The sequence below is a fragment of the Onychomys torridus genome, chromosome 10 (assembly GCF_903995425.1).
Source record: "Onychomys torridus chromosome 10, mOncTor1.1, whole genome shotgun sequence".
NCBI classification, from domain to species: Eukaryota; Metazoa; Chordata; class Mammalia; order Rodentia; family Cricetidae; genus Onychomys; species Onychomys torridus.
Genome location: NC_050452.1, coordinates 2024 through 290381, shown reverse-complemented (window position 1 = coordinate 290381; position 288358 = coordinate 2024). Strand labels below are relative to the sequence as shown.

The 288358-nt window shown below is 39.0% G+C and overlaps 6 protein-coding genes, 1 long non-coding RNA gene and 1 pseudogene across 9 annotated transcripts in view; 4 read left to right on the top strand and 4 right to left on the bottom strand.

Moving 5' to 3' along the window:
- The window catches only part of Psme4 (proteasome activator subunit 4), a 117220-nt gene extending 61051 nt beyond the window's left edge, over nt 1–56169 (top strand). The window contains exons 20-47 of the mRNA XM_036200711.1: nt 436–531; nt 7281–7336; nt 9114–9170; nt 9365–9420; nt 9509–9607; nt 11534–11596; nt 11724–11819; nt 12813–12944; nt 14601–14810; nt 16540–16676; nt 17719–17772; nt 18179–18308; nt 19792–19873; nt 22208–22361; nt 22857–22926; nt 24218–24343; nt 25063–25215; nt 26615–26719; nt 27201–27292; nt 28495–28626; nt 28985–29193; nt 32570–32655; nt 38494–38622; nt 42403–42558; nt 49169–49331; nt 51929–52062; nt 53407–53544; nt 54687–56169. Coding sequence (XP_036056604.1) covers nt 436–531; nt 7281–7336; nt 9114–9170; nt 9365–9420; nt 9509–9607; nt 11534–11596; nt 11724–11819; nt 12813–12944; nt 14601–14810; nt 16540–16676; nt 17719–17772; nt 18179–18308; nt 19792–19873; nt 22208–22361; nt 22857–22926; nt 24218–24343; nt 25063–25215; nt 26615–26719; nt 27201–27292; nt 28495–28626; nt 28985–29193; nt 32570–32655; nt 38494–38622; nt 42403–42558; nt 49169–49331; nt 51929–52062; nt 53407–53541 — 3112 coding nt within the window. The 3' untranslated portion in view covers nt 53542–53544; nt 54687–56169. The remainder of the gene's footprint in view (nt 1–435; nt 532–7280; nt 7337–9113; nt 9171–9364; nt 9421–9508; nt 9608–11533; nt 11597–11723; nt 11820–12812; nt 12945–14600; nt 14811–16539; nt 16677–17718; nt 17773–18178; nt 18309–19791; nt 19874–22207; nt 22362–22856; nt 22927–24217; nt 24344–25062; nt 25216–26614; nt 26720–27200; nt 27293–28494; nt 28627–28984; nt 29194–32569; nt 32656–38493; nt 38623–42402; nt 42559–49168; nt 49332–51928; nt 52063–53406; nt 53545–54686) is intronic.
- On the bottom strand, nt 45972–59131 carry LOC118592079. Its single transcript, XR_004946045.1, has 4 exons — nt 58892–59131; nt 52258–52332; nt 48335–49467; nt 45972–46789 (listed from the first exon to the last, which is right to left on the bottom strand). It is a non-coding gene; the product is annotated as an uncharacterized LOC118592079 (long non-coding RNA).
- On the top strand, nt 58909–67481 carry Gpr75 (G protein-coupled receptor 75). Of its 2 annotated transcripts, none has more exons than XM_036200712.1 (2): nt 58909–59255; nt 63864–67481. In XM_036200712.1, the coding sequence occupies exon 2, from the start codon at nt 63995–63997 to the stop codon at nt 65600–65602; it is 1608 nt and encodes a 535-aa protein (XP_036056605.1). In that variant the 5' UTR covers nt 58909–59255; nt 63864–63994; the 3' UTR covers nt 65603–67481. The 2 variants fall into 2 exon arrangements, with proteins under 2 accessions (XP_036056605.1, XP_036056606.1); XM_036200713.1 differs by having other exon boundaries at nt 58911–59255; nt 64191–67481.
- A 10003-nt stretch (nt 67482–77484) lies between these two features.
- LOC118592233 (zinc finger protein 431-like) lies at nt 77485–77697 on the bottom strand. Its single transcript, XM_036201039.1, has one exon. The coding sequence runs from the start codon at nt 77695–77697 to the stop codon at nt 77485–77487; it is 213 nt and encodes a 70-aa protein (XP_036056932.1).
- A 45694-nt stretch (nt 77698–123391) lies between these two features.
- Nucleotides 123392–156204, bottom strand: Erlec1 (endoplasmic reticulum lectin 1). Its single transcript, XM_036200160.1, has 14 exons — nt 155875–156204; nt 149295–149399; nt 148003–148083; nt 147395–147472; nt 147211–147274; nt 146563–146597; nt 144705–144928; nt 144483–144612; nt 141950–142111; nt 140433–140492; nt 131981–132105; nt 128186–128263; nt 127918–127993; nt 123392–124298 (listed from the first exon to the last, which is right to left on the bottom strand). Exons 1-14 carry the CDS (start codon nt 156034–156036, stop codon nt 124227–124229), a joined length of 1452 nt encoding a protein of 483 aa, XP_036056053.1. The 5' UTR covers nt 156037–156204; the 3' UTR covers nt 123392–124226.
- A 12-nt stretch (nt 156205–156216) lies between these two features.
- Nucleotides 156217–271306, top strand: Asb3 (ankyrin repeat and SOCS box containing 3). 2 transcript variants are annotated; one of them, XM_036200159.1, is made up of 10 exons: nt 156217–156408; nt 179549–179757; nt 191970–192128; nt 220957–221069; nt 221932–222067; nt 225320–225497; nt 227529–227726; nt 246613–246873; nt 262611–262741; nt 270571–271306. In XM_036200159.1, the coding sequence occupies exons 2-10, from the start codon at nt 179562–179564 to the stop codon at nt 270774–270776; spliced, it is 1578 nt and encodes a 525-aa protein (XP_036056052.1). In that variant the 5' UTR covers nt 156217–156408; nt 179549–179561; the 3' UTR covers nt 270777–271306. The 2 variants fall into 2 exon arrangements, with proteins under 2 accessions (XP_036056052.1, XP_036056051.1); XM_036200158.1 differs by lacking the exon at nt 156217–156408 and adding an exon at nt 175688–175697.
- On the bottom strand, nt 166921–175550 carry Chac2 (ChaC glutathione specific gamma-glutamylcyclotransferase 2). The gene is made up of 3 exons (XM_036200162.1): nt 175244–175550; nt 169769–169804; nt 166921–168284 (listed from the first exon to the last, which is right to left on the bottom strand). The coding sequence occupies exons 1-3, from the start codon at nt 175376–175378 to the stop codon at nt 167919–167921; spliced, it is 537 nt and encodes a 178-aa protein (XP_036056055.1). The 5' UTR covers nt 175379–175550; the 3' UTR covers nt 166921–167918.
- Nucleotides 271307–277411: 6105 nt separating the features above from the next.
- LOC118592231 lies at nt 277412–279963 on the top strand (annotated as a pseudogene).
- The last annotated feature ends 8395 nt before the right edge of the window (nt 279964–288358 follow it).

The following is a 288358-nucleotide window of genomic DNA, read 5'->3' as shown; positions in this document are numbered from 1 at the left end:
TCCTAAATAATAGCAAAAAATGTACTGTGTGTCAAGTGTGCTAAACTCCTTTTTGGAAAGAAACATATAGCTCGATTTTTGTTTTTTCCTTTTTCCTTTTTCTCCAATTTCATGTTTAAAATTTGAAGTAAGGTAGACATTTTTGCCATTGTTTCTTGTTAGTGGTATATATCTTAGTATTTAGTTAATTAAATTAAAATTTGCATCTTAGAGTATAGTTAGTTGTTAATTGTGACTAATTATTTAAAACCTGTTTAAGTGTAAGAAGACCCAATATTAGCAATAAATATGTTTATGTTGAACCACTAAGTGAACTGATATTTGTTGTGTCCATGACCGTCAGATAGTTTTTTTCTTCTCCCTAGATTCTAGAAGTCTTGTTAAAAATGAATTAGGAATTTTCTAAAATATGACAATATCTTTTGTGTTGTATAGAGATGATATTCTACAGAGTCTGACTATAGTCCACAACTGCTTGATTGGCTCAGGGAACCTCCTACCTCCATTGAAAGGAGAGCCAGTTACCAACTTGTAAGTGAAAAACAAACCTATCTGTTTTGCTCTTTTGCCATTTGCCATATTTTAAGTTTACCTACTTCATGGGCTACTGCTTTTGCTCTTGATGTTATTTCTGAATTGTTTAATCTTTCATATTTGTAGCTGTTAGGGCAAAAATACCTAAGTTATAATTTCTGTTTGTGAAATTCTTAAAGGCTTATACAGATTTTCATTGGTAGCAAGACATAATATCTTTAGATGTTAATACATTTAAAAACAATAGGTAATAACTTAGGATTAATACTCTTCTTTTTAAAAAAGCAAGCAAACAAACAAAAACAAGCCCTATTTTGCCATCGGTCATCATGAATTTAGGATCCTGTAGATGAGTGTTTTTACTAACAGCTTCTTCAGTGTTCTTCTTTGGTACATCATGTAGAATGATTAACCTTTTACTGGCACTGCCACCTGGGCAACACTAAGTGGGGTACCATGACACCGTGCATGAGCTTGGCATAAGGGTAATCTGGATGTTAGCTCAGTGTTCTGAATCCCCAGCATCTGTCTCACTGCTGAGGAAGCTAATGAAGACCACATAGGAATGAACAGATAGCTTAAAAATGGGAGAAATTATTTGCTGATTTTTTTAAATTAAATCATAAATGGCTTTGAAGTAAGAGTAGTTTAAACAGGACATGGCCATATTTTGTACAGTCATTTGGAGTTAAACTTTCTAAAACTTAATTGCCTATTATTTCACCTTAAAAACATTTCTTATCACTGAACTTTAGAGTGTTAAGTTTAAAAATATTAGTGTTGTGTTAGCTCAGAAAATCTATTTTAAATTTAAGAACTTGTTGAGTCTTTTTTAAAAAATTGGATTTTCACCCATCTATTTTATAGTCAGATACAAGAACAGTTTTACCACTATTCATTTTTGTTAAGAAAGATTGATTTTCAAATATATTTTAAAATAAGAGCCCTTTGAGCCTTTTCTCTTCAGTGATCTTAACCCTGTACCATATTGTAAAAACATTCTTGTATAGCACACATAATGCTATATCATGCTTACCAAATTGGGTGTTAGTAGAGCTCTACAGAAAGTGTTAACAGGGAGACTTGTGACCATTTAATGCAGTAATTTGTCTTAAGAGCTCAAACATGTGTCTTATGATGGTTGGGATGCAGTGGTAAATGGCCAGTTGAGGAGCCTCATGTGGTTTGCCTTGAAGTTCATCTCGGCATGTATCTCTGCCATGTATTCTATCATAACAAATTGAGGCAAGTCTTCATCTATCTTTCTGGGATTTTCTGTTTGTTTGGTTGGTTGGTTTGGTTTTTGTTTAAGATTGAGGTCTCACTCTGTAGCCCTAGCTAAGCCTGAAACTCACACCAATGCTTCTACCTTAAGCTTTCAGAGTATTGGGATTGCAAGTGTGAGCCACCAAGCCTTGCTAAGTTTTCACCTTTAAAGTAGACTTTCATTATGACAAAAGTTGCTTATAACCCAGATTCAGTGGCTCACATGTGTACCCGAAAGGCTGAAGTAGGAGAATTGCAAGTTTGAGGCCAGCCTAGGCTGTATATCAAGATTTTGTTTGAACCTTTCTCCCCTCAAGAAAAATTCCTATACTTGTTTATTAGACTGCCAATTTGATTTTTATATGACGTGCCTTTTACTAATAAAATGAGTACATTAATAAATATCATATAGGGGGTTGGGGATTTAACTCAGTGGTTGAGCGCTCACCTAGCAAGCACAAGGCCCTGGGTTCAGTCCTCAGCTTCCGGAAAATAAACAAACAAACAAATAAATAAATATCATATAATATGATAACAGCACTTTAAGTTCTAATATTGACATTGATTTCTACTTATGGGGTTTCCACCAGGAATATGCTAGACTGAAAAGTTTTATGCTTCAGATTTTTCAGATTTAACCTGGCATGGCAGCTCATGTCTTTAATTGTAGCACTCTAGATGCTGAGGTAGGAGGTTGGAAAATTTGAGGCTGGCCTTAGTGAGACTTTGTCTCAGAAAAAGAAAAATGGGTGGAGGTGGAAGCAGAAACCTTCACTTTTGGAGTAAATATTTAATACAAAATATAATGAAATCATATTAAAACGCATTGAATATAAATGTGTTTTTAGAGTCATTGAACAATTACATTTTAAAACACAGTTCCTGTATCTATGCAGAATAATAACTACATTAGTTAGAGTTGGAAACAAGTGATCATCTCTTTGATTTCAATTGCCTAGCAAAAATTAAATTTATTACTTTATTATTTTATATGTGTGGGCATCAGATCCTCATGGAACTGGAGTTATAGACAGCTTTGAACCATCATGTGTGGGTGTTGGGATTCAAACCCATGTCCTTTGGGAAAGCAGCCAGTGCTCTTATATACCAAGTGGTAATTAAATACACACACACACACACACACACACACACACACTTTCTGTTGGCTTTTAAGTCATTCTTAACAGGATCTTTCCAGTGATAACTTGTATTGTCTGTATCTAAATTGTGAAGAATAACTTTGTGTTTTTATTTCCTGTGTGTACCATTTTCACTTTTATTGCAGAAGGTGGATGAATCTGAAACTAATAAAATAGCCTTTATCATTTCTAAAATGCTTATTTTCTTATAGTAAAATAGTTGTTAAATCTTCCAAATCCAAATTGAGTTGGGAAAAGAAAAGTGGCTACATCCTGTGACACACTGAGTGTGAAGAGTGACCAGAGTGTAATTCTCAGAGATTGTCAGTTTGTACTTAAATTTTTCTTTCATGTCTTGCTTATATAAAATGTTTCATATTCTGTAACACTGGTGTTACACTCGGAGTCAGATTACTTAGTACCAAGTTTGCTTTCTGTATTTGTTGGCAATATGTACTATTTGTCCTTTGGAAAACTGTATTGTAAGACCATAAACTTACTTTACTTCTGTGTAGCTATGTTTCTAATAGAGTTTATGTGATGATCTTAATTATTGGAGAAATGGCTACTAAATGCAAAACTTTTTTTCCCTATGCTATTCAATGAGTGACAGACAAATACAAAAGGCTAAATCCAAAGTATCAAAGTAAATTATGCACCAGTGTGGGTTACTCAATACCTGTAATTACCACAAACCTTCAAGTATCAAAATTTAGATATGATAAAAGGTCCTTGAGAGTAATTAAGGCTAAAAAACCTGTCACTTTAATACAGCTTAAAACAGTTTGAAGTTTTAGCAGTTATGCTCATTGCCATGCATTACTGAATGAATCTTAGAGTAGAATCTCTCCTTGCTTTGTTCCTGGGACTTTAAGAGAGGCACTACTTCTGTTAATGCATATAGCTCTACCTGTATAGTGAAAACTGGATTATGTCTTTCCATTGTTATATAGGAACTTTGGACATCCTGAAATCCTCAGTTTTCTCCTTTTTCAGTCCACTTTCTCTTATGATCTTTTAGGTCTACCCAGCTATTAGAGGATGCAGAAACTAACATCTAAAAAACAGGGTTACTCAAGGTAGAGGAGTCACCACTTTCATCTCAGAATACTTTTTTTACTTCATTCCCCTTTCTCTAATCTATTACATCATAGTCAAATCATTCTTTGAGATCTCAGCTTTTACTAACTGTCCACTCAAAAAAATTCTTACCGTCTAAGCTTGAGACCATTTCATTGATGTGTGAAAGGATGTGTTGTGTATACAATGAGGGGCAGGGCTAGCTAACCTCTCTTGGCACCTCCAGGAAACTACCCAGCACTGCTGGGGAAGCTGCACACAGAACAGGAAACAGTTACTACTCCACGGTGAGTAACCCTGTTTTCTCCTTATTTCACCTTCTGATTGTTTTCATTGATTTTTTTTTTAAAGCTTTGTGTGTCAGACATGAAAATCTATTCTCACAGTTATGTTTAAATCCCCAGTGTGTAAAGTTTCTTTTAACATCCTCTGTTCACATGGTAGCATACAGAAGCATTTCAGTTGTGTTATTTTCAGCTGTTATTGATACAGAGAGCTGGGTTCATAGAAATGGCCAACAGTCTCTTGTGAAACACTTGTACATTAAGCGGGGAAAGCCTGCTAGTGGCTTGATTTCAAATCTTTTTCTTTATTTTATTCAGGGGGTGGGGGTTCTTGGGAAGGCAAGGTATTATTTTACATACACACTAGAAGACTTGTGTATAATATTGTTTGTGCCTATTTCATAACAATTGACCCAGTCTTTGTACATACTTGACTTGTGTTATATATTTTGCTTTTATGTTTTTGTCATTTCTTCCCGTTTCTAGCATCCTCTGTTTTCCACCAGTGATTATTGTTACTGTTCTAGGTCTACCTAGGAAAAGTGCCATCTAGTGGTACAGATAATGTAGTAGTGACCTAGAGTCCAAGATGTTTTGTTATAAATTGGGTGACCTGGTCTAGGAACAGTGGAGCTGATTTTACTTCATTATTATTACATACTTAGAACTGCTTGTAGTGTGTTATGTTGGAAATTTTTTCAGAATTGTGTTTCGTTCTCAAGGCAAATAATATGGAACTTAAATTATAGATTTTGCTGCTATTGCTTTCTATTTATTTGTTTGTTTATGTAACCCAGGCTGGCCTCAAACTTGAGGTGATCCTTCTTCCTCAACTTCCTGAGTATATAGGCATATATTACCACATATGACTATATATACTTGTTAAGATACATTTGCTGAAAATATGTCAAACCAATTAGAGTTTAATTTGTGATAGGTAGAAAGATAAAATTTAAGTTGATTCTTAGATAAGTGAATATAAAAGGGAATTCTGGTTAGCAAAATTTAAGTTTAAATATAATTAAGTACCATGTATCACAATGACACAGAAGTTATATTGTGTTTCAAAAGTAGGACAATTTAAGTTTTAATATTATAAAATCTTATACAAGGTAGATTTTTTTCCCCTATTTAATGTTAGCTAATAGACCACAAAACAATGCAAGGTGCTTTATTTTCATTTAAGTAGAATAAATGATAGAAAAGCAATTCAGAATTGACACATAGATTTAAGAAATTAGCTTCAGGCTTTTCAGATGATATTTGTTTTTAAATGATTGATGTGAGAAGAGCTAGAAATGCATATAATGAAACACTCCAGTAAACGCTTTTGTATGTGCAGTATATGCAATGTATGTGTCTGTGTCAGGGGGTACCTATGTGGAAGCCAGAGGTTGTTATTGGATGTCTTCATTTATTATTCTCCACCCTAGTTTTTGAGACAGGGTTTCTCACTGTTCCTGGGCTTGCTCTTTGTCTAGAATGGCTGGCCAGTGAGCCCCTGAGGTTCTTTCTTATCCTTCTTCTCAGCACTGTGCTGAGAATACTGAGAATACACATTCAGTATTTTATTTGGGTGCTGGTGTCTGGAGACTCATAGCCTGGTCCTTGTGTAGCAAGTACTTTATTGATGGTTCTGTCTCTGCATCCCTTTGGTAGTATTTTTTGATGCAGTAAAAATTATGGCAAATAATTGACTATAGAAATCGTTTTTAATCTTACTAAGGTATTGTGACTGACTGAAGCACTTAGTATTATGTGTAGTAAGTATGAATCCAGTAGAGTTGTATTTCTGCTCTAGACAACTAGTAGATTTGTATCAGCAGTGAAAAGATTTCTGTTCTCATACACCAGCCATGACAAACCCTTCCTTGTGCTCTGCCAAGAAGGTGATGATAGTTCCCTTTCACTTTTTCATTGTTCTTCTCTATTTAATACTGAGTCTAATTTCAGTAGAGACTTGAAGTTTATTGTTAATTGTTAAGGGGTCTTATTCATTACTGACTTTGACTTTTGGATATGTATTTATTTCTGATCATAAAAATTTAACAAAATGCTGAAATTTGTAAGCTTTGCCACGGGTTGAAACTCTTTCTATAGAAAGCTAACTTTTAGAAAATCTCAGAAAAGCAAATTAGCATTTTATGCTATAAAATGTTAATAACTCTTAAAGTACATTAGTGAAAAAGAACCATTCCTTGTTTATATTCTGTAGGTTTGGTCCTGAGATTTGCTGTCCTAGATACTGAATTATGGTGAACAGCATAGCTGAGAAACTGGCACTTCAGTACTCTGAAGTCATTCACTATAATCAGTATTTGTTAAGTCCTATATTATGATGAATTTAGTTGCTTTGTGGGGTACCCTTGGGGATATGTTGATTTGAAAGTGGTGTTTCCTTCCCCATTATACATTTTGCAAGCTTGTTAACTACAGTTTCTGTTTATTATAAAGTAGCCCTGTGTTGGGTTTGTTCACTGTGTGGTTTCTTTGCTTATCTACCTATGTTCCACCTCTTAGATGGTGTCATCTCTTTATTAGAATAGCCATTGAACCAAGTCTTGTATTTTGAAAATTGAGGTACACTTCCATTGACGATACATACATACATACATACATACATACATACATACATACATACATACATGTGTGTATGTGTATATATGTGTGTATATCTATATAAAATTCAGATGTATAAATTGTTATTCTCTTATAAATATTTTCTTGTAAATCTATAGGTAGCACTCAGTCATTTGTTAAATTTAACTAGCTTGGTCTGGTTGTACCGACATATTTTTTTTGGCAGATTTTTGATGTTTTTAAAACAATTTTGCTTTTTTAGTTCAGGCTATCCCGAAGCTCACTATGTAGCCCTAGCCTGGCCTTGAATTCACACTGAACTTCTTGCTTCAGCCTCCAGAGTACTGATATATATTATTATTAGTAGTGAATAAAAGCTCTCTTGTTTTTTAAACAGGGTACCAAGTATGGTGTCTTTAGAGGAAACAAAATTGTATACCGGACTGGAGCATGGTATGTGAATACTAACTGAAGTAAATCTGTAGAAGCTATCTGTTAGACCTCCTTGTAATGATTAGAATGGAGTCATTTTGTACTTACGGTTCTTAGATTCTTTGTGGTATATAAAATGTACCCATTATGCAACAATCATTTTCTTTCTCTCTGAAGAAGCTAGATTTTTTTTTTTTTTTCCTCTGAAACAGGGTCTCATGTAGCCCAGGCTGGCCTCAGACTCATAGAGATCTTCCTGTCTTTGCCTCTGGCTTTAGAAATTATTATATAAAGAATTGCCAGTAAATAACAGAAATTGTCTCAGTAAATTTAATTGCTTTCTCTGTTCAGAGGTAAGCTTTGTTACTATATAACCTTCATTTATCTTTTAATTCTTTATTTTTTTTCTTAAAAGTACGGTTGTTTATTTTATTTACTTTTTGTATGTATGTGTACATCCCATGGTCACAGGACAACTTGCTGGAGTAGAAGAATCTCTTTCCATTGTGTTGATTCTGGGGCTCAAGCTCAGGCTATCAGTCACTCTTACAAAAAGACCTTTATCAGCTAAACCATCTCATCAACCACGTTTTTAGATTTTTTTTTAGGGTGATACATTAATGTGAGTGGGATTATTGTAGCCTTTATATTCTGATGGTCTTTGTAGATTTCCTTCCATTGAGTTTAATTCAATTTAGTTTTTTGATGTGGTGCTGGGGTATCATACCCAGAGACATAAACAGGATAGACAATGATTCTACCACTGAGAGACACCCCAGCCCTTAAATTTTGTATTAGTTGTTTGTGAAACAACTGGGATGTTCCTCGGTGATAGAGCACATACTTACATACATACCTGAGGCTCTGGGTCAATTCCCAGGATTCCCTCCAACTATATCTTATTATACTAATTTAAAATTCAATCTACAACCTTAATAAAAACTCAGTAGATTTTCTTACTGGTGGGTTAATAATAGAATTAGTTCTATACACTAGTTTCTAAGGTATAACTGCTGGATTTGGATCACCCATAACTTTAGAAAATCCCAAGCCTTTGTGGTTTCTAATTAGCTGCTCGGGACTTTGAAATGTTCAGATCAGTGTTTTCTCTCTCTCCCCTCCCCTACTTTGTAAAAGTATGCTTATTTTTTTATTTTATGTGTATGGGTATTTTTTCTGTATGTACATGTATTACATTCCCATGGAGGTTAGAAGAAGGTCCTCTGGAACTGGAGATGAGATGCCATGTGGGTGCTGAGAACTGAACCTACATCCTCTGTAAGAGCAGCAAGTGCTTTTAACCCCTGAGCCATCTCTCCACTACCTTCTTGACAAAAGATTCCATAAATAATCATTTTATTTTCGTTGTTTGAGATCAGTCTCATGTGGCTCCATCTTGCCTTCATCTCCTTTATCTTCTTGCCACTTCTTCCCAAATGCTGGGATTACAGATGTGCATCACCATGCCCAAGATATGCTTGTCTATTTATTCATTTATGGAGTGATTGGAGACAGGGCAGTCTAGCCTTGAACCATCTGCCATCCCCTATCTTAATTCTTTGAAGTGCTAAAGTCACAGGTGTGTGCCCTGATGCCCTAGGTAAGCCCTATACAAATGAAAGTTTTGAATGTTAGTCTGTGTCATGCTCAGCCACTAATTTAACTATGTTAAAGGCAAAGCCATTTGTCCTTTACTTTTTAAGAAGGATCCTTGGATAAGCCATTAAAACCTGAAATAAAATGAGGAACTTCTCATGTCTAAAATGCCTTCTCTTATTTATTTATTTTTTTTAAATAGACCTGTCTCGAGAGAACCACCGAGAAGCAATTGCTAGTGTCATACGGAAACTTCTTAGTAAGTATATATGCCTGTAACTTGCCTGTGTTCCTAAGTTTTAGAATAGCAGCCTTTGGCAGGTGTGCTTTTACTTAACTTTTTTTTAGAAATAGGGAAAATAATCAGCTTTGTTTTTACCCTTTAAGAAGCAAATTGGGATTTGTATAGTAATTTAAGATGTTAGCTTAAACTTTTTTCTTCTCCTATTTTAGACCACATACTTGATAATTCAGAAGATGATACCAAATCATTGTTTCTCATCATAAAGGTAGAAGTTGCTCCACAGCTCCATAATTGTTAATGTGCTTGGGCTTGACTGGTAACTTCTGAATAAATGTTGAAATTCTTTGACACAGATTATTGGAGATCTTCTGCAATTCCAAGGATCTCATAAACATGAATTTGACTCCCGATGGAAAAGCTTTAACTTAGTAAAGAAATCAATGGAAAATCGGGTCAGTATTTTCACCTGAAATTCTGAATCATTGTGTTTGAAAAGATGTATAAGAGTCCCGATTTGCTGGGTGGTGGTGGCAGCGGCAGCGGCAGCGGCGCACGCCTTTAACCCCAGTACTCGGGAGGCAGAAGCAGGCGGATCTCTGTGAGTTCGAGGCCAGCCTGGTCTACAGAGCGAGATCCAGAAAAGGCTCACAATGCTACACAGAGAAACCCTGTCTCAAAAAAAAAAAAAAAAAAAAAAAGAAAGAAAGAAAGAAAAAAATAGAAAAATGTCCTGATTTGAGGATTGTTGTTTATAAAGTAAATTTGCCCTATAAGTAGAAGTAGTAGCTTTAAGAATATTGCATGAAACCTATGTTGTTGTTGCTCTTTTGTTTTTGTTTTGCTACAGGATTCTTACTATGTAATAATAAAATATTTGCCTTTTGTTTGTTTGGTTTTGGTTTTTGGTTTTTGGAGACAGGGTTTCTCTGTATAGTTTTGGTGCCTGTCCTGGATCTCTCTCTGTTGACTAGGCTGGCCTTGAACTCACAGAGATCCACCTGCCACTGCCTCCCGAGTGCTGGGATTAAAGGCATGTGCCACTACCACCCGGCCAAAACATTTGACTTTTAAAGGAAAGAAAAAATATATTGTACAAAGACTAAAAGCATGATACAGATCAAATAGATCCTAAGCAGGGAAATGTATTTACTTGCTAGGAGGGTTGCTTAATTGTAGAGTACTTGTGTACCATATATGAGGCACTAAGTTAAAAGTATTTTTATTTAGTAATAACATCCATTATTCTCCATGATCATCTCTGTATCCATGCAGGGATTTCCTTAGTAGCATTCAGGCTGTCTTACAAAAACTTGAAGAAATGTTTAAAAAAAAAAATGTCCACAGGCATGAATTTCATATAAATCTGAGTGAGGAAAACATTTCTTATATTGATTTCATGATCTAATATTAGAATCATTATAAGCCTCTTCAAGCACATGGAAGGAAAAATACCCCAAGAAGAGTAGAGCTATTCCCAACAGTGTTCCCCGGTAGACTTATGCTGAAGTTGAGTCTAGATGCCTGTATGTTATTTGTATATGTATGTTATTTGCTAGATAGTGGAGATACAAGAGTTTTTGAAAAGGAGATGGGAACTATGGTAGGCTGTAGAAGAGTACTAGAAGGTAAATTAGGTCAGTAGTTTTGTTGTAAGAGAATTCTTTGGTTTTATATTCATCAGTGGATATCCACTGAAAGGAATATGCATTGTATGCCTGAGCATACACCTGGCTGAAAATTAAGATAGATGAATGCTAGGCCACAGTTAGAATGTAGGTCAAAAAGCCTGAATCGGAGCTTTTAAGACAAAAGGTAGACTAGGAGTACTTTATGACTAATGTAATAAAGAATAACCATTTGTCATTTATAACAGTTTTTTAAAAAATGTTATATCTATTTATTTATGTGTGGGGGTGTGCATCTGTGAAAGTGGAATTCAGAGGACAACTTACAAAAGTCAATTCTCTCCTTTGAACATATGGATCCCAGAAGTTGAACCTAGGTTGTCAGACATGGATAGCAGTTGGTTTTTGATCTTCAGCCTTTTTTTTTTTTTTTTTTTTTTTTTTCTGCTCTATATCCATTTTGTTGGTTTAGGGTTTGTTTGGTATGGTTTGGGTTGACTTTTTTTGTTACTGTTGTTATTGGGTTTATTGTTTATTTGGTTGGTTTTGTTTTGAGACATGGTTAATCTGTGTAGCCCTGGGTAGCCTAGAACTCAAAGAGACCTACCTACCTCTGAGATTAAAGGTATATACCACCATTTCTGGCTGTGTGTGTCCTTATTTTGAAGTAAGTTTCCATTAGGGAAGTCAAGAACCCATTGTTGAAGTCACTTAGTGAAAACATTGATTTTTGTTTGCTATGTTGTTTTCCAGCTCCATGGAAAAAAGCAACATATCAGAGCACTACTAATTGACAGAGTGATGCTGCAGCATGAGGCAAGTGTCTCTCCATCATCACCTCTTGATTTGACATGTTAATAAATAATTCCTATGGTGTTTTTCATAATTAAGTGGACTGTCAGTAATCACTTTGAGACTTGACTTATATTAATTCTTTTTAAAGTTGAGAACACTAACTGTTGAGGGTTGTGAGTATAAAAGAATACATCAAGATATGATCAGAGATCTTCTTCGATTATCAACGAGTTCATACAGTCAGGTGAGGCTCTACTATCTCCAATACTTTCATTTTGTTACATACAATCTAAACATCCCTGTTTTACTAATAGAGTTTGAATAGTTCCCTCATGTAGGATTGCACAGTAAGGAAGCAAGAGAACAAGAACTGAAATCTAGTAACCCCTCCATTCCACCCCACCCCAATGCAATGGGAAATGCCTTTCAAATTTCAAATGAATTTAAATTTTGCCTTAATGTACAAAAATATTCATTTGTGGTAATAATTGCTCCCCTCTCCTTCACTTTTCCAAGACAAGGTTACTCTTTAGTCCTGGCTGTTCTGGAACTCACTTTGTAGATTGGGCTTGCCTGGAACTCAGAGATCCACCTGTCCCTGCTGGAATTAAAGGGATGCACTGCCATGTCCAGCTAATTGCTTCTATTTTTAGATCCCTGACCCTTCCTCCAACAGGGTCTTGCTATTAGCAAGACTGGCCTTAAACTTCAGTCCACCTGCTTCCACCTCAAAGGTGCTGGGATTATTGGCATATGCACCATGTCCTGCTTAAATTGTTTCTCTCTGTTGTAAATTTTAGAGATTGTGCTTGTAGGGGTGGCTATATAATTCCTTCTGTGTGTGATGCTTGGGTTTCAGGGAATTATGAGCATGTAACATGTTGACTATCTCTTATAAGTCCTAGCACATAGAACAAAGAAATTAAAAGATTTATGTATACCAGTTCCTTTTAACTTGGTAATTTCCTGTGTATGGACATAGGAAGTCTAATCTTCTCATCAACAATGACTTAGTGTCTGCTGTTTACTTTTAGCAGTGTTATAAACTGTTGCCCAGGGGTGCTATTCAGCCCCTCTCATCAAAAAGAAACACACTGTTAGTATTTTCCTTTTAATAACCATTTGCTTATTTTTTAGAGTATGTGTTCTCTGTTATTTAGGAAACCATCTAAATTACCTTCCTTTGTATTTTACATTTCATTAGACATCTTTTTAAATCTTTGTCAATTTTCCCCAGGTCAGAAACAAGGCTCAGCAAACATTCTTTGCTGCTTTGGGAGCATATAACTTCTGTTGCAGAGATATCATCCCTTTGGTTTTGGAGTTTTTACGGCCTGATAGACAGGATGTCACACAGCAGCAGTTCAAGGTATAGGTTCTGTGTTAATGTCTACAGTAAACACCCATATGTCTGTTACTCAGGTCCCACATTTAATATTTTGTTATATTTGCTTATCACATTTTAAAATGCATGTAAGTTTTAAGATACTTGAACATTTCATCATGATTAGTGTTAGGGAGAAAATACAGGGTGCAGACCCCTGCAAAAAATAACTGAGTAGTATAACCATTGTGAACGGAGGACCCAGGACAGAAAGAAATAAAGGTCATTTTGAGCGACTGATCAGAGCAGAAAAAGAAAGAAGACAAGTTAAGGCATTTCAGAGGTGAAGTCAAGTCTCTGTAAGTAGGTTGTTTGAGAGAGATTAAGGACAGAAAAGAGTTAGGGCTTGATAGCTAAATATGAGGGGACTAAAACATGGGAATTTCCATCACTAAGTTCTGGATTATACATGGAGTTGTAAGGGAGGTGGGAGATCCCTTAAACCCAAGAATTTAAAGCAAGCCTAAGTGACATGGTGAGATCCCATCTCAAAACAAAATGAAAAATTAGAGGCCAAACATCAAAACTTTGACTGCGATACCATGAAAAAAAGAGGAACAATCATGGAAGGCAATAAAGAGACCTTTTGGAAAAAACAATCATCAGTGCCCACTTTCTGAAGAGGATTAAGATGAGACTGAGTATGTTCCTTGAAGTTAATTTGTAAGACACAGTTCAATAGGCTGTAAGCCAGGCTTAGTTACTTACTTTTAAAGTTTTATCAGAACAAGGTATTCTTTTATGTAGTTTGTACATCTTCTTCATATCACAGAGTTAGAGTTAGTGGTTGAGACTGATAACAAGACACCTACTATTTCCTTTTTACTTTCTGGCAGCTGACTTCCTACCCCATTGTTAGATATTTCTTTCTGCCTCATTTGATCATATTGGTCAGTCTTGCTAAGACTGTTTTATATAGGCAACATTAGAGAGGTCAGAGTTGGCAGTGTCTATATAAGAGCATGTATAGGGGACTAGAATATGCAATGGTTAGCAACCAACTTCTGATCCATGTAGATTTAGTATTCTGAAAATAACAACACTTCTTGATAGTAATGAAAATTGTACCTGCTTCAGAATCATCTGATTAGATGTTGTCAGTAAAAACTATGTAGTATAACTAAGTAGCTAGATTTTCTTAAAGATATTTTAAATTTATTGTTTGACAGTTTCACATGTCTATAATGTATCTCATATATCCATCCTCCACTCCCTCCTACCCTCCTGAGTAACCAAACTTTTAGTATTTAGTAATATACTTAGCAACTTGGTATTAGCTGTTACTTGATAAATTATTTCAAACTTTAGACCCTAAAAGTACTTTTTTCTACATTTCAAGGCCATTATCATATCTGAGGAAAATAAGAATAGAATCTGTGTTCTTAAAAAACATTCTTACCTTTTTAAATTGCCTAATAGCCATTCTTTAGCAAACCTTCTATTAAATGACTTAGAAAAAAATATTAGTGGATGCCACTTGGTTAAACCTCAAGTTCAAGTTTTTCAAAACAATACATTAAATACATGAACCTATTTATAAATCAGCTGTAAATATGTAAATAATCAATGTAAAAATTTAAGTATGATGTTGGACTCAACTGTGCCTCTTAATTTTCTGTGTACATTTATTTGTTCTTATAGGGCGCCTTATATTGTCTACTTGGAAATCACAGTGGCGTGTGTCTGGCAAACCTTCATGATTGGGACTGTATTGTGCAGACTTGGCCAGCACTTGTTTCTTCAGGGCTTAGCCAAGCAATGTCATTGGAAAAGCCATCAATAGTGAGACTATTTGATGACCTTGCAGAAAAGATTCATAGGCAATATGAAACAATTGGCTTAGACTTCACAGTAAGCAAACCGTTTATTTGTTCACTCATATTTTAGTGGAAATTCTGGCTTTATTTTCCATGTCTTTCCTTTTTTTTTTTTCTGTAATATTTTGGCTTGTTATAATTTAAGAGGCATTTATTTTCTCATTCCATCTAATGCTTTTTAGTGATCATTACTATAGATAACAGGGTTGGAACACCAAGTTGGAGTGAGTCTGGGAAAGAGTCAGGTCATTTCTACCAAGAAGCTACAATAGTTAACGTTGCTGTATTTACCATTGTTCCAAGTATGCCTCCATTGCGTTTTCCTCTCTCATCTCTCCTCACTCTCCTTTGTCTGTTTTCCTTCTCCTCTGGCTGACCTAGAACTTGCTTTGTAGACCAGTTTCTACAACTCACTCTGCTGAAGCATTTATCTAATTATTCTTTATCAATAAAAACTTGGGAGTCAGATAGCAGGGTATGAACCTGATTGATCAGAGAAGCAGTGGAGAAGTGACCAGTGACCTCTTCTCTTTTTTTCGTTGAACCAAAAAGACTGAAAAGCTTTGTAAACCCCACCCTACTACTTGTGTCTCTCTATTATATCCTCAGTCCTCTAAAACCAGCATGGCTAATTTTGATTAGCTAGTAGATTAGCTAATCTGATTCAAAGTTAACTTTATTGGAAGTCTCAGGAGTGTCAGAGTAAGATCAAAATATCCCTGCTTCTCTGCTTCTTGAGTGCTGGGATTACAGACAATGACCTACCATGCTCAGGCATGCTGGTTGTATTTTAGAAGATTATCTATACTAGCCAAAGTCGTGGAAGATTTGCCACTAGCTAGATTCATAACTTACAGTGCCAAATATTAAAATTCGATTTTTTTTTTTTTTATGAATGAGAAAGAAATTTCACTGGTTCTCAAGTAGAGATAGGACATCATTTAAGTGCTTTTTAAAAAGTCAGTGAGTAACTCTGTAGTCCATGCTAATCTCAAATTTGTAGCAGTCCTCCTGCCTTAGCCTCCCATATGCTGAAATTATATGCATGAGTCACCTTTCTTGACCATCTGAGAAGCTAAAATACATGGATTCTCACTTCCTCAGTGTATCATGATGGACAGAAAGGTGAGGATAGTTGAGTTCCTTCTTTCCTCGGGTTGGTTATGCTTTGCATTCTAATGACCAGGGTTGTAGCTTTGGCTATAAATGCACCCCTTGCTCTTTGAAATTGTCCTTATTAGAATTGGTTCCCCCCCCCCCCAAGCCCACCCCCAGGTATAGTTGGTCTTCTGTAGTCCAGGCTGGCTTTGAATTCTTGATCTTCTTGCCTTCATTTCCTGGGTGCTCTGATTAAAGGCATGCACCACCATACCCAAACAGATTCTTTAAAAATTAATAATCATAGTAACTCAAGATAAAATTCCCAAGCCACTAGTCCAGCAAAGTGGCACAATGGGAAAGGTGCTTGTCACCAAACCTGAGTTGAATCCCTGGACTAAAAGCATGATCATTACATTTATTTTTGTGTAGATGTCTATGAGTGTGTGTTTGCACACACCAATGCACATGAAGAGATCAGAGGGTAAATTATAGGAATCAGTTCTATCCATCAACCCATGTAGATAAGGTCCTAAGATTTGAACTCAATTCATCAATCAGGCTTGGTAGCAAGTCCCCTTTATTCTTTTTAATTAAATAGTCCATGTTATAGTATGCATCATGTCTCTACTTTTTTTAATGTTTTTTTTTTTATTTTTAATAAGATTCCAAAGCCATGTGCTGCAATAGCAGAATTACTTGAACAATCAAAGAATCCTTCTATTAGCCAGCCGCTACTTAGCCCAGAAAAGATTAAAGAAGGACAGAAGCGCCAACAGGAAAAGAATGCCGATGCTCTAAGGTAATTGATGAACTTTCTACTAAGACAGAAAATATTACAGCTAATGCATTTTAACTAGCTCTAAAATATAAGTGCATCTTATCACTATACATTGATTTCTGGGAAAATAGTTGGGAGATGATTGCTGCAAGGGGACCAAATTTTCACTTTTAAGTATAGAGTTGAAAAAAAAAAAAAAAGCATGCTAAAAATAAAAGTTACTGTTATATTTTTTCACTATGAATTGCCTTTAATCGTTTTTAGATACTAATGTATCAGACATAGTATAATTGGTGTACTTTGTCATTAAGTCCTAAATTCAAGTTCAGTACATAACTTTATAACTCATACCAAAATCTCTTTTTGATTAAACTTGAGTATTAGGATATTAGTAAACTTTTTTGATTTGGTGAACCAGAAAAAGTCCTGATTTGGGAAAAAAGAAAAAGTGGTAACACTTCAGTAGTAGCCTTCTTAACTGTTACTGAAATTGCCTTTTTTTTTCCTTCTTAAATCACAATATTGCCCTGTCTTGTCTTAAACTCTTGGGCTTAAGAGCTCTTCCTGCCTCAGTATCCCAAATGTTATGAATATGGTTGCCAACTATAACTCCCAAGCTTGTTTTCAAAAATGTTTTTGTGAATGCTGAACTCTATAGCCTGCTTAGTTGATTGCAGACAGCATACTATACAGACAGAGCACTGCTAACTCTTTGATTGCTCCTTACAGTTTTAATGTTTACTTTGCAACACTCAGAAAAAGTTTTCTGGGCATGCTTGTAATGCTTGAGGCAAGAGGACCAGGAGTTCAAAGCTAACCTGGAGTTTGAGACCTTACCTCAAAAACCTAATATTATTAAGATAAAAGAAACAATTTGGTAGTTCGTTATACCTAGCCCTTCATGTTCTTTTCTTAGTATCTCTTCTCACTTACTTTTAGTCTGGTGAAACGGTGAAGTGTAAGAGGAGGGTGAATTACGCCAGAATTTAAATTTATATTACATTATTTAATGTTTGCCTTAATAGTATAATAAAATCATATATTATCTGAATTTTTTTAAAAGGAACTATGAAAGTTTGGTAAACACTTTACTAGATGGTGTGGAGCAAAGAAATCTGTGAGTATAAAGTTTTTTTCTTAAAAAAAAAAAAATGTTTTGTTTTTCACCATGAAAGCATTTGTCTTAACTGTTCTAGGGATTTTGTGCATGGGAAAAAGAATGGTTGTATTAATGGAATCATTTTTTGTGTTAGAAGACTAAGTGAGGGACATGGAGAGGTTTAGGGTAATGTTAGAGGCAGTGTTCTTCAGTAGGCCTGTTTATATTTTTGAGAAACTTAAAATTACATTTCAAATATAGAGCTGAGTAGAGTTTCACACACCTTGATGCCAGCTTTCAGGAGGCTGAGGCTACAAAGCAAAGAAAATTTTTCAAAATACATTCTTACAGTAAGTAGTTTTTAAGGGTACTATGATTTGTATGTACTCTCTCTCACCATCTACTCCCTTACCTCAACCTACAGGCCTTGGAAATTTGAGCATATAGGCATTGGGCTTTTGTCTCTACTCCTAAGGGATGACAGAGTGTTGCCTCTTCGTGCCATACGATTTTTTGTTGAAAATCTCAACCATGATGCAATTGTTGTTCGAAAGGTATATACTTTATTTTGGTTACTCTGTTGAGTTTGAGAATATTTACCTCATCAGACTCTTTGAATTCTTTATAAACAACACACCCTAATAAATGCCTTAAAATTAATTGATTTGGCATCTCCTTCTGTTTGCTCAGAAGCATTAATTGTTCAACAAATATTTGGAGGCATAATCAAGCATTTTAGATTTTAATGCTGTAGCTATAGCAAAGAATAAGCTTATAAACTAATAGGAAAGATGGCATTTAAAATTTTGAAAATCTATGTTGCAAGGATGGGGGCAAATCTGAGGGTTCAACTTTTTGGTTTTGCTGTGAAAATACTAGAAATGAGCTGTCAGAATGGTCCTGGCCTTGTCTATTACTGGAAGAAAGCCAATAAAAGACAGAGAGGCTAACACAGATAGAATGAGCTGCTTGCTATTCATCTAACAAAGGAAGGACAGCTTCTTCAGCAGAGATTAGCATAAGTCTCAAAGACAGAGATGCTAGTAAATCATTCCTGGTTCAATGTTTATGCTTTTCCCACCAGTGCCAATAGGCGGACAGTATATTTTTTAATTTATTAATTTTTTAATTAAAAACATTTTTTGTTTGTGCGCGCACACACACACACACACACACACACACACACACACACACACACACACCACTATAGCATATGTGAGGGTCAAAGGACAATTCTTGAGAGATGGTTCTCTGTTTCCATTGATGGATTAGAGAAAGAACTCTAACTCAGGTCATTCAGTTTGTGCAGCAAGAATTTGTACTTGCTAAGCCATTCCACAGACCTTAAACTCATTTTTTTTTAATAATATACAAAGCAAGTGATTTTATTATGGCATTTTCATGCATAGTTTTTTGGTTAATTTCCCCAGTAACCTCTGACTTGGTATTCCCCTTTCTACTTTCAAGTCTTCTGTATTCTGTCATCTTCTCCACTTCTTTACAGCCTTTTCCCCTCTTGTGTCCCCTTTCCAGTTTCATGACCTATATATACCCACACTCACTGTCAAATAAATAACTTGTACATAAATTAGAAGCTGGGATCTGTGTGTGAGAGAAAGCATGTAGTGGTTGTTTTTCTAAGTCTGGGATACTTAACTAGTATGATTTCCATATCCATTTGCAAATGATATAGATATAGCACAGTTTCGTTATCTTTCTGTTGATGGACATCGAGGCTGGTTCCATTTCCTTGCTATTACCAGTAGAGCACCATTGAACATAGATGTACAGCTATCTCTGAGGTAGAATGTAGAGTCCTTTGGAAGTCCTAGGAGTGAGGTCAGGTGACAGTTCTATTTTTCAGTCTTTGAGAAACTGCTACACAGATTTCCATAGAGTCTGTATGAGTTTACACTCCTACCAAGAAGGAATAAGGACTGCTTTGGGGAGGAGGTATTTTTGAAAATAGTAGAATCAGTTTCTATTGCAGTACAGCAATTTCAAAATGTTGATGTAGATGTGTTAACCTGTTTATAGATGGCTATCTCAGCTGTTGCTGGTATTCTCAAGCAGCTAAAGAGAACTCACAAAAAGCTGACCATCAACCCTTATGAAATCAGTAAGTAATACCCCAGGTAAATAACAGTGCTTTTCAATAATACTTAGAAAATTTCCTGAAGTACTCAAAAAGCCTAGGAGTGGGAGCACAGGGCTTTAATTCCAGGAGTTTGGAAGTAGAGATAAGAAGATCTGGAATTCAAAAGTCAGCCTGAGTTATATTAAATAATTCATTGACTATTTCTCTATGGGCAGGAAAATTAGAAGCAGGGTCGATTTTCTGCTTTTCTTACTGTGTTCTCAAAAAAAAAAAAAAAATCTTTTCTATTTGTTTTGTTTTCAAGATGGGGTTTCTCTGTGTATCCCTGGCTGTTCTAGAACTCACTCTGTAGACCAGGCTGGCCTCAAACTCAGAGATCACCTGACTCTGCCTCCCTAGTGCTAGAATTAAAGGTATACACCACTACTGTCTAGCTTCTCAACATTTTTCAAAAGAGAACTTTTTCCACTAATAAATGATTGATCTAACATTAAAATATTACATTTAGGTGTCATGTCATTAGTCTCCTTGAATGTAGTATTTTAGTTGTAGATTAGACTGTAGTCCACAAAAAAAAGTCGTTAAGAATTTTTTTTCTTTGGATATGAAGGACATGCATTTGGGTAAGTGATGAATATTTCAGTAAGGTGTGTTGATAAAATTAATGACATGGAATCACTGTTAATTTTTTATTTCTGAGAATTATGTTTTGATATGTAAAGGAACATTCTTAGGAAATACTTCTGTTTCTGTACTGTGGGGGTGCAGAGACATTAAATGAGCAATTTCCCATAAAACTACCCTAGTAAATGTGTTGTAGGGAAAGAGAATATGTTAAAATATATATAGTATAATATATAAAAAATATGACGTCTGTAAGTGAAGAATAATGTAAATTTAAAATTCTTTGAGCTCCCTCTGTAAGCTTAAAATTAATTCAGCTGGCTCAGAGGTTGATAACACTGGTTGCTCTTTCAGAGGTCCTGAGTTCACTTCCCAGCAACTACATGGTGGCTCACAACCATATAGAATGAGATCTGGTGCCTTGTTCTGGCATGCAGGGAGTTAATTCAGGCAGAACACTGTATACAATTATAAATAAATCTTTTAAAAAATAATTCAGAACCAAAATATTTTAACAAATCCTTATAATTTTATTACATCATATTCTTCTAACAGTCATCAATCCTGAATCCATCCCATCTTTTCCTCAATAGTTCAAAGTAAACTCCATGCTCTACTTCATGCCTGTCCCCTCCTCCCTTTTGTCAGTGCTGAGGATTGGGCCCAGGGCCTCATTCATTTCCAGTCAACACTATACTCTAATTCCTATCTGGTCTTTTTGCTTATTTGTATATATGGGTGCATATATACCATGGCATGTGTGTAAAAAAAAAAGAAGACAGCTGTCAGAGTCAGTTTTTTCTCTTCAACGTGTGGGTTAAGGCATTGAACTCGGGCTTGGTGGCAGATACGAGCCATCTACATAGTCCTATTTTTAAGACTATTAATAAATGATTTCTTGTTAAGAGTTACAAGCAAGGCTAGAAAGATGGCTCAGTGTTTAATAACATGTATTGTTTTTGCACAAGAACCAAGTCCTATTACCAGTACCCACACCAGGCTTGACTCTAGCTCCAGGGGCTACTTCTAACCTCATGTATATGCGCGCGCGCGTGTGCACACACACACAAACACACACACACACACACACACACACACACACACACAAATAATAATAAACATAATGTTATTGTTTTTAAAGAGAGTTATAGTCAGGGCATGGTGGTCTATACCTTTCATTCCAATACTTGGGAGGCAGAGGCCGGTAGATATCTAAGTTCTAGGCCAGCAAGGAACTAAAGTGACCCTGCCTCCTTTAAAAAAATAAATAGTAATTTTGTTTATTAAAAGTCTAGAGCCGAGCAGTGGTGGTGCACGCCTTTAATCCCAGCACTCGGGAGGCAGAGCCAGGAGGATCTCTGTGAGTTCCACGCCAGCATGGGCTACAGAGTGAGTTCCAGGAAAGGTGCAAAGCTATACAGAGAAACCCTGTCTCGAAAAACCAAAATATTATTATTATTATTATTATTATTATTATTATTATTATTTTGGGGCTAGAAAGATGGCTCAGAGGTTAAGAGCACTGACTGTTCATCCAGGAGTCCTGAGTTCAATTCCCAGCACCCACATTGGTGGCTCACAACCATCTGTAATGAGATCTGGCACCTTCTTCTGTATATATAATAAATAAATAAATCTTTAAAAAAAAAAAAAGAAAGAAAGAAAGAAAGTCTACAACAGCTACTGAATTAATGCTTTCAAATTGGTTGACTCTGAATGCCTTTTCTTTAGGTGGATGCCCTAAACCCACCAAAATTCTTGCTGGCGATAGACCTGATAATCATTGGTTACATTATGATAGCAAAAATATACCAAGAACAAGAAAGGAATGGGAGTCAAGTTGCTTTGTTGAAAAAACTCACTGGGGATACTACAACTGGCCAAAGTAAGTCACAGTCCACCTCCCACATTATCATTCAATATTTTTTTCTTTTTTAGTGAACATAGTTTTGTTAGATTAGATTTCTAGGTTCAGAGGCATTTAAAGGTCTTTTCCTTCTTTCTTCCTCGCTTTCTTTTGCTCCTGCCAATGTTGTGCTCCGTTTCTTCCCACTTCTACTGTAGTCCTGAGTTTTTACTTAATACCGGGCTGGAAGAATAAAGAGGTTTTTAACAGCTGCTCTAAATGGTGTTCCTACATGTTAATGATAACACACTTGTCTAAACCAGAAGCACTTTGCTTTCATTGTTTGAATCCAATAATTTATGTCACCAGATCATTAGGATTTGTAGTCTTTTAAAGCAGAGACTATTACAGTCTACTCATATCCCTAAACTTCATTCTAATCAGAGTTCAGTAAAAGTGCCTCCTAACATTTTACTCTTGAAGCTGTACCATTTTCTTCTGTTCATGTTCTAAATATAAACTCTTCCTGTGTAGGAATATGGTTGTGTATGCCAGTGTGGAAGAGCAGCCTAAGCTTGGCAGAAGCAGGGAGGATATGACAGAGGTAAGCATTCATTTCATTGTGGTTTTAATTGCATCTTAGCTACTGATTTAGCTCCATCAAGTCTTTTTGTTTTTAGCCCCATTCTTGTATTTCAGTGTACTATATCATAAATACAGGTAAAATGTATGCTATTGTCCCATCACTCAGGTGCTAGTTGACACTGTTATCAACATTTCCAGAGTTGTTTTCAAGTTATTACTATGTTCAGCACTCCATTGGGTACTACTCTGTATAATTTACTGATTGCTTCTTGAGTTAGTTCTGGATGATACAAGGCTCTTGAGCAAAGATAATAACTAATTTAGGTTTCCATTGTGTATAAATCATGACTTCTCAGGAAATAGTTGTTTAGATTTTTTTAAGATTTTTTTTTAATTATGCCTATATGTATATGAATATGTATACCTGCATATAAGTGTACTTGGGTAAGAAGTATTAGATTCTCCTGGAACTGGAATTATAAGTAGTGAGTTGTCTGACATGGATGCTGGGAACAACTCAGGTCTTCAGGAAGAATGGTGCCATTCTTACCACTGAACCATCTCTCCAGGCCAGATATCTAGATTTTAAAGTCAAACATTGTAGTTAAGCTAGGTAGTGGTAGGGGGTGTGTGTGATGTCTACACTCAATGCTGTTGCAGAAGGACTGCTGTGAGTTCAAGGCCAGTCTGGACTGTAGAATAAGACAGCCTATAATTGACTGAACAAAAGGAAAGGAAGAAAAAAAGCCACAAAAAGGAAACAAAATTTCTTTCTTCACTGAACATATCTCATTATTACTTGAAATCTAAGTAGCTTAAAAGCTAAGTTTTCTTCAAGTCGTTTTTTGTTTTTAGATTCTGAACAGCCTTTCTTTAAAGGCTATTATTATACAAAGATGGAAACCATTTGTTGGAATTTGGTTTACAGTTAGAAAGTTTGTATAAATTGCACACAGCTGGCACAGAAGTGTTAGCCCTCATTTCCCAAGTTAAACGAATATTTTTTTTGTTTTAATTCACAATATGAGAAATGACATCCAAACCCAAGGAAGTAAAGAGAAAAAAACTTAATATTCTTCGAGTTGCATTTGAGTTTTGCATTTAGTTGTATTTACTATTTTGGTTTTAGAAAGTACTGTAGTTTCTGTGAATATTAAAAATTATCCAGAACAAAACTATACTTGTGTAGTTAGTAAAGTCTTACAATATTATTTTAGCTTGGTCAGAATTGTGTGCCTTTAAGTAGGTTTTAAGCTCTGAACATTGTTCTTTTTCTTTTTCTTTCTTTTTTTTTTTTTTCAAATTTGTAGGCAGAACAGATTGTGTATGATCGTTTTTCTGACCCCAAGTTTGTCGAGCAGTTAATTACTTTTCTATCTTTAGAAGACAGAAAAGGAAGAGATAAGTTTAGTCCTCGGCGTTTTTGCCTCTTTAAGGTAATTGTCCTTCATGTACTCTTTTCATAAAGCTTAGTGGTTATCAGTTTATAGACTTATAAGTTTCAAATATTTGGTTAAAATTTGAACTTACCTATTATCTTCTTTAGTCTAAAGTGATACTGAAATTAAGTACAAAATTAAATTAATACTTACTGTGGCACCTTTTTTTTTTTTTTTTTTGGTTTTTCGAGACAGGGTTTCTCTGTGTAATTTTGGTGCCTGTCCTGGATCTTGCTCTGTAGACCAGGCTGGCCTCCTGAGTGCTGGATTAAAGGCGTGTGCCACCACTGCCCGGCTACTGTGACTTTTTTTTTTTTTTTAAAGACTTATTTACATATTATGTATACAATGTTCTGCCTGTATGTATATCTGCATGCCAGAAGAAGGCACCAGATCTCATTCTAATGTTTTGAGCCACCATGTGTGTGCTGGGAGTTGAACTCAGGACCTCTGGAAGAACAGCCAGTGCTCTTAACCTCTGAGCCATCTTTCCAGCCACTACTGTGGCCTTTTTTAACGCAAACTTTTAAATTATTGATGGCACTAGAAACAAAAATGTATTTTAATGTAAAGTTGCAATATTCTTATCACTGTAACTAATGTTATTAACGAATTTAAATTCTAATGGGTAGAATAATATAGACAGTAATTCTAAACTTAATTATCAAGATAATAGCCATTTCAATACTGAATTAACTTTGTCTTTGTTTTTATAGGGTATATTTAGAAATTTTGATGATGCCTTTCTGCCTGTTCTAAAGCCCCATTTAGAACATTTGGTTGCAGATTCTCATGAAAGTACCCAGAGATGTGTTGCAGAAATTATAGCTGGTTTAATCAGAGGTTCTAAGCATTGGACATTTGAGAAGGTGATGATATCATCCATCTGTGGAGGGGTTTGTTTCCTTTTGGGATTTGTTGATCCACCACACACTAGAATACCAGGAATGGGGAAGCAGTAGCAGGAGGAGCTAGAGTTCAAGGCCAGCCTGGGCTACATGAGACCCTGTCTGAAGAAAAGGGGGGAAAAAAGTAGCAAACAACATAATAATTTTTTTTAAGATTTATTTATTTATTATGTGTACAGCATGTATGCCTGCAGGCCAGAAGAGGGCACCAGATCTCATTACAGATGGTTGTGAGCCACCATGTGGTTGCTGGGAATTGAACTCAGGACCTCTGGAAGAGCAGTCGGTGCTCTTAACCACTGAGCCAACTCTCCAGCCCCCACAACATCATATTTATGATATTGCTTCCTGAATTATGAAAAGTTCAACTCCATAAAGTGTGCCCAATAAATGGAACCTGGTGATATGTTTTTAGTTGGTAGGGTATTTTGTCATACACAAAGCCCTCTCTGTTAGGTCCTAAGACTTGGTGATATATGGACCTAAACATTGAGGAGGTGGAAAGCAAGAAGATCAAAAATTCAAAGTCATCCTCTGCCTCATCACAAGTTTGAGGATAGCCAGGGATACATGAAACACTGCTAGGATTAAAGGTGTGTACCACCATTCCTAGCTTAAAATAAATGAAATCTTAAGAAGAAACAAAACCCAGAAAACTGGTTTCTTTCAAAAAGGAGATTTAAACATAATACACACATCCTCTCTTAGTGGAACTCCTGTTGAATTTGCTTTTCGAAAATACATTTTTCTTTAAAAACTTTTTGTCTGGTACCTTTTATCTTGAATACTACCTCCCTATTTGTTCTTTTAAAACTGAAGTACATGGCTGTGCATTGTTGTCATTGCATGTGAGATTGTTAGAAAAGGAAGGTGTCAGTTTCTCCTTGAGATTAATCAAAGTCTATCTTTTCAAGATCACAAGTGTGGTTTGTGTGCTCATTGGACTTTTGGAACCACAAACATGTTTAGTCCTTGATTGTCACAATTTGAATTGAAGGTCACACCTAAAGTGTGTCATATTGGAGTACCCATACTTCCTACTCAGGTTTTCTTTTGCCCGGTGTGTTAGCTGAATTATTCAAAAGTTTTTTGTTTGGTTGGCTTTATAAAACTTTACCCTGTACGAGAGATGTTTTTATAAGGAACCATATAAAGTTTCCCCTCTTTTCTGAATGATATTCTGAGAAATAAATTGAACTATACACTATATGTCATATATAACTTATATACTACATATAACATAGTAAGATCTTTTACTTGGGCCGTCTACAAAGTCCTGTCCTGTTTGTGTGTATTTCCTGCAGGAGCTAATTTCATAGTGGTGTATGCTACTAACGTTCCTATGTTTTACTTTGAGAAGGTGGAGAAGCTTTGGGAGCTCCTATGCCCGCTGCTGAAAACAGCACTGTCCAACATGACAGTGGAGACATACAGTGACTGGGGAACCTGCATAGCCACATCATGCGTAAGCACACATTCTGCTTATTTACCTTATGGTGTATTGTACTTTCATATTGTATCAGATCCGTTGTCCCCCTTGGAATCTTGACAGTTCATTCAGGCCTTTTGTTGTTTATAATTGATGGTGCCTTCCCAGCATCCCTTGACTATAACTCTGGTTCTGATGTCTATTTTGTCATAGTAATACATTTTTAAATCTACACATAAAACTATGTTTTGGGAAATGTAGTTTACAAATAGTAAAAGCCATGTAATCATTATATGTGTTGTTAATACCACCTGTGCCTGTTGCTCATGTGCTTCTATTTAAGTTGTCTATTTTGCTAATAATTTCTATTAACAAAAATAATGATAACTAAATTTCTATTTGACTCCCCAGTTTTAGTAGGCTTGTTTCTTGCATACTTACTTGTAATATAATTGAATGTGATTGATTTACAGAGTTAGTTCTTTTGCCTAATTTTTAATTTATATCTTCAACACAGGAAAGCAGAGATCCCCGGAAGCTTCATTGGCTTTTTGAGCTGCTCTTGGAGTCACCATTGAGTGGTGAAGGGGGGTCCTTTGTAGATGCATGGTAAATAAAAAGAAAACCTCTAAGGTTGACATTAAAGATTTTATATTAACTAATGAATAAATGAAGATGAGTTACTAGGCATAGTGGTACACACCTGTAATTCCTGCACTAGCGAGGATATGAAGAGGATCATGAGTTTGTGGCCAGCCTGGGCTATTATACCAAGTTCCAAGCCAACCAGGATTATATAGCATGAGCAAGTCTCAAAACAAAACCAAAGCAAAAGAAAGACAGAAAATGAAATATCCAAGTGCTAAATTAAATGTTGAATTCTTTGGGGCTGCGTTGCTTAGTTATCATTTTGTAAGCAGGTGCCAGGTGCCGCTCAAGTCACTCCTCGTTTTGTGCTGCCACAGTTTCTGAGGGCACACCAACTTCTTTGTCATAGTCTGACTTTTCATTTTCTACAAAGCAGACAGGCTGGAGTGCAGTATAGTGGTTGAGTGCTTGCCTAACATACTCTGTATTGCTAAAGAAACAAGGCAGATATAAAGGACTCCTTACCTGGCAGATGCTTGTGAAGGTGGAGAAAAGCCGGAGCAATTGAAAAATAGTAAAGGAAACCCTCATTAAAATGTTCAGGTGCCTGTGAGATGGCTTACTAATATAGGCCTACAAGCCTGACCATCTGAATTCAATACCTGGGACCCACATGGTGAAAGGAGACAGACATAGCCTGACACACACACATATGAAAGAAGGCATACGATGGGGCTAGTGAGATGGCTGACCTGAGTTTGATTTCTGGAACCATCATAGTTGAAGAAGAAAACAGACTCTTGAAAGTTGTTTTCTGACCTTCACCCTCATGCTGTGGTATACATGTACCCCTAGCCAGGCCACTCCCCCACTTACCCTACCTCTACTACACACTAAATAATGTTTTAAAAAATAAAGGTCAATGGTTATTCTTTTTTCAAACTTGATAATAGTAAATATACCAGTACTAAAAATAGTTTGAAAAAATTTTAATGTAGTAAATATAAAAAGTAGGTTGAACATATTTCTAAAAGAAAAAATATATAGAAAAAGGCAATTCATCAAATGTTACTATTTTGAACTGTGGATAATTTATTTAATGAGAAGAAGCTATTTATGGTGATCTAAGAGAAAGCAGGAAAAGACTGAGATGGAATAAATGCTTTATACTCTTAGCATAGAAAAACAGAGTATAACACAATGTTTCTGTCCTATAATTGTAGCCGACTCTATGTGCTACAAGGTGGTCTTGCCCAGCAAGAATGGAGAGTCCCGGAGCTATTACACAGACTTCTGAAATACTTGGAACCCAAACTCACCCAGGTTTACAAAAATGTCAGAGAAAGAATAGGGAGGTATGTGTGGCTTTTTTCTCTTGCTTTGGAGTAGCTCTTGAGTCTTTGTATTAAATTTTAATATCTAACAATACATACTATTCATATTACCAGTGAGTGTGGTGTTGTCTTCCTCATGTTTTGTTCACTGTTATATTCTGAAAGACAAGACATTGAGTATAAATTAGGAATAACAGTGAGCAGCTGTCATACTACAGGTTTGATCTCAGAATTATATGGCATGTTTTACACTGGGAAAGATCTAAGACCCTCTCTGGTAATTATCTTGTGAAAATTTGCTTTGGTTGAGCTGTAACTTTTAAACCTCAGTGTTAATTCTCATGCCAGACTGCCTACTCTTGTGCATTTTATTTAACAGTGTGCTGACCTACATATTCATGATAGACGTTTCTTTGCCAAATACTGCACCAACAACATCCCCTTGTATCCCCGAATTTACTGCTCGAGTCCTAGAAAAACTGAAACCCCTCACGGATGTGGATGAAGAAATTCAGAACCATGTTATGGAAGAAAATGGTGTTGGTGAAGAAGATGAACGAACTCAGGGCATTAAACTCTTAAAAACCAGTGAGTCTTAAAATTGATAGAAATACACTTGAAAACGCCATTTTAGTTCATTTGAGGTCCCCACACACATACTTTCTTTCTTTTGATAAAAAGTGTAAGTTTTCTGATTTTAACCTTTTTGTTCAGTTTGGTTTGGGTTTTGTCTATTTGTTTGTTTTTTGAGACCTTGTCTCACCCATGTAACCTCAGCTATCCTGGAACTCACTGAGTAGACTAGGCTGGCCTTAAACTCATAGAGATCCACCTGCCTCTGTGTCTGCCTCCCAAATATGCCACCATGCCTGGGTTTTTCTCCATTTTTTTTTTTTAATCATGATATTTTGCTTATTTTGAGTTGTAGTTGTTTATATCTTCTTGCTGTTACTTGCTGGGATTAAAGGCGTGCACCACCACACCAGGCAGTTTTAACCATTTTTGAGTGTACAATTTAAATCTCTAGAATTCTCTTGGCAAGCTAAAAATCTGCATCCATTTCACAGTAACTTCTCCCTCCCATGTTTCTAGCCCCAAATAGCCACCACTTGACTTTCTGTCTCTGAAGTTTGTCTTTATTCTAGGTAGCTAGCTCATATCAGTCAAATTGGTTGTTTTATCTCTGGCATATTTCACTCAGCAAAATATTTTGTGATTATCCCATTGTATTAGTAAGGATTTCTATGGCTGTGAAGAGACACCATGACATTACTCTTTTAAAAGAAAGCAATTGTGGTGGCTTACATATTCAAAGGTTTAGTCCATTATCATCATGGTGGGAATATTGGCGGCAGGCAGGCTGACATGGGGCTTGAGAGGTAGCTACATCTGGAGAGAGTGAGCTGAGCCATTGAGCCTGGCTTGAGCTTCTTGAAACCTCAAAGTCATACCTACTCTAACTAACAAGCTGACATCCATGTTGCACTATAAGCAAGAAAGTTATTTCTACTGCATTTCCTTTATGTATTCATTTGTTGACATTTGAGTTTTATTCAACTTTTGACTGTTATAAAAAATGTTCTTATCATTAATTTTGGTTCTTTTGAGATGGGGGTCTCATTGTATAGCTCTGGCTGACCTGGAACTTAGCTTGTAGACCAGACTAGTTTTACCTGCCTCTGTCTCTGATATGCTGGATTTAAAGGCTTGTTTTACCATACCTGACCTGACCATTGATGTGTTAAGTATCTATTAGGGTTGCTGTTTTCAATTTTTGTGTATACCTGAGTAGGGGTGCTGGATTGTGAGGTGCTGTTTTCTTCAGTGGCCACCTGTTTTACAATTTAGTCATCAAATGTTGTCCCATATCCTTGTCTACTCCATACTTTCTGTTTTCTGAGTGGGTGCCACTTATCCTAATAGGTTTGAAAAGTTGTAAGTTTGATTTGTATTTACCTGGTGAGAAATGATATTTATCATCTTTTTACGTGCTTGTCTATTTGCTTTGGAGAATGCTTTTGATTTGGTTTGGTTTTTGTTTGTTTGTTCGGTTTTTGTTTTGTTTTTTTTGTTGTTGTTGTTGTTTTTTCAGAGCTGAGGACCGAACCCAGGGCCTCTACCACTGAGCTAAATCCCCAACCCCCTCGTTTTGTTTTTAAAGACAGGGTTTTTCTATGTGGTCTTGGATGCCCTGTAACTAAGTGTGTAGACCAGCCTGGCCTCAAACTCTTCTTAGAAATCTTACTGCCTTTGCCTCTCAAAAGTGTCACCATGCCTGATTTTTCTCCATTTTTTTTTTAAAGATTTATTTACTTGTTATGTGTACAGTGTTCTGCCTGCACTCATCCCTTCAGGCCAGAAGAGGGCACCAGATCTCATTAAAGATGGTTGCTGGGAATTTAACTCAGGACCTTAGGAAGAGCAGGCGGTGCTCTTAACCTCTGAGCCATCTCTGCAGCCCATCTTAATTTTTTTTTTTAAATCATGATGTTTTGTTGATTTTTAAGTTGCTCTTGCTTTTATTACTTTATCAGGTAGATGATTTATAAATATTTTCTCCTGTGAATGTATATTCTCTCTTCCTCACTTTCCTTCCCCTTCCCTCTTTCAAATTTTGGTTTTATTGTTGTTTTTTGGTTTTGTATGGATTGATTTTTTTTGATACAGGATCTTACTCTGTGGGGCCTGCTACTGCCACCTCAGTGCTGGATTTAAAGGCATTTGCCATTATTCACTGATGTTTTTGATCTTTTTAAAATTCACTTTGGGTTCATATTTAGGTCCTTAGTACACCTTGAGTTAGTTTCAGTATGTTTTATAAAGTTAGAGTCTAGCTTTATTGCTTAGAATATAGATACCCACTTTTCTCAGCATTGCTTGTTGCATACTGTTTTCTGTTCGATTGCTTTGGTCTTCCTGATCAGTACACATTTTAAGGGTTTACTTCTGCATTTTTGTTATATTCTATTGGTTTGTGTGCCTACCCTTATGTCAGTGCTATACTATTAATTCTGTGTGTTTGTAGTAAGTTTTTAAGATTTATTTATTTATTATGTATACAGAAGAGGGCACCGGATCTCATTACAGATGGTTGTGAGCCACCATGTGGGTTCTGGGAATTGAACTCAGGACCTCTGGAAGAGCAGTCGGTGTTCTTAACCTCTGAGCCATCTCTCCAGCCCCTGTAGTAAGTTTTTAAATTAGCAAGTATGAGTCTTAACGTTTTCAAGATATTTTGGCTACTCAGGTGTCTTAGGATTTCTATTGCTGTGAAGAAACACCATGACCATGGATGGCAGGCAACTCTTATAAAAGAAAACATTTAACTGAAGCTAGCTTGCAGTTTCAGAAATTTAGTCCATTATCATCATGGTGATAAGTATGGCAGCACGCAAGCAGACATGGTGCTGGAGAAGGAGCTGAGAGTTCTATATCTTGATCCACAGGCAACAGAAAGTGAACTGATTTTACACTGAGCATAGCTTGCGCATAGAAGACCTTAAAGCTCACTCCCATGGTGACATGCTTCCTCCCACAGGGCCATACCTGCCTCAACAAAGCCTTGCCTTCTAATAATGCCACTCTCTATGAGCTTATGGGAGCCAGTTACAGTCAAACAACCACATGGGATATTCTTTTTAGTAGTTAAAAAAAATTGTAAGGATTTTAACTATAGCCTACTCTGTCGTTATCTTAACTACCTCAAAATTCTTGGCTAGTCTGAAATATATTAAAAGTACTTGGTAGGCTATTAATAATTTGTAAAAAATTTTTTCTGCCCTTAGTACTCTGTTACTTGATGAACATTACCATAGATGCTGTTAGACTGCTAATGAATCATGTTGATTTGAGATACTGTAGCTACTCTTACATTTAAAAAGCTGTCGGGGTATTAGCATTGCATCATTCTTCAAGGTCCCTAATTTGATAGCTTGGCTGATTCTGTGCATTTGTTTCCAAATAGTATTGAAATGGCTTATGGCAAGTGCAGGAAGATCTTTTTCTACAGCAGTCAAAGAACAACTTCAGCTTCTGCCTTTGTTCTTTAAGGTAAGACTATAAGTTGAAATGAAGAATACCATTTCCTCTGGCCTTCCAAGGAAAGTTATAACCGTCATCCAGTTGGTTAATATGTAGTGGTTGAATTTTGATTGCATCTCTAGATAGCTTTTCACAGGTAATAGTAGTTAACACTGAAAATAAGTGTACATATATATTACAAACATAACATCATATACATGCATTTAATTATTATTCATATATATATACATATATATATACATACATACATATACTATTATCTTAATGATAGATTACTGTGATGAGACACTATGACCATGGCTTTTTTTTTTTTTTTTTTTTTTTTGTGGACCTGAGAATCGAACCCAGGGCTCATTTTATGTGCATTGGTGTTTTGCCTACACATATGTCTGTGTGAGGGTGGGTCCCCTGGTACTAGAGTTACAGACAGTTGTGAGCTGCCATGTGGGTGCTGGGAATTGAACCCTGGTCCTCTGGAAGAGCAGTCAGTCCTCTTAACCGCTGAACCATTTCTCCAGCCCCCACTAAATGGTCTTTTAATAAAATACTTGGAGCCAGATATTGGTGTAAATGCTGAAAGATCAGAGAGACGAAGGAACAAGCCACTACCATGTCTCACCTCACCAACTCCACGAATCCTCTGTTTGAAAGTCTCTGAATTCTCAGCCTGAAAGCCTCTAGCTGAGGGGTTGGGGATTTAGCTCAGTGGTAGAGTGCTTGCCTAGCAAGCACAAGGCAAGCACTCTACCACTGAGCTAAATCCCCAACCCCGACCATGGCAACTCTTATAAAAGAAAAGAAAGCATTTATAACTAGCGCTTTCCAGGGTGGAGATTGGTGGGATTTCATGTCCAGAGATTGGGCTTTTTGCTCTGGAGGATGGAGGCAGGGTCCAGCAATTAGAGTATTCTGTGAGTGGCCAGGTTAGAGGTTCTTGGGAAAGGGGCCTGGCCACTCATGTAGTTCGAGGGGCTTACACTGGTACTGGAGCCCAGACTCTTCCTTTTTAATTTTTAAAAAATGTGTGTGTATATAAGCATCTTGCCCACATATGTAAGTGTCACAGCATGGGTGTGCGGGTTCACAAGGATCCCTGGAAAGAAGACTCAGAGGCACCTTAAGAATGAATTTAGCCTTTCAAGGCTGCAGGGGATCCAGTCTCTAAGGACTGAAACACTTTCCGTTCACCCAGGGCAATTTTATTTTTCTCAATATTTACACTTTAGCCAGTTGATTTCCATATGCTCAAAACAACCTGAAAGGAGCTCCCCAAAATGCAATGCAAAGTGAAAATTCCTTGATTCATCAGGTACCACAGTTTTCTGGGCTTCCTCAACCAAGTTTGCATAGGCCTTTTGTATCCTTGGGAGATTCTGAGACAGGATTCACACAGGATGACAAGAGAAACAAAAGGTATTGGTTAAACAAAAGATGGATTAGGGCTAGGTACTACTCTGTAGAGCCAGGCCAGGTGTAGCCCAGTGGGAGCACAGCCACATATAAGTGCACAACATGCATGTTTAATACCTTCAAAGTTCAGAAGGAGGTGTAAGATCCCCTGGAACTGGAGGTACACAGTTGTGAGCTGCTCTGTGGGTGCTGGGAACACAACCCAGATAATCTAGAAAAGACACCACCACCCACCCACCCCTGTAGCTGTTAGCCACTGAGCCATCCCTCCACCCCAATATTCCATTCAACTATTGCAGCTGGAGTTTTCCTACCTGGCCCACAGTCAGGACAAATCTCTCTCACCCGCCAGGCTCATAGACGCTCAGAACCAACCAAGTAAACACACAGAAACTTACATTGTTTACAAACTGTATGGCCGTGGCAGGCTTCTTGTTATCTACTTTTTCTCTCTTAAATTAACCCATTTCTGTTAATCTATACTTTGCCATGTGACTCGTGGCTTACATCCTTCTTGTCATGGCGGCAGCTGGCGGTGTCTGTCCCCTCAGCCTTCCTATCCCCAGAATTCTCTTCTCTCTTGTCTCTTGGCCACTGGCCAATCAGAATTTTATTTACACAGAGTGATATCCACAGCAAACTATGACTCTTTAATATCAAGCACTAGAAGTCTACTGAGTGGTAAAGCAAAATTAGTAAATTAACTAGATTACCAGAAAATATCTAAGTGGTTTACAGAACAAAGTAAAAACTGAAGAGCTAAGTAGGAGCCATAGCTCCAAGGATCTAGATTACAGAAATTAATAGGATTTTACTCTAGAGCATTGCTCCTTTGGATCCCTTAAATCCACATGCCCAAATCCTGGGTCACATTGAGTAAGCTCTGATCCTTTGCCTCTCTTGGACTAGGATCTGTTGATTGACAGTCCTGCAGAATGCAGAAGCAGATGATGCTTGAAAAAGAAATTTGGTGTTCCTACAGTAGCAGGAAAGGATATTGGCATGAAGGTTTGCATATTTATATGAAAATGTAATGCCCAGATTACATTTTGAAAGTGGGGACCTTCAAAAGACCACCATGGAGACCTAATCCCATATGTAAAAGCAAAGAGCCTTATGTCAAGCTCAGAGCTTGGACTCTGTCCAAGGCAGTGGTGAGAGCAGAGCGCCCTGAGCCTGGGCCAGGTGCGGTTTTTATCATAGCAGAGGTTGAGGTGAGGGGATTTTTAGGGTTCAGGACCCTCATTTGGCTGACATTTGTCTAGGGGTATAGGGGATGTTTGGAATGTCAGCTATTTCCCCTTAGATGCAGGCCCTCCTTGGGTGGGGTCAGCTTATGGCTTTTCCTGGATCCAAGTGTTGCCTGCTAGAAGCTGTTTCTGGCTGGGCCTTTAAACTTATCATGGCAGCTGTGTGGTCAAGCTGTTTTGGGCCACACATACACATTAAACTAACTACCTTTTACATGTTAAGAAAACCTTACATCATCACCTAATTTTTATGAATATTGAGTTTTTATTTTCAAAAACTCTTTAAAGATTCACAGAAAGTTACAAAGTAAATCAACTAAATTCCATGGTGTTTTTCACTCCATTTTTTCTAACACTTAATATATTCCATAACTGTAATATATAATCTCATAATTAGGAAGCTGACATTGGTATACATGCTACATAATTCTGTGTCATTTTACCACCTATAGGTTCATGTCTTACATATTGCAACGAAAACAGAACTATTTAATTACTATGACAGTCCCTTAACCATACTGTTTCATACTCAAAGATTTTTTTTTTCTTTATGTGTGTTTTTTGTCTGCATGTCTGTGTGCATGACTTGTGCCCATAAAGGCCAGAAAAAAGGGGTGGGGGGGGCATTTTCAAATACCTGTTCTATGGGTGCTGAAAACAAAACCTGGGTCCTCTGCAAGAGCAGCAAGTGCTCTTAACCACTGAACCATCTCTTCAGCCCCTCTTTATAAATTTTATCATTGAAAGATTTAAATAGTGAAGCTGGTAAGATCACTCAGTACCTAGCCTAATGACCTGAGTTCAAAACCCAGGACTCAGATAGTGGAAAAAGAGAATCAACTCATGTAAAACTTTGTCCACCGACCTCCACAGCCTGCACACATAATCAACCAATATAATTTTCAAATTTTAAAACAATATTAGCAATTATAAATTTAAATAGAACATATCAGTATAAGTTTTTTCTGTCTTTTTTTCATAGCTTTCTTCACCTAAAAAGCTTAGAAAGAGGACTGGAGAGATGGCTCAGAGGTTAAGAGCACTGGCTGCTCTTCCAGAGGTCCTGAGTTCAATTCCCAGCAACCACGTGGTGGCTCACAACTATCTGTAATGAGATCTGGTGCCCTCTTCTGGCATGTAGGCATAAAAGCAGGCAGAAAACTATACAGAACAAATAAATAAATCTTTAAAAAAAATTTTTTTTTAAATGTAAAAAAAAAAGCTTAGAAAGAAACCCACACAGAGTGTTAACAATATTCTTTATACCTAGACTATGGTTTCTCAGGAAATCTTCCTATGAAAATCAGGGCTTCTTAGAGAAATAAGAAACATCTAAGATAAACTAGCCTAACTTGGTATATCATATCTGAAACCAAGATGCCAATTTGAGTTAAAGAAATGAGTACCATCTTGAAGGATAACACTGTTATGCCCAGATCTCAGGGACACACACACACCCAAAAAAAGACCACCACGGAGACTGAATCCCACATGTAAAAGCAAAGAGCCTTTATTCTCTTCAAGCTCTGAGCTTGGTCTCTCTGACTGTCCAACACAGTGGTGAGAGCAGAGAGCCCTGAGCTCAAGTGGGGTAGAGTTTTTATCATAGCAGAGGTTGGGGTGGGGGAATTGCCAGGGTTCAGGACCCTGATTGGCTGAGAATTGTCTAGGGATAACAATAATAGGTGTGTGCTAGACTCAGGTACATCTGGCTGGCCACCTTATGTAATGGTTGGAATGTTAGGTACTTCTCCATCCCTGGGTGGCATCAGCTCAAGGCTTTTTCTGGATCTGGGTGTTGCCTGCCAGCAAGCCTGTCACAGAAGCTGTGTCTAGTTCCCTAAGTCTGTCATGGCAGCTGTGTGGTCAAGTTGTTTTGGGCCCCCTCCACAATACAAAGCCATCAGATTTGTTGAAGTTAATGGTTTTTTAATGATAAAAGTGCCTTCAAGAAAATAATTGTTCACCATTGCAGTATAGGAAGTAACTCCCTATTCTGAACAAGGGAAAGCTTTTTCCTATATAAAGTATTCTAGGTAGCAGTGAAGAAATTATGAAGGATAATACTCCCACATTGTAAACTTTTTTTTTTTTTTAAGATTTATGTGTGAGTGCTTTATCTGCATGTACACCTTTGTGCCAGAAGAAGGCATCACAACTATAGATGGGTGCTGGGAATCGAACTCAAACCTCTGGAAGAGCAGCCAGTGCTCTTAACCACTGAGCCATCTCTCCAGCCCTTTTTTTTTTTTTATAATTGATTATTGCATAAGGAAAGAATAATATAGTGAAGGAAACACACAACAATTCTTTTGTTGTGCCCAATATCACCTATCAATGAAATGAAACCTGGATCCAATGGCCAGAGTACCCGACATACTGAAACCAAGACACATCATGGATACAATCAGGAGAGACCATGACGGAGGAAATTACTAGACAGAACCTGTTTCTCCCTCCAAATATGAAAAATCTGACAACAAGGAGTTTTCAGAGATTTAGAAACAAAGCTACTAAATGCATCATGTGATTATTAGGATACTGAGTGACTCAGAAAATCTGTTGTAACAGTGTGCCAGTGCTACAGTAGGGGAAGTGAGTGCTGTGGAGTTTTTGTGGTGGTTTTGCTTTCTTTTATTTGAGACAGGGTCTCATCATGTACCCCTGGTTGACCTGGAGCTCACTGTATAGACCAGACTTTCCTCGAACTCACAGAGGTCTACCTACTTTTCCTCCTGAGTTCTAGAGCTTAAAGGAGGCTCAAGTCTAGCTACTCTTGAGTATTTTATATTGTAACTGTAATGATGTTTCAAGTATGGTGATGTCATTCCAGATATTTTTTAAGATAACATAATGGAATATTTAAGGAGCTTGCTTCATAATTTAGTTGATAAAAGGGGACAGCAGGAAGCAAAATGAAACAAGATTGCTGTTGTTTAAGAAGTAAGTGATTGGTATAAAGGTGTTCATTATATTTTCATGTATGTTTACAGTTTCACATAGAAGTTGTTAAAAGTAAAAATGTAATTTTGTTTTAAGTTTTTATTTTGAGACAGAGACTGTAGTCACGATTGGCTTTCAGATTGACTATGTCAGTCTGGCCTCAAACTTGCCATTTTCCTGCCTCGTCCTCCTGGGTGCTGGAGGTGGCCACTCACTGTTCGGTTTGTTTTGGTTTGTTCTCTAGATCGCCCCAGTGGAAAATGACAATAGCTATGATGAACTGAAAAGAGATGCAAAGCTTTGTTTGTCACTAATGTCTCAGGGGTTGCTCTACCCTCATCAAGTGCCTTTGGTACTTCAGGTGCTAAACCAAGTAAGTATATGGCTATAATATTTATATCCTCTGTCTAGCATTGTTTTGCCATCCTGGGCGTTTCACAATGGACTAAAATACACAATACCTGATTTTTGTGGTTGTTTGTATTTTTTTCTTTTGAGATAGAGTCTTATTAGGTAGCCCTAACTGGCCTGGAATTCACCAGGTAGACTAGGATGACCTGTAACTCAAAAACATCCACCTGGCCTCTGACTTTTGTTTCAAGTTTTCTTTTAATATATGTGTTGACCAAAAAACAGGCTCAATTTATATTTGACTCAGCTGCCTACTTCTTTGAATTTGGGCAAGTTCAAGATACAATAAGTATTAAAATGTATTATGAATATGAAGTGTTGATAATGGAAGGGGCTATCATTCTCTTTGGCCATTTTCCTTCCTGGTCTGTGATAGATACAGTGGTTCAGTTACTCTGACTGTATTGCAGTACAGTTACACAGCAGTATTCCAGTTATACACATTACAAAAGTAGGCATATTCTCACAGTTTTCACTGAAAAATATTTTCCAACAATCTAAAACAGTATTTTAGGGGCATGGGATTTAGTAGTTCTTTTTTTTTTTTTTTTTTAATTGTTGAGTAGAATTTGAAAACAATGATGACTGGCCACAGATTCTTATTTCTACTTTGTTTCCAAGTAAGAGACAAGCAATTATATGGTGACTATATAGAAGAATCAATGTAAAACCTACTAGTAATCCCTAATCCTTAAGAAACTAGATAGAAACAAATGGAAAGTATACTTATGGGGGAGATGGGGCACTGAAAATTCCTTCTTTAAAGCAGATCGGTTGAAAGGCCGTAATTGTATCTCAAAAACCAAATTGTCTCAAAAACCAAAAAAAAAAAAAATGTTCTCTTCCCTTTAAAAAAAATAATCTCTTCTACCCTGTGTTAAATGCTAAAGCTAGCTAATATTTTTTTTTGGGCGGGGGGGGGGGGGGGGGAGGGGGGGAGGGTGAGACATGGTTTCTCTGTGTAGCTTTGCACCTTTCCTGGAATTCACTTGGTAGCCCAGGCTGGCCTCGAACTCACATAGATCCACCTGCCTCTGCCTCCCAAGTGCTGGGATTAAAGGTGTGCGCCACCACTGCCCAGCAGTATTTTTAATTTTTTTATTTCTTTTTTGAAATTATAATTACATCATCTTCCTCTTCTCTTTTATCCCAGAAACTCCTCCTTGCTCCCTTTCAAGTTTATGGCTTTTTTTTTTTTTTTTTTTTTTTTTTTTGGTGTGTGTCTGCTGAAATACAAATATGCTCAAGGCTAACTATTTATTATTGCTTTTATTTACTTCATTTTTTTATTCCCTTCCACAAACTCCTCCCATATCCTCCCCACCTAACTTCATGTCCCTTCCTCTTCCCTCCCTCTCAAGCCAAATATCATAACAAACAAAATAATAAGATAAGAAATGTTGGGGCTAGAGAGATGGCTCAGAGATTAAGAGCACTGGCTGTTCTTCCAGAGGTCCTGAGTTCAGTTCCTAGCAACCACATGGTGGCTCACAACCATCTACAATAAGAGATCTGATGCCCTCTTCTGGCCTGCAGGCTGAACACTCACTGTATACATAATAAATAAATAAATCTTTTTTAAAAAGAGAAAAAAAATTATTAAAAAAAGAAAAAGAAATATCGAAACAAAAATGAAACAAAAGCCTACCAAAAAACCATAGTATCTGTTTTGTGTTGGCCAATTTCTTCTGACACTCTATTAGGGAAAACTGATTTTCTTTTCAGCAGGCATCAACTGCAGATAGCTTCTTGGTTAGCAGTGAGACTATGTCTATGCCTCCTTCTCAGTGCTGGGATATTGTCTGTTTTGAACATGTGCAGGTCATATGCATGTTGACACAACAGTTTTTCTGAATTCACGTGTACATCAGTCCTATTGTGTCTGAAAGATGTTCTTTCCTTGGAGTCATCTACCACCTCTGGCTCTTGCAATCTTTCTACCTCCTCTTCTGCATAGACCCCTGAACCTTTGGAGCAGAGGATTGATAACGATATCCTATTTAGGACTGGGTGCTCCAAAATCTCTCACTCTTTGCATATTGTCGGGTTGTGGGTATTGTTAATTACTATCCAGTGCAAGAAGTTTCTCTGAGGGTTTAGCAGTGCACTGATCCTTGGGTATAGCTATATGTCATTAGAAGTCATTTTAATTTCTGTTACTTCAGCAGAGCAATAATAGTGGGTTTTCTCTTGGGGCCTATGCCTATCTAGTCTCAGTTTCTTGAGGTTAGATGCCTAGTAAGGGATTGGGCAGGGGATGGTCCAAGGAAGGGGAAAAAGAACGTAGTGCTATATACAGAAAAAGGGACTAGGAGGATTAAATGAGGAGGAGACTGGGAGGACAAGGTAAAAGAGGGAATATGGGAAGGGACAACTACAGGCCTTTTGAAGAGCCATATGGAAACCTACTGTAGAAGCTTTTTAAAATATCTACACATAGATAAGTAATTTAAATGGTGTCTCTGTATGTTGGAGGAGACAGTCCCCCAACTAGATGTGCAACCAATTAAAACCTCCAGTGCCAAGAATGGAATATAGCTTATGAGTTGTTAGCCAAAGGTGTTTCATAGCCACCTTCCCACAAAACATCACAGGCTATTGCCAAAACTTGGTTCATCTCCACAATTTGGCAGGAAAGCCCTCTTACTGAAGACACCGCTTACTGAGAGAGCTGTTCCTAACTAGAAGCTTCAACCCTGTAGCATGAATCTTAGAAGTTCTTATTAGTAAAAATCAAACCTGAGGCCAGTTATTGGGGTGAATGCTAGAAGACCAGAGAAGCAGAACAAGCCACAGCTACCTCACCTCACCAGTTCCTCAGCTGATTCTGTTTCCTCAGACTGGAAGCCTCTGAGTCCTCACCCAAATGGATCTCAGCTGAACTGTGCTAAGAAGCCTAAAAGCTTAACCAGCCAAATGCTTCTAGTTTCTGGTCCTCACGCCTTATATACCTTTCTGTTTTCTACCATCACTCCCTGGGATTAAAGGCGTGAGTCACCATGCTTGAACAGATGGATTTCTGCCTCTGGAATGCTAGGATTAAAGGCGTGTGCTACTACTGCCCATCCTCTATGTTTAATATTGTGGCTGTTCTATCTCTAACCCCAGATAAGTTTATTAGGGTACACAATATTTCGAGGAACACAATACCACCACACAACCCTCCTGACTAGTGTTCATAATATTGGAAGGTACCCTGCATGCTACCAGAGGAGGAAAGTAATCATCCATATCACCCAACAACAAATGCTGCAGCCTACAATATCAACCTGCCTGCAAGATAAACTGGTGTAATAGTGGCACAAACATTATGAGAGTAACTAACTACTTTTGCTTGGATTTATGTCTTAATCTATGAGATGTAATCCATACCTGACACTAGTAGTTAATACTCTTGTTTGCTTCTCAGGCCTTACCTGCTGCTATTGAAAGAAAAATAGAATAATATGTGGTACTTGGAGGAGTTAATTGTCTTAATTATGAATACTTCTCTCCCAAGAGAGTATTTTGACTTTTTACCAGTATCTTACTTCCCCACCATTGAACAGTCAGACATTTTGAATAACTGCCTTGAGAACTTGACCATACTTGTCACTAGAAGGAAATGGAAGCTGAAGTTAACTGCAACTATACCTGTGAAAGCAGAATCGAATTAAAATTTTGTATTACTTGTATGTAATGATATTGTCATCTTGTTTTCTTATCAGTTATATTATCATATATATTCATTTCTCATTCACAGACAGCAAGAAGCAGTTCTTGGCATGCAAGATATACAGTGCTGACCTACCTCCAGACCATGGTATTTTATAACCTCTTTATTTTCCTGAACAATGAAGATGCAGTTAAAGACATCAGATGGCTGATTATATGCCTTTTGGAGGATGAACAGTTAGAGGTAAAACTTAAATTAGAACAAATGGAAACTCAGTTAGCTTTAAAAATGTATGATTATGAGACTGAGGCTTTAGCATTTTCATAAGTTTAAAGCCAGGCTTGGCCAATGAGTGCAATTCATAAGATGTGTTTTATTTAAACATTATTTAACTTTAGTCTGTGTGAATAGTCATGATTTCCTGTAGTACAAATAAAAACTACTAGATGATTTCTGGATGTATCTTCTTGCAGTTGGTTGACATATCACTTGTTAACCTGCGTTTTCTTGCCTATGAAATGAGGGGTTGTAATTAGTCTTTTCTTTTTCTTTTTTTCCTTTTGCTGAAAATAGATTATTTTTTTTTCATACAATATATCCTGATTATAGTTCCCCTTCCCTCTACTCATTCCAGTTCCTCCCCACCTCCTCTCCGGACCCATTTCCTTTCTATCTCATTAGGAAAGAACAGGCTTCTAAAAGATTTAATGACTAAACATGACAAAATAAAACAGAGTAAGATATAACAAAAAAAAATATCACATCAAGGTTGGACAAGGAAAGGGGCCTCAAGATAAGGTACAAGAATTAGAGACCTACTTATTCACACAATCAAGAGTCCCATTAAAATACTAAGCTAATAGGTATAATAAATACACACAGGACCTGTTGCAGACCTGAATAGGCCCATATTTGCTGCTCTGTGAATTCATAAGAGCCTTGCTTAGTTGATTCAGGGGACCTTTTTCTCCTGAGGTCCTCCATCCCTTCTGACTCTTCACTCTTTCTGCTTCCTTTTCTGTGGAGTTCCCTGAGCTTTGAGTGGAGGGATTTGATGGAGACATCCCATTTAGAGCTGTGTGTTCCAAGGACCTCACTCTCCACTTGTCTTATTGTGGGTCTCTGCATTTGTTCCTGTCTAATGCAGAAGGAAGCTTCTCTGATGATAACTGAATACGACACTGATGTAGATGTAACCGTCTTGTTAAATAAGAAACACAGAGCCAATTGCAGGGTTAAAAGCCAAGAGGTCAGAGCAGTAGCTGAGAGCTGAAAACCTTACCCTTCACTGCGTTCTGTCTTGGGTGCCAGATGTAGCAGGAATCTTAACAGGTCTTATTAATAAGAACAAACCTGAGGCCAGTTATTGGGGTGAATGATGGAAGATCAGAGAGACAGAACAAACCACAGCTACCTCACCTTTCCAGTTCTGCATCTGGTCTTATTTCCTCAGACTGGAAGCTTCTGAGTCCTCATCTACATGAATCTCAGCTGAACTGTGTTGCTCCAAAGCCTGAATGCTTAACCAGCCAAATGCTTCTAGTTTCTGGCCTTAATGCCTTATATACCTTTTTACTTTCTGCCAATATTCCCTGGGATTAAAGACTGGATTTCTGGGATTAAAGGCGTGTGTCACCATGCCTGGCTGTTTCTAATGTGGCCTTGAACTCAGAGATCTAGAGGTATTTCTGTCTCTGAAATGCTAGGATTAAAAAGCATGTGCTACCACTACCTATCTCCATGTTTAATATTGTGGCTGTCCTGTTCTCTGACCCCAGGTAAGTTTATTTCAGGAACACAAAATATTTCGGGGAACACGATACCAACATACACTGATCTATGAGTATAGCAGAATACTGTTAGGAGTCATTTTATTAATGCTTTTTTTATTATTTTTGTTGTTGTTGTTGTTTGTGTTCTGTTTTGTTTTGTTAAGACCAGTAGTGTTTGGTTTTACCATAGGTCTCTGGGCTATCTAGTGTCTGGTTCTTGATCACCCAAGCAGTGTCAAGTATCAGTTCCTTCTTATAGAGTGGGCCTTAAGTCAGATCAGACATTGGTTGGCTAATCCCACAAGTTCTGTTCCACCATTGCCCTAGCATATCTTGCAGGAAAGACAGATTGTCAGTCAAAGACACCAGAACATAGGGCTACAGATGTTTAAGGGACTAGTAGAAATGTACATGAAGGCATATTGAAGAGCACAGAACATACTATGATCTAGTAGACTTAAAATATGACCACTATTGTTATCCCTGCTTGATACAGAGGTCTTAGTCATACTTTGTACAAAAAGATAATATTTTAACTCAGTTAGCCCAATATAAGAAAAAGCATGCTGCAATAAATGTAGAATAAGATATAATTATCAGCCGGGTGGTGGTAGTGCACGTCTTTAATCCCAGCATTTGGGAGGCAGAGGCAGGTGGATCTTTGTGAGTTCGAGGCCAGCCTGGTCTACAGAGTGAGATCCAGGAAAGGCGCAAAGCTACACAGAGAAGCCCTGTCTTGAAAAAAAAAAAAGATATAACTATCATTGACCCTTGGAAAGAAAAATACAAACTTTCATAAAGATATTATTTACACACTTTAAAACTTGTTTGTAGTAGAGAATTTTCTATGTGCATCTATTTCTAAGCATTGGGAAGAGACTGATCTATAGGAAAGTGGGAATGGTGGTTTAATCTATGAGCAATGGGAGAAAATAGAGTCATACTCAAACATTCTTAGAGACAGTTAAGTTTAATTAAGAACAAAACAAAACAGTTCTGTGTATGGGCACGGCATGCCACAATACATATGTGGTAGTCAGAAGACAATGCTCAGAAGTCCGTTCTTTCCTAGATATAGGTTCCAGGATTAAATAAATGCAAGATGTCAGGGTTGGCAGTAAATTCCTTTATCTGCTAAGCCATCTTCTTGGCTCATGACAATATTTATTATTATTATTATTATTATTATTATTATTATTATTATTATTATTATTATAGAGAGAGACAAGGTCTCACTATGTATTCCTGGCTGGCATTGAATTTACAAAGATCTGCCTCCTAAGTGCTGGGATTATAAAGGCATACAACACCATTTTAATGACAAGGCATTGTTACAGATTGGATCTTTAATGTTCCTCTAAAGTCCATGTATTTGAGGCTTATTCTCTAGTGTGGCACTACCAGGAAGTGATACAGCCTAAGTCTTTGATTTCAGAGGGAACAGTGGGGAAAGTCTCTTTCCTAGCTTTTCTACTTTCTGGAGACTAGATGAGTGGTTTTGCTTGCTCCACCACATTTCTACCATGCTGCTTTACCATATACCTACAAGCAACAAGGACTGAAGCCTGTAAGTTAAGGTATATAAACTACAAGTTAATACAGATAAACCCTTTCTTTCTCTGCAGTTCTATGTTCAAGTATTGCTATGGTCAAAGAAAGCTGATTAATACTCTACACTGTTATTTCTGAGATTTCCACTTTTCATTTTTATTCCTTTAGGTTAGTTTCTAAGAAACACAATAATATAAGTATTTTCACTGAATTTGTTATTTTTGTTTTGTTTTGTTTTTGTTTTTTGAGGCAGGGTTTCTCCGTGTAGTTCTTGGAACTCACTCTGTAGACGAGGCTGGCCTCGAACTCAGAGATCTGCCTGCCTCTGCCTCCTGAGTGCTGGGATTAAAGGTGTGTGCCACCACCTGGCTCACTGAATTTGTTATAAACAGTCTGTGAGTACCCTACAGTCTGGATGACATTTGCTTACTGAACCCAGTAAAGCTGCTCAGGCCTCATCACAGGGTTTGGCTGTGCTCGTTGAGGAAATGGATGCTTTTCACTTTGCCTCTATAGTTCTGGTCTGCAAATTTTGTTAATAATGGAAAGAACTATGAAAGTCAAATCTGGATTTGAAGAGTCTTAGTAAACCAGAGCAAGAACTTAGACAAAGTGAAAAATTGAGAAAGCAAGTAATGATCAGAAGTGGTCACCTTCTTTCCTGTGGACCACTACTACTTAAATCTAACTGTTGATGAGACTGGCTGTAAAGAAAAGTTGTTTTTATTTTCAATCTATTATTAATTGAAAAACATCCTCCCAAGAAAATGTATGGTCCTTAGCTTACTGTCACTTAGAATGAGTCTTCTCGGAACATCAAAATTAAAAGTAGTGTTTTCTTAGATCTGTAGTGAAAAGTATCTTTTTATAAATAAAATTCAGGCCCAGTGAGATAATTTAGCAAGTAAAAGGCTCCTATTGCCAAGCCTGATGGTCTGAGTTCCAGGTGTGCATCATGGAGCAAGTAATAATTACAAATAGTAAAAAAAGTAAATTATTCAAGAAAAATACAATGTTGCTCAACCTGCTGGTGAGCTGTTGTACTATCATTGTTCTTCCTGGTTCTTACCAAGGTTGGTCTGTGTAGGGAGGAGGTGCTGACGAGAAAGGAGGGCAGACACAGGTGTGAGATCAGAGGAGGCAGGCAGCACCTGTAGTGAAAATACATTATATCACTGACATAGGTAAGGATAAGGGGTTGAGTAATAACTGTTTTGAAAATTCTGTTTGGGGAACTTTCCATAGAAATTCCTGTTACTTGGGACTTCTAAAAAATGTTTCTTGGGTTGGGGATTTAGCTCAGTGGTAGAGCGCTTGCCTAGCAAGCACAAGGCCCTACATTCGATCCTCAGCTCAAAAAGAAAAAAAAAAAAAATGTTTGTCTAAGCCCCATGTAGTGGTGCATATTTGGAATCCTAGCACTTGGGAAGCTAAGCCAGGAAGAACTAGCCTTTAAGATCTGATTATAAAAAAAAAAATAGAAGGGAAGTGAGCTGACGATGGTAAAGCTCTGTAGAAAGCAGAAGACTATTTGCCTTGCCAGAGACTGGGTTCTATGCCTGGTGTTCTTTGCAGTACTTAGAGCCTTATTTTTTTTCCTAAGTAAGATTTCATAAATAGAACAGTGCAGGATCTGCAGGTCATAGAGGTGATGGATAAGCATATAATCATGTGAACAAGCAGCTTCTCTAGAGTACCATGTAACATTATAGACTTATTTCACATTTGTTACTACTTAATAAAGCATTGTGCTTTCTCTAAACAGAAAATGCCTGTTAATATGACATGGCAAATAAAGCCATCATTGGAATAACAAGATAGAAAATGTTATATATAGCAGTAATAACTAGCTAAATCTTACTTGTGATCGAATTGAAAAACTTTATAATTGAGAGCTGATTTTTTTCTAAAGTTTACAAATTTAAAGAAAAAGATTAGAAGTGTGAAGAGTTAATGTGTTTTTGACTAATAAAATTTTCCTCACATTGTAAAGCTATAACTGGCATGTAAATTCTGAGTAAATCCTGGCCAAAAAAAAAAAAAAAAATTCCTAAATCTAGGTCTTAGTACTGGGAAAGAGTGATCCTGGAAGTATTGGGGTATTTATTAGCAGCTTGGAGGAAAATCAGTTGGAACATTTTGCACTGTAACATACTCCATATAGTAAAGTAGTGTCATCTCACTATTTTAAGTTAAGGAAACTGAAATACGTATTTGGCTGTTTGTAGGAACTTAAAGCAGAGATGACTTCATTTTTATTTATGTATTTATTTTATTTATTTATTTTTGGTTTTTGGGTTTTTTGTTTGTTTGTTTGTTTCTCGAGACAGGGTTTCTCTGTAGCTTTGGAGCCTGCCCTGGACTAGCTCTGTAGACCAGGCTGGCCTCAAACTCACAGAGATCCACCTGCCTCTGCCTCCCGAGTGCTGGGATTACAGGCGTGCGCCGCCGCCGCCACCACCACCACCTGGCCAGAGATGACTTTTTAAGCCTTCAGATGACATCAAAATAGACAATTCTCACTATAAGAATATTAGAAACTTACATTTAATGATCAAGCTTCAGACCAGAGAAAAATATTGTTACATACAATAATCATCAAATTTTTGTAAACTAATTGTAGACATATAAAGACAAAACAAACTACAAATAATGATCATAGAGATTCAAACAATAGACAAGACAGCTTTACTTACTTTTAATATGTCTTCTGTTTATCCACAAAGCAGTGTGTTGCTGCTGGCCAGTGTGACTACTGCCCACATTCCAATTCTGTGTTACAGCATGTCAGCATTACTCTTTGTACAGAGTTGATAGTACAGAGTTCGTAAATTGTTGAGTCCTTCACATTGGGTTATCCTAAATCAGTCAAAATCCATCAAAAGGTAAATGCAGTAACTGTCTAGCTGGATGTGGTAGTGCACACCTGTGATACGCTGATGTTTGAGGAAAGAAGATTGGAAGTTCATGAGCATCAGCCTGGGCAACTTAACAAGATCCTGTCTACCTGAAAACAAAAGGGATTAGGGATGGAACTCACTGATAGAACACTGTTCTAACATAGGTAGGGACCTGGGCAATTGTGTGAGACCTTGTTTCAAAATACAAATTAAAAAGAGGCCTCAGTGATGGAGTACTTGCTTAGCTCTCAAATTCAGTCCCAGTAGCACATATTTATAGAAAACAGGGCAACCAAATGACAGTACAAAGAACCTCTCAAGGAATACAGAGCAAAATGTTGACTTTCTTGTTTATTTTTTGAACATTTATTATTTTATGTGTTAATTTGTGGAGAAATTTTATTTTATGTATAATAGTTATACTTTTGTAACCCTGATACAGCTTTTATCCATTTGAGGCCACAGAAACCTGGGGAATCTGGTAATGGCTGTCATAAAAATGAAAGAAAAAGTAAATTTTACATACAATTCTAAGAAAGTTCTCCACCCAACTTTTCAGTGCCACTCTGTCCTTTATCATCTCAGACTTAGGATCTCAGTTCTAATAGAAATGATTAATTATCTCTCCAGGTTCGAGAAATGGCTGCTACCACCTTAAGTGGTCTGCTACAATGTAACTTCCTTACCATAGACAGTGCCATGCAGATTCATTTTGAGCAACTTTGCAAAACAAAACTACCCAAGAAAAGAAAGCGAGACCCTGGATCCGTGGGAGATACCATTCCTTCTGCAGGTAATATTACAAATCCTTTGGCGAATTAATCAGACTTGCTTTAAACATTTGAAGTACTTGTTTGTGTTCCGGTCTTGGCTAGATGCTGGGAATAATTGTCCCTATTTGTTACAAATTGGCATGAAGAAGACAGGACCTGAAATGAAAAGGCTAAAATGTATATACAAAGGAACTTGTCCACTATTACATACAGCAACTTTTTAAATAAGGCAGTTCTAACCTCCACCTAAAATAAGTGCATAAGGACAGATCTAGAATTGGTTATTTTGGAGGATTTAAGATAGGATTAAGCTATCTTGTGTTCAGAATTTAGGATTTATATGTTAGTGCACTAAAAGAAAAAAAAAAATTGCTGCCATGGTTAGGACTTGAGTTTGGTCTCTGGTGTCCATGATGAAGACTTTCTCCCACAAGTTTCCTGTGACCTCACTTGCATACCATGCCACTCAGGTGTATGCTTGTGCAGATATGTACATGTAAGTGGGAGTACACACACAAAATAAATACCTATTTTAATGAAAAATGGGAATTGGCTAGGAAGATTGCATGGTTAGTAAAATGCTTGCCCTACAAGCCTGGGGGCCCTGAGTTTGATTCCTAGCACCTACATAAAAAGCCAGATGTGCTGTCCCATAACTGCAGCATTGGGCAGCAGAGACAAGCAGATCCGTAGGTCTCAGTAAAAGACCTTGACTCAAAAAACTTTACAGAATTATAGAGATGGGTTGGTGGTTATACATGTTTACTGTTAGAGACCCAAGTTCTGTTTCTAACATCCACATCTAGAGCCTCACACCTGCCTATAACTCCAGCTCCATAGAATTCAATACCCCTTTTTGGCTTCTGTGGGTACTCACATGCATATGCACATACATACATACACACATACACAGAAATCGAAACATTAAAAATACATATATTCGGGTTGGGGATTTAGCTCAGTGGTAGAGCGCTTACTAGGCCCTGGGTTCAGTCCTCAGCTCTGGCAAAAAAACCCATATATTCAACATATATTCAAAAGAAATGGTGAAAGGCTCCTGAGGAATAAGACCTGAGATTGGCTTCTGCTGTCTACATTCATGTGTGCACACGTGTACATAACAGGAATACATGCATACAGAAAAGAAAAGGTTTTAAGGAACCAGAGACACTTTTGCTTTTATCTAGAAAGGGAATGTTGGATAGTCATGTGTGGCTCTATGAAGGAAATCACTTCAAAGAAATGCAGTATTGAATAAATTACTTTTTAGTACTATGTACTGTGAACACAGTAAAACAGCTATGATAGGGTTTGGGGATTTAGTTCAGTGATAGAGTACTCGCCTAGCAGGCACAAGGCCCTGGGTTCGATCCTCAGCTCCACAAAAAAAAAAAAAAAAAAAAAAAAAACACAGTTATGATACCTCTAGGGCCAGTGTATGTGTGATCTATTATGCAAAACGTTAATGCAGTATAGACTGTATTTACTAGTCAGTTGATGAAAGGATGAGAAGGTAATTGAGCATAAATCAAATGCCGTAAAGTCTGACCATCATGTTATGTTTGAAGAAAAATTAATACAGGAAGACATCTGACTTTAAGCCCAAGGAAATAGAAACAATGTAGAAAAATTAGTAAATATTAAATTCATCAAATTTGTGCAAAGTGCCTAGGACATGAAGTTTTATACATTAGAAACATAGTTATGTCATAATTATTGAATACCCAGTATTAAGTATTTATGTATTAAGTATTAATGCTAAGCTCCAATAGAGTATCAACATTCTAATTTTCTTTGAGAATAAAATGTTTAAGTCTTAATTGTACCAAATGGCATTTTTACTACTCTAAAATGTCGTTTTCTTACCTTTCCCTTCTGTTCATAGACACACCTAGAACAGATTTACATAAGAATATGCATTACTGTTTTATTGAGAAACTCTGAGGAGAACTAGAAATGGGACTCCCTATAATAAGTTCTTGGCTATATGCATCATGTCCTGAGTTCAATACCAGATACTACCAAAAAGATGAAAACAGATTTAGGTGTGGCAGTCATAGTGTGGTGGGGAGCTTAGCTCTTGTGAGGCCCCATGTTTGATCAATCCCAGCACCACTGGAAGGGGAGAGGGAAAGCGAGAAAGGAAGCAGGGAATGTGAGTATTTGAAAACACTTGGACTTACACCATTGAGGAAGGAACAGACAGACCCCTAGAGGTAGACATGTGTTGCAGTTCTGCTTGAAGAAGTGCATTTGTCATGCATGGTGGTACATTTTGTGTGGGGACAATCACATAGAGAAATTATTACCTGATCTGGGAGATTGGATCAGAAATTGTACTTAGAATATGAATGAGCTGTTTAAGAAAATTGTTGCTATGTTGGTTTTTAACAATATGACCCATTCCTGGCTGGAAACAATTATACTGTCACTGAGGGACAACTATAGAATGTCTCTAAAATTCTTGCAGGTTCTAGTTCAGCCCAGAAATCATGCTTTTTTTTTGTATGTACTTGTAAATTTATATTTAAATGGGGAAATGTGCACACTGTAAGCACACCTAGTATGAATGACAATTTATTTCAATGTAAAGGATGTATATGTGTTTTCATTACAGAGTTGGTCAGACGTCATGCTGGTGTTCTTGGACTTGGTGCATGTGTTCTTTCTAGCCCTTATGATGTTCCCACCTGGATGCCCCAGCTCCTTATGAATCTCAGTGCACATTTGAATGATCCCCAGCCTATTGAGGTATGTTCTGTATGGTCCAGAGAATGATAGCTATATTTTCAATTTTGTATGAGTAAGTTTAAATACACAGCAAGCCACAATAAAAGAATAAATAGCAAGTAGCAGGCAGATATCAGACACACAGACAGACAGACACAACGAAGTACCATCAAATTTGGAGACAGTATATCTAGCAGAAATCAACTGGTGAAGCACCTTTAAGGCAGCCAGCTGGAGTTCCTAATAAAGAAAGTCTCAGGCAGAGCAGAGTACATCCTCTGGTGAGGCTTCCTAGTAAAAGAACAATAGCAGATAGAGATAACATAGTCAAATCAAATGCTTACAACAGCAGAACATTACTGGGGAAGTTTACAGTTGAGCTGAACTTGCCAATTTTCCCACTGCAAGTGCGTTTACATTATGAGATGAACAGAGGCGGCCTCTGCTGGAAGTAGTTTGCCTTCTGGCTGTCCTTTCCTTCTGCCACAGAGCTAAAGAAGCTAAACCATTCCTAAACAAGGGGCCTTGGAGAACACAACATACACATGCTTGGGGCCAATTCTATTTTCAGATCCAGCTTCTTAGTGAACTCAAACAGCACATAACAATTTACCAAAATAATGTACATCCCAAAGTATAATTCTTACTTGTCAGTTTATTTGTATCACTTGATAAATACTTTCCTGCACACTTTGAACTTACTGCTTTATAAAGCTACTGCCTCAGCTGGGAAGTGGTAGTATGTGCCTTTAATCCAGCACTCAGGAGACAGAAGCAAGTGGATCTCTTGAGTTTGAGGCCAGCCTGGTCTGTAGAGTTCCAGAACAGCCAAGGCTACACAGAGAAACCCTATCTCGAAAAAAAACAAACTACTGTCTCTCTGATAGCTTCATGTTTATTCTGTAATTATTAAAGCCTTGCAGAGACATTTCTCCTTTGTATAACAAAATTAAATTCTGTAGCTTCTATCCTTTCTAGCTACAAAGTTAGGTTTCTTGTCACTGTTATTCTGGCATTTTGTATCTGGGAAGTCTCTCATCTCACTGAGGGCTAATGTTAAACTAAAAATGGTGATTATATTATCTAGTAGTGAGCACTCATGCTCCTAAGCTAAACAGGTCTCCTTTGTAAATACAATATGTATTAAAACTGATCTAGTAATGTAGCAGTACATTCCAGTACTTTGTCCTGAAGTGAAGCTTAGTAATTTTACAGAACATTAGTAGTTTGGAGACAGAAAATTGACTTGGTTTTCTAACATTGTAGCATTTGCGGTGTGTGAGAGTTGAGGTCTAGGTGGATTATAATGTAGCTGAAGATAACCGATATTTAACTCTGGTTAAAATATACATGGGTTGATTCCAGATGACTGTAAAGAAGACTCTGTCCAATTTCCGAAGGACACACCATGACAACTGGCAAGAACACAAGCAGCAGTTCACTGACGATCAGCTCCTTGTCCTCACTGACCTCCTTGTATCACCATGCTATTATGCATAGAGGGTGAGTTATATGTGACATCCTCAGCACTGTCATGGTGACTAAGAAAAGACTGTCTACAAGTTTTTAAACTCTGCTGACATTTTAGATGTAACTGCTTAGGTAAAATAGAGAGAGTTGTTTGTTTTTACTTTTTAAAAAGACAGGGATAACTGTGTAGACCAGGCCAGCTTTGCATCTGGAGTGATTCCCCCACCTTAGCCTCATGAGTACTAGGTTTGCAGCTGTGTGCCCGAACATCTGACTGTTTGTGAGCACGGCTTTTGAGGTGGTGGGTGTATAGTTCAGAGGTGGAGCCCAGATTCAGCAAGATGAGACCCTGGGTTCAATTTCCAGCATTGAGGTAAATAAACATTATGGCCTGTCCTTTATCCTCAGAGAGTTTTGTTGGGTGGGTGGGTGGGTTGGTTTTTTGAGACAGTGCCTCACTGTAACCATGGCTGCCTGGATCTTGCAGCCCTCCTGCTTCTCCAGGTATTTGTCTCTATATTCCACTAATCTCAGAGTTTGAAAGCAGCCCTGGGTTACAAACTGAGATTCTGTCTCAATAGATAAATAAATAGAGCTTTTGCTGTGGGCAGTGGAAATCTCAATAGATAAATAAATAGGGCTTTTGCTGTGGGCAGTCCCATAGAATTTCTCATGGTTTTGTTTCCATTTTTAGGCAGGCAATTTATGTGACTGCTTTGGGACAGTTAGAAAACAAATAAATTACATTAGTAGCCTGGGATAGTCAGGTGAAAGAAAAGAAATTGTAGTGTAAATTGCTTCATGAATGGGATATTTGGGGTTGTGCTGGAAACTCTGTGTTCTACAGTCATGAGAACACTTCATCTGGTTGGGGTTTTTTAGTTTTGGGGGTTTTTTTTGTTTGGTTGGTTTTTGTTTTTGTTTTTGTTTTGTTTTTGTTTTTTTGATAGTCTAAAACTCACTCCGCCTCTCCCCCTTCCAGAGTGCTGGTATTAAAGGCATTCCTCACCAAGCGCAGCTCATCTAAATTCATAAATATTTATTACTCTCTGTAAAAGGGGAGGTGCAGGAAGTCTTTGTATAGTTAAGGGTTGGGAAAATGAAGAAAATACATTTGGTGGGATTTTAGAACTGAGTGTTTTGTTACCTAACAATTTTTTTTTTCCTTAATGCAGATGACTAGTCCTGATTTGGGGCTCAATTCATCAAAAATTCCAGATCCTCAGGTATCATCTGTGGTGACTCTGCAGGTCTCACAACTCAGCCTCTGTTGAGCTCTCATCATTTTAGTGGCTTCTGTGTTTGGCCTCCTTAGTCTCTGTTCATAGGTTCTCAGCTGCCATTTGATTTCCTAACTTGCCCTGAAGTGTTCCCAGAATACTGATCACTTTTTCTTTGAAACATATGACAAAGTTAGAGTCTCAGACTAGAAATAATCCAGTGTGATCATGTCATCATACCAAACAGTCTAGAAACTTGTTATTAAAAAAAACAAAACAAAAAAAAAAAACATTTCCTTGAATGGAGAATACTCATCAGTAATGTGGGTCCTGTCATTTCATTCATCTCAAATTATTTTGAATTCTTCTTCAAAGGCTGTTGGGTTCAGTGGTAGTAGTAGGCCATGGGCCATGAATCTGACGTCTGGACAGCCTTGTGACTGGAGAGCCATGAAGAAAAAAGGATCAAAGGGGGCAAGTCTCAGAATTAACCTATATGACCTGACAGATTGACCACAATGCAGAAGTCATTGTCTGTGTGCCCACAGACTGGAGTTTTTGGTGCTGAATAAGAGCCAATTGCTGAAAAATTGGGGGTTTGGTGAATAAATTTTAGAGTGATTTGTATGTGTATACAATGTGTGATTTTAAAAATAAAAACAACATCAATAAACACCTTGGCTGGTTGCTTTTTGCCCTATAGCCTTCATAAATACTGTTTGGCACCTCACTTGGAAATATGTTGCACCTCATAAAAAGGACAATTGCTGTGTTTATAGAAATTTTCTTTTAATACCTTCCCCCCTTTCTCTTTATCTCTCCCTCTTCCCACTTCCTCTCAGCCTGCCTGCCTGTAGAATCATGAAAATAATAAGACTTGGTATTTGACTTATTTAGTGTGTTACATAGATGTAAAAGATTGTATAAACCATAGAGATAACATTGGCAAGACTTTGTATAGATGCAGCCCTTGTGTGACTGGTTTGTAAAGATTCACACACAACTTTTTACTATAGGACTTTGTACCTACAGAATACCATTTTTTGGAGTGTGTTTTGAAATTATTTTATCTTCTCATGTTACAAAAGCTGAAGTGTGGGACTTTTTAAATTCATTTAATATTAGAATGTACTTTTTTTGTGTGTATATCTAAGTGATAATATGTTTGCCTGTCACAAATTTATAAAGTACAAAGTATCTTCTAGTTGGAATAACTCAAAAGTTGATGAATGGCATCTTGTGACACACCCTTAAAGGAACACTGCAATATATTTTTTAGTATCTACATGCTGACCATCCCAATCTAAGCACTTCAGTGGTCTTGATACAGTATTGAAGTGTCAGCATACACAGGAATAATCCCTGTATAGAGTAGTGCCTAATTGACTATTTCAAGTGTGCAACTAGTTTAAAACCCATTAAAAAGGATTGTTTTTAATGCCTGACTTTTGTCGTCTTTAAGAGAAGACAGTTTTATAGGTAGCAACTTTTTCGGATTATTTGCCTTCATAGGTTTAGATCTTTTGGCCAGAATGAATTACGTAACTGCCCTGTTGAGTTCAGTAGCCATGCTCACTAGGTTTGCTTTAAGTGCTCATTAGCCTCTTGTGACTAGTGATTACCACATTTAATAGTACAGGGGAACTTTTCTGTCATCACAAAAATGATTAATTCTTTGAGTAGTGAAACTGAATTGTTGGGGCCACTTCAGCTTTTTCTTTCCTATTTTATTTGTTTATTTATTATTAGTTTTATTATGGAAAATTGAGAAAGAACTCCCAAGGGAGGAATACTCCAGTTTTTTCTAAGCTACATAAAAACATGGCTCCTAAGTGTGAATTAAAAATAAAGTGCTTGGTAGTCAGCATGTTCTTTAGTTAAAATTTCACTGGATGGGATTTAGACTTCACCAACATCTTTGTAAAGTGCCAGGGTGGCACCTACTAGTAAAACATTCTGGATCCTGAGCCAGAAGACTACAGAGTGAGACTGTTAACATCTCTAAAAAGCTCCTTATTGATTCAGTCTATCAGTGATGAATACCTGATGAAAACCAAGATCTAAATTCTACTCAAACCTAAAAGCAGAGTCCCTTAATCTGAGTACCCAGCATGCTCCCTGGTAACTACAATATAGGGTTTGTTGCTTATTAGCTTGACATTTCCCCCAGATTATACTATGAATCTTGAAATTAAATATTCTGTCATTGCCTGATTAATTTACTACAAGTGGTCCCAAGTTGGAGAGGGAGAAAAAAGAACTGGATGGCTAATACTGTCTGATACAGCTATTAGAATATGTGATACAATACGAAGGGTCGAGATAGAAGATCTAGAACTGTCAACAAGCTAGCACAGCTAGCAGGGAGCAGAGAGGCAACCAGTATTAGAAAACCATTGTTGGTTGGACTGGAAAGAGCAAGGTTTCTATGAGCTTTGATGAAAAAAATGAAAGAAAACTTACGGATTTGTAAGATCTAATCTTTAGTTTCTGAAGAGATCCTTTGAAAAAGAATGACTTTGTAGATCATATTTAGGATTTTTTTTTTTTTTTCACTATCAATGTGACTGAGGAACCAGAGTGTAGTTCAGTAGTCGAGGGCTGGTCTAGCACAGCAGAGTCCCTGAGTCCAACCCCAACACATGACAGGGAGGAGGGGGGGGGGGTTCCTTTTTAGATGTTTGTGATGTTTTGAGTATTGCTCCATTGTTTAATATTAAAGTTAGCTTTCCATTTTCTGTACTTCAGAATACACTGCAGTGCCTATCTTCACACCTCCACACTTTAAAGCTTTTCTTATATTGGAGCATCCAAGGACGAAGATATTTAGGTCAAGAGCTCCTGATTACAGTTTGCCACCATGCCCTGTGAATGTGAACATTTTATTGACCTTAATATGTGCTTCCCCAAATACACATGTTAATGCATGTCAACTGTTTTGGACCTGTTCATGTATTAATACATTATTAGCCCTGATTGTTTGCAGATTTTGCCTTTTGTATTAGTGTACCAGTGTTATCCAGTTTATCATATCAACCTTACAGCTGTATTTTGTGCACATTACTATTTTGTATTTCTGAGTAACCCCACATAGCTCTAGAACCATGTGCCCTTCCTTTCCTAGTGTTTTCAATATGAGGTACCACTAATGGCTGTAGTCCAACATGAACATTTTGTTATCGCTTACGTATAAATAGAAATTATGCAAGCAGTAGTTAATTTATTTGGAGAGACATATAATTTGGGTCAGAATTTTCACTCTCAACTGCTAATTAGTCTTTTTTTCCTCACTTGTTTCTGGGACCCAATGTTACCCTTACTGACAGCACATCTTAGAACAGATATCTTGCCAAGTGTCTGGGGAGTAGAACACAATTTAGATGGAAATTAGTTGCGAATTTTTCTTGGGTATTCTTTCTTTTCTTGTTTTTTCTGTAGACCAAGCTGAGTATTTTTTTTTTTCTAAACAGAATTCTAATATTTCTTTCACAAAGCCCTCCAACATGTTTCTTAGCAAAAAGTACTGGGAAAATTAAATTTCTTTGGAACTTGTTATTAGTTTGTATTTATAAAGAAAAACATAACAGAAATGGAGGGAGGTTCTAGTAGCAACAGCGCCAGGAAATATTCCACCTGCATGGAATAAAGGTTCCGTTTTCTAGTGTCAGCTGAAAGAAGGCACATTTAAATAGCTAGCATTCTCTGTTTCTAAATAGTGGATGAGATTAGAAAAGAGGCCAGTTAACCAGGCTGGAATCCTGAAGGAGTAAACGATACATTTTGCGCCCATAAAAACAAACTTAAGAGTGTTTGTTATTTGATGACTCCGGCTAAAACTAAAGCCAAATTGAGTTTGTTCCTTTAGACGTGTAGATCAGAAGCTACTAGTCTAATGTTTTTGTTGGTGTTTATTAAAATAGGCCTAGCTGGATTACACAATCACTTTTCAAGATTTTCACACTCAACACAATTTAATAGTTCTATTTTCTGTTTTACTTTGCACCCACCCGTACTTACTATATCTAATACATATAAGTGCATTGAAATTGATTTAAATTGTCATAATGACTTGACAGCACTCTCGGCTGCCTTGGGAGGCCTGTGGAGAGAGCCACTCATCACAGACTCCCACTCGCCACCTAAGATAAGGCCTTACCTACCTCAGGGTTGCACTATGCTTGGCGTCCCTTAACTGTCCCCCTTGCTGTGTATCACCGTCAGTCTCAGGCAACCCTGTAGTCCGGGCGCACGCCCACGAGGGTGAGGCTGGCTCTGCGCACTTCACAGTCCTGGCGCCTGGCAGGCGGGGCGGCCAGGGTTGGAGGGAGGGGCCGCGCCCCTGTTCTGTTGATGACTGCGCCTTCCGCCCTTCCGCCCGGGCTCGCCTAGGCTCCCGGGATGCGCGGAGGTGGAGGCGGCGATGGCGGCGATTTCTCTAGCCAGGCAGCATCTAGGCCGCCGGGCGCAGCTGGGGTCACGGCTGCGATGTGGAGGAGGAAGGGCGGCGCTGCGGCCATCCCGCAGGTGAGAGGCTGTGGGCCCAAACCAGAGGGACTCTGAGGCAGGCGGGAGCGGGGATCGAGCTGAGCTTGGCCTGGCAGGATGCGTACCTGTGTTTGTGTGCACCCTACAGGAAGCTCCTAGGCTTTAAATGGATGGACCACAACCCACCATCACAAGCCTGAGTTCAAGCATCACTGGACCGACTTAGGCCCGTCTTTCCTTCAATTCTAGAGAGCCCCCGCCCATTGCCAATCACTGGTGGGGGTAAACCCACTCCCCTGGTGCTTAGTCCGCTGTGATTCACAGCTGCCTCCTCCCTCCACCAGAGACCCGGGTCTTCCCACCCTATCAGCTATTTGTGGCCTCAAGGGGTAGTTCAGGGGTTAGAAAGAATGGGAGGTTTGAAATATCTTACTGACCTTGGGCAAGTTATCTAGCCTCCCCCAGAATCCATTCAAATCAGTGGGAATGGGACAGAACTTTGTTCTGTGTGATGGTTAGGCTCAGAAAATGCCTGCCATGGAAAACGACACTTGTTGGGGGTGGGATAAATAGGAGTAATCGAAGTCATGAGTTAACTTGTAAGGCTTATAAGTGTCCTAACATTTGCTTCAAAAATTAAAGCAGCACAGTATTGGGAACCTATCGCCCTGTTGTTGTTGTCGTCGTTGTTTGTTTTGTTTTGTGTTTGTTTGTTTGTTTGTTTGTTTTTAAGTGGGGGTGTTGATATATAGCCCAGGCTGGCTTCTTGCCTCAGCCTCATGAGTGCTTTGGATTACAGGCTTGTGCCACCACATCCAGCTTTTCACACATCTTGTTTTGTTTTTCAACAGAGTCTCACTGTGTAGCCTTGGCCGGCATGGAGATTGCTAGTCTCGAACTCACAGCCTGCTTCTGCCTCCTGAGCGCTGGAATTAAAGTTTTGTGCCACACCCGCATCTTAGTAAGAGTTGACACTATGTAATATGTTTGAAATTCCTGGTTTTTGATTCTAGTTACCTCAGCATCCCTCATCAACTGTAATCAGATGCACGTGAATTCATTTTGTGAAAAAGTCTCAGTCTCACCATATATATGTAATCCAGACTAGAAATTGTATGATCCTGGCTGGCTTTGAATTCATGATCCCCTTGGCTCAACCAGATGTGTGCCACTACACTCTGCTCATACTGTCTTTAAACTAGTGTTCTGGGCTGGTGAGATGGTTTAGCAATAAAGGCCCTTGCCACCAATCCTGAGGACCCACATGATGGAAGCAGAGACCCAACTTCCACAAATTATCCTCAGAACTCTACATGCATGCCTGTCTTAGTTAGGCTTTCTATTGCTATGATAAAACACCGTAACCAAAGCCACTTGGGGATTAAAAAAAAAAAAAGGTTAATTTCATTTTACAGGTTGTAGTACATCACACAAAGTCAGGGCAGGAATTCAAGATAGGAACTGATGCAGATACCATGGAGGACTGCTGTTTACTGGCTTGCTTTTTTCATGGCTTTCTCAGCCTCTTATGAACCACCCACAGTGAGCCCACGTCATTCATCAATTAAGAATATACACCACAAGCTTGTCCACAGGCCAGTCTGGTGGGTCATTATCTTAGTTCAGGTTCCTTCTTTCAAAATGACCCTAGCTGTGTCAAGCTGACAAGAGCTAAGAAAGCAAAGCGCGCACGCGTGTGCGTGTGCGTGTGCGTGTGCGTGTGCGTGTGCGTGTGCGTGTGCGTGTGCGTGTGTGTGTGTGTGTGATGAAGTTAAAGAATGTGGGCCTTGAGAAACAGTTGCTTAATTCATATGAAACTTCTGCCACTGTTATGCCCAGATCCCAGGGACCTCCAAAAGACCACCATGAAGACCAAATCCCACATGTAAAAGCAAAGAGCATTTATTCTCTTCAAGCTCTGAGCTTGGTCTCTCTGTCTGTCCAATTTTTATCATAGCATAGGTTGGGGGGTGGGGGGATTGCCTGGGTTCAGGACCCTGATTGGCTGACAATTGTCTAGGTATGTGTAAAACAACAACAGGTGTGTACTCGACCCAGGGACATCTGGCCACCTTATCTAATGGTTGGAATGTCTGGGATGTTAGGTACTTCTCCATCCCTGGATGGCATCAGCTTAAGGCTTTTCCTCGATCTGGGTGTTGCCTCCCAGTAAGCCTGTCACAGAAGCTGTGTCTAGGCCCCTAAGCCTGTCATGGCTGCTGTGTGGTCAAGCTGTTTGGGGGCTCCCCATACCACCTTGCTGAGGTATCTCTCTGACTGGGTTTCCTTATCTTCAGAATGGAGATACAGATATTATTTTGGGTCTTTGGGGAAATTCAGTAGTGTGGAGCCCTGAGAACAGTGCTCAGCATATCATAAGTACTGTCAAAATAAATACTGACAATTGTGCTGACAGATTGTATTGCTGTTATTTCCTAACATGAAGTTCTATATATTTTTAATTAATTGTGCAACATTGCTCCCACAAGTAATTCCAAAGTATCTTCCCAATGTCAGGAGTGAATCTAAGACCTCATGCATGTCAGGCAAGTGCATTACTACTAAGCTATAACACCCAGCCTTTTCTTTCTTTCTTTTTTTCTTTTTTTTTTTTTTTTTTTTTTTTTTTTTTTTGGCTATAGGGTCATACAAAGTTGCTTAGGCTGGCTTTGAACTTGCAGCTCTCCTGCCTCAGTCTCCTGAGTAGCTGGAATTACAGCCTTAGTGTCCCCCTCCCCCTCTCCACCTTTCCCTGCTGTTCTTTCTTTCCCTTGATTAATGTTGGTGCCTCATCATTCCACTTCATTACCACCTGCTTTATTTCTCTAAGCACCTTGATCCAGGGTCATCATTCTTATACTTTCCTTGGCCCAAATTCCTGTTACTTTAGTATCTCTACTCTCTCTGCATTCTTATATGGAGTTTTTCTTCTTCCCTTTTCATAAATTAACTCCAAGGAACATTTTTATTTTTAACAAACAGTAAAATGCTGTCTTATACCAAATGTGTTTACAAAAAGACTTCTGTTCTGGGCAGTCCATAGCTGTTGCTTGGAGCGCCAATAATCCCTCATTGACTGGATCCAATCAGCACCCCCTGATCCAACAGCTAAAGGGTTGGTACCTGGAGGCCTTTGGGTTCCAGCTCAAGCTGGTGGTTAAATATTCTGAGCATAGGCTCTGGACCACCCCAGTGCCACTGGTTATTCCTGCAATGTTTGATCAAAGCAAACATTTTCCAGTTGTCAAGAGCAGAGCACTACATGTTATCTGTCTTGCTGGATTCTTGTTTGGGAGAGGATGAACAGCAGGTCACACACATCTTTTGGGTTGGGAACAGTGAAGATTGGTGTGAGTATATATTACATTTCCTTGCATAAGAGAGAAAAATGATTACAGAAAGGAGCAAGAAAGTTATTCTTTTAAGGTACTAGGTGCTTTTAATCATCTATAATCATCTTTATGTATTCAGAAACTAGCACAATACTGGCCCAAAACTAGCACACATGTAGTTAATATAAGTTAAGTTAATGAATGCAGAATGCATACCTCCTATTTGATAAGGATATTCCTGTTGTAATAATAACACTTAGAGTTTATGTAGTGCCTTTAAAACGTTTTACTTCATTTTTAAAGTATGTGTGTGTGTGAGGTGCATGTATGAATGCAAGTGGCCGTGAAGTCCAGGAAAGGGCATCTGATCCTCTAGAGTTGGACTGCCAAGTCTGAATGCTGGGACTGGAACCTGGGTTCCCTGCAAGAGCAGTACATACTTTTAACCACTAAGCCATCTCTCTAGCCCACATAGTGGTATGGTGTGTGTGTGTGTGTGTGTGTGTGTGTGTGTGTGTGTGTGTGTGTATCTGTGTCTCTGTGTGTGTATGTGTGTGTTTGCTGGTAATCAAACACCAAACATCCTATATGCTAGACAGGTGCAGTACCATTGTGCTACATCTTCAGACCCAAAAGGGTTGCTTTGCACCTTGGAAATTGCAAATATAATCTCAAGCACCTTTTGTTGCTTTAACTTTTTTCTTCTTCTCTCAAATTTTTCTTTTTCAAAGGAAGCTTTTTAATTGGCCAAGAACTTAACTCTCAAACTAGGAAAAATAAATAAATCCTGAGAAATAGACATTTCTCCTTAGAGAAAATAATGGGATTTGTCAGTGATTTATGAGCATTTATTGAAGGGCCACATTATGTATAAACAATACCCTCCTGCTTGTATTTCAAGCACCTCCTGTTGCTTGCCTGTCCTTCTGCTGCAGTGGCCTACTCTCTATTTCCCAAGCTGTTCATTCTCCTCCCCGCCCATCATCTTTCACCCAGCTGGCTTCACTTCACCAAAGCTCCCTTTGTCCTTTCTCAGCTCCTTCCTAGGATATAGATTCAGTTCCCTTTGTCCCTGGCTGTAGTCCCTGCAACCACACTGATGTAACTCCTCCCAGGAAGAGATCATGGACTTCTAATGGTTGGGGATGCCTTCTCTGTGTTAGACTTTTCCAAGCAATAGAGATGAGAAATTTGAATGCTTTTGTAAAATGCAATGCAACTACTATGCTCACTAACCCTTTCTGTCTCTGGGTGTACTTTGGTTTTTGTTGTTGTTTTCTTTCTTTCTTTTTTTTTCTTTTCTTTTTTTGTGCAGGCTTATCTTCCTTGGCCCTCTTTTGGCATATATCCCTCGCTCTGTGAGTTGAGGTCCTGACTCTCTTCCTGTTCATTTTTTTTGTTTTGTTGTTTTTTGAGAACACAAGGAAGAGACACCTCTCTCTGAAGATGAATTCAAGTGCTCCCAATGCCACCTTGTTGTACATGCCTCCCTTGCTGGGAGCAAACAGCACTTCTGTCCAGGAAGATCTTCGAGATTTTATCTACACAGCAACCTTGGTGACCTGCACTTTTCTGCTTGCCATCATCTTCTGTCTAGGCTCTTATGGAAACTTTATTGTTTTCTTGTCTTTCTTTGACCCAGCCTTCAGGAAGTTCAGAACCAACTTTGATTTCATGATCCTGAACTTGTCTTTCTGTGACCTCTTCATCTGTGGGATTACAGCCCCCATGTTCACCTTTGTGCTATTCTTCAGCTCAGCCAGGAGCATTCCAGATACTTTCTGCTTCACTTTTCACCTTACCAGTTCAGGCTTCATCATCATGTCCCTCAAGATGGTGGCTGTGATTGCCCTGCACCGGCTTCGAATGGTGCTAGGGAAGCAACCTAATTGCACAGCCTCCTTTTCCTGCATCTTGCTCCTCACCCTGCTTCTCTGGGCCACCAGTTTTACCCTTGCCACCTTGGCTACGCTGAGAACCAGTAAGTCTCACCTGTGTCTCCCCATGTCCAGTCTGATGGCTGGGGAAGGGAAAGCCATTCTCTCTCTCTATGTTGTTGACTTTACCTTCTGTGTTGCTGTGGTGTCTGTCTCTTACATCATGATTGCTCAGACCCTTTGGAAGAATGCTCAAGTCAAAAAGTGCCCCCCTGTGATCACAGTTGATGCTTCTAAACCTCAGCCATTCATGGGGGCCTCTGGGAAGGGAGGTGAAGATCCTATCCAGTGCACTATGCCAGCTTTGTACAGGAACCAGAGTTACAACAAACTGCATCACATTCAGACTCATGGACATGCTAAGAATCCCAACCAGATGCAGATCCCCTCTGCCAATCGACTCCAGCTGATATCGGCCATCAACCTTTCTACTGCCAAGGACTCCAAAGCTGTGGTCACCTGTGTGATCATCGTGTTGTCAGTCCTAGTGTGCTGTCTCCCTCTGGGGATTTCCCTGCTGCGGGCGGTTCTGTCAGACAGTGGGAGCTTCGTCCTTTACCAGTTTGAACTGTTTGGATTTACTCTGATATTTTTCAAGTCAGGGTTAAATCCTTTTATATATTCTCGGAATAGTGCTGGGCTGAGAAGGAAAGTGCTCTGGTGCCTCCAGTACATTGGCCTGGGCTTTCTCTGCTGCAAACAGAAGACTCGACTTCGAGCCATGGGAAAAGGGAACCTTGAAATCAATAGAAACAAATCTTCCCATCATGAGACAAACTCTGCCTACATGCTATCTCCAAAGCCACAGAAGAAATTTGTGGACCAGGCTTGCGGCCCAAGTCACTCAAAGGAAAGTGTGGTAAGTCCCAAAGCATCTGCTGGACACCAGCACTGTGGTCAGAGCAGCTCGACACCCATCAACACTCGGATTGAACCTTACTACAGTATCTATAACAGCAGCCCTTCTCAGGAGGACAGCAGTCTGGGGAAGTTACAGCCAGGAAACTCCTTTGGATTTGCCAGTTCATACATTGCCATGCACTATTACACCACTAACGATCTGATGCAGGAATATGACAGCACATCAGCAAAGCAGATTCCCATCCCCTCTGTTTAAAATCACAAGCCAGAGAATCTGGAGGGAATGGTTTCCCAAAACTGAATAAGCCTTTAAAAGATTTTGAGGTCAGTGGCAAAGCAAAATTTGAAGAGTCCACTGAAGAGTTGATCATTTAGATTTTCCTTTGTCTGAGATATTAGTATCCAGATTTGCCTCATGGTTTCTCGACATTTTAAGATTTTATGTAAAAATGTATTTCAATTTTTACTCTGATGGGTGTCCCTATCTTTTGTACTAAAACTACTAAGAAAATGCCAGGAACAATTCTACCGATGACGACCCTTTGTGTCAGTATTATGGGTCTTTGGATATGTATTGGCCACATTTTTTAAAGGTATTTTAAAAAATGATCTTTCTGAAGTGTTATTTTTATAAAAAGTATAGAATTTGAGACTTTGAAGTACCGAAATAGAAAACAGTATACTTTTTTTGATGGCAAGTTGATTTAAATAAAAAACTTACTGTTAAAGCAGAAAATAGAAATGTGTTACCTGTACCTCTGTCCTTATCAAAAGTTCTCACCCAGTGTGAGGCACTCCCCTTAATAACACAGAGTTGTGATTCTTGTCACTTCTTACTATATACATTGTTGGTTTTTGTCAGTTGGGTAGCTAGTTTTACAAAATGTTTTTGGTAGTTACCAGTTAATTGCTGTTCCAGAAGGACCTTAACCAAGAATCATACATAGTTGAGGACTGCAGTACAGCATGAGGCACTGTTCTCAGAGAACAGACGTGGTGTGTTTCTGCAGTTTGTCTGTGGAAGGCAGTGCACACATCTCTTTTACATTTAACACTAGCTACCCTTATTTAACAAGGCACAGAGATACAGTTGTGGGGATAGATGTAGGTTTTCCTTCTGTATAAGTAGAATTTAGTAGATAGCCACCCAACAGTGTTCACATAGATATTCAGAAATAAACTAATTTAAATATTGCTATGGAAAAATTTCAAGGTGATATATTAATATTTTCAGATGGAGGTTTTTAGGTTTTGGCTCTTTTTTCCCTTATTCTGTTTTTATGGGGCTGGAGATTGAGCCTAGGTCCTTGTGCATGTTAGGCAACCAGTCTATCACTGAACTACATCCCTAGCTCTAAACTAATTGTTTTATATTCTCATTAACCTTAAACTAGAAATGAGCAACAATGTTATTCTTACACCTGAAACTAATTTTACTAGGTACTCTAATTACTAGGAGAACAACTGTGAAATCATATTTTTAATGTAAAAACATTTTGGTTATGCAGTTAGGATTTGAATTCACTAGAATTTTGGAAAACTATTAGACACAAAATAGAGTATCTTCACAAACTATTATATCCAACTATTATTCTCAAAGCTCATAAGTGCAAGGAACAGAAGTCACTCAGCTCAGAGCATCCTCCCCCAGGCTGTCCTCACACTCCAAGCTCACAGGAGATGCTGAGAGATGGCTCATTAGCCAGAACTAGCCAAGCCTCCTACAGCCACTATACTTTCCAGTGCTCACCAGTCAGGTCTGTTTTGGAGAATTAAGTGTGAGGACAGTTTTCAAATTCACCTTCTAGGACTGGTCTGCCTAGTTCCCTCCTCCTCTCCCCACTCCCTTGTGTCTCCCTTTCTTTTTCTTGCTACTAAGTTTTATAGCATATCCACTCTCCCTTATGTTAGTGACTGGATGGATAGTCTTTTGGAAATCACTTTTACCTGTTTCAACTGTATTTGTATCAATTCAACACAATGTGGTTCTCACTAATATTCCTATGAGACAGATTCAGTACAGACCTTTCCTCAACAAACAGTTAAGACATCTAAGACCCTCTCCCAAAATCATCTGGAGAATTCTGGCAAATAACCAATTAGATTTCTTCTTCTTTTCTTTCTTTCTTTCTTTTTTTTTTTTTTTTTTTTTAAGACAGGGTTTCTTTGTGTAGCCCTGATGATCCTGGAACTTGCTCTTTAGACCAGACTGGCCTGAACTCGGAGCTCCTCCTGCCTCTGCCTCCTACGTTAAAGACGTGTGCCACCACCACCCAGCACCAACTAAGCTTTTGTCTTAATTGAAAACTTAATATTTAGTCCAATAAAGCAAGCAAATTTGTATCAATAACAAGATTATTCACACTTTTAAAGGTATATATTTCTGGGGCTTGGGAGATGGCTCAGAGGTTAGGGATCCAAGTTCAGTTCTCAGTACCCACACAGTGGCTCCTAGCCATCTGTAACCCCAGTTCTCTGAGATCCAGTGCCCTCTCCTGACCACCATGGGCACTGGACACATATGATGCACAGATATACATGCAGGCAAAACAATCATACACATAAAATTAAATTAAATCTTTAAAATATTTGAAAAATTACATTCATAAAAATGTATACATCTCTTTTGAGGGAACAGGCATTTAAAATGTGACTTAACAAAAGGTTATAAAAATTACTACTTGTAAATTTTTAAATGTTAGGTTTCCTGTGTGACCTTTTTGTTTGAAATTATTTGACAATCATGGGGCCCATTTTTGAGAAGTAAAAATCATAGAATAAAGAAAACAAAGCATGTACATGGAAAGTATTCAGTTTTCTTATGTTCATCAAGAAATTATTTAATTTGCATGAAATACATAATGGGCTATATTCTTGGCTCCCCTCTTTAAATAGAGAGATGAACCTTGTTTCTTCATAAGCTGCATATGTCTGTCTATACCAGTATAATGATCATATTGTTATAAATAAACATATATAACTTGTCTCCTCATAAGGGCTAAAATATTATAAATCAAAGTAATTGGAATTCAGTTGAATATGATTAATTTGCAGAGTACATTAATTTTTCTCTTGATGCTTACTGTGTGCAAATTATATATCTCTAAAATATTTTATAATCAGTGTTCTGATGTTAACCATTAGGCCAAATTTCTATTTCTGGTGTTTGTCTTAATGAAATTTTAAAATAAGGTTGGAAAATAAAAATACTGCAAATCCTAACTTTGAGTTTTTGTTTGTTTTCTTGTTCCACTTTTTTTTTACAGGATTTTTACTGTATAGGGTAGGCTTAAACTCATTCTGCTCCTGCTTCTCTTATGATTTATTTTGTGGGGAGGGGCACCCCTGAGGGTATCCTGGGCATGCAGGGAAACATACTGGGCAGATGGAGTGGCAGGATGAGCAGATGCATGTCATGCAGGAATGGCGGCAGCAGCCAGTAATTCACAACCCAGATGCTGCATCAACATGGAGAGTTTATTATATAATAGAGAGATGAAGAGAAAAATAGGAGAGAGAGAGAGAGAGAGAGAGAGAGAGAAGGAGAAAGGAGCGTGCACACCTTGTGGGATGAAAAGCAGAAGAGAGAGAGAGAGAGGAAGGGGCAGAGTTTTTCCTTAGAATGAGGCTTTTACATCAGGATGCAGGGCAGCACCAAGGGGTGGGATTTCAAGGGGCAGGTCAGAATATTCCTCTGTTTTGATTATCATGAAAAGAGGTGAGTTATGAGAGTAAGTAGACAGGGTGCTGAATTCTCCAGGATACTTCAAGCTGACAAGGGGCAAAGTGGGGAGGGGGAACCAGGAGTTGCACATGGCTGAAGATCTCAGGAACGTTCCTTGAGGGAGCTGAGGAGGCAGGTTACAGCAGTGGTGTTCTAGGAGCTTGGGGGGGGGGGGGGTATGGCATGCCAAATCAGGAGTATAGAAGCCATGGCATCTGCTGTTTCTCTAGAAGTCAAGTGAGAACAATGAATCTGCAAAATATGCTTGAAAAATAGATGGGGTCAGAAATGGGCTCTGGAGATGGGCTCACTTTTTAATAATAATTGAAACAGAGGAATGTTAATATTCTGACCCGCCCCTTGAACTCCCACCCCTTGGTGCTGCCCTGCACCTGACGTAAAAGCCTCATTCTAAGAGAAACTCCTCCCCTTCCTCTCTCTCTCTTCCCTTTTCCTCCCATGAGGTGTGCACCCTTCGGCCCCTCTCTCCTTCTCTCTCTCTCCCTTTCTTCTTCTCCTCCTCCTCCCCCCCCCTCCTCCTCCCCCTCCTCCTCCTCCTCCTCCTCCTCCTCCTCCTCCTTCTTCTTCTTCTTCTTCATCTTCTCTTTTTCTCTCTGTCTCTGTCTTTCCTATCTCTCTATTATAAACTCTCCATGTGGATGCAGCATCTGGGTTGTGAATTACTGGCTCTTGCCGCCATTCCTGCATGGCATGCATCTGCCCAGCATGTTTTCTTGCATGCATGGGATATACCCTTGTAGGTCCTCCCTTGCATAATAATTCCTAACAGCATCTTCATCACTGAAATTACAGGTGTATGCTAGCACACTCTGCTGAAAATCAAGTTTCAATATGGTGTCCTGTCAAGTCTTTCACTGTGTAGCATAAACTGGCCTCAAACTTATAAATCTTGTCTCAACCTCCTAAGTGCTGTGATTGCAGGTATGCATGTAGTGATTCAAATAAAAATGTCCTCCATCAGGTCATAGGGAGTGGCAGTACTAGGAGGTGTGGCCTTGTTGTAGTGAGTGTAACCTTGTTAGAGGAAGTATGTCACTAGGGTTAGGCTTTGATGTTTCAAGCCAGTTCTAGTCTCTTCCTGCTGCTTGTTGATCTGAATGTAGAACTCTCAGCTATCTCTCCAGCACCATGTCTGTCTATATGCCACTTTGCTTCCCACTCTGATGGCAATAAGTAATAAGCCCCAATTAAATGTTTTCCTTTATAAGAGTTACCATGGGCCGGGCGGTGGTGGCGCACGCCTTTAATCCCAGCACTCGGGAGGCAGAGCCAGGTGATTCTCTGTGAGTTCGAGGCCAGCCTGAGCTACCAAGTGAGTTCCAGGAAAGGCGCAAAGCTACACAGAGAAACCCTGTCTTGGAGAAAAAAAAAAAAAAAAGAGTTACCATGGTTATGGTGTCTCTGCTCTTTCTCTTTCTCTCTCTGTCTCCCTCTCTCTCTCCCCCTTATATATGTGTGTATTGAGCACTGGGTATTTAACCTAGGAACTTGCACATACTAGACAAGTGCTCTACCACTTAGATTCTCTTATACTTCTGTCCAGTCACTTCAAAACCATTAGAGTGTAACAGTGGTCACTTTTGCACAGTGAATTTATTCAGCCTTAGATAAAAATTATCTTTGAGGAATAAAATAATGTGTTTGCCCACAGTTTGGAGCATGTATGGTCATACTAAAAATAATTAACCCTACAATATTATTTCCTAGACTGTTTCTCAGCAGGGTTGGGGATGTTTAAACCTAGTTCTTCATGCATGCTGGACATGCTACCATTGGCCTACACCCCCAGCCCTCTATTATTACATATCATCTCGTGTGTGTGTGTGTGTGTGTGTGTGTGTGTGTGTGTGTGGCACAAAGTATGTGTAGAAGTTGTCTCTCCTCCCACCAATGGATCTCAGGGGTCAAACTCAGGTACTCATAAAACAGTAAGTGACTTTACCCTCTGATTCCAGTCTCTCTTTTCATTTTTTGAGATGGTCTCACTAAGTTTCTCAGGCTGGCCTTGAATTTACCTTATATCTTGGGAATATCTTGAACTGATCTTCCTACGCTGCTCTCCTGATGTACCTATGACATAGACCTTCACTACCAAGCTTAGCTTAACAACCTCTTTAAAATGAGATTAACTTGGAACAAATACAGAGGTTTTTTTTTAGAACTTTTAGTTTATCAATCAAGGTTTTATCTAATGTAAATAGTGAAAGTTTAGTAAGAAAAGACTAGACATCTACAAAGTCATCTATTGTTAGGGCTGTATGACAAGTTACAAGAAAGATTCCACAGCAAGAATTGGTATTAGTTACTTTTCTCTTTATACAGTCCAGGACTCAGCTAATGGAATCATGCTGCCCACATTTAGGGTTGGTCTTCCTACCTCACATTCTCACAAACCTGTCTTTTTGGTGACTTTGATCCCATCAAGTTAACAACCAATATTCAGCTGGGTCACCAAGCTATTACGGCTGTTACCTCCACAACAAGCCCTCTCGACACCTATACAGCAAGTGGTTGTCCACAGAAATACCACCTTCTTGGTTGTCCATATTTGTGGTATTTCTGTGGACAGAGTGGATTAGAAGTCATAGTCCATTCTGAAACTCCTTTCAGTGTACTGTTGGTTTTTTTTAATAACTTACTTAGTTTTATGAGCATTGATTGGTGTTTTGCTTGCATGTCTGTGTGAGGGTGTCAGATCCTCTGGGATTGGATTTATGAACAGTTGTAATCTGCCAGGTGGGTGATGGGAATTAAACCTGGGTCCACTGGAAAAGTAGGCAATGTTCTTGACCACTCAGCCATCTCTCCAGCCCTCAGCATACCTTTTTAGCATTACTCCATTCTCGACCTTCCCCTCTAGTCACGCTTATAAGAAGATGAATTTGTGGTCTGGAGAGATGGTTCAGCCATTAATGGCTCACAACCTAAATGTCAAGAAGATGCAATTTGGATTCTGCTAATGAAATACAGGTCCAGATTTTTCTACAGCAGTATTTTTGTGTCCAGTCACTTGCTGTATAGATTTTAAGAGGGCTTGCTACTTCCAAATAACAGCAACACTAGCACCATCATCCTCCCTCTTAAGATAATACAGCCTCTCACTTAAAGACTTATTTTCTGGGGCTGGGGATATAGCTCAGTGGTATAGCCCTTGATTGTCATGTGCAGGATATTGGACTTGGCACCTACACACATACACACACACACACACACACACACACACACACACACACACTTTCCTAAGGGATGATGCAGAGTCATATAAAGTAGTATTCTCAATGATATTCATTACTCTTCTAATTTAGTTCCTAATTTATATATTTATGGCATAAGAGCTAAGGTATAAATTCACCCCAAGGAATGTATTTTACAAAAGTAGCAAGGAAAATAGAGAGGGCAAACATAGCTTCATAAAGAAGATAAAGAAAAAAGCATGGACCCTTGGCATAGCCATATCTGAATGGAATGGCAGAAGTCATGAAGCCAGGACAGCTGCTTGACAAAGATCCATCAAAGCTGAGCCACATGATGGCTGCCATGCTGCCTTTGTTTTTCATCTCCACCTGTTGCATACTTGGGGCACTTTTAATATTTATACAATTTGGAGATATTGGATTGATGGAAAAATTCTTATGAATCATTCATGCCTTCTCCCAGGAATGCTGCTTCTAAGCTTACTCAGAAAAGTCCTGAACATACTATTCCTCCCGACTTGGAGGGAGATATCCTTTTCTATTTGAAGGTCTTCCTTATATCTTGAAGGCTGTGACACATAAAGAAGCCAGAAGTCTTGGTCTGGAGAGATGGCTCAGAGGTTAAGAGCACTGACTGCTCTTCCAGAGGTCCTGAGTTCAATTTCCAGCACCCACATGATGGCTCACAACCATCTGCAATGAGATCTAGCACCCTCTTCTTAAATAAATCTAAAAAAAAAAAGAAGAAGAAACCAGAGGTCTCTTCATGAAGCTATGAGACATTTTTTCCATTAATGAGGCATTTAATTATTCTGATATTCTCTTCTATTAAGCATTTTAACATTAACATTGTTAAGTTGTGTTGACAAAACAGCACACATTGGGAGTACATCATTTAACTTAGGTCTTATACTCAGTAGGCAGACACATGAGAATCATGAATACAATTGTATCTTTCACTAATTTCTACTATCCAAGCAAGGCTGGATAACAAATAACATTTCGAGGGAATTTGTGAAAAAATATGAAAAATAAAACCAATAATAAAAACCTACCCCCTTTCACAGACACAAAGACTTGAAAATATGATCACATAGTGCCTAATATTTATATAAAAATGTACCACGGTTGGGGATTTAGCTCAGTGGTAGAGCGCTTGCCTAGCAAGCTCAAGGCCCTAGGTTCCATCCTCAGCTTTAAAAAAAAAAAAAGAAAAAAGCTTATTTTGGGCCGGAGAGATGGCTCAGAGGTTAAGAGCACTGACTGCTCTTCCAGAGGTCCTGAGATCAATTCCCAGCAACCACATGGTGGCTCACAACCATCTGTAATGGATCTGGCACCCTCTTCTGTATACATATAAATAAATAAATTTTTTAAAAAGGGGTTGGGGATTTAGCTCAGTGGTAGAGCGCTTGACTGGCAAGCACAAGGCCCTGGGTTCGATCCTCAACTTAAAAAAAGAAAAAGAAAAATGTACCACTTAGTTGATAGCCACCCAATTCTATACATTGCAGCAGAAAAATACCTATCACTAAGTAAAAGCACAATAGATGAACAAAACCCACAGAAGGACTGAAAAAAAAAAAACACAAAATAAACTTCACTAAATGGATTTGCCACACATATAGCACACTTTAATGACTGACTCAAATGTTTCAAAATAGAAACCACAATGCAGTGATCTCTTCCATCAGTCTTGAGTGAATATGGAAAGTAATTTACTTCCTTCTAGGCTATAATGAAAAATAAATGAAACCTGATTTTTTTTTCTTAAATCTGAAGACAACTCTCATGTCTAAAGTCTTTACCAAGTCATTTACATGAATAGGCTTGTCTCTTGTATGAGTTTGTCCCTGTTTCCTGACTTCAAAATGATATAAGTTGGGGCTTATTTTGGGCCGGAGAGATGGCTCAGAGGTTAAGAACACTGGTTGTTCTTCCAGAGGTCGTAAGTTCAATTCCCAGCAACCACATGGTAGCTCACAGCCATCTGTAATGATATCTGGCGCCCTCTTCTGACCCGAAGGTATACATGCAGGCAGAATACTGTATACATAATAAAATAAATCTTAAAAAAAGAAAAAAGAAAGAAAGAAACTCTGTCTCAGAAAACAATGATAGAAATAGGCTTTAAAATATTGATGGCACTAGAGACATGGCTAGGCAGTTTAAAAAATGTTCACATTTTGACAACTTCCTGTATTTCCTGCTGCAAAATCCAAGGACCTAACTTATTAAGAACCAGATTCACAATCACACACCAAAACAAACACACAGTGACATTATATAATTACAATTAAAACAACTCTTTAAACAATTTTTCATGGAAGTTTTTTCTCTTGTAAGCATTAAATTCTGTAACAGGTGTTAAGGCATCTAAAGGCTTACATGGTTTTTCTTAATCATGAATTGGTTCATGAAACAGAAAACTAGCATGTAGGCTTGTGGTCAGAGAAATCAATCCTTCTAAGTTGGTGGTATCATTTGGGAATATTTAGGAAATGATGCCCTGCTGAAGGAAATATGTCATTGGCTCTGAGAATTTACAATCACACACCATTTCCAGTTCCCACTCTCCACTTGATGCTGCAGGTTAAGGGTGTGAATTCTTAGCTTCCTGCTTTAGCTGCCTTGTCCTGCCTCTTTCATTGTGATGCTGTATCAGTCTGGACCCAAGAGCCAAATTAAACTCTTTTTTTGTTTTTGTTTTGTTTTGTTTTGTTTTGTTTTGTTTTGTTTTGTTTTTCAAGACAAGGATTCTCTGTGTAGCTTTGTGCCTTTCCTGGATCTCACTGTATAGACCAGGCTGACCTCAAACTCAGAGATCCACCTGCCTCTGTCTCCTGAGTGCTGGGATTAAAGGCATGCACCACCACCACCACCACCACCACCCAGCCAAATTAAACTCTTTTATAAATTGACCTAGACATTATATCACAACAGAAAAGGAACTAATACAAATACATAAAGTTTTACACCTGAATTAGTTATTTCATGCAATTGAAGAATAGTATAAAATCTAAAAGGATTACGTTATTGTTTAAATTCACAGTGCAATATTACAGCTCTGTAGGGAAATGGCTTAGAAGTCAGGCTATAGCTACAGCTGTAAAGGGAAGGCATCCTGGATATCTGTAGCTGTGAGGAGAAAGGAATCTTGACCATCAGTAAGTAAAGCTGTACTTGAAGCTGTGTTCCAGTGAGGGATGATACCCCACAGGATGTAGCAATCCTTCTTCTCTCTGAGAGAGAGTCGTTGTGGCTGGATTCCTCTTCACTCCCCTAATGAAGTTTCCCAGGAGAAAATGAAGTCCATTGCTTCTCTGCTGCAGTCCACTAGGGAGTTTCTGATCCATTCCAACAAAACAAGGTCTTCACTAAAATTCATACAAGACATTTATTTGGGAGGGAGAAATCCAGGAGAGAGTCTGCCTCTGACAAGATGGAAAAGGGCAGCAGCACACTGAACAGGCATAGGGCTTATATGCTGCTTCTTAGGGGTAGAGTTTTTCTAAGGAGAAGAGTTTCAGGGTGGGCATTGGTCAGATTTCAATCCCTGAGTTTGAACAAGCTCAGAGATCAGCTGGATTTCATGTTCCGGGATTGGTTGGATTTGGGCTTAGTCAGTCAAAGGTAGAGTGTGCTTTGGCTCTGGATTCAGGGACAAAGTGTATTGCTTTCACTGGCCCCTATTAACATTGTGGGTCTTGTTTGAGAGTCAGTGTGTTTCCCTAACTGGTTCTGGATTCAGAGACAAAGTGTGTTCTTTTGACTCTGGTTTCAGGGTCAGGGTGTGTTTTTCTCTCTGATTTCATGGCCAAAGGGTGCATCTTTCACTAGCTGTGTTTTCAGTGTCAGAGTGTTTTTGTTTTTTGGTTTTTTTGTTTTGTTTTTTTTTTTTCTTCGAGACAGGGTTTCTCTGTGTAGGTTTGCACCTTTCCTGGAACTCACTTGGTAGCCCAGGCTGGCCTTGAACTCACAGAGATCCGCCTGGCTTTGCCTCTCAAGTGCTAGGATTAAAGGCGTGTGCCGTGCCGCCACCACCCAGCCAGAATGTGTTTTTGTAGCTGGCACTTTCACTCTATACATAAACCTTCATAAATTAATTTTTTCCATGAGTTTGCTAATGCAAACAATACAAAAACGGACATCATAATGCTTGAACAGTTTGTAGACACTGTCAAATATTTTTCTATAGAATACATACTTTTGTGTCAATATAAGTGTTTAGCAAAAGGTCTTACCAAGTACTTTATAATAAGAAGCCCTCGCCGGGCGGAGGTGGTGCACACCTTTAATCACAGCACTCGGGAGGCAGAGGCAGGTGGATCTCTGTGAGTTCAAGGCCAGCCTGGTCTACAAAGTGAGTTCCAGGAAAAGCGCAAAACTACACAGAGAAACCTTGTCTCGGGAAAAAAAAAAAAAAAAAAAAAAAAGAAGCCCTCTTCTTAGATAGTCAAAGATTATTATAGTATAAAGAGGCTTTAATATATTGATAGCACAAAAAAAGGTTTACCCCTGAATAAAGTGCAAAACTTACCACACTGACAATATTTATAAGGTTTCTCTAACAGTGTGATTTTTTTTTTCTCATGATTTTGAAGATTACATCCATGGAGTTTCTTTCCAGTCTGTGTTCTTTTATGCATTTGAAGATGACTGTGATACACAAAGGGTTTATTACACTAATTACATTCATAGGGTTTCTCTCTAGTATGTATTCTTTTATGCTTTTGCAGGCTACTTTGACATGCAAAGGCTTTACCACATTGATTACATTCATAGGGTTTCTCTCCAGAATATGTTCTTTTATGCCTTTGAAGATGATTGTGTCATGCACAGATTTTACCACAATGATTGCATTCATAGAGTTTCTCTCCAGTACATATTCTTTTATGCACTTGAAGTTTATTGTGACATGCAAAGACTTTACCACAATGATTACATTCATAGGGTTTCTCTCCAGTATGTTTTCTTTTATGTATTTGAAGTGTGTTGTGATGGGCAAAGGCTTTACCACATTGAGTATATAGAGAGTGTTTCTTTCCGGTTTGACTTCTTTCATGCCTGAAATTGAGGCATATGGTTTTGTAAGAATTTAGTAATTATCAATGCAGTTTAAGCTGTACTCATTCAAACTTTTCCTTTTGTTTAAAACTTCCAGGACACATTACAATTTCTTGGCAGGTACATTTTTTATCAGCTTGCATATGAAAACTGCCTTTCATGTCTTTTAGAACTTTGACAATGTTCTTCAATATTATGGTCTTCCCAACTGTATCCTATAGTAGTGAGGTTTCTGTAGGTCTCCAGCACCACATCTTTGTAGATATTTTTCTGGGAAGGATCCAGCAAAGTCCACTCTTCCCAAGTGAAGTTGACATGCACATCATCATAGGTTACTGCATTCATATTGTGGTTTTCCAGCTTGGCCACATTCTCCATTCAACTACCTGAAGCAATACTCTCAGCACAGCAAACAAAACTACTGGTGACAGATTCTCTTCAAAGCCAATCCTCAAGACATTCTTGAAACACCTGTCCCTGAACTTACTCACAAACAAAATAATCAAAACAAAGTAAACTTTAAAAGGTCAACAAGATTTGGTGGGCTAGACGAGTTGGCCCCAGTTCAGATTACAAGCCTCTTTCCACTGTGCACTCAGACAATTAAATGGCATGTAACTCTGCCCTACACAGAGACATACTGATGAGCAAAATATGGAGTGGAAAGATGATAAAAGTATGAGGTGTCAGGACTTCCCTCCCTTATCTCATGCAGAGCCATTATAATGTCATATGACCAAGGAACAACAGAATGCCAGGATTAGACATATAGACCAATTCTGTAAAGATATAAATGTGAACACTTTATTATGCCAAAATTTGAATAATAACTGCAGCAGCTTTAGCCTGAGGATTTTTCCTGGGCACTCTGACCACTAAGAGTTAATAACACACTGCTTGGGACATGGAAAAATGCCTGGGGTAGCTTAAAGATTTTGTTTTGGTTGAATATCCTTGAAGCAACCAAAGCTACTAGCCTGGGAACAGGCTGTCATATGCCTCAGATTCTCAAAAATTGGGTTATGGGGTTAATGAGTAAGAATGGTAACTGTTGGTGGGCGGTGGTGGTGCATGCCTTTAATCCCAGCACTGAGGCCAACCTGGGCTACAGAGTGAGTTCCAGGAAAGGTACAAAGCTACACAGAGAAACCCTGTCCCAAAAAACCAAACAAACAAACAAAAAGAATGGTAACTGTTTATTAATAATGTCAAAACTTGAGGAAAAAATTATTGGAAATGATAACTCTATTCTATCATAGTTTATTGTTGACGACTAAAAGATGAGCAAAGGGCAGGAGATCCCAGCTGGATCAAGAACAGAAAGGGAGAACGAGGAATAACAGACCATAATAAATGAAGACCACACGAGAACAGGAATAGGCAGAGTGCTGGAGAGGTCCCCAAAAGTCCACAATGATATATCCTCTATAGACTGCTGGCAATGGTCGAGAGAAAGCCTGAACTGACCTAGTCTGGTGATCAGATGGCTAAACACCCTAACAGTCGTGCTGGAATAACTGATGGAAGTGGATGCAGAGATCCTCAGCCAGGCCCCAGGTGGAGCTCCAGGTGTCCAACTGTTGAGAAAGAGGAGGGTCTGCAAGAACGTGAATTGATGAATCCAAGATTGGAAAAAGCACAGGGACAAATAGCCAAACGAATGGAAGCACATGAATTATGAACCAAAGGCTGTGGAGCCCTCAGCTGGATCAGGCCCTCTGGATAAGTGAGACAATTGAATAGCTTGATCTGCTTGGGAGGCACCCAGTCTGTGGGACCAGGATCTGTCCTTAGTGCATGAGCTGGCTGTTTGAAACCTTGGGCTTACACAGGGACACTTTGCTCAGTCTGGAAGGAGGTGACAGGACCTGCCTGTACTGAATCCACCAGGTTTAAATGAATCCCCAGGGGTGCCTTGATCCTAGAGGACATGGGAATGGAGGGGAGGGGCTGGAGGGAAGGTGGGGGTGGGGGCAGGATGGGGGAGGACAGGGGAACCCATGCTGTTGTATAAAATTTAAAACACATAATAATAAAGAAAAAAAAAAGATGAGCAAAGGAAATGAAACACATGTCCAAAAACAAAAATAATATGATCTATATTTTGGAACATCATGAATGTATCCCTGCTTAGTAAATTCTGTAGAAAGAAAGAAACACTCTGGCTGCTAGTCAGTCAGGATGCAAGATTCTCCCATGCCTTGGCTCACTTCCTTCCTCTGCCAACTCCTTACATCCTCTACAGGACCCATCCATCACCAGTGATAGCTTCCAGCAAGAAGTCTCAGTCCAGTCAAGGCTACATAGTGAGTTTAAAGCTAGCCAGTTTTATCAAAACAAAACAGAAGAAATGAACAAGTAAAGACTGAAACTCATAGCAACCTATATATGATGTGGTGGTTTGAATAAGAATAATTCCCATAGGCTCATATATTTGAATGCTTAGTCATCAGGTGGTGCTAATTGAGAAGGATTAGGAGGTGTGGCCTTGTTGAAGGAAGTGTAACACTGACAATGTTAGACAGGAAATCACTAGACATTGTTTAAGCGGAAGGTTTCAAAAGCACAAGCCACTCTAAGTGTTATGCTCTCTTTTCCTGCTACCTGAGGATCTGGATGTAGAACTCTTAGCTACTTCTCCAATACCATATCTGTCTGAATGCCACCATGCTCTCTGCTATAATAATGGACTAAACCTCTGAAACTATAAGTAAGCCCCCATTAAATGATTTCTTTTGTAAGAGTTGCCATGGTCATGGTGTATCTTTACAGAAATATAACAGTGACCAGGTCAGAAGTTTGTACCAGGGAGTGGTTCCTGTGACAGGCCTGACCATACTGCTTGTTCACAAAATATGGATTTGGGTTCTTTGGATTAGGAAGTAGTTGAATGATTAAGTGGGGCTGAATGAGCTGTACTAGTAGGAGCAGGAAGACAGTGGTGCCGAGAGAAACAGATTATGTTGTCCCAGCTCCATAGGATTCAGAGGACAATGTTAGTAAGTGGCCAAAAATTGTTCTCATGTATTTTTCAGAAAAATGTGGATGCTTTTTGTCCTTGTCAAAAAAAAAATCTGAGGCTAAATTGAAGAGTTTTAGGTTAATGGTGTTTGCAGAGACGATTTCAAGACAGCTTAGTATTGACTCTTTTGTGTGATCATTAGTGGTCATTCCTGCACAGATCTAAAATGAAAAGGAGTAAGCTGAGCAAAGAAAAATACAAAATGGATAGTTTAAGGAGAAAAGGAAGTATAGTGGGGCTAAATCCATTCCTCAAAGAGATAAAAATATTTTTTTTAAAGCCTGATAATAAATGGAATAAAGAGAGTGGTGTCCTTAGCCAAGACCCCATCCAGCTAAGCTTTCTTTTTTTAAAAAATTTTTTAAAGATTTGTTTGTTTGTTTGTTTGTTTGTTTGTTTATTTATTTATTTATTTATTTATTTATTTATGCAGTATTCTGTTTGCATGTATTGGCAGGCCAGAAGAGGGAGCCAGATTTCATAACAGATGGTTGTGAGCCACCATGTGGGTGCTGGGAATTGAACTCAGGACCTCTAGAACAGCTTGTGTTCTTAAGCTCTGAGCCATCTCTCCAGCTCCCCAGCTAAGCTTTCAACTTGTGAAAAGTAAATAAATAAATAAATAAATAAATAAATAAATAAATAAATAAATAAAAGCTTAACCATCAAAGAAAACTATCAACAGCAGAAAACTGATGGAAATGTAATTGAAGGAAGGGGCCAAGTTATAGCCCCAGCAAGCAGCAGAACTTGGTAGCTTTGGACATGTGGTCCTGGCTTTAGAGTTAAGGATACAATAAAGATGTGGTAGACTCTCTACGTGTGGCTAAAGAAAGCTGCTAACACCAGGCATGTGTCAGGGGTGTCCCTGCACAGGTGAGAGTGAAGTCTTGATTGCCATGGAAATCCCAAGATGTTTGAGATGCCAGAGTTGTAGGATATCTGCCAAGGAGAGCTACAGACCATGTGTGGAACCACACCAAGTGAGAGAAGTATGTTGCAGGCAACAAAGCTGAAAGGAGTCAGAGATCTGAAGAACCCTTTGACATCAGACATGGAGATTCAGAACTTGGAGTTTGTCCTTCTGGTTTTAGGTCTTGTTTTGGTCCAATATTTCCTCACTATGCTCCTTCCCACTGCATTTTAGCCTATCAGTGTATATTCTGTGCCATTGCATGTGGGAAACATGTGATCTGCATTTGCATTTTGATTTTACAGAAGTTTACAGTTAAGAGATTTCCTTGAGTCTTACAAGAGACTTTGAACCTTGGACTTTCCTTGTTATGGAAAATTTTGAAGTTGGACTGAGTGCATTTTTGTATTATGTTATAGCCACAAGTGCTATGGGGGCCAGGGAATGTAATGTGGTGGTCTGAATAAGAATACGGGAACACTGTGTCCCTTTTAGAGTTCTTTGGTTATGTTGATAGAAGACTCAGGAGGGAACTTAGCAATTTGTTAGAGTCAGAAAAATAGAAATAGATCAGGTAAGCTCAGAAGATGCTGAGAGGAAGGAGAAAAAGAAACATACACACTCCACACTAAACCACATCACACACATACACATTCACACATATACTACAAACACACACATATATCACACACACATACACACACATAATTTTTTCTTTTGAGACATGTTATATTATTTTAAGGTGTGTTATTTTTGTTTATGTTGCATTTGTCTAACTATGTGAAGCTGTGTTACTGTGTCTGTCTAAAAGTAGCTAGATAAGGGGCCAGCCACAATATTAAGACACACAGAAATAAGAAAAGGGAAAAGCCCAGAGGCAAGAAGTAGATGAGATAATTTAAGTTAAGGAAAGCTGGCAAGAAAAAAGTCAACAAATGATAAAAGGGCTGAGAAAGAAGTCAGAGAAACATCACCCTTTACAATAGTCACAAATAATATAAAATACCTTGAGATAACACTAACTAAACAAGTGAAGGACCTTTTTATAAGAACTTTAAATCTCTAAAGAAAGAAATTGAAGATGATATCAGAAAATGGAGGGATATCCCATGCTCATGGAGAGGTAAGATTAACATAGTAAAAATGGCAATCTTACCAACAGCAATCTACAGATTCAATGCAATCCCCATCAAAATCCCAACGTAATTCTTCGCAGACTTGGAAAGAAAAACACTCAACTTCATATGGAAAATGAAAAGACCCAGGATAGCTAAAAGAATCCTGTATGGTAAAGCAACCTCTGGAGGCATCACCATCCCTGATCTCAAACTCTACTATAGAGCTACAGTAATAAAAACAGCCTGGTACTGGTATAAAAACCGACATATGGACCAATGAAATCAAATTGAAGACCCTGACATTAATCCACAAACATATGAACACCTGATTTTTGACAAAGAAGCCAAAGCTATAAAATGGAAAAAAGAAAGTATCTTCAACAAATGGTGCTGGCATAACTGGATGTCAATATGTAAAAGATTACGAATAGATCCATATCTGTCACCATGCACAAAACTCAAGTCCAAGTGGATCAAAGACCTCAACATAAATCCTGTTACACTAAACTTAATAAAAGAGAAAGAAGGAAGTACTCTTGAATGCATTGGCACCAGAGATCACTTCCTAAATATAACACCAACAGCACAAACACTGAGCACAACAATTAATAAATGGAACCTCTTGAAACTGAGAAGCTTTTGCAGGGTAAAGATACAGTCAATAAGACAAAAAGACAGCCTACAGAATGGGAAAAGATCTTCACCAACCAACCCAACATCTGACAGAGGATTGATCTTAACAGTATATAAAGAATTCAAGAAATTAGACATCAAAATACTGAACAACCCGATTTTAAAAATGGGCTAAAGAGCTAAACAGAGAATTCACAAAACAAGAATCACAAATGGCTGAAAGGCATTTAAAGAAATGCTCAACATTTTTAATCATCAGAGAAATGAAAATCAAAATGACTCTGACATACCACCTTACACCTGTCAGAATGGCTATGATCAAAAACACTAATGACAGTCAATGTTGGAGAGATTACAGAGCAAAGGGAACACTACTCCACTGTTGGTGGGAATGCAAACTTGTACAACCCCTGTGGAAGTCAGTATGGCAGTTTCTCAGAAAATTGGGAATCGAACTACCTCAACACCCAGCCATACCACTCTTGGGCATGGAATGCTCAACCATACCACAAAGACACATGCTCAACTATGTTCATAGCAGTATTATTTGTAATAGTCAGAACCTGGAAACAACCTAGATGCCCTTCAACTGAAGAATGGATTAAGAAGATGTGGTACATATACACAATGGAGTACTACTCAGCAGAGAAAAACAATGACAGCATGAAATTTGCAGGCAAATGAATGGAACTAGAAAAAAATCATCTTGAATGAGGTAACCCAAACCCAGAAGGACAAACATGGTATGAACTCACTCATAAGTGGATTCTAGATAGAAAGCAAAGAACAATCAGACTGTAACCCACAGAACCATAAGACTATATATATGGCATGGAGGACCCTAAGATGACTGTTGTTTATAATAAGATTTGATTTTACTCAATTACTGAGCAACCCTCAATGAAACATTACACTATTAAGGTAAGAATTTATACTGTGTCAAGCCGATAATAGAAAAATGAATTAATTAATTAACCTAAAAAATAAAAAAGAAAAGAAAAATTTGAACTATTAAAAAAAAAACAAACAAATATATTTTGCTAAAGCAAAAAGGGGAAACTAGGGGCTCATCATTCCTCTCCACATTCTATTCTTTCCCTTGTATTATATATTTAAAATTTTTTTATTTCTTCAATTTTTTAAAATTTTTTATACAGATATTTGTGTTTCAATTTTACATATCAGCCATGGGTTCCCCTGTCCTCCCAATCCTGCCCCTGCCCCAGCACTTCCTCAAGCCTCCCCCCCCCATTCCCATCTCCTCCAGGGCAAAGACTAGCTCAACCTGGTAGATTCAGTACAGGCAAGTCCAGTCCCCTCCCTCCAGGTTGAGCAAAGTGTCCCCACATAAGCCCCAGGTTCCAAACAGCCAGCTCCCACTAAGGACAGGTCCCAGTCCCACTGCCTGGGTGTCCCCAAACAGTTCAAGCTATTCAATTGTCTCACTTATCCAGAGGGCCTGATCCAGTTGGGAGCTCCACAGCTTTTGGTTCATAATTCATGTGTTTCCATTAGTTTGGCTATTTGTCCCTGTGCTTTTTTCAATCTTGGTCTCAACAATTCTTGCTCATACAATCGCTCTTCTTTCTCGCCAATTGGACTCCTGGAGCTCCATCTGGGGCCTGGCCGAGGATCTCTGCATCCACTCCATCAGTTACAGGATGAGAGTTCTAGCACTACAGTTATGGTGTTTGGCCATAATTTTGTCTCTCCTTTGTGTATCAGACTGTGCTGGACAGTTTTATGTGAACTTGACACAAGACAAAGTCATCTAAGAGGGAGGAGCCTCAGTTGAGAAAATGCCTCCATAAGGTCAGGCTGTAGGAAAGACTATAGGGCATGCTCTTAATTAGTGGTTGATGGAAGAGGGCCCAGCCATTGTGGGTAGTACCATCTTTGGGCTGGTGGTCTTAGGTTCTACAAGAAAGAAGGCTGAGCAAGTCATGTGAAGCAAGCCAGTAAGTAGCACCCCATCCATGGCCTCTGCATCTGCTCCTGCCTCCAGGTTCCTGCTCTGTGTGAGTTCCTGTCCTGACTTCCTTCAATGATATGGATCTATTTGCAGCCTTCTACACATTGACATCCAGTTATGCCAGCACCATTTTTTGAAGATGCTTTCTTTTTTCCATTATACAGTTTGGGCTTCTTTGTCAAAAATTATATGTTCATAGGTGTGTGGGTTAATGTCAGGGCCTTCAATTCGATTCCATTGGTCCACATGTCGGTTTTTATGCCACTACCAAGCTGTTTTTATTATAGTAGCTCTATAGTAGAGCTTGAGGTCATGGATTGTGATTCCTCCAGAGGTTGTTTTATTGCACAGGATTCTTTTGGCTATCCTGGGTTTTTTGTTTTTCCATATGAAGTTGAGTATTATTCTTTCCAGGTCTCTGAAGAATTGTGTTGGTATTTTGATGGGGATTGTACTGAATCTGTAGATTACTTTTGGTAAGATTGCCATTTTTACTATGTTAATCCTGCCTATCCATGAGTATGGGAGATCTTTCCATTTTATGACATCTTCTTCAATTTTGTTCTTCAGGGACTTAAAGTTCTGTCATATAGGTCCTTCACTTGCTTAGTTAGAGTAACCCTACCCTATTTTATATCATTTGTGGGTATTGTAAAGGGTGATGTATCTCTGATTTCCTTCTCAGCCTGTTTGTCTATTGTATATAGGAGGGCTACTGATTTTTTTGAGTTGATCTTGTATCCTGCTATGTTGCTGAAGGAGTTTATAAGCTGTATCAGTTCCTTGGTTGAATTTTGGGGGTCACTCATGTATACTGTCATGTCATCTGCAAATAGGGAGAGCTTGACTTCTTCCTTTCCAATTTGTATCCCCTTAATCTCCTTATGTTGTCTTATAGCTCTGGCTAGAACTTCAAGTACTATATTGAATAAGTATGTGCAGAGGGGACAGCCTTCCCTTGTTCCTGATGTGAAACTTCATCGTGGTGGATCTTTCCTGTGATGAGTATATAATGTCCTTCAAGATCTCTTCCGATTGATTTTAGTTTGATGTCTATTTTTGCTGGATATTAGGATAGCTATACCTGCTTGCTTCTTATGACCATTTGATTGGAAAGTCTTTTCCAAGCCTTATATTCTGAAGTAGTGTCTATCTTTGAATTTGAGGTGTGTTTCTTGTATGCAGCAGAAAGATGGGTCCTGCTTTTCTATCCATTCTGTTAGTCTGTGTCTTTTTATAGGTGAGTTAAGCCCATAGATATTAATGGATATTAATGACCAGTGATTGTTCATTCCTGTTATTATTTTCTTTCTTTCTTTCTTTCTTTCTTTCTTTCTTTCTTTCTTTCTTTCTTTCTTTCTTCCTTCCTTCCTTCCTTCCTTCCTTTCTTTCTTTTTTTTTGTGGTAGTGTGTGTGTACTTCTTTGGGGTTTACTGCTGTGGTATTATCTATTGCCTGTGTTTTCAGGGGTGTATCTGACTTCCTTAGGTTGGAATTTTGCTTCCAGTGCTTTCTGTAGGGCTGGGCTTGTGGATAAGTATTGTTTAAATCTGGCTTTGTCTTGGAATGTCTTGTTCACTCCATCTATGATGATTGAAAGTTTTGCTAGGTATATTAGTCTAGGCTGGCATCCATGGTCTCTTAGTGTCTGCATTATATCTGTCCAGGTCCTTCTGGCTTCCAAAGTCTCCATTGAGAAATCAGGTGTTATTTTGATGGGTTTGCCTTTATAAGTCACTTGGCCTTTTTCCTTTGCTGCTCTTAATATTCTTTCTTTATTCTGTACATTTAGAAAGAAGAAGAAGAAGAAGAAGAAGAAGAAGAAGAAGAAGAAGAAGAAGAAGAAGGAGGAGGAGGAGGAGGAGGAGGAGGAGGAGGAAGAGGAGGAGAAGAAGAAGAAGAAGAAGAAGAAGAAGAAGAAGAAGAAGAAGAAGAAGAAGAAGAAAGAAGAAGAAGAAAAAGAAAAAGAAGAAGAAGGGGTCAAGATTATGATGGGGCAACCCACAGAGACAGCTGACTGGTGCTAGTTGGAGCTCACTGACTCTGGACTCACAGCTCAGGAATCTGTATGGGACCGAACTAGGCCCGATGAATGTGGGTGATAATTGTGTGGCTTGATCTGTTTGTGGGATCCGTGGCAGCAGGACCAGGACTTAACCCAGGTGCATGAAATGGCTTTTTGGAGGCCATTCCCTGAGGTGGGATACCTTGCTCAGCCTTGATACAATGGGGAGGGGCTAGGCTCTCCTTCAACTTGGTATGCCAGACTTTTTGACTGCCATGGGAGGCCTTACCCACTCTGAGGAGTGGATGGGGGCAGAATGGGAGGGAGGTGAGGAGGTGGGAGAAGGGGAGGGAGGGGGAACTGGGGTTGGTATGTAAAATGAAAGAAAATTTTAATAAATAAATATATTTTAAAAAAAGAAACAAGCCAAGCTAAGGCCAGGCATTCATAAGTAAGAAAAAGCCTCTGTGTATGTATGTGGGTGATGAGTGGAGGACCCCCCAAAAGAGCAAAAGAATAAAAAAAACTACTGTCAACATTTTGTTGTTCCAATGTGGGACTGTATTTTTATGTAGGGCTTAAGAAAGCTGAGGAAAGGGCTGGAGAGTTGGCTCAGAGGTTAAGAGTACTGACTGCTCTTCCAGAGGTCCTGAGTTCAATTCCCAGCACCCACATGGTGGCTCACAACCATCTGTAATGAGATCTGGCACCCTCTTCTGTGTACATAATAAATAAATAAATCTTAAAAAAAAAAGAAAGCTGAGGAAAAAACAAAAAGAAGATATAGCTCCTTTAAGAGTTTCTGCCTACTGACAAGCCTGTGTGTTAAGTAGGAGCAAAAAACTAATTAAAAACATCTGCTACAGTGCAAGCATCAGCATTCTAGAGCTTTAGGAAGGTTGAATGCAGGTCCTGGTCAGAAAAAACTCTGACTAGCCTTGAGTTTTACACTTGATTTTCAAGTGTGCAGCCAGCTGAGGGAGGCATGCAGAGGGTACAGATGTAGGTTAGCAGTTTAAGAGTTTGCTTATATGGTCAAAAAATGCTGAAGACATGCAATAAAAGAGGTCCCGATGGAAAAGCCTCCAAACAGGTTACAGTGTGTTTAACAATGTACATAGGCTTAAGAAAAAAAAGAGTATATCCATAGAAAGAAATGAATAGTTTAAAAATAATAATAAAGTCTTCAAAGAGAGACTAAAAATAATATAAAAGAAAAAAGCCATGTAAGATGAGAAATCCACAGGGAATCTGGATCCTGTGTTGATTTTGAATTTTTTGATTTTTTGAAAAGCAAACAACAGCTTCAAAGAGACCTGGAATTGAAAGAGGAACTGTTGAAATAAATCAGCCTATATACTTTAGGAATTCCTTAACTTTTTAAAAGTCAAAAAATATATTTGTTAAATGGAAATAAAAAATGTCTTGGAGTTTTGTTCCCACAGGAGATGAGAGGCTGTGGATTCCTGCAGGGTTAATATGGATCAGGTTTGATCAGATGTGACCTCTTGAAATGTGACAGGTATATCTATCAGCAAAGGTTACTGCTGGTCTTTCCAGGACTTGGCCATTATGTCAAATTTTCTAAGGGACCCTAAAGATGCTTCATGCAGATAACAGGAAGCAGTCTGGAGAATACTATACCCACATTCCCAAGAGATGAGGTGGGTTGCTATGGATATCACTCTGTATAAATAAAATGCTGTTTGGCCAGTGGGCAGGCAGGAAGTATATAGGCGGGACAAGAGAGAAGAGAATTCTGGGAAGTAGAAGGCTGGGTGGGGAGACACTGCCAGCCGCTGCCATGACAAGCAACATGTAAAGACACCACTAAGCCACAAGCCACGTGGCAAAATATAGATTAATAGAAATGAGTTAATTTATGATAGAAGAAGTAGATAACAAGAAGCCTGCCACAGCCATACAGTTTGTAAGCAATATAAGTTTCTGTGTATTTACTTGGTTGGTTTTGAGCGTCTATGGGCCTGGTGGGTGAGAGAGATTTGTTCTGACTGTGGGCCAGGCAGGAAAACTCTAACTACAAATGGCGACCAACGTGTTGGAAAGAGTTTCCACCTAAAACCTGACAAAAAAAGATTCTAAAACAGAGCTAAAAACAGCTTCCTAGTTGTCTCTCTCAAGTTACCGGTTTGCGCTACTATGGCGGGTTCCTGGTGTGTGCATCTTATCTGCAGTGTGGCAGGAATGAGGAGTCTACAAGTGGCACTTTACTCTGCTGCATGATGGATTTAGCCTTTGCTAGTTAAAAAAAAAGTTTCTGGGCTATGTACTGCTTTGATAGAACTGCTTCTGATAGTTGATGGTACACATGGCTCTAGACCCAGAGCCACCACCATGTTGGGAAGCTGAGGTGGGTGGAGCCAGCAGCCACAGTGGCATTTCAGTCTTACAAAGATGGATATTACACAGAGAATCTGGTTTATGTTGTCTTTGGGATTTTTAACTACAGAAAAAGATTTGATTGTAAAAGCTGTTGAGTTAAACAAATATGTAAATTTTAAAGGTATCTTGAATTCAAAATTTGGATATAAGGATATGTTGCTTTAGAAAAGAGTCTCTGCTTTTGTTTCCACAGAAAGCCAGAGGCTGTGGATTTGTTCCAGATTAAGATACATCACGTTTGATCAGCCAAGACCCCCTGAAAGGTCTCCGATGACACCATGGCCCAGATGATCCAACATCCAGAATGGTTTCAAGGCAACTGGCTCAGAGGTTCACCCTCACGGACTACTCCATAATCCTAAAATTTTCTTTGTGTCCCCATAAGATACAGCACCCCCATCCAGCAGGAAGTAGTAAGAGAAACTATGCCCACATTCCCAAAATTATCAAGCTGGCTTTGGAAATGGAATTGGCTCACTCCTTCTCTAAACCCATACATATTGGTAAAAGAAAAGGTTAAGAGATTCTTGTGTCCCAAATCAGAAGAGCCGTCTGGCGTGAGAGAGAGAAAAACCAATATTTTTATTTAAAACAGGTTGATTATAAATGCGATCTCTTTCTAAAGAAGAAAAGGTGATATGATATAGATATAATAGAATGAAAGGGTAGATTAAGGAACTTACTTCTAAAGAGCAACAACTTGTTTAAAATGTTTTACATTGGTATAAATTTTAGTCTATTGATACAAACTTAAAGTTAATTTTGTTATACTGTGTATATATTTCTACTCTTGTTTAAGGTATTATGTTTGTACAGCTCATTTAAAATTGTAATGGATAATTAAAAAATAGATTAATAATTTAGTCATCTATGATAATCATACTCATAGCCATGTTAGTTAAGTCTTCTAGGTATACACAGATATATTTCAGATAGATAGGTAATCTTCAAATACTTCAAAGACCTACAGAATATGGCATTTAAAATATTTTTAAAAATTTAGACTTTCTGGACAGTGAGACATGTCTGCTCCTGGCAGCACTGACTTGCTTGAAAGAGAAGGATGGGTATCCAAGACACTCCATTATGGAGTTTATCTTCTTCTTGGCAAAAATAGCCATTTGGGCAGGAAACTGTTCTTGCCTGGACTCCTTAAAAAAATATATCTACTGGACATGCAGGACCCATAAGAAGGTGACAACTAAACTTTGCTTGGCGAAATGGTCCTTCAGGTTCCGGCTTTGCAGAGGAAACTGCCAGACATTCTACAATACACTGAGAGAAGTGACCGAGAGACTCTAGCCCTGTGGGCTGAAGACAAATGCCCCAACTTTACAAAGGAACATTAGGTGACTGTCCAGGCTGCCAGCTGTCTCTGACTACCCTACAAGACTCCCAAAAGTTGCTTGCATCCTTCTCCTGGTTCTCAGGTAATATTATATCCTTCTGAGGTCTTTGATGTGGTTGAAGACTACATAGTGGGGTGGCAGATAGAGAGAATACATAGAAGGGAGAGGGTTGGGGATTTAGCTCAGTGGTAGAGTGCTTGCCTAGCAAACCTAAGGCCCTGGGTTTGATCCTCAGCTCAAAAAAAAGGGGGGGGGGTGAATCTGGCAGGAAAAGGAGAAGTGGCCAAATAAAGAAGAGGACTTCAGGGGCCAGATATATAGCTATGGAGTAAGATTAAGATACACAGAAGAAAATGGGAAAGCCCAGAGGCAAGAAGTAGATGGGATAATTTAAGTTAAGGAAAGCTGGCAAGAAACAAGCCAATCTAAGTCCAGGTATTCATAAATAAGAAAAAGCCATTATGTATTTATATGGGAGCTAAGTGGTGCCCCCCCCAAAAGGGCAAAAGAACAAAAACAAACAAAAACAGAGACAGGGTTTCATGTAGCCCAAGCTAGCCTCAAATTTACCATATAACCGAGGATACCAAATAACTGATGCAGTAACCATCCTGGCAGGAATGTCAATATTTGTCTCTCCTTTGTGTATCAGACTGTGCTGGACAGTTTTATGTGAACTTGACACAAGACAAAGTCATCTAAGAGGGAGGAGCCTCAGTTGAGAAAACGCCTCCATAAGGTCAGGCTGTAGGAAAGACTATAGGGCATGCTCTATAAGTGGTTGATGGAAGAGGGCCCAGCCATTGTGGGTAGTACCATCTTTGGGCTGGTGGTCTTAGGTTCTACAAGAAAGTAGGCTGAACAAGTCATGTGAAGCAAGCCAGTAAGTAGCACCCCATCCATGGCCTCTGCATCTGCTCCTGCCTCCAGGTTCCTGCTCTGTGTGAGTTCCTGTCCTGACTTCCTTCAATGATAAACAGTGATATAGAAGTGCAAGCCAAATAAATCCTTTCCTCCACAAGTTGCTTTGGTCATGGTGTTTCATCACAGCAATAGAAACCCTAACCAAAAGAGACCATTGAAATAATAGATATCAAGAAACTGGAATTTTCCCAGGAATCTCCTGCTAGGGGGAGAAAAAGGCTAGTGCCTTGGGGGCAGCTAGAGGGGAATTTGTATCCCTGATAAATATGTACAATTTGTCAGGCTACCTTGCATGAGAGACTGGAGCTGAAACAATTATGATGGGCAGGACCATATTTTGATTGTGACTACTTAGTTGTACATTCACCGTGCTTTCTATTGAAACCTAAACCTCATGCTTGGTTGGGTAAGGGATGAGTTCTAGACCTCTATACTCATTTTCTCAATGTGATTATACTGAGTAAACATTTTTCTGATTTTAACTATTATTTAATTGGCTTATTTGACATGTGCAGAAACAGATTGGTCATAGAAAATGACAGTTAATTGAAAACCAAATGTAGTTTTCTTACTTGAGCAGATTAACACAATCTCCAGGTATGTGGTATGTAGCTATTGGATATCGCCAGTGCTATTTTTCTCTATTTATCTGTCCACTAGTTTATATGACAACCAGAAGCCATTTGCTTTCAGCTGGCAAGGACTACAGTATACTTTCACTATTCTACCTTGAGTATATCAATTCTCCAGTTTTGTGCCATAACTAAGTTTGCAGGGATCTTGAGTAGTAAAAAGTATCGCAATGGCCCATTATATTGGTGATATTACATTGACTGGACCAAGTGAGCAGGAGGTAACCTAGACTTACTGGAAAAGCAGATGTAAATCATAAGATGGGATATAAACTTAACAATTGACTCTATGATGAAAATGCCATTCAGGATGTAACACTCTCATGTAGATAGCACCCCTGCCAAAACTAAAACAAAGACCTAATCCATACAAGTCCACATAGTTCTGAGAAAGTCTCAAAATGTAGTAACCTTGTATTCTGGCTTCTGTATTTCTGCTTTTGGGTAACTGTACTTGTTAACTATGTCAACCCAGAACATGGTTTTTGTGTTTAAAGGCTCACCCTGAGAAAGGCTCAGGGCTACACTGGGGTCCCAAAACCCAGTGTAGTCCCTGGCTGGCTAATAAAGACTTTCTATTGGCTTAAACCCATGTCCAAGCAGTTTCCTCTGATGAATACCTCACAAATTTCTGGAGGCCCCACTGAGATCCAGAGACCAGACCTTGAGACATCAAGGGTCTCAGAACCCCTTGGAACAAGGAAGAGTGCAGTGATCAGGGAACACCTAGGGGATATGCAACCTGAGATGTTCCCAGTTCCCAGGGACCCTTTTGTCAATCACTGCCAAACACTTCAGAGGGATCTGATACCTCAACCCCTAAAGAAAACAAATTAGAAAGTCACCTGGTCTGTCACCCCCAGAGGTGTGCATGGTTAAGGAACCTTCTGTTTGGACACAGAAGAGAGGTCATATGTGGCTGCTTATCCAGTGTCCAGGATCCATGTGAGATGTCACTGGATCCTTCTGTCTGTTCAGCTGTATGAATACATGCTGGCCACCTCTAGTTGTTTTTACTGTGTGTCTGTCTGGTTTTTGTCAGTTCTGTTTTCTGTATTGACTAGTGGTTTTTTCTGGTATGGAAACCTTTTGGCTTAAGACCTGTGTCCCATATTGTTAGAGAAAAAAAATCCCTTTGCTTCTACCAGGTCACCCAGAGAAACCCCCAAACTCTCTACTCTGGGAGCAGGAACACTTGCTTGTTTTGTTGCCTGACTCCTGCTCATCAGGGTCAGAGTTCGTCCTTATGTGGAAGTGGGGAGAAGCCAGCCTCTTATCCAGAGCTCCCTGTCATCTAAATGGAATGCACACAGGGAGGGGGAAATGGTTCCCCCAGGGAGCATTCCCTTGTCTCTACTCCATACCTGCTCTAAGCATCCCTAGGGAAGAGCAAAAGTTCCCCTGGGTGGAGCCCAAACTAAAGGAGAAAGTCTACTCCTTTCTCTTTCATGATTTATGTCACCTTTTAAACCAATGATCCATAAAACCCACCATTCTCTGAAAAAAGTAAAAAACTGTCCTGGACTGGGCAGGGTGATTGCTGCCAGGTAACACAGCCTGGACAGAACAGATTTTCCCTTCTATCCAACACTGAACAAGGAGACTTTAAGCAGTTTTCACTAGGTACTTTTAAGAAAGATTAATGACAGTCACTAAACAGATCTCCTTTGTTACCCAGTTGGCTCCAGATATTAAAAAATGTTGTAGCCAGGTGGTGGTGGCTCACCAGCACTCAGGAGGCAGAGGCAGGTGGATCTCTGTGAGTTCGAGGCCAGCCTGGTCTACAAAGCGAGTTCCAGGACAGCCTCCAAAGCTACAGAGAAACCCTATCTCAAAAAACAAAAAACAAAAAACAAAAACAAAAAGTTGTAAAAGTTAAAAAAAAATCTAAAGGTATAAACAAGTCCAAGTGGCTGGAGGTAGTTCAAAGGGTGTCTGATAACAGAGAACTGATTGAGACAAGAGGTTTTGCATCAGTGAAAAGCCACTGTTACCTTTTCTGATAATGGGACACAGACTTACAGATACCCAGAAAAATTCTTCCTCCAATCAAAAGATACAGTTGAACTATTCTCAGATTAACAACAAAGATTCCTTGGAATATGGAATCTTTGAAACCAACCCCATCTGTCTGGCCCAACATCAAGCCCCTATAATTGTTCAACTAAGCAGTTCAGCTACATCAGTCCAGATTAAACAATACCCAGTGACCCTGGAAACAAAAGAGAAAATTGCAGTCCATATTGCCTAGCTTGAAGAAACTGGCATCCTGGCCCTGCCAATCATCTGGAATATATCTCTCTTGCTTGTGAAGAAACTGGGACCTATGATCCTCATGAGTCTGATTCTTCCAGAAAAACAACTGTACACTATCTTGGACCTGAAAGGTATATTTTTCAGCTCCCATTAACAGAGGTGAGTCAATCATCTTTATTTTTATTTTATTTATTCATTTATTTATTATGATTAATCCACATGAGTCTATTAAATAACATAGTTTATTAAGATATACATTGAGGAAATATACTCATGAATACAGAATGGAGTAGACAGCAGAAGTCATCCTCTGATCTGTCTGTGAGTGAATCCAATGCACAGGCAGGAGCAGGGAGAAGGGGCATGTGACCCTTCTCCAACTCCTTATAAGAGGTCATGTACAACAGCAGGAAGCACTGCCTCCTTTGGGCCATATAGCCCAAGGTCATGGGCAGAGCAAATACCTCTTTTTGTCTGAATAAGAAGGTTCTAATCTTTTAATCTTTTTTTTTTTTTTTTTTTTTTTTTTTGAGACAGGGTTTCTCTGTGTAGCTTTGTGCCTTCCCTGGATCTTGCTCTGTAGACCAGGCTGGACTCAACTCACAGAGATCTGCCTGGCTCTGCCTTCCTAGTGCTGGGATTAAAGGCGTGTGCCGCCGCCGCCACCGCCGCCGCCACCGCCGCCGCCGCCGCCGCCGCCGCCGCCGCAACCTGGCAAAGGTTCTAATCTTAATGCAAACTATATGCAATAAGAATAATTATCAAGAATTGTCCAGGAAAAACAAAGGGTAATAACATAAACAAAAATACAACTACAACCAACAGAATAACATCAAACAAGAAAGACACGCTAAGTGTCCAGAACATGGGTAAATGGCAAATTACTGAGATTACTACAATAGCTGTCCTGACTTGAAAATTCTAACTCTAGTACTAATATGTTCTAGCTAAGATAAGAGAAGATTGTAACTGTAAGTATCTAGTCTTCAACTCCATCAAAGACCTGAGGAGAAACATAATAATACCTGAGATAATGGAAAATGCAAGCAAGCAATTTCCAAAATTCTTTCAAGAATAAACAAAGACATCAGGCAGCTTGGACAGTCACCTAAAGTTTCTCAGTATCATTGGAGCATCTAATTTGGTGACAGGCCTAGCATATCTGACAAACCATTTTCAGAAGCAGAAATTTTGAAAGACCATCTTACCCTTTCTTGGCAGAATTCAGTAGTTACTTTTCCTTGTGTCCCACTCATCCAGAAAAGACAGTATTTGTACTATCAGCAGTTGAGGCAAGGGCAGTTTTTTGCCCAGTAGGCCATTTTGTGCTAAGAAGACAAACTTACAAATGGAAATGTCTTAGAAGCCCAACATTCTCTTGGGATTAGATTGGTGCTACCAGGAGCAATCGTGTTTTATATCAACAGAATTCTAAGTTATCAAAACATTTAAATGCCATATTCTCTAGGTCTAAGAAGTGTTTGAAGATTACCTATCCATCTGACATATGTTTCTGTAAATCTGGAGAACCCAACTAACGTAACTATAGAAATGACAGGCATGAGTGACTATAGCTCAGTAAATCTTCTCTACTTAAATAACATTAACAAGATTAACAGTCTGTAAGCAAATGTACCATATAAGGACAATGACCTCAAAATTGTGACAATACACAAAATAGCTTAAACAGAGGTAGGAATGTATAGTGCAATCTGCAATATAGCACTGAGTGATGTTCCAAAGGACCTGGGTTCAATTCCCAGGCCATCTGAAAAAAAAAGAAAAAGGAAGCAAGAAGCAGGAAAGGAAACCTTGTGATCCTTCTCCAGCTTCTTATAAGAGTTCACAAACAAAGGCAGGAAGCACCACCTCCTTTCAGCTGTATAGCCCAAGGTCATGGGTAGAGCAAATACCACAACATTACTTATTTCTCTCTCTCTCTCTCTCTCTCTCTCTCTCTCTCTCTCTCTCTCTCTCTCTCTCTCTCTCTATGTGGGGATCTATCTATTTATTTTGTTCTTTTGAGATGGAGTTTCTTTATGTAGCCCTGGTGGTCCTGGAACTTACTTTGTAGACCTGGCCTCATACTTGCAGATATCCTCATGCTACTGTATTCTGAGTATTGGAATTTAAGTCATGAGCCACGACCACCCAGCCTCATTTTTGCTTTTTAAATGGAGAGACTCAGTGGGCAACATACCTAGACCTGTATTGAAGCCACTAAATACAGACTACCTGCCCTTCCATTAGAGGCTTCCTGGAAAAATAAATTATAAAAGGGCCACTAAGGGACTGCTGCCAGAGTTGCAGACTTGGGGCTACAAAAGGTCAGCTAAGAAAGCCCAGCCTTGTACATCAGAGGCTACCTATCTCGACTACCAGCTGAGGGGAGGCAAAAAGGAGCCTGTTTCAGAGTAAGTTTGCTGTCATCCTTCAGATCCTAACTCCAAAGACTAAGAGACAGGTTCAAGAGTTCCTAGGTGCAGCTGGATATTACTACCTGTGGATATCAGAGTTTGTGGAAATAGAAGGGCCTGTATACACTGACACAAAGTAGAGTAGCCCCTAATCTAGACTGAGCCCCTAATTTGGACTGAAACTAAACAAATGGCATCTGAGACTTTAAAAACAACTCTGGGAGGGAGAAGGAACTGCAATCAGGATGTAAAATACATAAAACAACAATAACAACAGCAAAACATTGTAAGATGAATTTGCTAAATGGTTTTATTAATAAAAAACCTGAAGCCAGATACTGGAGTGAAAGCTGAGAGATCAGAGGAATAGGACAAGCCACAGACAATCTCACCTCACCAGTCCTCAGCCTCCAGAGTGAGCCACTTCCTATATACTCATGCCTATATCATTTTTGTGCCTGCCATTTCACTTCCTCTCTCTGCCCAGTCTCATCACTTTCTGCCGAGGACAATTTTAAGAGCCATGCCATATTACCTGCCTGAGTTAAGTTTCTGTTGTCCAGTATTGAGCCACTAACCAGAAACTTTTGACATGCCTGGACAAGTCTTGAGTTATTAGAAAATAACTTAACATTTCCTTATCTTTCTGCTACAGTGACCATTAGTAACAATGTTTTGTGGTTAGGTTGCTTGGCAAGTCAAAAGTCCCCTGATCTTTTCCCAAAGAAAGTTTCCTGGTCTGCTTACTATAAAACCCACCAGAGAAAAATAAAATTTTGCAGCTTGATCAGAATACTGTCTTGCTGTCAATTCTTTGTGTCTCTTGTCCCTTTCATTCGCCATTCCCCCTTCTAGAGTCTTTGCTGAAGATCCCACTGGTCGGGACAACTGGCATGCAGCATGAGGCTCGAGAATGTGAAGGAGTGGTGAACATCGTCACACACCAAGGCAGGCCTGCCTAAGAGTTGGACCGCCATGGAAGAAGGCTCCAGGAGCAAAGGTCCGGTCAGTGATCGCCACGGAAATGCCCAGCCGTGAGACAGATCCAGAGGAATTTTAACGTGACGACACAAGGTAAGTTTACCATGGGACAAGCATTTAGTAAACAGGATTTGTTTATTTCGGGACTGAAACAGTCTCTCAAGACATGAGGAACTAGGGTTAAAAAGAAAGACTTAAAAAAATTTCTTGCCCATATTGGAGATGTCTGTCCTTGGTTTCCCCAAGAAGGAACCATAGATGAAAAATGCTGGAGATGGGTTGGTGACTGTTTAAATGATTTTTACCAGACCTTTGGTCCTGAAAAGGTCCCCATTCAAACTTTTTCCTATTGGAATTTAATTAATGATGTCTTCAAAACTTATAATCATTCCCCTGATTCAACAATTAATTAAGGAGGGAGAAAAAAAGCCTTAAAAGAGTCCTCCCATCCACCCTCTGTCTGTCATTATTAATATTCCTGAACCACCCATGTCTAAAATTGTTCCGGCTGCCCTGTCACCCCCCCCCCAAGGCCACCCTCCTCCCTGCTTTCCCTCACAGGATGTATACCCCTCCCTCAAAAATTTTGATGATGATTTAACTCCAGAGGAGGAAGCCTCCTTAGAGGGAGAAGCTGCCAAATATCATAATCCTGATTGGTCCCCACCCTCAAACATGCCCCCCACTAAACTTTCTCCTTTTAAACCCCCTCCCTACCAGTTTCCACCACACGGTGTGATGGCCTTCTTATCGCTCTTTTATGCGTCCGTTATTGAGGATGAGGAAACCTCTGCCCTCTTTCAAAGAGCCAAGAGCCTTCTCCTCACTGAGGTTTCTTTCCTCAAAGAGGTCCTCCAACAAAAGCGCGAACATCTTCAACTCATAAAAGAACTCCACGCTGTTGACAAAGAATTAACTACATTAGCCTTAAAATCCCAAGAAGACCTTAAAAATAGCCCAGGGAACACTAAAAACAGCCCAAAAAAGGTACCCACAAAAACAATGCTAAAGCTCCTCACTCTCTTTATGCCTTCCCAGTAACTGGTAGCCAGACTGCTAAGTAAGAGCCTGACTCCACTGCAGGAGTTACAAACTCATCATCCCCTGCTGTGGATATCACTCTGTATAAATAAAATGCTGATTGACCAGTAGCAGGCAGGAAGTATAGGCGGGACAAGCAGAGAAATGTGGGAGGTAGAAGGCTGGGGAGGGGAGACACCTCCAGCTGCCGCCATGGCAAGAAGGATGTAAGGTAATGGTAAGCCACGAGTCACGTGGCAAAGTATAGATTTATAGAAGTGGGTTAATTTAAGACAGAAGAAGTAGATAACAAGAAGCCTGCTACAGCCATACAGTTTCTAAACAATATAAGTCTCTGTGTGCTTTCTTGGTTGGGTCTGAGCGACTGTGGGACTGGTGGGTAAGAGAGATTTGTCCTGACTGTAGGCCAGGCAGGAGAACTCTAACTACAATCCCCTGATATTGAGGGTGAAGAAGCATCTGAACACTCAGATAATGAAGGTAGCAAATCTGAGGGCTCTGACTCTGAGGATGAAGCCCTCGATACTTCCCAAAAATATAAACACCTCAGTCTTAAATATCTTGAAAAACTTAAGGCAGCAGTTGCCAATTATGGTCCTACAGCTCCCTTTACTTTGGCCCTTTTAGAAAATGTGACTGACCATTGGCTTATACCTAATGATTGGTATTTCCTGGCTAGAGCTACACTTTCAGATGGAGATTATGTTTTATGGAAAACTGATTTTACTGAAAATTGTAGGGAGATGGCTCAATGCAAAACAAAACAAAAAAAACCAAACATCCTCCAAAAGATGGACTCTTAAAAAGCTCCTGCGTAACAGCCCCTATGAGAAAAATGAAACACAAGCCCGCTTTGCTCCAGGCTTATTAATACAAATTCAAAATGCCGGTCTAAAAGCCTGGAAACATTTGCCCCGCAACGGGTTGGCTACCACCTCCATGGCAAAGATTCGGGAGGGGCCTGATGAGCCTTACAGTGACTTTGTCAGCCGCCTGAATGACGCTGCTGAGCGGCTTCTTGGCGATGGCGAAAATGAAAGTGTTTTCGTAAAACATCTAGCATTTGACACCGCCAATCCTGCCTGCCAGGCTGCCATTCCTCCTCATCGGGCTAAGTCTGAACTTTCTGATTATGTCAGGCTATGCTCAGGAATTGGCTCTGCCCATGCCATGGGGCTCGCCATCGGTGCTGCCCTCCATGCAGCCAACAAAGACCCTAAAACCTGCTTTAACTGCAAACAACATGGGCATTTTCCCTGAGAATGCACTGTGCCTCCTGCAGCTCCCAATGAGCGCCCTCCCTCCCACTTCTCTCTGCTGGTGCTGCGGCAGGGGCAAACATTAGGCTTCAGAATGCAGATCCAAAACAAATGCACAGGGTCAACCATTACCTCCTAAACAACAGGGAAACTTCCAGAGGGGCCAGCCCCTGGCCCCCACCCAGAGGACAACCCCAGGGGCTATATCAGGTTTGTCCCCCCTGCCCAGACTCAGCCACTCCCCAACCCCACCAATCCATTTCAGATCTCTGGAGAGCAACCCCAGGGAGTGCAGGACTGGACCTCTGTTCCACCACCCAGTCAGTATTGACCCCTGGAACAGGCCCTCAGCTCCCAAATACCGGAGTCTATGGCTCCTTACCTCCTGATACCTTTGGCCTAATCACTGGAAGAGCTGGCACCACCCTTCAAGGGAGTCAAATTTTCCCAGGGATTGTTGATAATGACTTTACTGGAGAACTTAAGATTCTTGCTTCTACAAGTACAGGCATGATTACTATCCACACAGGCACCCACATTGCCCAACTCCTATTGCTTCCTCTCCGACATTCAAACCTTAAGTATAAAAAATTTGCCCACTGCGAGGATGGTCCCGGTTCCTCCAATGTTTATTGGTTTCAACAAATTTCCCAATCCCGCCCCCTCTTAACTCTGAAGCTTAACGGCAAAACCTTCCAAGGAAATTTGGACACAGGAGCTGATACCACTGTTATATCCCATAGAGATTAGCCCACTTTGTGGCCTCTTACCACATCCCACACCCATCTTAAAGGCATTGGCCAGACTTCAAACCCTCAACTGAGTTCACAAGTCCTTAGATGGACTGATAAAGAAGGCAATTCTGGTACTGTTACACCTTTTGTTGTCCCTGGCCTACCTGTTAATCTCTGGGGTCGAGATATTCTTACCCAAATGAATGTCATCAGGTGCAGTCCCAATGAAATTGTTTTCAATCAGATGCTTAAACAAGGTTTCTGTCCTGGCAAGGGCTTAGGAAAAAATTCTCAGGGCATTAAAACGCCTATCCCAATATCTGTTAAAAATGATAGGGCTGGATTAGGGTCTTCCTAAAATTTATCCTAATGGCCATTGACACTCCTGTACCCTATGCAGATAAAATTACCTGGAATACAAATGATCCTGTTTGGGTTGACCAATGGCCTTTAACAAAAGAAAAGGTTGTGGCTGCTACCGAGTTAGTATAGGAACAACTTGCCACAGGTCATATCGAACCAACAAACTCCCCATGGAATATACCTATTTTTGTTATTAAAAAGAATCAGGAAGATGAAGATTATTACAAGATCTTAGGGCTATAATAAGGTCATGGCTCCTATGGGTGTCTTGCAGCCTGGCTTGCCCTCTCCAGTGGCAATTCCTTCTGGGTACCATACAATTGTTATTGATCTCAAAGATTGTTTTTTTTACTATTCCCCTACACCCTGAGGATAAATCACATTTTGTCTTTAGTGTTCCCCAAATTAATTTCCAAGGACCAATGCCACATTTCCAATGGAGGGCCCTGCCCCAAGGAATGGCAAATAGTCCCACTCTATGCCAAAAATTTGTGGCTCAAGCAATAGATCCCATCAGAGTAAAGTGGCCTTCCATTTATTATATGGATGATATTCTTTTGGCAGGGCAACATCAAGACCTACTCTTCCAGTGCTATCAGGAGCTAACCTATAGCCTTTCAAAAAGGGGACTTCAAATTGCCCCTGACAAAGTCCAATTAGCAGATCCCTATCTTTACCTGGGTTTTGAGCTTTATCAATAATGAGTCTTAACCCCAAAGATTAAATTACGAACTTCCCATCTTCAAACCTTAAACGATTTCCAAAAATTATTAGGTGATATTCAATGGCTCAGACCTTACTTAAAACTTACCACTGATGAACTGGTCCCCCTTAATGAGATTTTAAAAGGAGACTCAAACCCTTCTTCTGCCAGAAAGCTTACGCCTGAGGCCCAGGCCTCTCTGGCTTTAGTCAATAAAGCTATTCAAAACCAAACTGTTTTCCAGATATCCTATTCTGACCGCCTGTTATACATTGCTTTTGCAACATCTCATGTCCCCACAGGAGTCTTCTGGCAACAAATAACCATTAGAGAAGAAAAAGAGAGAGAATCCCCTACTCTGAGTCCACCTCCCCACTTCCCCATCAAAGGTGCTGGCCACTTATCCATCTTTAATGGCCAAGCTAATTATTAAGGGCAGAGAAACAAGTTGTCAATACTTTGGAAAAGATCCTGACTCCATAGTCGTCCCCTATACATGAGAACAATTAGATTGGCTGCTTCAAACAAATGATGAATGGCAATTCCCCCTTCTAGGGTCTCTGCTGAAGATCCTGCTGGTCAGGACAACTTTCCTTTGTCCGCCCAGCTCTATCACTTCCTGACTATCTGTACAGACCTACAGACCTCTATGCTTAACTAGTACTGGGAATTAAAGGTACGGGCCACCATGCCTGGCTCTGTTGTCAGTGTGGCCTTGAACTCACAGAGATTCTAGATTAATTTCTGCCCTCAGAAAGCTAGGATTAATGGTGTGTGCTACCACTGCCTGACCTCCATGTTTAATATAGTATCTAGCTGGGCCTGGAGAGATGGCTCAGTGGTTAAGAGCACCTGACTGCTCTTCCAGAGATCCTGAGTTCAATTACCAGTACCTACATGGTGGCTCACAACCATCTGTAATGGAATCACATTCCTTCTAGTGTGCTTGAAGACAGAGCACTCATAAACATAACATACATGGAAAAACAAATCTTAAAAAAAAATATAGTGGCTAACTTTTTCCTCTAATCTCCAGATAAGCTTTATTGGGGTACATAAATAAAATATCACCAATTTTCCTTTTTTTGTTTAAAATAAGTTATAATTAATATAAGAAAAATTATATAAAATTAGTACAATAACTATATATAATATATACAGGCAATAAATACATCAACAATGTCTAGACCATTTGCACTTGACAAATTCAGTGAAAATATTCCATTATCTATTCTATTTTTGTGAATCTGAAGGACTATATCTAATTTAATTTATCATAATTTGCATAATCAAGACTATCTTTTCATGTCTTTCAAACTCATACACTTTACACCTTTTAGTGAGTTTCTTTTCTGAATTTATTAACAAGGAAAACTATAACTATCTAATCTTCAATTCCTTCAGAGACCCAAGAAGGAAATAATAGTAACTGAGTAAGGAAGAAGTACAAACAAGTGACTTCCAAAAAGTATGAGTTATAACAGAAACAGCTAGCTTCCTGGACAGTCACCTGAGATTCCTCTGCAATGTTGGGGCATCCATTCTTTGGCTTAGCATATCTGATCGACTCATCTGTGAAGCAGGGTTTTCTAAAGAGCCTTCCTACCTTGTCTTGGCAAGGATTGGCAATCCTTTGTTTTGTGTCCTGCTTGTCCATTTTGGACAGCATACTGTAAGCAGTCGATGGGAGGGTACTTTCTTGCCCAGTGGCTAACTTTTGCCACAATGAAAGTATACTCCATATGGAGTTTCTTCAATGTCCATCATCTTCTTTTAAGTAGATTGGTGCTGCCAGGAGTAAACATGTCTCATAGTCATAAAAAGAAGATCTATGTTATTAAAACATCTTAAATGCCATATTCTGTAGATCTCTAAAGGGTCTGAAGATGGCCTGTCCATCTAAAATATATCTCTGCTTGACCTTGAAAACATACCTAATATGACTACAATTTTGATTGTTAATGACTAATACTAAACTTAGGATAACCTTTGTTATCCTAAATAGTTGGTAATAACTTTCAAGGACTAGAAAATTTTATTACATTGTTACATGAACTGTAGAGGTACAATACCTTGAACAAGATTAAAATATATGTACAATATTTTCTAACAAAGTCAATCTCAACTTTGTATCAATATACATAATTTGTATACAATATAAAAAAATCCAATCCAATGTTAAATATTTAAAACTAGTAATTGCCTTCTAAAAGTAGATTCAATAATCTACTCCTTTACCTTATATCTATATAAATCAATCTCAAATTTGTAGCAATATACATAATTTATATACTATATACACAAATCCAATCCAATATGAAATATTTAAAGTAAGTAGTTGCCTTTTAAAAGAAGATTCAATAATTTACCTTTTTATCTTATCATATCCATATTCTCTTTTCTTTTCAGAGTAGATTCAATATTCTACCCTTTATTCTGTCATTTCTATATCTCTTTTTAGGAGTAGATTCAATAATCTACCTCTTATCTATATCCTTTTTTTTTTCAAAAAAGAACCCTGAATCTAATTCCCTTTGTTTAACTTTTTTCCTAATCATTAACAATTAACAACTTGTAACTAATCAACCTAAACAATGACAATTATCCATAACTCATTGAATGACCAAAAACTACCTGCCCTACCTCTCATGAATGTGCGTGTCATGCTCTTAAAATTATTTCCTATTTCCTGGGGGTGAAGGCATCTTTAGGGGATCCTGAAAAGAAAAATTTTGGGTTTTTTTTGTCAAGTTCTGCGAGAGGTAGCTATATCATTTGCTGTCCAGTCTCTGCAAAATGCAAAAGTGCAGGACTTCTTTCAAGTCCTTGTTTGAGTAGTCTGTGAGACTGGATTATCTCAGCTAGCCATCTCAAAATTGTTGTGGGCAGTTTATAGTTCAAAGCTGGTCTTTAGATGGTGTTGGTCATCTTAGTGATATTATCATTGTCCTGATGGAATCGTCATTGTGGGGCCCTATCATCTTTTTGGAGACTTCAAATTTGCTGTTAGGTATGGTTGTGATTCCCTGCAGAAAACTGATACTCAAATACAAAAACATGTACAGGCATCTATATGAAGCCTTTTTTTTCTAGAATTAGTATTCTATATGAACATTAATATCATGACAAAAGTTTAAAAATTCATCTATAAATCTTATAAATTTTGATATAAAATTCATACCTTAAGAAAAGTTTTAAAGAGTCAAAATAGAACCAAAGAATTATGAGATTAGTGGCAATGGAATAGTCCCTTAATTTTGGTTTTTCTTTTGTCCCATATCATTTTTAACATGATACAGAGATTTTACATTTTCTTTTAACAAGCATGCTTGGGTTTAGAGAAGGAGAGATTCACATTCTAACTCTAAAGCCAGCTTTAATTTTTAATTGAACAGGGACTACATAAAGAGTATTTGTGTTAAGTGTCTATAGAGAACTGCAGAAAGAAACATTTTAGAAGACTTATAAAATTTTATATGTGATATACCAATAGGCCAATTTACTTTTTTGGGGGGTGGGGGACATTTTTCTGGATGATTTGTCCTTTTTCTTCAGATGTCTCATTTGTCCAGTGTTCTTGAAATTCCTTAGCCTTCATTCTCTTGAAGACAAAAACAAAAACCCTTCCCCAACCCTAGCATTGGGGAGGTTCCCTTTTGGCAAGTTGTATGTGATTAAATGAAAAGCATTTGTTAGGGGTGTAAGTTAGTTTAAATTGAATGGTCATGCTCTTCTAATTAAGAGGTCTCACTTGTTCAAATCAAACCTTTATCATTTTTGATGATATCCATAGCTTTTCTTCTCCTGTAGAAACAAAAAAGCAAAACCTCACCCCAACATAATACATATCTTGGTTTCCATTCTGAGGTCAGCACATCCTTAAAATATATAGGCTGATTTAATTCTGTATTTTTTTCTATTATCCGATGTCTCTCTACAGCTATGTTCCTTTCTCATTAGCACTGAGAAAAATCAGAGTTAATTGAGTATTATGTAATCTATTTCTGGGAGTTGTGCTTTCTGTTTATTTAGCATATCCTTCAGAGTTCAATTTGATCATTCTATGATTGCTTAGCTTGTAGGATTGTGTAGTATACCTGTAACATGCTTATTTTATAATAAGCAAAAAACTGTTTCATTTTGCCAGAGACATATGCTAGAGCATTGTCAGTTTTAATTTGTACAGGTAAGCCTATGATAGCCATAGCTTCTAGCAAATGCATGATTACAGAATCAGCCTTTTCAGAATTCAGAGCAGTTGCCCACTGAAATCCTGAATAGGTATCAATGGTGTGGTGTACATATTTCAATTTTCCAAATTCTGCAAAATGAAATACATCCATCTGAGAGATTTCATTCCTCTAAGTACTCTTTTGGTTACATATTACTGGTAGTGGAGTTTGATTGTAAAAAAGAATAAGTAGGACATTTCCTTATAATTTCCTTGGCTTGTTGCCATGTTATGGAAAAATCCTTTTTTAAAATTTTATAATTAAATTTAATTTTGCATATCAGCCATGGATTCCCCTATCCTCCCCCCACCCCACCTTAACCCCAACCCACCTCCCATTCCAATCTCCTCCAGGGCAAAGACTCAACCTGGTAGATTCAGTACAGGCAGGCTCAGTCCCCTCCTCCCAGGATGAGCAAAGTGTCCCTGCATAAGCCCCAGGTTCCAAACAGCCAGTACATGCACCTAGGGCAGGTCTCACTGCCTGGGTGCCTCCTGAACAGTTCAAGCTAATCAACTGTCTCACTTATCCAGAGGTCCTGATACAGTTGGGGGCTCCTCAGCTATTGGTTCGTAGTTCATGTGTTTCCATTAGTTTGGCTATTTGTCCCTGTGCTTTTTCCAATCTTGGTCTCAACAATTCTCACTCATACAATCCCTCCACTTTCTTGACAATTGACTCCTGGAGCTCCATCTGGGGCCTGGCCGAGGATCTCTGCATCCACTTCCATCAGTCATTGGATGAAAGTTCTAGCACGACAGTTAGGGTGTTTGGCCATCTGATCACCAGACTAGGTTAGTTCGGGCTTTCTCTTGACCATTGCCAGTAGTCTACACTGGAAGTATCTTTGTGGATTTCTGGGGACCTCTCTAGCACTTTGCTTCTTCCTATTCTCATGTGGTCTTCATTTATCATGGACTCTTATTCCTTGTTCTCCCTCTCTGTTTTTGATCCAGCTGGGATCTCCTGCTCCCCTAAGCTCTCTTTCCCTCAAACCTTGCCCTTCATTACCCCTACTCATGTCCAGGTTGTCCATGTAGATCTCATCCATTTCTCAGTCATTGGGTGGTCCCTATGTCTTTCTTAGGATCCTGTTTTCTAGTTAGCCTCCCTGGAGTTGTGAGTAGCAGTCTAGTCATCTTTGTTTTGCATCTAGTATCCTCCTATGAGTGACTACATACCATATTTGTCCTTCTGAGTCTGGGTTACCTCACTCAGGATGTGTATATGTACCACATTTTCTTTATCCATTCTTCAGTTGAAGGGCATCTAGGTTGTTTCCAGGTTCTGGCTATTACAAACAATGCTGATATGAACATAGGTGAGCAAGTGCCCTTGTGGTATGATTGAGCATTCCTTGGGTATATGCCCAAGAGTGGTATAGCTGGGTCTTGAGGCAGATGAATTCTCAATGTTCTAAAAAAGTGCCATATTGATTTCCAAAGTGGCTGTACAAGCTTGCATTCCCACCAGCAGTGGAGGAGAGTTCCCCTTACTCCACATTCTCTCCAGCCTAAGATGTCTTCTGTGTTTTTGATCTTAGCCATTCTGACAGGTGTAAGGTGGTGTGTCAGAGTCGTTTTGATTTGCATTTCACTGATGATTAGGGATGTTGAGCAATTCCTTAAATGTCTTTCAGGCATTTGAGCTTCCTCTATTGAGAATTCTCTGTTTAGTTCTATAGTTCATTTCTTAGTTGGACTGTTGGGCATTTTGATGTCTAATTTCTTGAGTTCTTTATATATTCTGGATATCAGCCCTCTGTCAGATGTGGGGTTGGTGAAGACCTTTTCCCATTCTGTAGGCTGTTGCTTTGTCTTGTTGACCATGTCCTTTGCTCTACAAAAGCTTCTCAGTTTCAACAGGTCCCATTGATTGATTGTTTCTCTCAGTGTCTGTGCTACTGGTGTTATATTTAGGAAGTGATCTTCTATGCCAATGCGTTCAAGCCTACTTCCTGGGCTGGAGAGATGGCTAAGGGGTTAAGTGCACTGGTTGCTCTTCCAGAGGTCCTGAGTTCAATTACCAGCACCCACATGATGGCTCACAACCATCTGTAATGAGATCTGGTGCCTTCTCTTGTATACAGTCATACTATATACGTGGTAAATTAAAAAAAAAAAAAAGACGACTTCCTACTTTTTCTTCTATCAGGTTCAGAGTAACTGGATTTATGTTGAGGTCTTTGATAAACTTGGACTTAAGTTTTGTGCATGGTGACAGATATGGATCTATTTGCAGCTTTCTGCATGTTGACATCCAGTTATGCCAGCACCATTTGTTGAAGATGCTTTCTTTTTTCCATTGTACAGTTTTGGCTTCTTTGTCAAAAATTATATTTTTATAGGTGTGTGGGTTAATGTCAGAGTCTTCAATTTGATTCCATTGGTCCACATGTTGGTTTATGCCCACATAAAGAAGTTGGAGAAATCTCACACTAGTGACTTAACAGCACACCTGAAAGCTCTAGAACAAGAAGAAGCAAACTCTCCCAGGAAGAATAGATGCCAGGAAATTATCAAATTGAGAGCTGAAATCAATAAAATGAAATAAAGAGAACAATATAAAAAATTAATGAAACAAAGAGTTGGTTCTTTAAGGAAAATCAAGAAGGTAGACAAGACCTTATCCAAACTAACCAAAAGACAAAGAGAGAACATCCAAATTAACAAAATCACAAATGAAAAGGGGGACATAACAACAGACAATGAGGAAATCCAGAGAATCATCAGGTCACACTTCAAAAACCTGTACTCCACAAAACTGGAAAATCTAAAATGGATAATTTTCTGGATAGGTACTACATACCTAAGTTAAATCAAGATCAGATAAACCATTTAAATAGTCCAATAACCCCTAAGGAAATAGAATCAGTTATTAAAAGTCTCCCAACCAAAAAAATCCCAGGACCAGATGGTTTCAGTGCAGAATTCTACCAGATCTTCAAAGAAGAGTTAATATCAATACTCTTTTTTTTTGGACAGGGTTTCTCTGTGTAGCTTTGTGCCTTTTCCTGGAACTCACTTGGTAGCCTAGGCAGGCCTCAAATTCACAGAGATCCACCTGGCTCTGCCTCCCGAGTGCTGGGATTAATAGCGTGCGCCGCCGCTGCCACCACCACCCGGCCCAATACCAATACTCTTTAAATGGTTCCACACAATAGAAGCAGAAGGAACATTACCAAACTCCTTCTATGAGGCTACAATTACCCTGATTCCTAAACCAAACAAAGATGCAACAAAGAAAGAGAACTCCCTCATGAACATTGATGCAAAAATACTCAATAAAATACTGGCAAACAGACTCCAAGAACACATCAAAACAATTATCCATCATGATCAAGTAGGCTTCATCCCAGGAATGCAACGGTGGTTCAACATACAAAAGTACGTCAATCTAATACACCATATAAACAAACTCAAAGAAAAAAACACATGATCATCTCACTAGACGTAGAAAAAGGCATCTGACAAAATCCAACACCCCTCCATAATAAAGGTCTTGGAGTGATCAGGAATATAGGGAACATACCTAAACATAATAAAGGCAATTTACAGGAAACCAACAGAGAACATCAAATTAAATGGAGAGAAACTCAAAGCGATTCCACCAAAATCAGGAACAAGGGAAGGCTGTCCCCTCTGCACATACTTATTCAATATAGTACTTGAAGTTCTAGCCAGAGCTATAAGAAAACATAAGGAGATTAAGGGGATACAAATTGGAAAGGAAGAAGTCAAGCTTTCCCTATTTGCAGATGACATGATAGTATACATGAGTGACCCCAAAAATTCAACCAAGGAACTGATACAGCTAATAAACACCTTCAGCAACACAGCAGGATACAAGATCAACTCAAAAAAAAATCAGTAGCTCTCCTATATACAATAAACAAACAGGCTGAGAAGGAAATCAGAGATATATCACCCTTTACAATAGACACAAATGATATAAAATACCTTGGGTTAACTCTAACTAAGCAAGTGAAGGACTTATATGACAAGAACTTTAGGTCCCTGAAAAAAGAAATTGAAGATGTCAGAAAATGGAAAGATCTCCCATGCTCATGGATAGGCAGGATTAACATAGTAAATAGGCAATCTTACCAAAGGAAAGATTAAAAAAATCCTTTTTTAAACACTTACTATTGGCATAATTTAAAAAAAAAAGAAATTCTGAGGCCTCCAGCACATTTCCTATCATTAGTTTATCAATCTCTTCATTACCTTGTGCTAGAGGTCCTAGGAGACCTATATGGGATTGGATGTGAGTTATGTATAAGAGATGATTCCTATTCCTGATTATAATTTGTAACTGAATAATGAAGTTAATTCTGACTCATCAGGGATAAATTCTTCTGTTTCAATATGTAAGACAACTCTTTCGGCATACTGAAAGTCAGTAACTATGTTGAAAAGTTCCAAAAAATCAAGTAATACCATCAGAATAGCATATAATTCTGATTTTTAAACCAAATCATAAGGACTTTGAACCACTTTACTTAAATCTTCTGATATGTAACATGCATTTCCTCATTTGTTTGCATCTGTATAAAATGTAGGGGCTCCAGATATTAGTGTTTCTGGTATATTGCAAGCCAGGATCCAGTTAGCTCTCTTTAAAAGTTTAATTCTATTGCTTTTGGGATATTTGTTGTTAATATCTCCCCCCAAAATTACTGCAAGATCTTTGCTAAGGTTAATTTTCTGCTCATAATTTGTCAGTTTCACCATTAGTTAAAGGTACTACAATTTCTGCTGGGTCTATTTCTGCTAATTGATGAAGTCTCAATTTTCCTTTTAATATCAACTCAGATCTTTTCCACATAAGTTTTTAATTTTTTACTCTGTTTATTTGGTAGAAATATCTATTCTAATGTAATACCTTCCCTTTGCATTAAAATTTCTGTAGGAGAATTCTTAGAGGGTAAAATAACCAAAATGCAATCAAGCTTTGGAGCCATATGTGCATTCTGTATTTTCTTTTCCACCAATGCCAACTCTCTCTCAACTTCAGCTGATAATTCTCTTGAACTATCTAAGTCCTCGTCACCCTCTAAGGTTTTAAACAAATTACTCAGTTCATCAGACAGGAAATGTCTTCAAATAATCTTTGAAAGTCATTAAGGGTCTGTAATCAATCTTTAATTTGCACCTTTTGGGATCTAATTTTTTGTAGAGCTATTTTGTATCCTAAATAAATAATAGAATCTCCTCTTTGTATCTTTTCAGGAGCAATTTGAAATCCCCAAAAAGGGGATTTCTTTACTTCTTCAAACACTATGAAGTATCTACATTTGAATCAGCTAGTAAAATATCATTTATGTAATGATAAATTACAGACTGAGGAAACTGTTTACATATTACTTCCCATGGCCATTGTACAAAATATTGCCATAGGGTTGGGCTATTTAACATTCCCTGTGGGAGCACCCTCCATTGATATCTTTTAACCAACTGAGAATTATTATATGTAGGCACTGTGAAGGCAAATTTTTCTCTGTCTTTTTCTTGTAAGAGTATTGAGTAGAAACAGTCTTTTAAATAGATAATGATAAGGGATCATCTTTTTAGGTAACAGAGTAGGCAAAGGAATTCCAGAATTGTAGTGAGCCCATTGGCTGAGTTACCTTGTTAATCTGCTCCACTTACCAGATTTCTTTTTAATAACAAATATAGGAGAATTCAAGGACTGGTTGATTCTTCAATATGCTGAGCATTTAACTGCTCTTATACTAGCTCTTCCAAAACCTGCACTTTCTCTGTTGTGAAAGGCCATTACTAAACCCATAACAGGGTCTGTTAAACATTTTAAAGGTAGAGCTGTTGGTGTCTTTGAAGGATCAGCAGCTGTTAAATACCTTCTAATATTTTTCTCAGAAACATATTTTAGTTTATGGTTTGTTTCTGAGGTTGTAGGAGTGTTAACCTGAGTATTCCATTGTCCACATAAATTCATAGCTATATTAGCCACATATGGCTTTAATTTTCCTCATTGTCCTTCTGGCCCTACATATTTGACCCATCTCACATTCTGTTTTACTTGAGATAATGTTCCAATCCCTAACAGCTGAACATTTACCTCCTGAACAGGCCAATTAGGATGCCAAGATTCTGGTGCAGTTATTATTACAACTACACCCATGTTTATAAGACCCTCAATGAGAACGTCATTTTTTATTTTTAATTTTGGTCTTTGTTCATTTATAAAAGTTTGCCAAAAAATTGCTTTATGGTTTCTCCTGAATTTTTTGTTCTTTCTGCTATAACTGTTCTATCACCCCAAGCAGTATGGTTTTTTTTTTGTTTTTTTTTTTTTTGTTTGTTTGTTTTTTTTTTTTTTTACAATAGGTATTTGGTTATTTAATTGCTCTGGGAAGGGTTTTTTACTGTGATGGCAAGAAAGGACTGAACTGAATTTGCCATGGAGGCCTGTGAGAGGCTCCTCAGGGAGTTTCCTAATGGCAAAGGCAAAGGATTACCTTGTGTGTCCCTTGCTGATCTACATTTGTTAGTTCAATATTTGCCTTTAGCATACCTTCTGCATAATCCAGAAGGTAGGGGCATTCTGTTGTAATTGTTCCTTGAAGAAACATCATTTCTAGGAATGCTCTGTTTACAGTCCCTTTATAGGTGACCTCATTTACTGCAATTAAAGCATCTGACATTATTTTTCTTCAGACCTCTGGAAATCACCTCTCCTATTCAAGTATCATCACAGTCATGAGATTCATTATTAATTGTATCTCTGAGCCATTCCACAAGGGTGCTGATCTTGCCTTTAATGGCCTAATTCCCCTTTTGCATGCTGCATTAGCATTCTCAAAAGCCAGAGATTCAATTATTATCTGTCTAGCTTCTCAATTTGGTATCATTCTATTTACTGCTGAAGAAAGCCTTTGTAAGAAATCTGTAAAGGTTTCTTTTGAGCCCTGTATGACTTTTGTAAATGACTCAATTTTCTTTCCTATTTCTTCAATTTTGTTCCAAGCACTCAGGGCTGCCATTTGGCATAAAATTAGAGTATGGTCATCATATAAAGATTGTCTTTGTATATCAGCATAATCACTTTCTTCAAGAAGTTGATCTTGGGAAGTTTCCATACCTCTAGCCCTACATCATTGTTCTATAGAGTCTAAGCCTCTCTTCACCAGGTTCTCCATTGTAACTGTGGACCAGCCTCTAGGATAGCTGTAACCAAATCTTTCTAGTCCTGAGGGATAATTCTATTACAAGTTGACCATAAGTTTAACATCTGATTTACAAATGAAGAATGCATACCATATCAGACTACAGGTTCTTTAAGTCTCCTCAAATCTAACATTTCCACAGGAGTCCAGTTAGCTTGTATACAGCCTTGAGCATCTGGTAGTTCCTGTAAAGTTACTGGATACTGGATTAATGTTGGCTGTTTGAAAATCATAGGCTGTTTCTCTGTAACTGTATAATTCAATGCTGAGATAGGTTCACCTTTAAATTCTTCGGTTGGGTCTGAATTTCTCTATGATTTGTTTTAACAAGTTTTTAAAAACTTTTATGTTGGCACTCAACCAACCTTTTTAATGCTAAAACAAAAATGATCAAACAAATAATATTCATAATTGACATTATGTAAATCCCATCAACATTAATTACTCTCATTTAATTGTTCCATTTGTAGCCTGCCTAATGTTATCAGAAACCAAATTCACTCCATTGTAAAAATGTTTCCCATTTTTAATGTGAGAAAATCTTTTCTCTATTTTCTCCCTTTAAGATATCTTTTAAAAAACATTTTTATTATTTATTTATGTTTACATGTGTATATATCTGTATATGTGCATGTACCTGAGGTTAGGGCCATCCCCTGGAGCTGGAGCTGGAGTTACAAGCAGTTGTAAGCTGCCTGTTGTGGGTGCTGGGAATTGAACTCAAGTCCTCTGCAAGAACAATACATGTTATTAACCACTGGGCTATCTCTCCAGCCCCCTCTTTAGGATATCTTGATTAACTCACCAAGTCTACTGACTGTGTAGAACAGTAGAAGCCCAAGGGAGTTTCAGGGCAGCTACCTAGTGTGGTAGCAATCCAAGATGGGAATCCAGAGAGAGCCCACAACCCACAAGAACCCAAAGAGACACTGGCCCACATGGGGTAGAGACTCCAGCAGCATGCAGCTTGGGCCTGAGCTGGGACCTGTAAGGCCATAGGCAAGTGGCCTTTTTGTGAATTCATGCCACAAATGTTAAGATGTAAGATATAAGATGAATTGCTAAATGGTCTTATTAATAAAAAACCTGAAGCCAGATACTGGAGTAAAAGCTGAGAGATCAGAGGAATAGGACAAGCCACAGATAACCTCACCTCACCAATTCCTCACCTCACAAATTCTAGGATTAAGGGTGTTTGCTACCACTGCCTGACCTCTATGTTCAATATGGTAGCTGGCTTTTCCCTCTGATCTCCAGATAAGCTTTATTGGGGCACACAAATAAGATCCACAAAATCATCTGAATACAAATTACAATAGTTGTAACAAGAAAGAGTGAGATTCATTGTAAAGGGGAGGTAAAATAAAGCCTCAGGAAGATGACAAAAACCAAACAAACCAGCTCTGATTTCCACTCTCGCCCTAGAATTTCCAGACAAAAGGGCTTTTAACACAAACTTTGGGGCCATGAAAATGCCCTATGATAATTGCATCCTATAACCACAGGATGATCCCCTATCCAAGAGCTGTGGTGGCTACTTCTAGTTTAATGAAAGAAAGAACAAATTAACTTTGGGTCAAGATTTTTTTTTTTTTTTTTTTTTTTTTTTGGTTTTTCGAGGTAGCTTTGCATCTTTCCTGGAACTCACTTGGTAGCCCAGGCTAGCCTCGAACTCACAAAGATCCGCCTGCCTCTGCCTCCCAAAGTGCTGGGATTAAAGGCATGCGTCACCACCTCCTGGCCATTTTTTTAATTTTTTTATATTTTTGCCAGAGCTGAGGGCTGAATCCATGGCCCATGGCCTTGCGCTTGCTAGGCAAGCACTTTACCACTGAGCTAAATCCCCAACCCAGGGTCAAGATCTTATACTTGTAACATTCCAAAACACAGTTGAGGCCCTCCTCTGAGGAGGACTAGAATACTGTCTAATGTGTGACCCAGTACCAGGTCTACCTTTAAGTCTAGTTTTAGAAATCCACTGTCATCAATTTGGCTACAATCTTGTCTGATGATGCAGGTTTTCATCCATAACTGTCATGAGATTATAAAGATGAAACCAAGTATTTGGGAGCTGCAGTAGTTACTTTATTTATTTATTTATTTTAAACATAATTATTGATTCTTTGGAAATTTTGCATCATGCACCCAATCCCACTCACCTCCCAGTCCCTCCATATCTGAGCTTCACCCCTGCAGTATGCCCCACCAAACTAATTAAAAACAAAACAATAACCCATCTTGCTCCTCCATCTTTCTGACACTTCTTCATTTATCCTAGTGTCATCAGGAGCTTCAGTGTGTTACTCAGTATACCCCTTTTTTCTGCAATCAGCCCCACCTGCAAAATGTTCATTGCAATGAGTCATTTTTCTGGTTCCAGGCCTCTGGCTTCAGGTATACTATCATCACTGGGCTGGGCCCTCATCAAAACTCCTTGCAGATATCATGTAGTTGTCCTGAGTCATGGACATTCTGAATATTACCAGTATTATCTGCAATTCTGCAGTTATCATTCTGCAGGACCAGTCCTTTTACCTCAGAAGGTCATAGATGGGGCAGCTGTTAGGGTGGGCCCATTCCTGGGCCCAGGATGTGGGTCTGTGTGATAACTTAGCTGGTTGGTGTGGGCCCAATGGTGTGGACCACCCCCTCAGGTTGATGTTGGTGTGGGACCACCCCCTCAGGTGAGTGGCAGAGCCAGCTCTCCTAGGCCCATGCCATTGGGGCCAGCTCTCCTGAGTCAGCATTCCCATAGGGAGGTACAACCAGTTCTGCTGCAGTGTCCAGTGAGAGGCAGGGCCAGCTATCCTGGGACCAGTGAATGACAGGGCTGGCTTAGCATGGCTCTCATATGTCAACAGGCATGGTTTCTATGACCCCCCTGTGGTAACACAAGCCATGGACATCAGTCTAGATCTTGGCTGCTGTTGGACCATGGACCCAGCCATGGCCCACAGCACCATCCTGGGCCCAACCTTGTGTGATTGCACAGGTCACTTGGATTGACAAGGTAGTGAGGCCTTTGGACACTAACATGGCTTCGGCATTGCCTTCAATGGTATCAGAAGCCATAGACCTTGGCTGTGAACCAGATGTAGCTCTTAGCAATAGCCCTGACCCAGATGATATCATGGCCCCAGTGGCAGCATAGCTCTCAGACACCAACATGGCCACAAGATGTAGCCTAGACCCCAGGCATCTGTGTGGTCTTTGGTGGTACCATGGGCCACAGACATTACAGACTCTGACTATGGTAGGATCACTGACCCAGGCATGGTCCCCAGCAGCAGCCCAGGCTTTGAGGTCACCATGGTCCCAGGTGGCAGTGCAGACCACCTAGATTGGCACATCCCCTGCAGCAGAGTGGCCCTTGGATACCAACATGGCCACAGGTGGCAACCTAGACCCTGGCATCAGTATGGCCTTCAAAGGCACCAGTAGCTATGGACATCAACTCAGACCCTGACTGTGGTAGGGCCACAGATCTAGATATAGCACTTGGCAGCAGCCCTGGCCTGGACAACACCATGGCCCCAGATGGCAGCACAGGCCACTCAGATTGGCATGGCTCTGGTGGCGGCATGGCCCATGGGTGCCAACATGACCTGGGCTTGGATGCTACCTTAGCCCCAGGTAACAGCACAGGTTACTCCTATCAGTAAGGCTTCAGCAGCAGTATGGTACCTGTACACCAACATGGCCCCAGGTGGCTGTCCAGACCCCTGGCATTGGCGTGGCATTTAATGATATCATGAATCACAGACTTTAACAGTGACCCTGGCTGCAACAGGGCCACAAACTGAGACATGGCCCTCAACTGCAACGTGGGCCTAGGTGTCATCATGTGGCAGTGCAGGCCACTCAGATCTGCATGGCCTCTGCTGCAGCATAATCCTCAGATCTCCACCTGGCCTCAGATGACGGCCAAGATCCCAGGTATTTGCATGGCCTTCAGTGGTATCAGGAGTCATGGATATCAACCCAGACCCTGGCTAAAGTAGGGCCATGGATCCAGACATGGCTCCTCGCACAGCCCGGGCTTGGATGTCATCATGGCTCTGCATGGCAGCACAGGCTATCTAGATTTGCATGGCCATGGTGAAGCATGGCTCTCAGAGACCAATATGGACTCATGTGTTTGATCAAACCTTGGTCATCCACATGGCCTTCAGTGGTTACTAAAGTCATGGGCATCACCACAGACCCTGGCTGCTACAGGGCCATGGACCCAGATATAGCCACTAACTAGCAGCAGCCCAGGCCTGGATGTCATCATGTCCCCTGGTACAGACCACTCAGATTAACATAGCCCCAGTGGCAGCACAGCCCTTGGACACCAAAATGTCTACAGGTAGCAGTCTATACATCAGGCATCCCTATGACTTTGGTGGGTCATGGATGTCAACATAGGCTGCAGTAGTTACTTTAAATGGAATGATTTGGGCTCAAGCAATGTACCTTAGCCCAGAGAGAAGAACTGATTGATCTCACCCAGGCTCTCAGATGGGGAAAAGGAAAGTCCACTGACATATACACAGATCATCACTATGAATGCTTTTATTACCAGCCATGTGCACAGTATGATCTATAGAGAGAGTTTCTCAACATTGGGAAAAAGGACATTAAGAAATCTTGGCCTCCTAGAGGCTTTTTGGCTTCCCCTACAAATTGCCATTCTCCACTGCTGGCTGTTGACTAACGGCCCTAAGATCAGTGGGGTCTCTTGATATTCTGATGACACACCATGACCTAGTAATGCCAGAGACCCCATGGTAAAGAAGAAATGGATAGCTCAACAGGTTGATGGAGGACACCAGAGGAAAGATTATTCTCCCAGTAGCCCAGCTAGCTTAAAATTCCCCCTTTTTAAAAAAATGCTGAATGCCATTATTGAAGGAGGGAGGAGGTCTTAAATACAGGCTTACAGCACAATGGGAGGGCAGAAGTTCGCTGTTTTACAATCTTGCATCTAAGCTGTTAATGCCCAGTATGCAGGATACACAGACAAGGAACTTCCCTTAAGCACTCAGGAGGGTGGAACTCGGCAGGGAATTAGCATAGGGAGGATATCAAGGTCAAGCAGGTAAGGCAAGTTACCCAAAACGGGGGCCAGGGCCCTACAGTCCCCCCTTATTGGTGAAATTAAGGCCACTCCATGTAGTTAAAAGAGAGGTTTATTTTGTGGGGTAACTTATAAGTGAAGACCCTGAGGTAACAGGGTTTGGGAAAGGCATGGCGTAGACCGGCGGTGTTCTCTGGAGAACTCTGCTTGGTCTACCTCCAGTGTCCAGGGTCCAGGAACCAAGAGATCCTTCTCATTTGGATCCTGGGTCTTCAGAGTCCTCTCTTGGCCCCGCCTTGTAGGTGTGACCATTACCGAAGCCTCAGTAGGGGTTGGAACTTCCAGGCCAAGGCTGGAATGGCTACCCACTATACCCCCTTTTACTAAAAAATGAGTTTCTGACTTAGGTTGCGTGGGACATCAGCAGGTCATCTTACCCGGCATGGAGACACCTGCCCAGGCCACATAGGTGCTGTCTTAGGTTGGTGAGCGCCTGCTTAAATTCTTTTAACCTTAATGTTGGGAGATGTGTTCACAGGTTTCAGAGTGCATCATAGTGAAACAAAGCTGTGAAAATACCTTAAAATTAGACTAAGATGTTTTTGTTAAATAGCTTTGATGTGAAAAACCCAAGAAGACAATCTAAAGTTTTGGAAAGAGGCATAGTTGAATAGGGAACTTGTTAAGGTCAGGGAACAAGAACAAAGCAGCCAATTATCATTAGCTGATGTACCTTTCTTGCTAGGATTGGTTGATGATCAAAGGTGATGTGTCATTTCAAAATGAAAAGTAAAGACATGGCTTGGATATAGATCACTGCTAAACAACTCTCTTAGCACATTGCTTGCTAGTTTTTAGAGTCATATGCCAAAAGGGAACTTCAGTAGGGCATAGTAGCTAACATCTTTAATCCCAGCACTTGGGAGGCAGAGGTAGGCGGATCTCTGTGAGTTCAAGGCCAGCCTGGTCTAAAGAGCTGTTACAGGGATGTTACACAGAGAAACCCTGTCTTGAAAAAAAACAAACTGAAAAACACACAAGCAAAGGAACCTGGATTAAGAAACTGTCTCCTTGAGCTGTGCATGATAGCCCATGCCTTTAATGCCAGTACTGAGGCAGAGGCAGAGAGGTGTAGAGGCAGAAGCCGAGGAGAGGCCGAGGCAGAGGCAGGCTGATCTCTTGAGTTCAAGGCCAGACTGGTTGACAGAGCTAGTTCCAGGACAGCCATAGGTACACAGGGAAACCCTGTCTTGACAAACCAAAAAATAATAGGAGAAGTAAAGAGAGAAAGGAAGGAAGGAAGGCAGGCAGAAAGAAAGAGAAAGCAAGCAAGCAAAAAGCTTCCTGTAGTCAAGTCTATGGGGGCATTTTCTTGATTAATGACTGATTTAGATTGATTTCTTTCTTTTTGGTTTTTCTTGAGACAAAGTTTCTCTTTGTAGTTTTGGTGCCTGTCCTGGATCTTGCTCTGTAGACCAACCAGGCTGGCTTTGAACTCATAGATATCTACCTGGCTCTACCTCCCGAGTGCTGGGATTAAAGGCGTGCACCACTACCACCCAGCTTTGGATTGATTTCTTTGATCTATTTTTGCCCTCAATCTCTTGATTAAAAACAAAAGAAAACAAACAAAACAAAACAACCCCCCCCCCCAAAAAAAAACTATTGATGAGTAGGTATGTACCCTAAAGATTTAAAGTAGAGCTGACTGATTCTTTTTCATATATAAAAGTTTAGATTTGTGATTCCTTTAAGATTTCTTATAAGATTACCTTTCCAGGCTGGGTAGTGGTGGCTCACGCCTTTAATCCCAGCTCTTTTTTTTTTTTTTTTAAAAAAGATTTATTTATTTAGTATACAGAAGAGGGCGCGAGATCTCATTACAGATGGTTGCAGGGAATTGAACTCAGGACCTCTGGAAGAACAGTAAGTGCTCTTAACCTCTGAACCATCTCTCCAGCCCCTAATCCCAGCTCTTGGGAGGGAGACAGAGGTAGGTGGATCTCTATGAGTTTGAGGCCAGCCTGGTCTAGAGTGAGTTCCAGGACAGCTAGAGCTGTTATAGAGAGAAACCCTGACATGAAAACCAAAACCCAAACCAAACAAAAAGCCAAAACCAAAAACCAACCAAACAAAACAAAAACATTACCTTTTAAAGGTAAGTAATAAAGTGATTGGTCCTTTCTTTGTAACCACAAACTGCAGCCTGCCAGTAAAAGTATATCTTGCTTGCTTATATAGTTTATCTATAACAAGTTGCTTGGGTATGAATATACGTGGGGTTCTTGGGATAATCTATTTCTCATCTGTAATAAGTAAAATGTTTAATCATGTAAGTAAAAAACATGCTGTTTTTTTACTTGTATTCATTGTAATCATTCACTTGAAAAACATTATGTAACCACACTGTAATTTTTATATTGGCTCTAAGATTTTGCTGGGATATATAAGCTGTAAGGGAAAGAATAAAGATCAAGTTAGAATGAGTTAGAAGGAAAACATCAAGATTAAAGATAGAGTTAGAAGGGAAACATTAATAATGAAAGAAGGAAATCACTAGGAAAATAAAGAATAGAGAATGCAAAAGAAGAAAAAAAGGAAACCATCAAGAATGTCTTTTTTCCCAGCTCCTTTAGATAAAAAAGTCATTGTATGTGCTGACTCTGTTTGAGCCCTGCACTGCTGGAGGTTAGCCCCATAGGCAGCGATACCATATACATTTTTGAGATCTGAAGAGTGCCCAGATGTAGACTGAGGCTTCACAGAGAGGGTGTGAAAGCTGAAACCTACCCCAGCTTCTTGCCTTATTTATCTCTTTCATTTGACTGTATCAATACTATCTCCTTTAATAACTGGTAAAGCAAGTATTTATCAGAGTTTTGTGTGCCATTCTAGCAAACTTTTGAGACCAAGGAGTCAGTCTTGAGACTTTATGAGCTTGCTGATTGAAGGTATTAGAATCCGGAGACTGGAGAGATGGCTCAGTGGTTAAAAACACTTACTGGTTTTTTTTTTTTTTTTAAGAGGACCTGAGTTCGATTCCTAACATCCACATCAGGTGGCTCACAACTGTCTGTGTCTCTGTTCCAGAGGACTCAGTGTCATCTGCTGGCCTCCATGGGTACAGCACACATGTGGTACACATACAGCCCAAAAGGTCCACATACATATAAATAAAAATAAATAAAATTAAAAAAAAATTAGAAACCAGTACTTGCAACTGGCATTTGATGTGGGAGCAACTTGGTGAGGTTCAATCCTTTTACTTGTTTGATACTAAGTCCAAGTAGGTAAGTGTAAGAATTAAAATAAATTGTAGGATACCCAAAGGTGCTGAATTTGGTTGGTATGGAATAAAAATATCCATATATTTTTGGTTACCTAGGGCATTCTATGCTATGTAGAAACAGCTGAATCCCCCCCCCCCCCATCTCATTCATAATAAACTAGAGAGCGTGTGAACTTAGGCACTCCTTTTGCCCTAGTCTTCTAAGCGCTGAGGTTAAGCCACTATATTACTATGTCTAGCCATTTACCTTTTTTTCTTTTCTTGTGCTTTGCTAGAAAGAGTATCCAGGATCTTTTGCATGCTAGGCAGTGTACCAATGAGCTGCATCTCCAGCCCCCTGCCATACATTTGTTCTCCTCCTAGAGCAGTGGTTCTCAACCTTCCTAATGCTGTAACCCTTTAATGCAGTTCATGATGTGGTGACCCCAACTGTGGGATATTAGTATACTGTGTGAATAGTGTATTGCTATGATTGTTGTAATAAAAAAGCTGAACAACCACCAGCTAGGCAGGAGGGACAGGTGAGATTTCTGGGGAGAGAAAGGAAGAAGAGGAGGAATTTATGCACACAACAGCCATCAGGAGAAACAGAGTGGAAATAGGAGGTGCAAGATGGAAGAGAAGCAACACCATTGTGATAGAACATAGACTAATATAAATGGGTTAATTTAAGTTATAAGACTTAGTTAGGAACAAGCCTAAGCTATAGGCCAAGTTTTCATAGTAAGTCTCCATGTCATTATGTGGGAGTTGGATGGTGGAACAGAAAAAGACTCATTATATCCAACCATAAAATTACCTTTGTTGCTACTTTATAACTATAATTTTGCTATTGTTAGGATTGTAATATTAGTATCTGTTTTCTGATGGTCTTAGATGACCCTATGAAGGTTGAGAACCACTGTTCTATACTGAATGGACTTAGGGTCTTACATATAGTTGGCAAATGCTTTAGCACTAAACTCCCTCTGGCCATTAAGGAATTTACTTATTTCTGAGACAAGGTCTCCTTGCAGCCCAGGTTGGCTTCAAACTCACTATGTAACAAAGGATGACCCTGAACTTCTGATTTTCCTGTGTCTACCTCCCAAGTGTTGGAATTACAAAATATACGCAACTAGGTCTGGCCACAAACCCTTTCTTAATATAGCTTTTATCAGAAGTATTGTTTTTCAGGAGTATTCCGGCCACTTTTTCTTTTTGTTTTGACTTTTAAAATTAGGTTTTCCCTTTGAGGCCCAGGTTGATGCAGAACTAGCTATGTAGGCCAGGCTAGCCTTGAACTTTTTGATCTCTCTGCATCTACCTACTTAGTGCTGGGAACAAAGGCATGAACCCCAACATCCAACACAATTATTTTTGGTGCTAGAGATTGAACCCAAGGCCTCAAACATACTAATGTGCTCTATCTCTGAGCTTCTCCCTCTTCCCCCCAGCCCTAGCCCCTTACGGCTACTTTTCTGTCCTTGTTCAGATAGTATGTACAAAATATATGCAAAAGGATAAAGGAGAAAATAAAGGAACTAAATAATCTGTCACTGATTACATGAAAAGACTGCTTATGAACATTTTATTCTCTTTGAAATAAATACTGTGCTGTAAAACTGTCCAGAACTAAGATTTATAATATACAGCAGGAAGGTACAACAGAGAGCCAGCACAGTGAGTTTTAGAATGAACCATTCTAATTTAGGGAAGACACCCACCATTGGCACTACACATATACACTGGCAATAAACTCACTTATGAGAAGAAAGAATCATAAAAGTTCAGGAAGAAGAGCAACCTGCCATAAAAAAGAGTTTCTTGAGATAACAGTGATGTCGGATCATCTGTGAGGCTCTACTCTGTTTCTACTTCTAGTTTAGTGCCTGACACAGAGCAGCTGCCACAAAAAAAAAAAAAAAAAAATTGCTGAAAGGATTTCAGGCACTAGAATTTTACACATTTTGCATGGCCTCTTATTTAAACACTCTCCTAGCAACTTATCTCTTCATTATCTTTACTTCATTAGCTCATTATATATGCAGTAATTTACACAATAAGTATATTATTTAAAAGTACTTCAACAAGTACAAGATTATGACATTTGAATAGGTTAAACTCTAAACTGCTTGAATCAGATTTTGAAATCACATTATCCAAGCAAAGTCAAAATGAAATCAGTTCTTATAACACCAAAATAAATGAAGTGAGACAAGCATCTGCCTTACATGTTTATCAGTAACCTCTATATACACATGGATTTCACATCATATTGCCAGTCCTTTCTTGTGATACCGTAGACAAGGTCCAACAGTGAGACTCTAAAATGAGACATGGTTGGGAGGAAGTGATGACTTTCAATCATATTTCTTTCCTTCAATTTTAATATACTTTAGTTGGGGAGAGAAAGAAGTCCATTTTCATCAGCTGTATCTAGGATTTTACAGATTACTGGAGATTCAACCTGAAGAACAACAGCAACGACATTCATTAGAAATTAACAGCATCTTTTCCTCAATGAATATATTTGCTAGCTGTACAGGTTCTTGATTTAGATAAACCACCCAACATTTTCCCTACAAATTAGGCTCTTTTTTTTTTTTTGAGCTAGGGCCATGCTAGCCTTGAATACTTGGCAATGCTGAGTGCTGCATTAGAGGCAGGTTTCATGATGCTTGGCATTAATCAAGATTTCAGAAACACTATTTTTAGTCATTCATCTAAAATATGAGCTAGGTAGAGAAAACATTTTTATCTCAAAGTAAATACGGCAACGGAAACAGGTACAAAGGATGGGAATATGTGAGGAGGAGTTTACCTAAGTAGAAGAGTAAAACACTGTGGCAAAATAACCAGTTCTATTTGAAAGGCAAAGTAAACACTAACTTAAAGATGAGTCAGCTGTCATGATAACTGAAAAAACAAACAAAAAACAAAACAAAAAATCAAACACATACCAGGAAAAACAGTAGATAACATATGACAAGAGAACATTTAAGTAGAGAAAAGAAATCCTAAGAATCCAGTGGAAACAGTAAAAGATGAAAAGTGTACCACAGATAAACTCAGCAACAAACTGGACATGGTAAAAGATGTGATTAGACTGGTGAAGGTTTTAACAGAAATGACTCGCACTTAAATATGGTGCAGGGAGGGGTAAAAGTGGGAATAAAAGGAAGTTTCTGAGATTTTGAAAGAATTTCAAATTAATATGTTTAATTAGAATTTCAGGCTGGGTGGTAGTGGTACATGCCTTTAATCCCAGCACTCAGGAGGCAGAAGCAGATATATCTTTGTGAGGCTGAAGCCAGCCTTGTCTACAGAGCTAGTTCTGGGATGGCCAGGGCAACACATAGAAACCCTGTCTCAGAAAAACCAAAAAGAATTTCAGAAACAGAGGAAAAAAGGAATAGGACAGAAAAAAATCTTTGAGGAGATAGTGACCAAAATTTTTCTAAAATTTCTATGAACCCAAAAGCCTAGAAGCTATGTTTAATTTACAGAGGATAAGAAAAGAAAAAGGCACACTTAGAACATAATCAAAATTAGTATTATAGAGCTGGAGAGATGGCTCAGAGGTTAAGAGCACTGGCTGCTCTTCCAGAAGTCCTGAGTTCAATTCCCAGCAACTACATGGTTGCTCACAACCATCTATAATGAGATCTGCTGCTCTCTTCTGGCCTGCAGGCATACATGCAGGCAGAACACTATACATACAATAAATTAAAAAAAAAAAAAGTATTATACAGTCTTCAGAAAAAAATCTAAGAGGGTGTTTCCACGACTCTGAGGTAGCAAAAACTTCTTAGGACACAAAAAAGCAGTACCCATAAAAGAAAAAACAAAAACAAAAGACAAAAACCTGAACATAATAGAATAATATGGTTTTGCTTATCAGAAGACATTTAAAAAGGTGAAGCTGCCAGAGAGTATGAAAAAGTGTGTACAATACAAAGGGCTTGTATCTAGAATATTTTTGAATTCCTAGAATCAAGCAATCAGAAGATATGTAACAACAGCAAAAATGGGTAAGAGACAGACACAGATTCTATTCCTTCACCAGCAGTCAGGCTCCTTTAAGCCTCTGTCCAATTATGTCTTGGGCCTTGTCTCTGGCCTGCCTAGTCCATTTGTACCAAGAGAGAACATCCACACTCAGGATCTGATCACTTTGGCTTCTTTAATAAGAAGCCCAGACTCTTGATGTCTCTTTGTGATTTTCTACTTAGTAACTCCTCTCATTTGGCCTGTTGGCTATTGATCCTAAGCTGTCTCTTCTGTATTCAGAGCTGAGCTTTATCTGTTTCTGCTACTGCAATAGTTTTATTTATTTATCTTGAATTTCATACATGCATACAATGTATTTTGATCAAATGCTCTTCCCTGTAAGTCTTGGTACTGATAAAAACAGTACTAAATAAAAGTCCTCTTAACCATTTTAAGAACTATTTTGTGGGTTGGGGATTTAGCTCAGTGGTAGAGCGCTTCGATCCTCAGCTAAAAAAATAAAAAAGAACTATTTTGTATTAAAGTCTGGTTATATGTAAGGCTTCATAAAAGCATATGAGGGCCAATGATGACACAAACATGTCTTTAGTGTTTGCATAAGGAATGCAAACAAAACCCACTAAGATGACGAACGAAGACGACTGGAAATAAAGCTAGTGGGCTGAGTAACTGGACTCTCAGGCACTGCTGGTAGATTAAAATGGCAGTAGCATTTTGGTGAATCATTTTGTGGAATGTATCTCTGCCCATGACTTAGAAATTCCACTCACAGGTATTTACCCATAATGAATGAAAACATGTAAGCACAGAAAGACTTGTGAAAACAGTTCATAGCAGACTTATTCAGCATAACCAAAAAAAAAAAAAAGAAAAGAAAAACAAAAAGAAAAAAATCAAATGTCCCTCTACAGAAGAATGATTAAGCACATGTAGTATAGTTACACAAAAGAATATGATCTGGCAATGCAAAGATAATGAAGTACTGATACATCTAACTTAATAATTAATTAATTAATTAATTAATTAATTGTATCTCAACTGAGTGTGAAAAGCCAGGCATACAAAGGAACGACATCCATGTGGAATCCCAAATGAAGCATATGTAATCTATAGTATCAGAAACCAGAAAGGTATCCTTTGGTGATGGGGTATGAGAGAATTTCCTGCTGTGACAGACCTTATTTCAGTTGATATTTACAAGACTATTTTTTTTAAAGATTTATTTATTTATTATGTACATAGAAGAGGGCACCAGATCTTATTACAGATGGTTGTGAGCTACCATGTGGTTGCTGGGAATTGAACTCAGGACCTCTGGAAGAGCAGTCAGTGCTCTTAACCTCTGAGCCATCTCTCCAGCCCCACAAAACTATTTAAAATGGTAAATATCATCAAACTCAGCATTTAAGATCTGTGCTTTGAGACACACTCTCATGTGTGCTAGGCTGGCCATGACCTCCTTGAGTAGTTGAAGATGATATGAACAATTTATCCTCTTGCCTCCATCTCTCTCTCTCTCTCTCTCTTTAAGATTTATTTATTTATTATGTATACAGTATTCTGTTTGCATGCATCCCTGCATGCCAGAAGAGGGTGCCAGATCTCATTACAGACGGTTGAGAGCCACCATATGGGTGCTGGGAATTGAACTCAGGACCTCTGGAAGAACAGCCAGTGTTCTTAACCTCTGAGCCATCTCTCCAGGCCCCCTGCCTCTATCTCTTAAGCGGTGGGATTACAGATGTATATACCTTCATTTCTGGTTGGTTCTATGTGGTGCTAGGAATTGAACCCAGGGCTTCATACATGCTAGGCAAACATTCTACCAACTGACTAGGCCTTTGTGCAATTTATGTAAATAATACCTCAAAAGAAAAATATATCTATTAAACCTTAGTAGATTTAGTAAATCTTAGTCCCTTTGTAGATTTAAGACAAAAAAATTCAAATATATTCAAAATTTAATTCTTTTCACTTGGTGGCACTGGGATTGAATCCAGGACTTCCTACACTCTAGATGAGAGCTCTACCACTTAGCCCCTGAGTAAACTCTTGATTATTTTCACTTTACTTACCCCAAGAATATACTGGCAGGAGTGAGGCTCGAGCATATACACAGTAACAGCATGAGGAGAATCTGATTCTTTACACCTAAAACACAGAGCACTTTAAGGTACTGCCTACATCATAAAAATAGAATTATTTTTGTTATCTTATTAAGCTATGAAAATCTTTAAATGGACCTGGTATAATTTAACACCAATAACACAGTTTTATAATTATTTAGTTAGTACATCTTATGTAAAACTGTCAATTAAAAGTAGGCAAAAGGACTCAACTTACTTTAGTTTTACAGTCACCTGTCTGGGTTTGTCAGTTATATCACAAATATCCCCATTTCCATAAAAATGTGACACCATCCTGAGTTGGAGAAACATAGAAACTTTATTACAGTCTTACTAGTTAGAATAACTATAATAGGTAGGTGAGAAGGTTACATCACAGATTCTATAAGAAAAATACTAATTAAAGAAACTTTGCACTATTTTTCTTAATGCTATCTATATTACATATAGGTCAGACTCAAGGTTTTGAGCTTGGTGTGGTGGATAAAATACCTCTAATACTACCCCTTGGAAGGATAAGGGTGCAGGATTGCTGTGAGCTTGGGGCCAGTAACGCTAACAGCAAGATTCCATCTCAACTAACCAACCAAAAAAAAAAAAAACCCCAAACAAAACATAGTAATAAAAGTTGCAGTTTTAAAGTTACCCACTTCCTTAGGCCAGTATATTGTTTATTTAGTGAAACAATTCTTCCTTTCTCTTTTCTATCAACCTAATCCCATTAAACATTATTATGTATGTAGGACAAAAAGCAAGCCTCTGCCAAAGAATAATTTTCAAATAAACTTCAATGTTGAGCACATGATACTAAAAGCTAATTTTGTAGGTAACATAAGCCTAAAATAATCTGTCTAGTACACTGAACACTTAAATATCTCTATTTTAATTTTCCTAACTTTGATTCTGGTCAGCCTGAAAAGTCAGCATATTTTGAAAGCGATTTCTCAATACTATCTGCTCCAGGAAGAAACAAAAGTTAACATTTGAGAATGAACAAGAATTAATCTTGGACTGGAGAGATGGCTCAGAGGTTAAGAGCACTGGCTGCTCTTCCAGAGGTCCTGAGTTCAATTCCTAGCAACCACATGGTAGCTCACAGCCATATATAATGAGATCTGATGCTCTCTTTGGGTCTTCACGCATACGCGGAGGCAGAATACTATATATATAATTAATAAAAAAATTTTAAAAATTAATCTTTTAAATTCACTGTATAAGGGACTACAAGAAAAGCTGAAGCATAGTTAATTATTTGTGGGAAGTAAGATTAACTTACTTTTGGTAATAATAAAATATACCCACATAGTACAAAAGTTATGTGAACACTACCTCACAAAAACTAACAAGGAAAAATAAAGCATATTTAACAAATTAAAAACTTACAAACACAAATGCTTTAGAAGACCCCTAATTCTAATTGAATCAAATAATTATTGAAAGTGGGGAGGTAACTCAGCATTAGGCACATGCCTAGCATGGATGATGATTAATCATGAAGCTCTAAGTTCAATCTCCATCACTATACAAAAGAAAAAAAACTGGGGCTGGAGAAAGGGCTCAGTGGTTAAAAGCATTCACTGTCCTCCAAGAGGACCCAGGTTCAATTCCCAGTATCCATGTGGCAGCTTACAAATGTCTGTGACTCCAGTTCCAAGGAATCTGACACCCTCTTCTGGCCTTTATGGGAAATAGGCATGCAAATGGTGCACACACACATACATTCAGGCAAACACTCATACACACAAAATAAAAACAAATCTTTAAAAAAAGAACAAAAAAATAACAAAAGAATGGAATCATTGTCACTAACATCACTGGCAATCTTTATTTTTTCTAAACATTAAAAAAAAAGATTTATTTATTTATTTTATGTATATGAGTGCACCCTATATATGTACACCTTAATGCCCAAAGAGGCATCAGATCCCACTATAGATCATTGTGAGCCTCCATGTGGTTGCTAGGAATTGAACTCAGGACCTCTCAAGTGCAGCCAGTGCTCTTAACCTCTGAGTCATTTCTCTAGCCCCCTTAAAGGTTTTCTTTTTAAATGTTTTTCTTTTAATTTTATTGATTTATTTTATTCTTATTTTTTAAGCATAAATATTTATTTGTAACAAAGGAGTTTGTGTAGTGTTGAAAATCTACAACTTGTTAAATTCACATTTGCACTTCTTTTTAAACAAACATTTATAATAATTATTTTATACAGATATAGATATGTAAATACATCGAGTTCAATGGTCCTTCAGCATTTTCCACTTAAATGTTTTTTTTTTAAACATAAAAACAGGTTATAATTACAAAGTCCAGAGTTATTTGAAACTGAAAAATATTTTCTCTGTAGAAAATAGTAAAAATGGGGGCTGGAGAGATGGCTCAGAGGTTAAGAGCACTGGCTACTCTTCTAGAGGTCCTGAGTTCAATTCCCAGCAACCACATGGTGGCTCACAACAATCTGCAATGTGATCTCGTGTCCTCTTCTGGCGTGCAGACAGAACATAGTGTACAAAATAAAGAAATTAAAAAAAAAAAAGAAAAGAAAATAGTAAAAATGATAACATTTCCCAATAAGACCTTTTAAGTCAAATAATAGCTGAATCATACATATAAATACTGATTAGATTCTGGAATACAGAAGAAACCTATCTTCATCTGTTCAGAGAGTTAAGTTTTCCTTAAGTTGTATAAGTGAGATTCCTATTCAACTCCCCCTTCACTGTTTGATTTGCGGCAGACGGTTTTTTTTTTTAAATGCCAAAAGCCATTTATTGAAGGAGGGAGGAGGTCTTAAATACAGGCTTACAGCACAATGGGAGAACCCTGGAGGGCAGAAGTTCGCTGTTTTACAATCTTGCATCTAAGCTGTTAATGCCCAATATGCAAGATACACAGACAAGGAACTTCCTTTAAGCATTCAGGAGAGTGGAGACTGGCAGGGAATTAGCATAGGGAGGATATCAAAGTCAAGGTCAGCAGGCAAGGCAACAGTTACCCAAAACGGGGACCAGGGCCCTACAGGTTCCCCCTTTTACTAAAAAATGACCTTCTGACTTAGGTTGCATGGGACGTCAGCAGGTCACCTTACCCGTCATGGAGATGCCTGCCCAGGCCACACAGGCACTCTGTCTTAGGTTGGTGAGCCCTGCCCCAGGCATTACCCATCTCTGAATACTCATTATCATACAGGCTCAATTGTATGTGAGCTGCAGAGTTAACTGCTGCCAAAGATCGCAAAGTGGCCTTGGGCTTGAAATCTGTGTGTTTGACACAGAAAAGACCAACAGAAGTCCTAACCCATCCAATGCCCTGTGGTTGCTGGGAATTGAAATCAGGACCTCTGAAGCGCAGCCAGTGCTCTGAACCACTGAGGCCCCTTAAAGGTTTTCTTTTTTAAATTGTAATATATTTTTTAATGTATGTATTTGGGTATTTTGTCTACATGTAGAGCTGCACATCTGAAGAGGGCATTAGATCCCATGGGACTAGTTATAGATTGCTGTGAGCCACCATGTGGTTTTGAGCCATCTCTCCAGCCTCATCACACCAGTCTCATACCACCATCACTGTTAAAGGCAGCAGGCAGTTTATTAAATGTTATTATTAGGGTAGGTTATTTTACTTAAATGTCCTCATAACCTTACAGGGATATACTATTAGATAAGTAAGGCTTACAGATTATGTAATTTGCCCAGGGTATTATATTACTACTGAAGAGCCAGGCATCATTTGAAATTAGGTTGCTTGAATCCAAGACTGTGGATTGGCTGTTTTTGTTTTTTTTGTTTTTTTTTAGACAAGGTTTCTCTACATAGTCCTGGCTATCCTGGAACTCGCTCTGTAGACCATGCTGGCCTCAAACTCACAGAGATATGCCTGCCTTTGCCTCCCAAGTGCTGTGATTAAAGGCATTCAGCATCATACCCTGCTCTGTGTATTTAAATTTTTAATCTGTCAATATTTTGAGTTATAAAAATCCTATTAATCAGTTTTAAAGGCAAACAGTCTTTACCTGACTGTCTGGGTGCCATCGTCTTGAAGATGATAAGCTCTAGCAGTGTTTTTCTTGGCCCATTCAACATGCTCTTCTTGGTTCCATGTCCCCACAACCACAGAAGTTTTCCCACTATCTTTGTCCTAGTATGTAGAAAAATACGAAATTTTAAAATTACATTTATTTTCCTATGTGTGGGCATGTATTATGTAAGTAAGCATGCTCAGAGTATCAGGCCAGACATCAGGTTCCTTCACCAGATGAACTACCGTGTATTTGAGCCTGACAGTGTTTATGGTAATGCACATTTGACATGAGTAAACAGACCTTCCTATAAGCCCCAGTCTCCATCTTCATCCATTCACTGGATAATGATGCGATGATATCAATCAAACTCAGGAAATAGAAATTTAAATGATCTTCAGCTTCCATCCTGCCCTGGAGCTCCCATCTTGACAAGATATGGAGACCCCAGCCACTTCCTGAGACTCAGAGACCAGCCCCCAGCTCCCATCCGGCCAGCACTCTCATCTGGACCAGAGCTCCCATCTGGCCCAGAGCTTACATCTGGACCAGAGAGAGGCTCCCTAATCTGTTAGCTCTGTCTGGACCAAGTACACTGATAGGACCAAGAACAAACTCACAAGGAGATGGGCAGACACCAAGGCAGAAGTACATACAACAAAATAAAGAGCAATACAGCATCACCAGAACCTAGCCCTTCTCCAACAGCTAGACCTGAACATCACAGAATGGAAGAAGAAGAAGAAAACAACCTTACAAATAACATCATGAGGAGGCTAGAGCTTTATATAGAAGAAATAAAAAATAAAGTGGAGGAACAAGACAAACAAAAAATGGGAAGAATGCTATAAAAAACTAGAGGACAGGACAAATAAAGCAGAAGAAAACAATGAGTCCCTGAAAGAAAATCATGAAAAAGCAATGAAACAGATGAGGGAAATAGTCCAAGACCTGAAAAGGGAAATAGAAAACATGAAGAAGACACAAGCAGAGGGAATGCTGGGAATAGAAAATCTGAGTAAACGAACAGGACCTTCAGATACAAGTATAACCAACAGAAAGCAAGAGATGGCAGAGAGGACCTCTGGTGTTGAAGATATGGTAGAAGAAATAGATTCATCTGTAGTTGGAGAGTTTCTCTCTCCAGGTGCCACCAAGTCCCCGCGGTCCAACAACCTACGTATAAAATAATCATACGGACACTTACATTATTTAAACTGCTTGGCCATTAGCTCAGGTCTACCATTGTCTAGCTCTTACTCTTATATTTAGCCCATTTCTATTAATCTATACTTTGCCACATGGTTCATAGCTTACCAGTACCTTATGTCTTTTTCTGTCATGGCGGTGGCTGGCAGCGTCTCCCTCCCCAGCCTTCCACTTCCCAGAATTCTCTTCTCACTTGTCCCGCCTATACTTCCTGCCTGGCCACTGGCCAAACAGCATTATATTTAAACAGAGCAATATCCACAGCACTTCCCCTTTTCTTTTTTTCATTCTACAGGACACTGAAAAAAGTGACCAAGAGACTCTAGCCTGTGGGCTGAAGACAAATGCCCCAAATTTACAAAGGAACATTAGGTGATAAGTTAGATATAAAACCTTAGACTCACAAATATAAGCTAGATAGGATATCTTCTTTAATATTGTAACTGTAATTCTTGCATGATAATTGTTTTGTTATATGTAATTTTTATATGTAAAAGTTAAAATCTTCCTTTTTTTTTAAAAAAAAAAAGGGGGAAGTGCTGTGGATATTGCTCTGTATAAATAAAATGCTGTTTGGCCAGAGGCCAGGCAGGAAGTATAGGCGGGACAAGAGAGAAGAGAATTCTGGGAAGTGGAAGGCTGGGGAGGGAGACGCTGCCAGCCACCGCCATGACAGAAAAAGACATAAGGTACTGGTAAGCCACGGACCACGTGGCAAAGTATAGATTAATAGAATGGGTTAATTTAAGATAGAAGAAGTAGATAACAAGAAGCCTGCCACGGCCATACAGTTTGTAAGTAATATAAGTCTCTGTGTGATCACTTAGTTGGGTCTGAGCGACTGTGGGTAGGACTGGTGGGTGAGAGAGATTTGTCCTGACTGTGGGCAAGGCAGGAAAACTCCAACTACATTCATCAATCAAAGAAAACACTAAAGCCAACAAAGTCATGACCCAAAATGTCCAAGAAATTTGGGACACCATGAAGAGACCAAACCGACGAATAATAGGAATAGAGGAAGGAGAAGAATACCAACTCAAAGGCACAGAAAATATATTTAACAAGATCATAGAAGAAAACTTTCCCAACTTAAAGAAGGAAATGCCTATGAAGATACAAGAAGCCTATAGAACTAGACCCCCAAAAAAGTTCCCTCGCCACATAATAATTAGACAACTAAATGTACAGAATAAAGAAAGAATATTAAGAGCAGCAAAAGAAAAAGGCCAAGTGACTTATAAAGGCAAACCCATCAGAATAACACCAGATTTCTCAAAGGAGACTTTCAAAGCCAGAAGGACCTGGACAGATATAATGCAGACACTAAGAGACCATGGATGCCAGCCTAGACTAATATACCCAGCAAAACTTTCAATCATCATAGATGGAGTGAACAAGACATTCCAAGACAAAGCCAGATTTAAACAATACTTATCCACAAACCCAGCCCTACAGAAAGCACTGGAAGCAAAATTCCAACCTAAGGAAGTCAGAAAATGGAAAGATCTCCCATGCTCATTGATAGGAAGGATTAACATAGTAAAAATGGCAATCTTACCAAAAGCAATCTACAGATTCAACGCAATCCCCATCAAATTACCAATACAATTCTTCACAGACCTGGAAAGAATAATACTCAACTTCATATGGAAAAACAAAAAAAACCAGGATAGCCAAAAGAATCCTCTACAATAAAACAACCTCTGGAGGCATCACGATCCCTGATCTCAAGCTCTACTATAGAGCTACAGTAATAAAAACAGCTTGGTACTGGCATAAAAATCGACATATGGACCAATGGAATCGAATTGAAGACCCTGACATTAACCCACACACCTATGAACATATAATTTTTGACAAAGAAGCCAAAACTGTATAATGGAAAAAAGAAAGCATCTTCAAAAAATGGTGCTGGCATAACTGGATGTCAATGTGTAGAAAGCTGCAAACAGATCCATATCTGTCACCGTGCACAAAACTTAAGTCCAAGTGGATCAAAGACTTCAACATAAATCCAGTTATTCTGAACCTGATAGACGAGAAAATAGGAAGTAGTCTTGAACGCATTGGCACAGGAGATCACTTCCTAAATATAACACTAGTAGTACAGACACTGAGAGAAACAATCAATCAATGGGACCTGGTAAAACTGAGAAGCTTTTGTAGAGCAAAGGACACTGTCAACAAGACAAAGCAACAGCCTACAGCCTACAGAATGGGAAAAGGTCTTCACCAACCCCACATCTGACAGAGGGCTGATATCCAGAATATATAAAGAACTCAAGAAATTAGACATCAAAATGCCCAACAGTCCAATTAAGAAATGGGCTATAGAACTAAACAGAGAATTCTCAATAGAGGAAGCTCAAATGGCTGAAAGACATTTAAGGAATTGCTCAACATCCCTAATCATTAGTGAAATGCAAATCAAAACAACTTTGAGATACCACCTTACACCTGTCAGAATGGCTAAGATCAAAAACACAGAAGACATCTTAGGCTGGAGAGGATGTGGAGTAAGGGGAACTCTCCTCCACTGCTGGTGGGAATGCAAGCTTGTACAGCCACTTTGGAAATCAATATGGCGCTTCCTTAGAAAATTGGGAATCCATCTCCCCCAAGGAATGCTTAATCATACCACAAGGGCATTTGTTCATATCAGATTTGCTTGTAATAGCCAGAACCTGGAAACAACCTAGATGTCCTTCAACTGAAGAATGGATAAGGAAAATATGGTACATATACATAATGGAGTACTACTCAGCAGAGAAAAACAATGACATCATGAGGTTTGCAGGCAACTAGATGGATCTAGAAAAAAATCATCCTGAGTGAGGTAACCCAGACTCAGAAGGACAAACATGGTATGTACTCACTCATAGGAGTATACTAGATGCAAAACAAAGATGACTAGAAAGCTATTCACAACTCCAGGGAGGCTACCTAAAAAAACAGGACCCTAAGAAAGACACAGGGATCGCCCAATGACAGAGAAATGGATGGGATCCACATGAACAACCTGGACGAGAGTGGGAGTAATGAAGGGCAAGTTTTGAGGGAAAGAAAGCTTAGGAGAGCAGGAGATCCCAGCTGGATCAAGAACAGAAAGGGAGAACAAGGAATAACAGACCGTGATAAATGAAGACCACATGAGAATAGGAAGAAGCAAAGTTCTAGAGAGGTCCCCAGAAATCCACAATGATACATCCACTGTAGACTACTGGCAATGGTCAAGAGAAAGCCCGAACTGACCTAGTCTGGTGATCAGAGGGCCAAACACCCTAACTGTCGTGCTGGAACTCTCATGTAATAACTGATGGAAGTGGATGCAGACTCAAGGTGGAGCTCCAGGAGTCCAATGTCAAGAAAGAGGAGGGACTGTAAGAGTATGAATTGTTGAGACCAAGATTGGAAAAAGCACAGGGACAAATAGCCAAAACTAATGGAAATACATGAATTATGAACCAAAGGCTGTGGAGCCCCCAGCTGGATCAGGCCCTCTGGATAAGTGAGCCAATTAAATAGCTTGAACTGTTTGGGAGGCACCCAGGCAGTGGGATCCGGACCTGTCCTTAGTGCATGAGCTGGCTGTTGGGAGCCTGGGGCATATGCGGGGACACTTTGCTCAGCCTAGAAAGAGGGGACTGGACCTGCCTGTACTGAATCTACCAGGTTGAGCTGAATCCCCAGGCAAGTCTTGGCCCTGGAGGAGATGGGAATGGAGGGGTGGGGCTGGGGGGAAGGCGGGGGGTGGGAGGGGCGAGGACAGCGGAACCCATGGGTGATATGTAAAATTAAAACACAAATAACAAATATAATTTTTAAAAAAAGAAATTTAAATGATCTTTATTCTGTTTCTCTGAATAAAGTAATTTCTAGTTTGCCTAACTCTAGATGTAGTAACTTGTAACTTGGTATCTTTTCCCTTTCTTATCTCTCTGTTGTATTAGTTCCTTCCTAGAGATCTTTTTCTTTAGATTCTTCTTTTAAAAATTATTTATTATCACTGTATGTGTGTATGATAAATATATAACTGAAGACACATACACTCACAGTGCTATGGAGGTAGGCCAGATGACAACTCTTAGGAGCTGCTTTTCTCCTTTCACCACAGGATCTGGGGCTCAAACTCAGGTTGTCAAGACTTACACAGCAAGTTCCATCATGTGCTGAACCATTTTTCCAGACCCTTTCTCTTTGGATTCTTTTCTAATAATTTCATTGCCAATACCGCACCACCTCCAACCAAAAACTTAATTGATCATACCTATTTTATATGATTACATAATACTACTATGCTGTTTTGAAATGAAAGGGGCATCAAACCCAGGAATTGTGCATACTGGGAATGAGCTTTATGACCAAGTTACAGTCCTAGCACTACTACTGTAATTCTGAACTGAATCTTGGTTGTGCGGTAAATCTATCTCCCCAAAACATGTGTTGTAAACCTAGTTCCTGCAATTACAATGTGGGCAAGTAGAACCTAATGGAGGATATTTAAGTCTTGAGTACTGTATCCTTCTAACAGGAGGATTTCCGTTTATGCTCCTATCCTTTCTATCTTAAAAAATTAATTAACTCATTAATTTTATGTGTATGGGTGCCTTGCCTACGTGTATATATGTGCACCATGTGCCCATGTGACCAGAACAAGATGCTGGATTTGCTGGGCCTAAAGTTACAGATAGTTTTAAGTGACTATGTGGTGCTGGGAATTGAACCCTTTGGAAGAGCAGATATTGCTCTTAATTACCAAACCATCTCTATAGCCCCCAAACTGTCTCAGTCTTTATTCCTCTTGGTTTGTGTCATTAAATGAAGCAAAAAGGACCTCACCAGATGGCAGACACTTTGATAACAGTGTCTTTTTAACCTTTAGAAATGTGAAATCTAGTTTCATTTTAAGTTATCCAGTTTGTAGTATTCTGTTAATGGCAGTATAAAATGGACTAAAATGCCTTAACTAAAAAGTTCATTTTCACTTTACCTCTCTACTTTCATATAAGAACTTTGAAGTTTTACAGTCTCCATAACTCATTTGATGGCACACTCATTTCTGTATAAAGACTGTGCTGAATCCCTTTCCTGATTCTGCGTTTATTATTTAAAAAATACTATGTATTGTTTATAAAAGTAAGCTCTTCCCCCTTTTCTCTCCTTATTCCTTGTTGCCCTTCATATTTTATGCCAGATAACTATACTAGGCAATAATATACTTCTGATTAATAGTACAGAAAACCTACTCAGTGGCCAGTGAAACACGCAGGGCCATTTCCCTAGTAGACTTTATTGCCTAATGGAAAAGAGCTATTATATTCCACCCACACCCCACCAGCAACTAGATTTGTTAATTTCCAGACAGGGATTTGAAAGCTGCACAGGGAAGCAAGCCTGTCTGGGTTTGAATTCCAGCCTTATCATTTATTGCCTATGGGATTTTAGGCAAGGAACTAAACCCTGTTTCTGTTTCTGAAACTTGGAATAACAGGACTGATTTATGAAAGGTGTTTTTAGGATTAAATGACTTAATATGTACAAAGTACTCAGTACCTGGCAAATAGTCAGCACTACGATTGCTAGTTGTTGTTATTATCTTCCAAAGTAGCTTTCCACCAGAAAGTTATAGGCTAAGTGACCTTGGACAAATTAAATTTAGTAAAGCATATGGGAATGTGTTAAGTATATGGGGAACGAGTCATTTCAATAGCAGTGTTCACTGGTTCAACTTTCTGGAAGGCATTTTTTTCAGTGTGTATACTCTGACCTAACTAAGCACACTCTTAAATATAAACATACTGGCAAAAGCATACTTGGCATGGTGGCACATGCTTGCAACCTGGGCTATTAAGACCCAGTCTCAAAACAACAACAATAAACCAAAGAAAGGAAAACAAAACAACAACAAAAAACCCAAAAATAAATCTCAACCAACCCCACCTCCAAAACTCAAAACCAAAACTTCAAATAAGACAAACACTGAACAAACAAAAAAATCAAAACCTTCAACTTAACCCAACCCAAACCAAGTAACAACAACAACAACAACAAAACCCTGAAAAAGGCTGGGAGGTGGGGCTCTTGCCTTTAATCCCAGTGCTAAGGAGGCAGACGCAGGTGGATCTGTAGCTATCTAAAATGCTCATGGGGTTGGGGATTTAGCTCAGTGGTAGAGCGCTTGCCTAAGTGCAAGGCCCTGGGTTCGATCCTCAGCTCAAACAAAACAAAACAAAACAAACAAAAATACCACTATTGTAGTAGACTACGGATACAGCTTACTTCACAGAGTGCTTGCCTAGTACAGAGACCTGAGTTTGATCCCTATCTTCTTATAAAAGTGGGGGCATAGCAGGGTACACAAGTAATCCTAGCACTCAGAAGGTAGAGGCAGGAGGATCAGAATTTCAGTCTTCCCTACCTATAGAGTGAGTTTGACAGTAGTTTGGGTTAGAGATTCTATTAAAAAAACAAAAGATGGGGGCTGGGGATTTAGCTCAGTGGTGGAGCGCTTGCCTAGCAAGCGCAAGGTCCTGGGTTCGGTCCTCAGCTCTGAACCCCCCCCCCCCAAAAAAAAGATGAAATGGTATTTTCTATTATCTGAGGAACTTGGTATATTTATTAAGTTTGATTAATTCTGTAATCAATGCACTTATTGTTTATCTATTTCTTAAGGATAAACTATAAGAGTAACTTCTCAAATTAGAACACAATAATCTATTAATCTACCAGGATCATGGTAATTTAAGAATATGGGTAGTTAATGAGCAATGCTCCTACAAGATGACTAAATCAGTTAATACTAAGTTTTCTAGTTTCTAAAAACTGGCTAGTATTTCCATATTAAAATTATTTCATGATTAAAAGTAATATTAATGCCATTCTTTTTTCCAATTTTTAAAAAATTGTGTCTATATGTGTATGTTGTGTACTTCAGTGAGTACCTGTAGAGGTACCTGGGAGGCACTGGATTCCCTAGAGTTGGAGTTACAGGCAGTTGTGAGTTGCCTGGAATCAAACTTGAGACCTCTACAAGAGCAGTACACTCTTAACTGCTGAGCCAAATCACTAGTCTGTCACAGACCTTAAAACCTTTAATCCAAGGCTGCTGATATAGTTCAGTGTTAAGAGCACTTGACATATCCATGAGGCCCTCCCTGTGTTTGAGCTCTAGCAATTCAAAACCAATAAGAAACCTGGATCTATCCAGTGGCAGAATGACATAAATGCTATTCCATACCTCATGATATTGATGTACATGTTTGCCATAGCAGAATTCGTATTTCCACCAACCAACACCCTAAAGGAAAGAAACAGACAAAGTTATTCACAGAGAAGGGAGACTGATGTAACAATGCCACAAGACAGTTGGAAATATATGTAATTTTTATAATTTTTAAAATCAATAGTATAACAAAAACAAAATATGACTGGTCTACACAGTGAGTTTCAGGCCACCCAGGGCTATATGTGAGTCCTTGACTCCAAAAAAAAAGGAAGAAAGAAAAAACAAACAACACAAATCAACTAAAAGGAAAAAAAAAGATAAATAAAAAGAATTAGGGGTTGGAGATTTAGTTCAGTGGTAGAGCGCTTGCCTAGCAAGGGCAAGGCCCTGGGTTCGGTCCTCAGCTCTGGAAAAAAATAAAAACAAAAACAGAAAGAATTAACTACCGTACTTGTTTATAAAATACATAAGACAAAATTTTGGGGGTTGGGGATTTAGCTTTTAGCTCAGTGGTAGAGTGCTTGCCTAGCATGCCCAAGGCCCAGGGTTCGATCCTCAGCTAAAAAAAAAAAAAAAAAAAAAAATCCCAAACAAAAAAACAAAACAAAAAAATTTTCACCTTTGAGTATATTTACACTGGTTTTAATAGTCAGAAGCAAAATATTACCTTCTAAACTTAGCTCAAGTTTGAATTGTGATTGTTGCATAACCAAAATGTGAGAAATAAATCAATGATGTCTATTCTAACGATCAACCAAATCATATATGACTGCCATAGGAAAAGTCAAGTTTTTTTTTAAACATAAAAAAACAGGTTATAATTCAAAAGTCCAGGGTTATTTGAAACTGGAAAATATTTTCTCTATAGAAAATAGTAAAAATGATAACATTTCCCAATAAGCCCCTTTAAGCCAAATAATAGCTGAATTATACATATAAATATTAATTAGATTCTGGGATACAGAAGAAACCTGTCTTCATCTGTTCAGAGCTATGTTTTCCTTAAGTTGTGTAAATGAGATTCCTATTCATCTTTCCCTTTACTGTTTGATTTACAACAGACATTTTTCTATAGGCTAATCTGTAATCTAAAGGATTTTAGTCTCCCCTCCTGAAAGTACAGCCAGCATATTCTTTCATCAGCTTGATAGGGTACAAATTCTTATCCTAATAATGAAATGTTTCACTAAAGCTTGCCCAGTGATTGGGCAAAACCAAAACTTATTATAAGCCACAGTCATCCTAGGGTCCCCCCCTGCTAGGTAGCCTCCCTGGATCTGTGGGTCGCAGTCTGATTGTCCTTTGGAAAAGTCAAACTTTTAAGGGTAAAGAGAATATAAGGGGTGCAGATTAGACTGTAGAGATATGGGGGGATGGGATTACACAAAGAAAATGTCTACTGGAGATGGGAGAATCCGCCATTTTTCTGTAGATACTTTTGTTTTGTTCTTCCAATGACTATGGGTTGGGTAAACTGCCACACATAAGGTTGCAAGATAAATATTTAAACTACAGTTTCACTTTCTCACCCCATGAAAGCAGTAAGAGCCACTAAGGAACTCCTTTATGAGCTGGTCATCTGTCAGCTTGGATATATGGGTTGTTCCAACAGTGAGCATTGGCTGAGAGCCAACAGCAATAGGTTTGTGGATGGCTGGAAATCTCTCTTCTTTTGCAGATGGTGACTCTTCCTAAAATTAACCAAAAATTAATCAGATGTGTTTATGAGCTTTTATGACATGTTTTCCAGTTACAGCTTGTCATTACTTTAAAATTTGGAAAAATGAAAGTTTTTTTTCTCCACTTAATTTTAAGGTTTTAAGAAAGTGAATTTTGTGACAACAGATAAAAGTCAAGACAAATGTTAGTTCCACCCCAGGTAACAAGTATGATAATTCTCTGGCACATAGGGAAAATTGCGATTTCATGTCTGCTTCTTGTCTCACTTTTGTTAAGCAGTTTGATACTTACGAAGCTTTGCATCCTTACATTTAATTTTGTAGAAGTCATTAGGGTTAACTTGATGTAACAAGCAGGGTAAAAAGGAGTTGGTTGGGAATGAATAGGATCATCAGTTATAATTACTCAAATGTAGCTCGATCTGGTTGTTGCTCTGGAGGAATATGTAATTTACTAGAGTAGATCCAAAGTAATAAGGGCACCCAGAACTACAGACTCATAAAAGAAGGGGTAGATGGAACTGACTTTGACAAAGAATTGAAATGTGAAGACTTTACCAAGAGAACACTCTTGACCAAGGCATGAAACATGTGTGTATTATATTTGTGACTTAGGTATGCTTTGTATTTGTGTGCATATATGCATAAGGATTTGAAGAAAAGACTCATCAAGAGAAATATGTAGGGCTGTAGTATTTAAAACTAAAGAGATCATCAAGCATGTTTTATGCTGGGAAACTATACCTAAGAGCTCTGGATGTTGTCTTGTAGGTATTAAGCAAAGGTGTGTGTAGTGGGTAGCCATCCTAGCATTGGCCTGGAAGTTCCAACCCCCATTGAGGCTTCAGTAATGGTCAGGCCCACAAGGCGGGGCTGAGGGAGGAAGCTGAAGACCCAGGACAGAGAGGAGAGGTCTCTCTTGGTTCTGGGACCCTGGAGGTGGACGGAGTAGAGTTCTCCAGAGAACACCACCGGACTGCGCCATACCTTTGCCAGACCCTACAACTTATCCCTTCATTTGTAAGTTACCCCACAAAATAAACCTCCCTTTTAACTACGTGGAGTGGCCTTCATAGTTTCACCAATAGGTGTGCATTTGCACTTGGCGGTGGGTAAGGGAAGGGGAGTGAGAGTGTGTGAGTGTGTGCCGCTCAGGCTACCCAAGGCTACAAAGTGAGACCATGTCTCAAAAAACAAACCAATGAAAACAAACAAAACAACACTTAGGGTTTTTTTTTTTGGGGGGGGGGAGGGTCAATTGGATAGAGAATAGTTTGTTTTGTACACTGTGAGGAGAAAGATTGTGCAGGAACTACACTTGTTCTAAGCACAGTACTTTAAAAGAAATGGGGAAAACCAGGCATAGTGGAACATGACTTTAATCCCTGCACTTGGGAGGCAGAGGCATGTGGATCTCTGAGTTTGAGGCCAGCATAGTGAGTTCCAGGACAAGACAACCAAGGTTATAGAAGAGACCTTGTCTAAAAATTTTAAAAAAGCAGTGGGGAAGATAAGGGTTCTGAAAAAACTGAAAAAAGATGAGTGAGTATTGGTATTTGTGCCTCCACAGGTACCAGGCACACACATTGTGCATGTATATACATGTAGACAATCACATACATGTATTAAAATAAAATAAATCTAAATAAAATTCTTAGAAATTGTGTAACTGTATGAGAATGTTAAAAATTCAGACAAGTCTAAGAAAAAGAATTGAAATTAATCAAATAATTAGAATTAAAAATTTGAAGTGAATAAAATAAATTGCCATTATTTATGGTGGTACTGTGTTCCCCAAAATATTGTGCACCCTAATAAGTTTATCTGGGGTCAGAGAACAGACAGCCACTAGATACCGAGGCTAGAAAATGGTGGCACTCACGCCTTTAATCCTAGCATTCCAGAGACAGAAATCCGGGTCTGGATCTCTGCGAGTTCAAGGCCACATGGGAAACAGCCAGGGATGGTGACCACATGCCTTTAATCCCAAGAAGTGAGCCTTTGATCCCAGGGACTGAGGCAGAATAAGAAAGATATATAAGGCGTGAAGACCGGAAACTAGAAGCATTTGGCTGGTTAAGTGTTTAGGCTTCTGAGCAACAGTTCAACTGAGATTCATTTGGATGAGGACACAGAAACTTGCAGTCTGAGGAAACAAGACCAGCTGAGGAACTTGCGAGGCGAGGAATCTGTGGCTTGTTCTGTCTCTCTGATCTTCCAGCATTCACCCCAATAACTGGCTTCAGGTTTGATTTTATTAATTAAGACCTGTTAAGATTCCTGCTACAATTATTATTATTACAGAAATAATTAAGACATTGATATAGGTTCTGAAATATGGAAAAGGAAGCACTGAGAAACTATAATTAGTTAACTCTCATACCTCTTTATTTCTCCTAAATGGCACCCTCAGTATCTCTTCCTGCTGCTCCAATTGTCTTAGTGTGAGGGGTTTAAATGGAGAGCCTGGCAGTGATTGGCAGAATATATCATTCACAGGAGAGGCTCTGAACCTATTCAATAGGAAAAAAAGCATTAAGGTTAAACATGAATGCTTTAAAGCCCATGTGCACTGTATGCTTAGAATACTGAATGAACATCTTACCTGTATTTAGGATGATTGCACAAGAGTGGTGTCAAAATGACAACTTCATATTCACAAGTTGTAACTTCAGCTACTGAAAGGATTTCATGCTTAGATTCAGGATGGCATATGTACATCACAGTGCTTGATCTGGGTCGGTTCTGTTTCAGACTACAAGGTGTACCATTTCCCATTCCCACAGGATAGTAGGGTGTCATCTGACCTTCAATATTTTTAGTGGGGATCTTAGGAAAAAAGTGTAGGCAGACCTTTTATTAGAAATTTGAGGTGGGTTTGAGGATGAAGGAAGTATTTATTCTGAAGGAAAACTACATTTTATTTGTAAACAGAAGATGAAAACATCTGTTCTTTTTCTTTTCTTTCTCTCTCTCTCTTTCTCCTCCCCACCCTTTATTTTTGTTTTATTTATTTATTTATTTTTCAAGACAGAGTTTCTCTGTGTAGCTTTGCGCCTTTCCTGGAACTTGCTTTGGAGACCAGGCTGGCCCCGAACTTACAGAGGTCCGCCTGCCTCTGCCTCCAGAGTGCTGGGATCACAAGCGTGCGCCACCACCGCCTGGCCTTTCCCCGTTTTTGTACTTTCTTTTAAGTCAACCCTAATGTTCTGATTCTTAAGTTCTTGAGCAACTATGTATTTAGGGACAGTATAATACAGAACAAATTATTTGATGCTAAAATTAAAATGTTAAGTTATGTACATTTAAGTTAACAGTACAAACACATGATTAATATGAGTTACTGTCAATAGTTCTGAAGAAACAAACTAAGCTAACAAAAAAATTTACTATATCGGGCTAATTAGCTCCTTTTTCTCTAAACTCACAATGAATGTTGTTTATAATTTGCATTCTACAAATTTTAAGGCTGCAGCATTCTTTGAACTACATGAACTGCTCCTTTTACACAATACTACTCTAAGCCATCATTTGATGGACATATATGAAATACCTACAATATGTATATGCATGGCAGCTTTGCACTGCACATAGATAAGAGACTGTTCTTACACTTAGCCTCTACTTTTAAAGCCTATAGGCAGGTAGCTTGTTATTTACATATGCAGTTTATCTGTTACATTTATAGGAGATGAGGAACAAGCAATAAAAATGTTCTTACTACCACTGTTTCTAATGCTACATAGAAAGCACCACAGCTATGCACTGAAGTGATGGACTGGTATCACAGACACATAATTGATATTATTATTCTTTTAGTAGTGGAGATTAAGCTTAACGTGTTGTACATGCTAGACAGTGTTCTGATACTGGACTGCAGCTTCACTCTTGTTATTTATTTAATTTATTTATTTTTGACAGTACTTTTATGTATTTGCATGCATGGGCACATGCAGCTCTATGTGTGTGTGGAAGTCAGAGAACAACTTTCAGGAGCTGGTTTTCTCCTTCTACCATGTTGAAGGGAATTAGGCCAAGAAGACCTTGAACTTGTGATTCTCTTGTCTTAGTCTCCCACAAAGCTGGAGACAGCCCTGTTACACAAGGCTCAACTGACAGTTTATTTAGGTATTATTTAAAAAGTAAGTAAAAGGATTACAACATTATTTATTTATTTTTGAGACAGGGTCTCACTTATGTATAAAGCCCAGGATAGCCAAGAACTAGGTATGTAGAGTGGGCTCACAGAGATTTGTCTGCTTCTGCTTCCTGATGCTGGAATTAAAGGTGTGAGCCATCATGCTCAGTTGGCAATGGAACTTTCCATAGAAAATCCCGTTGTCATAAATTGTGAATTTTATTCGACTCACTTCCTTGAGGCAATAAACAAAGAATATATGTCTAGCTTCTGTCACTAAAGTCATACCTAACAATGAAGTATGAAAAATTAAGACATCACTTGCCTCATTTAACTTTTGTTTTTCTTCTGCTTCTCGTTCTGTGGAAGCAATGCAAGAAAAAGGTGAACATACAGCATGAACAATCACATCTATATGACACAAATGACTGTTTTCAATCAGCTTTGGAACCTTAAACTTTTTTCTAAAGAAAATGAAACAAGATTTTTGTCTTACTGCTTTTTTGAGTGAAAGTTGGTGGGTAATGGAGCCAGGATCTCCTATGTGCTAGGTGTTTACACACCCTCTCCTCAGGTCTGCCCTTTACTTTTAAAGTTAGTGTTCCCAAAATGGCTTTCTATGAGAGACCCACGTTTGATTCCTGGGAATGACATGGCGAAAGGAGAGAACTGATTCCCAGAAGTTTGCCTCTGACTCTGGGCATGCACATACATTAAAGAAATAAACAGTAATAACAATGCAAAGAAGATATTATCCAGGAAAATTTCTTTTTCCTGTTCTTTTTTTTTTTGAGTCAGTATCATGTTGCCTAAGTAGGCCTTGCTATGTAAAGAGAATGGCCTTGAATCACTGATTCTATTGCTTCTACCCCTGAAATGCTAGGCTTACAGTCCTGTACCACCATGCCTAGACTTAAATTTCAATTAGAACTTAAATATTAAACCAGTACTATCATCAGTTTTAGAGACTAACCTTTTTCAGACAGAAGATTCTTAGCCAGCATATTTCCAAGATAGTATTCATGAATATTTACTTTCTACATTAAACAAAAAAATTACAGTATTTTACAAACATATTTCTTTAGCTGCAACTTAAAAACTATTAATATCATTGTGAAATTTCTTATTTTATGCTTTATATTTCAAGGAAAACATACTTGGCCAGTTTCTTTTTCTTCATGGTACTGTCGAATATGTTTTCCATGACATACTTCGTAAGTCCAATAAGATTCAATCTAAGAAAGACATACGTTTTTAAATATACAAAAGTCATATAATCATATTGAATTTTACTTGAAATTTTAGCAGCTGAGCAGATTCTCCCTCAAATCTGAAATAAATTTTTATGAAATGACACTTATAATTATGCCACACAAAATGGCCAAATTTCTGAACTGTATTTGGTTTCTATTAATTAGCAATATATGAAGATTATGTGACAGAAATAGCGCTATAATGTATTTGGGTGTGTAATAACTATCTAGCTACTTTTCTACATAGCTTAAAAATAGCAATTAGCATTTTATAATTTATATCGTGTAAGAGAGCTTTCCTTTCAATTAAAAAATATTCAAAGTATTTTAGTAACTGATACTTTGATACTGGTGTACTATCTACTGCACGTATAAGAATTTAAATGAACAGCATACTATTAAGCAATAAGATTTGCACCTAACTTAAAATGTGACATACCATAATGAAGCAAAATGAAAAGCCATTTTAAGGCTGCTAGAGACTTCCTTTCATATGTACATAAAATACGTACTCTGTAGGAACAACTGCTCTGTTTAAATAGTGGTTCCAAAAGCTCTCTTGGATTGGGGCCTTTGTAATCCTTTTCTTCTTCCTAAGAAAAATTTTAAGAGTTTAACATACAGTTTTTCTAGAACATCATCCAATTCTGCTGTTTGGTTATTAATTCATTGGTTAAATCACAAATGCTTAGAAATGAAAGAGAAAAAGTCAACATCTTTAATAAGAGCTTATGGTATGTTACTTCTTTCAAATGAACTGAAGTATAAAATATGAAGCCATAGAAAAATCTTCCATAGCATTCATTCTTTTTTTCAAAAAAGTTTTTAAGTTTTCTAAACAATCCTTGAAAACTTATTTCAGAATTTTCAATTGCCTATATCCCCCTCCCCCCAAATTCTAGCTATGAAAGTTTTAGGATGGTTCTATCGTGGAAAGGTGTTTTTCAGTTTCCTACATATTTTAATACTTCAGACTTGAACCACATGTGTGGTTATGTGGGTGTATTTTGTTTTAAAGGGGCTTAAAACAGCATGAAGCAGCTGCCTTGGGCAGATTTCAAATATGAACAAAATTTTAAAAAAGCATTCTACTTTACAGACCATGAAAATGTAAATTGGCTTAATAAATTCAATGAGTGGAAGAACTGAGTTTCAAATTTGTTAGGGATCCACAGCTAACTGTAGCCTATACCTCAGCCTCCTGGCTCCTAGGCTGGTGTCCTTTCCATTTTACCATGCTGCCTCTCCTGTTTCATCTTGAAAGAAGTCATTGCCTTGAAGGATGGATAAGAGGCAGTTAGGGCATTTTAGAAGAAAGAAAAGGGCGTGAGCTAAGGTAGTGAGAAAGCATAAGGTACCTAGAGAATTATTTATTATAAGAAATTCTTTTAGTTTACATTGAGATCTTGTGTTTGAAAACCATTTGTATAAAAGGAAAACAAGCACAGAGTTAGCTTTTTATTCAAAACATTAATAACTAATCTCTCCCCCCCCCCCACCCCTTTTGTTGTAATTTTAGATAAGGTCTCACAATGTAGGCCAGGCTGACCTTAAACTCATGGTAATCCTTCTGCCTCTGCCTCCTGAGTATTGAGATAACTGGTATGAACTACCACACCTAGCTGGTTGCTAATTTTTCCAAAATGAAGCCCCAAATCAAAGAAAACAGTAATAGGGGGTTAATGTTTTTATGCTACAAGGTTGTTCAGAATCTTGTTACTCAATTTTAAGGTATATGACTATAGGATTATAAAATACATACATTTGGTAAGAGGGATCAGCAATGTATGTATAAAAAACATACCTCATCCCCACTTGTAACAAGAGGAAGTATACATTTGTATTTTTCTTTATGTGCAGTTGTCATGATGACATAATTATCTTCTTTATACAAAACTCCAGTTGTAGGCTAGAAACAATAAAAATATACATTTTTTTCAGTTAAAGTGCATTACACTGAATGAATTCAGTACTAGTTAAAGCAAAGTTTCCTCAAATGAATTTATCATTTCAACTAGTATTTGTTTTTTTGTTTGTTTGTTTGATTTTTTTGAGACAAGAGTTTCTCTGTTTAACAGTCTTGGCTGTCCTGGAACTCAATTTGTAGACCAGGCTGGTCTCAAACTCACTGAGATCTACCTGCCTCTGCTTTCCAAGTGCTGGGATTATGGTGCATGCTACCACTGCCTGGCTCAACTGAAGATGTTTAAAGCATATTTTCAGAGGCATGCAAAATAGTATACACATTTTTAAATGATAAAGTGGATATAAATTGTATCCTGCTGTTCAAGCTAACAGAAGAAAAATAAAGTTTGGGATATAAAGGAAAGCAATAATGTAATTGGTTGAAGTTTAAAATTCTAATTAATAAGCATTATGAGGTTACATTGTGGCATACACCTTTAAGTCTAGCACTCCAGAGACAGCAGCAAGTGGATTGCTTTATGTTCAAGGCTTCCCTGGTTTACTTTTTTGGTTGTGCTGAAAATGGGATCTAGATCTACATGTGTGCTAAGTATATGCCACTGAGCTATACTCCTAGTTCAGGAGACCAAGGATAGTCAGAGAAACAGTCACCGAATACCTATAACTTCTATCAGCAATCAACATCTATATCTGACAATCCTTAGGACTTTACAAATGTGTTCTGAATTTAGTTGGATGGGACACTAGAACATAGCATAAAGCAGTTATTTTTACATATTTGGGTATAGTGATATTTTATTTGTATTGAAATGTGATTTTATTTATATGTTAATAAAGTTGCCTTGAGGTCAGAGCAAGCCAGAGCAGAAACTGGGTGGTAGTGGTGCACGCCTTTAATCCCAGCACTTGGGAGGCAGAGTTAGGTAGATCTCTGTGTGTTCAAGGGCACAGCCAGCATGGCAGACACATGCCTTTAATCTCAATAGCAACCATAGAAGACCTGGAGGTCTGTACAAACAGGCAGTGACGAGGAGGTCATGTGGCTGGGTTTACAACCAATGAGAAAACAGAATAGAAAATCTATGAAAAAGATAGGACACAGAGAGGTAGCTTTCTTTTGGAGAGGAAGAACAGCAGAAGCAGTGAAGGGTAAGGTTTTCCGCTCTTGCTCTGACCTTGTGGTTTTTAACTCTGCAATTGGTTCTGTGTTTCTTATTTAACAAGCTGGTTACATCTACATTTGGGGAATACATAAATTCCTTTAAAAAGAATGGTTATCATGGACCTTCTGTGCTGACATACCCTTTCTTCTGAACATATATCAAGAATTAGCACAATTCACTGTAAGGGGCCATGCTGTGGAATAATCTTGTATACAGTAAAGATTTGTCACTTGAATCAGTTTAATAAAATGCTGATTGACCAGGCAGGAAGTACAAGAGGGGCAACCAAACTAAGGATCATGGGAAGGAGAAGAATGGAGTCAGAAGAGTCATTAGCTAGATGCAGAGGGAGCAGGAGATGAACATGACATGATAATAAAGGTACTGTCACATGGCAGCGCATAAAAAGAAATATTGGTTAACTTAAAAATGTAAGAGCTAACTGGGTAGTGGTGGCACACACCTTTAATCCCAGCACTCGGGAGGCAAAGGTAGGTGGATCTGTCAGTTTGAGGCCAGCCTGGTCTACAGAGCAAGTTCTAGGACAGATTCCAAAGCTACACAGAGAAATCCTGTCTTGAAAAAAAAAAAAATGTAAGAGCTAGTTAGTAATAAGCCTGAGTTATTGGTTGAGTATTTATAATTCATATTCAGCCTCTGTGTTGGTTATTTGGGACCGGGCAGTCAGGACTTGGAAATGTCTGTTTACAAGGCCATACAATAAATGTTTTATGCTTTATGGATATTATAGTCTGTGGTAACTCTGTTACCCTAGCAGCAAAGCACATGGACAATATGTAAATAAACAGGCATGGCCATTTTAAAAATAATTTATACTTTTGTTAAGTATAAAAACCTGTAGTCAGCTAGCATAAGAGCTATAGTTCATTCCTGTTATATGTCAGTTTTCTTACTATACCTTAAGGTTTCTGTACTATGAAAACAAATGTACATTGCTTATATGAACCAACATATTTTAAGCAAACACTTCAATTAATGTAACTGATTTTACTAAAAAGCAACCTCTGGCCGGGCATTGGTGCACGCCTTTAATCCCAGCATTCGGGAGGCAGAGGCAGGCAGATCTTTGTGAGTTCGAGGCCAGCCTGGTCTCCAAAGCAAGTTCCAGGAAAGGTGCAAAGCTACACAGAGAAACCTTGTCTCGGGAAAAAAAAAAAAAAAAAAAAGCAACCTCTGTTCTCTGATACATATTATGGTAACTCAAGTGTCTTCACTTTTCTCTTTTTGTAATGCTTTGTAAAACCACTACCTGTTTGGCTCTTACTAGCAAGGAAAGATCAACTTCTTGTTAAGTAAATATATCTATTCTTTTTCTTAATAAAACTTTACTATACTATATACTACTTGGAACCAATGCAATCTTAAATATAAATGACAATTAGGGCATTGTTTTGCCAAGACAATGAAAGAAACAGGCAGTATTAGCTCTTAGAAGCCTGGGGAATACGTTCCAGACCAAATCTTTCCACTACCAAATCTGCAAATACCTAAGTCCCTTATAGAAATGGCACAGATTTGAATATAACCTCCCTTATATTTTAAATCATATCTAGATAATTTCCAACACTAATGCAATGTAAATATTTAACTACGTTATATTGTTTTCCTTTTTAGGGAATGAGAAGATCTGTATGCATTCCATTTAGACTTAATTATTTGCCTCTGATTTTTGTTGGTATTGACAAGTTTTTGGTGTGTGTGTGTGTGTGTGTGCGCGCGCGCGCGCGCGTGAATTTAATTAATTAATTAATTAATTAAATTTGGTTTTTGTTTTTTTCCCCAAAACAGGGTTTCTCTGTATAGCTTTGCGCCTTTCCTGGAACCCACTCTGTAGCCCAGGCTGGATTTGAACTCACAGAGATCTGCCTGCCTCTGCCTCCTGAATGCTGGGATTAAAAGCGTGCCCGGCTGTGTGTTTATTTTTTGAGTAGCGTCTCTCTCTATAGCTCTAGTTGTTTTGGAACCTGCTGTGTAGACTGGGCTGGCCTTGAACTCAGAGATCTTCCTACCTTTGCTTCCTAAACTGTTGACAAGGTTTTGCGAGATAACACATGTTGGTCTTGTCTATACTCACTATGAGTACCAGGGTGGCTTTGAACTCACAGCAATCTTCCTGCCTCAGCCTCCTGAGTGTTGGGATTATAGGGTAATGTTATCATCCCTTTTCCTGAGAATTCTGATACCAGGCTGAGTGAATCCACAGATACAGACCTTGCAGATATGAACATGTAGCATGTAGAATCAAAAATCTTTAAAAAAAAAGAATTATTTATTATGTTCTGTCTGCATGCCAGAAGAGGGTACCACATCACATTACAGATGGTTGTGAGCCATGCTGGGAATTGAACTCAGGATCTCTGGAAAAGCAGCCAGGGCTCTTAACCTCTGAGCCACCTCTCCAGTCCCCAAATATCTTCTTTTATGTAGTCTACATTTATTAATTCATTCATCCTCAAATGAAGCATTATACTCATTTTTACAGAAAAGGACTCTGGGGGGCAGAGATTAAACAATCTGTTCAATGTTAATCCAGTAAGATGGAGCAGAGCTCGTAGAAGCCAAGCAGGTCAGCTCCATAGGCATGTGCTTATTACTGTTTTAACATATTTGAACCAGTCTTTATTAACATATATTCTAAAGATTACTATGTACATTTATTTTATGGCCAAAGATACTTGTTTAAACAGCCATCATAGGTGATAAGGTTATCAAAATATTTGAAGATGAGGGAGTTGTGAGGCCAAATTTTATTTATTTTTTTTGGAGACAGGTTCTCACGTAACCCAAGCTAGCTTCAAACTTGCTATACAGACAATGTATTAAGCTATCCTTGAACTTCTCTGATCTTTTTGTCTCTACCTATCAAGTATTGGGATTAGAGAAGTGTGCCATCATATCCTGCTTAGAAGTCAATTATTTTTAGTTTATTAAAAGACTTTCTATTTATTATTATTATTTTTGAAGCAAGGTCTCACTGTATAGCCCTGGTTAGCCTAGAACTTGCTATGTAGCCTAAGCTGGCTTTGAATTGCCTCCTGAATGCTGGGATTAAAGGTGTGAACCTCTCCTTCCTGGCTAGTTTTCAATAAAGTGGATGCAATAGTGAAAACTTTTCTGGACCAGTGAGTCAGTTATAAGGATCATGAGGTATAATTTAAATCATTTTTACAAGGTATAATTTTAATCATTTTTATCTTCATATATTTTGGGACTATACATTACTAGAAAGGAGTCACATATTATGGGAGTGCATAACTATAATCTGTAGTCCCAGGTCTTAGGAGCCAGAGGCAGAAGATATTCTTAAGATAGAGGCCAATGAGACCCTGTCTCAACAACAGCAAGAAAAGCAACTACAATAACAGGGTTTTTTTTGTTTGTTTTGTTTTGTTTTTTTGGTTTTTCAAGACAGGGTTTCTCTGTAGCTTTTGGAGCCTGTCCTGGAGTAGCTCTGTAGACCAGGCTGGCCTCGAACTCAGAGTTCCACCTGCCTCTGCCTCCCGAGTACTGGGATTATAGGTGTGCGCCACCACCACCACCCGGCAATAACAGGTTTAAGAAAAAAAAAATTGTTTGCCTGTTTTCCTAGTTTATACAGCTTCTGAGATATTTACAAATGTCCAATCAACTGACCCATAAAAATAACCAGCAACCATGTGAATGGGGCAGCTATTTCAATTAAATAAAGCATGGAAGGGAAGTGTTAAGATTACAGAAGTATTTAAAAATTTCAAAAGATCAACTATTGAAAGCTTACTTTTGTACAAGGATATGGCACTTCCCAATTCAGAGAAAGCATCTAGATTTTTCTCAAAGTAATTCAAACTAAACAAAAAGAAAAACAAACACACAAATAGCCTAAAACTCCCAAGTCTTCAAGTATATCCACCTGAGATTTTGTTACCATCTCCTCAGGCCTGTAATATTTTGTACAAGTGTTTTAACACTGGAGACCAATTAAAATAAAATAAAATTAAAATATCAGTAGATGACGGCATTAATACAAAGATAGTCCTAACTTATGTCCAGAGAAACGTTTACTTAAAGGATATGTTCAGATGTAACAGAAAGTTAGAGAAACAAATGGTATATAAAATATAGCATAAGCAAAACCCAAGGCAAATAGAAAGTGATGTGGTGATGGTAATACCCTAACTTAGTAATTTTGTGGTGCTGTCCATATGACAGCTTGTGCCCTAGGCTAGTGCTTTGCCTAACTTGGTACATATTGTCTTGGTATTAGAGTAATACCTATTAACGTCTCAATGGAACAGCAAACGAGTAATACAATAAAACTGACCCACTTGAATTGACAGTATGTAATTGGAACGTAATTAAAAAAAAACTAAACAAAAAATCCTTTGCTTTTCCTAGGATGTCAATCTGAAATGAGAATATGCTATTGTTAACAGTACAATAAAAAAAGAGATTTTTTTTCTCTTTAACTGTGTGTATGTGTGTGTGTAGTTAAACACATGAGTACAGGGGGAAGATGACTAAGAGAGCACTGGATCCCCTGGAGCTGTTGTAAGATACCAGATGTAGGTGCTGGAAATCAAACTTGGATCCTCTGGAAAAGTACTGTTTTTAACTGCTAAGCTATCTTTTCAGCCCTCAAGGTCATCTTTTAAAATAAATTGGTCTGCAGGAGCTCTACATGGATAGACTTTTCAGAACTACACTCTCTCAAACAGAATTCTCATTCTCGTGAGATTATAGACAGAATTCTGCACTGTATAAGACTTCATCATAAAATCTCACATTCTAGGGCTGGAGAGATGCAGCAATTAAGAACGGGCATTACTCCTCGTTAGTTCCAAGCTCTCACAACCACCAGCCCAGGTCACTTGTACTCAAGTGTACAAGAACTCTTTTCACACAATACACACAATTAATTAAAGAAGTATGTGTTGGAGAGGAAAAATGAATAGAGATGGGGCTCATGTCTGCAGGACGGTTGTGTGGATAGGGTGGTGTGGTCGTAATTCTAAGACTTCCTCCACAGAGTGGGATTGTTGGGGAGCCAGGTCTCACGCAAAGGAATTTAAAGGAGGGAGAGGAAGTGCTAGCTGGATTTTCTAGTTTTTAGTAAGGGGGACACATCCAGATAGTGTGCTGAGTGAATCAATGAACGAAGACACTTCGGCTTGGGGAAGATAAATGCTTGGGGGAAAAAAAAAGGTTCTGGAAGGGAATGCTAGGAAAACTGAAGGCTGGGTTGAATGCTTCGTGCTGGGAAGAGGGGAGGTGGCTGCGGCTAGCGAGGGCACTGACCAGAGAGAACTCGGTGCCGGGCCAGTTGACGCGGAAGGGGATGTCGTCGCTGAGCTGGGGCAGCGCTCTCCCGCCGCCAGACGCTTCCAGGAGACCGCACAGGACCAGCAACAGCGGCCCTCCGGGGACCAGGCTCCGCACGCCGCCGCCTCCTTCCTCCATCCTCCGTTGCCGCGTTCTCCAGCCGCTGTCACAACCTCCTCTACCCGAGGAGAACAGGTGGTGGAGGAGGAGAGGGAGAAGGAGGCGGCGGCGGGACTACAAAGCGTCCTCGGTGTAGGAGACCTAACCGCTGCCACGTCTCCTTCCGGAGAGTTGGGCAACGCTGCCTCCGCCCTACACTCGGACCACCGCTTCCGGTGCAGGTAGCAATCAACATCCGGGGTCGGTAGCCTACGGAAGCCCGCGCTTGGGTCGCCTTGCACTGCGTTGGGCTGTAGCATCTTTGCGGTTGTACTCAAAAGCGGAGGTCTGGGACCTAACGCCGGTTGAGCCGGTCTGGGAGTCGGCCCTTGGGCGAAGCGGCACGGCGAGGTGAGTCCTGACCAGGCCGTCGAGTCCAGCTGCGTGGGACTCTCGCGGAGTAGGTGGGTGGGTGGGTGGGGAGTGGGCGGCGGCGCCCATAGAGCGAGTAGAGAGAGAGAGCCGTGTGGGGTCGAAGAAGAAATTACAGTTCCGGCTGATCTGTGTGCCCTCCATTCTTACTGTTTTCACACTTCTTCCCGTTGGAAACTTCTCCTAGTTTCTTCTGCTGGCAACTGTTCTCAGCTCCTTACTAACGCTGCCTGTGTTTGGGGACACCCAGGTGAGACCTGCCATCCCACAGTATGGGGAAGCCGTGGTCCTTTGACGTTGGCATGGACGGAGACTTGTGAGGCGGCCAGGCTTGCATTTTCACCTCACAAGGGGCTCCTCTCTTCCTTGGTTCAAGTGTTGGGCTGTTATTTTGCTTAGGAATCTGGTAAGTTTCTTTACGTCAAGGCCAGAGCCAGGTGAATGTGAAGTTAGGAACTGAGTCACAGCGGAGTGAATCTAGACAGACGGTTTTGGTTTCATCTCCCCTTCCTAAAAAAAAAAAAAAAAAGTCCACATTTGTTTCATCTCTAGTATAATAATTTATAGTGTTTACCATAGAACTCTTCTTAAAAACTTCCCCAAATTTGAACCAAATCAAAAGGCAGGGAGAGCAGTTAGTTTTTCATCTCTACAAATTTTAAAGAAAACAACATTGTTCTAGAACTGTCATATGTTGTTCATTAAATTAGCACTTCTCAATATTTAATGTGTGTCAGGCATTGGAGTAGGTAAGCTAGAGAATAAATGGGTTCCTGTTGTTTGTTTTTCATTTTCTAGCATGTGAGATTATACAAATGAATAATTACAAACTAGGGGCTGGAGAGAGTTGGTTCATTTGTTAAAGGCACTGGCTGCTCTTCTAGAGGACCAGCAGTTAGAATCTCAGCACTCACATGGAGGCAGGCTCTCAACCATCTGTAACTAGTTCTAGATCTGACACATGCACAAACATACCAAAACATCAACACATAATAATATATATTAATAATAACATAATTATAGTCTTGTAAAAATTGCCAATTAGATAGTTCTAATAGAGCAGTTAACGTTTATTACTTAGTTTTTGCTAATCATAAGTTCATATTATGCACGAATTCTACTGTATTAAGAATTCTAATCCTTATGAGTCAGATTCTGTAGATTGTGTAGCAAAGAGATGTTGAGGTGAAGGGTCTGAGGTTTTAAAAAATAGGCCTGGACTTTTTTGGTCTAAAACTCTATGTGTAGCTTGGCTGACCTAAAAAAAAAATCCTTTATTTTTATTTTATGTATATGACTGTTTTGTCTGTCTGTATGTCTGTGTACCAAATGGGTGCAGTGCCTTCAGAGGACAGAAGAGGATATTGGATCCTTTGGAATTGGAGCTACAGATAGTTGTTAACCTGCATGTTTGGGAATCAAACTTGGGTCCTCTGGAAGAGCAGCTAGTTCTCTTAACTGCTGAACCCTCTCTCCAGAACCCTGGCCTTGAATTTGTGATCAGCTTGTCTGAACTTCTCAGATGCTGGGAGATCAAAACTCTTTGAGGTGGTAGACTTTCTGTTGGAATCATTTGAGGGATGTCTGTTTTTCAAGCAGATAGAGCATACAGAAATGAATTTCAAGTGGACCAGAAAAAATAAGTAGAAGAAAACTTAGGGGAGTAATTGAATAATTGGTATAATTTCTAAATGCTGCAAAGAAACCTTAAGTTTATGTGAAAGAGAATGCCACTGAGATGTTCTACTTAAGCAGGTAGACTCTTGTGAGGAAGTGGCACTTCTGAGTTGACTTGAATGGTGAAAAGAAGAGAGCTACACAGAGATGTCCAGACAGAAGCCTGAGGCAAGAATGAGATTAGCCTGTGTGAAGGACAGAGAGGCCAGCATAGCTGGTGTACAAGAAAACTGTGCCAAGAGATGAAGTTGGAGAGGAAGGAAGAGGTCAGTGAGACAAAGCCTTGTAGGCAGGAGAGGACAAGGTCTGATGTGCCCTTGTTATTATGGTTTCTGTGTGGAAAAGTTATTGTAGGGGGGTTGATGGGGTGAATATGTAATCTCCAAAATATGTAGACATTTTCAAATCCTCAGAACTCAAGTATAAACTATGTGGAAATAAAATATTTATAGCTGTATTTCAACTTAAGATGAGGTCAGACAATTAGGTGGGTCTTAATCCAATGACTTTTCTTTTTCCTTTTCTTTTTCTGGAGTTGAGGACTGAACTCAGGGCCTTTAGGCAAGCGCTCTACCACTGAGCTAAATTCTCAACCCTGACTATCGAATTTTTTTTTTAAATATTTATTTATTTATTTGTTATGTATACAGGATGTTTGACTGCAGGCTAGAAGAGGGCACCAGATCTCATTACTGATGGTTGTGGGCCACCACGTGGTTGCTGGGAATTGAGCTCAGGACCTCTGGAAGAACAGTTGGTGCTCTTAACCACTGAGCCATCTCTCTAGCCCCTGTCATATTTTTAAGAAGAGGGAAATTTGGTCTTAGACTCATAGTGAAAATGCCTTATGAAGAAAGTGGTAGATTTGAATATTCTTCCTACATAAACTAGTAACATAGCCATAGAGAAGGAGGGGTTTGATCAGAAGTACCTGTTTATATGTCCATCAATAACAACAATTTCCCTTCTAAAATTGTATTATTATTGTATGTGTATGTATGACATATGTATGGGTGTGTGTTGGTGGGTTTGGGTGCATGCCATAGTGTACATGTTGTGGTCAAAGGACAGCTGATTGAACAGTTAACTGGATGAGATGCTGTTAAGAAGCTGTGTAAGATAGTAAGTGATCACTATAAGTAATAGCACAGAATGGGATTATAGGGAAAGATGGAGTTGACTTGACACAATAGAGTTCTTTTAGAAGAGGGAACCTCAATTGAGAAAATGCCCCCACCAGATTGGATTGAGGGCAAGCCTTTGGTGCATTTTCTTGATTGATGATTGATGTGTGAGGGCCCAACTTATTGTGGGCGGTGCTGCTACTGGATTGGTGATCCTGGGTGTGATAAGAAAGCAAGATGAGCAAGTGGTAAGGAGCAAGCCAGTAAGTAACTTCTGCTACTTCTGCTCCAATTCCTTTCTGCAGATTTCTGCTCTGAGTTCCTACCTCTGTGACTTCTGCTCCAATTCCTGTCCTGGCTTCTCTCAGTGATGTCCTATAAGCTGTGAGCTGAAATAAATTCTTTCCTTCCCAACTTACTTTTGGTCATGGCACTTTGTCACATTAATAGAAACCTTAACTAAGACATGACTGGGTTAGATAGAAATGAAGGCCTTGAAAGGTGTATATTAATGAAAGCAATATGCTCTTATTTTGGAAGAGTTTAGAACAAGATATTCTCAACCTTGGTACTGTTGGTAGTTTGGCCTAGATAACACTTAGTGTGGAGTGCTATATTGTGTCCTGTATGTTTGGTATCTTGATTTGGGTTTACCAGATGCTAGTAACAATTATCTTTTCCATACCTACAGTTTGTGACACTAAAAAATATCAACAGACATTTTTAAATGTTCCCTGGCAGACAAAATGTCTTGTGGTTGAGAATGACTAGTTTAGACTTTTAAATAAGACACATGTTTAGGTATTAGCTTACTGAGTGGGGAAAATGTTCAGGAATGGATGGGTAACTTTCCTAGCACTTCAAGAACTGTGTAGTGAGTGTATTCTTACTTTGTCTTAATGATTCTAATGCATCTGTAATAATTCTTTTTTATATTTATGTATTTATTTATTTTACATATATGAGTATTCTACCTGCATGTATGCCTTTATGCCAGAGGGGGGCCTCAGATCACACTACAAATGGTTGTGGGCCACCATGTGGTTGTTGGGTATTGAACTCAGGAAGCTCCTAACTGTTGAGCCATCATGCCAGTCCTTTATCTGTAATTATTCTTAGGGCTCATTTTTCCTTGCACTGATGCCGTCATATCATATCAGACCTTCTCTGTCATTTGCTTTCCTCATTGCTGTGACCTAATACCCAACAAAAGTAGCTCAAAGGAGGAAGAATTTATTTTGGTTCCCAGTTCAGAGGGTATGATCTATCTTGGCATGGAAGTTATGGCCATTGGGGTGATTCCTTCCTCAGCCAACAGCTGAAGCCTGATATGCAGCTTGGTTCTATCTGTGGGGATCAGGAGTTTCTAAAGACTCTTGAAGGAGGCACCTCTGGACTGTTTCCCTTAATGGCCACCTCAGTTACCACTTCTACTTCTGCCAACCATGTTTTCTCTGCAGAGATTCACAGCCTCCCAAAATGTACTAACATCTGGGGACATTAAGACATGCAGGCCTCTGGGGGATACTTGACATTTACAACATATTGCCAAAGAGGATTTTGAATGTAGATATGTAGAAGATTGTCTTGAATCTGTATTTACCCCATGTGGTGATATTTTGTATATGCTCTAACAAATAAAAAACTTGCCTGAAGATCAGAGAGCCAAGCCAGCCACTAGTTAGCCGTAGAGGCTAGGTAGTGGTGACACACACCTTTAATCCCAGCACTTGGGATCTCATGCCTTTGCTTCCAGTACTTGGGAGGTATACATGCCTTTAATCCCAGCACTAAGGAGGTTGAGACAGGAAGTGGTATGGCTGGGCAGAGAAAGGAATATACAATGGGAAGAGAAAGGAGCTCAGTCTTTCTGGCTGAGGAGTTGGTGAGGTGATAGGTGGCTGTATCTTGTTCCTTTGTCTCTCTGATCTTTCAGCATTTACCTTGATGTCTGGCTCCAGGTTTTATTAAGACCAGTTAGGATTTGTGCTACAACCCCATATCCTAGTAATTATTTTAGAAAAAAAAAAAAAAAACAACTCTTACTAGTTTATTTTGTATTTTATAGACTTTTCCTCATCAGAATCGTATAGCATACATAATTTAAATTTTCATTTAACTTTCTGATTCTTGGGTTCTAGATAAAATTCCATATATTTTGCAGATTTCATTTCTCTGTAGATGAGGGAATTAGCTGTAAGGCAGCAGCTCTTAATGAGTTCAGTGACAGTTCTGGGTAGACATCGAGCAAGTTGTACACTTACTCATCTAACAGCCGTTGAAAGGCACTGTTGTAAGTATGTAGATAGTAGGTTTTATAAAATTGATTGGATAAAAATCAAGAAGTAGGTGAGAGTTAGAGAGGGTGAGAATCAATAAGGTAGGACCTAACAGGAAGGATTTTGGAACAGTCTAATTTGGACATGGCTTTAAACTTGAGATCTTCCTGACTCTAATTTATGAGTATTGGGATTATAAGATAGTGCCATCACTCTCAGCCTCAGGTTCTCTCTCTGTATTTCATGTGCTATGGCATATTATTCAGACTTTAAAAAGAAATTTTGTAATCTGTGACAACATGGATGAAACTGGAAGTTATGTTAAATTAACCAGACACAGAAAGATGTCACAAGTTTTCATATGTGGAATCTAAAGCAAGCCAATTATAGGAGGCAGAGAATAGAGTAGTGGTTTCTAGGGAATGTGTCATAAGTAGGAAAAATGGGGAGATGGCTTATATTATATGTTTCCAAATTTCTACAAAGGTGAATTCTTGTTTTTTTTTTTTTTGAGACAGGGTCTTAATATGTGATGCATTCTGGCCTTGAACTCTCAATCCTCCAGTTTAACCTCCTGAATCCTGGGATTATAGACATGAGTTCTCACAGTTGGCTAGGAGTAAATTTCAGATTTCCCATAAAGGTGATAAATATATTAATTTGTTGAATTGATGATTCCATTTATTGGTAAATAATAACATTACTGTATACCTATAATGTATATAACCGTAATTTGTTATTTTACAATAAAAATAAAATTCAGACCATTTTAACTCTGTGTATTGGGCTTCTGTGGTTTTATCTTTGGCACAGTGGCTATGCCTTAATCTACTTCTATTTCAGCCAGCAATTGCGACTCTGTAGTTACGGGTCTGCTTCTCCGGCAGCGGCCTCGCTGCTCAGGCCACAGCCCAGCAGGAATTCTTTTCCCACAGGCACTGGCTCTGTTAAAAGGTAGTTTTAACTAAATCTCTATCATTTTATTTACAAATAAGACTGGAGGGCCTGTCCGTGGTGGTGCACACCTTTAATCCCAGCACTTGTGAGGCAGAGGCAGGCGGATCTCTGTGAGTTTGAAGCCAGCTTGGTCTACAGAGTGAGTTCCAGACAGGCTCCGAAGCTACACAGAGAAAACCTGTCTCAAAAAACCAAACCAAACCAAACCGAACCAAACTCAAAACAACAAACAAAACAAAACAAACAAACAAAAAAGATTCAAAGGCTATGGTGAAAATCTGCTAGCTTAGCTTAGAGAGCTAACCTTCTCTCCATGCTGGCATCTCTGAAAGACCCCCTTCCACTCCACCAAACGAGCAAAAAAGCTACGCCACTCAAAATCCCTCCCTAATAAGTCTATATCTTCCAGATGCCCTCTGATGCTCTATGATTACTTTCTGTCAGCTAGTTGCTAACTCAGCCTCCTGACCCAAGGTTAGTTTTATTTAATTAACACAAATGCAAACTTGGGGTTTATAGTATAAAGAATATCCCCCAACAGGTATCATTTTACTTCTGAAGGAACCAAAGGTGCTGATACCCAAGATGTCTCAGTGTACTACTTATATTTAGCCACTGTTGTCTGATGCTTCTGAGTGAGCAAAGGAAGTAACTAAGTCAAGAAGTGGTCAAATTGGAGATTTGAGACTTAAATGACAGGAGCATGATGACAAAATTGGCTTGGAGATAAAGATAAGTTGTTAAAGAAGTGGAACATTATTGTATATTTAAGACATTTTTGTGGAGAAGAAAGTTCGAATAAGAAATTGTAGGATTAAGTGGTTGATTTTTCAGTTAGAGTGTGTAGGAAAATGAGGAGGTTCAATATAATTAAATTTAAAAAAACTCACAAAGTAATGCTTAATGTAATGTTTTAGAAAGGTGAAAGTGAATCTTATTGATAGAAAATGTTGAAATTTTAAGTTAGACAATTTTTTTTTTTTTTTCCGACCAGGGTTTCTTGTAGCTTTGGAAGCTGTCCTGGAACTCGCTTTGTAGACCAGGCTGGCCTCGAACTCACAGAGATCCACCTGCCTCTGCCTCCTGAGTCCTGGGATTACAGGCGTGCGCCACCACCACCCAGCTGTGACAATTTTTATTTATAAATTTGATATACAAAAGAATAAGTTTAGTAGTTACTTTTGGAAGAGTTAAAGTGTTGACATATTAGGTACGAGATTAAAAACAATCTTAACTTCTTAATGTGTGCATAGACTGTTGTATAACTTACTTTCCTACTGCTGTGACAAAACCATGACCAAGGCAAGCTCTAAAATAAAGTATTTGGGGCTAGAGAGGTGGCTCAGAGGTTAAGAGCACTGGCTGTTCTTCCAGAGGTCCTGAGTTCAATCCCAGCAACCACATGGTTGGTGGCTCACAACCATCAATAATGAGATCTGGTGCCCTCTTCTGGCCTGCAGGCGTTCATGCAGGCAGAACATTTTATATGTAATAATAAATAAATCTTTAAAAAATAAAGGGTCTAATTGGGCTTACAATTTCAGAATGTAAGAATTCATGATGGTGGAGCAAAGGCATGGAAGCAGGAACAGCTGAGTGCTCACATCTTGGATCCACAAACAAAAGGCACACTGTAGCTATGATTATCCTGGAACTCACTCTGTAGACTAGGCTGGCCTTGAACTCACAGAGATCTACCTGCTTCTGCCTCCCAAGTGCTGGGATTAAAGGTGTGCGCCACCACTGCCTAGCCTAAGATACAATTTTAAGAAGATATACCATAGAAAAGAGAAATTTAATGCCAATAGAAAGAAATATTGACTGGAAAATGTTGAAAAAATATCTGACAGATCAAAAATGGTTCTTAAACTGTAGGTGTGTTTGTAATCATGGATCTTGTATATCAAACCTATCTTGCTTGGAATATGTGTTATAAAGTACAGTTGAAATATTTATAAGAATAGATAATAGACATTAAGCATCCTATCACACACTGTAATAAACATTAAAATTCAGTAGACACTGAAGATATATAATATGAACGTCAGGTACTTTATTAGGAAATTACTTATTTTTCCCCATTCAAGATAAAAATGCATATTGACAGTTTTACTTTTAGAGAAGTTTTAACAAAATAGATCAAGTGATGTTTTCAAATAGAGTTGAAAATTACCACTGCCTATTTTGCTAAATAACTTTTTCAGTATGAAAGTCACGTCTAGATGGTACTTAGTCAGTTGACAAGTGAACGTATTGTTTGAGACCGAAAAAACCAACCATAATAGTGGGCTAGAATAAGAGTAGAAATATCTAGGCTGGGCCTGGTGGCGCACGCCTTTAATCCCAGCACTTAGGAGGCAGAGGCAGGTTGGTCTCTGTGAGTTTGAGGACAGCCTAGTCTACAGAGTGAGTTCCAGGATAATCATAGCTACAGTGTAAGATGCAGTGTCAACACTAAACAAAATAAAAACCAAACAACTCCCTCCCCTCAAAGTCAACCAACCAAACAGACAAAACAACCAAAAACAAAAGAGTAGAAAGATCAAATTTTTTAAAATGCACTCAAGGGCCATCTAGGAGGCAAATGAGTAAAAGTGCCCACTGTGAAAGCCAGACAACATGAATGAATTTCATCTCCCATGTAAATATAAAAGAGGAGAAAAACAACTTCATAGAGCTGTCCTCTGGCCAGTCAACGCTGTGGCAAGCATATTATCCCCACATACATCAGTTACTCTCTTAACACACACACACACAGACTGACTCTCTCTCTCTCTCTCTCTCTCTCTCTCTCTCTCACACACACACACACACACACACACACACACACACACACACACACACAAATACACACAAATTCTTTAGGCCAAAGGCTGAGGGAGAATTGAATTTCAGGCCAGCCAAACTAAACAGCAAGACCATGCCTCAAAAGCAAAAACAAACCAAACCACACCTAACCCAAAAGAGGCACAAATAGTTTGTTTTCTAAGTGTAGTGTTTATGATCATACTTTTGTTAATGTCTAGCAATTATTTCTACCATGAGGCAACAAGAGCCTGAGTCTGTGTATATAATTGGGGCAGAATGAAACAGAACATTTATTTTTAAATTAGGATCCGAGGGCTGTAAAGAAAGACTTGTTCTACTCAAAACAATATATCAGTGATGGTTCTTATGTTGGAGACTCCAAACCCCACCTTCTGCTTTTAGTGCTATTTAATTTCTTCATTTCATTCAGTTTTTTCCCTAGCTGGATGAAAATGAATATTCCTTTCCTGGCCATTTTAGAACACAGCCTTTCTGTAAATATTCATGATGTTGATGTTATATCACATGTGTTAATGAGTTTTTGAGCTTAACTCTCCCTCAATCCTCAACCCTCCACCGCCCTGGCTGCCCTGGAACTAAGTGCTCTGTAGACTAGGCTGGCCTTGAAATCAGATCCATCTGCTCTGCTCTCCCCTCCCTGGCCCCTCCCCCACCAGTGCTGGGATTAAAGGTGTATGCCACCACTGCTTGGTTTAGCTTAATTTCTAACTGAAAGCCTAGAAAGGCACAAATCAAAATCTCAGAGTTAATTCCTCTTGATATTTTGTAACCTAATTGATTTGTTTGTAAAATGGTAATTGAATTGACCTGTGATTTTGGGTTGAAATTTGTCAATCTTGTCATTATATTGGTGAGAACAGATACAGAGCTGTCAAAATTAACTTGAACATCTTTTTTTTTTTTTTTTTTTTTTTTTAAGATTTATTTATTTATTATGTATACAGTGTTCTGTCTACATGTATGCCTGCAGGCCAGAAGAGGGCACCAGATCTCATTATAGATGGCTGCGAGCCACCATGTGGTTGCTGGGAATTGAACTCAGGACCTCTGGAAGACTGGAAGAACATTCAGTGTTCTTAACCTCTGAGCCATCTCTCTAGCCCCTAACTTGAACACCTTTATATAGACATGTTAATGTCTTTATCTCCTGGGGAAAAGATGCTGGGTAGTAAAACAGTTAGGTCCTGTATTTTTAGATACACTATGGTATTTTGTTCTTTAAAGAGACCTAGATTTCTGCATTTGTTAAGTTTGTAAGTGACTGCAAAATAATTATAGAAACAGGCTTAAAGCAATTCTTAAAAACTGAGAATATGTTTCCCTATGTAAACTGCATATAACATTATGAGATAATAATAAATGCTAGTAACCTTCTGTAGTTAACAGAAAAAGAAGAAAGGACAACTTCTGTATTTTGTCATGTGAAATATTTCTGTATTAGTTGAGAAGTTTTGTTTGCTTTTTTTTGAGACAAGGCCTCCCTCTGTAGCCCAGGCTGGCCCAGAACTCTTGTGTATTCTCCTACTTAAGCTTCGAGAGTATTGGGTTATTGGGTTACAGGTGTGAGCCAGTGTGCCTGGTTTATTCTTTTGAAACAGGGTCTGACTCTGAAGTCTAGGCTTGCCTTGAACTCCAGGTAGTCTTTTTTTTTAACCTCTCTAGTGCTGGGATAATAGGAGTGAGCCATCATACTGAATATCTGATGAGTTCTTAATAAAACTCATATGAGTTTAACATTAAACTGAAAGTTTTTCAGTGTTGATTCTAGAGAGACTTTATATTAAAGAAATCACCTAATTATCTTAAATCAAGGCTAATTTTATAAGTCAATAATTTAAGAATTAGCTTCCTTATTAAGTAGCCACATAAATAGTTGATGCTCTTATTTAGGTGACAAGATGTAAGAAAGAAAAAAATGTACATAAGGAAATGACACTTCTTTGAGAAATTATAATTGTAAAATCTGTTTTAAACACCTTTTTCATTATTGGTAACTATTGGGAAAGCTTTTTTTCCCCAGTTTCATTATGAGATAAATACAAAATAAATGATTACCATTAGTGATGTGATTTATATAATCTGTGCTAGAGTTTTTCTTTGTAATAAAATGACTTTTCCCAGAAGAGGCAAAGATAGCACATTATAACTCCAAGGAAACTTTATATTAAAAAACTCAATTTCTTTTGGCCTAAATATGACTTTCATTTAATCCGAAATAACAAAGAAATTAACAATCAGTGCTGGAACCTTCTCTATTACCATATATTTCTAATAACATTATTTTAAGTATATATACTATAAACCATTTTTACTCCGATAAAAACAGGAAGTGAATTGAGAACTGTATTCCTAATGAACAAATAAATGTTCATATGTCATTTAGTTAGGAAATTACTTGTATAACTTGAACTCTTTCTTTTTCTGTATGTAAATCTTCTGAATATGTTTTAGGAAATTTGTAAATAAACAGTAAATTTAGATGACATTCCAATTACTACAATAAATAGTAAGATCTTCAAGTTAGAATGTCCAAAACATACTGCTGTTTTGTACTGAAGTTATTCTCTGAAGACTAAAAGCTCTGCCTGTTTGGAGGAGTTGGTGACTATGTGCTACTGAGGTTCTATTTTCCTTCTAAACGTTCTTTTACTAATTTTTCCAAAGAGAAGAGATGCTCATCTGCATCTTCTGGAACAAGTTTCCTAATAGAATCTGCAAGTTCAAAGAGATATTCTGTATTTCTTCCACTTGGGCCAGCTGCATTAAAAATCTGCTCAGCAATGTCTTCCAGAGGTGCAGGACCAAGGTAATTAGGATTGTCACACGTTCCAATGTAGAGCAAAACACTGAATGGTTTTCTTGTGGGATCTTTTGGATAAAAAATGACTGTTGTAGTTCTGTAGCCGCCTTTCTCTCTGAAGTCAAGGTATGTTTTTACTTCCTCTTCTTTTCCTACTGGTAGTTTGTAAGCAACACCCCATACACTGCCCTGTTGAAAAATGAAAAGAATACACTGTTTTGTATTTATAAGGCTATCAAAGTAGTTGAAGATACATTATGACCTAGGATATTTTGTAGTCATAGAAGTCAATGCAGTTTTGTTTCCAAGTGCCTCAAAGGGGTAAAGAGTAAACAATTAAGGAAAACAGCATTTAAAACCTTTATTCTGAATAAGTAATTGATTTGTATCAAGCATAGAATGATAGGTCTCTTCCATCAAATTTTTATATTAGGTATTATTTTTAAACTAATATCAAGTGTTTGCTGGTCATTAAGAAATTCTGTGGAAGGAAAGTGCCATTTGTTGTCTAGGAGTTACAGTTGATGGTTTAAATGTAAGGTACTTTTAGATGCCTCTCCCACTTTAAATTGCTGGAAGCGTTTTGTAATCCAGACTATAATTAATGCTTCTAGCAGTTTTTATTTTTATTTTTAAATTTTCAAATAAGGAGCCAGGTGGCGGTGGTGCATGCCTTTAGTCCCAGCACATGGGAGGCAGAGCCAGGCAGATCTCAGTGAGTTTGAGGCCAGCCTGGACTACAGAACAAGATCAGGACAGCTACCAAAACTACACAGAGAAACCCTGTCTCAAAAAAAAAAAAAAAACAAATAAAAAAATTTTTTCAGATCAGTACTAGCTTTTTGAACAAGGCTGGCCTTGAACTCGTCTGATTATAGGCAGGTGGCACTCTTGGTGCTGCTTGAGTTTTGTTTTGTATAAATTTCTTCCCACGTTTAAAGAATCTGGGCACTATCCACTAAAGTTTTGAGTGCTTCAAACTTGTTTAAAAATCACAAGTATTGTTTATAAAATCAGTAAGAAGATTTTAGTTTTTTGTTGAAAAAATACTAGATTCCAGGCAAATTTCAAGAGAGCTGTAAGGATTCTATTTAATTCTTAGTCATAATCTCACTGTGGGAAGCCTGACCCCATTATTATGAAAGAGGATCACAAAATTCTCATTTACCAAACTCACATAGAAGAGTTGTAAAAAGGAGATTACATATCACTTGGTTGTATTTTGTTGTTACTGTGTGTTCTAATTGTAACTTTCTCTCTAGATTCATTTTCCATAAACACTAAAAAACAGGAAAAAAAAACCCTCCACAACAAATACAGAAAAGCAGCCAGCAGTGGTGGCTCACGCCTTTAATCTCAGTACTTGCAAGGCAGAGGCAGGCTGAGTTCAAGGCCAGCCTGTTCTACAAAGTGAGTTCCAGGACATCCAGGGCTACACAGATAAACCCTGTCTCTAAAATTCCCCCCCCCCCAAACTAAACAAACAAAAAAACAAAACCAAACAAACAACCCCCCCAAATGAAACAAACAAAAATCAAAAGCAAATACAGAAAAGAGTTCTAGACTTAGTTTAATTCAAATTTTCTATGATGAACAATAAAATTTAACTGATTATTAAAACACTGAAAGCTAACATTTTATTTAAGACTATGTAAAAAATAAGCATACCATACCCCAGGATCTTCAACAAGAGTCACAACTCTTCCAGGCTGTTTTGAAAAAGGTAGAAAATAGTTTTATTTAAAATGCATGAAATAACTAAGCATTATCAACTTGACATAGAATAAAGTTTTACTATATTTGTTGTAAGAAGCACTTTACTAAGGGAATAGATTAAAGCATTGCTGGGCCACACCCCACTAGATCTGACTCTGTAGGTCTGAAGCCTGAGAATAGGTGTTTGTAATAGTATGCTTAGTGAAACTATTGGTTCATGCTTTCAGAACCACTACTAGGCTATACTTGGGTCTCAGGTATGTATGAATAAGTGATTTTCACCTGTGGCTATGAGGTACCTTTACCTTTATATTTATGCTAAAGGATGCTTCAAGGTAATGTTTTTATACATTCATAAATGAATGTCACATAGACTCATTGAGTGGCTAATACTAGAATCGACATTGTTTTGTCTACTTATTTTTGAGACTAAGTCTCATATAGCCCAGATTGGCCTCAAACTTGTAGCTAAGGCTTGGTTTGAACTTTTTTTCCTGCTTCTTCCTTTGAAGTGCTATGATTAAAGGTATGTACCACCGTGCCTGGCTTAGAATTGGTCTATTTTTTTTTTTTAACTGTTCTTATATGAGACAGACTATCTGGCAGGACTATACCACCCTAAGTGCATTTTAATTAATTAAACTTTAATTAATCAATTATTCTTTTGAGATAGTTTTCAGTCTCCAACCCAGGCTGTCCTGGAACTCACTATGTAGCCAGGCTTGCCTTCAATTCCTGGTGATCTTTCTGTCTCAGTCTTACTAGACTGCTGCTTGTAGTATTCCATGAGATGATTCAGAAAGATGACTGGAGATAGCATAGAGTCAGATTTGTAAAGCCAGAGAGCAGATTTTAAGGAATGGAGAGCTCATAGTGTTGGCAGCGGAAGTAAATACTTGCCTATCTTGGGCCTTGAACTTTAAAAAAAAAATGCAAAATTGAAGTTAGTGGAGCAGTGGAAACAAGAAGCCATTGAAATGTGGGAGAAATTAGAAACTGAAACTGTAGCACTTGGGTAGCAGGTTACTGACATGATGGAGGAAGTATTTTGGGAATATCAGATTGGTAAAATGTACAATAATTACAATGGAAGGAAGAAGAAATGGAATGCAGAATGAGAAATGCCTGCAGTCAGGGTGACAAGTTCTGCATTCCAGCAGAACTTCTCTTCTGCCCAGCTCACCTAATTCTTGATAATTTTGTCTTTTAAAATTATGTGTATGTGGGGCTGGAGAGATAGCTCAGAGGTTAAGAGCACTGACTACTCTTCCAGAGGTCCTGAGTTCAATTCCCAGCAACCACATGGTGGCTCACAACCAACCATCTGTAATGAGATGTGGTGCCCTCTTCTGGCCTGCAGACATACATACAGGCAGAATACTGTATACATAATAAATAAATCTTAAAAAAAAAATATGTGTATGTATACAACTCCCCACTGTAAATAGTAAATATTTTAAAAACTATATGTCTGTGCCTGTGTTTGGGAGTGTGCCTATGAAGCCAGAAGTCATCAGATCCCTCTTGTAGCTGGAGTTACAGGCAGTTGTATGCTGCCCATTGTGGGTGCTGGGAACTGAATTTGGGTTCTCTGTAAGAACACTATGAGCTCTTAACCTCAGAGCCATCTCTTCACCACAGTTTGGTTCTTTTCTATCATTCAGTCATCTCTTTAGAGATTTCTCTGCCTGTCTTTTGATTTTACTTACTCCAATTTCATTGAGAGCCAAGAAGAGCTTTTTGGCTTTAAATCTTTCAAGGCTGTGATATTCTATAGAATAAAACCAAAAGTGCTTTGTTAAACTACAAACCCCATTCCTTTCCACCTTTCCCCTCAAGTTATACCGACTTACTTAGAACTCTTATTTATAACTCTACAGTCACATCTTTGAACATTTGAAAAGTAGTGTATGTTTTAAATGTCTTCTTTGTTAAGGGAGCAATGAAACTGAATAAAGGAATCTTTCCTTACTTTATTTTTTTAAAGACAGGTCTTGTGTAGCTCAGGCTAGCCTGGTATTCACTATGTAGCTGAGGATGATCTAGTACTAACTTCTGATCTCCCTGCATCTATCCTGAATATAGGAGTGAGGTTCTCGCACATCCCAGTTTATGTGGCACTAGGAATCTGCATTAACTGAGCTACAAGTTGCCCCCTCCTTTCCTGTCTTCATTTTTGAGACAAGAAAGGATCTTGCTGTGTCGCCCAGGCTGACCCCAAAGTGGCAGTCCTCTTACCTGAGCCTCCTTAGTTTAGTGATTACAACTGTGCATCACCATATATGGTTAAGAAGAGGTCTTTCAAGCTGAATATGATTTGAAGATGTTTTATTAATAAGTCACAATTGGTATTTTTATTGGGTGATAAGGAATGCTTTTTTTGTTTGTTTGTTTTTCAAGTCAGGGTTTCTCTGTGTAGCTTTGCACCTTTCCTGGAACTTACTCTGTAGCCCAGGCTGGCCTCGAACTCAGAGATCCGCCTGGCTCTGCCTCCCGAGTGCTGGGATTAAAGGAGTGCGCCATCACTGCCCAGCAAGGAATGCTTTTAATCTAGAAAAGTTAAGGATTTAGTACATGTTTACTGATGTGCTGGGTGTTGTAGGGTAGTTTGCTGTTTTAATTTCAGCATTTGAAAATTACTCATAATATGTATTCTTTCCTTTGTCTGGAAAAGGAAATAAAACAACAGGGACAGTGCTACGAGTGTTCTATTTGTACTAGTCTTTTAAAAATGAAAATATTTATTTATATTTATGTGAGTGGTGTGTTGGTATATACTTGTACTCAGATGATTTGGGAGGTGGAGGCAGGAGTCTCAGAATTCATGGTCATGTTTGCTATATAGCGAATTTAAAGCCAGCCTGGGCTATATAAGATTCTGTATCAAACAAAACAAAATAAAACAAGTTTCCTGTTTTGCAGTTATAATATATTATATTTTGGAGACAATCTCTTTAAGTCAAATCTTTACTTTGTTGAGAAACAACCAGTTTTGTGATAAGTATATACTTTAGTAAATTTAGGAACCAGGTATGCTGGCACAGGCCTTTAATCTCAGCCCTCTGAGAGGCCGAGGAAGTTGAGTTTGAGGTCAGCTTGTGATCTACCGAGTGACTTCCCGGCTAGCCAGGAATATGTAGTGAGACTGTCTCTAAAAACAAACAAACAAACAAACAAAAACTTAGGAAGAAATTCAACATACTGTTCTTTCTGCTGTATTATGTTGATGTAAACCTTACATCTATATATCTGCCTTCTTATAAGACCCAGCTTATGTCCTGAGTAGCACCTGAGCCATTCCAAGTGGCTAAATAGTTCTGTTGCCATTTGTATTCTTGTCCAGATGGTTAACATTTAGATAAATGTAAATAAAAATATGAAGTCAAATTATGATGTTTTGCCTAGTTTTTAACATAATACTGTACTTGGAACATATTTATACTAAATATTTCCATTAATTTTCTAGGATGGATTTTTTTTTTTTCTTTTAGTGGAAGGTGTAAAACTGTTAGCCAGTGCAGTTCCCTGCCCTAGCTTTCCTTTCCTAAGTCTCAGTAAGTTTAAGCACAAAGAAATAGTGGCTTTTATAGATCTCTTCTCCTCTTTCTTTTTTTAAACATTTATTTACTTTATGTGTGAGCACTGTGCCACAGCTTGTGTGTATAGGTCAGAGGACATTTTGTAGGAGTCAGTTCTGTCCTTTACTTGATGAACCACATCACTGGCCTTGTTCATTAAAAATGTATCTTCTCCTTTTATAGACTGATGGACACCCCTTGCCCCTCAACCCCAAGACAGGGTCTTACTATGTAGCTCTGGCTGTCCTAGAATTTACTATGTAGACCAGGTTGGTCTTGACCTCACAGAGAACCACTTGCCTCTGCCTCCCAAGTGCTGGAATTAAAGGCATGCACCACTATGCCTGACCTCTAGCTTTACTTTTTAAAGTGATACATAGAGCATAAAAATACGGACTTTTAAAGAACTCATATATTGATTAGACAATTTCTTACCAGCAGTCTGCCTGGCCGTACATATATCTTAATATGTTTTGTAAGAAACATATTTTGGTTGAGCCTAGGTAGTAAATTATGCAGTCAGAACCATAAACATTACTGCTTAATGCTTGGTCATTAAAATGAAAACCTACCTTAAGGTTTTTATATATCAAAATTGATACCCAAAGACATTTTCTTTGGTTTAATTCTTTAATGTCTTGAATATTGTTTTATAATATTCTTGAAAATTCTTTGGTTATGATGTTTCTGTTGGCCTGTAAATAAATATTTGCCTTCTGTTTGGGTTTCAATAGGCCAGGAAAGTCTACCTTAATTCTTAATTGACAAACTCGAGTTAGAATGGGTCTAACTCAGATGCTTTTCAAGATTTCAAGCCTGTATAAATATTTCAGAACCTTGATCTTTCTTTCCCCTTCCAAGAATCTCTTCTGATAGCTGGCTTTCAGCATTTCAGAATATTGTGCTTTAGAGTAGTTTTTAAAATGGTGCTGGGAATTGAACTCAGGGCCTCACATGTGCTAGACTACTAATCTATTGCTCCAGTCCCTTTTAAATTTCTGAGTTTGAGGTCCAGGCAGGTCTTAAACTTGTGATCCTCTTTGGGATTACAACCAGTAGGGTAGGCGAATTTTAAGAATATTTTAGAGAACACGGTAGCATTCAAAATGTAGTTCTCTAAAGGTTAGAAGTTAATCAAAAAAGTTACTAGTTACTTCATACTTGTTTTATTTTTTATTTCACATAGTAGTTGTTTTGCAGCCAATGCAAAGTTTGTTTGATAAGCAGTGAGCTGCTTTTAATACTCTGAACCCTTATTGAGGTGAATGCCTTATATGACCAACTGAAAAATAGATCAGATGATTTGTATTTCACATTAATCATCCAAGAGAACTATGGAGAAGGAACCATTAAAGTAATGTAGATTTTGCATTGATTATTCATAACAAACTGCAGACCTCACATAACTTTGCCTCCCAATCAAAATAATCACCATGGGCATAAAAATCGGAAATAAACTTGGAAATTAATTCTTTTATGTTTATAGGTGTCTTTAAACTAAAACACTGCAAGGACAAACCCTAGAAATTTACAGGCACATGTAAATTCAAACAAGTAAAAACCTGGCATAATATAGACATATCAACGAATTTACACATTATGCAGTGGCATGAAAATTAATCTTTATTAATTTTTGTGGTGAGACAGAGGTTGCCAAGACAAGGGGGCTGCCTGGCCACTTTAGCCTCGTGCGAGTTTGTGTGCCTATGCCCTTGCATTCTGCCTAAGAAACTAACCATGGGCTTCTGAACTGACTTCAGGGTGTCATGCTCTGGAGAGGCGAGGGCAGGTGGCCCAGGATGTTGCTGAGTGAGTTATCCCTCCCTGTAGCTGGGTTTGCGGCTGGCTCCTTACCTTGCCGGGAACCCCGCGGTGGTCAGTGCTGCCTTGCCAGAAGCGCCGGCTGTAGTTTGTGATGTAACCAACCAGCTTGTCCTGGTAGGGGAAGTCCACTTTCCAAATGAGGGACCCGTAACCGAACACCCACATCTTTCTGAACCCTAACCGGTACAGAACAGGACTGCTGCCGATCACAATAACTGGCTGCTCAAAGTGGCGCAGGCGCGCTGGCCACACCTGATATGAGGCGCAAAGCACACTGGGGTTGTGGTCCTTGGGAACCTTTTTCAGAGCTTCTATGGACCCACAGATCTTTCTGCAGCTAGGGAAAGTCGAGATGCGGGACAGAGTGGGGCGGGGGTAAGGGGAACTACATTACCCACAACTCTTCAGAGACTAATGACCCGAGGTTGTAGCAGTCCCCTCCCCCCTGTTTTTTCCTCCTAGAGAGAGTGGGAAAGGAGAAAAGGTAGGACTCCTGGCTGGTACTGTCTTAAGAGACACACACACCCCGGCACCACAGTTGTTGGCACGTAGGCATTTTGTTGTGTTTTGAAAATTGGCTAGCTGCCCACATGTAACAGTTGTCACAGTAGCAGAACCCGGAAGTGTAATACATATAATGACCTTGAAAAAATCCTCTGTTTTTTGCCTTTCACATAGAAGCAGAAGTTTTATAACAGTTTTTTGCCCGTGAAAAAGCAACTAGATTCTAATGGAAGCTGCTTACATATTTAAACTGCCAAAAACAGTCGTGTTCATACTTGGAATGTTCTCTGTATTTCAGAGAACAGTGGTTTTTACAGTATTTTTTACAGTTTTTACAGTACTGTTAGAGTCCATTTCTCAGATGAATAGGTATTGTTTTGTTTGTTAATTGGAAACTTGGAGGATGATATACATTCTTTACTGAACACTTGGATTGTTGAGGAGGGTCCTTATATTTAGTTTCAAATGTATTGTTTCTCCTGGATTTCCTTAATTCCTAAATTATTTTCATTGCCTCCTCTTCCAAGTAGCTTTATTTTTACAGAGCTATGGCAGGGCATCTTAAAATTTAGTTAAAAATACTAATAGGAAAATCTGTAGAATCACAAAAGACTATTGGGAAACCTGTTTTCTTAAGTCTTCTTTTGGGCTGTGTTCTTTATATTCTTTTTTTTTAACGACTTGTTTATTTATCATGTATACAATGTTCTGCCTACGTGTATGCCTGCCATATCTCATTATAGATGGTTGTGAGCCACCATGTGGTTGCTGGGAATTGAACTCAGAACCTCTGGAAGAGTAGCCAGTGCTCTTAAACTCTGAGCAATCTCTCCAGCCCCTGTTCTTTGTATTCTTAAGATTATAGTATTGGGTTGGGGATTTAGCGCAGTGGTAGAGCGCTTGCCTAGCAAGCACAAGGCTCTGGGTTCGATCCTCAGCTCAAAAAAAAAAAAAAAATTAGTGTATTATTTATTTGAATTGCTCAAATATTGAAAATTAAGTCACACACACACACACACACACACACACACACACACACCCACCCCCAAAGACCAAAATGAGTTTTGTTTTATGTCTTTGATTGGCATCTCACTGAAAAGCAAGCTAATTGTTGCCATAAATGTTACAGTGACTTAAATAGTAAGGAAATAAAACAATTCTCTCAAGTTGTAGGGATTTTTAAAGCATGTATTCCAGGCAAAGTTTCTTAACACTGAACTCATGCAGGGTTTTGAAAGAAGCTGAGGAGTAAGTAACTGAAACTAGAAAATTTAGTTTGGATGTGCATTATACTGGAGAGAAACATGTTTCATGAATCTCTCCAGGAGATCAAGCCTCCTAAGAAATACTATAGTCTGTTCGTTAGGGCTATTCCTCATTGAAACCAACATGGTTCTATCTGGGGGTGTGTAAGAGTAGAAACCTTAATGATTGCCCATTCATGAGGATTTATGTTTCTAATCTTCAGCATTATTAGAGGAGAATACTAATGCACCCGGGTTTAGAGAATATTTCTTGAAAAGCAGTCATAAGAAGCTGCTGAAAGAAAAGACCAACTTAAGAATAATCAGGTCTTTTCATAATTTTCTAAGTGGTGGTTTCACAATGCCTGGCATAGTTGTTTTTCTTAACCGCTTTGCTGTCATTTTTCTTACATAACTCCTACATTTGGAAAAATTCAGATACACAGAAAAGTTTATAAAAGTGTAGTTACTATTCATATTCCATGTCATGAGTGAGCCTGTCATGAATATTTACCAACATATAAAGCATTTGGAGTAAGTTGCATTGTTATATCACTTTTTACTACTAAATATTCCTACACTCAACTTTAAAAATATAAGAAAATTATTAGAAATTGCATCATCAAATATCCTATATCCAAATTTCCTTAATTATCTTAAAAATGTTCTGGAGTCACTAGAGTGTGGGTCGATGTTGTGAATGGATATGTCAACTAGATGCTGTTAGAGATAGAAAGGAAGGCTGCTGCTCTTACAGCAGATTTTTTTCTGAACTTGTTTTTCCTTTAAGAAGCTCAGAGACATTACTAAGTTCTGTTATGTTTTTTAGGTTATGATATGTTATCCTGAATTGATTAACACTGTAGCCAAGAGAGAAACCAGTAAATGTTGGACAGGGTATAATACCTACCTATTTTTATTCAAATTCTGTTCTTTAAATATTTTCCAAGTTGATTTGTGTGTGTGTTTTCAGGATAGAAATTTGTTTTTCTTCTACTTAAATGAACACACTTATAAATTATCAGTGTTATTTTCATGTAATTATTTTGTCAAGAAGTTAGTATGGTTCAGAAAAGCATACATTAGCATTCAATATCCTCAAATCTGGCCTTAAGCTACCTTGGTAATCTTATTTTTCTACTCTTTTGATTTTCTAATCCTTCTTCCAACATGACATGTTTTTCTTACTCATTGTCCCTTTCCCTTGGCTATACACATCCTTTTTAGTTTATGCTTTTCCAATTCTGTCTAGGAATGCTCTTCTGCCCGTTGTCTCATTTTGAAATCTTCCCTGTTCAGTATGGCACAGCTCAAATCCCTCATCAAGTGAACACAGATTCTTCTTTAATTTATATGGCTTTCAATCTGTTCTACTTTGATGATACTTTACATTTTCTGTGTTGGACCATATATATTTATCATTCCTATGGAACTGTAAACAATTTGAGATAGGATCTTTGTGAGTATGTAGTCCTCATTGCTGATCATTTTTAGCTGGTGCTTAAAAAATAACTGCTAATTGAATGATTGAATGTTTGTTAATAAATATCTTTACTTACTGTAATGGACCTTTTGACCCAGTTAAATTAAATTAATTTGTAGCTGACATTGGCTCTTTAGCTTGTTATAGAATCAACTTCTGTTACAGTTTTATTTTAAAGGTGACCATGCATAAGTTTAAATTTACTATTGGGACTATTTTATGTTTGTTTTTAACGTCTTTCTTCAAACCATTTTTGGATTAATTATGTACAATATGGTTCTAGAAAGTTTTCATCGTATTGGGCTAGATACATTGGCGTTTTCTGACAAGCCTCCTCTCCCAAGGACCATTAGGAAAAATCAAAAGTGGGATGGGAATAGTACTGAGAACGTTACTTCTTAGAAGATAACTGTTTGCCTGAGAATCCTGAATCTTAGACCAACATATATATGCTAATAGTTTGTGAGAGTCATATACTGAGATCTGTGTGGGACTTTGATTGCCAGAGAACATGAAATGAGCTTTGAAGGGAGGTGATTATCATGAGGGCAGTGATACATGCACAAAGGCTGGGCTGTCTATCTGGCTATTATTTGTTGGCTTTGTTGTATTTATTCATTCGGACACTTTGAAGGATTGAGCTCCCAACTGTTTATCCACTTCTGGAAAGGACCAACAAGAGTAGGAAAATGAGGTTCCTTACTTATTCTTGTTTTTCTCAATAAACACTGTTCATTTCTTTCTTTTTGTTTTAAAAACTTTTTGGGTTTAACTGTTTCCTATAGAGGTTAGTAAAATGGGATTCACAAGTGGTCATTAGTAGTAGAGTTTCTGTGTTTTGGTGTGGTGTGAATAGGTAGTCCACAAGAAGGATCTGACAGATATTCCTGGAGGGAGAAAGATTGAAGTAAAAACTACCTTTGTCATTTAAATACTATTGCTAGGAACTGACATGAGAGACATTGGGTTGGGCTATAGCAGAGGCTGTGCGTGGCATGACAGTTTCTCCTATTTTTCTCATGTGAGATGCTAGACTGTGATGTGCTGATCTCTAGTTTAGTGTTGTTTTACTGACTAGTATTATCTTTCTGCCTTGTTTTGTAGACTGATCAAAAGGATGGATTTTACAGAGGCTTACTCAGGCACATGCTCTACAGTTGGACTTGCTGCCAGAGCAGGCAATGTTAAACTTTTACGGAAACTGCTCAAAAAAGGTCGAAGTGTGGATGTTGCTGATAACAGGGGATGGATGCCAATTCATGAAGCAGCTTATCACAACTCTGTAGAATGTTTGCAGATGTTAATTCATACAGGTAAAGTAAATGCAAGGTATAGGAGGCTGGGTATATAAGCTAAAATAGTAAAATGAAAAGATGGTAATAAGTGATAGCATTTGTTTCTTTTTCTATACTCCTAAAATAAGTACCTCTCATATTAAGGATGATGAGATTTCTGCCTTGGATGGTGTTCCATCTAGACATCTATGAATATGGTCCTTTATATGGAATGTTTATACTTTATTTCCTTATTTTACATTTCCTTATTTACATACTTATTTATTTAATTTGTGTTTGTGAGGCATGCATGTAGCATGTACTATGCTATGTCTGTGGAGGTCAAAGAATAACTTGAGGAAGTTAGTTCTCCCCTTCTATCATGTGGTTTCTGGGAATTAAATTTAGGTCATCAGCCTTGGCAGCAAGCATCCTTCCCCTCTAAGCAATGTCACTGGCCCTTTTGTTTATTTTTTACTTTTTTTCCCTTTGAGACAGGGCCTTACTATACAGCCCTGGCTAACCTGGAACTCAGAGATCTGCTTGCCTGTTCCTCCTGAGTGCTAGGATTAAAGGCATATACTACTATGCCTAGCCCCTTTATTATGCTAATTATGTTGATTATGTTAATTATGCTGGGTGTTGTAGGGTAGTTTGCTGTTTTAATTTTAGCATTTGAAAATTACTCATAATATGTATTCTTTTGTCTGGAAAAGGAAATAAAACAACAGGGACAGTGCTACGAGTGTTCTATTTGTACTAGTCTTTTAAAAATGAAAATATTTATTTATTTATATATATGAGTGTTCTGCCTATTTGTATGTATGCATACCATGGTGCCCTTGCTGGTTCCCCTGTGTAGTGGTATTTGCTCTGCCCATGACCTTGGGCTGTAGGACCCAAAGGAGGCGGTGCTTCTTGCTGTTGTGACCTCTTAAAAGGAAAGAGAGAAGGGTCACATGTCCCTTCTTCCTGCTGCCTGCAAGATAGATTTGCTCCCGGTCAGATCAGACTTAAGCTGTCTACTCTGTTCTGTATTTGTGAGTGTATTTCTTCAATTTATATCTTAATAAATCCCTATTACTTATTAAATAGATTCACATGGATTGATCTTAATAGGATCTGGCACTGGAGTCACAGATGGTTGTAAGCCACTGTGTTTGTGGAAACCAAACCCTGGGTCCTCTCTGAGAGCAGTAAATGCTCTTAACCACTGAGCCATCTCTGCAGCCTCTAATTTTTTTTTTTTTTTTTTTTTTTGTAGCACTTTTCATTGTCCTTACTTTTGAGAAATTTTCCTATTACTTGGGCTTTATTGGACCAGAGTATCTGCCTTTATAGTGTTTGTATTGTTAGGGGAGATAGATAAGAAATGGATTAAAAAAACAAACAAACAAAAAAACCCAATGAGCAGGATTGTTTCATTTTTGAGAAAATGAAGCAGGAGCAGAATGGAAAGTGATATTGCACATATTTTCATAACTTTGCATAAGGAATGCTGAAAGCTTGAACTATATTAGGCAGCAGCCAGTGTTGCTAGCCTGGCTTCTTTCTCCAGGGACAGCCTATAAAGTATAACCAGCACTCCACTGAGTAAAAGGTCTGTGCTGGAGAGACAAGGATGAAGGATAACTACTGGTGATGGAGTGCAGTGGTCCACTTCATGTGCCAAATGCTTGATTTACATTATTTATCTGCCATTAGAGGTCATACATATTACACTATTGTTAATTCCACTGGGCTAGAAAAGACCATTACCACATTTCTTGAGCCAAATTTGAAGTAAACTTTATTAAATACTGATCAGGACGATGGACACTGGCCAGGCCCATATCCAATAGTCCCAGTGTTTATATAGGCAAAACCTATAAGGCTCTGTACTTCCTGACTCTGTCCAATTGGGTGCAAGCATACATCCTGACATACTTCCTGCCTAAGTACGTCTCAAGTACATGTCAATATCAAACACATCTTGTGCAGTTGGGGCAGCCAACATTGTTTATGGAAGTGAAAACATGTGGCTTGTTATCTTACATCAACAACAGCCACCAGCATTCCTGGAAGTTACCTATCCTTGGACAAGTGGGGGTTTACAGGTTAGAGGCATTTTTTTTTTTTTATATCTCTTAAGCACAGTTATTAAAACTTAAAACATAACTTTAGTTCTCATACAATCCCCAAAAGTTTTTGTTTGGATTGAGAAGACCAAAACTCAGAAAAGTTGACCTATTGAAGGTTATGTAAGTATTTGATTTGGACTCATATCTGTCTGACTCTGATGCCCTTGTTTTATGTTGGTTTGTTTGTTTGTTTCTTTTCCTACCATATCATCCTTCTAACACTTAACAGAAGTAGACATTAATAGCATTTGGCTAATTTTTTTGAGACAGGATTTTATTTAGGACCTTGTACTCTGATTCACTGTCTGTCCATTTCCCAGGTGCTGGGATTTGTTGTTGAAGACCTCTCCAGCCCCCACCAAGCCCTGTTAGTCCAACAACCCACTTATAAAATAAACACACAGACACTTATATTATTTAAACTGCTTGGCCATTAGCTAAGGCCTACCATTGGCTAGCTCTTACTCTTATATTTAGCCCATTTCTATTAATCTATACTTTGCCACATGGCTTGTGGCTTACCAGTACCTTACATCTTTCTTGTCATGGCAGTGGCTGGCAGTGTCTCTCCCCCAGCCTTTACTTCCCAGCATTCTCTTCCTCCTTGTCCCGCCTACCCTATCCTTCCTGCCTGGCTACTGGCCAATCAGCACTTTATTTATTTTACCCAATCAGAGCAACACATTTGACATACAGAACATCCTACAGCAGAGATTATATGCATGTATTACCACACCAGACATATTCAGTGAGGATGAGTATAAATGCCCATGCTATAACACTTTCCTTATATTTCACTGATCGCAGTAAACTTGTCACAGGTGTAGCTGCTTAGACCTTATTACACTGGTTGCTTTAAACAGTGTGCTATACATTGTACCTGAACTCTCATCCCTTTGAGACCCCTTGTTACTTAACTGGTTTATATAAAAGCATTCTTTATTATGTAATATCTACTTCTGTGACCAATTTGCTGTTGTCTTCTTAAATGACTATTTTATTATTTTATGCATATAGGTTTTTTGCCTGCAGGTATATTTGGGTACTACATGTGTGCCTGCTGCCTGAGGAGGCTGGAAGAGGGTGTTGGATCCCCTGGGACTGGAGTTGTAGACAGCTGTGAGCCTCCATGTAGTTTCTAGGAATCAACCTTTTTCCTCCACAAGAGCAGCCAGTGCTCTTAACTGCTGGACTAACTCTCCAGCCTCGTTTATCTTTTAAAAATTAACCAAGATGTGGTGGTACATGCCCTTAATCCCAGCATTTAGGAGTCAGAGGTGTAGCTCTTGTGAGTCTGAGGACAGCCAGAGTTCTATAGTGAAACCTGGTCTCAAACAGACAGACAGACAAATCCCCCAAACAAACCACCATCACCATCAAAATAAAATTATTAGCCAGGTGGTGGTGGTGGTGGTGGTGGTGGTGGTGGTGGTGGTGGTGGTGCACGCCTTTAATCCCAGCACTTGGGAGGCAGAGGCAGGCAGATCTCTGTGAGTTTGAGACCAGCCTGGCCTACAGAGTGAGATCCAAGACAGGCACCAAAACTATACAGAGAAATGTAGTTAAGAGTTTTCCTGCCTGGCCCACAGTCAGGACAAATCTCTCTCACCTGCCAGGCCCATAGACGCTCAGAACCAACCAAGGAAACACACAGAAACTTATATTGCTTACAAACTGTATGGCCGTGGCAGGCTTCTTGTTATCTACTTCTTCTATCTTAAATTAACCCATTTCTGTTAGTCTATACTTTGCCACATGGCTTGTGGCTTACCAGTGTCTTTACATGTTGCTTTCCATGGCAACGGCTGGCGGTGTCTCCCTCCAGCCTTCTACATCCCAGAATTCTCCTCTCTCTTGTCCTGCCTATACTTCCTGCCTGACCACTGGCCAATCAGAACTTTATTTACACAGAGTGATATCCACAGCAAACTACAGAGAGTTTAAGTAGCTTGCCTAGAGTGTAATCCAAATTATAACCTGCAAAGCCAGGATTGTAGCCTAACTCTTCTAATTCCAAATTCAAATATTACCTTCCTGAAATTGTGTTTTTGTTTGTTTGTTTTGTTTTATTTTTAATTACGTTCTTTAACAAAGTCACTGTCCAAACAGAATTTTCTACAATGCTTTACCTAGTTAGTGTAAGGCATGCTGATGCTGTCTGGTTGCCAACGACATTCTACTTGGGCCACTCTGTACAAGCTCGTTTCCCTCCTTCTGCTAACAGGACAGTAACTCAAGGTGCAGAGTGAATGGTACAGTGCTAGGTTGAGTCTGGACTGCACCCCTAGTCCTATGTCAGAAGTTTTGTTTCCTTTTGAGAGAGAGAGAGAGAGAGAGAGAGAGAGAGAGAGAGAGAGAGAGAGTGAGTTTGTTTGTTTGTTTGTTTATTTGGTTTTTTCCAGACAGGGTTTCTCTGTGTAGTTTTGGTGCTTGTCCTGGATCTTGCTCTATAGATCAGGCTGGCCTTGAACTCACAGAGAGCCACCTGGCTCTGCCTCCCAAATGCTGGGATTAAAGGCATGAGCCACAACTGCCCAGCTAGAATGTGTGTTTATGCAAATCGTACTTAGGTTTGCATTTAAGAGGTGAGAATTAAGCTCTGTTTCCTTGATGGAATGAATCTCTACATAAATTACTATTGTTTCCCTTCCTAGTCCTGGGGATTGAACCCAGGATCTCATACATGCTAGTTCAGTGTTCTACCAATGGAACTAAATCTCTAGCCCTGGGATTTTTGTTGCTATTATTGTTTGGAAAATTTACTCTTTACTCAGGGATATTTATTTTGTACTTTGGGTTATAGCCTTATACAATATTATTATCTTAAATAGTTTTAGCTAGATAGGCCTGAATGTTTTTTTGACTTTTTTTCTGAGTACATTTTTTACTTTGTGACCCTATAAATATGCTACAGGTTCCTTTTGTATATTCTTAGATCCAACCCTGGAACCAGCCATTTTTATGAGAACTCATTTCTTTTGTTGGAGAATGATATTTAAAACTAAGATCTAGGTACTGATGTGTGATTGCTTTTAAACCCTTTCAGTAGAAAGAACTAGAAAATGTATTTATAATCATTTTGTAGAAATGTAATGTAGAAAATGGATATATAATCCATGTGTGTATGTGTGTATACACTGTAGTTATTTCTATATCTATATTGTTAGTACTCTTAAATGGTTTTGTACTGATGTCTGGACTGTAATCTAGAATTACATTCTAGATTCATTCTGGCTTACCCTGTTATTTATATGTACCCTCTTTCTTCAGCAGATCTATAGTACATTATTTGTTGTAGTCTGTACATAAAATAGTTTTAGAATTGTTCCTGTCTGACTTGTAAAAAAAAATCCAATCCATTATCAACTACAGTACAATGTTTATGTACAGTTATGGGGGAGTCATATGTTTGTAGTCAAAACAATATTTTCAGAAATTTTGTAGGGCATCATTTTGTCTCTTCCTCCTTGGAGAGTTTATGATGTATTCTGAAATACAATTAGTTTCTTCTGTCACAGTCTATATTCTGTTTTTTGGTTAAAACAACGAGGCCATCAGCAATATGGCTTTGTGAGTAAATGTGCTTACTGTCAAATCTAATGACCTGTTTGAGCTCTACATACATTCTATGGTACATGAATGTACACGTGTGCATGCATGCAAATGAATAAATGAATGTTATAATGTAAAATATTCAAATGGATAGATTAAGAATACTACTGGTGGGGCTGGAGAGATGGCTCAGGGGTTAAGAGCACTGGTTGCTCTTCCAGAGGACCCAGGTTCAATTCCCAGCACCCACATGATGGCTCACAGCTATCTATAATGAGATCTGGTGCCTTCTTCTGGTGTATAGGCATACTATATACATGGTAAATAAATAAATCTTTAAAAAAAAAAAAAAAGAATACCACTGGCTGGTCTTGTGTGTCAATTTGACACAAGCTAGAGTCATTAGAGAGGAAGAAGCCTCAGTTGAGGAAATGTTTCCAGGAGATCCAGCTCAAAGGCATTTTCTCAATTAGTGATCAGTGGGGGAGGGCCCAGCCCACGGTGGGAAATGCCATCCCTCAGCTGGTGGTACTGGGTTCTATAAGAAAGCAGGGTGAGCCAGCCACATGAAGCAAGACAGTAAGCAGCACCCCTCTGTGGCCTCAGCTCCCTGCCTCCAGGATCCTGCCCTGTTTGAGTTCCTATCCTGACTTCCTTCAGTGTTGAACAGCAATGTGGAAATGAAAGGCAAATAAATCCTTTCCTTTCCAATGTGCTTTTTGGTCATGGTGTTTTGTTGCAGCAATAGAAACCCTAACTAAGACCAGTTGGTACCAGCAATAGGGATTGTTTTGACAGGTAAACCATGCTTTTGTTTGAAGGAATGTTGACTTTGGGACTGTGGATTAAAAAAACAGTTGAATGCTTTAAATGCTGCTTAATGGGCCATACTAGTAGGAGCATTGAAGACAGTGGTGCTGAGTGTGATTTGATGAACTGTGGGGGGTCTTGCGCAAGAGGTTACAGAGGAGAAGAATTTTGGTATGTGGCCTAGAGATCATCCTTGTGATATTTTGGTGAAGAATGTGGCTACATTTTGTCCTTGTCTGAAGCGTCTACCTGAGACGAAAGTGAAGAATTTTAGATTATAGACTTTGTCATGTGGTTATTAGTGGAAAACCTTTTGAAGATTTATAATGAGAAGGAGTGAGCTGAGCAAGGAGAATAACAGATTAAGAAATGGAATAAAGGGTCTGGTGAGCTCAGGGCAAGATCCCACCCAGCTAAGTTTCCAGCTTGTGTAAAGAAACTAAAGAAAAGCTTAGAGCTCAGTTTTGGTGGTGCACATCTTTAATCCCAGCACTTGAAAAGCAGAGACTTGCAGATCTCTGATTTTAAGGCCACCCTGGTCTACAGAACAAGTTCCAAAATATTCAAGCTTAGGCATTGAAGGTAACTATTGAAAATAGAAAGTTGGTGCCAGGCAGTCGTGGCGCACGCCTTTAATCCCAGCACTCAGGAGGCAGAGTCAGGCGGATCTCTTTGAGTTCGAGGCCAGCCTGGGCTACCAAGTGAGTTCCAGGAAAGGCGCAAAGCTACACAGAGAAACCCTGTCTCGAAAAACCAAAAAAAGAAAATAGAAAGTTGGTGAAGATATATTTGAATGAGGGGGCCATGTTCCAGCCCCAGTAAACAGCAGAACTTGGCAGAAATGGAATGAAGGGAGTGATGACCTAAGGGCAAGATCCCACCCAGCTAAGTTTCTAACTAGTGAAAAAGAACTAAAGAAAAGCTTAGAGGCAGGTGTGGTGGTACACACCTTTAATCCCAGCACTTGGAACGCAGAAGCTGGTGGATCTCTGAGTTTGAGGCTAGCTTAGGCAGTGAAGGACAGAAAGCTGATGAAGATGTAATTGAATGTGGGGTGGGGGACATCTCAGCCCCAGTAAGTAGCAAAACTTGGTAGCTTCGGCCACGTGTTTCTGCATTGAAGGATAGAAGAATGAGGTTATGGAATTTGTCGCTGAGACTAAGGAAAGCCACTGAGGCCAGGCATGTGTCAGGGGTGTCCCTGAATGGAGGCTTAGAAATACTGTTTTGTGAAGCTATGAAGGTGAAGCCTGGATTGCCTTGAAGACTCCAAGATGTTGGAGATGCCAGAACCATAGGATGGATACCTGCTGAGGAGAACTGCTAACCGGTAGTGGAACCAGCCCAAGAAAAAAAAAGTGTGTTGTAGTCAACAAAGCTGAGTTGAGTTGGAGATTTGAAGAGTGCTTTGACATCAAACAGGGAGCTACAGAGTTTGGAGTTTGCCCAGATTGTTTTTGGTTTGCTGTCTTCTCTTTCCTCCATTTTAGAATGGTAATTATGTTGGAATTATGTGATCTGCTTTTTAATTTTTATTTTATAGGGGATTACAGTTAAGAGATTGCATGAGGGCTGGAAGGTTGGCTCAGAGGTTAAGAGCAATGACTGCTCTTCCAGAGGTCCTGAGTTCAATTCCCAGCAACCACATGGTGGCTCACAACCATCTGTAATGAGACCTGGCACCCTCTCTGGTTTGCAGTCATACATAATAAATAAATAAATTTTAAAAAAAGAGATTGCATGAATCTCCAAAGAGACTTTGAACTTTAGAATTTTAAATACGTTTATGAATGTGTTATATGAGACTATAGGGACTTTTGAAGTTGGACTGGCTGCATTTTTACATTATGATGTGGCTACAAGCCTTTGGGAGCCAAGGAGTGGAATGTGGTGGTTTGAAAGAAGATGGCATTCAATGAGAGTGGCACTCTTAGGAGGTGTAGCCTTGTTGGAGTAGGTACGGCCTTGTTGGAAGAAGTGTGTCATTGTGGGGGTGGGCTATGATGTCTCCTATGCTCTGGATACTACTCAGTCTCAGAGACCATTTGCTGTTGCCTGCAAGATGTAAGACTCTTAGCTCTAGCTCAAACACTATGTCTGCCTACACTTTGCCTTGTTCTACCATGATGATAATGGACTGAACCTCTGAACTGTATGCAAGCCACCCCAGTGAAATGTTTTTCTTTATAAGGGTTGCTGTGGTCATGATGTTTCTTCACAGCAATAGAAACCCTAAGACAAGTATTTATCTTCCTTCTCTCCAGTATTGGAAAACATCCTTCCTTCTTTCCAACAAATGCCTTTTTTCCCCAAGGGCTACCCTGGCCTAGGTTTTAGATGTCCTGTTTCTGAGTCTCTTGTTGCTTCTCTTGGCACTATTTTCTCCATTGGAAGTTCTTTCCTCTCTGTTTGCAGCACTACTACATTTTTCTTTTTCTGTGTTTAAGGCATGGTTTTTATTGCACAAGCCTAAGCTCCTCCCCCCCCCCCCCCCCCCCCGTATTTGTCCTGTTTTTTTTTTTTTTGTCTTTTACAAACCCTTGTGTCAAGGGCTGACTTTCAATAGATCGCAGCGAGGGAGCTGCTCTGTTATGTACGAAACCCCTGACCCAGAAGCAGGTCATCTAGGAATGGTTTAGCGCCAGGTTCCACATGAATGTGCATTGAACGTGCATTCAACATGACAGGCGAGAGGGTGGCCCCCTTTCCGGCTGCACCCCATTTCCTGGGACGAATGGCTCTCCACACGCACTCCCCGGTCCCAACGCAAGTTTTTTGTTTTTTGTTTAAATTTTTTTTTGGTTATTTTTACAGGTCCTTACCTATTCTCAGCAACCCGAGTCACATTACCAAGTTTAAAACCAACAAGTAGGTCTAGCACCACTTTAATTGAAATTATACTAAGTTTCCTAATTATTTGGGTAAGAATTGTTGTCTGTGTAATCTTAAAATTTTGCATTGAGGAACTCTACCATTATCAGTTGTGTACAGTCTTTGTAGTTTCTCATGTCTTTTAATATCCATAAATCTATAAGATTAATACCTGAAGTACTGATGAATCTCTCAGTAAATTGACCAGATTAAGGATCTAATTCTAATCACCTCTGGAACACTGTGATAAGACACTTTCAAAGTGAGTGCCTGTATACCTATTTGTTGTGTATCCTGTGATGTGTGAGGCTACTTTTGTGAGTACTTACAACTGTGTTTTGGATATTCATGCTTAGACTGCCTGTTCCATCAGCGAGTTACAATTACAAGAATTACTTGAAATAGATGACTAGTTTTTTCAGGTAAGTTAGTTTCAATTTTATTACTTCAAGAACTTGGTTTTAGAAGTCCTTTGTTTTGCTTATTCCTACTTTCAGAAGTGCCTTCATCATTTACTTTTGAATCTTTTGGATTTAGAATTATTTTGTATATAAAAGCAGAGGTAAGAAGAACCTCTTAGAGTTATTCTGTGCTTTTAAAAATACTTTACTATAACATTATTTACATAATTCGTGTGTTACCAGAAGCCTCAGTTTTTCATCAGAATATTCATCTTAACTCTGAAATTTCTTGTAAATTGTATTGTTTGGTTTCTTTGAATTCTTTTTCTTTCTTTTATAAGTGCAGTCTTCATTAACTATTAAACTATGGTATTTTTTGTTGTTGTTTTTCGAGACATGGTTTCTCTGTGTAGTTTTGCGCCTTTCCTGGATCTTGCTTGGTAGACCAGGCTGTCCTCGAACTCACAAATATCTGCCTGCCTCTGCCTCCCGAGTGCTGGGATTATAGGTGTGTGCCACCACCGCCCGGCGCTAAACTATGGTATTAATGTAGTAAAGGACTTAAGGGGGTCCCTGCAGTGTCATACAGGGAGGCGAACCACATGTAGTAAGAATGAAAACCTGATGCAGTTTGACTTTGTCAACCTGGATCAGACTTTGGGGAGTCTAAATAACAGGAGGTTTATTCCCAATGTATTTAAGCTCGGTACAATTTGATAAAAAAACAAAAAAGTTTCTGGGTGTAATACATTCTTGTTGCACAAGGAAGCATAATTATGTTTAAACTTGACTCAGATTACATGTCATTTCTTCCTAGAAATGGGTTCTAGAAATAGACTACCTGTACTAGCTTAAGGGCCTAGTGTTCTGGTCTGTTCTTGGTCATACAGATAGTGTAGAGGTCATTTGGGCTACTAGCTACCTCTGGTCCTGGTTGTGGGAACTTGGGGGAGCTTTGACTATAAGGGTCATTTAGATTACTAGCCACTTCTAGTCTTGGTTGTAAAAGCTTGATATGGCCTGGACCAACAGATAATGTAGATCTCTAGGATGTTTATCACTCCCAATTCTCAGCTTTCTGGATGGAAAACAGGTTTTTCATCCTTCCCGTTGAAAAGACAATCCTGTGTGTTTAACATTTCTGGTTTCTCTGGAGATCTGTGGATACAAGGACCTTCATGCTATCCTCCCAACAAGGACTTTTTAAGTGCTGGGAAGACAGCTGGTAAAGTGCTTGCATGAGGACCATAGTTTGAGTCCCAGCACTGAGGTAGAAGTTCTGGGCATGGTAATATTTCAGAGGTAGAGGCAGAAGACTCTTTGGGGTTCCTGGGCAGCCTATCTAGCCTAACTGTGGTGCTTTTATCAGAGTAGGTGGATGGTGGTCCTGAGGACAAAATGAGGTCATCCTCTGGCCTCTGAATGACGTTCACATGTGCACATTCACTTCCCTTTCCACACATGTGCACACGTGCACATGCATAAAGAATGAAAAGAAGTATTCAGAATTACCTTGATATTATTAGTTGAATATAAGGAAGTAATGCTAGAGATTTTCCTCATAGAAATTTGGAAATAGGTGGGTGTTGGTGGCACACGCCTTTAATCCCAGCACTCGGGAGGCAGAGGCAGGCAGATCTTTGTGAGTTCGAGGCCAACCTTGGCTATAGAGTGAGTTCTGGGAAAGGCGCAAAGCTACACAGAGAAACCCTGTCTGGAAAAAAACAAAAAAAAGAAAAGAAAATTGGAAATGAGTTTGGAAATAAAATCAAGTTTATTAATATTTCAGTAAGTCTTGCTTAAGTAAATATTTGGTGCTGCATCTGCCTCAAATCTTGCTTTTCAACCCTTGTTACTCCCTCTTCTCCATCACAAGTTGGAGTAGGAAAACCTGAAGTGAGTTTTGTTGGAACGTGGTTCAAGAATGGGGTTGTGTGAGGAGAATTCAGAATGCTTGTGAGACAACTCCAAAAAACAAACCAGTCCTGTGATGTCAGTTTCTTCAGAACATAAAATTGTTCTTGCAATGTATTTTCATGCTCCTCTCAGCTGTAGCAGATAGGACCAAGTTTACTTCAGATTATTCATTACAAATGGCTCTTGCCCCCTATGGAAAAATACATTTTTGCCATGTTTGGTTTGTCCTTGTGATTATACACTTTATTCATGTAACTCTTCTTAACCCTCAGAGTATAAGTTGTCTGATGCTTTGAGTAAAGTTGGCTATTGCATAAGACTTTAGTTTGCCTCATTTTTCAGCTCCATTCTGTTAGTTTCACTGCCTCTAGAGTGGTGACAGTGTATTAGCATAGTTTCTTTGGCAAGGGTACTAAAGGACTATTCACAATGGAGTCTGTCCTCACAGAACTATTCCTTGGTAATACGTTAGTATTTAGTAGTTTAATATTTCATTCAATTCCTCATGTAGGTTTTGCTTTTTACACTCAAGAAGAAGAACTGATAATCTTCTGGCTAACGTATTTCCCTTTTTCCACAGATTCATCTGAAAACTACATTAAGACAAAGACTTTTGAGGGCTTCTGTGCATTACATCTTGCTGTGAGTCAAGGACACTGGAAAATCACACAGATTCTTTTGGAAGCTGGAGCAGATCCTAATGCAACCACTTTGGAGGAAACCACACCATTGTTTTTAGGTAATGTATGCTATTTTTGATATAGATGTACATTTAAAAATATTTTTCTTAGTGAAACTGTTATAGAATGTTCCTTTTGCAAGTATTATACCCCTTTCCTTAGATTCTGAAACTGAAAAGCTATTTTAAAAAATTTTTTAAATGTATTTATTTATTAAAAATTTTTTACATACCAACCCCAATTCCCACTTCCTCCCCTTCTCCCACCTCCTCACCTCCCTCCCACTCTACCCCCATCCACTCCTCAGAGTGGGTAAGGCCTCCCATGGGAGTCAACAAAGTCTGGCATACCAAGTTGAAGGAGAGCCTAGCCCCTCCCCATTGTATCAAGGCTGAGCAAGGTATCCCACCACAGGGAATGGGCTCTAATAAGCCAGTTCATGCACCTGGGATAAGTCCTGGTCCTATTGCCAGGGATCCCACAAACAGATCAAGCCACACAACTGTCACCCACATTAAGCGGACCTAGTTCAGTCCCATGCAGGTTCCCAAGCTGTCAGTCCAGCGTCAGTGAGCTCCAACTAGCACTGGTCAGCTGTCTCGGTGGGTTTCCCCATCATGATCTTGAACCCCTCTTCTTCTACTACTACTACTACTACTTCTTCTCCTTCTCCTCCTCCTTCTTCTTTTTGAATGCTGAATGCCGTTTATTGAAGGAGGCAGGAGGTCTTAAATACAGGCTTACAGCACAATGGGAGAACCCCAGAGAGCAGAAGTTTGCATCTGATGTTTTTTGGTTTTTTTTTTTTTTTGGAGCTGAGGATCGAACCCCTGGCCTTGTGCTTACTAGGCAAGTGCTCTACCACTGAGCTAATTCCCCAAACCCGCTTCTGATGTTTTTACAATCTTGCATCTAAGCTGTTAATGCCCAATATGCTGGATACACAGACAAGGAGCTTCCCTTAAGCTTTCAGGAGGGTGGAATCTCGCAGGGAATTAGCATAGGGAGGATATCAAGGTTAAGGTCTGCAAGCAAGGCAACAGTTACCCAAAATGGGGCCAGGGCCCTACAGGTCCCCCCTTTTACTAAAAAATGACCTTCTGACTTAGGTTGTGTGGGACGTCAGCAGGTCACCTTACCCGTCATGGAGACACCTGTCCAGGCCACACAGGTGTTCTGTCTTAGGTTGGTGAGCACCCCACAGGTATTACCCTTCTCTGAATACTCATTATCATACAGGCTCAATTGTGTGAGAGCTGCAGAGTTAACTGTTGCCAAAGATTTCTAAGTGGCGCTGGGCTTGCAATCTGTGTGTTCTACACAGAAAAGACCAACAGAAGTCTTAACCCACCCATAGCCTATAGGCAACTTCCTTAATGAGCCTTACTGCAAATTGGAGTCCTTGTAAGATGGTAGCCTGAGAGCAAATGGAACTTGAGTTTGTATATTTATACTGCAAATTGGAGTCCTTGTAAGATGGTATCCAGAGAGCAAATGAAACTTGAGTTTGTATATTTATAACTTTCAAAGCCAATCAAAATGTATTGATTTAAATTTGTGATGCCCAATAGAATGAAAAACTAATTAACTGTGTTAGCTACTTTTGCTGCCAGGGTCTCCACTGTGCTAGCTGTAGTAACCAATTATGAAATGGCAATCCCAGAAACAGTAGTAGTGGTGGTCACCACTGTTGTAACAGCAACAACGGCAGCAGCGATGTTAAATGCTCTTCTGGAGCATGTGAGTATCCTTTGGCATGGACACAACTCCAGGAACACAAACCGCCGAGGCCCATTATTCTTGATCCCAGCACGACTTAAGCTGGCAGCTCTGCAAAAGAACAACTAAGAACCATAAAGAAAAATCAGGCAGCTCACAAGAAACAGAACTAATGGTCTCATAATGGCTACATTCAGACTCACGAATTTTAAGGTATCTTCAAAGGGTGCTAAATGAATTTCAGGAGGCCAAAAAATGTTGCACAGAGTCACTCCTGAGAAGTAGGTACTACTCCAGCTTGAATAGATAGGATTGTGAGAATGAAAATGCTTAGCTGGCATGCTACTGTTAATAAATGGAGGTCAGTGATCTTCAGTGTTATCCTTAATCTCCTAGGTGTCTGGGTGACACGTTCTCAAACATACTTGAAAAAGCAGTTACCATACATTACCTTCTGGAGAATCCAACTGCATGGCTGTAGTTTCTAGGCTTATGTTAATGCTTGCCAAAGCTGGCCCTATTGGGCTTTCAATCCCCATTGTCATAGGGAGGGGAGAGTTTTTCATGAAGGCCCAATAGGTCTCTGCCATGTTGTGCTTCAGCTGCAGCCACAGGGCACACTCAGTGCTCAAAAACCCAATGAGGAATTTCATTGTCCTGAGGAAAGACATAAGCAGAACCCTGGGCCCACACCAACACCAGATTGGTTCCCCTCCAAGTGTCAGTAGAAAGATCCTTTCATTGCTCCAGAGGGTGATTTGCAACAGGAGCCATCCAGTGTTTATCTGTAGTGGATACTCCAGCAGAATCCACCGATAAAAAAATTAAAATATATAATACAAGGGAAAGAATAGAATGTGGAAAGGACTGATGAGCCCCTGGTTTTCCCTTTTTGCTTTAGCAAAATATGTTTGTTTGTTTGTTTGTTTGTTTGTTTGTTTGAGCTGAGTATTGAACCCAGGGCCTTATGCTTGCGAGGCAAGCACTCTACCACTGAGCTAAATCACCATCCCTGTTTTTTTTTTAATAGTTCAAATTTTTCTTTTCTTTTTTATTTTTTTAGATTAATTAATTCATTCATTTTTCTATTATCAGCTTGGTATAGTATAAATTCTTACCTTAATAGTGTAATGTTTCATTGAGGGTTGCTCAGTAATTGAGTAAAACCAAATCTTACTATAAACAATAGTCATCCTAGGGTCCTCCATGCCATATATATAGCCTTACAGTTCTGTGCGTTGCAGTCTGATTGTTCTTTGCTTTCTATCTAGAATCCACTTATGAGTGAGTACATACCATGTTTTCCTTCTGGGTTTGGGTTACCTCACTCAAGATGATTTTTTTCTAGTTCCATCCATTTGCCTGAAAATTTCATACTGTCTTTGTTTTTCTCTGCTGAGCAGTACTCCATTGTGTATATGTACCACATCTTCTTAATCCATTCTTCAGTTGATGGGTATCTAGGTTGTTTCCCGGTTCTGGCTATTACAAATAATGCTGCTATGAACATAGTTGAGCATGTGTCTTTGTGGTATAATTGAGCATTCCTTGAGTATATGCCCAAGAGTGCTATGGCTGGGTCTTGAGGTAGATTGATTCCCAATTTTCTGAGAAATCGTCATACTGACTTCTACAGTGGTTGTACAAGTTTGCATTCCCACCAACAGTGGAGTAGTGTTCCCTTTGCTCTGCATCCTCTCCAACATTGACTGTCATTAGTGTTTTTGATCATAGCCATTCTGACAGGTGTAAGGTGGTATCTCAGAGTTGTTTTAATTAACATTCCCCTGATGACTAAGGATGTTGAGTATTTCTTTAAATGTCTTTCAGCCATTTGTGATTCTTGTTTTGTGAATTCTCTGTTTAGCTGTTTAGCCCATTTTTTAATTGGATTGTTCAGTATTTTTGTCTAATTTCTTGAGTTCTTTATATACTGTGGAGATCAATCCTCTGTCAGATGTGGGGTTGGTGAAGATCTTTTCCCATTCTGTAGGCTGTCTTTTTGTCTTATTGACTGTATCTTTTGCCCTGCAAAAGCTTCTCAGTTTCAAGAGGTCCCATTTATTAATTGTTGTGCTCAGTGTATGTGCTGTTGGTATTATATTTAGGAAGTGTTCTCCAGTGCCAATGTATTCAAGAGTACTTCCTACTTTCTCTTCTATTAAGTTTAGTGTAACAGGATTTATGTTGAGGTCTTTGATCCACTTGGACTTGAATTTTGTGCATGGTGACAGATATGGATCTTTTTGTAATCTTTTACATATTGACATCCAGTTATGCCAGCACCATTTGTTGAAGATACTTTCTTTTTTCCATTGTATAGTTTGGCTGCTTTGTCAAAAATCAGGTGTTCATATGTGTGTGGATTAATGTCAGGGTCTTCAGTTCAATTCCATTGGTCCTTGTGTCAGTTTTTATACCAGTACCAGGCTGTTTTTATTACTCTATAGTAGAGCTTGAGGTCAGGGATGGTGATGCCTCCAGAGGTTGTTTTATCATACAGGATTCTTTTAGGTATCCTGGGTCTTTTCTTTTTCCATATGAAGTTGAGTATTTTTCTTTTATGTCTGTGAAGAATTGTGTTGGGATTTTAATGGGGAATGCATTGAATATGTAGATTGCTTTTGGTAAGATAGCCATTTTTACTATATTAATCTTACCTGTCTATGAGCATGGTATATCCTTCCATTTTCTGATATCTTCTTCAATTTCTTTCTTTAGAGATTTAAAGTTCTTATCAAAAAGGTCCTTCACTTGTTTAGTTAGTGTTATCTCAAGGTATTTTATATTATTTGTGGCTATTGTAAAGGATGATGTTTCTCTGACTTCTTTCTCAGCCCTTTTATCATTTGTGTATAGGAGGGCTACTGATTTTTTTGAGTTGATGTTGTATCCTGCCACTTTACTAAAGGAGTTTATCAGCTGTAGGAGTTCCCTGGTAGAATTTTTGGGGTTACTTATGTATACTATCATATCATCTGCAAATAGTGAAAGTTTGACTTCTTCTTTTCCAATTTGTATCCCTTTGATCTCTTTTTGTTGTCTTATTGCTCTAGCTACTACTTCTAGTACTATATTGAATAAATATGGGGAGAGTGGACAGCCTTGTCTTGTTCCTGATTTTAGTGGTATCGGTTTGAGTTTCTCTCCGTTTAATTTGATAGTGGCTGTTGGCTTGCTGTAAATTGCCTTTATTATGTTTAGTAATGTTCCTTGTATTCCTGATCTCTCTAAGACCTTTATCATGAAGGGGTGTTGGATTTTGTCAAAGGCTTTTTCAGCATCTAATGAGATGATCATGTGGTTTTTTTCTTTCAGTTTGTTTATATGGTGTATTACATTGACAGATTTTCATATGTTGAACCATCCTTGTATCCCTGGGATGAAACCTACTTGGTCATGTTGGATAACATTTTGATGTGTTCTTGGATTCAGTTTACCAATATTTTATTGAGTGCTTTTGCATCAATGTTCGTGAGGGAGATTGGTCTGTAATTCTCTTTCTTTGTTGCATCTTTGTGTGGTTTGTGTATCAGTGTAACTGTAGCCTCATAAAAAAGAGTTTGGTAATGTTCCTTCTGTTTCTATGGTGTGGAACAATTTGAAGAGTATTGGAATTAGCTCTTCTTTGAAAATCTGGTATAATTCTGTGCTCAAACCATTTGGTCTCAGGCTTTTTTTGGTTGGGAGACTTTTTTCCTTTTTTTTTTTTTTGAGCTGAGGGCCAAACCAAGTGCTAAATGAGCTAAATCCCCAACCCGGTTGGGAGACTTTTAATGACTGTTTCTACTTCCTTAGGCGTTATTGGCCTGTTTAAATAGTTTATCTGGTCTTGGTTTAACTTTGGTATGTGGAACCTATCCAGAAAATTATCCATTTCTTTTAGATTTTCCAATTTTGTGGAGTACAGGTTTTTGATGTATGACCTGATGATTCTCTGGATTTCTCATTGTCTGTTGTTATGTCTTCCATTTCCTTTCTGATTTTGTTGATTTGGATGCTCTCTCTTTGCCTTTTGGTTAATTTGAATATGGGCTTGTCTATCTTGTTGATTTTTTTTCAAAGAACCAACTCCTTGTTTCATTGATTTTTGCATTCTCTTGTTTCTATTTCATTGATTTCACCCCTCAATTTGATTATTTCCTGGTGTCGATTCATCCTGGGTGAGTTTGGGTCTTTTAGAGCTTTCAGGTGTACTGTTAAGTCACTAATGTGAGATTTCTCCAACTTCTTTATGTGAGTATTTAGTGCTATGAATTTTCCTCTAAGCACTGCTTTCATAGTGTCCAATAAGTTTGGGTATGTTGTACTTTCATTTTTATTGAATTGTAGGAAATCTTTAATTTCTTTCTTTATTTCTTCCTTGACCCATTGGTGATTTAGTTGGGCATTATTCAGTTTCCATGTGATTCTAGGCTTTCTGTAACTTTTGTTGTTGAAATCTAACTTTTTAAGCCATGGTGGTCGGATAAAATACAGGAGGTTATTCCAATTTTTTTTGTATTTGTTGAGATTTGCTTTGTGACTGAGCATGTGGTCAATTTTAGAGAAGGTTCCATAGGTTGCTGAGAAGAAGGTATAATTTTTTTCATTAGGGCTGAATGTTCTTAGATATCTATTAAGTCCATTTGAATCATAACTTCTGTTAGGTCCCATATTTCTCTGTTAATTTTCCATCTGGCAGATCTATCCAGTGGTAAGTGTAGGGTGTTGAAATCTCCCACTACTGGTGTGTGGGGTTTGATGTACGATTTAAGCTTTATTAATGTTTCTTTTAGAAATGTGGGTGCCCTTGTATTTGGGGCATAAATGTTCAGAATTGAGACTTCATCTTGGTGTATTTTTCCTGTGATAAATATGTAATCTTTCGATTGATTTTAGTTTGAAGTCTATTTTATTAGGATAGCTACACCAGCTTGCTTCTTAAGTCCATTTGATTGGAAAGTCTTTTACTAGCCTTTTACTCTGAGGTAGTGTGTTTGTTTGTTTGTTTCTTCCCTCCTTCCTTCCTTCCTTCCTTCCTTCCTTTCTTCCTTTATTTATTTATTTTGGATTTTTGAGACAGGGTTTCTCTGTGTAGCTTTGCGCCTTTCCTAGAACTTGCTTTGTAGACCAGGCTGGCCTTGCACTCACTGTGATCTGCCTATGTCTGCCTCCCATGTGCTGGGATTAAAGGAGTGTGCCACCACCGCCCAGCCGTGTCTGTCTTTAAAGTTGAGGTGTGTTTCTTGTATGCAGCAGAAGGATGGGTCCTATTTTCATATCCATTCTGTCAGCCTCTGTCTTTTTATAGGCGAATTGAGACCATTGATGTTAAATGACCAGTGATTGTTAATTCCTGTTATTTTCTGTTGGTAGCATTTTGTGTTTCTCTCTCTCTCTCTCTCTCTCTCTCTCTCTCTCTCTTTTTTTCGAGACAGGGTTTCTCTGTGTAGCTTTGCATCTTTCCTGGACTCACTTTGTAGCCCAGGCTGTCCTCGAATTCACAGAGTTCCTCCTGGCTCTGCCTCCTGAGTGCTGGGATTAAAGGTGTACACCACCACCACCTGGCCGTTTCTCTTCTTTTCTATTTATTGGTGTGGGATTATTTATTGCCTGTATTTTCATGGGTGTATCTAACTTCTTTAGGTTTGATTTTTTTCCTGCTAGTGCTTTCTGTAGGGTTGTATTTGTGGATAGGTATTGTTTAAATCTGGTTTTATCAGGGAATATTTTGTTTACTCCATCTATAGCAATTGAGAGTTTTGCTAGATATAATAGTCTGGGTTGGCATCCATGGTCTCATAGTGTCTACATAACGTCTGTCCAGGATGTTTTCCTTTAATTGACTCCTGGCTTTTGTTATATTTGAGACTGAGGAAGGGGTGAAACAAAAGGAGGAAAATTAGGGATTACAGTTTCCTCTTATTAGCCATCTTAATGTCTGGATTCTTCATCCAGTGAATTGAGTTGTTGCTGTAAATTGAATATAGCTGAAGGGAAATGAATTAATCAGCTGTTGAGTAATGAATGCTTGGGCTGACTCTTCTATGGCCTTATTAAGTGTAGAGGCAGTGGCTCCTATTTGAACCAGGGAGGCTTTGGCTGCTGTACTACCTGCCACAGCAAGCAGAATACCAGCCGTTATGGCTCCTGATATTCCAAAGTCTCTTTTTATTTTGGTTTGTTCCATCAATTCTACCCAATGGAAATGTGTTATATTGGTCAAAGGTACCCAAAGGAAAGCAGGGAGGTGCACCACTTCCTTCAGTAGTGTTTTTTCCTTTTTTTCTCAATAGTGGGGCCCATTATTTTGATACCCTGCATAACTCCAGTCTTTTTTCCAATTACCCCTGGTAGTCCTATAAAATCTCCTGTAAGTAAGAGGAGAAAGAGATCCACCAAGAAGCATCCATACTGTGGTGTGCATCAAAGCAAAGGATGTTTGCTAGATCATAAGATCCAAATGAATAATTAAAAGACCCTTGAAATGGAGCATAATGAAGGCCTAAGATTTTGTTAGTTGTATAACTTCCTGAGAAAGTAGGGGCAGTTACCTCAACAAGCATTGGGATAGGCAGGGCAGGCACTAATGTCCATAGATCTTTGGCCTGAACAATCATTGGCAGGATCAGTAGCAAGGCTGTCAGCAAAGAGAGAGGTCCTTTTTGAGATTTTCTTGATCCGTAGCAGGCCTTATGTCTCTGATTGGCACCCATATTGGCTTAGCTTGACCCTGTGGAAACACACAAGCATATTCTCATTCATGTGTTAATAAGGGAGCAGGAGATTGCCAGAGATTAGATATAGGGTCTCTCCTTCTGACTAGAGGGAGTGGTATTTCTCTAGGAAGAGAGGCCTGATGCTTATAGGCTGGACTCAGGCCTTTATCATCAAATGACAAGAAGTTCTTCTTTTTTTTTTTGAGCTGAAGATCGAACCCAGGGCCTTGCGCTTGCTAGGCCAGCCCTCTACCACTGAGCTATATCCCCAACTCCAAGAAGTTCTTTTTAAACAGAGCTTCCACCAGGGTCAAGTGTGGATGGATCCCTCATCAATTCCTTGTAAGTCATCCTTTAGTGAGCGATTTGTCCTTTCAACAATTGCCTGTCCTTTTGGGTTATATGGAATACCTGTGGTATTTTCCATTTTCTAAGGAAGTCCTTAAACTGTTGGGAGGTATATGATGGGATGTTATCATTTTTTTATGCTCCAAGGCATTCTCATGACCATCATAGCGGATTTTTATGCCTTGATTGCTTGGGAGGCTTTTTCCCCAGTCTTTGCTAGGGCAAAGGTAATTGAGGAGTATGTATCTACTATTATGTATTATATTTTAAGTTGCCAAAGGGCGGGTGATGAGTAATATCCATTTGCCAGAGTGCATTGAGCATTAGGCCCCTGGGGTTAACTCCTGCTCTATTTAGTGGTCTAAGAGGTGCTAGGGGAGCACAGGTGGTGCAAGTTCGTGCTAGGTGCTTACAACTTGATGGGCAAGTGAGGCAGAAGTTTATGGAGGTTATGAGGTGACAGGTGAACTGTTGGTGTAAGTGCCTGGCCTGCTCCAGCACTGGCAGCGACATTGTCATGATCATTTTATCTACATGGTGGTTGTCAGCAGCCAGCATTCCTGACAATCCAGAGTGTGGTCAAATATGAGATATACCAGGGATGCCTTCTATTCTCTAGCATGTCTTGTATTGTTTTCATGGTCATGGAGATGGGATCTCTAAGAGTTTTTAGTTTAGCAAAAGACAAGGCTTACATGCCTGGGTTGCGTATCAGCTGTCTGAAAAAATGTTTATGGGCATTGACTGGCTCAACTCCAGTGCTTTAAGGATGGCCAGGAGAGTTGGACAGAGCCTGCGTTGATTTGGGTGTGAGTTATTTCTTTAGCATTAGGCATGGTTATTATTATTTTTTTTAATTAAATATGTTTATTTATTAAAAGTTTTTCCATTTTACATACCAACCACAGTTCCCACTCCCTCCCCTTCTCCTGCCTCCTCACCTCCCTCCCACTCTGCCCCCATCCACTCCTCAGAGTGGGTAAGGCCTCCCATGGTAGTCAACTAAAAAGTCTGGCATACCAAGTTGAAGGAGAGCCTAGTCCCTCTCCATTGTATCAAGGCTGAGCAAGGTATCCCACCACAGGGAATGGGCTCCAAAAAGCCAGTTCATAGGCATGGTTATTATTAAGCCAAAATTGCTCTTATTGATGTCTGTAAAAGCTATAATCACTTGAGGGAGAGGGACATTCGAAGGATTTGCATATGGGCTTAAAGTTAACTCAAGAAGTGACAAGATTGACAAACATTCATCTTGGGGAAAGTGGTTATCCAAGGACCCTGGAAAACCTGTCATCATTTTCTAGAAGGGAAGGGAGTTTGCCCATAAAGCCTGAGTATTTTGGAGGGAGAAGGGGAAGGCAATCTTATCAGGTTCGAGGCTCATGATTCTCCTGGCAGTTGTTCTTCCTTTAATGCCTATCTCAAAGGCAATATCAAATTTGGAGGGGACATGTGATAACTCAGAATGTGATAAATATATCCAGATTAATGAGCCTGATTGCCACAGTGCTCCCAATATGCCACCCTTAGTCTAAAGACCTAGGGCTATCAGGGTAACATTTGGATTATGTCTCCTTAGGGAGGCATTATAGGCGAGTTCATTAACCCTCTCTAACAGATCCTTGGCCTCCTCTGTCAACTGTGTTTTTGGAGAGGGGGAGGTATGCAATTTTATGGTGGGTAGGGTCATTAAGTCCTTCCCATATTAATTGCTTAATGATTGTTTGCCTGGTTAGGCCAAGATCTACCCATTCCTCCATTGCCTCGTTGACTTGGGCTAAGAAGTCAAAAAACATTTTCCCTGGCTGTTGTATCAGATTACGAAAGTATGCATTTGGATCCCAAGGAGTACAGGATTTCAAAGCTTTAAATGCAAGGTCAGAGACTTGCTGAAAATAGGCATGAAGTCCAATTGGGCTTGGGTCATGGGACTAATATATTGGCCCCTGCTGGTCAGCATGTCCAGGGATATAGCAATATTATATTGAATATTTAGGTGTGCCTGTGTTTCAGATTCATAAGCAGTGTGCTAATTACGAAAAACTTTGGGGTCCAATACAGCTTTCATTAAGTGCAACTGATTGTAATAGGTTTGTAAATAAGTTGTAGTACCTGTTCAAAATATGGCTGTTCAAAATCAGTCAGGACCTGATTCATTAGCGGCTCTACGAATCAAAGACAGATCCATAAGAGGGGTGAATACCCAGGGCTGGGTGGCAGCATTATGTCCAACATTAACTGTAAGGGCAAAAGGATTAATAGTGTGATACTTTATTGTTGGAGCTTGCATAAGGGGCTCAAGTACTGGGGCGGGGCAGGCTTTAGTTACTGAGGATGGTATTGCCTTAAGAGAATCACTGTGATGCTCTTCAATGCATGAGGATGAAGGTAGGTCTGCCCAAGGATAGAGACTTGCCTCTTTGAGAGGTAAGGTGGGAGGGGATTGTTTAGGAGGTTTCTTTGATAGGTTGTTCTCATCCTCTGAATCTGGCTCTACATATGGAGGTGGGAAGTCAAGTGAGAGGGTATTCATCTTTTGTGTTTAACAGTGTCACTAAAAGCTTTAAGAACATCAACCATGGTACCTTCTTTTAATTAGCTATAATGCCTGATAAAATAGGAATAAATGATGCAGGTGGAGATTTACCTTCTTGAACTTCTCTTTTTTTCTGGCGAGGAATAAAACACGCATCCAAAAGGCAGCATCCCAGCTATTATCAGGAGATATCCAGGTGCTATGGCAGAGGCTTCAGCACAAAATCTAGCCAGGTCTGTAAGAGAGTTTTTGTGCTAATATTTGAGGTTCTTTTGCGGTAGCAGGGAAATTACCCATTGTTAGTTAAAGGAAGGGTAAAAATAAACTGCACTCTCCTGTGAGTACTTGAGATAGCTGTCAGTGAGAGTTAAAGGCTGAAGCCCTCTCCTGATCAGAACTGTAGGTGTTGAATGGGGCTGGATGCTTTTGAAGTGTGGGAGTGAAAAGCTGCAGGAGCCCAGGGACTGAGATCCCTGCTCTCTCCTAATTTGTGGGCACTTCCTGCGCAGGGGAGTGAAAAAGTTGCAGCAGCCCTTTTTGTGATTGCAGCTGCAGCCACCTGATGACTGTAGCCAGTTGGGCACAAGAGAGTGCTTGGATTTTAGGCAGATGCACTGTCTCTCCGCCCCTGGGACCTGCAGGGGGAAGAAAGCCCTTGGGGTTCAGGCAGACCCGTCCTCACAGTAGCAGGAGTCCTAATTAGAATCAGGGTAGCAAGCCCGCCAGCAAAAAATAAAGAAGAATGCCCAAAAGGGAAAGTTAAAGAGGTCGCAGAGAGCAAGCCCTAGGAATGGGTCCTTATAGTCCATGTTGGCCCCAGAATGTTGCTGGCTTTGCAGCTGGAGTCCCACTATCTGTCATCCTGGGGGAAAGGGGGAATAGATGCAGAACCAACATCACAAGCCCTGGTAGATTATAAGCAATCTTGTTTATTAAACAAAGGACTGAGGTATTTATGTAAGCACTTTTTGGCAGGCTCTGCTTCAAGCTGCCATGGTGTTTCTTGGTTGGCTCTTCAGGTTCCTCTAGGTCAATGTACTACTGTGCATGTCAGAGCTCTTTGTTAGCTTAAGGCTTGGCCCAGTACTTTTGGCCTTACCAGCCTCACAAAATATCTTAATCAGAGGTAGAAATTTATAGTGCAATATATGACAACAATATCCTTAATATGTATCAATATACAAAATATCCTAAACAGCTAGAACATACATACAGTATGATAAATATAATTTTACATTTGTATCAATATACAAAATATTTCAAACTGTAGGAACATATGTGCAATATAATAATTATAATTTTGAATTTGTATTAATATACAAATTATCCTAAATAGGAATATATAGTTTATAATTCTATCTATACAAATCCATAACAGTGCAAAAATACCAGCTAAGGCTGATAATTTGCCAAATTAGTTTACACATAGATATAATAATCTACCTTAATATTTGATCCTGTCTATTCCCTGATTTTCTTTTCCAAAAGAAACTATTCTTTAAAACTTTATTGTTCCACCCAAAAACCTGTTAATACTTATAACCTATGACAATTATCCATAACCCTGAGAAAATAAAACTTTTTGGGAGAAAGCGCATCACTTTCTTAAAATTGCTTCCTGCTGTCTTGGGGATGATGATATGTGTGTGGGATCATGTAAGAAAGCTAAAACAGTGGCTAAATCTCATAAGACCTAGTTGTAACATTTGTAGCCAATCTCAGAGCAGTGAGTAAGTTTGTGTGAAGTTCTGGCTAGAAGTGTAATATGATGGAACTGTTCTGAAGAGTTTGCAGTCCAAAGCTGATCATTGAGTGGTGTTTATTAGCTCAATGGCATTATTATAGACCAAATAAGTTGTTGTTGTGGGGCCCCATCTTCTTTCTGGAGACTTTAGAGGTTGTTGTTGGAAAGATTTATTTTTCACTGTGGAAAACTTGAACATTATTATTATCAAAGTGGAAAGTTTAAATTTTAAGATGACATATATATAGGAAAGAATACCAAGGAACCAAGAATAAGTATGGAGAGAAATAGAATCTGACAGCAATGGTCCCTAGATTATTGGCTTTCTTCTGTCTTATACCAATTGGCTCTTCTGATATGAGACAGAATCTCCTAATTTTTTTCTTTAAGCAACATGCTTGGGTTTAGAGGAGAGAGCCACATTCCAACTCCAAAGTCAGCTTGATTTATAATTGAGGTGGCACCACAACTTTTCTAGAGGTAAAGAAATATTGATGTTAGGTAGTGATATATTACCCTGTAGAGTATATTGGTTCCAGTAGGTCCTTCCCTTCTGCTTTAAAAGTCTAGGTGTCCAAGACCTTTTGATTTCTTGAAGATGAGTATTCCTATTATCCTGTAAAGAAAAAAGGCAGAGCCCTTCCCAGGTCATTGTTTGGTAAGTTTTCCTTATAACTTGTGGAATTGTCACACCAGTTGATGAACTATTACTTCTCCTCATCAAGGGGTTTCTTCTGTTTGAATCGAATTCTTACTAATTTTGTTGGTATCTATAGCTTTTCTTCCCCTGCAGAAACAAAAGCAAAAACCCCTTCCCCAATGTTGCACAAATCCTGATTTCCATTCTGAGGTCAACACATCTTTGAAGTAAACAGGTTGGCTTAGCTCAGGAGTTTTTTCTGTTGTCTAGTGTCTCTCTGCAGCTAGCTGTTGTCCCTTTTTCATCAGCATTGAGAAAATTCAAGGTTAATAAACCATTATGTAGTCTATTTCTAGGGTCATTGTTACCTCTTTCTGTTTATTTAGCATATTATTTAAAGTTTGATTAGATCTTTCTATGACTGCTTGACCTGTGGAATTGTGTGGTATACCTGTAATATGCTATATGTTTTATTTGTTTGTTTGTTTGTTTGTTTTTCGAGACAGGGTTTCTCTGTGTAGCTTTGCGCCTTTCCTGGAACTAGCTTTGTAGACCAGGCTGGCCTTGAACTCACAGAGATCCGCCTGGCTCTGCCTCCAGAGTGCTGGGATTAAAGGCGTGCGCCACCAACATCTGACTGCTATATATTTTAATCAGCAAAAAACAGTTTCATTTTACTTGAGACATATGCTGAAGCATTGTCAGTCTTAATTTGTATAGATTGGAAATGCTTACTAAAAATCTTTGAAAATCATTAAGAGTCCGCAGTCAGTCTCTCCTGAGTTGTACCTTTTGGATTCTAATTTTTTTGTAGATCTATCTTATTTTCTAAATAACTAATAGAATCTCCTCTTTGTATTTTTCTGGAGCAATTTGTAATCCCCAGCAAGACAAAACTTTCTTTACTTCTTCCAACATGCTTTCTATGGATCATCCATATAATGGTAAATTATAGATTGTGGAAATTTTGCATGAATTATTTCCAGTGATTTCTTTATGTAAAATATTGACAGAGGGTGGGACTATTTAACATTCCCTGTGGGAGGACTTTCCAATGATATCTCTTGACCGGCGAGAATTATTGTAAGTAGGTGCTATGAAGGCAAATTTTTCTCTATCCTTTTTTTGTATAAGTATAGTTAAAACACATTCTTTTTTTATTAAATATGTTTATTTATTAAATTTTTTTTTCCATTTTACATATCAACCTCAGTTCCCCCTCCCTCCCTTTCTCCCGCCTCACCTCCCTCCCACTTGCCTCCATCCACTCCTCAGAGGGTAAGGCCTCCCATGGTAGTCAAAAAAATCAGGCATAACAAGTTGAAGGAGAGCCTAGCCCCTCCCCATTTTATCAAGGCTGAGCAAGGTATCCCACCACAGGGAATGGGCTCCAAAAAGCCAGTTCATGCACCTGGGATAAGTCCTGGTCCTGCTGCCAGGGACCCCACAAACAGATAGAGTCACATTGCTGTCACCAACATTCAGTGGGCCTAGTTTGGTCCCATGTAGGTTCCTGAGCTGTCAGTCTAGAGTCAGTGAGCTCCAACTAGCACTGGTCAGCTGTCTCTGTGGGTTTCCCCATCATGTTCTTGACCCCTCCATTTTTTTTTAATGTCGAATGTCATTTATTGAAGGAGGGAGGAGGTCTTAAATACATACTTACAGCACAATGGGGGAACCCCAGTTGGCAGAAGTTAGCTTCTGATTGTTTGTTTGTTTGTTTGAGCTGAGGATCGAACCCCGGGCCTTGCAAGTGCTCTTCTATTGAGCTAAATCCCCACCCCCACACCTGATGTTTTACAGTCTTGCATCTAAGCAGTTAACAACCAATATACTGGATTCACAGACAAGGAGCTTCCCTTAAGCATTCAGGACGGTGGAATCTCGCAGGGAATTAGCATAGGGAGGATATCAAGGTCAAGGTCAGCAAGCAAGGCAACAGTTACCAAAAACAGGGGCTAGGGACCTACAGGTCCCCCCCTTTTACTAAAAAAAAATGAGCTTCTGACCTAGGTTGCATGAGACATCAGCATGTCACCTTACCCATCATGGAGACACCTGTCCAGGCTACACAGGTGTTCTGTCTTAGGTTGGTGAGCACCCCCCAGGAATTACCCGTCTCTGAATACTCACTATCATACAGGCTCAATTGTGTGAGAGCTGCAGAGTTGACTGTTGCCAAAGATCTATAAGTGATGCGGGGCTTGCAATCTGTGTGTTCAACACAGAAAAGACCAACAGAAGTCTTAATCCACCCATAGCCGGTAGGCTAAAGGCAACTGAGCCATTCCCTTCCTTAATGAGTTTTACTGCAAATTGGAGACCTTGTAAGATGATATCCTGAGAGCAAGTGGAATTTGAGTTTGTAAATTTATAGCTTTCAAGGCCAATTTAAATGTATATAACTATTGATTTCAATTTGTCATGCCCAATAGAATGAAAGACTAATTAACTGTGGTAGCTACTTTTGCTGCCACGGTCTCCACTGTGTTAGCTGTAGTAACCAGTTATGAAATGGCAATCCCCAAAACAGTAATAGCAGTGGTCGCCACTGTTATACCAGCTGCAATGTCAAATTCTCTTCTGGAGCATGTGGGTATCCATTGGCATGGACGTAACTCCAGTAACACGAACTGCTAGGGCCTGTTATTTTTGATCCCAGCACGACCCAAGCTGGCAGTTCTTAATATTGTGATGTTTCACTGAGGGTTGCTCAGTAATTGAGTAAAATCAGATCTTATTATAAGCAACAGTCATCCTAAGGTCCTCCATGTCATACATATATATAGCCTTATGGTTCTGTGGGTTGCAGTCTGATTGTTCTTTGCTTTCTATCTAGAATCCACTTATGAGTGAGTACATACCATGTTTGTCCTTCTGGGTTTGGGTTACTTCACTCAGGATGATTTTTTCTAGTTCTATCCATCCATTTGCCTGCAAATTTCATGTTGTCATTGTTTTTCTCTATTGAGTAAAACTCCATTGTGTATATGTACCACATTTTCTTAATCCATTCTTCAGATGATGGGCATCTAGGTTGTTTCCAGGTTCTGGCTATTACAAATAATGCTGCTATGAACATAGTTAAGTATGTATCTTTGTGGTATGGTTGAGCATTCCTTGAGTATATGCCCAAGAGTGCTATGGCTGGGTCTTGAGGTAGATTGATTCCCAATTTTCTGAGAAATCGCCATACTGACTTCCACAGTGGTTGTACAAGTTTGCATTCCCACCAACAGTGGAGTAGTGTTCCCTTTGCTCTGCATCCTCTCCAACATTGACTGTCATTAGTGTTTTTGATCATAGCCATTCTGACAGGTGTAAGGTGGTATCTCAGAGTCATTTTGATTTGCATTTCTCTGATGATTAAAGATGTTGAGTATTTCTTTAAATGTCTTTCAGCCATTTGTGTTTCTTGTTTTGTGAATTCTCTGTTTCGCTCTTTAGCCCATTTTTTAATTGGATTGTTCAGTATTTTTGTCTAATTTCTTGAGTTCTTTATATACTGTGGAGATCAATCCTCTGTCAGATGTGGGGTTGGTGAAGATCTTTTCCCATTCTGTAGGCTGTCTTTTTGTCTTATTGACTGTATCTTTTGCCCTGCAAAAGCTTCTCAGTTTCAAGAGGTCCCATTTACTAATTGTTGTGCTCAGTGTATGTGCTGCTGGTATTATATTTAGGAAGTAATCTCCGGTGCCTTGCGTTCAAGAGTACTTCCTACTTTCTCTTCTATTAAGTTTAGTCTTTCATTCACTTGGACTTGAGTTTTGTGCATGGTGACAGATATGGATCTATTTGTAATCTTTTACATATTGACATCCAGTTATGCCAGCACCATTTGTTGAAGATACTTTCTTTTTTCCATTTTATCGTTTTGGCTTCTTTGTCAAAAATCAGGTGTTCATATGTGTGTGGATTAATGTCAGGGTCTTCAATTCAATTCCATTGGTCCATATGTCGGTTTTTATACTAGTACCAGGCTGAAAAAACAGTCTTTTAAGTCAGTAACTATAATAGGTTATTCTTTAGGTAACAGAGAGAGCAAGGACATCTGTTGTGGATATCGCTCTGTACAAATAAAATGTTGATTGGCCAGTGGCCAGGCAGGAAGTATAGGTGGGACAAGAGAGAAGAGAATTCTGGGAAGTAGAAGGCTGGGGAGAGAGACCGCCAGCCGCCGCCATGAGAAGCAACATGTAAAGACACTGATAAGCCACAAGCCATGTGGCAAAGTATAGATAAGCAGAAATGGGTTAATTTAAGATAAAAAAGGTAGATAACAAGCAGCCTGCCATGGCCATACAGTTTGTAAACAATATAAGTTTCTGTGTGCTTTCTTGGTTGGGTCTGAGCGACTGTGGGACTGGTGGGTGAGAGAGATTTGTCCTGACTGGGCCAGGCAGAGAAACTCTAACTACAAATGGCGCCCAACGTGGGGCAAGAATTTCCACCTAAAACCTAAAAAAAAAGATTCTAAACCAGAGCTAAAAACAGCTTCCGAGTTGTCTTTCTTAAGTTAGCGGCAGCCTGCGGGTTTGAGCTACTGTGGCGGGTTCCTGGCGTGTGCGTCTGACCTACAGTATGACAAGAATGAGGAGTCTACAAGCGACACTTTACTCTGCTGCATGGTAGATTTAGCCTTTGCTAGTTTAAAAAAAAAAAAAAAAAAAAAAAAGGTTTCTGGGCTATGCACTGCTTTGATAGAACTGCTTCTGATAGTTGATGGTACACATGGCTCCAGACCCAGAGCTGGCGGTAAACTGTACCACCGCCATGATGGAAAGCTGAGGAGGGCGGAGCCAACAGCCACAGCGGTGTTTCAGTCTTACAAAGATGGATATTACACAGAGAATCTGGTTTATGTTGTCTTTGGAATTTTTAACTACAGAAAAAGATTTGATCGTAAAAGCTGTTGAGTTAAACAAATATGTAAATTTTAAAGGTACCTTGACTTCAAAATTTGGATATAAGGATATGTTGCTTTGGAAAGGAGTCTCTGCTTTTGTTTCCACAAAAAGCCAGAGGCTGTGGATTTGTTCCAGATTAATATATATCAGGTTTGATCAGCCAAGACCACCTAAAAGGTCTCCGATGACACCATGGCCCAAAAGATCCGACATCCAAAATGGTTTCAAGACAACTGGCTCAGAGGTTCACCCTCACGGACTACTCCATAATCCTAAAATTTTCTTTATATCCCCATAAAATACAACGCCCCCCTCCAGCAGGAAGTAGTAAAAAAAACTACGCCCACATTCCCAAAATTATCAAGTTGGCTTTGGAGATAAAATTGGCTCACTCCTTCTCTAAACCCAGACATATTGCTAAAAAAAAGGGTTAAGAGATTCTTATGTCCCAAATCAAAAGAACCCTCTGGTATGGGACAGAAAAAAACCAATATTTTTCTTTAAAACAGGTTGATTATAAATATGATCTCTTTCTAAAGAAGAAAAGGGGATATGATACAGATATAATAGGATAAAAGGATAGATTAAGGAACTTACTTCTAAAGAACAACAACTTGTTTAAAATGTTTTACATTGGTTTAGATTTTAGTCTATTGATACAAACTTAGTTAATTTTGTTATATTGTGTATATATTTCTACTCTTGTTTAAGGTATTATGTTTATATAGCTCATTTAAAATTGTAATGGATAATTAAAAATAGATTGATAATTAGTCATCTATGATAATCATACTTGTAGCCATGTTAGTTAAGTCTTCTAGGTATACATAGACATATTTCAGATAGATAGGTAATCTTCAAATACTTCAAAGACCTACAGAATATGACATTTAAAATACTTTTAAAATTTAGACTTTCTGGACAGTGAGACATGTCTGCTCCTGGCAGCACCGATTTACTTCAGAGAGGAGGATGGACATTGAAGACACTTCATATGGAATTTATCTTCACCTTGACAAAAATAGCCATTTGGGCAAGAAACTGTTCTTGCCTGGACTGCTCTATCAACTGGACATACAGGACCCATAAAAAGGTGACCACTGAACTTTGCTTGACAAAATGGTCCTTCAGGTTCCTGCTTCTCAGAGGAAACTGCCAGACATTCTACAGGACACTAAAAAAAGTGACCGAGAGACTCTAGCCCTGTGGGCTAAAGACAGATGCCCCAACTTTACAAAGGAACATTAGGTGACTGTCCAGGCTGCCAGCTGTCTCTGTCTACTCTTACAAGACTCCTAAAAAATGCTTACATCCTTCTCCCGGTTTTCAGGTAATATTATATCCTTCTAAGGTCTTTGATGTGGTTGAAAACTAGATAGTTATAATTTCCTCAGTTATGATACAAGATAAGTTAGATATAAAACCTTAAACTCACAAATATAAGATAGATAGGATATCTTCTTTAATATTGTAACTGTAATTCTTGCTTGATAATTGTTATCTGTAATTTTACTATGTAAAAGTTAACCTTCCTTTTTTAACAAAAAAAAAAAAGGGGAAGTGCTGTGGATATCGCTCTGTACAAATAAAATGCTGATTGGCCAGTGGCCAGGCAGGAAGTATAGGTGGGACAAGAGAGAAGAGAATTCTGGGAAGTAGAAGGCTGGGGAGAGAGACCGCCAGCCGCCGCCATGAGAAGCAACATGTAAAGACACTGATAAGCCACAAGCCATGTGGCAAAGTATAGATAAGCAGAAATGGGTTAATTTAAGATAAAAAAGGTAGATAACAAGCAGCCTGCCACGGCCATACAGTTTGTAAACAATATAAGTTTCTGTGTGCTTTCTTGGTTGGGTCTGAGCGACTGTGGGACTGGTGGGTGAGAGAGATTTGTCCTGACTGGGCCAGGCAGAGAAACTCTAACTACAGACATCCCATTCTGTAAGGATCCCATGGGCTGAATTGCTTTATTTTGGCTCTTAGATCTGTAGGCATTCTTCATTTTCCAGATTTCTTTTTAATAACAAATGTAGGAGAATTCCAAGGGCTGGTAGATTCCTCAACATGTAGAGCATTGAACTGCTCCTGAACCAGTTTCTCTTGCATCATAGGCCACTGCCCAACCTAGACAGGTTTATCAGTTAGCCATTTTAAAGGTAAGGCCGTTGGTACCTCTGAGAGTTCAGCAGCTCTTGTGCTCTGTTTATGCACATCTTGAATGGTTGATGGCTGATTTTTATAGTGTCTTATAACATTATTCACAGAAACATGAATTGGTTTATGATCTGCTTCTGAGATTGGAGGTATGTTAATCTGGGTATTCTGTTGCTGTAACAGATCACACACCCATAGATTCACTGCTACACTAACCACATAGTGCCTCAGCCTTCCTCTCTGTTCTTTTGGCCCTATATGTAGATGAAATTCTAAACGGTTTTAGTAAATAATAAACACAGAGCCAAATACAGAGTCAAAGCCTAAGAGATCAGAGCAAGAGCCATGACTCCCTTTAGCTTACTACTTCCTGCTGTCGCTTCCCCTGAGAGAGAGACCTTCTCCTGTATGACCTGTCTTTTTATTGGCTTTCTGTTCTACCTTCTCATTGGCTCTGAACCCAACCACATGATTTCCTCATCACTGCCTATCTATACAGATCTCCAGGTCTCTATGGTTGGTACTGGGATTAAAGGTTCAGGTCACCACTTGGCTGTGTCCTTGACCACACATAGACTCTGCAGGCCATATGATCAGATTAAGGGCGTGTGCCACCACTGCTGGACTTCTGCTAAATGGCTTGCTTTTAGCTCTGATCCCCAGGCAACTTTATTTATTAACATACAAATAAAATCACATTTCAGCACAAATAAAATATCACCATACCTATGCATTCAACCCATCTCATACTTTGTTTTTTTTCCTGAGATAGGGTTCCAGTCCTTAGAAATTGAACATCTACCTCCTAAAGAGGCCAATTTGAATGCCATGATTCTGACATAATTATAGTCATGTCCACACGTGTGTCCAGTAATCCTTCCATTATAAGGTTATTTATTTGTTCCCTTAGCTTTGGTCTTTGTTCACTCCTGAAAGTCTGGCAAAATATTAGTTTTAGTGTTTCTTGGTAATTTTCGTTCATCCATCAAAGCTGTTTTATCATCCAGTGGAGTATGGTTTTTTGTTTTGTTTTGTTTTGTTTTTTTTTTTTCATTAGGCATTGGATTATTTAATTGTCCTGGGGAACTGTTTCCTCCACGGTGTCTGGACATGGTTGGACCATGTTCGATTTGGGGGCCTGTGAGAGGCCTCACCAAGGTGTTTCCTGATTGTAAAGGGTTGCCTTGTATGTCTTTTTTTGATGTGCATTTGTTGGTCCAATCTCAGCCATTGTTGCTTTTTCTGCATAATCCAGAATGTTTGTTTTCTCTTTGTGTCATTTATAGAAGAAGCTTTGCTTCTAGGAGTGCTCTGTGTACAATTTCTTCTTATATGGCTTGGTTTAGCACAGTTAAAACATTTGGCACTTTGATGTCTCTTTATACCTTTGGAAATTTCCTCTCCTATCCAAGCCTCATTACTATAGTTAAGAGACTCAACATTGTATATTGGAGTCATTCTTCTATGGGTGCTCATCTGACCATTAAGGGCACAATTATCTTTTTGTATTACTTTAGTACTCACCTAACCTCTTGATCTGATATAGCTGTTTACAGCTTTAGTCAATCTTTGTAAAAAGTCACTGAATGGTAATTTTGAGCCCTGTATGATCTTAATAAAGAGCTCAGTTGGTTTTCCTGATGCTGGAATTTTTTCCCAAGCATTTAAGGCTGCCGTACAGCATATGGATAAGGTATGCTGCTTAAAGGTAGATTGTTTATTTGCATCAGCAAAACAGTCTTCACCAAGAATTTGATCTTGGGAAATCTTAAAGCCTCTAATCTTACCTTGCTACTCAAGGAAGGCCTTTGCTGCTTCTGTCAGCCTTTTCAATGTAATTGTTGATGATATTCTAATGCTATTGATACCAGTTTTTAGTCATTTGGTGTGATCCTATTTCTAGAAGACCATGTATTTAAAATGTTTCACTTATGTTGAATGTATACCATAGGTAACAATAGCTTCCTTGATGTCCTTTAAATCTCTCATATGTGTAGGCTTACATCTATATTGTACATATCTTCAGGATATTGATCTGCTGTGGATATCACTCTGTATGCTGTGAATGTGTTGCTCTGACTTGGTTGATAAATAAAATGCTGATTGGCCAGTAGCCAGGCAGGAAGTATAGTAAAGGCAGGACAAGCAGAATGGAGAATTCTGGGAACAGGAAGGCTGAGTCAGGAGTCACTGGACAGACACAGAGGAAGCAAGATGTAAAAGTATTGGTAAGCAACAAGCCACATGGCAACTTATAGATTAAGAGAAATGGGTTAATTTAAGATATAAGAACTAGATAGCAAGAAGCCTGCCACAGCCATACAGTTTATAAGTAATATAAGTCTCTGTGTGTTTACTTGGGTCTGAGCAGCTGCGGGCCCAGGTGGGACTGGAGAAAACTCCAGCTACATTGATCAGTTGCTGGCTCTTCATAAATAGTAACAGGATATAGCATCACATGGGGATAAGGAGAACTTGCAACTTTTGGTAACTCTGTAAGGCACTGGTGATGTTATTTCTCCTCTGACCTCTTCCGTCTGTGTGTGAGCACTTTTATTATCAGTTGTAATAGGGTCTTATAAAGCTTGAAATCAATTAACCATAGCTTTCTCTAAATTCTGTACCTCCTGTACCGTAATGATTTCATAGAGTCAAAATTTTTATTTTCATCATTAACATATGAGTTTAAAGATTTCATTCTATCCATTAATGATGAACTTTCATCCTTAGAATTTATCTGTATGGCATGGAGATTACCTTCCACACTTAATTTTTTTCTGATAATTTTTCACATTTATTTTCAATAGAATTAATTCTGCTTATCCATTTATCATTAGTAGATTATATAGACTGAATTTCATATAGTAAATCAGCAGATTCCAAAGAATGAATCCGCCGGGTTAATTTCTCATTATCACTTTTCAAAGTCTGTATCAGTCCAATTAATGTCTCATACTTGGTGCTGTTATCAAACCATTTTTTAAGGGTATGTTAATTACCATGTTAATAGCCATTATAGCCAAGATTGTATATGTCCCAGGAAGGTCATATATTTGTTGTAAAATTTCATCCATAATATAAACAAAGAAGTTTTTAAATTCCTGAATGATTGTATTATTTGCCATGGTGAGAGAGAGAGATACTTAAAAGTGTAAAGAAAAAATTATTTTACATATTATTAATTAATTAATCAGTTTAAAGTGTGAAATTATCAAGTAATTTACCTCTACTAAGATCCTTGAGAGATTGTCTTAAGTGTCCTAGGTGTTCCTGGTGTCCCAGGCTCTTAATTAACCAGGTAGGGTGAATGACTGGTTTTTGTGTGATGATTTTGGGTGTAGTAGGTATGTTTGGCCAGCAGGTGTCACGAGTGCCAAAGCATGCCATGAATTACTGCTCCGAAGGTGTTTGTCCTGTGGGTTTAAGCAACTACATGGAACAGGTTTTTGTTTTGGTTTTTGTTTTTTGTTTGTTTGTTTGTTTTTTAAAGCAGCCTGTTGACACTTTCTGACCTCTGTGGGTCCTGGTGCTTAAGCAGAACAGAGCACTGCTGTGTGCCCAGAGTGTCTTGCCTTCTGTGCAAGGGAGGTGGAGCGCAAGTGTACACTAGCTTGTAGCTGTGACCGCGAAAGGGCATGCAGTTTTTGCTGGCCTCTAGGACTTAGTGGAACTGGTGGTTACATGGCGGGCACTAGGAGCTCCTTCTAGTAGGCAAGGGTTATTAAGCTAGCCTGCATGGATAGGTGGGCTCTTAAAGGGCCACTAGGGCCATGGGGATGGCTCCCCAACACGTTGGGGTGCCAGATATTGCAGATAATCCACAGATACTGATAAAGGAACTGTTTATTAAGAAAAGTATATTGAGAACAACTCACTAAACAGGATAATGCAAGTCCGTCACAGAGTCCTGGATACTGCTTCTGCCGCCTGAGTCAGTCTGTACCATCCAAGCCCACTAGAGAAAGAGAAGGAACCTGTGTACATGCCCCTCAGGTCTTAGGCTGGCTCAGAGGCCACACCCTAGGGGCTGGTACCTCAAGGTCATACGTGGAACAGTTACCTATTACAACCACCCACCCAGCTTTCTTTTCTTTTGAGACAGGGTCTTTATGTAGCCCTGGCTCTCTTGGAACTCCCTACTAGACCAGGCTGGCCTTGAACTTATGGAGATCCAACTGTGTTTGCCTCCAAGTAATGAGATTAAAGGCATATGATACCACACTTAGCTTTGTCATATACTTTCAAGTATTTTATTTCCCCATTGTTTCATCTACCAGTTTTTCAAGTGCTACCTGTTAGCCAAATGTTTAGTGCCTTTTTTATTTTCTAACTGAGAGTCTAGATGCCTACTTCCCACCTTTTGCTGTAGTTGAGTATATGCTTGCAATAAAAATCAGAAAATTATGTTTTAGGTGGTTGAAATTTGTCTTGTATTTTTGTGCATCATATTAGCAAACTGAATATAAGATTTCATTACCTTGGTTTTAAAACTTTCTCTACTATACCCAGGCATATGATAAATCTTATAATCATGTCAGCTCTTTTTCTATTTAGTATTCTTACATATGTGATTATTCATAGTATATATATTTTTTTACTATTTTATGAAGGTGTGCATGTACTTTTTCATGTAGTACTATGGTAGACCCTCCCTATGTGGAAGGAATGATTAAAAAATTATTATTGTGTGTATAATTTATGTATGTGTGCATGTGTTTGTGTACACACACTCATATTCCCCAGCATACATGTGGAAGTCAGAGGATAACTTTCTGAAGTTAGTTCTCTTCCACTGTAGGTTCTAGGGATTGAACTCATGTCGTTGTTTGACCTGTTGAGCCATCTCAACCCCCAGGGATTAACTTTCTAAGATGCCCACTTGCAAGAACCGATAGTATTGAACGCATATATATTATACTTTTTTAGTGGATTTCTTTAGTGGATTTATAAGAACATAGTTTTAACAGATTGCTGTTAGTAATTGTTAGCATTTAGGCATCTGTACTACCCTGCCCTTAGGGTCCTGATAGGATATATCCTCAGCTGCAGCCACTTAAGAGCACCCCCTGTGCACATTGGCTACATTTTCCTATAAAAGGTAGACCTTGGCCACCTCCTGCCTCTTTCTGTTTCTTTTTCTCCACTCTCCTCCTTAGGGACTGGTCTCTGCCTCTTCTCTTTCCTTCCCTGAATAAAACTCCCACGTGGGCCCTGTTGTATGGTGTGACTCCTTTCTGCCATTTTTAAAATACAACATTTGCTGCCGTAATACTTGGCAGGCTCTCCTTGCGCTTCCTCCTACCCACCAGTAGTCTGAGGTATGCTAGGACCCTGGAACCAGTTTACCTAAGGCAGGCTCATATTCCAACTACCCGGCCTTCCATCTAACACTGGCACAATTGGTAAGTTTCCCTTCTCCACCTCTGGCCATTTCCCACAAGTGAGGATTCATCTCTTGGCTGTGGTTTCTTGCCTCTTTCCGGGACAAGCCCTGGTACCAGGCAAACCATCTGTCTCTTGGGCTCAATGCCCCCCAGCCTCTGATGTAGTGACAGCATGTGCCTACTCAGAGCCCCTTATCCCGTTCTTTGTGTGATGATGTACTGGGAAGCTTGTGCCTGCTTAATCTGTATTCTTGGCATGCTAGGAAGTTCAGGCCCTTGGATCTTGTTTCTCTACCCCACTCATGGAGACTTTGTCTAGTAGCATAATCCCGACCTCTCCTATAGGATGTCTTTTAGAAAACCTGAAATCTCTAGACCCCAATATTTTATGGGACTTTTGCTACTTCTGTCAGCCATTGGATAATTGGAAGGAGGTACCCAATTTTCAAGCTCTTTCACGTCTTTGCTCTAAGCCTTCCCTCTGTTCTTCCTTTTTGTTCCTCCGCTCATCTCCAGCTAGGTGTAAAGTCTATTAAGCTGCATTTCCTCTTTCATTACGTGAACTCTCTCAAATAGATAGCAAAAAAGAACAGTGGGTTCTTCTATGTCTAACTCTGCTTAATGAATCCCAGTGTTGGTTTCTGTAGCAGCATTGGCAGCAGTCTGCCTGTGCTGCCAAAGCAGTTATATCATGACCTGTTGCCAGGTCCCTTTCCACTGCCAGCTGTAGGAGATGTGCACCCTTGAAAAGTGCCCACCAGGCTGAGCCTACTTCCTTGGTCTCTTCTCTTGCCTCTTACTCCCCTCATTGTCTCTAATTTCCTCTCCTGACTCTTTTCTCCCTTGCTTCTCTTCCTCTTGTCTGTCTGTCTCTTTCAAGTTCCCACTCTGATGCAGCCTTTCACTCATTCACTTTCGGCTCTCCCCTTCCCAATAAACCTCTTTCATTAACTCTGCTGCATGTGGCATGTATGCTTAGTGGCATAACTTGGCAGGGTCTGCCAAAAGTACCTACTTCACACTAGGACTCTAACTGCCTGGACCACTTGCAGCAGATCTGTTCTCTTCCACCTGCAATAAATCTGCTTTCTCACTAACAGCTTTGCAATCCATTCAGTACCAACAGGTGGGTCTCTGGTGGGGCTACTTGCCACTGACCGTTCCCCTAGATGTGAAGCTTCATTTCTCCAGTACAGTCATCTCCTCACCTTCTGGCTTTTCTCAAAGTCCTGCTACCAGGCGACTGTGTCTGGCTCTAGCTCTTAGCCCTTGGCCCCTGTTCTTTTGTGACAACATACTAAACAGCTTGTACTCACTTAATCTGATCCTCCCTGAATCCCTGGGATGCCAGAACATTCAGGCCTTTGGGTCTTCTCTCGGCCTCATTATTGGGAATTGGGTCATACACCTTGCTCCCATTGGGATGTCTTTTGAAGACCCACTGACCATTCTTTGGACCAGGCAGTTGGGGAACTGAGAAAGAATTTTCAGTTTTTTTCCTTTTCTTTGCTCCAAGATCTGCTTGTGTCTGTCTGCTCTCCCTTTCTAAATGTCCTGTTTGCTGCAATGTGTGAATCAGAGATGGAGAAGCCAGCCTCATCTTCCTCAGCACACACCAATTCTCCCTTTCTATTTACTCAACTCCTCTTTAATTCTGTGTGTATGTGCCTGTAACTATTAACAGCAACCATGTGGCTTTCTCCATCTTGGGTGGTGATCTCATAATTTCTTGTGAGCTTCAGGGAGTCGACTTGGATCCACCGTGAACAGCATCTTGCCACATCCAAGCAGTGCTGGGCAATTCCACAGAGCCTGGACAGAGAAGTGAAACAGCCAGCTACCCCAGAATGTAGCCAACACCCTAGTTTTCTCAGGTTCCCAACGATGATCAATGCTCCCCAGGCCAGCAGGAAGCAGTCTCGAGAACACAGAGCCCTTATCCCTGCCTCACCTGCTACCTCTTTCTAACTCCACACCTTTTTATAATGAACAAAAGAGAGAGGAATGTTAGCAGTTAGGCATCTGTACTGCCCTGTCCTTTGGGTCCTCATAGGATTTACCTCAGCTGCAGCCACTAAGAAATGTGCATTCACTACATTTCCTCATAAAAGAAGGGCCTTGCCCACCTCCTGTCTCTTTCTCTTTCTCTTCCTTTGCTCTCAGCCCCAGGGACTGGGACTGGTCGCTGTCCCCTTCTCTTCCCCATTCTCTGCCCTTTCCCCAGTAAACCTCCCATGTCAGCCCTGTTGTATGTTGTGATTCCTTGCTGCTTTTAAATTACAACAGTAATGGCAAAAAAAAAAAAAAAAAAAAAAAAAAAAAAAAAAAAAAAAAAAAAAAAAAAAAAATCCTAAGATGCAGAACTTGCTTTCACTTTATGGAGACTTCTTTTCCAGACTAGTTTTCTGTACTATGTACCCTGTTCCATACTCAGCTGCATTTTAATGAACTAGAGCCATATTGTCACCATTATCAGAGAGAATAAATGTTTGTTTCTTGCTTCCTTCTATTTCCTTTTTTAATGATAATGTTTACAATGCCAAATATACATCCTCTATCTTTTAATGTATCATTGAGAACAGTTTTTCATGTATGCAGAAGGGCCTATGCATATGAAATTGGGTAAGATAGTTACGATAAATGTCTAGGAATGATAGTAGCAGTGTGCATTCCAAGGTGTATAAAACGATGAGAACATCAGAAGTGTCCAGTCCTACAGTGTCTTTGCTGACTGTAGTTTCTCTGTCATTGCAGCTGTTGAAAGTGGGCAGATAGATGTTCTAAAGCTGCTGCTTCAACATGGAGCAAATGTTAATGGATTCCATTCTATGTGTGGATGGAATTCCTTGCACCAGGCTTCTTTCCAGGTAATCTCTAAATTTATTATTTTATTTCCATGTAAATTACATGTCTTACCTTTTTTTTTAAGATTTATTTATTTATTTATTATGTATTCTGCCTGTATGTGTCCCTACAGGACAGAAGAGGGCACCAGATCTCACTACAGATGGTTGTGAGCCACCATGTGGTTGCTGGGAATTGAACTCAGGACCTCTGGAGGACCTGTCTTACCCTTTTAAAATGACAGTTCTATACAGTTTTTGCTTCTTACTTACCTGTGACTTATAATGATTAGTACAACACAGAAAAGGCAATCTAAATGCTAATAACCATTCTAAATAAGCCAGCTGCTATAGTGACCAGAGCAGCTTTGGACTATAGAGATTATCTAAATTTAAAATGTTGGCCACATAGTTATGAAACTCTCAGAATCTGGTATATTTTACTATAATTGCTTTTTTTTTTTTTTTTTTTTTTTTTTGGTTTTTCAAGACAGGGTCTCTCTGTAGCTTTGGAGCCTGTCCTGGACTAGCTCTGTAGACCAGTCTGGCCTCAAACTCACAGAGATCCACCTGCCTCTGCCTCCCGAGTGCTGGGATTATAGGCGTGTACCACCACCACCCAGCTAATTGCATGTTTAGAAAGCATGATAGGTCCCTACTGCTTGAGTTGGCAATCTAACTTTGTAGGACTGAGGGTTAAAATTTCTAGAGGCCAATATTTCATGTCTATCCTTAATGGGCTGTAATCTGATTAGTCATATCTTTTTATCCAGTGTAACAAGACCTTGCATTTATTCCTTAAAACTATTCTTTACTGAGAAGATAAGAAAAGTAAAACACACAAGAAAGAGGTTTCTTAAATTTAAAATATGTATCTGTGCTTTAGGGAAATGCTGAGATTATAAAACTGCTTCTTAAAAATGGAGCAGACAGAGAATGCCAAGATGACTTTGGAATCACACCTGTGTTTGTGGCTGCTCAGTATGGGAAGATAGAGAGCTTGAACATTCTTATTTTATCTGGTAAGAGTCATTAGCCTTTGTGCTGAGAAGATCATGTTTTTTTAACTGTGTTCCTAGAAAGAATGATTCTTGAATCGGTGATGAAATTTATGTAAGTAGCCAATAAAAGTGTACACAGTAATGTCAGTCCTGGTTATTATTAAGTATGTTACCAGCAATGACATTCACTCCGCTTAACTGAGGAGTCAGAGGTCTGGCCAGAGTTATGTTTTGATAATTATCTGATTATTTAAATGGGCTTATTCAAAACATGTTTGCATTGTACTGTGTTAATGGCAGAATAAACCAGCTAAAGGTTTCTGTGTGACTACTTATACATGAAGCATTGCCAGAGAAGACAGTGTTACCATGGCATTATTTTTGTAACATCTTCTCACCAAAAGGGGTTCATCATAGAAGGTCTTTAAAGTCTTTTTAGGGTGTGTGTTCCAACAGAGCTAAGGTGAGAAACTATGGGTAGTCAGAAGGAGAAACATATCACCATATTTGCTGACTGGTCTACATAGTGAATTCCAGGACAGCCAGGAGTACACAGAAAGACTTTGTCTCAAAAAACAAAACAAACAAACAAAAACAACCCTCCAGATAGACCAAATCTTACAAAAAACACGGGACATAGTTTTCTTATTTCTGGTTTTCCTTACAAATCTTTACATAAAGTCAAGATAGGAAGTGAAAGAAATGCACCTTCATGAAGTTTGAGGTGATTATGAACCTGTATCTTTTTTTTTTAAGATTGATTCATTTATTATTTATACAGTATTCTGTTTGTATGTATGTCTACACACCAGAAGAGGGCACCAGATCTCAGCATAGATGATTGTGAGCCACCATGTGGTTGCTGGGAATTGAACTCAGGACCTCTGGAAGAGCAGTCAGTGCTCTTAACCTCTGAGCCATCTCTCTAGCCCCCAAACCTGTATCTTAAAGAAGAGGATTCTCAAATTACTTCTTGAAATGATGTTTTTTAACATTAAGAACCCCAGACTTTGGGTGTTAAGTACTGGCCAGAGATCTAGAAACTAATATTTTTTCAGCACAATCAGGGCATGTTTACTCCTGTATTTCTTTGTTTTTAATTTTTCTTCTCTCTACACTTGTAAATGGTAATTTTTATATAATTAAAAGGTCTGAATATCTGTTTATAATGTAACTATATAACTCACTTCTAAAAATAACTTTCAGTGTCTGGTATTTTTTAAACTTTTTCCATTGCAGTCTTAGAGGAACTGATTCCTTATTGTTTCTGATACTTTGAAGTTATCACTCAGATTAACTAGAAGGTTGATTTTTTTTTTTTAAAGCAGGTCTTAATGTTGAACTTCTCCTTTTCTTAGTGACTGTGTTTGTTTCTCTGAAGCTAATAGCAGATGAGGCACCCAAGTCAAGACAGTTCTAGTTGCCTAGCATGTTTGCAATTCATGAAGGTTCCACACCATCTTTAATTTACCATGTAGCTTTCAAGTTGTACTTATGTAAGATCATTTTGAATAAAATATAGTCCATTTTCCTCATATTTTATGGTGTTTTTTATACTGAGATATATTTGGGAAATTTAAAAATTAGCACTATCATGTGATAGCATAAATCTTAACAGATTTAATACGTTATTTTCTGGTGATAAGATTAGGGAAATGTACTGTTCTTTAAAAGTTTAAAAGAAGTGAAGTCATTTTCAGCCTTTTCAAATCTTTTTCTTTGTGTGTTTGTTTATTTATGGAAACAGTATCTCACTATGTAGTTTTGCCTGTCCTGAAACTTACTGTGTTGACCAAGCTGACCTTTAATTCACAGAGAATTACCTGCTTCTGCCTCCTAAGCACTGGGATTAAATGTTTGTGCCACCATGTCTGGCTGCCTTTTCCAATCTGTATATAGCTGGATCAGGCCCTCTGGATAAGTGAGACAATTGAATAGCTTGAACCGTTTGGGAGGCATCCAGGCTGTGGGACCGGGACCTGTCCTTAGTGCATGAGCTGGCTGTTTGGAACCTTGGACTTACACAGGGACGCTTTGCTCAGCCTGGAAGGAGGGGACTGGACCTGCCTGTACTGAATCCACCAGGTTTAAATGAATCCCCAGGGGAGTCTTGGCCCTGGAGGAGATGGGAATAGAGGGGAGGGGCTAGGGGGATGATGGGGGTGGGGCGGGAGGGGGGAGGACAGGGGAACCCATGGCTGATGTATAAAATTAAAACACAAATATAATAAAAAAATAATAGTTTAAAAAGTAAATAAATAAAATAACAGAGTTTTTTTTTGTTGTTGTTGTTGTTTAGCTTTTTTTTCTTTTTTTGGAGCTGAGGACCGAACCCAGGACCTTGTGCTTGCTAGGCAAGCACTCTACCACTGAGCTAAATCCCCAGCACAATAACAGTTTTTATTTTAAAATCTACTAAGATCCATTAAAAACATCGTCTCCATTTATTGTTGGTTTTACTATGCAATACTCATAAAGGAAGAAAAGACTAATAATAAAGTAAGACTAATCAATATAGTTTTTAGTCTTAGATCCCATATATATCAGCCATATATCTACCGGTAATTTCTCTCTTAAATTTTAGTCTAAAATTGGTTAGTGATATCTATAAAGTCTCATAACTTATGCTTTCCTGGGAATTATCATCAGTGTATTTATTTGTAATCCTCTTTTCTCAGAATCCGAAGAACTGGAATTATAGGTTGTTATCACCACATCTAGCCTCTTTTCCTTCCAAATTGTTTGTATTTTGGGGTTTGAGAGGCTAAGAGCATGTGCTGCCCTTACAGAAGGGTGGAATTCAGATCCAGCATCCATGTAAGGTGGACTTACTGTTTATGGACTCCCCCTCCAAGGGAATCTGACACCCCCTTCTGGCTTTCATGGATACTTACATGCACGTGCACAGATGTGTGCATACATACATATAAATCATGAATACGCATTAAAATAAATCCTTAAAAATATTTGTACTTTGAACCCACAGTGCTTGTTGGAAGAGGGATTGTAATAAGTAGCCTTCATTGAATATGATTTTTTGCCTAAAAATTAATTCTAAAATATGATCATTTGTATTCTTACTGATGAGGAGACCAAGAACAATTTAAATAATTGTCAACAGGTTTGTAAAATAAGTATATTTTTCCTAACAGCATCCACTAAGGGTGAAAGCTGCTGTACCATCAAAGCCTTTTATGATAGTTTGAAATGTATATTATGTTTTTTTTTAAAGACCTATGAGGATTATTGGTTAAATGTTTTGTTTTGTGTTAGGTGCAAATATCAATTGTCAAGCCTCGGACAAAGCTACTCCCTTGTTTATTGCGGCACAAGAGGGTCATATAAAATGTGTGGAACTTTTGCTGTCCAGTGGGGCAGATCCTGATCTTTACTGTAATGAAGACAATTGGCAATTGCCTATTCATGCTGCTGCACAAATGGGCCATACAAAGTAAGTGCTAAAAATGGTCTCATTAAAAGATTTAAAAGCAAATAAAGGGTAGACCTGAGCCACACCCTTTACCTCCGGGTAAAATCCTTGGTCATTCCTTTCTCTAACCAATTTAAAAGATGCCTACATTTCTGCCTCATTTCCCCTATGCTGTTTTCATCTCCTCCCAGCTCGTCTAAATTTTCCATTTTCCCACTTTATGGAAGAATGACTAGAGATGGGATAGGTACTGGAGCTTTCTCAGGATTTCTACAGCTAATGGCCATCCTTTCCCTTTCCTCCTGGCTTTATTCCAAGTATCTTCAACTAGCAGTGTGATGGCCTTACTAATTTTGCACTATCTCCCTGTCTGCAGAAAGAGTCTTTGATTTTTTTGGAATGGTATTTTCCTTTTGTGTGTGATGAGTAGTCCATCCCATCCTAAACCCTTTGTTTAGACTTGTTACTAATCTCACCTCTGGTCTGGTATTTGTTTCTTGCTTCTATTATTCTTTCTTTGCTAGAAGTCCCTAGGAAATTATTAGTATATTTTGGAGAATGTATATTGGGGAGTATGGGAATTTTAGAAGTTAGTAATGTGGTTAAAACAATAAGAATAAGGTTCCCTCCCATAAATCAGTATGGACAGATTTAAAAATCATGTTTGCAGTGTCATAATTTTTCAATATTACTTTCTATATATATCATTAGTATTGTTTAATTTAAAATAACAAAATAATCATTGTGTTTAGACAGTAGGAAAATGGAGTCCACAAGCTGGATATTTTGTTGCTAGGTAGAATGTGTCCTCAAAGTTCTTTGTAAGCCTTGTGACAGTATACTTTTTCTAGTTCATCTTTAAACTTAGACATGTTTATTATATTTAAGAGGTGTCTTACTTTTAATAACATACTTGGTTTCAGCATTTGATATTTCTTCTACTTGCTCTTTAAAATTTATTATTAGTTCTTTGAGACTTTGATACCTGTTTTGAACATATTCACCCTCCTCCAAATTTTCCCAGGTCCACATCCAGTTTTGTGTTCTTTAAAAAATGTTTTAAATCCATTTCCTCTAATTGTTGATTATTTATTTAGAAAAATATTTATTCTTATTTTATGTGCATTAGTGTTTTGCCTGCATGCATGTCTATGTGAGGGCATCAGATCTCCTACAGCTGGAGCTACCATGTGGGAGCTGGAAATTGAACCTGGGTCTTCTGGAAGAGCAGACAGTGCTCTTAACCGCTGAGCCATCTCTCTAGCACCTAGAAGTATCTTTTAACAGTTATACTCAGCTTTAAATCGATAGCAAAACTCATAAAAATTTGTCCTTAACTGTGCCCAATTTTGAGAAATCTGTTGCCACTGATTTCATCCATATCCTGTTTCAAAGATAATCCACCTGTGTGGTTTGCGTGTGTTTTATAGAGGGAAAGTAGCCACTTCTTTATAAATATACCTCAGATGTTAATGATTACATTTTTTTCTGAGAATGCAGTATTTTACTATAGATTTTAATTTCTTCTGACTAAAAATTAATTTCTAATTTCATTGTCACTCACTATCTTTAAAAATTCTTACTAACAAAACAAAACCAATTAGTCTTAAGAAGGAAAGTGCTTCATTTTATCTTTTGTTGTTATTTGTTTGTTTGTGAACAGAGCCTTTCTAGGTAACTCTGGTTGCTGGAATTTGTTGCATAGCTATGGTAGGCCTTGAACTCATGACTATCCTGTTTGAGCTTCCAACTGCTGACTTATAGGTATGTGTTACCACAACTGGTTAATATACAATTTCCAGTGCTGGGAACTGAACCCAGGACCTCCAGCATAGTATGCCAGCACTCTGTCTCTGGGCAGTATCCCTAGCCCCTCCTTTTCCAGCTAGTTTATATTTAATGTAATGAATATATAAATAATTTATTAGGTCCTGAAATATCAAACATAAAATTGGATTTAGGAGCATAGGTTGTGGTGGTGGTAAGGCAAGTGAACAAGGAAAGCAGATGCATTTACTGTATTAAATATTCCTCCCATTTGTATATTTGAAGGATCTTGGACTTGTTAATACCACTTACTAACCGGGCTTGTGACACTGGACCCGACAAAGTGAGCCCTGTTTACTCTGCAGTGTTTGGAGGACGGGAAGAGTGCCTGGAAATATTACTGCAGAATGGCTATAGCCCAGATGCACAGATGTGCTTGGTCTTTGGATTCAGTTCCCCTCTGTGCATGGCTTTTCAAAAGGAGTAAGTATGCTTGTTACATTTTGCTTCTCTTTAATTCCCAAGTGACTTTTCTTCACAGCAAAACTTGGTATCTCTGTTAGTACTAAGTTGCTAACCTAGAAAAGGCTTGCTAGAAGATCTGATGTTCAGTCTAGCAGAAGTGAGGTTGATAATGTCAGATTGTTTACTTTTTCTTTTTGGACTTGGATTACACTTTTAGTGTAGGAGTGTTAGGGAATACTTAAATGTATCTAAAATGCAGGCTACTCTGATGTCTCTCAAATGATTCAAGAATCAAAATGGAACTTTTATCAAGTAAGGCAGTAACTGCTTTAGGTCATTTTACCTTAAACCTTTTTTTAAAATTTATTTATTTATTTATTTATTTATTTAATAATCTTTACAATAAAATCTTGGCTTTTAAATACTGTGACATTAACATTTTGTTATGTAGCATTTCTTTTTTTTTTTTTTTTTTTTTAAGATTTATTTATTTATTATGTATACATGTATGACCAACCAGAAGAGGGCACCAGACCTTATTACAGATTGTTGTGAGCCACCATGTGGTTGCTGGGAATTGAACTCAGGACCTCTGGAAGAGCAGTCAGTGCTCTTAACCTCTGAGCCATCTCTCCAGCCCTATGTAGCATTTCTTAGTGTACATCATAATTATATTTTTAAAGCCAAATATTTATTTTCTACAGTTCTGTGAAGTAGAATAAATGAAGAGTTAATGCTGCTTTTTAAGTTTTGGTCAATAATTTATCCTTGGGACTCCTAAAATTTTACAGTAGACATCAGTAGCTGAGTGTAGATGCTCATACCTTTAATCCTAGCACCTTGGGAGCAAGGTGAATCCCTGTGAGTTCAAGCCAGCCTTATCTACACGGTGAGTTTCTGGATGGTCAGGGCTACATAGAGAGACCTTGTCTTAAAAAAGACCAAAAACAACGACAACAACAAAGAAAGACATTAAGAATATGAGGGTAGGGGAAATAGCTTAATCAGTAAACATGAGGATTTGAATTCGGTCCACAGAATCCACATTAAATACTGGGTGTAATGGTGTGTGTTTTTCATTCCAGTGGTAGGGAACAGGATCCTTGAGGCTTGATGGCCAGCCAGTCTAGACTGATATAGATGAGTTCCAGACAAGCAAGAGACTTACCTCAAAGTAAATGGATGGCTTTCCTGAGGAAAATATCTAAGGTTGTCCTGTGGCATCCACATGGACAAACACACATACACAATAGTAAGACTATATATATATATATATATATATATATAATAATGCTTGTGCTCCATTAAAAATAAAAATCAGTTGTGTAGACAGATGCTGTTTTATAAAGTTCTGATCATTTATTTGTTACTTTTTTTTTTTTTAAATGTGTAGCCCAGGCTGGCCTCAAACTCGTGATCCTCCTGCCTCTGCCTCCTTCAGCAAATCCTACCAGCATGTGCCACCACAACTGGCTATTTGTTACTCTTAATGACTCTTAAATTTTATTATTTATTTTATTTTGCCTGCATCTATATCTATCTGTACACAGTGTCCACAAAGGCCAGAAGCGGGAACTGGAGTTACAGATAGTTGTTAGCTGCTATGTGGGTGCTAGGAATCGAACCTACATCCTCCAGATTAGCAGCCAATCTTTTTAACTGTGGAGCCATCTCTCCATCCCCAGCTCTCTTACTTTTGACTGGACTGAGACTTAGAAGTAGAAGCTCTCAGTGAGGACAGCATACATTTCTGGACAATCTGTTCCTGGCTTCTTTAATTCTCTTGGCAAAAAGTTTATCATATTCTGCAGCCTCCTCTTTATTTTCTTGGTGTGTTGTTTCTTCAGAGCAATATGTTGGCATATTTTATTTCAGGACACTTGGAGTAACAAAACTACATCTTGGGGGTTTTGGTTCTGTGCTTCTTAGATTTTTTTTCATTTACGACTTTCTGACAACAAATTGGCAACATCACCTTTGAAAGATTGAACAGTTTCAGATTCGAATTGTTCTTTGGGGCCTGAGCTACCAAGGAATGGTTGTTAGAATTCCTAGCCACTCCCCCAGCTACATGACTGCACATGCGCTGTCCAGTAGCCAGGCAAGATGCCTAGTCATCCTAGGGCCTTATGTCCTATGTAATTTGTGTGCTGTGTGATCACATAATCTATGCACATGCATTGTGTAGCTATGTAAGCCCATATGCACATGTGCGGTGGAGTGTACCTATAAAAACAGGTTCCACCTATTCCTTCTCTCTCTTCCTGCATGGTCATTTTATAGGTCTATGCACACCCTTTCTATTACCTTCCCTTTATAAACGCTTATAGTGGGTTTTGTCGTGCCTCATGGCTTCTCTTGCACCGTAAGCAGTTGCCACTTAATAAATAACCATGGTAGTATCTTATCAGTTCAGGAATATCAGTTCAGCATCCACAATACATCCCCAAACAGACTGGTACTTTTTCTCCAGTTCTCCTTGGTCTGTAATAGAATGCCCGGTATCCAGCAAGCACACTATGCTATGGGACACCCTTCTTCATGGGAAAACATTTGCTATTGCCACTGCTAGTTCAGTCTTCACCCAGAACCGTAACCCTAATCCTGACTTTTGTGGCCATAGATACTATTATTTTTAATGATGTAGAAGTGGTTACAGGTATACTACAAATACCATTGGCTTTATTGAAGTCATTCTTATGGATATCTAGCTGTGATACAACTTAACTCTGTCTAAACATTTTCACTGGCCCAGCCAGATATCTCAGTGTGTAAAAGCACTTGCCATCAAGTCTGACAACTTTAATTTAATCCTCAGGACCCACTTGATGGAAGGAAGGAACTCCTGTAAGTTGTCCTCTGAGCTCTGGGCATGCTCGTTTGTGTTCTCTCTCTCTCTCCCTCCCTCCCTCTCCCTCCCTCTCCCTCTCCCCCTTACTCTCTCTTTCTCACACACACAAATCATATGAAAAACAAAACAATGTATTCACTATATGTATTTCTTTTTTTATATCTCTATCTCCTAACATTCTCTAAGTAAAATAGTTTATTTTGTTTCAAAATTAAGCTTCCACTGTTTACATTTTTGTATAAAGATTTGAAATTCTGGTTAATCTAGGCATTCAAGCCCCAGTTTATTCACAACTTTAATAATTTCCTAAAATTTCATTGTATAAGCCCTCACATGTTGTCCCTGAACTTCTAGAATTCTCCTTTCTCTGCCTGCCTTCTGCAAGATTACAGGTGTGAGCACCATTCTAGATTGCTGCTGCTTTTCCTCCTCCTTCCTCTATTCCTCCTCCTCCTCTTCCTTTTGAGACATGGTCATTTTTTCTCATTCTGCTAATAGCTGCTGAGCTCTTGCCTTATCATCTTGTATGGCTAACATGAATTAGATCATACAACATTATTCTTGTTGGGCTTGCAGCACCTTAACCATTAATTGTGTTCTCCTAGAGGAAGGCAGCATTTTACAGAATTTAGATAGACAATGTCTAGTGGAAGAGGCTTCCCAGCATTAGTTGAAATTGTAAAGGCTGTCTTCTTTCTCCTTTGACTTTTACAAAGCGAGTAAATAGCATCAGTTGACTAGTACCATAGTGAGAACTCAAGTGGATCTTATGAAATGTATCGAGAAAACTGAAACATGGCCCCTATTCATTAAGGTTTTGAAACCTAATGGGATGAATAGTATTTAGTAGCATTTGTATATACTGCATCAGAGACAGAGGAGGTGGAAAAAACTACCATCCCCATAAGATGTGCACCAATAAGAATACGCTTTGTGTTTGCATAGTGGCTTACAGTGTGCTGTATTAAAAGGCATGTCCTTTGCCCATGCTTAATTTTTTCCTCATTGAGGCATTCATTCAGTACCCTTCTAGTTCTCATTTATCCTGGTACTGTCTCTATGGAGGTCAATATGCTACAATAAATAATGTTTAGTAGCATATCTTAAAAAATATAAATATAATCTTGAAATGCAGGGTATTTTCTCCTTCAATAATGTGCTTGTATAATATTTATTTGCTAAAAGTGGTCATTTGGTCCTTTATTTTCTTCTTCACAAATAGTCTAGGATTGTATTTATTTACACAATCTCATTCTCTCCCTCTTTGCTAAGGATTGAGCCTGGTACCTTGAACATACCAGGTAAGCAATCTACCTCTGAACTATATCCACAGCCCCCCAAATTGTATTTTTTTTAAATATGGGTTCTAGGGATTAAAATCAGGTCCTCATAAACATAGTAAAGCGTTCGCTTTACTGATTGAATTTTCTCAGTATCCTCCTGCAGTTGTACTTTTTAAGGAATCCACAGTTGATTTGCTTCTTTAAAAATTTATTTGGTATGTGTATGTATGTTAATGTGCCCTTGTGGGTACATGTACATGTGTGAACATGTATATGGAAGCCAGACATTGATGTTGGTTGTTTTCTTGTGGCTCTCCATCTTAGTTTTTGAGGCAGGGTCTCTCACTGAATATAGAGCTAGAATGACTGGCTAGTGAACTCTAGGGATCTGTTTTGTCTCTACCATGTCTCACTCCTTAGTAGTGATGTTAAAGAGTCACTTGCTGCACCTGGTTCTTAGGTGAATGAAAGGATCTGCATTCAGGTCCTCATACTTAGTTGGCAATTAATTTACTGCCTGAATCATCCCTTTATCCTCATCGGTTTACTTTTTATATGTAAGTTACTCTGTAGAATTTTTTTCTGGGTAAATTTCAGTGCTATTTTTATTTTTTAAGATAGGTTCTTATGTATCTCAGACTGGTCTTGAACTTAACTATGTAGCCAAGGATGCTATGATTAAAGATGTGTACCACCATGACTAGCTTTCAGTGCTACTGAATTATTCATGTATAGTGTAGGGTCACTTACTAGCATAGCTGAAGTAACCCCACTGCAGCCTCACTCTTGCTGTCTTGTTAATTACATTTAAAAGCTGTGATCAAGCTTAGTATGGTGATACATACCTTTATCTGGGGGTGGGGTGTTACTACAGACATAGCTACAGGTGATCAAGGGCATCCTGAGTCACAAAGGGAGTTGGAAGCCAGCCTGTATTACAAGATATCTTATCTTAAAAAACCAACTAAGCAACCAACTACAAAATAATAACAAAATAATAAAAATGGTTAAAATTTAAAAAAAAGGAACTACCCAAAAATTCTGCCACATGTACCAAAGTAGGCAGGTGATAAATGTGGTAATTTGGTGAGGTGACCTATGGGACAGTGGATCTCCCAGTTTACTTTTTCTCTTACTGTATTGCTCTGAGCAAGGGCCCTAGTCTGAAGCTGGGTAGGAGCAGTGGCTCCAGTAGCTAAAATCCCAATACAAACCTGTTTTTCCATGTGAGCAATTAGCTAATTAGAATGAAAGTGTCAGAACTGCATAAGGGCGGTATTGGAGAGACCTGCTGATTATGCATATGAATTTGCATATTCTTAGGGCTCACTGTTAGTTTCACATGTACAGGAGAGTCCAGATTGTTGAAAGCAGAATTTAAACTATGACCAAAGCCTCAAGTAAGCCCAAAACTGCATTACAAAGACTTTGAGAACAGAAGCAACATTAGGAAGAAATACTAGCCGGGCGGTGGTGGCGCACGCCTGTAATCCCGGGAGGCAGAGGCAGATGGATCTCTGTGAGTTCGAGGCCAGCCTGGTCTACAGAGCTAGTCCAGGATAGGTTCCAAAGCTACAAAGAAACCTGTCTCGAAAAACCAAAAAGAAAAAAAAAAAAAGAAAAGAAAAAGAAGAAGAAATACTGTCTGTCGAAGATATAGCAGACATTGTAATCTGAACCTAATTATATTATCTAGCATAGCTAGATGAATAAACCTATTAGTCATCAAAGGATGACAAGACACAGGACCCAGAATTTGCAAAACTTAACATTTACCTTGTCTAGGACGCACTCTAAAATTACTAGATATATGAAGAACCATATAGTTAATCTCAAGGAAAACACAATGAACTGTTGTCAAGCCTGGGATGATCCAGATGTTGGAAATAGCAAGTCATTGAAAGCAGTTATTATATTATAGCTGGGCTTCATGAAGTAAATACATATGCAAAACTGAAAAGTAGAAGTTCTCTGAGGAGAAGCTGAGGAGTAAAAAGTATAAAGCAAAATTCATTTGCATGGGTTTGAAAGCAGAACAGAAGTGACAGCAAAGTCAGCTATCTTGAAGATAGGCTTGTAGAATTACTCCAGAAAGAACAGAGTGAATAAACATTGAAAGAATGCTGGGGTGAACTGGCTTACCCCAGTAATCAGATCAATGAATACCCTAACTGTCATTATAGAGCCTTCATCCAGTAACTGATGAAAGTAGATGCAGAGATCCATAGCCAAGCATCAGGCTGAGCTCCAGGAGACAGGGAAGAGGGATTCTATGAGCAAGGGTCATCAAAAGATCACAATGGGGAAACCTATAGAAACAACCAAATAGCTTGGTTTGGGGAACTCAAGAACTTTAGACCAATAGCTGTGGAGCCTGAATAGGATTGGACTAGGCCCTCTGCAAAATTGATACAGTTGTGTAGCTAGATCTGCTTAAAATGCCCCCTGGCAGTAGGATCAAGATCCATCCCTGGTGCATGAGCTGGCTTTTTAGAGCTCACTACCTATGGTGGGACACCTTGCACAGCCTTGATGTAGGGGGAGGGGCTTGGACCTGCCTGTACTGAATGTACCAGGCTCTGTTGACTACCCATGGGAGGCCTTACTTTGTTGGAAGAGGGAATGGGATAAGGGGATGCAGTGGGTTTGGTGGGTTGGGAGGAATGAAAAAAGGGGGATCTGTAGTTGGGATATAAAATGAATAAAATATTTCTTTATAAAAACAGGGAAAAAAACAAATAAACTTTACCTTGAAAATGAAAAAAAAAAGCTGAATATAGTTATAAAGGAAAAGGGCAGGGGGGATAGGAGTTAGTAGTGGGCAGAGCCACAGAAGCCTGAGGAACAATATCAACAGGTCTCATGCAGTTGAAGTCAGAAGAGGAAAAACTGATCAGTCTAGAAAAAAACAGTAAGTTGTTATGGCTCTAAATTTCTCAACTCTAAAGACTTAAAATTATACATATAAGCAGCTCAGTAACTGAGGACAAAACAGAGAAAAGGTGCTTAAAACAAATCACTGTGAAGCAAAAATAGAAGAAAAGTGTATATCTGTGGTCACCAACGTTCTCTGAAACTTTGTAAAGCTAGAAATTAAAAATTGAAATCTGACTTGATGGATCTTGGAAAGGCCTATGAATTATTTTGTTCAATCGGAGCTTGTTAAGTGAATAAGTATGTTTTTAAAACAAGTAAGTTTTAGGTAAGAAAAGTCTTTGGAAAATATTAATTGTTAGCCTGCAGAAAATGCCCAGACATCATCATCATCAGTACTGTGGTATATTCTGGCCTTTTTTTTTTTTTTTTTTTTTTTTTTTTCTTTTGGTTTTTTGAGACAGGGTTTCCCTGTGTAGCTTTGCGCCTTTCCTGGAACTTGCTTTGTAGCCTAGGCTGGCTTTGAACTCACAGGGATCCACCTGGCTATGCCTCCCCAGGATTAAAGGCATTCGCCACCACCACCTGGCTATTCTGGCCTTTCTAATTGACTTTTTGTTTCTTTATTGGAAGCTACAGCATTATGTTAAATTTTGGTACATCTTTTCCTGGTCTACATTGTAGGGAATTTAATTAAAGGGCAACCTTTCTCAAAGGATTAAATCTAAAGGATAATAGCATGATAATCACATATGTCTATTTTTACCATAGGTAGATAAAGGAGTTGTCAGGACATGTCAATTGTACAGGGTTTTATTACATAGAGAAATGTCTGAGTTAGTTCTGTTCTTCCTACTGTCCTCTATTTATCTAGAAAAATTATATTTTTAGTTCATACACTACATTAAATTAGCTAATGCCTGGCAATTAATTAACACATTAGTGTGCCCCTGTACATGTGAAATGAAAATCACTTGATTATTTTGGGAGTTTGTGTGGAGCTTTGTTGATCAACCAAGAAACTCTTAATTTTCCCAATAAGTTTTATTTGAGTGTATGGAGATAATACTATTGGTAGTGTCTGCTGGGTTGCAAAAGATACTGCTGAAAATTTAAAATTTTTTTTCTTTAACTACTTTAAGTAGGGCAATCATATGCCTAAAGTATTTATCAAGTTTATCAGAATCACCACTCATAAAAAATAAGCATAATTGAATGTAGTTTAACTCCCAAATAACCATGGTATTACTTGTCCTTATTAAAAAATGAAAAATGGATTTCTTACATACAATGTTCAGATAATTAATAAAAACTTAAATTTGGGCCATATCATTGATAGCAGGTACTTGGAAGATTGTGTTTTCTGAGATTAACTTGATATTGCAGTGAAATAAGTTTATTTATACAGGATTTGAAATTTTGTTTTTGCAGTAGCAATGTATAGTTATAGTAATGCTAATTTGGGATAAAATTACATAAAGATTTTTTTCATTTTTCTTTATTAAGAAATTTTCTACTTACTCCACATGCTATCCATAGACCCCCTCCTCCCACCTCCCATCCCTCTTTCCCAAGCCACCCCGCATCCCCACATCCCCCAAATTGAGGTCTCCCGTGGGGAGTCAGCAGAGCCCAGCACACTGAGCCTAGGCAGGTCCAAGCACCTTCCCACTGCACCAAAGCTGTGCAGGGTGTCACACCACAGGCACCGGATTCCAGAAGGCTGCCCATAGACCAGGGACAGATCTGGGTGCCCCCCAAAAAGTCCAAGCCAAACAACCGTCTTCCATATCCAGAGGGCCTAGTCTAGTATTATGGGGGCTCCACAGCCACCAGTCCACAGTTCATGGGCTTCCACTAGTGTGGCCGGTCATCTCTGCATGTCCTCACATCATGATCTCAATGTACTTCGCCTGCAGTATCTCTCCTCTCTCTCATCAATTGGATTCCTAGAGCTCAGCCTGGTGCCTGGCCATGGATCTCTGTATCTGCCTCCATCTGTCAATGGACAAAGGCTCTATGATGACAGCTAGGTTATTTGGTAGGCTGGTCACCAGAGTAGACCAGTCCAGGCACCCTCTGGACCACTGCCAGGGGACCAAGGTGGTCAACCTTGTGGATTCCTGAGAGCCTCCCAAGCACCCTGCCTCTTCCTATTCTTATGATGTCCTCATCTATAATGGTATCTTCCTCCCTGATCTCCCACTCTGTCCCTGTTCCAGCTTGACCCTCTCATTTCCCTATGTTCTGATTACCCACTCCTCACCCTCTGCCACCACCCTCCCACCCCAGTCCACTCATGTAGATCTCATCCACTTCTCCTTCACAGGATCATCCAGGTGTCCCTCCTAGGGTCTTTTCCTGTTAGCTAGCCTCTCTGTAGCTGTGGGTTGCAATCTGGCCATCCCTTCCCTCCCATTTAGTATCCACTTATGAGTGAATACATACTATGTTTGTCCTTCTGAGTCTGAGTTACCTCACTCAAGATGCTAGTTTCTAGATCCATCCATTTGCCTGAAAATTTCATGATATCATTGTTTTTTTTTGCTGCTGAATAGTACTCCATTGTATATATGTGCCATATTTTCTCTATCTATTCTTCAGTTAAGAGATATCTAGGTTGTTTCCAGTTTCTTGCTATCACGAATAATGCTGATATGAACATAGTTGAGCATGTGTCCTTGTAGTAAGATTGAGCATTCCTTGGGTATGTGCACCAGAGGGGTATAACTGGGTCTTGAGGAAGACTTATCTCCAATTTTCTGAGAAACTGCCATACTGATTTCCAGAGTGGCTGTACAAGTTTGCACCAACAGTGGAGGATTGTTCCCCTTTCTCCACATCCTCTCCAACATAAGCTGTCTTCAGTGTTTTTGATCTTAGCCATCCTGACAGGTGTAAGATGGTATCTCATAGTTGTTTTGATTTGCATTTCCCTGATGACTAAGGATGTTGAACAGTTTTTTAAATGCCTTTCAGCCATTTGAGATTCTTCTATTGAGAATTCTCTGTTAAGCTCTATAGCCCATTTTTAAATTGGATTATTCAGTATTTTGATGTCTAGTTTTTTGAGCTCTTTATATATTTTGGAGATCAGCCCTCTGTCAGATGTGGGGTTGGTGAAGATCTTTTTCCATTCTGTAGGGCTGTCATTTAGTCTTATTGACTGTGTCCTTTGCTGTACAAAAGCTTCTCATTTTCAGGAGGTCCCATTTATTAATTGTTGCTCTCAGTGTCTGTGCTACTGGTGTTATATTTAGGAAGTGATCTCCTGTGCCAGTTCGTTCCAGACTACTTTCTACTTTCTCTTCTATCAAGTTCAGTGTAACTGGATTTATGTTGAGGTCTTTGATCCACTTGGACTTGAGTTTTGTGCATGGCGACAAATATGGATCTATTTGCAGTCTTCTGCATGTTGACATCCAGTTATTCCAGCACCATTTGTTGAGGATGCTTTCTTTTTTCTATTGTACAGTTTTGGCTTCTTTGTTGAAAATCATGTTCATACCTGTGCGGATTAATGTCAGGGTCTTCAATTTGATTCCATTGGTCCACATGTCGGTTTTTATGCCAGTACCAAGATGTTTTTATTACTATAACTCTATAGTAGAGCTTGAGCTCAGGGATCATGATGCCTCCAGAGGTTGTTTTATTGTACAGGATTCTTTTGGCTGTCCTAGGTTTTTTGTTTTTCCATATAAAGTTAAGTATTGTTATTTCCAAGTCTGTTAAGAATTGTGTTGGGATTTTGATGGGTATTGCATTGAATCTGTTTATTGCTTTTGGTAAGATTACCATTTTTACTATGTTAATCCTACCTATGCATGATCATGGGAGATCTTTCCATTTTCTGATATATTCTTCAATTTCTTTCTTCAGAGACTTAAAGTTCTTATCATACAGGTATTTCACTTGCTTAGTTAGAGTTACCCCAAGGTATTTTATATTATTTGTGGCTATTGTAAAGGGTGGTGTTTCTCTGACTTCTTTCTTAGCTCATTTATCATTGTATATAGGAGGGCCACTGATTTTTTTTTTAAGTTAATCTTATATCCCGCCACCTTACTGAAGGAGTTTATCAGCTGTAGGAGTTCCCTGGTATAATTTTGGGGGTCATTTATATATACTATCATATCGTCTGCAAATAGTGAAAGTTTGACTTCTTCCTTTCCCATTTGTATCCCCTTGATCTCCTTTTGTTGTCTTATTGCTCTAGCTAGAACTTCAAGTACTGTATTGAATAAGTATGGGGAGAGTGGGCAGTTCCTGATTTTAGTGGAATTACTTTGAGTTTCTCTCCATTTAATTTGATGTTGGCTGTCAGCTTGCTGTAAATTGCCTTTATTATATTTAGGTGTGTCCCTTGTATTCCTGATCTCTCTCTAGAACCTTTATCATGAAGGGGTGTTGGATTTTGTCAAAGGCTTTTTCAGCATCCAATGAGATGATCATGTGGTTTTTTTTCTTTCAGTTTGTTTATATGATGTATTACATTGACAGATTTTCATATGTTGAACCATCCTTGCATCCCTGAAATGAAGCCTACTTGGTCATGGTGAATTATATTTTTGATGTGGTCCTGGATTCAGTTAGCCATTATTTTATTGAGTATTTTTGCATCAATGTTCATGAGGGAGATTCTCTTTCTTTGTTTGGTTTGGATATCAGAGTAATTGTAGCTTCATAGAAAGAGTTTGGTAATATTCCTTCTGTTTCCATTGTGTGGAATAATTTGAAGAGTATTGGTATTAGTTCTTCTTTGAAAGTCTAGTAGAATTCTGCACTGAAATCATCTGGTCCTGGCTTTTTTGTTTGGGAGACTTTTAATGACTGTTTGTATCTCCTTAGGGGTCATTGGTTTGTTTAAATAGTTTATTTGGTCTTGATTTAACCTAGGTATGGGGTACCTATCCAGAAAATTGTGTTTCTTTCAGATTTTCCAATTTTGTGGAGTACAGGTTTTTGAAGTATGACCTGATGATTCTCTGGATTTCCTCATTGTCTGTCATTATGTCTCCCGTTTTATTTCTGATTTTGTTAATTTGGATGTTCTCTCTCTGCTTTTTGGTTAATTTGGATAAGGGCTTATCTATCTTGTTGATTTTCTCAAAGAACAAGCTCTTTGTTTCATTGATTCTTTGTATTGTTCTCTTTGTTTCTATTTTATTGATTTTAGCCCTCTATTTGATTATTTCCTGAAGTCTGTTTCTCCTGGGTGAGTTTGCTTCTTGTTCTAGAGCTTTCAGTTATGCTGTTAAGTGAGATTTCTCCAACTTCTTTATGTGGGCATTTAGAGCTATGAATTTTTCTCTTAGCACTGCTTTCATGGTGTCCCATAAGTTTGGATATGTTGTACATTTGTTTTCATTGGATTCTAGGAAATCTTTAATTTCTTTATTTCTTCCTTGACCTATTGGTGATTCAATTGGGCATTATTCAGTTTCCATGAGACTGTAGGCTTTCTTTAATTTTGGTTGTTGTTGAAGTCTAACTTTAAGCCATGGTGGTCTGATAAGACACAGGAGGTTATTTCAGTTTCTTTGTATCTGTTGAGATTTGCTTTGTGACCAAGCATGTGGTCGATTTTGGAGAAGGTTCCATGGGGTGCTGAAAAAAAGGTATATTCTTTTGTGTTAGGGTGGGATATTCTGTAGTTATCTATTAAGTCCATGTGAGTCGTAATTTCTCTTAGTTCCCTTATTTCTCCGTTATGTTTCTGTTTGGCAGACCTGTCCATTGGTGAGAGTGGAGTGTTGAAGTCTCCCACTACTAGTGTATGGGGTTTGATGTGTGATTTAAGCTTTAGTAATGTTTCTTTTAAGAATGTCGGTACCAGGGTTGGGGATTTAGCTCAGTGGTAGAGCGCTTTCCTAGCAAGCACAAGGCCCTGTGTTCGATCCTCAGCTTAAAAAAACAAAAAAGAATGTCAGTACCCTTGTATTTGGGGCATAAATATTCAGAATTGAGACTTCATCTTGTTGGATTTTTCCTGTGATAAATATGTAGTGTCCTTCCCAATCTCTTCCAGTTGATTTTAGTTTGAAGTCTATTTTATTAGATATTAGGATAGCTACACCAGCTTACTTCTTAAATCCATTTGATTAGAATGTCTTTTCCCAGCCTTTTATTCTGAGGTGGTATTTGTCTTTGAAGTTGAGGTATGTTTCTTGTATGCAGCAAATGGATGGATCTTGTTTTTGTATCCATTCTGTTAGCCTGCGTCTTTTCATAGGTGAATTGAGACCATTGATACTGATGGATATTAATGACCAGTTATTATTAATTTGTTATTTTTGGTGGTAGTGTTGTATGTTTCCCTTCTTTGGTATTTGTTGGTATGGGACTATTGCCTGTGTTTTCATGGATGTATCTTATTTCCTTAGGTTGGATTTTTCCTTTGAGTGCTTTCTGTAGGGTTGGATTTATGGAGAGATATTTTTTAAATCTGGTTTTATCATGGGATATTTTGTTTACTCCATCTATGTTGACTGAGAGTTTTGCTGGGTATAATAGTCTGGGTTGGCATCCATGGTCTCTTAGTATCTGCATAACATCTGTCCAGGACCTTCTGGCTTTTAGAGTCTCCATTGAGAAGTCAGGTCTTATTCTCATGGGTCTGCCTTTATATGTTACTTGGCCTTTTTCCTTTGCAGCTCTTGATATTTTTTCTTTATTCTGTATGTTTAGTGGTTTGATTATTATGTGGCAAGGGAGTTTTTTTTTTTTTTTTTTTTTTTTGGATCCAGTCTATTTGGTGTTCTGTAACCTTCTTGTATCTTTATAGGCATTTCCTACTTTAAGTTGGGAAAGTTTTCTTCTATGATTTTGTTAAATATATTTTCTGTGCCTTTGAGTTGGTATTCTTCTCATTCTTCTATCCCTATTATTCTTAAGTTTGGTCTTCTCATGGTGTCCCAAATTTCCTGGACATTTTCAGTCATGACTTTGTTGGTTTTAGTGTTTTCTTTGACTGAAATTATTTCGTCTACTGTATCTTAAACACCAGAGAGCCACTCTTCCATCTCTTACATTCTGTTACTTATACTTGCATCTGTAGTTCCTGTTCATTTACTCAGATTTTCCACTTCCAGCATTACCTCAGTTTGTGTCTTCCTTATTGACTCCATTTCAGTTTTGAAATCTTGAACTGTTTCCCTCACTTGTTTAATTGCTTTCTCTTGGCTTTCAAGGGATTTATTGATTTCTTCCCATTTTTTGATTGACTTTTCCTCAGTTTCTTCAAGGGAAATTTTCATTTCCTCTTTTAAGAACTCTAATATCTTCTTAAAGTCATTTTTATGGTAGATATCTTCTGTTTCTTCTGTGTTGGGATGTTCAGGTCTTGCTGATATAGGTTCTGATGAAGCCATATTGGTTTTTATGTTGTTGACTGTATTTTTGCACTGGCGTCTACCCATCTCTTTCTCCACTTGGTGCAAGCAGTGTCTGTGTCTGAGGGAGCCTCTCTTGGTCTGATTGATACTCTTGATCCAGTGGGAGCTCTTGGTCTAGTAGATGCTGATGGACTTTTTGTCTTAGGGAACAGCCAACTGGCACTAGTGGGCTCTGTCTCAGGGAGCAGCTGCAGTCTTACTGTGTGGTAGATGGTGGTAGTCTCACCTGTCTGCAGGATGTCTGCCTGCCAACTGGCCTCTTAGTCCAATTGGGTGCTGGTAGGCTCTGTCTCAGGGAGCAGTTGCAGTCTTGGAGAATGGGTGGGATTTGGGGGAGGTGGGCCTTGGTTTACAGAGTCTGATGGGGGATGGTGGTAGTCTGCCCTGTGTGCAGGAGGTCTTCCTGCCAACTGGCCTGAAACTGTAACTCAATGGGTGGGAGTGTAGGGGTGCAGGGTTGTGCACCTGGGCCCAAAGCCTGTGGGCTGGGGTGCTCGGGTATGAGGATAAAGACTCACCTCTTAGTCCAGTCGGGTGCTGGCAGGCTTTGTCTCAGGGAACAGTTGCAGTCTCAGAGAGTGGGTGGGATTTGGGGGTTACATAAAGATTTAATTAATACTTACTTAACATAGGTATTAATGAGGAAAAGCCTTTTTTCATTTGTTTTCTAGTATTTCTCTGAAATGTATCTATTTAGTACTTGTGACCTTATATTATTGACCTGTGTTTGTTAACCCTTACCTGCTCTTATAAGTAGAATCAGAGGATGACAAAAGTAATACATAAAATAGTAACTCTGTGGGGTTTTTTTAATTGTTCTCTGTTTAGCTCAGGATTAATGTTCTGAAACATTTTTGGTGGATATATGTAATGATGCATTTCTTTTTGAACCAGTGGTCATTCTCTCCACTTCATGCTATGATGGGAAGTGTTTCCTCTGCCACTGAATAGATCCTACAGCAAAAGGAAGTTTCTTCCTTGAGGTTCGTTCATATGTTATCAGCTACAGTGATATGAAGCTAGTGTCTCAAGGACACAACGGAGTAACTCAGCCTAAATAAGAAAATATAAAGAAAGAATGACTTTGAATGGGGAAGGAGTATGGGAATTGAGAGATTGCAAGAATAAATTCGTACTCTTAGTTCTGACCATAGAAGGAGAATGTAGTTTAGCAGAGCTTATTTTGTCTGTGTATCTTACTGGTACCGGTTACTCATACCACATTAGGTTCATAGGAGTCATTGTGTCAATTCTAGTTTTCTTGAGTGGGTCCATGAGACATAGCTAAGTGCTCTCAATTTATTTTTAGCCAATGGCTAAAAACCCCATGGCATTTTGATAATTAGCTAATAAGATGCTTAAACATTTTGTTCACTAATTGAACATGAAATGCCCCAAATGTTTGTCCATTTCTATTTGATTAAAGTAAACCATGTTTCACGTAGAATTTTTTTATTACTGTACTTCTTTTATATAAGTACCATATTTCTGTCTATTTCTAAACATCAAACTCCATAGTGGTGAAAAATGGCCATCAAATAAGGCTTTTGTTGGGTTTTAATTTTTAAATTTCTCTTCTTACTCAGATAATTCACTTCCTCAGATTGTTCACTATTTAGGCAAAGAGCTGTCTCTTTATGTCACAGTTAATTCTTGGTGTTTGCATCTGCAGGATAAACTTTTTCTCCCTCTAGGATCTGAAGAGCTTACCCAGGGCTTGAGATAGAGAGAAGTAGTATTTTAAGAGACATATATAGATATATCCATATTATTTATATTTTAACCAAAGATTACCTAAAACTGATAATTTACTGTGCTTAATGACATGGAATACTCAAGGTCATATGGAGCATGCCTTTGTGTTTGAGATCTTTTACAGTAACTGTGCCAGATGCTCAGAGTGTGCTGACAATGTTTTATGATTCTTCAGCGTATTTCACACTTGCTTTTTTCCTTGGGAATGATAATTTTGTTGGAAAAGGGAGTGCCTATACTGTAGCACTGGCCAGTTTCATAAGCCTTGTGAGAGTGTGCTCTTTCTCCTTTTAACACAGGCTATGAGTATACTAATTGGAATAAGTTTGGGGTTGGTTTATTGAGCATGTTTTCTAGGATACTAATTAAGAGAAAATACATTGGATGAAAGCAATTCTATAGTTAAACTTGGAATGCAAGGTGAAACAATGTTCTGAGAATTTTTCTTGTGGTATTGTAGGGGGATGAATGGATCTACTACAAATGTTTGACAAATCTGGACACTTAGGATAAGTTTATATTTACAATAAATACATCATTGCACCTGTAGTTGTAGACTTTTAAGGAATTTTATACTCTTTATTATACTTTCCTCAGATTAATGATTGGGCCTATTGCTTTAATTTGAAAGGTACTTTTGAAAAGTATTTAGAGATTGATGAACATTGAGTTTATAATTTGCTTAAAAATAGCTTCATCCGGGGCTGGAGAGATGACTCAGAGGTTAAGAGCACTGACTGCTTTTCCCTGGGTCCTGCAACTACATGGTGGCTCACAACCATCTGTAATGAGATTTGGTGCCCTCTTCTGTCCTGCAGTCATAGCTTCATCCTATACTTTGATTTTTCCAGGCTTGTATACAGTATAAGCTTTCTCCAGTTTTTTTTGTTTTTGTTTTTGTTTTTGTTTTTGTTTTCTCATTAGAGAATTTTTTTTTTTTTTTCTTTCTGAAACAGGGTCTCAATATGTAGCTCTGGCTGACCTAACTAAACCAGGCTGGCTCTAGAACTGCCTGCCTCTGCCTCTCAAGTGTTAGGATTAAAGGTATGTGCTATACTGCACTTGTCAAGTTTTATGTGTCTTAAGAAGTAGTTGTGGGGTTGGGGATTTAGCTCAGTAGTATAGCGCTTGCCTAGCAAGTGCAAGGCCCTCAGCTCCACAATCAAAAAAAAAAAAAAAAAAAAAAACAGTAGTTGTTCTCATATGACTATAGTTTAGACATTTTATATTTATTTAATATAAAAATCTTATTTTCTAGATTCTGTATTATAATTATTGAAAATATTTTAACATTTATAGTTCTTTTAAATGATATAATGCCAAGTTCAAAGGGAGATAATTTTATTCTTGTATAACTTCTTTATCAGTTGTGTGCACAGTGAACATATATGTTTATTATTCTTTGTGAAACTTAACATTATAAAGAGTTTTTAAAATATGAACATGTAACTCATAATTGCATTTTTGATGGCTGTAATATGTTATGCTTATTTACCTGATTCTTTGTTGTTGAATGTTTAGGTTGTAATTTCTAAAGTCTGCTACAGATAGTACTGTTAATAACATATTTCTACAGATGGGTTACAATTTATCTTCAATTTTGTCTTTTGGACAGATTTCCAAAGATTATATTACTGAATAAGAAGTCTGAAAATTTTAATACTTATATACACTTTATATTTATTTATATAAGTATATTTAAATGTATATATATTAACTAAATAAGTATATTTATTATATATGTAGTATTTCATTTATTTATTTATTTTCATAAATACCTATGTAGTGCCAGAAAAGTAAAGTACCTCACTTTAGGTGACTCCAGGGTCTGTGTTCTTTTTGTAGCCTTACCAAGTGGCTCTCTCAAATAAGGATTGCATCTGCTTTCAGTCAGTTTCAGTGCATCTGTCAGTATTGGATGATCTTTTTTTAAACAGCAAATTTAATAGATAAAAATGATACATGTTTATTTCATTAAAGTGCCTGATAAGGAAGATTAACTTTAAAATGTAAGTTAAGGTGCCGGGCGGTGGTCACGCACACCTTTAATCCAAGCACTTAGGAGGCAGAGGCAGGCTGATCTCTGTGAGTTCGAGGCCAGCCTGGTCTCCAAAGCGAGTTCCAGGAAAGGTACAATTCTACACACAGAAACCCTGTCTTGAAAAATCCAAAAAAAAAAAAAAAAAAAAAAAAAAAAGGAAGTTAAGTATGTTCATTAGAAAAGCTTTCCTGTATGATAGTTATAATACATGCTGGCCAAATATAAAAGAGTGGAAATTGGCTAAGACTACATAGCATGGAGCTTTCTAGAATGAATTACTCTTTGGGTATTTATCATGTTGTTCATTAACTTTAAAAAAAATTTTAGGAGAAATGCCTAATTATACAAAACATTATATCTAAAGAAAAGGTGTCTTTGTCAAGGCACTTAAAAAATCTTTTTTTGGGGAGAGGGGGCGTTTCAAGACAGGGTTTCTCTGTGTAGTTTTACGCCTTTCCTAGAACTCACTTGGTAGCCCAGGATGTAAAAATCTTATAGTTGTAAGCATAACAGTGCAGAGGAATTAAGATGTAAAAGCTTTCTTCATTACCTCATTTCAACTCATTGCATGTAAAAGCCACTGGTTATCCCAACTGCCATTCTTGTTCTCATTTTTAACTACTATTAAAAATTTGTTAAGAAGTATTTGTTGTATAGAAGTCTAACTTTTAAACTTCTTTGTATTTTGTCTTACTTTTTGGTGAAGCTATGACTTCTTTGGAATTGTGAACATTCTTTTGAAGTATGGAGCCCAGTTAAATGAACTTCACTTGGCATACTGCCTCAAGTATGAGAAGTTTTCAATGTTCTGCTGCTTTTTGAAGAAAGTTTGCCTGTTGGCTCCTTGGAATCATACATCTGAATTTATAAGTTATGCAGTTAAAGCACAAACAAAATATAAAGAGTGGCTGCCACATCTCCTGCTTGCTGGATTTGACCCAGTGACTCTGCTGAGCAGCAGCTCTTGGTAAGAAATCTTTCTAGTACGCTCTCCCCATTATTAATGAGACTGCCTCAAACATGCCATCAGTTCTTTTATTATTTTTATTAAGAAATTTTCTATTCATTTTACATAACAACCATAGATCCCTCTCTCCTCCCTCTTCTTGCCCCCCAGCCTTTCCCCACAACCCATTCCCCATTCCTACCTCCAAGGTAAGGTCTCCCATGGGAAGTCAGCAGAGCCTGGTACATGAGTTGAGGCAGGTCCAAGCCCTTCCCCCTGAGCCAAGGCTGCACAAGGTGTGCTACCATAGGCACTGGGGTCTAAAAAGCCCACTCATGCACCAGGGACCCATCTTGATCCCACTGCTTGGGGGTCCCCTATCCAGTTCAACCTAAACAACTGCCACATCTGTCTGGAGGGCCTAGTCCAGTACCATGGGTGCTCCACAGCTATTGGTCCACAGTTCATGAGGTTCTACTAGTTTGGCTGGCCAACTCTTATGTTTTCCCATCATGATCTCTATGTCCCTTGCCATTGAATCCCTCCTCTCTCTCATTGATTGGACTCCTAGAGCTCGGCATGGCACCAGGCCATGAATCTCTGTATCTGCTTCCATCGGTTACTGGATGAAGGCTGTATGATGACAGGGGTATTCACTAATCTGATTACTGGAGTAGGCCAGTTCAGGCACCCTCTCAACTATTGCTAGTAGTCCTTATGGATTCCTGGGAACTTTCCTAGCACTGTAATTCTCCCTAATACCGTGATGTCGTCACTTACCATGGTATCTCTTCCTTACTCTCTCACTCTGTCCATGATCCAGCTCAAACCTTCCGTTCACTTATGTTCTCATCCCCCATCCCTTGCCCTCCACTACACACCTTTACCCCCAGTTTGCTCATGTATATCTCATCTATTTCTCCTTCGCTGGGTGATCTATGTGTCCCTCTTAGGGTCCTCCTTGTTAGCTAGCTTCTCTGGAGCTGTGGGTTGTAGTCTGGTTATCCTTTGCTTTACAGTTAGTATTCCCTAATGAGTGAGTAAATATATAGTAGAGCTTGAGGTAGGGATGGTGATGCCTTCAGAGGTTGCTGCTCTATTGTACAGGATTATTTTAGCTATCCTGGGTTTTTTATTTTTCCATATGAAATTGAGTATTGTTCTTTCCAGGTCTGTGAAGAATTGTGTTGGTATTTTGATGGGGATTGCATTGAATGTCATGGGAGATCTTTCCATTTTCTGATATCTTCTTCAATTTCTTTCTTCAGAGACTTAAAGTTCTTGTCATACAGGTCTTTCACTTGCTTAGTTAGAGGTAGCCCAAGTTATTTTATATTATTTGTGGCTTATATTATTATGAAAGGTATTGTTTCCCTGATTTCTTTCTCAGCCCATTTATCATTTGTATATAGGAGGGCCACTGATTTTTTTGAGTTAATCTTTTTTTTAATTTAATATATTTATTTGTTAAAATTTTTTTCATTTTACATACCAACCCCAGTTCCCTCCTCCCTCCCCTTCTTCCGCCTCCTCACCTCCCTCCCACTCTACCCCTATCCACTCCTCAGAGTGGGTAAGGCCTCCCATGGTAGTTAACAAAGTCTGGCATACCAAGTTGAAGGAGAGCCTAGCCCCTCTCCATTGTATCAAGGCTGAGCAAGGTATCCCACCACAGGGAATGGGTTCCAAAAAGCCAGTTCATGCACCTGGGATAAGTCCTGGTCCTACTGCCAGGGACCCCACTAACAGATCAAGCCACATAGCTGTCACCCAAATTCAGTGGGCCTAGTTTGGTCCCATGTAGGTTCACGAGCTGTCAGTCCAGAGTCACTGAGCTCCAACTAGCACCAGTCAGCTGTCTCTATGGGTTTCCCCATTATGATCTTGACGACTCCTCCTCCTCCTCCTCCTCCTCCTCCTCCTCCTCCTCCTCCTCCTCCTCCTCCTCCTCCTCCTTCTCCTCCTCCTTCTTCTCCTCCTCTTTCTTCTTCTAATTCTTTTGAATGCTGAATGCTGTTTATTGAAGGAGGGAGGAGGTCTTAAATACAGGCTTACAACACAATGGGAGAACCCCAGAGGGCAGAAGTTCACTTCTGATGTTTTTATTTGTTTGTTTGGTTTGTTGTTGTTGTTGTTGTTGTTGTTTGGAGCTGAGGATCAAACCCCGGGCCTTGCGCTTGCTAGGTAAATGCTCTACCACTGAGCTAAATCCCCAACCCCGCTTGTAATGTTTTACAATCTTGCATCTAATATGTTAATGCTGGATACACAGACAAGGAGCTTCCCTTAAGCATTCAGGAGGGTGGAATCTCGCAGGGAATTAGCATAGGGAGGATATCAAGGTCAAGGTCGGCAAGCAATGCAACAGTTACCCAAAACAGGGGCCAGGGCCCTACAGTTTCCCCCCCCCCTTTTACTAGAAATTGAGCTTCTGACTTAGGTTGCATGGGACATCAGCATGTCACCTTACCCATCATGGAGACACCTGTCCAAGCCACACAGGTGTTCTGTCTTAGGTTGGCATTACCCATCTCTGAATACTCATTATCATACAGGCTCAATCGTGTGAGAGCTACAGAGTTAACTGTTGCCAAAGATTTCTAAGTGGTGCTGGACTTGCAATCTGTGTGTTCTACACAGAAAAGACCAACAGAAGTCTTAACCCACCCATAGCCTATAGGCAACTTCCTTAACGAGCCTTACTGCAAATTGGAGTCCTTGTAAGATGGTAGCCTGAGAGCAAATGGAACTTGAATTTGTATATTTATAACTTTCAAAGCCAATCAAAATGTATTGATTTAAATTTGTCATGCCTAGTAGAATGAAAAACTAATTAACTGTGTTAGCTACTTTTGCTGCCAGGGTCTCTACTGTGCTAGCTGTAGTAACCAATTATGAAATGGCAATCCCAGAAACAGTAGTAGTGGTGGTCATCACTGTTATAACAGCAACAACGGCAGCAGCAATGTTAAATGCTCTTCTGGAGCATGTGAGTATCTACGTTCCATGGGGGTGCTGAGAAGAAGGTATATTCTTCTGTGTTAGAATGGAATGTTCTGTAGATATCTATTAAGTCCATTTGAGTCATAATATCTGTTAGGTCCTTTATTTATTTGTTGAGTTTCAGTCTGGTAGATCTGTCTTTTGGTGAGAGTGGTGTGTTGAAAACTTCCACTACTAATGTGTGGGGTTTGATGTGTGTTTTAAGCTTTAGTAATGTTTCCTTTATGACTGTGGGTGCCTTTGTATTTGGGATATAAATGTTCAGGGTCGAGACTTCATCTTGGTGTATTTTTCTTGTGATTGATATGTAATGTCCACTCTGATCTCTTTCGATTGATTTTAGTTTGAAGTCTATTTTGTTAGATGTTAGGATGGCTACTCCAGCTTGTTTTCTGGGTCCATTTGCTTGGAAAACCTTTTCCCAGCCCTTTACTCTGAGTTAGTGTCTGTCTTTGAAGTTGAGGTGTGTTTCTTGTATGCAGCAGAAGGATGGATCCTGTTTTCTTATCCGTTCTGTTAGTCTGTGTCTTTTTATTGGTGAGTTGAGACCATTGATGTTGATGGATATTAGTGACCAGTGATTGTTAGTCCTCTTATTTTTGTGGTTGTGTTGTGTTGTCCTTCTTTGGTGTTTGTTGGTGTGGGATTATCCATTGCCTGAGTTTTCATAGGTATGTTTAGCTTCTTTAGGTTGGATTTTTCCTTCTAGTGCTTTCTGTAGGGCTGGGTTTGTGGACAGGTATATAGTGATATTTTATTTGTATTGAAATGTGATTTTATTTATATGTTAATAAAGTTGCCTTGAGGTCAGAGCAAGCCGGAGCAGAAACTGGGTGGTAGTGATGCATGCCTTTAATCCCAGCACTTGGGAGGCAGAGCTAGGTAGATCTCTGTGTGTTCAAGGACACAGCCAGCATGGCAAACACACGCCTTTAATCTCAATAGCAACCATAGAAGACCTGGAGGTCTGTACAAACAGGCAGTGACGAGGAGTTCATGTGGCTGGGTTTACAACCAATGAGAAAACAGAACAGAAAATCTATAAAAAAGATAGGACACAGAGAGGTCGCTCTCTTGCGGAGAGGAAGAACAGCAGAAGCAGTGAAGGGTAAGGTTTTTCCGCTCTTGCTCTGACCTCGTGGTTTTTAACTCTGCAATAGGTTCTGTGTTTCTTATTTAACAAGCCGGTTACATCTACACAGGTATTCTTTAAATCTGGTTTTATCATGGAATATTTTGTTTACTCCATCTATGGTGATTGAGAGTTTTGATGGGTATAATAGTATGGGTTGGCATCCATGGTCTCTTAGTGTCTGCATAACATTTGTCCAGGACCTTCTAGCTTTCATAGTCTCTATTGAGAAGTCTGGTGTTATTCTGATGGGTTTGCCTTTATATGTTACTGGTCTTTTTCCTTTGCGGCTCTTAATATTTTTTCTTTGTTCTGTATGTTTAGTGTTTTGATTATTATGTGGTGAGAGGACTTTTTTTTTCCAGATCCAGCTTATTTGGTGTTCTGTAAGCTTCTTGTATCTTCATAGGTATTTCTTTCCTTAGGTTAGGAAAGTTTTTTTCTATGATTTTGTTGAATATATTTTCTGTGCCTTTGAGTTGGTATTCTTCTCCTTCTTCTATCCCTATTATTTTGGTCTTTTCATGGTGTCCCAAATTTCTTGGATGTTTTGTGTTACAACTTTTTTGTCTTTAGTGTTTTCTTTGACTGATAAATCTATTTTCTCTATTGTGTCTTCATTGTCCAAGATTCTCTGTTCCATTTCTTGCATTCGGTTGGTTATGCTTGTTTCTGTAGTTCCTGTTCGTTTAGTCAGGATTTCTATTTCCAGCCTTCCCTCAGTTTGTGTTTTCTTTATTGTCTCAATTTCATTTCTCAGAAATTGGATTGTTTCCTTCGTCTGTTTAATTACTTTTTCTTGGCTTTCTTTGATTTTTTCCAATTTTTTGTTGGTTTTTTCTTCCATTTCTCTAAGAAAATTTTTTATTTCCTCTTTAAGGGAGTTTTTCACTTCCTCTTTAATGGAGTTTTTCATTTCCTCTCTAAGGGAGCTTTTCACTGTAGGTTTCTGATTCCTCTCCAGGATGGATTTCAGCTGAGTTGGGTAGTCTCAGCAACACCTCCAAGTTGTTGGTTTTCGCAGGATCCGCAGCTGGGCCCTGGGTTGGCCTCAGACAGTGTTTAGATCTGTTCTGGTCTCCTCCCCTGGAGATGGATCCTTCCCAGGTGTTGGGATTAAAGGTGTACCTGTTGCAAGCTCTTGATTAGGAGCTTGTTTTCATTGACTCCTCAGCAGGTGGTAGCTCAGTTTCTGTTTTTTATTACAATTGCGGCCACAGCTCCAGCACGCTCTGCCTGCCTGCCTCTGCTGCTCAGTCCGCTCTGCCTGCCTGCCGCTTGAATTAATGTTGTATCTTACCACATTACTGAAGGTGCTTTTTTTTTATTATTATTATCATTTTTTATTTATTTATATGTACATAGTGTTCTGCCTGCATGTGTCCCTGCAGGCTAGAAGAGGGCATCATTACAGATGGTTGTGAGCCACCATGTGGTTGCTGGGAATTGAACTCAGAACTTCTGGAAAAACAGTCAGTGCTCTTAACCTCTGAATCGTCTCTCCAGCCCCTGAAGGTTTTTATTAACTGTAGGAGTTCCCTAGTATAATTTTTGGGGTCACATATATGTATATATACTATAATATCATCTGCAAATAGTGAAAGTTTGACTTCTTCCATTTTAATCTCTATCCCCTTGATCTCCTTTTGTTGTCTTATTGCTCTAGCTAGAACTTCAAGTACTATATTAAATAAATATGGGGTGTGTGGACTGCCTTGTCTTGTTCCTGATTTTAGTGGAATAGCTTTGAGTTTCTCTTATTTAATTTGATGTGGGCTGTCGGCTTGCTGTAAATTGCCCTCATTATGTTTAGGTATGTTCCTTGTATTCCTGATCTTTCTAAGACCTTTATCATGAAGAGGTGTTGGATTTTTTTCAAAGGCTTTTTCAGCATCCAATGCGATGATCGTTTGTTGTTGTTTTTTTTTTTTTCTTTCAGTTTGTTTATATGGTGTTTTTCATTGACAGATTTATGTATGTTGAACCTTCCTTGCATTCCTATAATGAAGCCTACTTGGTCATGGTGGATAATGTTTTTGAAGTGTTCTTGGATTCATTTTTACCAATATTTTATTGAATGCTTTTGCATCAATATTCCTGAGGGAGATTGGTCTGTATTTTCCTTCTTTGTTTCATCTTTGCAGGGTTCGGGTGTCAGGGTAATTGTAGCTTCATAAAAATGTTTGGTGATGTTCCTTCTGTTTCTATTATATGGAACAATTTGAAGAGTATTGGTATGAGCTCTCTTTGAAAATCTGGTAGAATTCTGTGCTGAAGCCATCTGGTCCTGGCCTTTTTTTGGTTGGGAGAATTTTAATGACTGTTTCTATTTAGGGAATATTGGTCTATGTAAATAGTTTATCTAGTCTTGATTTAACTTTGGTATGTGATGTCCTGAAAATTGTCCATTTCTTTTAGATTTTCCTATTTTGTGGAGTACAGGTTTTTGATGACCTGATGATTCTCTGGATTTCCTCATTGTCTGTTTTTCCATCTCTCTTTTCCTTTCTGATTTTGTTAATTCAGATGCTTTCTCTTTGCCTTTTGGATAATTTGGATAAGGGCTTGTCTATCTTGTTGATTTTTCTCAAAGAACCAATTCTTTGTTTCATTGATTCTTTGTATTGTTCTCTTTGTTTCTATTTTATTGATTTCAGCCCTCAATTTGATTATTTCCTGGTGTCTATTCCTCCCGGGTGAGTTTGCTTCTTTTGCTTTCAGGTTTGCTGTTAAGTGAGATTTCTCCAACTTCTTTATGTGGCATTTAGAGCTATGGATTTTCCTTTCATAGTATCCCATACGTTTGGGTATGTTGTACATTCATTTTCATTGAATTCTAGGAAATCTATAGTTTCTTTCTTGACCCATTGATGATTCATTTGGGTATTATTCAGTTTCCATGTGATTCTAGGCTTTCTGTAACTTTTGTTGTTGAAATCTAACTTTAAGCCATGGTGGTCAGATAAAATACAGGAGGTTATTCCAATTTTTTTGTATCTGTTGAGATTTGCTTTGTGACTGCACAAGTGATCAATTTTAGAGAAGGTTCCAAGGGTTTCTGAGAAGCAGGTATATTCTTTTGTTAGGTGGAATGTTTTGTAGATATCTATTAAGTCCTTTTGAATCATATGTCTGTTAGTTTCCTTATTTCTCTGTTAAGTTTCTGTCTGGCAGACTTGTCCATTGGTGAGAGTGGGGTGTTGAAATCTCCCACTACTAGTGTGTGGGATTTGATGTGTGATCTAAGCTTTAGTAATGTTTCTTTTACAAATGTGGGTGCCCTTGTATTTGGGGTATAGATGTTCAGAATTGAGACTTCATCTTGGTGTATTTTTCCCTGTGATAAATATGTATTGTCCTTCCTGATCTCTTTTGATTGATCGTAGTTTAAAGTTTATTTTATTAGATATTAGGATAGCTATACCAGCTTACTTCTTAAAGTCTTTTTGATTGGAAAGTCTTTTCCCAGCCTTTTACTCTGAGGTAGTATCTGTCTTTGAAGTTGAAGAGAAGAATGGATCCTGTTTTCATGTCCTTTCTGTGTCTTTTTATGGGCAAATTCAGACCATTGATATTAATGGATATTAATGACAAGTGATTTTAATTTTTGTTATTTTTTGATGGTAGTGTTGTGTGTTTCCCTTCCTTGGTATCATTGGTGTGGGATTATCTTTTGTTGGTTTGTTTGTTTGTTTTGTTTTTGTTTTTTTCAAGACAGGGTTTCTCTGTGTAGCTTTGGAGCCTTTTTCTGGATCTCACTTTGTAGACCAGGCTGGACTCAAACTCACAGATATTCACCTGGCTCTGCCTCCCGAATGTTGGGATTAAATGTGTGCACCACTACTGCCCGGCAAAATCTTTTTTGTTTGTTTGTTTGTTTTTTGAAACAGGGTTTCTTTTGTTTAGGTGCCTGTCCTGGATCTCTCTGTAGTCCAGGATGGCCTCGAACTCACAGAGATGTGCATAGCTCTGCCTCTAAGTGTGCATTAAAGGTGTGCACCACCACTGCCTGGCAGTGTGGGTTTATCTATTCCCTGTGTTTTCATTGGTATATCTAACTTCCTTGGGTTGTATTTTTTCTTCTAGTACTTTCTGTAGGTCTGGATTTGTGGATAGGTATTGTTTAAACCTGATTTTATCATGGGATATTTTGTTTACTCCTTCTATGGCAATTGAGAGTTTTGCTGGGTATAATAGTCTGGCTTGGCATCCATGGTCTCTTAGTGTCTGCACAACGTCTATCCAGAACCTTCTGGCTTTCAGAGTCTCCATTGAGAAGTCAGGTGTTATTCTCATGGGTCTGCCTTTATATATTACTTGGCCTTTTTCCTTTGTAGCTCTTAACGTTTTTCCCTTTATTCTGTATGTTTAGTGGTTTGATTATTATTATGTGGTGAGGGAACTTTTTTTTTTTTTTTTTTTTTTTTGATCCAGTCTATTCAGTGTTCGGTAAGCTTCTTGTGTCTTCATGGGCATTTCCTTCTTTAGGTTGGGAAAGTTTTCTTCTATGAATTTGGTTAATATATTTCTGTGCCTTTGAGTTGGTATTCTTCTCTCTGTTATTCTTAGGTTTGGTCTTTTCATGGTGTTCCAAATTTCCTGGACATTTTGTGTTAGGGCTTTTTTTGGCTGTAATGTTTCTTTTGACTGACAAATCTGTTTCCTCTATCTCATCTTCTTCCATCTTTTGCATTCTGTTTATTATACTTAATTCTGTAGGTCCTGTTTACTCAGATTTTCCATTTCTAGCATTCTCTCAGTTTGTGGCTCCTTCTTTGTCTCTATTTCAGTTTTCAAGTCTTGAACTGTTTCCTATACCTGTTTAATTGCTTTTTCTTGGCTGTCCTGGAACTCACTCTTTAGCCCAGGCGGATCTCCAACTCTCAGAGATCTGCCTGCCTCTGCCTTCCAAGTGCTGGGATTAAAGGCGTGTGCCACCACCACCCGGCTCTCTTAGCCATTTGTTATGCCCCTCTATGTATTGTGGAGACAAGAGTCTTAGTAACCTGGACTAGTCTTAACCTGTGTCAACTTCCCGAGTGCTGGGATAATAGGCATGTACTGCCATGCTTAACTTTCTTATGCCTCTCTTAATATATCTGTGGTAGTATCCTATAGCAGCTTGTCTTCTGAAATTTGTCTCCCTTACTAAATGTTTTTTGAAATATCTGAAGCTATAACTTACTTAGTTCTAGTTGTTTCTCGATTAGTCATTTATGAGATTGTGTGAATGCTGAGTCAGGATTCTGTGATGACAAGATTGTTTCTACCCACTTCTAGCCTTAGCAAAAGTTGTTATCTGAAATAGGTACCAGTGGTATACCCTGATATATACCTTGGGCCTCATAAGTCAAGTGAGGAAATAGAACCAAAGTTTCCAGTTGAATAGAGAACATGTTATTTTGCAGAATTTTAGGGAAACATCTATTAGCCTTGCAAGAATTAATTCCAGTTATTGAACTAAAGTCATCAGTTTTGGCTGCATTTTTTCCTGCTGAATGATCTCTCTGAGGAACATTCCATATATGTAAGTTAGGTTTGCATTTCTTTGGACCCTACTTTCTACCCATGGCCTCTCTTTATGTGAAGAATGAGCCTTTATTTAATGTGTATCCTGGTATCTCACTTTCTCATTACCTCTACCTAGAATTTAGGAATTTTCACCAAGCTTTATGCTTAAGACTGTCATCTCTCTCTGACACTCTGCTGATCATGCTACTTGTGAAGAGAGACTGGTCACTGGTTTGGGGAGTAAAGTCAGTGCAAAGTGAGGTGAACTTTCTGATCCCAGTTTCCTAATAATAGATTGAATTCTTGATTGTATTCTCAACAGATTATTTAAAAATTCATATTTGCCTGTCAAATACTCATAGTTGCCATTCTTTTTATTGTCTTATATTAATTTGTGCAAAACTTTTTAAGGTAATTGAGTGAAATATAAAGATTACTGACAATTCATTGAGAATCTCTAATTTCAAATTTTGCATGTTTGTCATAACAGCTCTCCCTCTCCATAAGCATTTTAGTGAGATATATAATTCTTGTGAGTGCCAGTTATATCTAGTAATTAACAAAGTTTTGTAAATTCCACTAATGTCAAACTATATCACAATTAGCTCTCCTCTGGGGCTAGCTAGCAACGGATCCCCTTCACTATTCTAGGAGTCACCTGACTGTGCCTTTTTTTTCCAGGTGTACTATATATTTTCAATAAAAGCATTTCCTAAGAAGAAATACATTCAAAATCTTAAGTTAGTAGCTTTGCATGGTAAAACAGTCAATGTGGAATATTCTGGTGGAATATTAATTCATCAATGAACTACTATCCTGAAAATTATTGCCGTTTGTTGTTCTGTATCACATATTTTAGATGCCTCCAAAGTGATTCCATTTGGGATTTGGGGACCAGCCTGATGGGATTAGCTGGAAGTTTCTTCCTCAGAGCAGTGTCTTTGGAGTAACAGCAAAGAGAGGTTTTGCTTCACATTTTACTTTAAATGGCCATAGCTTTTCTCAGTTCTGCCTTCACATCTTGCTTCCTCTGTGTCTGGCTGGCGACTCCTCTGACTGTGCTTTGAATCTGACAGAACACATTGGGTAGCAGTAGACAGCCCCGACAGTCTGTTCCTCTTTATCCTGAACCCCAGGTGGTGCCTGTCTTCAGGACCTCCACTTTTCCTCAGTTGCATTGCTAATGTTCTTCGCTTAAAACCATTAACCATCTCCATCTGAATAGGCCAGTACTTTCATCCTTCACATCCTGGAGTTTCCAGGGTGTCTTGTGTGACTTTCAAATCTCTGTTCATAATCATTTTGTTTTAACTTCTTCATACATCCACAGGAATGAAATAGTTCTGTTATTTAAAGTTAGAAACTGTCATCCATTGCCAAACCTGGGAATTATGCCTACTTTTCTTGTTCCTTCTTACACATAAATTAGGAAAACAACCTATGGAAGAAAAAAGTAAATGTTGCCTGTTGCCCTTTGCTCTCTAGCCAACTAAAGAGAGTGAATGAGTGTAGTTCCAATATTCTGCTTTTCCCAGTTCAGATGGTGTCCTTACCCCATGTATAAGTAGCTGAGAATTTTTGTGGAAATAAATGCTTGGATGTGTACTCCATTTATTCAGTTTGTTTAAATAGGAAAGTGTTAAGAACCAAGTAAACAATCAAATTATTTAGTTTAGCATTCTTAATTGAGAATGCCAGTTCAGATATGTCACCACTAAAGAGTACAATGGAAAAATTCACTTTAGAAATGAAAATTCTTTTTTTTACAGTTTTTCTCCCTGCATGTGTACTTGCTGGCCAGAAGAAGGCACCAGATCTCATTGTGGGTGGTTGTGAGCCACCATGTAGTTGCTGGGAATTGATCTCAGGACCTCTTGAAGAGCCGTCAGTTCTCTTAACTACTTGAGCCATCTCTCCAGCCCCTAGAAATGAAAATTCTTAACATAGTCACATTTTGTTCACTAATCTTTTTTTTTTTTTTTTCCAGAGCTGAGGACTGAACCCAGGGCCTTGTGTTTGCTAGGCAAGAGCTCTACCACTGAGCTAAATCCCCAACCCTTACTAATCTTTTTTTGAAAGGGTAAAACCAGTGTTTATATTGAATGTGATAAGTGTTTTGCCTTCTTTGATTAAGTTTATATTCAAAGAACTGTTGTAGGAGAAAGTCTCCCATAAAGATTCTGATACATCCAAGCACATTTTGGTTGTTTATTAATATCACATGTAAGTCTGTTGCTTGTCTTAAGTACTCTTAAAAATGTATCTGTCTGAATAATTAATTGCCTATCACAATATAATCTATAGAGTCAAGTAGTTTCCCAACAATGAATGTAAGACTAAGTCCCTCCCTCTGTCCATATTTTAATGGGAGAATAGTAGAAAGTTGTAGCTAGAGACCTTTTCTCCAGCCCCTGCCAAGCCCTGTTATTCCGACAGCCCACTTATAAAATAAACACACAGAAGTTTATATTATTTAAACTGCTTGGCCATTAGCTCAGGCCTACCATTGTCTAGCTCTTACTCGTTACATTCAGCCCATTTCTATTCATCTATATTTTGCCACGTGGCTCGTGGCTTACTGGTACCTTACATCTTCCTTGTCCTGGTGGCCGCTGCAGTGTTCCCTCCTGCCTTCCTGTTCTCACTATTCTCCTCTCTCTTAGCCTATACTTCCTGCTTGGCTACTGACCAATCAATGTTTTATTTACCAATGAATCATCTATAGCACTTCCCCTTTTTCTGTTTTTTCTAAAAGGAAGGTTTTAACTTTAACATAGTAAAACTACATATAACAAAACAATTATCAAGCAAGAATTACAGTTACAATATTAAGGAAGATATCCTATCTATCTTATATTTGTGAGTCTTATACTTACCTTTTATCATAACTAAGGAAAATTGTAACTATCTAGCTTCAACTATATCAAAGACCTCAGAAGGATATAATATTACCTGAGAAATGGGAGAAGGATGCAAGCAACTTTTGGGAGTCTTGCAGGGTAGATAGAGACAGCTGGCAGCCTGGAGAGTTTCCTAATGTTCTTTTGTAAAGTTGGGGCATCTGTCTTCAGCCCACAGGTCTAGAGTCTCTCGGTCACTTCTTTTAGTGTCCTGTAGAATGTCTGGCAGTTTCCTCTGTGAAGCAGGTACCTAAAGGACCATTTTGTCAAGCAAAGTTCAGTGGTCACCTTCCTATGGGTTCTGCATGTCCAGTTGATCAAGCAGTCCAGGCAAGAACAGTTTCTTGCCCAAATGGCTATTTTTGCCAAGGTGAAGATAAACTCTCTATATAGAGTGTTTTTGATGCCTGTCCTCCTCTCTGAAGTAAATCAGTGCTGCCAGGAGCAGACATGTCTCACTGTCCAGAAAGTACATTTTAAAAAATATTTTAAATGCCATATTCTGTAGATCTTTGAAGTGTTTGAAGATTACCTGTCTATCTAAAATATATCTATGTATACCTAGAAGACTTAACTAACATAGCTACAAGTATGAGTATCATAGATGACTAATTATTAATCTAGTTTTAATTATCCATTACAATTTTAAATGAGCTTTACCTTAAACAGAGTAGAAATATACACACATTATAACAAAATTAACTTTAAGTTTATATCAATAAGCTAAAATCTATACCAATGTAAAACATTTCAAACAAGTTGTTGCTCTTTAAAAGTAAGTTCATTAATCTACCCTATATCTATATCAGAAAGTCAATGCCATCTTCACATTCTGTTGATGGATTGTCACTGGCTTATGATCACACAACTGCTCTTTAGAGTGTAATGGACAATGTAGGCAACAAAAATGCAATTTCAGTGGTCTTATCAGCAACAAAAATGCAATTTCAGTGGTCTTATCATCAGTATTGTGAAATAAAATCATCATTGTATTAATTAAAGCTGTGTGCAGATTTACTAGTTGTGTGTGTTCAGATAACTAACTTTGTGTTGGGCCATAGTGAGACCTAAAGCACATTAAGGTAGAAAATTTAAAACAGAAATAAGGAACCACATTCAAGTAACCTTTGTTTTAGTTCTCAAATGCCAAAGATAGTGTTTATCTTAAAGAGTATAATTTGTCATTTATTTATTTCCCTAGAAGCCTTCATTTTACTGAGAACTGAGAACTAAAATGTTTTTTTTTCAAGACAACTGTGTTGCTGTTTTCAATTTCTCCTTATTGTTTACATATCAAAGAATTAAGAGTTGGAAAAGTGAGGTGACTCAGCCCTTGCCTACAAGTCTGATGACTTGTGATCTACATGATAAGGAGAGAGCCCACTTCCCCAAATTATACACAGACAATTTAAAAAAATTGGAAAGCAATTTTTGTACTCTAATCAACCATTTCAAATATACTTTCAAATACAGAAAACAAGTTATTTTTGAGATGTTTAGAGTATTACTTAGTTTATTTACATTCTGTTTCTATGTGTATGTTTGTGTGTGTGTGTGTGTGTGGTGTATGTTAATTAGTGTGCATGTGTTTCTGAAGGTAAGAGGACAACCACCCCTTTTCTCAATATGCTTTTTGAGGAACCTACAACTGAACTTCTAGCCTCCTGTTGTTTTCCTTTCTTCAGTTGCTCCCTATGGATGTCTGCAGAAATTGAGCTTGAAAAGAGTTTGTTTTGTAGTAATTGGATAAGAAAAAGAAATAAAAGGAAGACATGACTGCTCCTAAGGAGTTGAGGTTTTTATTACAGATAGAAGGGAGAGCAGAGGCAGAGGCAGTCATTTGGGAGAGTATAGAGTGGATTGACAAGCTGACTGAACCAAGCCATGTAAGAGTAGGGAGGGAAGAGAGAGAGAGGAAGAGCAGGGAACCAGGAGCCAAGAGGCCAATGTAGCAAAATGGCTGGGTTACATAGGCAAGAGAACCTAGGTGAAGGGACACAGCCTAGTCACTGAGCTGGAGAGCTTAGGGCAGGTGACGGGTATACCAGCCAGGACGTTTCCTTATCAGGTGCTTGCAATGTTGAGAGAGGCTGGCCAGACAGTTTGCTTTGATATGTTAAATAGGCACCTTGGTTAGCCATTTGTCTGGTTTGAGACCTAACAGTAATGAAGTAGACCTGTTTTTCTTTGACGGGTGTGAGGCTGTCCAGTTGAGCTTAGACAAGTAATTTTTGTTAGGATTTTGAATTCTCTTAAAGTTTTGACTGAATTTCATATGTATAATGATATGAGATCTCCTGGAAGATACTGTATTCTTAAAAATATGTATACAATCATATTCTATTGATATTAAGTATTTAATGCATTGTAGACTTTACAAGTGTGCTTATGTTCTTGAATATTATTTTTATAAAGTATCTGCAGAAATAGCTAGGTTATGAATAATGTAAAAGAGCTAGGACTTAAAGAATTTAGACATTTAAGTAGCAGAGGTGTTATAGAAATCTGGATTTACTTTAATCCAGTGTTTTATTCATGAGTTTCCAAGTATTTCTAACACTTTGAGAAGCCTCATGTGGGCAGGTTGGTAGGGAATCATGTGCTGTTTTGAAAGAAGAAAGGAAGAACTGTTAGTGCGAAACTCATATTTCCATTCTTAAAGCTGACTGTTATGTTGAGTCACCCTGTAGGACTGAATCTATAATGAGGAAAGTTCGTAGAATAGCTATACAATCCCTGGGAATGGTATGGGGCGGTTGGGGCTGGAGCGTAGAGGAGCCATCTCCCTTGTATACTCAGTTTAGTGGTGAGTGGAGATAAAGGAGCTTTATCCTTCTGTATCATTCTGTGTCTATAGGGATGGTCAGACTACATTTGGCATGAGAGCTTAGTCGGAAGGAGGTAATGGCAAGTTCACCTAAGACACTGGTGCTTTTTCCAATTTGAAAGAAAGTTCTTGCTCTTCATTAGGGTAGAAATTCCTCATGAGGCTCCTTAAACACATAGAATCTATCCCATTTCTAGGAGTACTCTAGATTATTACTGTCTACTAAACTTGCCCTAGTTTTATGTATACTTTGTGTTGTCTTGTTTTTGCCCATCTTCATCATTAAGTTCTAGTGAAAATAGGAGTGAGATATTTGCTTCTAGTACTAGCCCTTGATGTATTAATATTTTACTTTTGATGACCTGTTAACATGTTGTTGATACAGGGTTGATTCAGTCAGCGATGACATCCTTGTTTTTACTTTGGAATTTTCTAATTGGAAGAGACTTTCACCAGCTGTTGAAAAGATGCTCTCTGTTCGTGCAAACTCCTCTGGGGCTCTTCAGCAACACCTGGGTAAGAAAGTACAGATTCACACACACTGCTACTCTTCCTCCTCTTGGTTCTCTTACTATGTTGGACTTGTTCGAGAACATATAGTAAATTAGGCATAATTTGCATTTCTTTATATGTGGAAAGGATGGGGAAAGAAGGATAGTAATTTTCTCTGAGAATTGTATCTGTTCATAAGTTTAGCCTACAGATGTTATAGAGAGCAGCCTGTTAATTGTTTTTACTTAGTGATATCATTTTTCCTTTCCTAAAGATATATAAACAAAATATTTAGTTTATATTCAAAAGAATGCTGAACTTAATTTTTCTTTAAAAATTTTTGTAGATTTGTGTTTCCTCTGTAACATTTATCATCTCTAAAAGGAAGTATTAACATCTTTTATTTGCACCTGTCTCTGCTGATAATATATCAACCTATTGGTATACCCTGTGAGCTGGGTCAAAATTCTGTGAATTGATTGTTTTGTTGTTGCCTTTTTAAAGAGAGAGTCTTTCTCTGTAGCCCGGGCTGACCTAAAACTCTTAGTCTTCCTGCCGCAACTTTTCGTGTTAAGTTAGCTAAAATGAAGAATACTCAGTGGGAGATTTTATGTAAGAAAGCCAAGTTAACATAATATATGCAAAGTATTCCTACATACTTACTCAAATTTATTTAATTTTGGCTATATGTTGTAAGTGAGGTATGTTTTAAGTTAGGAGAATTGTTGTTTCATGCCTATTTTTACATAAAATGGAACTTCTCCAAAAACAGTTTGAATAGATTTTTTAACAAATGAACTTGTGTGTGTGTGTGTGTGTGTGTGTGTGTGTGTGTGTGTGTGTAGAAATGTCTTCTAATTTCTTAGAAAATTACATTTTAGTAAATTTTTTCTATCTAAAGCAGCCAGAGGAAATTATGCTCTTGAATTTAGGTACTCAGACTATGATAAAAGTTTCTGTTGAAGAAGAGTTTTCTGTTTGGCATTTCTAAGCCTTCCAGTTTAGGATTTCCTTAATGATAATTTTGGAAAGTTCTCCTGCATGTAATTCTCAATGTTGCTATTTGCATATACTTTTACTAATTATGTATTTGTATCATCCAGAACAGATAGAATGTGGGACAATAGAGTTGGGAACAAAAAAATCAAAAGAGAAGTGCATATGCCAGATGGGAAAATCATTTCAGCGCATCTAAAGATACATTTGAATTTCTTCTGAAAACCTTAGCATATGGCAAATGTGTATAGATCAGTGATTCTCAACCTGTAATGTGTCATTTTACTTACAAATCTTTGTATTCTTTCTGCTTTATAGTTCAGTAGGTCTAATAGCTTGGAGAATATTATTTTCTAAGAGAATGACTCAGAGCCTGATAGTTGTTTGCTATTCATCTCATAGACAGTAGTGGTGTGTCAGTGGTGTTTGAGGATTTTGCCCCCTATTTGCAAACAGGTTTTGATTGTTATAGCTAATGAGATACCATTGATATCTAGGTAGTATTATATTTAATTCCAAGGCCATGTATAGTGGCTCATACCTATAATCTCTGCATTCCGAAAGCTGAGACAAGAAGATCACAAGTTCAAGGCTAGCTTGACTAACTGTATAGTGAGGCCAGCATGTGGCTACATAGTCATACAGTTTTTTTCTCCTGTTTTTATGTATTATATTTGTGTTTTAATTTTACACATCAGCCATGGGTTCCCCTATCCTCCCCTCTCCCACCCCCGACAACACCTTCCCCTCAGCCCCTTCCCTCCATTCCCATCTCCTCCAGGGCCAAGACTCCCCTGGGGATTCAGTTCAGCCTGGTGGATTCAGTACAGGCAGGTCCAGTCCCCTCCTTCCAGGCTGAGCATGTGTCCCTGTGTAAGCCCAAGGTTCCAAACAGCCAGCTCATGCACTAAGGACAGGTCCGGGTCCCACAGCCTGGATGCCTCCCAAACAGATCAAGCTATTCAATTGTCTCACTTATCCAGAGGGCCTGATCCAGCTGGGGGCTCCACAGCCTTTGGTTTATAATCCATGTGCTTCCATTCATTTGGCTATTTGTCCCTGTACTTTTCCAATCTTGGTCTCAACAATTCATAGTCTTATAGTCCCTCTTCTTTCTTGACAATTGGACTCCTGGAGCTCCACCTGGGGCCCGGCCAAGAATCTCTGCATCCACTTCCATCAGTTACTGGATGAGAGTTCCAGCACAACCATTAGGGTGTTTGGCCATCTGATCACCAGACTAGGTCAGATCAGGCTTTCTCTCAACCATTGCCAGCAGTCTACAGAAGATGTATCATTGTGGATTTCAGGGGACCTCTCCAGCACTCTGCCTATTCCTGTTCTCATGTGGTCATCATTTATCATGGTCTGTTATTCCTTGTTCTCCCTTCTGTTCTTGATTCAGCTGGGATGTCCTGCTCTCCTAAGCATTCTTTCTCTCAAACCTTGCCTTTCATTACTCCCACTGTCGTCCAGGTTATTTATGTAGATCTCATCCATTTCTCTGTCATTGGGTGATCCCTGTGTCTTTCCTAGGGTCCCGTTTTCTAGGTAGCAGTCTAGTCATCTTTGTTTTACATCCAGTATCCTCCTATGAGTGAGTACATACCATGTTTGTCCTTCTGAGTCTGGGTTACCTCACTCAGGATGATTTTTTTCTAGATCCATCCATTTGCCTGCAAACCTCATGACGTCATTGTTTTTCTCTGCTGAGTAGTACTCCATTGTGTATATGTACCATATTTTCTTTATCCATTCTTCAGTTGAAGGGCATCTAGGTTGTTTCCAGGTTCTGGCTATTACAAACAATGCTGATATGAACATAGCTGAGCAAATGCCCTTGTGGTATGATTGAGCATTCCTTGGGTATAAGCCCAAGAGTGCTACAGCTGGGTCTTGGGGGAGATGGATTCCCAATTTTCTAAGGAAGCGCCATATTGATTTCCAAAGTGGCTGTACAAGCTTGCATTCCCACCAGCAGTGGAGGAGAGTTTCCCTTGCTCCATATCTTCTCCAGCATAAGCTGTCTTCTGTGTTTTTGATCTTAGCCACTCTGACAGGTGTAAGGTGATATCTCAGAGTGGTTTTGATTTGCATTTCCTGGGTAATTAGAGATGTTGAGCAATTCCTTAAATGTCTTTCATCCATTTGAACTTCCTCTGTTGAGAATTCTCTGTTTAGTTCTATAGCCCATTTCTTAATTGGACTGTTGGGCATTTTGATGTCTAATTTCTTGAGTTTTTTATATATTCTGGATATCAGCCCTCTGTCAGATGTGGGGTTGGTGAAGACCTTTTCCCATTCTGTAGGCTGTAGGCTGTCGCTTTGTCTTGTTGACCATGTCCTTTGCTCTACAAAAGCTTCTCAGTTTCAACAGGTCCCATTGATTGATTGTTTCTCTCAGTGTCTGTGCTACTGGTGTTATATTTAGAAAGTGATCAGCCAGTAAGATATCATCCATATAATGGTGAATTACAAATTGATAAACTTTATGAATTATTTCTAATGGTTGTTGTGCAATATAGTGACACAAAGTGGCGCCTTTTAACATTCCTTGAGGAAGAATTTTCCACTGGTACCCTTTAACAAGCTCAGAATAATTGTAAATAGGCACTGTGAAGGCAAGTTTTTTTTTCTATTCTGTTCTTGTAAAGGTATTAAACAGTCATTCAGTTGCTATAATATACCATCCTTTAGGTAATAAAAAGGCAAGGGAAATCCAGGCTGTAATTCTATTGGCTGAATCACTTTATTTATAACTTTCAGATCTGTTACCATTCTCCATTTTCCAGATTTCTTTTTAATAACATATATAGAAGAATTCCAAGGACTGGTCAATTTTTCAATATGTTTGGCATTTAGTTGCTCCTGTATCAGCTGTTCTAGTGCATGTAGTTTTTCTGATGTCAACAGCCATTGTTTCACCCACACAGTTTTGTTAGTTAACCATTTTTAAAGGTAGGGCTGTTGGTACCTTTGAGAGACCAGTAGCTGTTGTGCCCTGCTTATGTACAACGTGAACAGTCTGTGACTGTTCTTGATAATACAAATATTTTTCTCAGAAATATTCTTTATTTTATGTTTGTTTCTGAGATTGGAGGAATGTTAATCTGTGTTTTCTGTTGCTATAACAAATCATGCTCCCATAAATGCATTGCTGTGTTAGCCACATATGGCTTTAACTCTCCTCTCTGCCTTTCTGGCCCTATGCACTTGAGGCATCTTTGTCTTACCTGAGATGAAGTTCCAATCCCTAAAAGCTGAATATTTAGCTCCTGAGGTGGCCAATTTGGATACCAAGATTTTGGTACAATTATTGTTATATCTATCCCTATGTCTACCAAACCCTCAATTTTGATGCCATTTATGTGTATTTTTAGCTTTGGTCTGACTATAGCAGTTTGGCAAAATACTTGTTTTCTGGTGTCTCCTGAAATTTTTGTTTTATCTAATGAAGTTATTATGTCCTTGATCATATCCAGAGCAGTATGATTTTTAACAACAGATATTAAGTCTTTTAATTGCGTTGTGAATAAGTTTTTCCAATGTTGACAGGAAATTATTGAGCCAAATTTGATATTGGGGCCTGCAGGAGGGCCCCACTCAGGCATTTCCCAAGAGTGTAGGGTTACCTTGCCTGTCCCTTTGTTGATCTGCATTCATTAGTGTAATGTCAGCCTTTGCTACGCCTGCATATTCTAGACCTTCTAGGGCCTTCTGTTTTGGATTATCTCTACAAAAAGCTTTGTTTTTAGGAACACCTTGCCTACAATCCCTTTTCAAATGACTTTGTTTACCACAATTAAAACATCTGATATTTTGATTTTTCTTAAAATTTTTAGAAATTACTTGTATCTAAGCAGCATCATAATAATGAGATCCAATATCAGCCATCTTTCTAATCCATTCATCTATTGGTCTTGATCTTACTTTTAAAGGCCTAATCACCCTTTTACATTCTGAATTAGCATTTTCAAAAGCCAAAGATTCAATTAATATCCATCTGACTTCTGGATCTGATACTATCCTATTTACAGATGATGTCAATCTTTGTAAAAAAAAAATCAGTGAAGGCTTCTTTTGGACCTAGTATAATTTTAATAAATGACTCATAACTCCCAATTCTTCAACTTGTCCAAAGCATTCAAAGTTGCCAAATGACATAAAGTCAAGGCCTGATTATTAAATTCAAACTCTTTGCAATTCAGCATATTGACCTTCATCTAGAAATTGTCTTGGAAAATATCAATTGTTATAGCCCTATTTCTTTGTTTTGTTGCCCTAGCTTCCTCTTTCCACCATGTTCACCATTGTAAGTGAGGACTAGCTTCCAATATTGCTGATGAAATATTTCAAGTCTTGTGGGATAATTCTGTTGCGATTTGCCCATGAATTTAACACATCATGTGAAACTACTGCTTCTTTAAATCTCCTCAAATATATGCCTATAGGATTCCATTTAACTTCCTGATAACCTTGGGGTGTCTATCATCTCCTGGCTGTTGTATAGGTGGTTTTTCTAATAATCTTAGGCCACCCCTCTTCAATTTCATCATGTGGTGGCGTGGTAGGTTCTTGTCTAAATTCCTCTGTGTCTTAATATTTTTCTTATTTTCATTAGTAGATCTTTCTAAGGCTTGTATCTTATCAGTCAGGTTTTTTTTTTTAATTTTTATTAACAAGTCTTTCTACAACTTGTATCATCATATTTGACATAATTGTCAGACCACTTTTTATATTTGGCAGAAGAAACTACTGTGGGTATTAAGGATGAAATATGAATTACCAGACTGATAATTATAATTGGTATTTTGTCAGTCTCAGGTAAGATTTTTATCTCCTCATTTACTGTTTCTATTATCAAGCCATCCATAGTAGCACTCACTATACAGGGTCCTAGCACCCTGCATTGTGATATTTCCCATTCTTAATGTGGGAATGATTCTTCTTTTTAATATTACCAAACTCTCTCCTTAAGGACTTCCCAGGTATCTCACCAAATCTGCTGACTTCTCCATTTGGCGGCAGGCTCAAGCACCTCCTGTGATTTCCAAGTGTAAACCTGCTCTGGAGTCCCTGTGAGTGGCAACAGCCAATTGATGTGAACTCTCCTTTCATGTAGTGGTGCCACATGTTGGAGCTCCAAAATGTTGTTTTTCCACTGGCACAGAGGTTATACCTGAACCTACTGCTGTTTCAGCCAGTAACTGCAGCAGTTACTGGCCATACTTCACAGACAGCTATGTTCCAGTGGATCTGCCACTGCCACCAAATAGGTTTTTTTTTTTTTAAAGATTTATTATGTATATAGTATATGCCTGCATATATGCCTACATGCCAGAAGAGGGCACCAGTTCTCATTATAGATAGTTGTGAGCCGCCATATGGTTGCTGGGAATTGAACTCAGGATTTTTGGAAGCCATCTCCAGTCCCCAAATGTAGTTTTTAACTAAGTTTCTTTTGTTCTATTTACCAATAAAGACTCAAGAGTCAGAGGTTGGGATGAAAACTTGCTAGTTCAGAGAGGTTGAGGACCAACTAGCTGACCTTCCCTCTTCACCATCATCTCAGAAAGAGAGCATCTTTTCTGTTGCTCCAAAAAAGACCACCACACTCAAAGTCCTGCCCATCCTACTTCCTGTGCCTCTCTATCCTGTTTCTGGTCTTCTTCTGACTCTCTATGACTGCTTTCTATCAATTACTTGCTGTCTCTGCCTCCTGACCCAAGGTTGATTTTATTTAGTTAACACAATGCAAACTTGAGGTTCACAGTGTGATCATGGTAATTTATAGCAGGGGCTGGGGCAGAAAGCACAAAACGTGCTTAGGAAGCACAGATAGATACATAGATAGATGGATGGATGGATGATGATAGATATTGTCTATGTATATGCATGTTTAGCCTGGAGTAAATGATATAAAACTAGAATATTTGTGAAATGCATGGGTATGTGCCATAGAGTATACTCAATGAATGTTCTCTTTCTGTGCCAAGTTTGAAATTTATTTCTTAAAAAGTATTTATTATGTATGGATGTTTTTCATGCATGTGTGTATGTACACCACATGCATACCTGGTGCCCATGGAATCCAGAAGAGGGTTTTGGAACTTCTGAAACTGGAGTTAGAAATAGATGTCAGCCACAGTGTTGGTGCTGAAAGAACTGAACATGGGTCCTTTGGAAGAGTCCTAGCACTCTTGACCTCTGAGCCTTCTTCCCAGCCCTTGAAATTTCATTTTATGTCACAGATGCAAAGAGGTAATGTTCAGGCTGCACATCCATTCACTTGATGTGTTAGGTTCCAAGACCCTTTGCAATGAAACAGACTAAGAGGAAGGTAGCAATTTCTGTTGTGAAGTTTCTTAATTGCTAGCTTGTATCATCAGATCCTTATAATTTAAATATTTATCTTTTATGGATCTGGATGCTGAATGTGTGACCAATTAAAGGGAGAGCAACCAGGTAAGGTTAAGTGAAAGTTTCATGTCATCATCCTGACCTTTGAAAACAATGAATAAGCAGCATACTATTTCTCTTTTATTATACAGAGATGGGTTGGTTGTTACCTTAGTGTGTTACTAGTATGTGTGTATTTGAATTCATGATTGTGTGCATATATGGAGACCAGAAAAGTATGTTAGCCTATCACTCTCTGCCTTATTCTTTTGATACAGAATTTCTCCCTGAATTTGGAGGTAGATTATTAGCCAGAAATCCCCAGTGATTACCCTCCTCCCCCACCCCACACCCCCTATAATCTCTGGCTTTTACATGGTTTCTGAAGTTCAGACTCAGGTCCTTATTCTTTTATCCAGTTCACTGTCAGTTAAAATTTTGTTCATTTGTTTCTCCAGCCTGTATTCCATGCCTGACCCATCTCTGTCGTTTGGAAATTCGGGCCTGTCTAAAAGCAGAACACCTTCGTTCTGACGGTTTCATCCATCAGTTGCCACTTCCCAGAAGTCTGCAGACCTATTTGCTCTATGAAGAGGTTTTGAGGATGAATGGAATTACAAGACAAGCAGCTATTCATAATGGCGGAATCAGTGAGGCCACCTGAAAGCTCATTTTTTTAATTCTGTTTAGTCATAAAAGGTAGCTTGTGTGGTTGTTTGGATTTGAGAATAATAGGAAATGGTAACTAGGCTTCCAATTCCCCTCCTCCCCAATATTGTGAACCTTACTCATCCTGCCTTACTTAGTTTTGTCTCCAGTGCACTTTGTTGTATAGTATTTGTTTCCTTGACCATTTTCTGTTTTATTATGCTAATGAGCTGTAATGCTGCTATAGTGCTGGCTTTGACATCTTTCCACTTAAGATTCATGTTCACCTGTACTCGAAGCTAAGGATAGAATTCACAAACTTCCCAGGAAGAATATATAACAACTGTGCCTTTGAATCACTTACCACTGTTATTATTTTATTTAGGAATTAATATCACCTGTGTTTATAAAAAGAAATATTCCTATGTTTTCATAATGTTCTTAATTCAGACATATTTATGAGGTGTTGATGATATTCTTGCATTTCCACATGTAAACTCAGGGCAAAGTTTTTGTTGTTGTTTGTTTATTTGTTTTTTGTTTTGTTTTGTTTTGTTTTGTTTTTCGAGACAGGGTTTCTCTATAGCTTTGGAGCTGTCCTGGACTAGCTCTGTAGACCAGGCTGGCCTCAAACTCACAGAGATCCACCTGCCTCTGCCTCCTGAGTGCTGGGATTACAGGCATGCGCCACCATCGCCCAGCTGTGTTTTTTTTTCTTTTTTTTAAAGAATATAGATTTCAGTCATATTGCTGGTCTCCCACTTCCTAGAGCCTTTCTTTATACTTTTTGCCAAAAATATAGCCCATTTTTAGTCTTTAGCAAAGACAAGAACACACCTTAATTTAAAGGCATACTCAATATAAAAAATGTCATTTTAGAAGTATTGTACTCCACTTAGAATATTAATAAGGAAACATAAAAGGAGCATTGCAGTGATTGTGTGCTAAATATAGCAATCAGGCTTCATTCAGCTCCAGAATAAGAGGGCAGCTTTTTTCCTATGAATAGCCATAATATTCTATTAATACAATATTTTTCCTTCTTAATATCTGGATGTATTTTTAGAACATTGATGAAATAAAGACCTCAGAATCCTGCCTTGTAAGTTTTTACAATTGCTTTATCTAAACCTCAAGTCAAGAAAAATCAAACATCATCAAGACAATTGTCTAAAAGACTGGGAACTATCCTTGGGAGGAAGGTACTAGTGTATTGCTGTCATGATAGGCAAGCACAGGCTGGTTTCTACAAGAGGCAGGCCTTCATTTCTTGATAGCAATCTCCTGTGGTTAGATAGATTTTCTGGGCCCATCTCTAATGAGCCCTTGGAAGAAGCATGATAAAGGTTGACTTCATTAGAACTGATTGGGAAGACTATCTCATCTCTTACATTCAAGTCTTGCTAGATATGGATATAAAGTTTGGTATTGAAAAATGAGGCAGAAACTCTTATTAGTTCAATTTAATAAAGATATTCCAAAATGGTATGCACTGTGTTGTCTTTTTTAAATAGTGTGATATTTATTTTTCAAACTCTGTTTCAGGTTTTGTTTTTGGTCATGGCCAAGTATACACAGAATTATTTTAAAAGGTATGTCTTTTAATGTATTTTGTTTGTGTTCAATTGTATTACACAAACCCAGTTTTCCGTAAGTTATCATTGAGGTCTTATTTCTGAAGCCCTAAAAATCAATAGAGATGGGCTGTGGCTAGTGAATTTTTGGCTTTACAGCAGCAAAAAGGTGACAAGCATCCCATAGAAATGCACCTTGAACCTGATCTTTTCCTAGGCTAGCAACAGAGTTTGAGATTCTCTTGAAGTCCTATGATGTTGAGCAGTGATGGTGAGCTGTAGCTCCTAGCCAGTCAGCCATGTGGTCAGGAGGATGGTTGTAGGGGGCATGAGTGTTCACAGATAAACACTGGAGAAACTAGGCTTATCTCTTCAGTGGAAGGGATGTGTATACCTGTTTTCCCACCCAGAAGGCTGGGAGTGGATATTATTAATAACCTGGTGACCTTGCTACCTGTAGTTTAAACCAGAGTTTAGTTCCCAGTACCCATACAGAGTGGCTCACAACTATAAATCCAGCTCCAGGATTCAATATTGTCTTCTGGCCTACAAAGGCACCTGCACACACATGGCATGTGCTCACGCAGACTCATACACATTCAATAAATAATAAATCTTTAGGAGAAAAAAAAGAAGCCTTTGGTTCTTACTGATTTATTTTTGTTTTTGAAACAGGTTCTTGCTCTGAAGCTCAGGCTGCTAGAACTCACTATGTAGCCTGACCTGGCTCTAGATTTACAATGATCCTCTTGCCTTAGCCTCACCATTGTTGGGATTATAGATATAAGTCACCACACCTAGCTAAGCCCTTGGTTTTGAAGTTGATTAGTGATTATTAAGGTTTTGGGTCTAGAGTGGCCCTGGAAGGTCCATGTATTTGGTTTGCTCTCTAGTCTATGGTGCTTTGGGGAAGTTTTAGGAGATAGTTAGACCATTTGGAGGGATATTGGAACTCCTGTCTTCTGTTTCCTGATATACATTTGAAGTATATCTTTGTTCTACTTACCATCATAGGCCCAAAGCAACAGACCAACGGACCATGGACTGAAAGTCTCCCAAACCAGAATAAAACTTTTCTCCTTTTAAGTTGGCCATCTTAGGTGATTTTTTTTCAGTTGTGGAAAATTGACTGATAGAGTGATTTTTTTAACCTTATTGTATACAATATTTCTTTTGACATTTTATATTAAAATACTATTTTTATAACTTGTAAGGACTCAGTGAAGAATGTAATCTTAAAACATGCAAAAAGTGAGTTGTGGTTACAGCTTCTGATTAGAATCCTACGTCTGGTTACAAGAGCTTTAACCTTGCTCCACTTGCATAGAGGTGCTTTAGTACTTAGTTTAAATTACTGTTAAGTGCCAGGTGTTGATAAGAATCATCTAGTTACATGAAGTTTAAACCCTGACCCATGTGCACAGTGGTGCTTTAGTATTTAAAGATCCAGTGAATGCCAGGTATGGGATATCTCCATACATGTTATTGACTAGTCAGTGAGGCCCCACAAAACAACATAAGGTGTTTCATTCTTCTTGGTTGCCTACTATTGCTAGATAGACCCTGTTGCTAAAGACACCACACACTTCGGTTTCTGGACGTACAAAAATCAATTTCAAACTTTCTTGGAATCTACCTTCCTGATGGCTAGATTTCATAGTATCAAAGGGTGATATTCAGACCACTGGTGGAGAAAAGTCATCAGTGGACTTACTCAGTGGTGGACCCTTTATGCTATCATGCTGATCTGCCATGGAAGATACATATCATGTCTACCAGTTGTTTTCTGCTTGGACTTGATGTATCATTCCCATCCCAGTCACATGTAACCAAGGTGTCAGGAGTTGCATATGGGTAAAGCTCAGACTAGGAGATCAAGTCTTTATGACTTGAGGCAGTTATTTGAAAATTCTTGAATTCTGATGAGAGCTAATGTGGATCTCAGGCATCTCAAGAACACATTCCCTTTGGTAGGAGGAGTAATTAATTTACCTAAATAAATATGGGCACATTTGACATCTTACACTATCATACGAGTTCTATAATGCCATTTCTATTCTTTGTCTTTTATCATAGAAAATGAAAACAACAACAACAACAAAACACCTAAGGAAAAGTTAGTATCCCTAAGTATGACTTTTCAGGTTTTATATTTTGTTTTCTTTCTTTTTTCCCATCATCAAGGCCCAATAGCTGTTTTGTGTGTTTATTATTGTTTCTGCTTTATTAAATGACAGTGATCATTGGTTCATTAATGCCTTGTAGGAAATAAACAATCATTTTGCTAATAAAATCCTGTAGTTTTAATTAGATGAGACGGATTGTGCATACTGTTTCTGTAACATGTGGGTACAACCTCTATTGCATTAACATCAGTAGTTCATAGAGAGGTCAGTATAAGTTATATTTTTAATAAAAAATACTTTGAATAAATTGAGTGCAGATTTTAATATAACTTGTGGTGTTGCTTTAGTGAATAAATGTTAAATGAAGGAGATTTATTAACTGGTTACTATGCTAATAAACCCTTTAAAAAATTCTCATTTAGAAATTTTAAGAAGTAATGACATTTAAGTGTTTCATTTGAAAAGGAAATACATGCTATTAAAAATTAAAGGTGTCTGGCTTCACAAGGATCACAAATTCAAGGCTATTCTCAGTTCTCAGGTACATAGGCAGCTATAGGTTCTGCCTAGGATATGTGTGTGAGTCCTCAGAAAAGCTGTGTGTGTGTGTGTGAGAGAGAGAGAGAGACAGACAGACAGACAGACAGACAGAGACAGAGACCCTAGGAAAAAGAAGAAAGAAGATGAAGCTGTGGTCCTTCCAGCTAGGTCCATTATTAATGTTAACTAATGTATTTGAATATTGTCTTTTTCTGAGGTTTTTATGGTTTTAATCTATGCAGAAGGTTAGGGAATTAAATATATAGTTAAAATCAACCAAATTCACAATTTTGTCTTGGTCCATTAATTGACATGAGCCGGGTGGTGGTGGTGCACACCTTTAATCCCAGTGCTCGGGAGGCAGAGCCAGGTGGATCTTTCTGAGTTCTACAGAGCAAGATCCAGGACAGGCACCAAACTACACAGAGAAACCCTGTCTCGAAAAAACAACAAAAAATCATTAACATGAAACCTTCAGCGAAGCTAAAGCCATGTAATTAAAGACTTCTGAATCAGTAAGACTGGGGGAAAAATGAAGTGTGTCTGCTAACTCTTTTTTCTAAGATTACCTGAATAAAGCAAAAAACTCAACCTTCCATTTTGTAAAAGAAGCTGGAAAGGGGCTGGAGAGATGGCTCAGAGGTTAAGAGCACCGACTGTACATAATAGATAGATAGATAGATAGATAGATAGATAGATAGATAGATAGATAGATAGATACTTTAAAAAAAAGCTGGAAGGGCTTTACTGCAGTATATGAGGCATGATATGTGCATTTATGGCTTTTTTAAAAGGGGAGGGACATGTTTTCAAATGGTCTTACTGTAACTGATGCTATCTTGGAACTGTGTAGCTCTGGATGACCTGAAACCTATTGCAATCCACCTTATTAAGTCCCCTTCATATTGGAGTTACAGGTGTGAGTCATGATATCTAGGTTTATAAACAAATTTTTTTAATAAATAATTTTTTCTTTATTATTATGTGTTTTAAATTTTATACATCAGCCATGGGTTCCCCTGTCCTCCCCCCTCCCGCACCCACCCCCACCTTCCCTCCAGACCCTCCCCTCCATTCCCATCTCCTCCAGGATCAAGGCACCCCTGGGGATTCATTTAAACCTGGTAGATTCAGTTCAGGCAGGTCCTGTCACCTCCTTCCAGACTGTGCAAAGTGTCCCTGTGTAAGCCCAAGGTTTCAAACAGCCAGCTCATGCACTAAGGACAGATCCTGGTCCCACAGACTGGATGCCTCCCAAACAGATCAAGCTATTCAATTGTCTCACTTATCCAGACGGCCTGATCTAGCTGGGGGCTCCACAGCCTTTGGTTCATAATTCATGTGCTTCCATTCGTTTGGCTATTTGTCCCTGTACTTTTTGCAATCTTGGATTCAACAGTTCACGCTCTTGCAGACCCTCCTCTTTCTTGACAGTTGGACACCTGGAACTCCACCTGGGGCCTGGCTGAGGATCTCTTCATCCACTTCCATCAGTTATTGGATGAGAGTTCCAAGAGGACTGTTAGGGTGTTTGGCCATCTGATCACCAGACTAAAGTCAGATCAGGCTTTAACATTGCTGCAGATACTAAAGACCTGGCATGTTTTGGTTTTTTTGTTTGTTTGTTTGTTTGTTTGTTTGTTTGTTTATGTCTTGGCTGCTTCTTAATGCATAGCATTAATTGATGAAGCAGAGCAGATGGTGGACTAAGTAAGACCTTGAAGACATCTGTTTATGTCTCTTATCAAATGTCTTGCATAACCTTTTCACTGACTTTCTGTGAGGTTGATAAAAGTTTGTCTGAAGTCATTATTGGGTACTAATTTGCAATCTTTGTTTAATGAAATAAGTGAAGAAAGTCCATCTGGCAGTGGGTTTGAACTGAACAATTGAAAAGAGGGCATTATACTTCTGAGGTTATTATGAGTTGTCAGCTCAAATAATAGGACCCAAGAGATCAGTTTCCAAATGAGTATTTTCTTTAATAGATGGATTAGTTAGCAATGTGGGATTTAGATTTTGAGTTTGGCACAAACTATTCTGTTATGACAAAATATTCAAATCCTTAAGGTATTTATTTTATTTGTAATTTCATCACTTCATTAAAGCAACATTTAAGTGTCATGCTGTGATATTTATGTTTGTTGATGTAAGTACATAGTCACTCTTCTTTTTGTCTTTATAATTGGAGAATTTAAGCATATAAAAATGGAGAATTTTGTGGTTGGGGATTTAGCTCAGTGGTAGAGTGCTTGTCCCGGTCTTCAGCTCCTGGAAAAAAATGGAGAATTTTATCATAGGCTTCCCCCTCCCTTCTAAAGACATTTTCTTATGCCCACCCTGCACCAATTGAGAACAGGTAAGGCCCCATCTCCAGACTGGACAGCCCAGTTCTCTAGCCCCTAAGTACCATGGGCACATTTTGTGCCCCTTCCCCAGCCATTGAAGCCCCAGGGACTGAGCAGCAGTTCTTCCCCCACTCCTCACCAAGCCAACCATCCCCTGGCACCAGTGACCATCTGAACCATACACACACCCCCACCCCCGTATCAATTGAGAACAGGTAAGAACTGGACTGGTCAGTTCTCTATCCTCTAGGCCCTGGGGGCACATCCTATGCTCCTCTCCCCAAGCAATGAATCCCCAGAGGCTGGGCAGCAGCTTTTTCCTCTGCTCCTCACATAGCGACCACCGGAGCCATATGACCTCCCTGCACCAATTAGGAAGGTGACCATTGAGTCCCGCCGCCCCCCCCCCCCCCACACACACCTTCTGCCCTGGACCAATTGGGAAAAAAAAAAACTACAGGAGCCAGAGGCCTCACCTGGACCAACTGGAAGAAGAGTGACCTGCAGCCCCACCTGTTCAGATTAAAGAAAGAAATACATAGACGGCAGTGTAAAAGAACACATTAAATAACATAAAGAGCAATATGGTACCTAACAGCAAGACCTGAACATCCCAAAGCAGAAGAAAATGACCTTAAAAACAACTTTATGAAGATGATGGAGGACCAAAAGAAGAAATAAAAAATTCACTTAAAGAAATGGAAGAACAGACCAAAAAAAAAAAAAAAGATGGAGGAAATCAAGACATCTCTTAACGTCAAGAAAACAAAGAAAAAATAAACAGGTGAAAGAAACAGTTTAAGACCTTAAAATTGAAGTAGAAGCAATAAAGGAAACACCAACTGAGTAAATGAACAGAAACTACAGAGACAAGCATAACCAATAGAATACAAGAAATGGAAGAGAGAATCTCAGGCATTTAGGATATGATAAAGGAAATAGATTAATTGGTCAAAGAAAATGTTAAATCCAGCAAATTTTTAACACAAAACATCCAGAAAATCTGGGACACCATAAAAAGACCAAACCTAAGAATAATAAGGATAGAAGAAGAATTCCACCTCAAAGGCACAAAAAATATATTCAACAAAATTATAGAAGGAAACTTTCCCAACCTAAAGAAAGACATGCCTAGGAAGGTATAGGAAGCATACAGAACACCAAATAGACTATATCACAAACAAGTCCTCTTGTCACATAATAGTCAAAACAGTAAACATACAGAATAAAGAGATTATTAAGATCAGCAAAGGATGTGGGCAGGCCTGGCCTGCGGGTGGACCAGGAAAGGTCACCAAGACTCAGAAAGCAGACCTGGGCCCACAGCTCCCAGAGAAGAAGAAAAAGAAGGTGGTTGCACAGGTCACAGATCCAGAGACTCAGTACTCAGTCTTAAACAGTAATGATTATTTTGTTGATGGTTCTCCTCCAAGGGCCACATCCCCCTCTAACAATGTGGGTGAAGGGCAGGTCTCTGAGATGCCACTGGGCAAGAGAAAGAAGAAAAAAAAAGTTCCCCAGTGCTCATTTGGAGGAGCGCCTGGACTCTTGAGGCCGCACGAGCAGGACGGAAAAAGTCCTCCAGCCCTTGAAGGCAGGTCCGTGAGCAGTCAGCAGAAGTCCTCAGTTGAGAGAAGAAAAAGAAGAAGAGGAAGTCCTTACCACAGGTTACCTCCCAGTGCTCAGGGCTGAAGACCTCCCTAGACCCCAGGCATGCTGAGAAAGTAAACAAAGCCAGTAAGAAGTCCAAAAAACACAGGGAAGTAAAGAAGGTTCTGAACACTGAAGCCTTTCCTCCCTAGGACTCTTGGCTCTGTGAGGCTGGGGATGCTCTGCACCCATGCTCAGGATGGGCAGAGGCTGGGGAGCAGGCAGCCTTGGGCCAGAAAAGGAAACGGGAGATCTAGCGAGCACAGCATGAAGAAGAAGAAGAGCCACCAAGAGGGAGACATCCTCCCAGTCCACTCCAAGCTCTCCATGGAGAACGGCCTGAAGAAAGGAAGTAAGAAGTCAGTCAGAAGTGAAGCTTTGGACTATATCCCTATAGACAGCCCAAAGGCCTCCGGGAAGAAAGGGAAACCCAAAAAAAAGGTGGACCAGCCAGATGGGGAAGGGCTGCTGGCTGTGAGAAGGAAGAAAAAGAAGAGGAAAGAGAGTGAAGTAAAGGAAGACCCTGGGCAGGAGGAAGAAGAGGGGTTGGACACAGACCTGGAGGTGGTACTGGAAAAGAAAGGCAACATGGATGAGGCCTGCATAGATCAGGTGAGGCGGAAGGCTTTGCAAAGCTTCAGAACCCAGGAAGTGGACGGGAACCCAGTTTGGCCAGTAGGACACTGCTGGCTTTGAAAACAAAGAACAGAAGCTGAAATTCCTGAAGCTTATGGGTGGCTTTAAGCACCCCATCATTTAGCCACCCTCCCAGCATGTCTAGCAGGTCCAACATAGCCCTGGACAAGAAGTCTTCAGACATGCTCCAGCAGAATCTCCAGCGGGACTATGTCTGGGCCATGAGCTGGAAGTACAATCATGGAATTGGCCTGGGCTTCTCCTCTGAGGCTCACAAGGTCTTCTACATTGACCGGAATGCCTCCAAGTCTATCAAGTTGCAAGATTAAATTTTATTGTTCTCTTCCTGTTCTTGATCAGTTTTGCATCTGCCAAGTTGGTCTGACTTAATTACCTGCAGATAATTGAGGACCACTCACGATGAGTTTTGGACAGGCAGGTGGAAGGAAGCTGCTTGTGTGTCAGGAGCCAATACCAGTGGCTAAAACCTCCTATTTTCTATATTAAACCTTCCATCTCTTTGGGTGAAAGTGTTTTAAGTAATAGTAGCTAGCAGTTGTTGACATATGCAGGGCCCTGACTAAAGTGTTTTCCTGCATTGATATCTTTAAACCTAATTATGGAATGGGTGCTATTCTCCTCTCCATCTTCTAGATGCCAGAAGTTAATTTCAGGGATAAAGTAATAAAATTGCCCAGAGTCACCTTCCATTAAGTGCCACAAGAGTACATCACCCAGCATCACCAATGATCAGTGAACAGAGAAAGCAAGCATTGTGCCATGTCTTCCATGGGGACCAACAAGTTTGTTTCCTTTTGTCCTCATCAGGAGGCCGGTAAGGTGCACCAGGCCAATGCAGCCAAGCTTCTCCTCTGTGGGAGATAGACCTCTGCGCTGGCTGCTTTTCTGCTATCATCCTTCCTTCTGAGGGCTGTGCTTGAACTTCAGACAAGGCATTGAACAGCAGGGAATCCTGAATGTGGACCCTGGCAGAGTCTCAGCGGTGTGTTCACAGGACAGACAACCTTGGACATCTTGTGTGAATTCAAATGTAAGGAGGAATGGAGAAGGCGCTTCATTTGCTATGGGCACCATCCCCACCCTGAACTACACAGCAAGCTCAGGGAGCTTCAGATTCAGAGAGCTATGTGACCTGACTTGTTCTTCTACCTTTTGGCAGTCTGGCATTCAGGCTCACAGAAGGACATCTCCTGTCTCTTGGCCTGGCGCCTCACACAGACATCCCAGTGCAGGCCTGATCTCCCTGGTCTAGCCAGGGCATTGAGGAGTAGAGGGATTGAGGCTGTACTCATCCAGTACATTCATTCTCATTCCATCCTCAGTGTTTATTTAATGGAGCTGGTGAGAATATGGCAGAAACGATTCCAGGCTGCAAATGCCCCATAGTATTTCAGAGTTGGGAGAAAACCCTTTTTATAGCCAAAGAAACTTGCAGCAGCCCCTTAGGAAACCTTATGGCTTCATTCAGTTCTGTGTGGTTGTTCCTGTATTGGCCCCTTTAGTAAGGGAGGTAGCCCTCAGGCCAGCCAGGGGAAGGATGAGGTGTTCAGTACTACTACCTGGGCAGCAGTGGTGAGATTGCCTGAAACAGCTGCCTCTACCCCACCCTGTCCCGCCCATCGGCATGGGCCCTGTCACATCCTACAGATATGTCTGCTAGCAAAGACTAGCCACTTCCCTCAGTCTTTCATAGATTTAACCTCAAGATACAAAGAAGGTACCACCTTCATTCTCAGAGGGCAGAATTCCAAATTTGAATCAACTTCCAGACCAGTGTTTCTCAGCCTGTGGGTCATGACCTCTACATGCATCTCATATCAGATATTTATGTTTACAATTCCTAAGAGCAAATTTACAGTTACAAAGTAGCAACAAAGTAACTGTGATCCGGGGTCAGCACAACATGAGGAACTGTACGGAAGGGTCACAGCATGATGAAGTTTGAGAACCGCCACTTTAGATCAATTTCTTCTGGCCTTGATCAGCACTGGGAACTAGCTGTGTAACTCCAGTAGTTCGTGTTCCCAAGAGGTTACACTCCAGTTTGAGCGTGCCTTAGCTCATCAAAAACTTGCACATGGCCATCTCTTGGGTGGTAGAGGATAGATGGGTTGCCATCTCATACCATGTACACCTTGGTAACTCATTGAAATGTGAGGGCCAGATCTTTCCCTTCCCTGCCACATGTCTCAGTGCTGAAGGACTTGAACTTGTAGCTTGGTGTCTCGGCACTGGCTTAGGTGCTCCATTTGCTCACCCTTCTCTGTGAACAAGAATTGGAGTCTGTAAGCAAAGAAGGCTGTAGGGCCTCCTCAAGGAGTCTAGCCTCGCCTCAGCTTCTCGCAAGTGTGGGCACTGAATGGCTGTGCTTCTTTTGGCTAGGCTCCTATCTAACTAGCAGTGGCTTAAGCCACCATACCCCTTCTTTCCATGTCCTGTCCCTTCCCAGAACTTCAGTCTTCTGTATGGTGTCTACATGTGGATGTGGGAGGTCAGTGACCCACCACAGACCTTAACTTGGCTGTCTCTCAGGCATTTCTCACCACTTACTGGTACTCTATAGCAATATCCTTGTCAACAGACTCAAAGTCTCATGGTTCCTACCAGTTTGTTCTTGAGCTGATTTCTGTGCAATCTCTACTTGAGTCCTTGAGGTCCTCCCCTGAAGCTACCTTTTTACTCCCTGTCTGACCTGTCAAAAGTATCTCCCGATTACACAGTTGTCCCCTAGAGGAGGGTATGCACTCAGCTCTGCAAGCTTCATGCTAAGGTTGTGGCAGGCAGAACACTCTGCACCCTTACCCTTTTGGCAGAAGGGAATTAAGGTTGCTAGTCAGATGAGTTTGAAATATGACCCTAGATTACCTGAGGAGGCACTTCACAGAATCCCTTAACTAGAAAGTGGCAGAAGAGTCTGTGTGGAAGAGACTTGGAAGCCACAGACAGCCACCTGGGAAGGAAAAGGCCACAAGCCAAGAACGTGGGCAGCCTTTAGAAGTTGTGCAATGCTTCTGCCAGAGCACCCACAAAGGAACTTAATCTTGTTGACCTTGACGTAGACTGGAGGGACCAGTGAGTTGTGACCAACAATTGTCAGATGGTTAAAAACCACAAGAAGCCACTGTGCATGTAATTTGTTAGAGTAGCAAGAACCAGGACATGGCCCTGTTTTTCGTTTCCTAAAAGTCTCTTCATCATATGTCCTTCCTAAGGGGAGTAGATGCCATCCCATGGAGATGGGTTTTCAGAGGCCAGCCTGTGAGTGACAGTCAGGGAAACTGCTCCAGTCCACACTTCTGTCCAAGTCAGCAACAGGATTCTGGCCCTGTGGTGTGTGTCCCCGATGCCAGGCTAAGCTGAAATGAACAAAGGAGCACTGGGAATTCTCTGGGCCAACATTGGCAGCTGGTGCTGTCCAATATAGGCAGCCTTGAGGTAAATACAGTATTTTCTGGGTTCTGGTGTTCACAGCAGGAGAGGCATTCTTCAGTATCTGGTTTTTTATTTTTGTTTTTCAGAATGGCTCATTTATCCCAGACTAGCCTCAAACATGTAACTGAGGACCTTGAACTCTTGATCCTCCTGTCTACCTCCTTAGTACTGGGATTATAGGTGTACCACCACACTTGGTTTATGTGGGCCCTATGCATGCAAGGCAAGGTTCCCACTGTGAACTGAGCCATGTCCTCAGCCTCATCTGCTATTTTGTTTGGTTGTTTGGTTGGTGTTTTTTTAATGACAATTTTCTCAATTCCTTGGGGTGGTGGGGACTGTTATCAGATTGGCCTCAAATACACACAGAAACTCTGGTTTTATATGTGTAAGCACACGAGTTTATATATAAATGATTTTAATTTCTATTTTCTGAGGTTAGTCATGTATAGTGTTTCAGAGAAAAGATTAATAAAACCCATTCTTAAAGCAGAAAAAAAAAAGATCAGCAAAGGAAAAAGGTTAAGTAACACATAAAGGCAGATCTATCAGAATTACACTCAACTTCTCAATGGAAACTCTGAAAGCCAGGATGTCTTGGACAGATGTTCTGTCGATACTAAGAAACCATGGATGCCAGCCTAGACTACTGTACCTAGCAAAGCTTTCAATCACTGTAGATAGAGAAAACAAGATATATTATGACAAAACCAGATTTAAACATTACATATCCACAAATCCAGGCCTACAGAAAGTACTAGAAGGAAAACTCCAACCAAAACACAGGCCACAGATAACCTCATATCAACAAATCCCAAAGAAGGACACACTACCATCAAAAAATAATAATTAAAAAACATTGGTCATTAATATTCCTTAATATCAATGAACTAAATTCACCTATAAAAGGACAGGCTAACAGAATGGGTAAGAAAACAGGATCCATTCTTTTTCTGCATACAAGAAACACACCTTAACCTCAAAGACAGACATTACCTCAGAGTAAAGACTTTCCAATCAAATTGACCTAAGAAACAAGCTAGTATAGCTATCCTAATATCTAACAAAATAGAATTCAAACTAAAATCAGTCAAAAGAGATGAAGAAGGGCATTTCATATTCATCGCAGGAAAAATCCAAAAGGAAGTCTCAATTCTGAACATTTATGCCCCAAATACAAGGGCACCTGCATTTGTAAAAGAAACATTACTGAAGGTCAAAAATCATACATCAACACCACTGGACAGATCTGCCAGACAGAAACTTAACAGCGAAATGAAGTAACTAATAGATGTTATGACTCAAGTGGACCTAATAGACATCTACAGAATATTTAACCCAAACACAAACGAATATACATTCTTTTCAGCACCTCCTATACACCACACATAATATAAACGTACAGTTAGTGTCATTTAGACATCAAACACACAATAGCAACTCTTGTACAATATTAGAAGGACCAGCCTTAATATTATACATCCCAGGGGCTCAGGAGAGAGAACTATGAATGGCAAGGATTATTTTCAGGAAATAGAATCAGAGTACACAGAGCTTTTAGTCCAGTCATTTATTTGCTCAAATCTTCACCCTCCCATATCCTGGGAGTCCAGGGATACATACACTTACCAGCAGTAATTCCTTGGCAGTGCAAAGCCAGGCTTCCAGGGTCAAATGGAGGGGGTGATTGTTAGTAAATTGATTGAAAAAACTCTGGGTTCGGTGTCCCAGGTTTCAGCAGCAAAATGTTAGTTAATTGATGGCTGAAACTGCAAGGAGACAGTTCAGCCCTGGATGGTGAGGTATCCCAGACACCTCGAGCTGCTCAGAACAACAGCTCTGCCCTAAAGTGTCCTAGACACCTGGAGCTGCGTAGCACAGCTGTGATGGCTGAAACTGCAAGGAGATGAGGGCAATTTTTCTGTCTTCTCAGGAGGGTCAAGCCTGGAACTGCTTCAGCAGGGAAGGGTATCTTGACTCTTTGGGAGTATACCTGGTGTGATGGGGATGGTCTCCCTGCAGGATATAGCAATCCTGCTCCTCTCTTAGAGAGCCTCTACAGCTGAGCTTTGCTCAGGCCCCACTTAAGGGGACTTCCTAGCAGAGCTCTGCTTCTCCAGCCTAAGAGGTTGCTTCTTTTGCTTCACTCTTGGAAAGGGAAACCCCTGCAAAAATGTAGCAACCTCCTCCAGCTCTGGAGAAAAGTGTTACTTATAGTTCTGTCTGTCCACTGAGGGTGGACTTATCAAAGATCTTCTGTTTAGCTCCTCCTTGCCCTGTTCTTTCAGCTGGTTCTCTCTCTCTCTCTCTCTCTCTCTCTCTCTCTCTCTCTCTCTCTCTCTCTCTCTCTCTCTCTCTCTCTCTCTCTCTCTCTCTCTCTCGTTTTGTCCAGTGGGGGATGTCTCAGCAAGGATCTTCTCTATGCCAGTGAATGAAGATCTTCACATCCAAAAAAAATTCTTTTGAGGAAGAGGTTTATTTGGGAAGGAGGAGTCGTGGAGAGAACAGTCTTCCTTTTTAACTAACTAGGAAGGGCAGTTTTCACAGGAAGTCTAGGGGGTAGAGTCAACCTGGGCACAGGGTTCTACTATCTTGCTCTGTGATTGGTTAGTTTCACAAGTCAGTTGGCCAGGGGCAGAGATGGCTCTGATCTGACTGAGCCAAACTGTTTGTTTCTTCCCTGATCTGAGCCATCCTTCCCTAGTTTTGGGCTCCATGGTCAGGATGGGTTTCTTTAGCCAGCCCCTTTCCCCTACACCCAATCCTATGACCTTACCTTTCATGATATCTATATGATCCTTACCAACAATCTCCTCCCAGAAGAACATAGGCAAGTCTGGGATCAGGCTAGGGTCCATGCAGATGAACTCCAGAAAACACCTACCCAGTGGGAGCTAAGGCAGTCCCAGATCAGGAGCCTGGATAGGATTACAATAATCCAGGAGATATCCTAGATAGGAATAGATTTGTAACTTGTCTCCTAGCTGGTCTCCAAAGGGCTGCCCTTAAGGCAATAAATTATGAAAATGCCCAAGAGGTCATCCTGTAGGTATCCTTTCCCTATCCTTATTTAGGTCATGAATATTTTGTTTTACTCATTCACCTACTGGAGTGTTTTGGCAAACAGGTCCTATTCTATGGGTACATTCCCCAGCTTTTCCAGCGAAAACCATTACTCCTTATCCTCAGGCTGTTGCTCAGATTATATTTAAGAGAATCAAGATCAATGTTCAAACTTTTGGTAAGGAGCCAGATATTTTGGTGACCCCATACACCCAGTCTCAAATAGCATGGTTGCAAGCTAATGATAATGATTGGACCATACTGACATGCTCCATGCAGGGTCAGTTTGATACTCACTACCCCTCCAATGATGTGTGTCATTTTTTTAAATTGAATCCTGTCATATTTCCCAAGATAGTACAGATGACTCCTATTCCTCAGGCCCGTGTAGTAGTTACTGATGGCACATCACGTGGTTTGCTGTGGTAGTTTTTGGTAACAGTGAAAAGAATGAAAGTCCAGGGCACTTCCACCCAGATGGCAGAGGTACAGGCACTGTTGCTTGCTCTACAGATGTTTTCTGATGAGTGTGTAAATATTTATACTGATAGCCAATATGTGGCACATGCAATTATGCCTTTGGAGACAACAGCCTACATACCATCCATTTCTCCCATTCATGAATATTTGTTGCAAGTGCAAGGACTCATATGGTCCCGCTCACATAACCTTCATGTGGGCCATATTGGAGCTCATACTCGATTGCCTGGACCTCTAAGCAAAGGTAATCAGAGGGCTGATGCCATTACTCATATGGCTGTCACATTAATGTGTTCTGCCTTGGAAAAGGCTACTCAGTTGCATCAACATTATCATCTTAATGCTGGATCTCTTCGTCATCATATGGGCATAACCTGTGAACAAGGCATCCACACAGTTAAATCATGTCCTCTTTGTGCTGAATTTTTTCCTGTTCCTCATTTGGGAGTTAATCCCCGAGGACTTTTACCTAATCATGTGTGGCAGATGGACAGCACACATGTGACTTCCTTTGGAAAATTACAATATGTCCATGTGTCTATTGATACATATTCCTCTCTAATTTTTGCCTCTGCCCATTCAGGGGAAAAGGTTAAGGATGTAAAGAATCATTGTCTTCATGCATTTGCTTATATGGGAGTGCCTAAATGCATAAAGACTGATAATGATCCTGCCTACAGCAGTATGGGATTTTCAAAATTCTGCCAAGATTTTTCTATTGCTAATAAGACTAGTATTCCTTATAACCCTCAAGGACAGGCTATAGTAGAATGCTGCCATTGTACCTTAAAAACATATATAGCTAAAGTAAAAAGGGGGGAGCTAGGGGCTCATCTCTCCTCCCCACATTCTATTCTTTCCCTTGTTTTAAACATTTTAAGTTTTTTTATTGGTGGTCTGTTCTGGAGTAGCCGCTGCAGATAAGCACTGGAGGGCTCCTGTTGCAAATCACCCTCTGCGATGAAAGGATCTTTCTACTGGCACTTGGAAGGGACCCGATCCCGTGTTGGTGTGAGCCTGGGGTTCTGTTTGTGGTTTCCTCAGGACAATGAGGTTCCTCTTTGGGTTCCTGAGCGCTGTGTGCGCCCTGTGGCTACTGCTGAATCCCAGCATGGCAGAGACCTATTGGGCCTTCGTGAAAAACTCTCCCCTTCTGATGCCAGTGGGGACTGAGAGCCCAATACAGCCAGCCTTGGCAAGCATTAACAGAAGCCTAGGAACTGTAGCCATACAGTTGGATTCTTCAGAAGGTAATGTATGGTAACTGCTCTTTCAAGTATGTTTGAGAACGTGTCACCCAGACACCTTGGAGATTAAGGATAACCCTGAAGGTCACTGACTTCCATTTGTTAACAGTAGCATACCAGCTAAGCCTTTTCATTTTTTTTGCAACCCTCTTTAAGCTGGGGTAGTACCTACTCTTCAGGAGTGGCTCTGTGCAACATTTATTGGCCTCCTGAAATTCATCTAACCCCTTTTGAAGATACCTTAAAATCTGTGAGCCTGAATATAGCCATTATGAGACCATTAGTTCTGCTCCTTGTCTTCTGTCTGTCTTTTTTTTTTTTTTCTTTATGGCTCTTAGTTGTTCTTTTACAGAGCTGCCAGCTTAAGTCATGCTGGGATCAAGAAAAATGGGCCTTGGTGGTTTGTGTTCCTGGAGCTATGTCCATGCCAGTGGACTGTGGCAGTTAAACACCAATGATGCTCACATGTTCCAGAAGAGAA

Excerpts from the sequence above, each read along its gene's own strand:
- Gpr75 (XM_036200712.1), top strand. The coding sequence starts at position 63,995 with ATGAATTCAAGTGCTCCCAATGCCACCTTGTTGTACATGCCTCCCTTG.
- LOC118592233 (XM_036201039.1), bottom strand. The coding sequence starts at position 77,697 with ATGAATGCAGTAACCTATGATGATGTGCATGTCAACTTCACTTGGGAA.
- Erlec1 (XM_036200160.1), bottom strand. The coding sequence starts at position 156,036 with ATGGAGGAAGGAGGCGGCGGCGTGCGGAGCCTGGTCCCCGGAGGGCCG. Across the intron at positions 149,400-155,874 it reads CCGGCACCGAGTTCTCTCTG|CCTACAACTGGAGTTTTGTA; the intron begins GTCAGTGCCCTC and ends TATTGTTTCTAG. Across the intron at positions 144,929-146,562 it reads AAAAACAAAAGTTAAATGAG|ATCCCCACTAAAAATATTGA; the intron begins GCAAGTGATGTC and ends TTTTTTCCTAAG.
- Chac2 (XM_036200162.1), bottom strand. The coding sequence starts at position 175,378 with ATGTGGGTGTTCGGTTACGGGTCCCTCATTTGGAAAGTGGACTTCCCC. Across the intron at positions 169,805-175,243 it reads ACCGCGGGGTTCCCGGCAAG|CCTGGAAGAGTTGTGACTCT; the intron begins GTAAGGAGCCAG and ends TTTTCAAAACAG. Across the intron at positions 168,285-169,768 it reads CTCTTGTTGAAGATCCTGGG|GGCAGTGTATGGGGTGTTGC; the intron begins GTATGGTATGCT and ends ATTTTTCAACAG.
- Asb3 (XM_036200159.1), top strand. The coding sequence starts at position 179,562 with ATGGATTTTACAGAGGCTTACTCAGGCACATGCTCTACAGTTGGACTT. Across the intron at positions 179,758-191,969 it reads GCAGATGTTAATTCATACAG|ATTCATCTGAAAACTACATT; the intron begins GTAAAGTAAATG and ends CTTTTTCCACAG. Across the intron at positions 227,727-246,612 it reads TGCATGGCTTTTCAAAAGGA|CTATGACTTCTTTGGAATTG; the intron begins GTAAGTATGCTT and ends TTTTTGGTGAAG.